The sequence below is a fragment of the Mauremys mutica genome, chromosome 2 (genome assembly GCF_020497125.1).
Source record: "Mauremys mutica isolate MM-2020 ecotype Southern chromosome 2, ASM2049712v1, whole genome shotgun sequence".
NCBI classification, from domain to species: domain Eukaryota; kingdom Metazoa; phylum Chordata; order Testudines; family Geoemydidae; genus Mauremys; species Mauremys mutica.
Window position 1 is genome coordinate 248887010 of NC_059073.1, and position 288358 is coordinate 249175367.

The following is a 288358-nucleotide window of genomic DNA, read 5'->3' on the forward strand; positions in this document are numbered from 1 at the left end:
CAGACAAGCATCTGCCGAAATGCCGCCGAAAAGCGGCATCAAGAGGCGTCGCTGCCGAAATGCCACCAAAAAGCGGTGTCACCAAGAGGTGCCGCTGCCAAAATGCCACTGATTGGCGTCTTGATGACGCTACTTCGGCGGCAATGTCTCTTGACGTTGCCGCTTCTTGGCGGCATTTCGGCGGATGCTTGTCTGACAGCCATGGTCCTCAGTGGCTTGTCATCCGGCGCCTGCCACCCGGAAAAGGTTGGGGACCACTGGTTTATGCAGATGTTTACTGCGTTTTCTTTCCAAACAAAGCCCCAGAATATCCTGGCTCCTTCCCAGCTTGCTTTGGTGGCTTCCCCTTTCCCTCTACAGCTTCCTTGAGACCCCCTTGGGAAAACATGATTTTCACATTGAAAGGCCATTAGGTAAGATGACAAAATCAAGCTTTTCCAGATAAATCTGTCTTAATTGACCTGCTCTGTAACATACTTAAATGTTGTCAACATTTCATTCCAATTCTGAAATAATATCCCTCAATATTTGAGTCTGTGGAATTGAGCACTAACATAGATCAAACATCCTAGACAGACTATTGACCTATCAAGTGTGGTACCCTGTCTTGAGCAGATGCCAACACTTGGTGTTTCAGAGAAAGGTGAACCAGTCAGTTGTACACAATGCTGAGTAAAGGGGTCAGAAGGATGGATGGGGGGAAATTCACTTTTGACTCTTGCAAGCAAAAAACATGATCCCTGAAGTCCAAGACTCTAAATATTCAGGACATATCACTCTAAAGCTTATTGTCTTGATCTTCCTGTCTTACTGAATAACACCTGTACAGAAATAAGCTTAGTTTTAATACACTGGGTTATCTAAATGATCCACTTTAGAGAAAAATGCTCTCTTGTGAATATGTATTTACATTGTGATTTTCAGACCTGCTGAACACCCAGTTTCCTTTGACTTTAATGGGATTTATGGATGCTTAGCATTTCTGAAAAACAGGTCACTAGGATATTATAATTTATATTTTTTTCCTAGAATTTCTAACTGACCTATGAAACTCAGTTGTAACTAAAATATTCTGTTCATGCTGAAGAATACACAGAGACCTGAAGAAGAGCTCTGTGGCACTCAGAAGTGTGTCTCTTTCACCAACAGAAGTTGATGCAATACAAGATATTACCTCCCCATTTTGTCTCTCTACTATTGTGGGGCCAACATGCCTACAACACTGCAAACAACAATACATGCCGTCAAACTCAGGAGTGCTACTCTACCTTTTTATAGCTAGCTTGATATAAGCTGGCTTTACAGTCCCTTCTAGAAACCCCTCTCAAGCAGTCTCCTCTGTAGAAACCATCCTCCTGCACTCCTCTCCCATAGAGATCCTGGCCCCAATTCCCTTAACAGACTTGCACCATGCTCTTCTCTTGTTCTCCCCCATAAACTGGCCCCTTAGTAACACACTGATTTGAAATGCCTTCTTGCACTGGTGTAGTTCAAAAATAACTTTGTTTTTAATGGACTTCAATGAGTTATATAAGAGTAAGTTCACACCACAGGTTTCTAAGAGGAATTTTACATGTGATTAGAGTTGAAGTGAATTGGGAATTTGGTAACACTGGCATTTCCATTTACTCCATACCATGAATATTATCTGACAAACACAAAAGAAAGAGAATTCCTTGTCACTGGAGGAATTCAAAGTTCTGTGCTGTTGCTTTCTTTCATTTGCCATTGCAATGACAGTTGCAGCCAGTTTAAGAGAGAACTTAAATAAAAAATAAATATATGGAAATATACCTATCTCATAGAACTGGAAGGGACCCTGAAAGGTCATGGAGTTCAGCCTCCTGCCTTCACTAGCAGGACCAAATACTGATTTTGCCCCAGATCCCTAAGTGGCCCCTTGAAGGGCTGAGCTCATAACTCTGGGTTTAGTAGGCTAATGCTCAAACCACCGAGCTACCCCGCCTCTTAGCTGAGTAGGATTTTGCATAGGGTGAAATTCACCCTGGTGTAGAGGTCTGACAAAGTCTTCCACGCCACTTAGAAACAAGCTTCAGACAGAGGGGAGTTGGGTGTGGGCTGCAGGCAAGGCCACGGGATCCACAATTATATAGATCCAGGGGGGTCCTGACAACCCATGTAAGTTGTGTGCAAGTTCTGTAGCTGCATTTCCAGCCCCCAGGCACAGCAGCTGCAGGGACAGAGGTTGAAGGGTTAAAGATTTCTTCCTCAACAGTAGAGGTCTTCGCCCACTTAAATCTCAGCTCCTTGGGCTTTATTCAGTTGAACTGAATTTCACCCAAAATAGAACATTCTTGAGGGTAGAGTATCAGAGGGGTAGCCATGTTAGTCTGGATCTGTAAAAGCAGCAAAGAATCCTGTGGCACCTTATAGACTAACGGACGTTTTGGAGCATGAGCTTTCGTGGGTGAATACACCCTTCGTCGGATGCATGTTGAGGGTAGAGGTACACCATGATTTGAGTAGAAATGGAGGGTTGTGATTGAATACCTCTAGGCCCAATATTCAAATATACATACTTTAATAGGATGTCTGTATCTCACATTTGGATTGTCAAATTGGCACCTGAACACACAAGATTTAAGTGTGTTCTCGTACCATGCTCATTACTTTAATATGAGTGCTTAAATGTCCCCCCCTCTTTTTTAGGGGGGGGCATATTGCCTATGTGCTGCTATAAGCATCCACATGGGGGATCTGGAAAGTCTGTTTAGGCACCTGTATTTTTAAAGTAAATCTGCAGTGACAATAAGGAATTTCTCTATAATTTGTGAGACTTTAACATTTGATTTTGCTGGGTAAGTGCATGGACTGTGGTAGGCTGAAATCTTGCTGCCTGTAATAATGAAACATAATTTAGGGGGTTGGTTTGTTGTTTCTTTAAATTATTTTTACCATTAAAAATGAAAAGAGCTCAAGATATTTAACTCTAAAATCTCATTCATGTATTTATTTACACACTAGTTTCTTTAGGCCTTGATCCTGTACCATTAAAATCGGTGGGAGTTTTGCCATTGACTTCAATAAGATCAAGTTAAGACCTTTAAGAATGTTTAGTGGATTCACTAGGAGTTTCTTAAAATTATATTAATTATATTGTAATTACAGTAACATTGAGTACACTGCAGTCCCTTCTTCAAAGTTGTCATATTGTACATTCTAGCAGATTAATAATAAAAATATAGAACCTATTGAAAATGCTTATTATACCAACAAAAATACCTATTCAGGGATTTGTCTTCTGAGCCAAAGTATTCATTTAGAGCATTTTCTAAACTGAATAGCTTGTATTACATTGTTCACCTGATTACAGTATAGCTTTTTACATGCTAAACCTTACATTTCAGATTAAGAAACAGCTACATTTTTGTCATTTTCTGAGTGAGAATAAGTATATACAATATTCTAATTAACTAACTGGTCATCATCAAAGGTAACAAACAAATTATGCCGCTTCTGGGTATTAAAAAGTTGGCATAATTGGAATTGCGTGAACATAAAATGTAGTTTTTATTTTAGTGAAATCAGAATTAGTTTTGTTTTCCTGCCTTAATTACTTTGCTGTGGTCCTACTGGAAAACAAATAAGATCTTGCAAAATATTCATGGATGCTTTACAGATGCTTTTTAAATTCTTAATTTCTTTCTTCTGAGATAAATTACAGGGGAGCTTCAGGTTTGGAAGCCTTTCTGTTTGAACGATGATTTTTCTAAGTGCCCTAAAGCCCAATGCTTACATGTCACATGGACGCTGCATATGCAGACAGAGTACTCAAGAGGGTGGCTGGCTAGCCACTAGTCACAGGCTGTGGGTGGCTCAAGGGGACATGTGCTGGCTAATAAACCTTTGCTACAGCCTGTAAGGCACTGTAAGTTTAAACCCAACCCATGGTAGAAAATGAAATATAGGTATGTTACTACAAACTACCTCCATCAAAGATTTGTATTTATTTTGAGGAAATGAAATCTGACTACAGCAGAAAATTCAGAAGGCACTCAATCTCTCTTTGAAAAGAAAGTAAATTACACATGTAAATGTTTGTTGGGAGAGGAAAGGAGGTTAGCTGGGTGGGGGCGGTGCGGGATTTGGTTCTGCAGCAAGGGGAGGGGAATAATGTGTATGGGTGGTAGGGGAGGGAAGAGGGATTGGGAGGTTCAGATCGTGGGAGAGGGTGGGGATTAGGGAGAGTGGGAAGCAGGGGTGGCTCTAGATATTTCGCCGCCCCAAGCACGGTGTGCCTGCGGATGCTCCACTGAAGCCGCGGGACCAGCGGACCCTCCACAGGCACGCCTGCGGGAGGTCCACCGGAGCCGCCTGCCACCCTCCCGGCGACCGGCAGAGCGCCCCCCGCAGCATGCCGCCCCAAGCACGCGCTTGGCGTATTGGGGCCTGGAGACGCCCCTGGTGGGAAGGGTGACATGGAGGTTGGTATGAAGGTGACGTGGGATTTGGGGCAGTGGGCACCTGTCAGCCCCACATTCTCTCCTCCTGTGAGTGTGCTGGGATTTAGGGGGGCCCTGCTGAGTTCAACAAATTCAAAAATCTTAAAATAGGAAATGAAGAGTTCAGATCGATGTCCATGCAATTGTAATTCTGTCCTCTTTGAGTGATGCCCCACCATGATGCCTGCACTCATACACTTAGCCTGCTCCGCTGAAAGAACAACACATCTGCTAAATTTTACAACCCCTTCAATACCTTTTACAATCCCTTCGCCCTTATGCACATGATGCCACCTAACATTACACTTCCACTTACCCTTCCTTAAACCTTTAGATCACACCCATTTCCCACCAGACTGCTGACAATCCCCAAGGTAAGAAGATCCCTGTGCCCTGGTCTGCCAGCATCATAGCCATGTCTTTGCAAATAGTTTTTCGTTGACCACTTGCATGAAGGATTGCAAACAGGTAAGCTCCCGAGGTGCTTCTAGAACTCTGACAATATGTTGTCATAACCAGCAGCAGTGCTGCTCTTAACAACACTCAAAAATTTGTCTAAGTCAGCGGCTGTGAGGGCTCTAAGTATTGCCATATGGCTTTTCTCCAATAGAACTGACACCATTCATCATGGATTTGTTGTCTGACATGATACTCATTTGGTGCCTTTGACACGTTCAGCAGATGGCTGACAGCTTGGTTTGGCATGACAGGTGGTTTGCTTTGGATTGGTGGTTGTTGAGCTGCACCAAGACGACAAATCAAATTCCAGCATTTCTGGCTTCAGTGCGTGATGTCTAAATTCCAAGTCATCCCTTCCCATCGTGCCTGTCCAGCAGCAGCAAGTAGCTCAGATTAAGTGGGTCAGCAATATCTGGGTCACCAGAGCATTCATATTGACTGAGCAGTTTGGCACATTCAGCATCCAGGCATGGCGTGTAGATTGGACGGTGGCTGCATGGTATGGATGGGCAGGTGGCTTTGAAGATGACTTCTCAAAATCAACTAAACGCATCATTGAGTGAGACGATAAGCAAAGGTATAGAGATAACATTTTTTTTCTACAGCATCTGTGTACTTTTTCCAGTCTGCCTTCCTAAATTCCCATCTTGGCATGTTAAAGGTTCTAATGATTGGAATCGCATGTAGTTAACGGAAGGTCTCTGTTGGCTACGTGGGAAGTCTTCCAAAACCAGGCATGATGTAGGTTAGGAGTGAATAACACCTAACCTACATGTAGGTCCAGGAATAACACCCAGCACAAATCAGGAGAGTATTTATGAGACCATCTGGATGAGCGGAAGGTTGCCTCTCTGCTTTGCAAAATGGATGAGGGCAAGATCGTTGTTAGGTGCCCACTCCACCAGCTGGTCTCTGTTAATGTCTGATGGAGACTATCCCCAGTCAGGATAGTGGCTGTTGAAGTCACCTATGTAGAGAAGTGGGCGAGTTGGTCTTGGCAGAACTTGCTGGTCCCAGTTAACATTTGGTGGCTTGTAAACATTTTGATCTGTAAACCTCCCAACTGAATCACATCACAGACAATAGTAGATATAAGCGGAGCAGAATCTGAGATGTTTGCCTAGATATAAGTGAAGCAGCCAGTGTTTTGCAAATCATTATTTAATTGCCTCTTCGGAAATGTTAGAGCTGTGTGTTCTACTCATTATTATTACACATTCTTGTTTTCCTAAGTCACTGCTGAATTCAGCTTCTGGTTTTAAATGGGTTAGTTTTTAAATCATTTCAGTTCTCCTTCTCTTCAGACAGTTATTAATGTTCAAGCTACTGCAGTTGCTCTGAATTCTAATCACTCACTCAACTGATGTTATTAACCAGTCAGAGCTGACATTGGAAATAGTACCTTAATTTACAGGGGGGAAATGTGACTGGCATTATTCATAAATTACACAGCATTTGCTATGTAGAATACAAAGAATCAACTGAGTTAGTTTGTTTTGAGGATTTACAACCAAATCCAAGTCAATTGAAATCAATGGAAATATTCCCATTAATTTCAATGAGCTTTGGATCAATCTTTTTAATAGTGAATTTAGGTGGAAAACTTGCAAGTGTATCCACAACAATGTATTCTTTATTCTAATCTAATTTTGGTAGCCCTGAAAATAAACCTACAAAAGAAAAGCAGAGACATGGCATAGGTTACACACTGATGAATCAGATGAGAGATGCCTTAGGAATGTAACCTAAAAAGATAATTATATGAAAGAACGAATGCCTCAAACAATCAAGATCAGACTGTTTAATAAGTTAAATACTTGTTAATTATTTTTCACATAGTAAGTAGGTCAGAAATTAAATCTGAGAATATTTTTCAAATCTAAATCACATCAAAGGATATACCTATATTGAAGAAGAAAGCACCCAGTTGTAGTTTTAAAATGACTGGTACTATGGGGCAATAAGTTACTTTTTTAAAAATTTAAAATATTTTCTTCTCCTTCTATGATGCCCTCCACTGAATTCATTCAGATTGTTTCCCCTTCCCTTAGGTTAGTCACAGATGGCAGCCATCAGGACACTGCCTCAACAATTTAAAGATTTATGACAGTAACAATTCTTCCACCACACCTAGTATCCTTGAAGATGGCAGTGCTTGGAGACAAAACCAGTAAAAAGAGGGATACTGACCTCCTTAAAGGGACCATCCTCAATGGGAGTTTTGTCTGTGTAAGAAATTCAGGATGAAATTTTTGGGCAGTGAGCATTTTTTGACTGATTTCATTCTGCTGACCCAAGCAATTTGTGTATTCATAATTGCCAAGTAACATAAGTTATGCCTGTGGGAATTCTGTGCCACTGCATGTGCAGAATTCATGCTCCTGTAGATTTTTTTTCTCAGAAGAAAATACATTACACCCTTCATGCACCACGGGCTGCTGTGGCACCAGAACACACAGCAGCCAGCGCCAGAGTGGCCAGCTGCAGAGAGTGGGGAGGAGAGGCTGCACTTCTCACAGTGCCCTGCCCGCAGAATCAGGTGAGGAAGAATGGGATATTGGGGGGGACACGGACAGAGTGGGACACATGGGACTTCGGTGGAGTCACATAGACTGGGGTTCAGAAGTGCTAGTGTGGGGGGGAGACAGACTGGGGGTGGGAGCACAGGAGCTAGTGGGGTGACAGTATTGAGCCAGGGGCTGAATGGGATTGGAGGTACAGGGCCACATGCAATGAGGGAGGGGGTTGCAGGGACACATGGGGATGGAGGGGTGACTGAGGGGGTGCAGGAACATGGGAGGTGCAGGGACACATGAGGATGGGGGGAGAAGGGGTAGCTGAGTGGGGAGGAGGGGTGCAGGGACACATGAGGACAGGAGCAGATGTGCCTGACTTAATGGGAGAGAGTAGAGGTCAGCCAGGGTCTGCATGGTGGAGGGTCCCTCCCCCATCCCTGCAAAAAAGAACCTGTCCCATACGTCTCCAACCCACAGCCAACAACCCTCCAAGTTCACTCCCAGGTTCCTTCCCAGCAATGACTTCCTTCTCCCTCAGATCCTTCATTAAACCTGACTTCCCCAAGCCTTTGCGCAGCTTCTGAGGTGCACGAGAAACATGTTTCTGTATTGTAATTTAAATCATTTTTTAGTCAAAGTTCTGTATTAATATGTCTAGTAAAGAATCTGTCAAAAAACATTTCCTGAATCTTTTTTGCTGTCTGTATTGCTAGACATACTTGTCAACAGGCATTTTGAAATAAATTACTGAAATAATTGAAACTGGCCCAACCATATTGTGTTATTTTGATAAATAAAATATGCAGAATTTTAAAATTGTGTGTAGAATTTTTAATTTTTTGGTGCAGAATTCCTCCAAGAGTAATTAGTATGGGCACAAGATGTTAACAGGATGCTGAGGAAAGATGGTCACATTATCCCTTTTGGAAATATTGTCAGTTAACTTGGAAGATTGTCTGATGCTAGTCCTGCTTTTATGTGGCTGATGTAATGGATTCTATTTATAAATATCCACAATCTGCTGTTACCTAATTGCACTGATGAATCACCTATTGGATCACTGGCCAGGCTTTTTTTAAAGAAAAAAGGTTACTTAATATTTTAACAGCAAACAGCAGACACTGAAAAATTAGGTACAAACACATAATATCATACAGTACCAGCTTTATAGCTCTCTAATGATGTCAACATATGGTGGCAGTGTACTGTGATTCATTAGGTTGTTATCACAGCTTGTAATTCTGGAAAGCTGTGGGTTTTAATCAAGAAGATTGTGAAAAACTGTTTTTTAAAATACTGAAGTAACCAAAAAATCCCAATCTTTTTATACAATGATAAATTATTATGATGATCATATTCGGATTTCTGATTTTCTAATAGTTTGTTACAAGTTCAATTGAATAGGCCCTTTTTTGGGCTATTCCCTTTTCTTTACTGGTAAGGATTGTGACAGAAGTGGAGCTGTTTTGTAATAATTTGTGAATTCTGCATGTTGACCTGGTTATTGAGGTATTTAGTTTAATAGGAGGCTGCAAGGAAAAGCAAGCAAGAAGGAAGCAAAGGCTCAAGATAAGCTACTGCCTAGTAAATATTTAAGGGTTATTAAGAGACAATGCCTGAACTATTAGTTGTGAAGATTCTACTTCCTGGCCCCAGCCAATTTACAGAGCAGGTTTTGACAAACAGGACCAAAGCTTGAGATCTAGAAAAAGAACAAATGACTAGTATAAAAAGGTGCTCCCTCTCAAGAAGGGGGTAGCTGTTCAGATGTCCAGGGAAGCAAACTAAGACAGACATCCGCTAGGTGTCTGAAGAAGCCAGGCCTGCCTAAGCTACCATCGGAGGCGATAAGCCTATAAATAGGAAAACCATGCATGTAACATGGCGAAAGTCCCAGACTACATATATATGGAGAACTTAGTGTAGGATGCTGAGCCAGATTCCAGGACTTTCACTGTTCTGTAGCAGCGTCCGCACAGGATATTATTGTGTGTCAAGCTCCCATGCTGTAAATTCACATCCCAGTTTGCCAGGCAGTAATTTGCTATGTAGACAAGCCCTACATGCTTTGTTCCTACCGTTAAAATGAACAATACTTTAGTTATAAGAAGGCTATCTGGTCACTATATTCACCACCCAAGAAAAAGATCTTGGAATCATCATGGATAGTTCTCTGAAAACATCCACTCAATGTGCAGCAGCAGTCAAAAATGCAAACAGAATGTTAGGAGCCATTAGGAAACGGATAGCTAATAAAGCAGAAAATACCATAATGCCGCCATACGAGTCCAGGGTACACCCACACCTTGAATACTGTTTGCCGTTCTCGTCACCCCATCTCAAAAAAGATGTATTAGAATTGGAAAAGGTGCAGAGAGGTGTATTAAGCAATAACTACAATAAAATTAGAAAAATACAAAGTGAAATACACATTCATTGTGTGATAAAACATCTTATTCACTACTTTATGCTATAAGAAAAAGTAGAGTATCTACTGGTCACACTTTATATAATCATTCCATTTATAAAAGGCTTATAGAATTAATAAATGGTTACAAGATGTTATGAGCATGTTATGGACGTGATGGCACAAATCTACCTTTTCTAACTAAAACAAGGAAGATAGAGAAACAAGTCATGGAAAATGGGAAATATGACATAAAGAAATATCACAAAGAGCCAGGAAATCCTCATCACAGAGCAGACAAATCATGCACAATATAAAAGAAAAATGTAAGGGGGGTTATATTTCATAGCAAAAGACTGGGTTAACTTCTGGTTGCATTGAAGAGAAAATAAGTTTTGCCGCTGACGTCAGTGGGGGCCGGAATTCACTCTCTGTTTTTGAGTTTGAGGCACTTCCACAGAGACTGTCACTCTGCCACTCACCCTGGAAGAAAATGTTATTACTTATGGTTCAAATTTGCAAGGGGAAGGAAGTTCTCTCAGAATATGGCCCTTAGCTATGGATTTCACAACTGCCAGAGATGAAGCTAAATCCGAAGCTTGCCACTTAAAGAACTGCATCCTGGATCACTTCTTTAAAAAAAACCCTTTGTTCAACAACCAAGTTAGGGAATGGCCCCACCTGTGAACTCTGCGTAGTAAAGTACCTAAAAGTCTTTCTCACAAATAAGCACCTTTGATCTGGATGGAAGTGGGGAAAGCAGTATGAGAAAACTGTTCCCTTTCCTGAAGGAACTGATAATTTTTCCTGGACTGATGTAGATGAAACCTAGAGTACATAGAGTAAATAATAAGAGCTGTAGCATTTCAGATAAGGTTTTATGGAAAATTGCCTGCTGCTGAAGGTAGATTGTACTGGACAGGGTGAAAAATTATTTTTTTCCTCCTGCTTTGCTTTCTCCTTCATTCTTTACTTTGCCCCCTCCTAAATTGTCACCTTCACTGCCTCCCTCTAATCCTGCTGGTGTTGTGTACATGCTGTACACCTGCAAAAAGGAATTCAACTCAGATAGGCACAAGGCTCCCTATTCTGATTATGTGCCTCCAAAATGAGGTAAAGAATGGCTTGACTATTAGAGAGAGATGGCAAGCAATTACAAGCAAACACTTTAGCTAGGGTGGGCTTTTGATTCATAAATTTAAATCTACACTCTAGTGCTTGGGAAGGGAAATTTTAAATCAATATTACTTGTACATATAAATCATGTAATAATTCTACATGCAAAGAAAGTAAATACATGTCTTTTCCATATTCATCTTAAAGATGTGCTAAAATCAGGCAGCACTGTAGCTGACAGATCTGTTCAACTGATAGGCAGAGAAAAAGGAAATGCTGGAAGTTACCAGGGTTTTCGTGTCACAAAAGGAGAATGATTTGTTTTAAAAACCCACTGCCTATCGTACTGACTAATATTGTCTAATTATGCACCCAGATTTGTCTGTAATCACATTGTCTCCTCTTATACTTGAATTGCAAGCTCCTTGGGACAGGGACTATTTTTCTATTATGCAGTTGTATAGTATGTAGCACAGCAGGACTCTGGTTCAGGACTGGGACTTCTAAACACAACTGCAATACAAATAATAAATAAAAATAATGTAGGATGCCAGTCTCCTATAGAATTAGAGAACCCAGAGTACAGCGGCAGCTCCAGACACCAGCGCTCCAAGCGCGTGCCTGGGTGGGCGGGAGTCAGGCTGCCTTCGGCGGCTTGCCTGTGGGAGGTCCGCCGGTTCCATGGATTTGGTGGCAATTTGGCGGCGGGTACGCCGAATCTGCGGGACCGGCAGACCTCCCGCAGGCGTGCCGCCGAATCCGCGGGACCGGGGACCTCCCGTAGGCAAGTCCCCGAAGGCTTCCTGCCTGACATGCTTGGGGCGGCAAAAAAGCTAGAGCTGCCCCTGCCAGCGTAGCCTCCTTTTTTCTAGTAAATGCCTCACTTAGATTAGGAGAATCTAAAAATAAGCCTCATAAAAGTATTTTCGTTAAACTCAAGTACTAGGAAATCACTCAACTTCAAGTGAGATTAAACCCCCCCCTAAGCAGGAGGAGGGATAGCTCAGGGGGTTGAGCATTGGCCTGCTTAAATCCCGTCGTGTGCTTAAATCCCTTGAGGGGCCACTTAGGGATCTGGGGCAAAATCAGTACTTGGGCCTGCTACTGAGGCAGGGGGCTGGACTCAGTGACCTTTCAGGGGCCCTCCCAGCTCTATGAGAGAGGGATCGCTGTTTGTATTGTTAACTACACTTCCCAGGATGCCCCGCGTGGGCCGGAAGGGCCCCGCACGTGGAGGGACTGCGTTACCCAGAGGGCTGTGGGGCAGCGATGTCGTGGCGTTTGGGCGGGCTGGTGACTGAGGCGGGCCCGGAAGCCGGAGCTCGGCCGCTGACGCGCAGAGCCGCTTCCTCAGCGGGCGGGGAGCCGGTCCCCTGCCCGTCCCGCCGCGGGGATGAGGCGCGCTGGGCTGGGTAAGCGGGAGCCCGGGGGAGGGGCCCGGGCTTTGCAGGGCCGAGCGGGGCGGACTCGGGAACCGGGAGTTGGGGGGTGACCGGAGGAGGGTCCGGGCCGTGCACGGAGGTGGAAACGATGCGCGAATCGTTTCTGTGGCCGCCTTACCCGTGGGCTGAGCTAGTCTCTGGCTAAACTCCAGCCGGGGTTGCGCCCCCTGTGAAGTAAGCGGCACCGAGAGGAGGCTGCAGAAGCGAGACACCATCCCAGCGCTGAGCTACTTCTTAGGGGAAGCCCTCGGGGTCCTTTTCTTTCCACCTCGCTGATCATAGTTCATCGGACTCGCAGCACTCCAGCTGCTGCTTTCCCTTATCCCCCTGGATTGAAGGTTGTCGCTGTTTCAGAGCTTCCCTCAATACCCTTGAGCAAGCAGTTGTTATTTACAGAAAGTGGGAGGCCTGAGTCATTTCAGGGCCCATGTGTAACTCTGTGGTAGAGAGCATCCTCCAACCTGCTGCTGCTGCTGACAGGAAGTGAAAGAAGCTACATTTAAAATGCTGTTAGTACTAAGCTCATGGACTCTGTTTTAGAGCCTTGACTTGAAAAACGTATTTGTAAATGTATATGTAGTTATTTGTTGCCCTTCATTTCCTGCCTGAAGACAGGCTACTTCTGCAGCTGGCATCAAACGTTCAGATGTGTCTAGAGTGTGGCTTGGAAATAACCCTTTAAATGTTGGGTAACAAGAATGTTGGCCATTGGAAGGATTATGTAAAAGGGAGTATGGGAAGTTGTGAACACGTTGCTGTCTGGGGCAGGCACTGTAACTTGTACAGCGCATTGCAGTTAAGTCCTTTCACTACTGTGTAAGGCTGGGATTTTCCCAATAATGGTGGGAAAAAGTTAACAAGTTAAAAAGTTGACAAAACTGTAACTATGTAAATAAAATACAAGAATAAAATAATGGATTATCTAAGCTACTAAGTAGTTAGGATCTATTAGTTTTGACCAAACCATTCAGAATGTAGTAAAACAGATTCTGTTATGTAGGCTATGTTTACACTATAGATCCTAGGGCGGGATAGCCCACTAGGGTAGACTAAGCAGTGCCAACAAACATGAATTTTGCAGGTATAAAAACACCACTTCCCTTCATGACCTTACCTTTGCCAAGAGAAGCCACCTTCTGTTGGCATAGCTGCGTATACCCTGGGGAGTGTCAGCAGAGCTATGTCACCAAGTGTGTAGTTTTTATCCCTACACTCCTGACTGAAATCACTATGCTAGTATAAATTTAAAGTGTAGATAAGGCCTTAGACTGTAAGTTCTTTGGGCCAGTAGATCATCTTTGTGTTTCTGTCATGAGTAGCACAACAGAGCCCTGATTCCTGACTGGGGGCCTTAGGCTATGTCTACACTACACACTGTATAGGGTATGTGTAGCTACATGGTGCAGTGAAAAGCAGGCTGTGTCCATACTGCAGTGTGTAGCTACATGTCAGTGAAAGACTCTGGTGGGGGGCAGCATGGAAAGACTTCAGCAGATCCCCAAGCCTTTCATTGCAGTGAGAAAAGGCTCTGGCAGAGGGAGGCTGAGCTGTTCCCCACTGCCTGAGTCTTTACCTGTGGTGGGGAGTTGCCAGAGCCTTTTGCTGCAGCTGGAGCCTTCCTCTGCCGCCAGAATCCTTATCTGCAGCAGGGCAAGGTTCTGGCAGCACCTTTCCCTCAGGTGGCAAAGGGCTCCAGCAGCAGGGAGCTGTCAGAGCCTTTTCCTGCTGCCTCCCCTTTGCTAGAGTCCTTACCTGAAGTGAGGAAAGGTTCTAGAAGTGGGGAGTTGCTGGAACCTTTCCCTGCTGCCTGCCTCTGCCAGAGCCTTTACCCACTGCTGGTGTTTTTTCTTGTGGTAGGGAAGGGGAAAGTCTCCAGCTGGGAAGCAGTGGGACACTGCATGACTAAAAAGAGCTATGTAGAGAGGAAGGCATGGCTTGGGCAAGTAGAGAGCCATGTAGGATATGTATCTGAGTTCATACCCTGACCATTCAGGCATGTCTGTACTTTACTCACCTAAGCTGTGCCTCACTTTCTACACTGCTATTTAAACCTGTGCTGGGGGTTGGGGGGCCACCTTAGTACATACTCTACACCAGGGGTCAGCAGCCTTTCAGAAGTGCTGTGCCGAGTCTTCATTTGTTCACTCTAATTTAAGGTTTCACGTGCCAATAACACATTTTAATGTTTTTAGAAGGTCTCTTTCTATAAGTCTATAATATATAACTAAACTATTGTTGTATGTAAAGTAAATAAGGTTTCCAAAATGTTTAAGAAGCTTCATTTAAAATTAAAATGCAGAGCCCCCCTGGACCGGTGGCCAGAACCCAGGCAGTGTGAGTGCCGCTGAAAATCAGCTCGCGTGCCGCAGGTTGCCTACCCTTGCTCTACACGCTGTCAAAAGAAGCCTATAATGAAAATATGGCCTTAGATACTACTGAAATACCAACAATATTTTTTAAAATGTACAGAATTCAACTGCTCTAGGACTATTATTTTATTTCCAGTCTTCCATTATGATTAAGGCTATGATTTAGTATAAATACCCAAGATTAAAAGTCATATACAGGTCACGGGCAAGAAACAAAAAAATCACGACTTGTGACCTGTCCATGACTTGTATCATAAGTACCCAGTTGAATCTTGGAGGTGGGGGAGGGGGGTGTGCTGCAGAGGGGAGCCTGCAGCACCAACAATCAGGGCAGGGAAGTGCTGGGGGGCCGCCAAGCTGTAGCTGTTCAGGTGTTCCCCTGCGGCCAGCTGCAGCAGCCACCGCTCAGGTGGTCCCTGGGGCCAACTGCCTGGGGCTGCCAGAGCAGCGGCCGGTGCGGCTGGCTCTGGGGTTGGGACCACTCCAGCAGCAGCTGGCTGCGGAGCCGCTCCCGAAGCAGCTTGTGTGGCTGTCCCCAGGGCCGCCTGTGCAGCTGGCCACTGCAGAAGTCACAGAGATCTCAGGATGTCAAGGAATCTGTGACTCTGCGACCTCCATGACAAACACAGAGCCTTAATTATGATGCAACTGCATGATACAACGTACTCTGCAAACAAGATTTGGGGTAGAAATCTTGATCTTTACTTTTAAATGCTAGAAGAGAAAAAAATTCTATCAGCCATGTTTCTTATGCTTCTTTGTGCTTGGGATCAGTCTTGTTAGTTAAGTAATAGATTCCATAGCTGCTTCTGAATTCTTTCAGGTTTTTTTGTGGGGGTCTAGTTCTTTAATTAAATCAAGTTAGATTTCCACTGAAGGAATGGTCAGCTTGTAGCATCAGATTGCTCCAAACACACCTTCTAGTTGCTTTTTTAAAATAAAATGTTTAGTGCCTCTCCCTATGGTCCTCTGATCAGGGTGGATTTGATTTAAATCACTAGTCAGGAAGATTCAATTTAATCATGGATTTCTACATAAAAGTGCATTCTTGTTGGTTGTTATAACCTTAATACAGGGGTAGGCAACCTATGCACGGGTGCCGAAGGCAGCACGCAAGCTGATTTTCAGTGGCACTCACACTGCCTGGGTCCTGGCCACTGGTCTGGGGGCTCTGCATTTTATTTAATTTTAAATGAAGCTTCTTAAACATTTTAAAAACCTTATTTACTTTACATACAACAGTAGTTTAGTTATATATTATAGACTTATAGAAAGAGACCTTCTAAGTACGTTAAAATGTATTACTGGCACGGGAAACCTTAAATTAGAGTGAATGAATGAAGACTCGGCACACCACTTCTGAAAGGTTGCCGACCCCTGCCTTAATACATATTCTTCACAACTCAGAGATAGATGTAGGTTACATTTTTAGAAGGTACACACTATTTTGAAAACTTTTCAGATTAGTTTTACAGCTATATCAGAAAATGAATGGTTCTTTGGTTATTTAATTTACCAAAGGTAATTGAAACATATTTATGAAGTCATTGGGAGGTGAACTATCTCCAGTTCAACAGGTTAATCATTAATATTTGGAGGATTTTCTTTCCATGCTGTATTAAGAGGAGAACATCACCAGACAGACATTTAAATTGTTTTATTTAACTAAAACAACAACATTAAGTATTCTGGATTTTTTTCTTCAACAGCAAACATATAATATTTTAACAAAACAAGCATATGTCCCTCACTTCTCACGTTTATCTCCAGACTTCTTCTCCTTGTCCAGATCTATTCCGCCACCAACAATCTTCTATTCATTGAATTTTTTGAAACTTTGCACTTTTAGAGAGAGGTAAGGGATTGTCTCTGTGTACACAAATTTGCAGAGGAACAATAGATTTGAGGTCTGGTACTTCTCACATCTATATATTATTTATTTATTTACAAACATTTTTGCTGTTAACAAGCATGTTATCTCTGGAGACACAAATCCACAGTTTGAGAACTGCAAAACTAAACATCTCTGATGGTATCTTCTAAACTGAGCATGGAGTCCCATTGGGTAGATAGAAAGATTAACCTAAATAATCTGTACAGAAGCCTGTGGAACCCCATAAAATAGGGTCCCTAATCCATGAATTATTGGAACTCATTTACAAAACTTTTCTTAACCATTACATGAATATATTGTCTCATACTATAGAATTAGAATTTATAATCCCTATTCCATGATGAGATATCTTTGAGCTACAATGTATCTTAATTAAAATTATCTTTAGATAGGTTTTTTCCTCAAAAAAAGTTTGTGTTCATTATACATTTTAACGTTTATGGTAGTTGGGTGCAAATATAGATACTGTTCCTGAATTCCACAGAGTCTTTGGGAAGTTTGGACATCCTCATCTTTCGGTCAACCAACCATGGTGTTGATGGTGATAGTAAAAGAACTTTTGAGCTTCCACAATACATTCTAGGATTGGTAGGAATTAATACTTCATCCACAAGATTTATATCATGTGATCATTTATATCATCAGAAGTTTAGGATGATTAATTCAGACAGTATTCTTTGATTTTTCTGTTCAGACATGGGATCAGTATTAAATGGGAACATACTTTCCCTGAATGGATTTTGTACCCATTCCTGGGTCATATTAGACCATTGATGTCAAAGTTATTAAAATATAGGGGTTGTTACCAGCTCACTCTATAATATTCATTCTTTTAATTTTTCCCCTTTCTTCACTTGCAAGACCTGCAAATTTAAATATGTCTGGATGGGTATACTAAGGTTGAAGTGCTTCAGACACTTCTCCTAATTGCTCATTTTGTGGTACACTGAAGGTAATGTTCAACATAAAAAGGAGGTTGCAAATTGATAAAATTCAGTGCCTTGCTTTTCAGCATTTCCTATAGTATTTGCCATCTTTTTGGTACCAGACTAACAGACTGTTCCTGAATGAAACTGATGTTGAAAAGCTATTAGAAGGCCAGACAAAGTGACTTAAATTGATCATGTGGCTATATCGCTATTATGATGGCATTAAAAAATGTCCTGCTTGCTTAGAGTTATTAAACTTTGTGCTCTATCATTTTGGTAGATGGTTTCAGTCAATAGAATATTTGATCTTAAAGAATCCAAAAAAACAAAATAAAACAATGTTTTGTGCACTCTGAGATGAGTGTGAATCCTCTGTCTTCCTAGTTCACAACTCTTGATAGACTCTTACATTTTATTTTAGGAGAAATGTTTTATTTAGTCTATTCAGTTTCTACTTTCCTACCCAGTCCCCCTCAGATTGAGGCACATTGAGAGAGGTTGTCTAGGTAAATTCTTCTATTCTTATAAATACTTATAATTTCTAGAATTTCTGTCATTGCTTCCAGCCACCTGTCCGTTCTTTAGCTGCCTATTACACAGTGGTGCTTACTGCATACTGCTTATTACCATAATGACCGCACACAATGTTGTGTGACAGTACACACATGGCATTGATTTCTCTTAAACTTCAGAAGTCTGCCTTTGTACTTCTTCCATACCTGTCTGACAACCCCATTCCCACTTGGAGTTGTGGTTTATGTAAATATGGGGTTTGCTTATTAAAAAGGCTGGGAGTGCTTGTTCCATTTGTAAAAGACTGCCTTTTGATGTATAACTACTGGACTTTGGCTCCAAGCTACAGATTATCAAAGTTCATTGTAAACACATCCCTACTATAATATTCACTTAGTAATGAATACCATAAGGTTACTTCAGTTATAACCTCATATTTTGCACATGCTTGTAACTCTGCAAAAAGGTTCCTTTTGAGCCAACTTTCCATTCTTGGTCTTAATCCAAATCTGACTGGAAAAAAATTAAAAGAAAAAAGATCAATTTTTCCATTTTTGAATAACATGATAGTAAAATGGAAGCTTTCCAGTTCATTCGTCCTAACTGAAAACTTGTCATCAAGCCAACTTGTGAAAAAAAAAAAAAAGAATTATTCTGCATCTGTCAAAACAAAACCACCCAACAAACAAAAAAAACACCTTGGCATTATGGAATATCATAAATCCATAATATCAGTTATCTAGTTATCTTGTTTTCCTGTGTATGCCTTTACTGTGTATGGTACAGTGTGAAATAAGTCAAGAGATAATATCAATGCATTATTCTAGTCTTGTGGATATGATTGCTCTGTCTCCTCTCTCAAAACCTTTTCAGAGATGAACTGAGAGAATTAATTTGTCAGGGAGATTCTAACAGTTTTAGTGTGATTTGAAATTTTAAGCTACTCATGATAAATGATGATAGGAACTAGATTGCTAGCTGAAAGTAAATACAGTCTCTACTCTAAAGGTTAGCAGGTTTTTTGTTTTGTTGTTGTTCCTGTTTTACTTCATCATTCTCTTTCCCAATCCTGGAAACTCAGACTTTTACCCAGCCACCTCCCTTGATATGTCTTCTACTTCTGGCCTGCTTCACCCTGCTATTCCTCTTAGCCTGCAAAGCTAGACTGCTTTTGCTTTGAGTACTGGGTGGTGTGGGTGGGTGGAGGGGAGAGAATGCAGGGATCATGGTGCATCCCTCTCCCAGTGTGCTGTTTAGCTGCTGGTTGGACAGTCCCTTTATTAGAGGTGGGAGAGGGTGAGCATACTAAGCTGATGATCTTGGCACAGACTCTCTACTGGTCAGTCATCTGCCAGTTGACAGTCTGGGTAGCAGCTCTGAAGCTCCTTCATCCAACTAGTAGATGACTTGCCAAGTGCAGCATCCCACCGCAAGGCAGAGGCCTCTTGCTGGTAGACACATGAGTAAACCTCTGATTATGCAGCCTGTATGTTAATCCTTTTCCCTTTTTATTAACTAAAGGGACATTAAAACCTATATTTAATATAACAGGTTACAATGTAAACATTCCAAAGTCAAAACTATGAAGACTCTTACTGAGTAACCTTAACTCCTGCATTCCATGTATGGCATAATTAGGAATGTGTACCTTAATATACAATGGACTCAGTGCTACTTTCAGGTATGCTTTTACCATTCAGGCTGTCTTCCTTGGAGAATACAAAAATTTACTGCATCTGAGGGCAAAATTGGGTCATGATATATGATTTAGTTAAATCAAGGTTACCAAAGAATCTTTTAATTTCCCGATTTCTGAATTGAAAGCTAAACTCGATGTTCTAAATGGCTGAGAGAATTTGTATTGTTAACAATGTCTCTTATTCATTCTTGAGGATGCTGCAGGGATGCACAAGGAAATGCATTTGTAACCATAAATGGATTGGGACCCCCATGATACTGTATTTTGCTTGGATGATATTTCCTGTCTGTAAACCTGATTTACTGGTCTTTTTTTTTTTTTAAGGTGAAGGAGCAGCTACTGGTAACTATGGCTATACCAATAGTGGGTATAGTGTACATGAAGAAGAAAATGAAAGGTTAACTGAAAGTCTGCGTACAAAAGTCTCTGCCATAAAATCAGTAAGTATATAATTATAGTGGCATCATCACTTGGAGTGAATTAAGTGCACAAAATCTTATGATCCAGTGAAGTGGGAATAGAGTAAAAGTTTAGAACGTAAATTGAATAAAAGAAAAAAATATTGCCAGTCAAAAAGCACAGTGCATTCATTCGTGTAGCTGATTTCCTCTTTAATTAGATTTTAGCTCCAGCTGTCCTTTTTGGCTAATCATGAGGCTCCTCCTCGCCTGTTGAGGACAGCAGAGTCTATACCTACTGCTTATTCTCAACTCTAGGAGTCAGCATTTCCTCGAGTATGAATCACACTGGCCAGGGAAACTAGAAGCCTGGGTTTAGCTCAGTAATTGACCTGGCAACCAATTTTTGTTTGTTTGTTCCTGTTAACTTAAGGAATTAGACTACTTGTGTTTAGCAGAGACAGTAGTTGAAGGACAATCAGGTCCTTCAAGTTGAGGTTTGGACAACTTTTACTACATCTATTTATGAATTTATAATATGGAATAGGAAGTAACATCCTGATTTCCTCAAAAGAAGAAACATCTTGCCTAGGGAATCTTAACTCGTTCTAGAGACTGAGGATTGTATTTTTAAACCCTTTTCTAACCAAAACCCCGGGAGTCCACTCTACTCAACAAGAAATTTCATTTTTCCAATAGTTAGTCCATTCCAAGCCCTCACTATAGGTGCTGTTTCTAGAGATGTGGTGCAAGGCAATGAATTTTACAGAATCAAAGCCCTTACAATCTTATTGCTCAGACTGTTGTTCATAATTAAGCAATTCAGTTCCAGTTAGACAAGCATAGAGACAGATTAGCTTAAATAAATGCGGTTGTCTTAAATCATACTTTGAACTAGGGGTTGCATCACAAGGGGTAGTTGGGGTTTTGAAGTAAAAATCACCAAAACACAGTGACTGCTAAGATCTAGTGGAGTGAGCTAAAGGGCAGGAAGGAGAAGCTCTGATTTCTGCTCTCTCAGCTTGTCACTGCTAACCACCTTCCCTACTGCTAGCACCATGCTGTACTCCTGATAAGTGCCACTTAGAATCATCTGCACAGTACCCTCATACAAAAACAGCAAAAGACCATGGGAATGGGATCATGACACACAAAAGTAGGTCATTTGGGTGGCCCTGGGTAGGAAAGTTTGAAATCAACATATCTGTGTTAATAATATTGCAATAAGCTACTCCAGGGTGTGCATTAGTTAGGTGATTGCCATATACTTCAGGTGCACTGAGAGCCAGGAACACAGACAGTACATTCAGCCATCCAAGCGGTGTACCAATAGCCCGATAACTGCACCCTTGAGTAGCTTATTGCTATGTAAATTTGACCCATATCTTTTAATTTTCTGGTAATTCATGCTATGTCTCCTTCTACTGTGAAGAGTGGTTCTTAGCAAAATGAGAAAAATAGGGAAAAGGCTCTAAACACCTTTGCTCTATTCTGACTATTTGATTCCAGAGTCAGTCTTTATAGAGAACCTAAAAAAAAATCCAGAGGAAAAAATGTGTACCATAAAATAATGCCAGTCCTAGGCTGTATATGTTCTTGTCATAAACTAATACAACATAAATGTAGATGCGGTGGTGGCACTACATCACCAGAAGAGGATCCGTGTACATCAGGGAGATGCATTCGGGTTAAAGCCGCTTTGCCGGAGGGGAATGGTGTAACGTAACAAGTGTCCCAGAGCTGAGGAGCTTATTTATTGCACTTGTGCTCAATTTCCTGCCTAGGTGTTTTTCTCTGGCCTCTTTCCAAATATAGCATCCATGTTACTACATCTAGAAAAAAACTGGCGATGACAGATACTGCCAGAATGACTCCTCCCAGTATATAATAGTCAAATCTGGTTTATATGACTCAAACAATATAAGTAATAGTAATGCTCACTTCTTTTATAGCTTTCCATTGAAATTGGAACAGAAGTTAAAAATCAAAATAAAATGTTATCCGACATGGTAAGTATGTAGCAACTAATCTTATGAATTTTTACAGTGATATAGACACATGCTTGTTTATAGTTGGCCTTTTTTATATTAAGTGATGGTACTAACAATTTATCCCTTATTTTATATCATACCACAAAAATGTTAATTCCTTTATTATAGGGACAAAAGGGAGGAACAGTTCTATCCTCCAAATTGACCATTAGCTACTATTTCTATAGCAGCAGTGCTTCCTCATATAAACACTTTGGCCTTGTCTACGCTACTGGGCTAATTTGACCTAAGTTACGCTACTCCAGCTATGTGAATAATGTAGCTGGAGTCGATGTAGCTTAGGTCGACTTACTGCAGTATCTGCATCGCGCTGCATCTCTTACTTTAATCTTCTTGTTCCGGTGGAGTACCAGAGTCAACCGGAGAGTGCTCTGTGGTTGATTTAGCGGGTGTTCACTAGACCTCCTGCAGCAGTGTTGATCCCTAGTAAGTGTAGACATGGCCTTTGTATGAATATAACTTTTAAAGGAGCAGTCAAAATTGGTAGGTCCCAGATGAGTCTAATTATTTCTGCTCTATTAAAGCAAACATGCAATAGGAATTAAAGTATAGCTTTGACAAACCTGTACAGGAGGCATGTCAGTGCTAAATTGATTTTAAAAAATCAGAGAAAATTGGTTACTTGCGCAAGATGTACCTGAAAATAGGTAATCAGATACAATGGACATAAAGGAGGACTTCTCTTTGTTATAGGCTAGCAAGATGTAACTGCCTGTTCATATGCTGGTTTGAAATGTTTTTTAATACTCTAAATATAGGAAGAAAAGACAAATGCAAGAAGTGATTGTGAATAGTCCATTGCAGTATGGTATTATTTTCTTAGAATGAATCTCTATATGTTCTCCTCTTTTGTAGGACTCTGACTTTGATTCTACGGGTGGATTTCTAGATGCGACTATAGGCAGACTGAAAACGCTCTCCAGAGGCAGCCAGACAAAACTATTGTGCTACATGATGCTCTTTGCACTCTTTGTCTTTTTTGTAATTTACTGGATTATTAAACTGAGATGATGGAAATAACATCCAGTTTTTTTGTGCCACTTAAACAGAATTACAAAATGGTCTTAAATTTCTGAGGACAGACCTTAAATTTACGTACTCTGTTGATAAATATGGTTAAATGGTTATTGTAAATTATATTAGATATCAGTGCATTTGTTATGTATATTTTGTCTTGATATTTACCATTCCAAAGCTTTCTTATCATATCCCCTGTTTTCTGGGGTTAACAAATGTAATCCACTACCCTGTGCATATTTACATCTTGGCTCAAGTTACTTCTTGGGGAAGTATCTTTGGAAATGCAAAACAAACAAATTTAAAAACATGCTCTTGCCAGGACAAAATTTGAACCTTTAACTTTGAATTTCCTTTAATGGGTTTCACTTTTTTAATAAAGTAAAAAAAATTATAAACAAAGTAGGGCCTGATCCTGAGCAAGGAACTCAGCATCAGGCTTGTAGCAATTTGCAGATTATAGAAGTATGAAAAAGGCTTGTGCTTTTTCAAAACAGATTTATTGTAACAGATTAAACCACCTGAAACTACAAGTACAGTACTGTCATACTTGTAGTGCTTTGGGTCGGGGTTGGCAAGTTTCTACAAGTATCATGGCTTAGAATTTAAAAATGAAAAAAATAAAAAACAAACCCCACACACCTTGCAGGTTAAGGAGGAATTAACTGACCTAAACTGGAAGAACATTGGTTAATTTTAATTTGAGACCAAGTAATGCTGGTCTACCCTGGGAATTTACAGCGAGATAGCTAAGTTTCTCAGAGGTGTGGAAAAATCCACATCCCTGAGACACATAGCTATGCAAGCCTAACCCCTGCAAAAGACAGCATTAGGTGGATGGAAGAATTCTTCTGTTGACCTAGCTTCCACCTCTGGATTACCTATGCTGACGGGAGAACCCCACAGGTGTGCATAGGTAATGTCCACACTGAAGTGCTATAGTGGCACAGCTCAAGGAACATAGCACATGTAGTCAAGCCCTAAGATGTATTCAATATAATCAAATGCCTTTTGATAGTTTGGGGAACCAGCATGGACAAGATGCAAATATTTGCATAGCATCTTTCCATTACATTTTATATTTAAGTACTTAAAACTTACTGATTCTATTGAATCGCTGGGGTTTTTACCCTTTGTACATTTGTCAGTTAATGACCTCTTACAGCTACTTAGCATTATTTTGAAATGTGAAGCCAGATTTATAAGCTCTTATACTAGAGAGTATTATGATGCAAGATAGCACTAATTACCTCTTTTGTTAGAGGTACTTTTATTTATTGTTTAAGATTAAGCCTTAGTTTTGGTTATTCAGAAAGATAAATTGTTGACTAGCAACTATTACACTGTTAAATGCAGCATACAAAATAGAAACCATTTTCTAGAGATTGAAGTGTTATCTAAAAGAAAACTATGCCTTGCCTAAATTTTCTAGACTCACTATTAATGCAGTATGTTGCCATGACTTGTAGTACTCTACCCCATTACAAAGTGTAAAAAATAAAGCATGTCTGTGGTATATTTCTTAGCCATATGGATTTGTTCCTGGAAATAGATTGCAGGTTTGTTCCATCTTATGTAATTTTTCCTAGCATAAAATACGAAGAGGTTTTTCAAAAGTGCTAATTTTAAAATAATGTTAGAATCAGTATTCAATATTTTAAACAGCATTTAATGATGCAACTACCCTTGTTTGGAAAACAAATAATTTAAACAACTAGTTAACTGAGGTGCATGCTGAATATTTAAGTATCATACTAATATTAGTCTGGCGGGTAGTTACTTTTATAATCCATATTTGGCAACTTGATTGTATTTTTCTTATCTACCATGTTTGAAGCAACTTAATTCTAGATAGTCTGCAAAAGAATTCATCGACTATAGTTTGAGTAGACTTGAAATTTTTTTGTTGTCAAACATCTAAAAAAATTTACACAAACAAAATGTGCTTGAAATACTGACTCTTATGTAACCCATCCTCCTTCTTTAAAGGATTGCTGTTTATATCACTGTAGGTAATGTTTTCACCCCTCTTAGCCAGAAGGCCGAGAATATTGCAATGGCCCTCTGTCCAAGGAACCCTTGATTTTTAAGATAAATTTGCCTTCAGGAATTAAAGTACACTCACTATTCCATTTGTAGCTATTGTAGTCTTTGGGAGTGAGGGTTACCACCCCCCCCAAGCTGAGATGTTGCAGGCATTAATCTGAATACATTGTCTCTGACCTCCAGAGTTTTTCACCTCATCTGTCTTGCCAGGCTTAGCGCTTCCCCCTTTGCTGGTGGCAGGGCCTGCAGTAAATCAGCCCCACTCTGGACAGTGTTTCTTTCCCTTTTTATTTATCAGTATTTTCAAGGAAGGCTTTGGGGCAGGCCCAAAGAGTGCTCCAAACAAAAGAGACAAATTCACAAACACACAATACAGGAGGATACCTTTTCCTATCCCGTCTCTGGGGAGGGTGTTGTCCCGTTACTGGCCCCGGGGTACCAATCCTTCCCCTAAACAGGCATTCAGTTTAGTTGTTTCTCCTGCCAGGAGGAGAGCAGCCTCTCAACCTGGAGAAGCCTATTTTCCAGCTACCACTAGCCCTACAACAACTTGTCTCTCTGCCCCCTCTCACCAGAAGAGGGGTTTATAATTGTCTCAGGCAGCCCTTAGTTGAACTAAGGTGTCCCTAGTTGCACTGAGGTAACCCCTCAGTTTATAGGGAAAAGGGCCTTTATCATTCTAGGGCTAACATAGCCCTTCCCCTATTCTCTTGCAGCTGTCCAGCCTGACTTTGTCACTATATATATATATATATATATATATACATACACATACACGTACTGTCTTCATGTTACTGCAGTGTCTCTTTGGTTATCAAACAGTATGTGAACAGTTTCACTACATAGACGACTTTATTTTTTTTCTCCTGGTGCCTAGTGCATACAACTACCTATATGGCAGGGACTCATTGTGTATGCAATACATAGCATAATTGAACTATGCTTGAATGAATGTTGGAATATTTGTTTTCTGCCCTTGCCCAGAAGTGTTGCACTAACACCGTGTACACCGTGTAACTTGCTTTACAGTTTATTCTTGCCCTTTCTCAGCCTTTGTGGGAATCCTCAGATAATAAAATCTGCCTCTACTTGGTTGTCTTAGATTGTTTAAAACTGACAGGAGGTTTTAAACCTCAACAGGTGAGTAAAAGGTATGTCTATGAAAGATTCACTCTCCCTAACCCTTGATTTCTGGTCAAACTATAGCTGAAGTTTTAGTCTTTTCTTGCTATTACAACCTCATTAGTTTTCCAGGAAAAATAGTTCTGATACTTTGAATGCCGAAGCAATCTTTGGAGAAAAATGAGGGTATCTTTAAGCATGAAGGAACAGTAAAATGTGAAGGAGGGTGTGACACTGCACCCCATATTCTTCATAGTGATATGATATGATTATAGCATAATTATGATGTATTTTATGCAAGATGGGTCATGTATGATGTCATTAAAAAAGTTATGATTTGCTGAATATGATTATGAGGGTGGGGAAGGGATAGCTCAGTGGTTTGAGCATTGGCCTGCTAAACCCAGGTTTGTGAGTTCAATCCTTGAGGGGGCCATTTAGGGAACTGGGGTAATAATCTGTCTGGAGATTGGTCCTGCTTTGAGCAGGGGGTTGGACTAGATGACCTCCTGAGGTCCCTTCCAACCCTCATAGTCTATGATTATCCCATTTGTATGCATGTATCATTTTTGTATCTGAAGTTATAAATACTATATATCTGTACTTCAAATGGAGTCACACTTGGGTAACTCCCACTAGACAAGACATTTTCAGTCTAGATAGCTGGTTGAGAAGGGCTTATTCAGGGCAGTGAGCCATGAAGGAAAATAATAGGCCTTAGGAGAAGCTTATCTCCCACCTGGTGACTTTCCAGGGAACACTCCAGACAGCCTGTAAGTAATGGCTGCTATGACTCTAGAAGGACATGTGACCAGGCCACATGGCTCTGGACTCCATCTTGGGATGTCAGTATTTTTCCACAAACTGGTCTGGGGACTAACTTTTGAAACAAAGGGTTCCCACCATATGCTAAAGCTATTTAAGGCAGGGAGTGACATCATCTGTTCACTCCCCACCTAAGCAGACTCCTGGAAACACCTGAGAAACAATGATTGAACTGGGGAAAGTGCAGGACCCAGGCTAAAGGAATTTCTAGCCTGTGTATGAAAGACTTGAGGATTCCAAGCTGTAAAGCAAGCACAGCTTGCCCCTTAATCTGCAGCCTGCTTGTATCACCAGCTAGGGTGAGAATTTGCTAATTCATATTCTATCTTTCTAGTATCTTAGACTTAGTTTGCATTTTTGTTTATTTACTAAGTAATCTGCTTTGATCTGTTTGCTATAATTTATAATCACTTAAAATCTATTTTTTGTACTAAAGAGGCTTGTTTTTTCTTTATCTAAACCAGTGAGTTTGGAGTGAAGTGTGTGGGAATCTTAGCTCAGAGGGGCTGTTGCATATGCCTCTCCACGGGGGGAGGGGGGGAACTCTGAGTTTATGCTGTACAGTTCCCTGTGCAGTGCAGGATGGTATAATTTTGGGTTTATGTTCCAGAGTGGGCGCATGCCTGGGGAGCTGCATTACCTTGGCTTTAGCCTTTTTACTGTTGGTTCATGCAGTGGCTAGTCAGACAGCCTGCATCTAATGCAGCTGGGTGTGTCCCTACCTGTGTATGCTGGGGGAAGTATAAGACTGGGAGCATGGCTGCAGCTTGTCACAGCAGCTCAGTGTGAGAGGGAGCACTGGCTGGTGGGTCAGAGAGTTCATTGGTATCCCAGTTCCAGGCGGCACCCTGGGGAGAACCTGTCACAGAGGGGAAAAAACAAACTCCTTTAATCGGCTATGGTTGCCAAAGTTCTCAATATCCTGCATCAGATAAAAACATTTTGTATAATGTATAAGTAGTATAGGGATGGCCTGAGTCCTTGGAATGCATGAGAACTTCATGGTTTTTCTCTCTCCAGCCAGAGATTTCTGGTACTATATTTCTATAGCATCAGTATGGGGTACTTTAAATGATGCATCTCTGAGAAATGAGGTGTGATAAGGGTAAATTTATTTTAATCACACTAGAGTGCCTCAGCTTTAATGGCTTTAAGTTATTTTGCTATCTCTCATAGCCTGAAACTATTGAGCTGGGATACAGTTAAGATAGTGCAGCTCATGTAAAAGGCTGTAGGTTACAAATTATGTGTTTCAGTAGGTTTTACCAGTGCATTTTAAATTATAAAGATGAACAATAGATGAAGTGTTGGCCTTTTAACAGAAATAAATGTGCAGTGTGAAGATCTAACTCAGAATCCCAGCCATTCATTTGGAAAAGGTTGAGACAGAACTTCTGTAGAAATGGAATTATCCTTTCTTGAGGAATATTTCACTATATAGAGGATACTAGATGTAAGGAGACTATTTGGGGGAGAGTATGTATTGCAGCCCCTGTTGTGCAGAGGCCTGGACTCTTAAGTTGTTCAAGATAACAAAAATCCAACTCAGCCTGTTAACATAAAATTACTTTGGAAAGTCAGCAGAAGTTAGATTGAATTAGTCTAAACAAAAGGGTATTCTTGTCCCACCCAAGGATTGCTAAGGTGGTGACTGGTAAGAAAAAGCAAATGGAATAAAATTAATGGATCAAAATTGGTGTAAAAAAACTAGGCCCAGCTGGTGGACAAAATAAAGAAAGATGGGCTAATCTTCCTATTACCCCCTTTTGGGTTCCTTAAAGACTTTGGGGGGGAATTCCTCGTGGAAGACGGGTGGACTGAAAGGAGTGAGCTTTACCATCCTGGCTGCCATAGCTTCTTGGGCCGCAAGATTCATTGTGATAGCACTAAGTCTTCATCATCTTGAGCATGAAAGATGTCCTGACCAGCCCAGCCCAGAGGAAAACCCAGAGGATATTGTCACTTCCACCAGATCTGACTAAATCCTGACCACCAGCTGAACTGTAATCTTGGGCTTCTGCTCTGACTCCTTCTCTGGTTTGTCCTTTTTCCTTCTCTTTCCACCTTTTGTTTAATAAGAGTTGGGCTTAGCCAGCCAAACAACTGCATCTTTTACAGCACTGCGGTAAAGCCAGAGACAATCAAGAAGAATGCCCTAAGAGCCTGATGTTGCTAAAAGTTGTCCGAGTGGCTTGATAAGACTATGCTGTACTTGTCTTTCTCCAGCAGCAAGCACTAGTAACAAACTATATTTTCCGTCATTGTTTTTCTCCTCTTTTGTGTGTGTTTTGTCTTGAAGTGGGATCAGACTTTTACAGCTCCACCCCCGTCTCCAGTAATCTTTTCTTTTCCATAAAAAAGAACATCTTGTTACCATCTTTAATACCAGCTAAACGATTGTCAAGCCAGGTGCATTCTCTATAAAACTCTGCAGCTAAATAGAATGGGATAGTGTTAAAATGAAAACCTTGCTTAATACTTTACATTTCAAATCTCTATCGTTTCCTTTTCCGTATCTTTAATAAAAGGATAGTTTTTTAATGGTGGTTGTTGACATGCTGGCTGAGGTCTCTGCTCAACTCCTTGGCCTAAACCATCTTTAACTGTTGTACAATGACAAGATCACTAACACCTGTGACTTTCTGGGCCCATTTATTCCATTGAAATTAACACCACTCAGAAATAAGCATTGGCCTCTGGATAGCTTTAGATACAACAAAATATAGTTACTTAGAATACTTTATAATTCATACCAAATATGTTAGTGTCTCCCTATATCAGCAAATATTTGAGTGCTATGATAAGGTCTTACGGTCATGAAATACTCTGCATTTACTCACTACAGAGGTGGATGCTATACGAAAACTTTAGTACACTCGTTAGTGTTTTGTCCAATGCACAAGTATTAGAGCTGAGCAACATTTTTCAACCCAAACTATTGGTGAAAAGTGCAGATTTGGGATGACCACAACACTTTGTGAATTTTCATTGATTTCAGCAAATTGTTTTGGCAAAAAAAAACACCTGAGTTTTGTTTTGACATTTTTTAAACTAAATATTTCAGTTTGAAACAACTATTTGAAATTTCCTTTTAATTTTATTTTAATTTTATTAAAAACCAAATGTTAACTAACATTTTTTTTCTGGATCAAACAAAAATGTTTAATTCAACTCAAAATGATTTTTATTTTTTTGTTTTCATTTTCGGAACTGCCAGCAAACCAAAATGTCCATTGTTCACAAAGTTCTACAAAGTATATTGTAATTATCTTTGCTTTTGTTTCTAAATTTAATTGCTGTGGTGGTGAGATTTTTTTAAAATTAGTAATTTTAGTAATGGCTCTTGCACTTAATGCAAATGATATTTTACTGTACAAGTAATACAAGTATTTTGAGTTGCAATGTACTTTTATATTAGCTGTCATGATACTTATAGGAAATATCTTTAAAGAATTAAGCCCACAGTGTTGTGGAGATTCCTTAAAACATACTTTATGATTTATTACTAAACTATGAAAATTCTCCATGTTAATGAGGAGTAATCCTATCAAAAGCATTTTTTTGCAGTAAGATGGTTCTGACAGCTGTGATTTTTTGTTTCCATTTAAAAGGCTTTGTTCTCATCTAAAAGTGGTGGGAGGAATGACCAAAGTCAATTTTGAAGGTACAGATAAGATTGAAATAAATGTAAAGACTAATTTTGATTCAGTGCAAGTATAATGTAAAACTAAACTTTACATTTATTGCCAGCAGACTACAAAAAAATGCACAAACCAAGTAATGGAGAAGACAGGTTTGAGATACAATGCAAAGAAATTTAAAGTCATGTTAATAGGGACTGTAGAGACAGAAATCAAAATTGAAGAGAAACTGGAGAAGGTGGACAATTTTGCATATCTTGGAAGTACTATCAGCCAAGATGGTACCAGTTGAGAGGAAATAACAAGAAGAATCAGGAAGGCAAACGCTGCATTTGGAAGACTCAAAACCATCCAGCAACTCAAAAAATCTCCCTCAAGACAAAATTGAATGTGTACAAAGCAAATGTTATCGCCATCACAACATATAGCAGTGAGACATGGCAACTTACCAAGAAAGATACGCAAAAGCTGGATGCATATGAATATTGGGAACAACATATAGAGATAGGAAGACAAATGAAGAAAGCAGAAAAATTACTGGACAAGTTACCCTCTCACAAATAACCTACAAAAGAAGAAATCAGTGGCTGGGACATGTGCTGAGAATGGAAAAAGAATGCTTACCAAATACCGCCCTTGAATGGAAGCCAGAAAACGCAAGAAGAAAGAGAGGAAGACCGCAAATAACATGGAAACGACAGTTCTGAATGACATCAAGCACCTCAACATGAAATGGGAAGATTTGGAGTGAAGGGCAGTTGTTCAGTGCAGTTTTACATTAAAATTTGCTTAAGTAAACTACTGGTAGAATTCTCTCTTGCATTGGACATGGCAAGGCAGCACACAATTTGATCATGGCTTAGGTTTTTTAACTGTAGGTGTAGCTTGCTTATATAAGTAGACACTCACTCCATTTACTTAATATGCACTAGACCACTCAAAAGCAGCAACTGGTCTGCAATAAGAGAAAAAATGTTGCAAGAGGATACATGTTTTCAGATTACTTCCTTTTTAATTTCAATATTTAATTTAAAAGTTATGGTACAAGAAATTTTGTATACAAAGGCACTAGTAGATCATTGACATAAATGCTAGAAAATTTCACTTAATCACCTGAGATATATTGCTTATTCTTTCAGTATGTAATCAATATACTGTTATCTCTCTCATGAATTTTCAATGAAGAAATGTAACTGTTGCTGGGTGTTACTACTTTTGTGGAAGAGTTTCCATATATTTGCATATAATGGAAAGCATGACTTCATCTGCACCAGCTCCTATTGACAGTAATCTTGAGTCTCTGCAGAGACAAATAATGGGTGAAAACATTTGTATGATACATCAGCTGAAAACTCATGCTGAACTGAAATGTTTCTTGCCCCTCCCCCCACGTTTAGTTACTACAAAGTTACTTTTCCTCTGGTTTTATTACACAGAAACATACTCTAGCTAATATTGTACATACACATCAATCAGAGTGAAGAATGCTTTGCGGTTATTTGAAAAGAAAAAACACAACGTTGCTTCAGACATAACTGCATTTCCAAACTTTAGGCTATCTTCATGTATAATGCTAGCTCTGAATTTCAGTAACTTTGTTTCCCCTTCCAAGTAAAGCTTATGAAGGATTTACCCTTTTGTTACCTTCCTACAGCTTTAAAAATCTCCCAGAGAAACCTTTAAAGAGCAGCTTGGTGTTCCATTGTCAACAGTGGATTGTCCAAGTTTGTTAGGCTAACACTTGAAACCTCCAGGTTCACCAGGATGAAGGCTGCACTTTACAAAATGAACTGGGGCCCATCTGTTCTCTGGAAATGTGTCCGCTGGGGGTGGAGGGTAGAGAGAGCAGGTTCCCTAAAAGGGTTCTAGGGAGAAAAGGCATCTTGCATCCTTTAACTTCAGTGATCTGTGTAGTGAAGTGTCGTAATCAAACAGCAGCGGGGGTTCTTCAGAACACTGAGGGCAGTCCATTTTTGCACAATGACTTGGGAGTAAATATTATTACTTAAAATCAATCACAGTATCCAACATCCACCTGGATCTGATAAGACTATTTTTTAAGGCCTTACTATCACTCAGTTTATCTTCCTGGAAGGGCTGCTCTAACCCTACTTACTTTTGAGTGAGTGGTTTCAGCAATATTAATTGAAAAGCTGGCTGTTACACCACTGAGCCATCCCCACCCGCGATGCCTAAATTCTTATAGCTACTCAGGCCATAAACCACCATGCCCCTCTCTTTCCTATTTTCTTTGTAAATTTGATTTTTCCTGGGGAAAAAAATTGTTCTGCTAAACCACCACTCCTCAATTCAATAGTGACATTGTGGTAATCGGACACATATCAAGAAAAGAAGAAATTACTTAGTCATTCTAGATCAGATGTATATGTTCATAAGATTTATGGTCTGTTTGAACAACAGCATAAAAAGTTACACTGACTTTTTAAACATTTTCTAAAAAACAAAGATAATGTGACAGCAAATGCTTGGTTATTCAAAGTAACAACTTAAAAATCACACTTATAATTTTTATCTGTTACTAATAAAACTTTGCCTAGCAAAAACTAAAAGGTATTTGAGAAAAAAAAACTTTGTTTTACCCCACTTTGTACATTTGGCAGCACCATTTACAGTCATTTAACCTGTTTCATATGTATAGCCAATAATCAATTTCCCCTGTTGCTTGCTTGGGTTTTACACACAGCAACTTGGGAAGAAAAACATTTAAAAAGCAGGAGCGCGAGATTTAAAAAGCAGGAATGCAACACCGTAACAGCTGGCAGAAGTTCAAAGTAGCTTGTAGTATTTGAAACTACTGTAAAAAAATTTTGTGATGACTAGATTTCAAGTTGATCATAATCCTTTACAAATTTAAATAGTTTCTAATAAAGTAAATTACTTAGTCACTGACAAGCTAAAAAAGTCATGTTATATTAAAATGAAATCTAAGTTTGTTGAATATCCAAATGTGTAATATATGGAAGATGTCTGCCTATATAAAATGGGGATGTTTCCATGAAAAAATCATATATCTGGAATCAGTGAGAGAAATTGGTTTTCTCCTCCTCCTCTCTGCCCAAAAAAGAAAAGAAAAATCCTTACTATATTTTATTTAATAAACACTGAGATATAAGAAGTGAAACATCTGGGAAATGCATTATATAAAACCAGCAGGATGTGTCTGGTGAGAAGGAGTCGTAACTAGATTTAATTAATTCCTTCTAACAACCCTATACGTTGGAAATACTTTTGTAGAACAAATGATTTAAGAATTATTGAACTTAAAGTGATAGTTAATAAAACAACTTGGCAGACAGGTTTGTACAATGTCTGGTTAAAATTCCCTACCAACACTATTAAGCAATTTAAAAGCTGAATTTATTAAACAGTTATCATAGTGCATGATGCTTGCTGAAGTAATAGCAGACTGACCTGTGTGTCAGGCACTAACACTGCTTACTAAGGATTACTTTGCAAACTAATTCTCATGGTATGACTGAATGAAAATGCCAAGCACTTACAGTAACAGCCGCTTGCTGCTGTACAAACGTCACAGTGATGTGAACTGATTACAGCAATGTCTGAGTAAAATGAAGAACTAGTATTAGGAGACTTGCTGCTTTGTTTATTAGTAGAGATTACAATGGATCACAGAGTAAACCTGTGTTTGTTCCTTCAGGTGATATTCTTACTTCACCTCTCTGGTGACTATGATTATCCAACCATGGAATTGTATTAGTTCATAACCAAATTCTGGAGTGTGACCATCATCATTTAGGTCTATTTATCATGCTTTTTCTTTTAAGGTGGCAAGGATTTATTTCTTTAATATTAGATGGCAGGCACAGGATAGATCCCAATAGGAAATGTGCTAGTCTGCTTAGTAGCTATCTTGGAATGGGCCCAGAACAGCCATGTCTCAGAGTCAGGCGGGTGCTCCCAGAAGTAGCAATAGTGCCAAAACCACAAGTTCAGAGGACAAATCAAACCCATCCAAATGCATGAGATTTATTTCCATCCTCCACATAAATCCTACTCCTGTGGCTTATGTAATACAAATGTATTACAGCACCAGTGCCAATAGCAGCATGTTCTGAAAAGGGCAGGCAGTTTGCAGAAAGATGCTCTGGGGAATGAAACACTTACACTGCTCCCAGCTCGGGAAATTGCCACATCACTACCTTGTGGTCAACACAGCCGAGCTCTCTTTTTCAGCCAGCCCACATCAAGCTTGCCTCTCTGAAGCAGTAGTTCTACAGCATTTCGAACAAAGGGACAGCAGTTTTCTATCAGATGTTTTTAAACAACATTTTCCTTCTTCTGTTGCACTGGTTTAACAGAAGAGGTTGTTAGCAATGAGACTGTTGACAGTTTATATCCCATGCTCTGATGTAATTTTTAGTAAAAGTACTTCAAGAGCTTTATTTCTAAAAACAAAGTAATACATAAAGAAGTAAACTTTTTATAACTTCCATTTTTTCAATTTTCCTATTGCCACTTTACACAGAAATGGTGTATGTACTAATGTCTTGACAGACCTAACCCTGATTCCACTAAACACTTTGTTAGACATCTTATTATGAGGATTACTATGCAAGCTGAAATCTACTATAAGCAGGAGAATTTAAGATCCATATTTTGTTTATGTAACAATGCATGCAGCATTAACTTCATTTGGCATATAGGCTATAACTGTTCTCCAAAAGAGTACAGGGCACTGGAGCCAGCATCCCACTTAAAGGATTATTGGCTCATTTCTATAGTCAGTACTTCTCTTCCCTCTGTTTTTATCATCTTTGCATGAATCTCACTGGGCTCAGGGTGTATAGTTTGGCATCTCCCTTTTAAAAGCCCATTGAGTCTCTACAGGTAAAATTTACTCATGGTGTGTAGGGCCAGTGCAAGGCCTCTGCATGTCTGAAATCCCATCCAAGGGGCTGTATTGAGGGAGCAGGGGGCAGAACTTCATTCCATCACATGTCTTGGAAAGGATCTTTGACCTAGCCCCACACAGGCTGCCAGAGAAGACTACTGGGAGGTCAACCAGGGGAAGGGTTGTTGGAGCTGTGTGGAGTGTTGAGTTTCAAAAACAAGAGCCTAAAGGTAGACTCCTTCATCCATTTTTAGGGGGGGTCAAGTTCTGTTGCTCTTTCATTTTCATCTTGGTTCTGTAATTTGTGTCAGGAGCACCTACGATAAGCACCCCCTTGCTAATGGGGAAAGGACCTGTCATTAAGAGGTCTTTCTCTCTGGAGCTACTGCCTTAGAGACATATAGGGCTAATGGTGAATTGTAGAAGGATATGGAGTCACCACCACTCCCTTTACTTGAGCTTCTGCTGAGCCTTGTGGGTAGATTGAACCACACAATTACTGTTTAAAGCTGTGATCCAACAAAAGGGATCTTCTTCCATGTTCCTTGACTGTTACACCTGGGCAAAGTCACATTGGAGCCAATGAAACTCGCTCCCTGTGGATCCCCACTGCAGGATCAGGCAGGAGGATCAGATCTGTGGTTTGCGTAACTCCAATGGAACTTCATTATTTACATCAACTGGGGGTCTGTTCCAGATTATTTACACTGAAGCAAAATTGGAAAGAGCAAACATCCCATTTAGGGTTTTTAATACTGAATATATTTGGTCAAAGTTATTTAAAGCAGAGTCAAAACCTTTCACATTTTCAAACAGTGACTCACCTGTAGAGTCTGCTCACTAGCACCTCATTGGTGAATCCCATTCCTCCCCAGAACTGGAGGCAATTATCATTCAGCTCACGGGCTAGACGACCTGCCTTTAGTTTAGCCATGGAAGCAAATTTGGTCACATCATTGCCTCTTATATAGAGCGCTAAAATAAAAGCACACATTCTACAGTAAGTCACTGACTGCAGGATAACCTCACTCCCAACATCCTTCCCATATTTTTCCAATCATGACAATTTTTTGATATTAAGAGTATATTCCTGAAGCCAAATGTGGAAGCTTACCAACAGCCTGGTAGAGCAGAGAGCGAACAAGTTCCACCTCAGTTGCGAATTCTGCCAGGCGAAAGTGCACTGTTTGGTTATGCAGTACTGGCTGGTTGTATATTTTCCGTTGGCGAGTATAGTCAATAGTTTCTTGTATCACATTTTCCATTGGTGCCAGGTCTAGAGGAATCAAAGCACAGAACAGCAGCTGTTTTTACTCAAGGGTTTTTCAGATATGTGGTGTGTGTGAGGTTTGTTAAAAAGGAAGACTTTTTCCTCCTCCCAGGTTGTGTAAAATAGGTACAATGAATAAACCAGTTGTTTAAAAATAAATTATTCTATGGGTCTAATTTACTATTTATAGTTTCAATTCCCTAGAGATGTTGGTCATTCCCATATGTCCTGAAGAAAGACTTTAGAATATATGTATGTATAAACTGGAATATTAACATCATCTTCTTTTCTATCCCCACTGCCAATACCCTTGTCAATGCTTCAATAACCTCCTACCTCAATTACTGTAACCTTCTTCTCTCATTCCTTCTAGACCATCCACATGGCACAGCTGCCAAATTCATCTTCCCTGCCTCATCACCAGTCTTTATGAGTCCCTTCAGGGACTCCACATCCCCTTCTGCATCACTTTCAAGGCTACTCCTTGCTTCTGTCTCATCACTGGTCACTCATCACACCCATATAACCTTCTATACATGATGGGACAACCTAACGGAACCAAGAATTCTGAACTGTCTGTAGGAACATAAGAATTACTATACTCAATAAGACCATTAGTCCATAGAGTCCAGTAGCCTCAAAGGATGGTGTAAGAATCCTAGAGTGTTACCCTGGATTTGAGGGGTAGGGGTGTACTCCAGAATGTGATCACGCTAATTGCAATCCTATTATGTGCATTCAGCCACCATGAATTAATAAAATAGAACACCACATAGTATAGGGTTAATTTGAAAGCAGGCTTTTAGAGGCAAGGTCAAAACTAGCTGGCAATTTCTGCTAATGAGAATGGGAGGAGGGGAAGAAAAAGTCAACAATTGAAACTGAAAGAAAATAAGTGGACGGAAAACCTTGAATCTGGGCGCCTCTGATATAGAAGTTTATTATGATTAAGATTGTTAGGAATGTTTGTTGATAAGTAATTTATTGAAAGTTAGGAAAAGTGATTATTTAGAAGGGGTCACTATGACCTATGTATTTTGTAGAAGTTAGTTATAAAAGATTAGCTAATACAGTGTACATGGAGCAATCCTCTGAAGCCATCTTGAGAGACATTTTTCCCAACACCTTTTCTCCTCAGTGGGTGAGCAACTGGCCACTGTGAACCTGCTGTTAATTATTCAATACTGTTCCAGATTTTAGGTAAATATTTGGGATGTTCTAAATTTATTGCTTATGTCTGTGTGTGCTTAAATCTAATAAACTGCAGTTTTAAACAGAGCACCCTTACTTGCATTAATCTTTTATCAGACGGAATTGCTGTGTTCCCATTGATTTATTCTTGACACCGCCTGGAATGAAATAGCTAAGTTACCACTGCTGTGGCTTCTGAAAATCCTGGGTAACAACAGTAGATACATGTGGAACAATCTGCTTCCCTGTACATAATTTCCCATGCCTAGTCTTTCTACAACTCCTTAAACTAGAAGAAATGAACTAAGCTCTCTTCATTCTACTGATAATCGATGTGAAAGGTCATTTCTCAGGGATACAAAGGGGACATCCCCATCTACTCACAAGCTGAAGAATCTACCTCATGAGAATGCAGGGCACCTCATGCCTAAAGTTTTATCGTTGTTCTCTAACTTGGCCCTGGCTGCATGACTCTCAGACCTGAGCTACCATGCACAAATTAAGAATTTAGGAAGATACCATTCTACGCTCTTAGCACACATTAAACTTTCCCATCACCTCCAGGTTCAATATAGAAATTAATAAATAAAAGAGATTTGCACTTTACTGTCCAGGTCCCCAATCTTACAGTGTGATCTGCTAGCATCTGTGGGACTCTGTAGGGGTCCATGTTGTCCTGAGGGCAACATGACAGATTTTTAAATTGAATGGGAGTGTCACATTATGAACAGAGAGGTGTGCTTCATTATTTTCTTCAAGAAAGCAAGAAACACAGCTACTTTCATTAATGTCTGTGATATACTTACTATACTATACACAAGTGGTTCTCAACTTGTGGCCCAATCAGCACACAGCTGTGGCCCATGTGACATCCTCAGGGCCATGCAGGTAGTATTGCATGCAGACCACATAACACATTGTGGGCCACATCTAGTAAATAGGTTGAGAACCACTGCCATACACCAACTATAAAGAACTCAAAGACAACCCCACACCACAATTTACTCAGGAATTTAAGGATATCATCAAATCCTTCCTCAAACAACTCAAAGAGAAACTCTACCCCACAACTTCATTCCCCACAAATCCACCCCAGGGACCTTCTATATACTTCCCAAAATACACAAACAAGGGAACCCAGGCAGACCCATCATATCTGGCCACAGCACTCTGACTGAAGGAATATCAGGACTCATAGAACCCATCCTCCAACTATTCACCACACAAAGGGGCAGCTTCCTCCACCACACAACTGACTTCCTCCAGAAACTCCACAACATTAATAACCTCCTCAGAACACCATCTTTGTCATTATAGATATCACCACCCAATACATTAACATCCCTCACAATTACAGCATTTCTGCCTGCCTCAAATATTTACAAGATAATGGACAACCCTTAGATATCCACCCCAAACACACCATCAAACTCATCCATTTCATCCTCACCCATAACAATTTTACATTCAACAATAAACACTTTGTCCAAACCATGGGAACAGTGATGGGTAGTAGGATGGCTCCACAATATGCCAACATCTTAATGGGACACCTTGAGGAAGAATTTCTAGACAAATGCAACACAAAACCAATGATATCCCTGAGATATGTTGATGATATTTTCATTTTCTGTACCAATGACTTACACTCCATCATAGATTTCTACCACAACTTCAATAATCACCACCCATCCATCAAATTCTCTCTAGAACCCTCCCACACTAGCATCAACTCCCTGAACACTACAATCAGCTTCAATAATGGAACCCTAGAAACAACTATATACAAGAAATCCACACATAATCACACCTGCCCTCACAGACCTAGTAACCACCCAAACACACCAAGAAATTTATCTACAGCCAGGCACTCAGATACCACAGAATAGACTCAGAGGAGAAAAACTGGGATATACACCTTAACACACTTAAAACTGCCTTCTCCAAACAAGGACACTCCACCAGAGAAGTAGATCACATCATGGAACAGGCCACCCAAGTACCCCAAGAAAGCTGCTTCCATACAGAAATAAAACCTCCTCCAACTGCACACACCTAGTCGTCACTTACCACACCCCACACTGGAACCTATACAGAGTATCATCAAACAATTACAACACATACACAACGGACACCACATTCTGAAAGGAACCTTTCCTGAACCCTCTCTTTTGGCCTTCAAACAACCCCCAACCTCTCCGAGCTCATCATCAGAAGCAAGCTCTCCACAGACTAGGATATACCAACTCAAAGCAGCAGCAGCCCCTGCCAGAAAAAGAAATGCAAAGCCTGTAGGCATATCTCCACTGCTCTGATGATCAACATTCTCACAACACACTTGCCCATTACAACATGTGGTGTACTTCATCCAGTGCACTAAATGCCCCAATAGCAACTGTGTGGGTGAAATGAGACAATCACTATGCTCTCAAATGAACTCTCACTGAAAAATGATAAAAGTCAAAAACACTCTATCACCTAGGGGTGAACACTTTTCACAACACAATCAATCTGACCTCCCAGTCCTCATTCTCAAAGGAAATCTGCACAACACTTTCAAAACACAAGCCTAGGAACTTCAATTCATAACTTTGGTAGACGCTAAGGGTACGTCCACATTACCCGCCGGATCGGCGGGTAGTGATCTATCTATTGGGGATTGATTTATTGCGTCTCATTTAGACACAATAAATCGATCCCCGAACGCGCTCCCCGTCAACTCCGGACCACCACCAGGGTGAGAGGTGGAAGCAGAGTCGACGGGGAACTGCGGCCGTTGATCCCGCGCCATGAGGATGGCAGGTAAGTCGAACTAAGATATGTCAACTTCAGCTACACTATTCTCGTAGCTGAAGTTGCGTATCTTACATCGACCCCCCACCCCATCCCAGTGTAGACCAGGCCTAAAAAACATTGACTGAATAGAGATACTGGATGACTAATGGGGTGTTAACAGGCCACTTCACCTTGAATGGTCCCTTGAAATGTGTGTTAACTACTTATGCTAAACAATCTGTTCCACCTTGTATTTAGCTGTGACACTCTGAGTACATTTCCCAGACCTGCAGAAGAGCTCCGTGTGACTCAAAAGCTTGTCTCTTTCACCAACAGAAGTTAGTCTAATAAACGATATTACCTCACTCACCTTGTCTTTGTGACACACTTGGCAGAGAAAGGAATGTTTAATAATTTGGGACCAAATTTTGATTTGGTAAAATAAGATTTGTATAAAACATAAGGCCAATAAAAACATTTCCAGAAAATTATTCTTTTTGTTCTATTTTTAATATAAATTCCAATGGAAACAGATTAAAACAAAATTATTTGAAGATGTGCTACCTCCTCAGGCATACAAACTATGGATTAGGCTATCAGATATACTTTGATCTGGTCTATAATTTATAGGAGCAATTTTGTGTCCAGAAATAATTGCATCTGCACTGAACTGCAAAGGGACACTTTACAAGATAGACTTCAAACTTCTCGTTTGTGGGTCCCAACAAGTGATTAGATTATCTAGAAATGTTTACTCCTGTAAAGATGGAGGCTGGTCCTGAAAATCTGCCCCTATTTAGAAAATAAAAGATTTTTAAAATACCATTTTACATGTAACTTAGGCCCAGTCCTATATTTGGTTTCCCATGGTTGGATCCTCACTCCCATGCAGATCCAGTGGCAGGATTGGAGACAGAGGTATGAAGATATTTTTAATATAGTTTTTAACCATGGTGTCCTTTTAAAAAATGAAAAGAAAATACACATTACTCTGTCAACTAATGTTTCTCTAAGTACAACAAAAAGTCTTTATCACCACATTACAGGCATCACATTACTTTTTTAGGCTGAGCTACAGAATCACATATTTAAAAAAATACCCCCAAAATGAAAAATTGTTTCTGAGGCTGTGCTAATTTGGTTGACTTTATTTTCAGAGAAATTCTGTCACAGATGTTTTTCAACAACATTAATCCCTTTACAAAAAGCTGCTTGGCTTTATCATGCCCACCAGGAAGTTTCTGTGAACATCTGTCACCTTTCTCATAGCAGGTCTCTTTTCCCTATTTCACTGTTATTTCCACAGAAAAAGTGTAATTTAATGCTCCTTCCTTCTTATTTTGATTTCTCAGCCACTTTCTTTTGTTTGTCTTTTATTTCAATGTCCATATTACATTCTAAACTTGGAGGAACTTTCTATTGAGTTTTATAGAGAAAATTTGCACACCATACCTACAGAATGGGAGACTATATCCTGAAAAGCTGTGACTCTGAAAAGTATTTAGGGGTCATAGTGGACAAGAAACTCAACATGAGCTCCCCATGCAATGCTGTGGCAAAAGGGGCTAATGCGATACATGGATGTACAAGTGGGAGTAACAAGTAGTAGGGAAGTGATTTTACCTTCCTGATAGCTGCTTTCAACTACCTGAAAGGGGGTTCCAAAGAGGATGGATCTAGACTGTTCTCAGTGGTACCTGATGACAGAACAAGGAGTAATGGTCTCAAGTTGCAGTGGGGGAGGTTTAGGTTGGATATTAGGAAAAACTTTTTCACTCAGAGAGTGGTGAAGCACTGGAATGGGTTACCTAGGGAGGTGGTGGAATCTCCTTCCTTAGAGGTTTTTAAGGTCAGGCTTGACAAAGCCCTGACTGGGATGATTTAGTTGGGAATTGGTCCTGCTTTGAGCAGGAGGTTGGACTAGATGACCTCCTGAGGTCCCTTCCAACCCTGATATTCTATAATTCTATGATTCTACCTCTGTATATGGCATTGGTGAGACTGATACTGGAATAGTGCATACATTCCTTGGGTCAACATTTTAAAAAGGATGTTGACAAACTGGAGAGGGTGCAGAAAAGAGCCACAAAAATAACTTTAGGGTTGGAGAACAGCTTTACAGCGAGAGACTTAAGGAGGTCTACAGTAACTCCTCACTTAAAGTCATCCTGGTTAACGTTGTTTCGTTGTTACATTGCTGATCAATTAGAGAACATGCTCATTTAAAGTTGCGTAATGCTCCCTTATAACATCGTTTGGCAGCCACCTGCTTTGTCCACTGCTTGCAGGAAGAGCAGCCCATTGGAGCTAGCTCGTGGGGGCCTGGGACCAAGGTGGACTGGCAGCCCCCCATCAGCTCCCCATTCCCCTAAGTTCCCTGTGCGACAGCTGCCCAGCAAGCCTGCTGCCCCCCCACTGCCATGTGCTGCTCCTGCCCTCTGCCTTGGAGCTGCTCCCCAGAGCCTCCTGCTTGCTATGCGGGGGTGATATGAGGGGGACTAATGTCAGGGTGTTCCCCTCTCCCCTGCTCCTGCACCCCACTTATCCCATCTCCATAGAGCGGGGCGGGGGGAACACGACAGGGCTCAGGATGGAGGGAGCTTGGGCAGCAGCTGCTGTCTCAACTTCCTGATCTACTTGAAAAGGCAGTGTACTTAGAATGGGGTCAGTGTACTTAAAGGGGCAATGTGCATCTCTCTCTCACACACACACACGGTGTGTGTCTCTGTCTGCCATGCTGTCTCCCCTCCCTCCATTCGTGCTGCCTTTCAATGGGTTAACCCTTGAAGGCTCAGCCGATTGCTAGTTCACCATTTAGCAGTAAGGCATTTCCTGGGAAATATCCCACCCTCTGACTTCACCACTTCAACCAAGCTTCGCAATCATCATCTCTGTGTACCAGTATTAAATTGCATCTGATGAAGTGGGTATTCACCCATGAAAGCTCATGCTCCTATATGTCTGTTAGTCTATAAGGTGCCACAGGACTCTTTGCTGCTTTTACAGATCTAAACTAACACGGCTACCCCTCTGATACTTGACAGTATTAAATTGTTTGTTTAAAACGTATACTGTGTGTTTATATATATATATATATATATATATATAGTCTTTTGTCTGATGAAAAAATTTTCCCCACTATTTACATTAATTCTTATGGAGAAATTGGATTCACTTAACATCATTTCACTTAAAGTTGCATTTTTCAGGAACATAACTACAACATTAAGCGATGAGTTACTGTATCTGTTCAATTTATCAAAGACCAAACTGAGAAATGATTTGATTACAGTGTATAAGTACCTTCATAAGGAGAAAATACCTGGCACCAAAGGGCTTTTCAGTATAGTGAAGTAAGGCATAACAAGAACCAATGCCAATGCCCAGAACCTGAAGCCAGACAATCTAATCAGAAATAAGGCACACATTTTTAACAATGAGGGTGATTAACCACTGGAACAAATTACCAAGGGAAGTGGTGGATTTCCCATGTCTTCAAATAAGACTGGCTGCCTTTCCGGAAGATATGCTTTAGCCAAAACCACAACTTATTGTGCTCATTACTGGAATAACTGGATGAAATTCAATGGCGTGTGATGCACAGAAAGTCAGACTGGACAATCTTATGGTCCCTTCTGACCTTAAACTCTATGGCTCTGCAATGTAATTCAAAGTATCCCTTCCCTTCTGCTTTGATGTGGCAGGAAAGTGGTTAAAATTTGAGTGGCATTCCCAGTGGGACAGCTGTTGGAATATTCATTCATCCCTGTGGAGAGAGGGGAAAGCCAGCTCTTCAGTTACTGTGGTAATTATGAGAACAAGTCATAAGAGAGAGAGAGATCTGCAAATTAAAATTTAAAAATTAATTGACAAGATTTTGATGGGGACAAAGCTGCCTTTTCCTTGCATACAATCCCCAAGGGATAGATGGTAACTGCTGTGTAATGACATACTAATTAATTAAGAAAAAAAGCTTCTGTATGGCTTTGATGGGACTTCTAGAAGAGCAGGATGATACAAATATCTGCAGGAAGACTCTTGTCACAGCCAGACTCTTTTGCCTTTTGGGGGGCGGTGGCAGGGGGTGGTGGTGGTGGATACTTTGTCTTTTAAGCTTTAGCAGCAAGCCTTTGTCTGTGTTATGGACAGAATTCTGCAGTTGATTCCAGTGGTTAAGGGACAGCTTGTGACTGACTTTGTGGATGTGCAAGACTGAGGATATGGAGAAAGGAGTTACTCCCAGCCCAGGGGATAGACACAGTCAAGATTCTTGCACTCTTTGGGTGAAATTCACCTCTGTGCAGAAGGCCAGCAGAAGGCTGAACAGGAACAATCCAGTTTTTTCCCTCTAGCCCTGGGCTGGAGGAGGCATACTCAGTTGCTCTCTGATAGGATGGTGCATGCGCAATCAGGTCAGCACTAAGAACTAGGAGAGGCTGGGGCATGCTCAGAGAGGGTGGAATCTTTAGAGATATTAGGTGTTAAGCTCTAGCAAGTCGCTACCGAGCATATGCAAACTATGATTTTTCAGAGACTTATTACTTGGCCAAATTTAGGCAGACTTCCATGGTGCTGGCAAAAAGGCATATCCTTCACCCACTACCAAATTTCAAGTCCCTGCTCCAAAGCCTGAGGATGCTAGAGCTGTTCAAAGAAAAGGTCACCAGATTTTTTTTTAAGATGAGCCAAACAGCCTATTTTTTCCTAACCTCATTCTCAGAAATGGCAGAACCATTTTGGACAACATTTTCCAGAAGAATTGAGCCTGAATACAGATGCCCAACATGTAAAATTTCAGCCTGAACAGTTAAAGTTGGACAAAGTTATAAACAACTGAAAACAGTGTCATATAATGGGACATACTGGGCAATCTTAATAATAGACAGAGCTACCAGTCCTGTCTAAAATACCTTTACATAACTTTGAAATTTTAGTAAAGATCATCTTATTAGAGTGGGCCAATAATACTATAAACTAAGTAAATATTGGAGAAGAGTGAATGGTTCAGGAGGCTGGTGAAGGGACACAGGTTTGACTCTGTCCTGCATTAGTAATGACTGAAATTTGATACCATTTGATTACTATTTGGTAGTCCAAGTTAAGTTAATTATTAATAATACTCAGCACTTGTGTGGTACTTTATGCACTAATAAAGTACTAATAAATGCTGGCTATCACAATCAGTTCTCAGTCAATAAGTGTCTGCATCACAAGACCACCTCCACAGAACTTAAAGGAGGCACCATAAAAACAACAGTCAGACAAACAAAAAAACCCTCCATTTGCTTCTGCTTAAGTTCTGCAAAATTCCCATGGACTCCAATGGGAGCAGGAGCAAGCTCTAAATGGGTCACACTCTCACTCTCACAGAAGAGGCCTGCCAGTTCAGGGTTGAGACACAGAGGCAGAGCAGCATGGGGAAATTTGTCCTGCCTCTGCTTATGCTGTACTTGTATCAAGGTGAAACAGAGGATTTGAGATGGAGAGCTGTTAAAGAAGAGCACCTTAGCCTCTAAGGATAGAACAAGAAGCAATAGGCTTAAACTGCAGCAAGAGAGGTTTAGGTTGGACATTAGGAAAACGTTCCTAACTGTCGGGGTGGTTAAACGCTGGAATAAACTGCCTAGAGAGGTTGTGGAATCTCCATCTCTGGAGATATTTAAGAGTAGGTTAGATAAATGTCTATCCGGGATGGTCTAGACAGTATATGGTCCTGCCATGAGGGCAGGGGACTGGACTCGATGACCTCTCAAGGTCCCTTCCAGTCCTAGAATCTATGACTCTATGAATCTTTACACAGCCACTGAATTCTCTGAAGAAAAAACAGAAAATTATAGCTTCTCCATAACAGGCAGTTTCAGAAGGCAGCCTTATGTTTAAATTCATGTTTGCTATTTTCCATAATCTTTGTATTCCATTGGTAGTCCACACACAATGCTGCTGCATTTTCATTTTTCCTCATGCTGTCGTCAGAAGGCTCCAGGAAAAACAAACAAACAAACAATAAAATAAAAATAACTCCAAACCAAACTCAAACCAAATAACCAAAAAGCAAACAACAAAAACCCTGCAGTACCTCACTAGTAGTATCCAAAGGTTATGTTCTTTCCATTTCATTTTTATTCCAGGTATACAAAGAAAAAGTTCTCTATGTCTAGACTATGACCAATTTTACAAAAATAAATTACAAGAGTTAGCTGTAATCCACCACCAGGAAAGTATATTTTGTTAGTCATTTGTAAGAGTGAGTCTTATCTCCTGCCAGGAGTACCGCTGATGACTTACTGCTGGCTACTGCCCATAAACGCTCTTCTTGGAATTGCAACATCTGGTACGTAAAGCCCATTCCTTCCTCCCCAATGAGGTATTTGCTGGGAACTCTGACATCTTCAAAAAAGATCTGTGCTGTATCTGATGACCTCGTACCCATCTTGTCTATCTTTTTAGCAATGTGAACACCTAAAAATAAAGATGGATTAGGAAGGATACAGGGAATAGGAGTCTAGGGTATATAATTATATATATTAATTTAACAAAAGAAAGAGTTCTGTACTAATGTTTGCAAATTTGAAAATTTCTATGCTTAGGCTACCATAAAATCCTAAATTTAAGAAAACATGAAAGTGTCTTAAACTTAACCACAGCATTTCTACCCTATCTGTTAGAATGTCACTATTTTTAAATGGGAAATCAGAATTCTCATAATCCTAAAGACCTTACTTCTCATAATCCTAAAAAACTAATGATTTGCTAGTAGAAATGGCCTTTATTTTAATGGACCTCTAGAAATCTAGCAGTATCAGGTTAGCTTTTATGTTATTTTATACTGTATAAAATGCAGAAATTAGTGTAACTTTTTGAGTGACAGCACTGCAGTAAAGGCAGTAATAGATATTTAAGAATATAAACATTTTATCTGTGTATTTTGTAACCTCAGAGTTATCTTTCAATTATATGATCAGTTCCCAATTCATAAATATCTGCAAATTAGTCTCACATAATGTACAGGTTGTCATATCAACTCATTTTCAGCATTAGTGAAATTAGGTCCAAGACTCTCCTTTCCCTCTCTCCATGTACTATGTTGCAATGATAGCATTTTTCTGGAAAGAGAGTACTTGTCTGGTCAAAACAGTCTCTCTCTCTCCAGTGACATTAAAAAGTCACATTACATACATAGTGAATACAATGGAGGCTTTCAGCAACTAACACCAGCTATTCTCTCATCTTCTTCTGCCAGCTAGCAGTGACCATTTTACAGCTGGACAGTTAGATTTAAATCACTTGAAATTAATCCCCAAACAGTGTCAAAGGCATAGAGGTATTTTTTTTTTCTTTTCACATGAGAAAAAAGAGCATTTCTGCCTCTGGTAGTCTTGAGTGGCATGTAAATGCATACGGCTCATTATTTAACCCTCCTGAGAGCATCACTCTTGACTCTTTATTAATTGCTCTTTTATGAAAAGAGCTTAAGCATTAGATGTCAGGGAAAATGTGGTTTGGTCCACATTGAAACCCTTTTCCTCACTATTGAGCCACCATAAAAGCAATCTCACTGAAGTCCCATACCTCATCGAGGTGTGAAATTTATTCTTGCACAGATGGACCAATGCACCACTTCAGAGGCGCATATGCCTTAGGTGGTGAATTTCAGCCAACATATATAAGATTTGCACAATCTAATTTCAAATGGCATCTTCTCTACAACTATGGTATCTTGCCAGGCTGTATCATTCACTCACTCCAACAAGGAGATCCAAAACTAAACAATATGAAAACTCCTCCTTTTTTTGGCATATAGAGAGTGGATGAGCTTTACTCCAGGAGATGGGCCCAAATCCATAATTTTATTTAGCGTTACCTAATAATCTGTCTCCATAGCAGACGTGATGTCAGATTAGGTTGAAATAAATGTTCTGCTATTCCAACCACAGAGTTAGCAGTGGCTTGTGTAGCATTAAATGACAAACACTATATTAATACAATAGTAAAATTGCATGGTTAAACAACCACAGCTTTTGAAATGATAAAATTAAAATTGAACCCATTACCTTAATGTTCCCCCCCTTATGTATTAATGCACAATCTTTATTTACATGATTACACACTATGATTCAAATAATAGCATTTCTCATATGCATTCTTTATATAACAAACACATATATTACCATCTTGTATTATGTTATTGTATATATATGTAATATCTTGTATTATTATGTATTACTGTGTGTATAACTAACAAGGCCATAAAAGTATTTTTTTTTAAATTGCACAATATAATATTTGGGCGTATATTTAAAATTACAACATAAACACTTTCAGTCACTATGTTTCTTCAGTTATTATTCAAAAATACTTCTTACTTTAAATAATTTACTTAATAAAACTAAATACTTAGCCCCAAGACATATACATATGTTTTAAATGTTCTTATGGAGAAAAAGCATTTATAACTTGTGCATCTATTAATATACTGATAACTTTCTAATTAGTAGTATATAAGTATAAAATCTGTGCTGTAATTCTCATTCCCTAAAGAAAGAGTTTAATAGTGTTTTTGAAAGATGAAAGGCGAACATAGAAGTTTACAGTTTCTATCCCCCAAAGCTCCAAGTATTCTATAAATATAAAATAATAAACAATATATTGTGCGGAGTGGATGTAGCTGAAAACTATTTTGGGGGGATGAGGTGGGGTGGGAGTGGGAGAGGACCAGAATCCAGGACAGCATTTGTGAACCCTCTCCAAGATTAAAACACTTTATATTATGATATTATTGTTCATTAAAAATATATTGAAGCAAAACTCTGATGTTTTGCAAGGTATTAATTTTGTCCTTGGCAATTACTTAACTTATCTGTTTCCATAGTAGCTTATAAACTACTCCAACAGAAGCCTATTGATAGACTTTTAAAAACAATATTTCTGGCCAGAAGAACCCTTTATGTTACAGTAGCTTTGGCATCAGAGGCTGAAGTCTGTAAAATATTTAATTTCCTCCTTTTGTCCCTTTCTGTTCATTCATTCATTCATTCTGTACCTATCATTTAATATTTCAGAGTGACATAGAATCATAAGACTGGAAGGGACCTCGAGGGGTCATCTATTCCAGTCCCCTGCATTCATGGCAGGACTAAGTATTATCTAGACCATCCCTGACAGGTGTTTGTCTAACCTGCTCTTAAAAATCTCCAGTGATGGAGATTCCACAACCTTCGTAGGCAATTTATTCTAGTGTTTAACCACTCTGACCGTTAGAAGTTTTTTCTAATCTCCAACCTAAACCTCCCTTGCTGCAGTGTTAGCCTATTGCTTCTTGTCCTAGTCTCAGAGGCTAAGGAGAACAATGTTTCTCCCTCCTCCTTGTAACAACCTTTTATGTACTTGAAAACTGTTATCATATTCCCTCTAAGCCAGTGGTGAGCAACTTGCAGCCCATCAGGGTAATACATTGGTGGGTGCCAGACCGTTTGTTTACATTTGTACAGCCATCCGCAGCTCCCATTGGCCGGGAACGCGAACCGTGGCCGCTGGGAGCTGTGAATGTAAACAAAATGTAAACAAATGGTCTGGCAGCCCGCCAGCATATTACCCTGACAGGCCGCATTCGGCCCACAGGCCGCAGGTTGCCCACAACAGCTCTAAGTCTTCTCTTTTCCAGACTAAACAAAGCCAATTTTTCAATCTTCCCTCATAGGTCACGTTTTCTAGACCTTTAATCATTTTTTTGCTCTTCACTGGACTTTCTCCAATTTGTCCAGATCTTTCCTGAAATATGGCACCTAGAACTGGACACAATACTCCAGCTGAGGCCTAATCAGCACAGAGTAGAGCGGAAGAATTACTTCTCATGTCTTGCTCACAATACTCCTGTTAATACATCCCAGAATGATGTTTGTTTGTTTCTTTTTTTTTTGCAATAGTGTTATACTGTTCACTCATATTTAGCTTGTGATCCACTATGGTTCCCAGATCCCTTTTCGCAATACTCCTTCCTAGGGAATATTTGCTTGGTTACTTTATTTGACAAAGTAACACTGATTTGAGGACAGGTTACGTTCTCTCCAAAAGATTTTATATCATATGCTGTAAAACACAATAAAAATAAAACTGTAAGAAAAACAAATCAGTGCTTTTACCAGGTAGGTTCATTGGTAGACATATAAGAGATTTATTCTGGTGGGGGGGTCCTTCACTGGAATTTGCCAGCAGGCACATCCAGTCAGCTTGACACCCCGAAGTAATCCACATCTTGCCACCATTTATGATATAGTCATCGCCTTTTCTTACTGCTGTTGTTTTGATACCTATTTAAAAACAAATGTGAAATCAGAGGTTCTTTTCACATGGGAGAAATCAGGTGATTGAGGTGTGTTTGGTAGAGTTAGTCTCTCAGTCACATCAGCAGTCAAACAGCTAGCATTCACTCATTGCTCAACAACTGTTGAGAGTCATGGAAGCAAATGCTAAAGATACCATAATTGTTCATGTGCCTTCATTTAAGTTATATTTCAGATTAAAAAATACCAAGTAACACAACAGGAATGTGCACACAACCTTTACGTTTGAATTACTACTCTGCTCTACTGCATTTTATGTAATCTAAAGGAAAAAGATGAATGAAATGAAACCAATGAGAAATGTGGGGAACCAGATCATCTAGGCCTGTGGTTCTCAAACAGGGGTACATGTGCCCCTGGGGGTACACAGAGATCTTCCGGGGGTACATCAACTCATCTAGATATTTGCCTAGTTTTACAACAGGCTACAGAGAAAGCACTAGTGAAGTCAGTACAAACTAAAATTTCATACAATGACTTGTTTATACTCCTCTCTATAGATACACTAAAATGTAAGTACAATATTTATATTCCAATTGATTTCTAATTATTTGAGCTGTCAAGCGATTAAAAAAAGTAATCGTGATTAATCATGTGATTAGAACAATTAATCTTGAGTAATTACACAATTAATCGCACTGTTAAACAATAATAGAATACCATTTATTTAAGTATTTTTGGATGTTTTCTACATTTTCAAATATATTGATTTCAATTACAACACAGAATACTAAATATACAGTGCTCACTTTATATTTATTTTTATTGCAAATATTTGCACTGTACAAAACAAAAGAAATAGTATTTTTAATTCACCTAATACAAGTACTGTAGTGCAATGTGATGTGATGTATCAAATTGTTTTTCTGCAAAGCACATTCCATTTCATTGTTCAAGAGACAGGCTGCTTTATGCACTGAACAATGTCATGGCTTGTCTACATGGAGAGTTATTCCAGAATAGCTATTCCTAATTAACTATTCCTGATTAACTTCATGTGTTGGTGCTCTTATTCTAGAATAATAGTGCCTTATTCTCAATCCATTTTGTTCTGGAATAAGAGCGTCCACCTCTGGAGTTAATCAAGAATATTACTCCACTTTAAATTCACACCCTACCTTTTTCCAGATTAACTTTCATATGTAAATACATCCTTAATTTATAACACAGTCGTTAGGTATTGAAACAAGAAAAGGTATATGACTACAGACACTGACTACAGAAAACTTGTATGCGCAACATGACAAACTACATTAGCTCTAAACAAGAAAATAAACAACACTACAGGAGGCATTTTACATTGCAGAGAGTGGAGTTGCAGGAGTGTTGTGGGATTGTGCTGGAAGGTCATATTGCAACAGTGAAGATGAAATGCCAGGGCTTTCAGTACATACTAGCACTGAAACAGTTCAGAGCAGAATACAGTACTGGTGAGATTAGCTTTGAACAAATGCAATGGCAACCATGCTGGCAATCCCATCGCACAGTTCCAAGCACTCTTGTATGTTTGGACAAGAGATGTGTTGCAAGCAGGGTAGGTGCTGGCAGTGTTCATTCTCTAGCACAGACGAGGTTACTGAAGTGAAACTGAACAAGTGCAATAAGTAAATAAAGACAAAAGGGCAACCAGTAGACAAAGACAGCAAAACTCGAGGGTCAGTCTGAAAGGCATCTGTAAACTTTCTTCCCTGACTTTATAAAATTATACTTTTGTTTGAAAATCATTTCAAGCATATTAACCTTTTTCTGTATTTCACAAGATTACTATCTGCCCTATCTTATTTAAATAGTGGAGTCATTTGAAAAGTACAATTCACAGCAGAATCTGCAGTGAAGGAGTCACTGCTTGTGAAATCATAGAGGAAATGGAAGAAAATCAGCATTATGATACATTAATGCAGTTTCCAGCCGAATGCTCAATATCTTCCAGTTGTCACCACTGTAAACAAGTTCAGATTTCCATTAGTAGGTGTTGCAAGTGTTATGTCTATATCAGTAAGCCGGGCTAGGCTTGGGAGAGTTAACTCATTCAGTCTCTTCACGCACAGAATACTTTTCTTTTGAACAGTGGGCCAGATTCAGAAGTGATGTAAAGAATGACACCTCCCCACATTTTATAATCTCTTGTTAGTTGTGCTTTCTTTTATTCTCTCATGAGGAAGTAAATCACATTAGGTTCACACATCTGTTGAATGACAAATCAGTGCAAATTATACCACTTAAAGCCACTTACACCCCTTTCTGACCAGTTTATGAGAAAGTAAAATTTACGCTAATATTTACATTATTGCTGAAATTTGGCTTATGGTCTTATTGATCTCTTCCCCTTTTCCAACCTTGCCCATACTAGTCATTTTTCCTAGAAATTTCCCACCAATGCCACCATAGTAGTAGCAATGAGGGAGAATCCAGATAAACAGGGTACGGACATTTTAATCACTATGTCATCTAAGTTTTGTTCCAGTATGTTAGCTTTAGCAATCCTAGGCATAATCAGTTTGCTTACTTGCAACATCTGACCCTGCTCCAGGTTCACTGACTCCTAAACAAGCCACTACTTCTCCAGCTATAGTTGGTACAAGGAACTGTCGTTTCAGCTCATCAGAACCAAATCTGCAATGAAAGAATGGAAACACAGACTGTTAAAGGCTTCTCAAGCGGAGTTATGCATATAAAATCTAGTCTTTCTTGGTGAAATGCACTCTACCCACATAACACTTAAATAATTTATCTCTATGTGGGTGGTGCACATGGAGCAAAATCTACCCTCCAAGTCCAAAGATCGGACAGAGATCCTCCAAGCTCACATTCCAACCTCTGGCTGGAATAGCAGCCACAACTACTTTGCACCCACTGTACTGGGGGTGTCCAAATCTGTGTAAATGTGGATCCAATGGCCCCTCCCCAGCTTTCTGTGCCAGTCTACATTGGGCTGGCATCAAGATAGTTTCCTAGTGTTACCAACTCTCCAGCATTGGCCTGGAGTCTCCTGGAATTAGCATTGATCTCCTGGTGTAACTATTGAAAGCAATCTGAGAGGTTTTAATAGAATATTTTAAGAAAATGACATTATGTCATGTTGGGGAAAAAAATCTCCTGGAATAGCTTCAGTCAGCGTTGGCAACCCTATCATTTCCTCAGTGTGCCTTCCATACCACACTCATACTGCAGACTCTTTTGCAAACCCTCTGAACAGGGCTTAAGTGGTGTGAAGGGTCTTGTGCTAGACCGCTGCATGGCAGGGGATTTTCACCCCCATGAACATTAGTACTATAGGTGTTAGATAGGGTGCATCTTAAACTGTTTTTTAAATCATGCAGGAAAATCCATTATTTGCGTCTTCCCATCACAACTCCCACCAGCCAGAGGTAAAAAAGGAATCAAGGAAAACCACTGACAGCATTTTTTTCTGTAAACTTAAAAAAAAAATATTTAATGCTTGACTTCGGCTCTCTTCTGACAATATACAGCATCTGTGAAACTGCAATTCAACAACTTTGCTATACTGTGACATTCAAGGAAAAAATTCTGCTATCTTGCAAGAAGTTAAACTGTGTTTTAAGGAAATGAGTTTTATGAAAAAGTAAACTTGTTTTCCAGCATGAAAGCATGGGTCAGGAAAAAAAACAAACAGTTATTCAGGCAAAACTTCCACTGTGTTGGCTATGTAAAAAATGTATGTTGTTCAAACAAGCCTGCCTTAACAAGCTATAACTGATCTGTCCCCATTATTATTTACTGCTCTACCCATTTTTGTGTTGTTTGCTAATTTTACCAGCAATGAATTTATATTTTCTTCCAAATCACTAAAGACGTTGAATAGAACCAGGCCAAGAACACATCCCTCTGAGACCCCACTAGAAACACCCCCACTGGATGATAATTCCCCATTTACAGTTGTTTTTTGTGATCTATCAGATACCATGTGTTTAATACATTTAATATTGGCTACATGGATTTTGCACAGAGCTATTTTTTTCCATCAGAATGTCATGTGGGCTAAGTCAAATGCCTTACAGAAGCTACCTTTATCAACCAAACTTCTATTCTCATCAAAATATGATATCAAGTCTGTTTGACAAGTGCTATTTTTCACAAGACTATATTGATTGCCATTAATTATGCTATCACCTGTTAATTCTTTACTGATCATATCCTATATCGGCCTTTCTGTGATTTTGTCCAGAATCAATGTCAGGCTAACTGGCCTACTGCTACACAGGTTATCCAGTTTACCCTTTTTAAATATTGGCACATTAATTTCAAGGCAGGTCTTGCAGTTTACATTAATTGAGGACCTGTCCTTCAGTCAAAGGAGCAGGATGGGTGGGAGAACCTTTTAGTCTGATCTGAGTACTAGCTGCCTCTTTCACTTTGCTGGTGCATATGGGAGCTGCATTTCATTAACCCCATTCCTGCTGATATCAAATCATGTCAGCAGCCCCAATTATAGGAACACCAAGAAACAGACATAAGAACATAAGAACAGTCATACTGGGTCAGATGAAAGGTCCATCCAGCCCAGTATCCTGTCTACCGACAGTGGCCAATGCCAGGTGTCCCAGAGGGAGTGAACCTAACAGGTAATGGTCAAGTGATCTCTCTCCTGCCATCCATCTCCACACTCTGACAGACAGAGGCTAGGGACACCATTCCTTATCCATCCTGGCTAATAGCCATTAATGGACTTAACCTCCATGAATTTATCTAGTTCTCTTTTAAACCCTGTTATAGCCCTAGCCTTCATAACCTCCTCAGGCAAGGAGTTCCACAAGTTGACTGTGCGCTGTGTGAAGAACTTCCTTTTGTTTGTTTTAAACCTGCTGCCCATTAATTTCATTTGGTGGCCCCTAGTTCTTATATTATGGGAACAAGTAAATAACTTTTCCGTATTCATTTTCTCCACACCACTCATGATTTTATATACCTCTATCATATCCTCCCCCTTAGTCTCCTTTTTTCCAAGCTGAAAGGTCCTAGCCTCTTTAATCTCTCCCCATATGGGACCTGTTCCAAACCCCTAATCATTTTAGTTGCCCTTCTCTGAACCTTGTCCAATGCCAGTATATCTTTTTTGAGATGAGGAGACCACATCTGGACGCGGTATTCAAGATGTGGGCATGGCATGGATTTATATAAGGGCAATAAGATGTTCTCCATCTTATTTTCTATCCCTTTTTAAAATTATTCCTAACATGCTGTTTGCTTTTTTGACTGATGCTACACACTGCATGGACATCTTCAGAGAACTATCCACCATGACTCCAAGATTTCTTTCCTGATTCGTTGTAGCTAAATTAGCCCCCATCATATCGTATGTATAGTTGGGGTTATTTTTTCCAATGTGCATTACATTTATCCACATTAAATTTCATTTGCCATTTTGTTGCCCAGTCACTTAGTTTTGTGAGATCTTTTTGAAGTTCTTCACAGTCTGCTTTGGTCTTAACTATCCTGAGCAGCTGAGTATCATCTGCAAACTTTGCCATTCACTGTTTACCCCTTTCTCCAGATCATTTATGAATAAGTTGAATAGGATTGGTCCTAGGACTGACCCTTGGTTACCCCTCTCCATTCTGAAAATTTACCATTTATTCCTATCCTTTGTTCCCTGTCTTTTAGCCAGTTCTCAATCCATGAAAGGATCTTCCCTCTGATCCCATGACAACTTAATTTACTTAAGAGCCTTTTGTGAGGCTTTCTGGAAATCTAAGTACACTATGTCCACTGGATCCCCCTTGTCCACATGTTTTCTGACCCCTTCAAAGATCTCTAATAGATTAGTAAGACATGATTTCCCTTTACAGAAACCATGTTGACTTTTGCCCAACAATTTATGTTCTTCTGTGTGTCTGACAATTTTATTTTTTACTATTGTTTCAACTAATTTCCCCAGTACTGACATTAGACTTACCGATCTGTAATTGCTGGAATGACCTCTAGAGCCATTTTTAAACATTGGTGTTACATTAGCTATCTTCCACTAATTGGGTACAGAAGCCGATTTAAAGGACAGGTTACAAACCACAGTTAACAGTTCCGCAATTTCACATTTGAGTTCTTTCAGAACTCTTGGGTGAATGCTATCTGGTCCCGGTGACCTGTTACTGTTAAGTTTATCAATTAATTCCAAAACGTCCTCTAGTGACACTTCACTCTGTGACAATTCCTCAGATTTGTCACCTACAGAGGACGGCTCAGGTTTGGGAATCTCCCTAACATTCTCAGCCAGGAAGAATGAAGCAAAGAATTCATTTAGTTTCTCTGAAATGACCTTATCATCTTTAAGTGCTCCTTTTGTATCTCTGTCGTTCAGGAGTCCCACTGGTTGTTTAGCAGGCTTCCTACTTCTGATGTACTTTAAAAACAATTTGTTATTACCTTTTGAGTTTTTGGCTAGCTGTTCTTCAAACTCCTTTTTGGCTTTTCTTATTACATGTTTACACTTAATTTGGCAATGTTTATGCTCCTTTCTATTTACCTCACTAGGAGTTGACCTCTACTTTTTAAAAGATGCCTTTTTATCTCTCACTGCTTCTTTTACATGGTTGTTAAGCCACGGTGGCTCTTTTTTAGTTCTTTTACTGTGTTTTTTAATTTGGGGTATACATTTAAGTTGAGCCTCTATTATGGTGTCTTTGAAAAGTGTCCATGCAGCTTGCAGGGATTTCACTCTAGTCACTGTACCTTTTAATTTCTGTTTAACTAACCTCCTCATTTTTGCATAGTTCCCCTTTCTGAAATTAAATGCCACCGTGTTGGGCTGTGGAGTCTTTGCTCTTTCTCCTCATATATTGGGCCAAGTTCTGTAGGTTTTATTCATGCCGAACACCCTAGTATACCCATCTTGACAGGGATGATCAACTGCGGCTGATCATTCATTCACCGAACAAAACACAGAAGTGAATATATGTTATAGTGCAGCTGGTATCATTGCTGTTATTAAAAGTTGCCCAACGCTTCCTATTATAAAACCTGGCTTTCAGTTGCTTATAACTTTACCAAACTTTAATTGTTTGGGGCTGATATTTTCCATAATGAGTGTCTGCCTTATAGGCTAGATTTTTTTGAAAGTTTCAGCCAAAAGAGTTCAGCTGTTTTTGGGATCAAGATTAGGGAAAATACAATGTTTTGCCATTTAAAATAATCCTGACAACCTTTTCTTTGAGAAACTCTCATGCACCCATGTTTTGGAAAAAGGAGCTGAAATTTGGCAGGGATGTGACTTGTGCTGTTCCTGAGGAATTGGCCAAGTTATAAGCCTTTGTAAAATCTCAGTTCACACACTTTCAGCAGAGACTTAGAACTTAGCAGCTAAAATCTCCAAAGATTCCATCCTCACTGAGAATGCTCTAGCCCCTCACAACTCCTAGCGCTGACCGGACTGTGCAGGCACCATTTCCACAGAGCAACTGAGCATGTTCCGTGCCACCTAAATTTTAGCATTTCCTAACATTTGAGTGCTTGACTTTGCAACCTTAATGTTCTTTTAACGCATTTTTATGTGTAATATATATTAAAATAAAGCTCCTTGTAGACGGCTGGAAATTTTTTTGCTCCCTGGTCCATTGTATAAGATAATAGGTCCCAATTGTGGCACATTAATCATTAATGTTAAAATAGTTACATAGAAACTATCCATTCTTTTTTGCCCCATACTTAGTATTCATGACATTCCACCAACGTTACTGTTAATAGTGAAGAAATGATTAAATATTATACTGTAGATGATGCTAAATGGGGTGAAATAAAAAAAGTCACAGCAGGATCCAAATCCCATTACATTTCCTTGATCCACTTCTTAGTTCTATTTATGTGCACTCATTTAAAAGCTGAAAGCCCCCTTAATTCATCTTAAATGGCAATGAATTTGCTTTCTGACAGATGTGATTCTTGCTGCACTGAATGAAAATATGTCAACTGTGCATCACTATTCTGGTTTAATAGAGCTGATGATCATCCTCTTAAAGTGGGGGAGAAAAGCTGACAGTTTTCATTCTTGTTTCTCCTACTCCAAGGGAAAAAAACTGCACTGAAGTGAATTGATTAATTAGTAAGGAATGAACATTTCTAATTAGGACTGACACCTTCTGACATACTGTTAGCTGCAAATTGTAGTTTTGAGTATGAACAGCTGCACTTGGTTCTTTACACTACACTCGGTATTTGATTAAACCACATCAAGCTTTCTTGTTTTTCAGCTCACACATTCGAATGGATGATCATCTAACCCACTTCAAACTAGATATGAAGTCTTCTGGGATAAGGTACCACTCCTTACACAGGTGGTGCAGCAATTCTTGTGAGATTAAATGTAACAGCTGATTATGAATTAACATCAGTAAATTCAAAAGAACCAAATTCTGACACAAATGACACAGTTACTTTTAGTTACTCATTATCTAAGGGGAAAAAAGCAGAAAAATAGACTTTGATGAGAAAATCTTAAGACACAACTGCATTATTCCACAACATGTAACAATGAAAATGATGTAAATGATTTTGCTCATTTACTGTCAAGTAGTATATATATCAATTCTAAATAGTCTCCTACTAGTCAATATCAGAAAGGCAAAGGTATGGCCATTTGTAACCGGTAAGGCACACCTAATACAATGAGCCCTAATCCTGCGTGGGGCCCCAATGTTCTAATATAATAAACATAAATAATATCATTACATTTTAACTACTTCTCAGCCAGGTTAGTTCAGACTGGAATTAATTTGTTTATTGTAAGTTAATAGAGAACATTTTCTGGGACAAAGCCTGTTCATCCAGAGGATCAAAGGTTGGATGATTTCCACTCAGGCTCCGTTAGACTGAAATTCTCGGAGTAAAACACAATTTAATGTGAGTTTAGTATGGGCATGTCTACATACGAAATTCATTTTGGATTAACTTGATTTTGGGGGGGATAAATTGCCTTGTGTCCACACAAGTTTTTTCTCAATCACCTGGTGCCTCAATACTCATTAAAAAATCCACTTTGGAAGTGAATTTCCATAATAAAGTTGGCATGAACATATCCTCAGTTTGAATGAACAATTCCTCCTCTGTCCTCCCACTGCTTTCGCACATTGATTTGCTGCACACTTAGATCAACCTGTTTGTTTACTATGTGCCCCCTCTATCACCCTAGGGTCATCTTGACCAGATATCACCTTCCTGTTTAAATGCTCGTGCTCAGCAAGGCAACCCCACTGCAGTTCAGTTTCCAGACTCCAATACTGATTTAGACATTCACCCCCATGCTTCTGTGTGGTCCTATGCAGAGGTCCTAGACTTCCTTGCCATCTCAGGAGAGGAGCAGATCAAATCTCACCTGAACAGCAATCACCAGAACACCAAGATAAATGAGAGGATATAAGACCAAATGAAGGAGAGGGATCAGTTCTGTGGCCCAGGCCAGTGCTCCAACAAAGAAAAGTCGCCCCAGCAGGGTTATATAAATGTCAAGGAGAATAAGAGGATCCATGGAAGAGCTCGCAAGACCTGTGTCTACTATGAAGAGATTGACTAGACTTTTGCATGGGGGGTCACCACTGAACTCCAGAATATTGTGGCCTTGGACACTCCCATGGATGCTGACCAGGACTCTGAGAAGGAAGAAACTGCCCCAGTCAGCCAGGATCACTGTGACAGGGTGCAGTCCTGAGAGCTGTGGGAACCACTCTAGCCACTCAGTTGGGTTGGCCCTGCTCACACTGCTTGGGGACACAGCCAGCCAAACCCTACCCCTGTTATCACCGAACACGACAGCAGATGGCGCCACACATCCTAACTGAGCTACCTGAGAAAGCAGCTTCTCCCAAGCCACTCAAATACATGCAGCAGACAGCAGCCAATTTCCTAGCTTTCCAGACTCACACCCCACACTTGAGTATAACCCGGGAACAGCTCAAGCTCATAAAATTTGTCCCCTCTCTCAATGTGGAGAGGAATATGCAACAGCCTTTTGCCCCCGAGTTATGATTCCCACACAATTCACTCCAACTCACTGGTTTAGATAAAGCAAAAACAAGTTTATTAAATATAAAAGATAGATTTTAAGTGATTATAAGGGATAGAAAACAGATCAAAGCAGATTAATGAGCAAATAAACAAAAAGCGCAAACTAAGCTTAATATACTAAATAGATTGGACATCAGTAGCAGATTCTGACCCTAAGAGATGATACAAGCAGGCTGCAGATTCTTCAGGAGTAAGCTGCACTTGCTTGACAGCTTGGAATCCCCAGGTGTTTCATTCACAGGCTAGAAATCCCATTAGCCTGGGTCCCGCATTCCCCCCAGGTCAGTCTTTGTTCCTCAAGTGTTTCCAGGAGTCTTCTTGGGTGGGGAGTGAAGAACACCAGATGATGTCACTCCCTGCCTTATACAGCTTTTGCATATGGCGGGAATCCTTTGTTTCAAAGCTTGGTTCCCAGACCAGTCTGTGGAAAAATACTGACATCCCAAGATGGAGTCCAGCATCATGTGATCTGATCACATGTCCTTATAGAGTCATAGCAGCCATTACTTGGAGGCTGTCTGTAGTATTCTCAGGAAGGCTCCCCAGATGGGAGGTAAGCTTCTCCTAAGGCCTACTGTTTTTTCTAATGGTCTAATGCCCTGGATAAGCCCTTCCCAACTAGCTATCTAGACTGAAAGCGTCTTGTCTAGTTGGCATTACCCAGGTGTAACTACATTTGAAATACAGATATATAGTCAATATTCATAACTTCAGATACAAAAATGATACATGCATACGAATAGGATAATCATATTCAGCAAATCATAACTTTTCCAATGACATCTCACATGATTAATCTTGCATAAAATGTCATAATTATGCTATAATAATATCATAACAATATCACTGCAAAGAATATGGGGTGCAGTGTTGTACTCTTGCAAAACTCCAAGGCAGGATCCAGAGCAGAAACAGTTCTGGACACCCGGGAGACTTTGAATCTCATCCTGACAGTGCTGGGGGGAGACCTCTTCCAGTAAGTATTATGTGCTGTATATTACAATGCACAAGGGGATTTCAACAACTTTATTTCAGGTACGATCAAAGTGCTGCCACGCTGGGCAGATGTGAGTCAGGAGTCTCTCTCTTCCTCCTTGACTTCTATTTCCCTCTCTTCCCCCATTATGCTCACAATGTTGGGCTCACCAGGGAATTTCAGCTCCAAAACATTTATTTCTCTTGAAATATCAAAGCCCACAACTGTCTGCAAAATGTGCCAGGACCCCCTTTCCCATGCTGTTTAAAACTCCTTCCCTTCCTGATCGACTGCACCTCCCCCTCTCCCTGCTCAAGATGGGTTCAAAATGCATTATATGGCAGAAAAATTTATTGTAGCGGTAGATACAGAAAGAAAAAAAACAAGAGGAAAAGTACTTTGGATCACACTTTCATTCATGACCTCAGTCTTTAGCTACACTGATATTTGATGAGGTAAATTGCACAAATCAGGCTTCAGAAATATTTTAAAATGCATACAGATGATAAGGTGTCATGGCTATCTGCCAAATTCTATTTATTTGGCAGTGCACTTTGTAATGATCTGCGGGTGTCATAAAAAAACTTAAGGCAAAGCTAGTGCTCTACATTGGCATGCATACTGCAAGGCAATACAACTCTCTCAGGACTGCCCATATAGCTTGCCGTTCCTTTCCACTCCTGCACCAGCTCTGAGATCATTATCTTTACAAAAGCAACATGGCATATCTTCCTGGGTTGGCCACTGCATTTCTGCACAGGATCTTTCTCTACCTTTTGGGGAAATGCGTTAGAGTAACATCCTCCAATGTAAAGAGGGCCTGTAGAGGTGCGCATACAATTACTAACCTGCTCCCTGCTGCCCCTTCACCATTCCATGGTGATCAACCAGGCCTTGCAGCACCATAGTAATGATGACCTCCAGGACCTGGTGTGAGGGGCAAAGAATAGGCACATGGGTCCCCCCAAAAATCCAGTAAATCCATCAATAATCTCCTGTGCATTGCCAAGGTTTCTGACCCAGGGTGACAGCCCTTCTTGACACCTTCATGACAACAGCTCCAACAACTGACCTACCAACACCAAACCAGTTAACTACCGACTAGTTGCCATCAGGACTGGTAAGCTTCCAGACAGTGATGGCCAAGCACTTCTCCACAGGGAACTCATATAGATGTTCTGCCACTGCAACTCTGAGTGAGCTCTGCACAGGTTTCTAGAAAAGTGGCCTTTGTCATCCTGACGTTCTGCTGCAATCTGCATCACTGCCCTGTCCCACCATGGGATATGCACTTATTTGCGGGGGGAAATGCAGCTTTTTGTGGATGCAAAGTTTCAAAGAGAAGTAGCTTAAGGTGTCTGATGATTTTGGGAATCCAACTATGTACAGCTTATGAATTCCAGTTTGATTGTATGAACTGTCTGTATCTTTATGTCATACAATTGTCTTTTATTCTGTGTTCTGCCCCAGACTCCTTGTTCTAAGGAGACAAGGAAGTGGTAGCCACATGTCTATCCATGAATAGGTTGATCATTAAAGACTATCAGCATCTGAATAGCTCTTTGCCATGGAGAACAAAAAGGAGTGACTGCATCCTCAGTAAAAGTGATTTTCTCCAACCTCTCTGCAGGTTGAGGCTGAGGTTTGAAGGAATGGAATTTACCAGTAATAGGACCACAAAACTAGATGTAAGAGTCAGGATTTAAAAACTCAGAGGGACTCGCAGAGAAAAAGGAAGCTTGGACAGGAGAGAGGAACACAGGGGCATGCTTTCATAGGAGAGGGGACCTTTGTAACTAGGGGACAGGCCAAGGAAGAAAGAAGCTGATCTCTCTCTCTCCTCCAGCCAAACACCACATTCCAGCTGAGAAGTGGTAAGAAGAGAGGTGCAGGAGAGAGGACTAAGACTCCTGAAAAAACACTGACTCAAATCCTAACGAACACTCAAGAGTAGTCAGGAAACAGAGACAGTGACAGCGTGTAGGTGTTCTATTGTTTTGTATAGTTCTGCATGTCTCTTGTGCTAGCTAAAGAAAAGAGTGGTTTGTTTTGGATTGGCTTTTGTAAAGTCTGTATGATATCGTGGGTCTCTGAAGAGGTAACTGTAACCCAGAGTGCCCACAAGGTCAGAGGAGATCTGGAAAAGGATGTGCTTAAGCTACTGGAGTCTATAGCTAATGTCTATGGCAGGGGTGCTCAACCTGTGGCTCCGGAGCCACATGAGGCACCTCAGAAGTTAATATGCAGCTCCTTGTATAGACACCAACTTCGGGGCTGGAGCTACAGGTGCCAGCTTTCCAATGTGTTGGTGTCACACCCCAATGGCCCCCTCCCTCAAGGGGTCCCCCTGAGGGAGGCAGATCAGCACTGTATATTGCTAACGCTGTTGCAAGCATCGCAGGGCATTTTGGGAAGGGCCAAAGGTGTGAGTGTGGAATGGAAAATTCCTTTGCAGGTTGCAAAAGGCCAAAGAACAGCATACTCATATTCAGGAACATCAGTTAAGAAGTGTTGCCTTTCTATCATAAAATATGCAAGTATGTCCATAGGAATGTATTACTATACTTTCATATACTATTATATTATATCTTAACAGCTCAATTCCCTCTGTGAGATCTCCAAGGAGGATCTCAAATACAGTATGATAATGATGAATGCAATTCAGAAATACTGATCCACTGCACATTTGCAAACACCAAAAAGCATTTATGCCTGTTCTGCACCACCCAACATGCAGATGAGGAGTGTCAACTATAGTTAGGGTGACCAGACAGCAAGTGTGAAAAATTGGGACAGGGGGTTGAGGGTAATAGACCCCTATAGAAGAAAATGCCCCAAATTATTGGGACTGTCCCTATAAAATAGGGAAAACTGGTCACCCTAATTATCGTCTACCACACCTTGAGTGCGAGTGATATGGTCTTGGCATTGCCTGAATTGAAGGATCAATGGCACACCTGGTCCAAGAACTCCATGTACTCTGTTCAGCAGCTTCAGATAAATGGAAGATTGTATTGTTTAAAATACGAAAATAAATTAGACGACCATTATATCCTTTGCATTATGGCTTTGATATTGCCATTCTTTTTTTTTTTCAAACTCTGCTTCTATATCATCAGTGATTCTCATGTTTTTTGCATTGCACTGGAGAAGTAGTTAGGAGAAAGCTGGAGGTTTAGGCAAGTGCAGAGCGGACATTTATGGCTTTTGACACCCAAGGAAGTGTAGGAGGAAGTTTTGGATTATGGGACATGCACATGAGCTGGAATTTTCATCAGAAATGAGCATAGTAAAATAATTATTAATATTGATATTTACATTTTCATTAAAAGCGGCAAAGAGTTCTGTGGCACCTTATAGACTAACAAATGTTTGTGCACAGAACTCTTTGCTGCTTTTACAGATCCAGACTAACACAGCTACCCCTCTGATATTTTACATTTTCATTGTCACTGGGTATTAGAGTTAATGTGCCATGAAATGAATAAGATGAATAGCAGCACTTCACTCAGTTCAGAGCTATTGTTTCAGGCTTCCCATTGACTCAGACAAACCTGTGTTGGTTTGTACTCAGTTCACATGTAATAACAAGGACTATCACTTAGGGCAAGATCCTGGCATAGGGGAACATGGCAGCATAAAGCGCACCCTTACCCCTTGTATGCAAGTTATAGCACAGGGGTGGACAAAGGCAGGGAGAAACAGCCTTTGTGGGATTGCTACTCTCTCTTTTGTGCCTGTCCTCTCCTCCCATACACACTAGCCAACACAACTGAGCTGGCGTCAACAAAAAAGTGATCTGTGATTGGTAAAGGGTTGGTGCAAATTACTTCCCCTCTGGAGCAAACAGGGAATCAGGGAATCACAGAGTCACAGTTTGATCCCTGGCACACTCCTGGGGCAGCATAACTATAGGCTGCCTGTTATTCAGAGTCAGTGGCAAACCCATGAGTTAGCCTTTAATTGGAATGTTCCTGTTTCCATCGTGGCCTGTGCCAATTAAGAGGGCGATACTATATTTTAAACCTGCTCAGCTCTCTATACACTTGGAAACAACTCTGCTCCATTACAACTACCTTTACTTCACATCTTAAAATAAGCGCATACAAAAATAAATCTGTTTTAAAAAGTTGTAACTTGAAGAATGCATTGATTTCCTCAAATCACCACTATTCTGTATATGTAGGGAGAGAAAGAATTGGCAATACAAGTTAAACTAAACAGGTTAAACCAAAATGTATTCCCTTTCCTCCAAATAATCACCACTCACCTTAATACCCAGTTAGAAACAATAAAAAGGGATGAAGTAGTAGTCCAATGCCAAGACTGAACAATAGCTACATCCACCTAATAGCACGAAGGACGAGACACAATGCACTGTTTGTTTTCCAGCCCAAGGGCAATATATTTCATTCAGTATTTCACCTGGAAGCTGTCTTCTAAATACAACATATTAAGAATGAAGGCAAGTAAAGTGCTATAACTAGAATGCCTTTGAAAGATCTGACATAGGGATGCCAGTGAGCCATGAGCAGGGCCAGACACATGAAAGGTCCGATCTTTGACAGATCCTTTTGCATTCAGTTTCCAAGCACAGCAGTAGCATTGTTAAACTTAAGATGCCTAAAAAGACTGTTCTGTTTTTAGGCTTCTTCAAGTGAAGCAGGTTTGTTTCCCCCTGCAGCCTTTTACATAAAAAGAACTGAGTGCAAATCAAAATTAGTAGGATTGCTCCTGGTTAAAGATCACCCAAGAGGATGTTTTAAGGATTGTCAGAAATGTTCATTTTGGAAGGAAGAAACTGGGGGATGAGGAGGACTAGAGATCATGCAAAAAGATGTTAGGTAAAATTTTCAAAAGCACTTAAGTGTGGTCACTTTTCAAGTAACTTTTGAAAACAGAACTTAAGTGCTTTTGAAAATGTTACCCATGAATTTGAATTCTGAGCTGTCTCTGGGCATGGTACTAAAAACTGCCACCACTTTGCACTTCTATGGCACCTTCCTCTTAAGATCTCCAAGAGTTTTTACAAACATGAACAAATTAAGCCAAGATTACATAGATGACTGAAATGAAAAATCGAGACCAAGGGTGATATCCTTGTATCAATGGGAGTTTTGGCTTTGACTGCAATGCAGCCAGGATTTCACCCTAAGTTGTCAGTAATTAGAAACCTAAGTCTGGATGTAATAATTAACATTTATTTCAAGCCTTCATTTGCGTATGCAGTTACCCATCCAAAGTATTTCAGTGTTTATTTCAATGCCCATCTATGCATGTATTTGAGGGAACCATATATTCAATTATACATAAGTAGTGCACTCGCCTGGCATATCAAAATGTCTGATTCAATTTCCAAGGAGAGTTTTGTAAATATGATGAAAGTAGAATTGGACCCAAAGTTAGAGAAGACTTAAGTCAACAAGGTGCTGCTTATTCTTTCAGATTGTTCCAGATTTCCTTTTAGTTTTTTTGGGGGGAGGGAGTTTTGAATAGTTGATAATTTTAGTAGGCTATTTGCTATGCTCAAAGTCCCTAGAATACATATTGAAATGAGTTTTAAATGCAGTAATTAATTATGTCAAGTCTGGTTGATTTTTTTAAAATTACCGTAGTTTAGGAGCAATGTAGTATGGCTGCATCCAGCAGGAACCATTGAGGCTGGGACTACGATGGAGTGATGTATGAGCATGCTATTCAGGATGAGCTATCTGCCCTTACTATATCTCTCCAGGTTAAAGTGCATCACAGCAGAGCTTGCTATGACATGGAGTTTTCTCTTCCGTATTATGTGTTACCTTTACATTTTGCAGTAACACATTATTCTGAATACATACTCAGCGGAGTTGAGTCAAAAGTACAAAAATGTGTTCACTAATATTCATATGAATTTTGATTTCCCCACATTCATGGTTTTTCCATATTCAGTTTTTGCAAATATTCAGCTTTACTAGCACAAATGTATGTGAAAACCAAATTTTAAGCTCACATTACCCAATACCGACTAGAAGAAAAATTCAAACTGAAGAGCTGATTCTAGTATTCAAAATTTAAATGTGCACTGGTTTGTTTAGTTGGCAAATCTTTCAAAGTCTGTTCTTGTAGTGCAGATCATCTTTTCTATTCTATATAGGTTCTTATTCTGCGCTCACCAACACAGTATCTGAACACCATATAGTTGTGCAATAAGTAACACCATAGAGTTACACAGTTTAATACCAGAGGGACAACCATATCATCATCAGAGGCCACCAACACCACCCACTACCTGCTCGCTAAACCAAACCACCAATATTAGACCAACGTCTTACAGCCCACAGGAGATTAAACTATTATTTGCCACAGGCAGAGAATAGGAAGGACTAAGATGCACCAATGCTAGAGGCCCCCGCAATGGCAGGGAATTGGTTAAGTGAGATTGTGATGGGATCCGAGGGGGGGGGGCAGCCTGGGATTGGAGACCACTGCGCCCCTTTAACTCTCTCCAGCCTGGGTTGTCTCTCACAATGCGTTGCTAGTGACAAGCAGCAAACCCCTCCAGATGTTGTGATCACTCAGCACAACCGCATGTGCAGCCCCACACCCAGCTAGATTGCATGAATGCTCACAGATCCACTCAAGAATCACAAAGAGAAAGGCACCAGAGCCAAATCCCCCCATCTCCCAGCACTGTACCTCAGGAATATACCGTCTTGCACTGCTCAAGACAAGCAGTGCAAATTTAATTGGTTCACCACTTCATCAATGGAAAGTGGACATATACCAGCCTTTGCAAAACCTGAGCAGATTTACCACACACTTCAGGAAAACTCACCGGTAAAGATAAACAATTAAAGAAGTTTATTTACTATAAAAGATAGTTTTTAAGTGATATCATGTGATAGGCAAAAAGTCAGTTACCAAAAGAAATTAAATATAAGCACGCAGTCTAAACTCTCAACTCTACTAGACTGGGCAACAACTAGACTAAGCAGTTTTTCTCACCCCAGTGGATATTGCAGTCCTTAATATACAGATTTGTCCCTTCAATCTGGGAGAGTCTCCTCTGTTGGAGTCTTCAGTCTTCTTCCCAGTGTTGTTGTTGCTTGCAGCATACGTGGTGGCAGGAGAAAAGGCCCAGCATGTGGCCACTGTGTTTGTTTTATAACATCAGTCCCATGAGTTTGGGGAGCACAAATCCAGGCATGTCTGGGGCACTGCTGAGTCTCCAGGCAAGGTTGAGCAATTCTTCTGGTGTGGCCTCATGCAGGTGTGGCCTCAGGCAGGTGAGTCAATTGTAACTCCCTTGCTGGACAATGGTTATTGATGGGTTGTTTGAAACCCTGCCCAAGTGTTGGTAACTTTCCTTGCTGTTGCCTCTGAGGAGCTAATATCTGGCTGATTCCCCAACTCACAGCATATTTTCGTGACCACCATACAACACAATTCTCATAATTTCATATGCATTAATGATATACATCAGTGTTTCTCAAACTGGGGTCGCCGCTTGTGTAGGGAAAGCGCTTGGCGGGCCGGGCCGGTTTGTTTACCTGCCCTGTCCACAGGTCCGGCCAATCGCGGCTCCCACTGGTCCAGGCCAATGGGAGCTGCTGGAAGCGGCGCGGACCGAGGGACTTACTGCCTGCCGCTGTTCTTTCATCCTCTCCCCAGCGAGAGAAGTGCATGCAATGGAGTGTCACGTATTGGTAGGATTTTTGTTTTGTTTTATTAAATACACATGTTGTTACATGTTTATATTAGACAAGGCAAGATCAGAGAAATGCAAGTTCACTTGGAGCAGAAGTTGGTGAGATTTGTGATGGTCCTTAATTGCTGGGGGAGTTAATTCCAGTTTTGGGCTAGCCCCCCAAAAAGTTCCGTCTCCTGCACAGCTGAGAGTTCCAATGTGTCAGAAGAGCTAAGATGTTGACTATGGTTTTCTTCCCGAGAATTATGCAATCTTTTAGATATCCTGGGCCCAGACAATGGAGCACTGTGATGGGGTGTTCACCCTACACTGGAGAAGAAGGGGTTAATAGAGGCCTCATGGGCCTGCCACACCCTATCCCAGAAAGAAGTCGTGGAAATGAGTCCTTCAAGCAGCCTGGAGAGGCTGCACAGGAAGCAGCCAATTAGAGGGATGCTGCAAGGAACAGCCAATCAGGGCCCAGTAGGCTCACATAAAAGAAGCTGCAGGGCCATAGAAAGTGGCTGTGGGGAGCTCAAGGAGTCGGGACTGTGTTCTTAGTGGGCTGCAAGAAGGGCAGCACCTTGAACAGAGCAGTTGCTGGCAGGGACTAGGGAGCAAGAGGGAGTGCCTGGCTGGATGCTGGGATTTGCTGACTGAAAATCCTGAGAAGAGGGCGAAGAAGGTGCTGGGACCGTGGGGAAGCGGACCAGGGAACAGAAGCAGCATTAAGTGAAGTTAAAGGAACACAGCATGGGGCTGCTATCTACAGGGTCCCTGGGTCAGGATCCAGAGTAGTGGGTAGGTCTGGGTCCCCCTCTCCCCCATTCACCACTGGGGAAAAGGCTGGACTATTGATCTGAGATACTTCACCCTCGGAAGGGGGAAAACAGGGATGATGACATGGCCGGAGGGCAGAGTCATGAAGAGGATGCTGTGGTACTTGAACTGAAGTGGTTCTGCAGGCGGAGACAATGATGGGAAAGGCGCTACCTGCAGAGAGCGCACCAGCTGGCAGCGCTAATCCCTGTGATGGCCAGCTGGAGCTGCTGCTGTGGTGAGCAGACTCTGTCACAAGCACCTTGAATTGAGGACCATAGATTTAAAATTTATGGGAAGCCAGCGTATACACCAGAGAACAGGTTTGATATGCTCACAATAGTCTGTGTTGCTGAGGAGACGAGTTGCAGCATTCTATACTAGCTGGACTTTCCTTTACACTGAAGGCTTCATGCCCTGGTATATTGAATTTCATCTATTCTAAGTCTTCTGCAGCACCTCTCCCCAACATCAAAGCAATGAATGTAGTGTGCTCTCCCACTGGAATGAGATGTTTATGTGTGTGGTCAGTTGTCTTGATTACCCTCCTAGGTGCTGTTACTGCTATGTGTTGGAAAAACATTATAAAATACAAACCAAAACACTACAATGGAACAAAATTCTGCCCTCAGCTAGCTATTGATTTCTTTTAAACCACAGGGAAGAATTTAAAATAACAAAAGCCTCTTAAGGTATGGGCTATCATCTACTGTCTTATAAAATATTACAGTTTTATCCTTTACAGTATAATAAATGAACTACAGCTGTGCTAAAAGTGATCAAATGATAAACTATAGCTACTATCAGTTGTCTTTAGGTTCCTGGTGTATTTGTGTAAGGCAAAGGAAATTCTCTTTGGAAAGACTTCCCATGAGTAAGCCTTCCAAGTTTTTAAGTACACAGAAGGAGGGTCAGTATAAATCATGGAAATATATCCACATTTTCAGTCTATGGGGCTGCAGGAAATCAAAGATGTTGTTATTCGAAAGGGAAAGGAGCAGATAGAAGTCGTTCTCTGCAGAAGTACATAGGCATCAGTTGACTGTGCAATTAAGTCTCTTATCAAGAATTGTTTAAATGACCTATTATAAAGAATGATAATTTTTATTATCTTTACCTATATTTTACTTTATCATCAGCTCTCAACTTTATTATTAATTATGCTATTAATAGTTCATCCTTCCAGAATGGCTGCCACTATCTAATCCTTCAGTTTTCAGAGGTGTTTGTTGCAGATACTTTGCCTTATTATGGCCCCAATCCAGCAAAGCGCGTCTGCACCTGGATAACTTTAAGCATGTGAGCAGTCCCAATGCTGTAGTGTTTTGCTGGCTTGTAAGCCTAAATCTGGTTCGATGGGCTGCTATTAAGGGACAGGACTGCTATGGAACTACAGTATGAGCAGGGGCTCTTAGAGACAAGCGAGAATTTTGGGATGATGACATGTTACAACAGGTGTCATGCTGACAGGGCTGGATTATGACATTCTGAGGCCCTAAACTATGTGAAGTGTAAGAGGCCCCATACCATAAAAAAAATTATTTAATTATTTTCACAGAAAGGATATTGAATATGTAAACATGAAAGCTCTTTATTTGCATATATACAAAGGCGAAGTTGTAAAAAATAGAATAATAATCTAACTAAAACACATCTTGCAATATGCCTATCTGCATTATAAAATACTTTCAAATTAACATATTTTTATCTATGATTTCTTAGTTAGTAGCTATGAAAACTTTATAGCAACACAAAAGCAGTTACTTACACAGACCAGCTTACTTAATGGAAGCAGTACTACCTGCAGTATATCTGTTTGCAAATCACATTAAATTTAAAACTGAAATTTAAAACATTTTCTTTTGTGATTTTTGGAGAGCAAAATCATTGATGATGTCCTCAAATGATAAGCTATGGAGTTTGTCACTTTCGATGCACAGAATGCTTAGAGCAAATAGCTTTTCTAGCAGCATTTTCTAGGCAGACATCTCTCTTTGCGTTCGCTTCTCTATCCTCTCTCTGCCCCAGGACCACTAATTAGTCTCGAGCAAACACCTCGGACACACAGAGTGACAACAAGCTCTATGCATGAAAGAGAAAGAAAGAATTTACCAGAAAAAAGACTGGCATTGAGAAAGTGAGAAAAACTAGCCTATAGTCAAGAAAATATAATAAATATTATAGGCTTTAATAGCCTATATATCATATATGTACATAGTTTGAAATAACTTGCTCACCAAGTACTCAGAATATTTTGATATATATATGTATATTTTCCTTCACTTCTCAAAACCCTCTATTTATCCTTTCATCAGCACTCTCTGATATTTATTGGCTCCCGAAACTGACAGAGGGAAGCCAACACAAATTTATCCTCCTCAAGATCCACTCGACGCAAGTCCATAAGACGATCACCTGCAGACTCAATCATGTGAAGCATGGATAGCGCATGAAGCAGAAAGCAGTGTGCGCACTAAAATACACAATTGTACGTAAGTACAGATCAAAAGAAGAATGAACAAACTAACACTTAAGAAAAAGAAGAAAAACATGAGCGAAGGCTCTACAACTAAGCGCGCTGGACTGTGAACAAAAGATGGCAGCGTTCCGGCTATTACCAGCCAAGGGGGACACTATACATGAAGTCACTCCTAAGACGAGTCCCATACGAGTATGAGCTTGCAGGATTGCTTCACGACACTGCCATCTCAGACCTCACATTTTTCCCAATTTTATCAGCAGTGAGATTATTTATTTATTTAAATAAGTTATGAGGTATGGTCAGAATTTTACCAGTAGCAGCTGGCCAACAAAACGCTGCCTTAGGTGACTGATAGCAGACTTACTCATAGAAATACTAATTTTACAAATGCAATTATCATTTTTTATTCAGCCCTGGCCTTCTACTTGTCTATAATGAACAATTAGTGAAGGGTAAGGGTAGGATATGGGTATTTGTGTAATCAGATGTGAATATTTTTGTCATATTTGAATGAAAATGTCTATATTTAGAGAGAACCTTCTTTTCCCCATATCTCCTTTATTTATCAACCAATTTTGATAAAATGTGAAATGGAGTCAGTTTTTTTCTTTTTTAGAAGCCCCTCATATTGTGAGGCCCTAAGCTGTAACTTAGTTAGTTTATGCTTTAATCCGGTGCTGCATGTAGAAATCCAATAAACTGGATTCAGATGGAATGATGTAGTTGAATATAAAGAAAGAGGAACCAGTTGAATATAAAGAAAGAGGAACAATTCCAAAGCAAGGAAGGCCCTGTAAAATAAGTAAGCAAATGCCTGGTAAATGATGAACATACACAGATCAGTCAGTCAATGTGATACATGTGCTAGGACATTAAAGGAATTAGTTCAACTTATTGTACACCTAATAATTATTTCAGAAAAAAATGGAGGAAGTACTGGAAGGACTGAAAAAAGCACACAGTGCTGAGTTGCAAAAATGAAAGAGGACTGGTCCTAGTAATTACTGTCAAATTCATCCTTGGTGTCACTGTGTTGGGATGAATTTGGTTCAGAGAGGATTGGAGAACTATGGGCAGTTCACAGCCTGGATTTATTAAGGGGAGGTTGTGGGTGTGGTGAGGGGACTCTAAAGCTTATACCCACCTTCCTCTGAGTTGTTTTTTTCTGCCACCCACACACATCCCTCTCCTTCCATCATTGGTGTGCAAATTACACTTGTTTTGCCCTGCTAATGAATGCCAAACTTGGAGCAAGTTACATCTGTTTTCTGAACCAGTCATACTCAATGTGTAAGGTCACCATTAACATCACTCCTAAATTTGGTTCAATGTGTTTTTATTATTATTTCTTATTTTTAAACTCTTCCAACCTCCCCTGTCTTTCCACCCCAAACTTTTCCTTTTTCAACAGTGTCATTTGAGGATATTACGTGGGTTTCCACTTCTAAGACCATGATATTCACATTTGCTTTAAGACAAATGCTATAAACCTGTTGAGATTTATTTTCATAGACTGTGTGACATTAGTCTCTGACAGTCAAATAATTGATTCTCATTTGTTGTTGTTAAGACTGCATTACTACCATTCATCTTGCACCAGTTATTGAATCCTTCTACTGGTGTATCTTGATTTGGCTGGCAACATCAACATGTTGAGATTCTGTGTTTAACTTATGTCTAGTCTTGCTTTCAGTAACCAATATACTGCAGTAAAAGATGGCATATTTATTTTTGTCTCAGAAACATACCTAAATTAGCTAATTTCTTTTTGAATAATGCCAGCCCCATGAGAAACAAATCTGTGTCTGCTTGAACCAATTATTTAATTCTTCGCTTATTAGTCTTCCAGACCAGCTTGTTAGAATGCTTCAGAGGAGTCAAAGCTCTGTGTTTAGTGTTCTAGATCAAGTAGAACACATCACTTGGTTTTAAAAACTTATCTTCCAATGCAAAATCATATTCTCTTGCTATCCTAAATTATTTAAAGGTGAGGATAAAGAGGAGCTGCCCTTGATTTTTGGGAACAATTCAAAATGGTAAATTTGGTCAACAATGTTTTTCTTGGTGCTAAATACATTATATTATTTCCTAACAAATTTGAAGTTGAAGAGAAGAGTGGGAATTGAGGATTTCTTTTGAAAGTTACCTTGTTAGAGCTGGTGTAGCCATGTCAGTTTGCACTCCAATAGCCATAGGAACCCCTCCACAGCGGATATTTCCCAGTTCCTCTGCCACTGCAATGCTATAGGAGAAGTCCAAGCCCATGCCGCCATACTCTAATAAGGAGAAAACAGCGATCATATTAACATTCTTTGTTATGAGAAAAGAAAACCTATTTAATTACAATCGTCTACAAGCTGGGGCTAGTATACAGTTTCCAAATATTTAACAATGATCAACTTTTATTCCAGCATAGTGCTGCTACAGCTATTTAAAAATGAGTTTAAAATTACAATTTCCATATCATTCCATACATATTCCATATTCAGGACATAGTAAGATCTCAAAAACTAAGCAGAACCAGGCCATGACAATTGCCGGATGGAAAACTGAGGGATTGTAGAAAATGGTAATTTAGTAGGTGATGCTATTCCCTCTGAGTTAGCACTGAGCCTATACCCAAGAACAATGTCAGGAAGAAGTGTGCTGCTGTATATGCATATGTGTCCTAACTATTTATGGTCATTAAAGTACTTTTCACTAGAACAGAGGCAATGACCCTGGTGTCTTGGACAAATTCCAGTATGGGTCTTTGTACCTCCTTACATTTCATACTACAGTTTCAATTGAAGAGGATATTATTCTTCATCTCTTCCCCAAGTTATACAGTGTTGCCTAATACTAATACATACTGTGTATTGCACCCAAGAAGGAGCTGAGTTTCCATGGGGCGGAGGGGATGATTCCTGTACTTATAATAATTCATCTTGCATAAATTACATTATTATGATGATTTGGCTGAATAGTTTGATTAGGTGGCATTTTACTACTTTAATTAACTCATTGGAAACTCACCCAACAGAGGAAATTTAAAACAAACGGGGATGGAAAAATATCCTGTGGCTCAGCCACCTGTGTTCTGTTTGTTCTATTACCATGAGCAGCTATGCTTGTTGACATCACACATTTGCTATCTGACCTTACTCTTAAACCGAACTTCCGTGAAGTTTGCATTATAACACCGATAGCCAAATTAAAAAACAACACAGCTCATATAAACCTATCACTTTGTACACTATTATCTGTTTCCTAAACTCACAGGGAGTGCCTTTGTGCATCCCCTTTTTGCAGAAGGAGAGGAAGCCACAAATTCAAAAGGCAAAGTTTGGGCTTTAGTTTTGTGTGGTGCACCTGTATAATATAGCCTGACTGCACAGGATTTTCAGTATAGTGAAATTACTCTATTTCAAAACTTAGTTCAGCAAACACCATGAAAAAGTCCATACTTTGTTTTTAATTAAAAAAATCAAAAAAACCTCCCAAAGACAGTGGAATTGACAATCACATGGGGATGTCTACAACAGAATATGTTAATGTTACAACAGCCCTAGCAATGAAGAGACCAGCTGGCAAAGGTTAAAGACAAAAAAATATTTCATGGCTAGCAATATATTAATTGGCTACCCAAAAATTGTTTTGATAGGCTTCCATGCCTGAGATTTTTTTTACAACTCAATAATAACATTTCAGATTTAGAAAGTAGGCTAGTCAATGCATCACTTTCCCAGAGCAATGAATAGTGTAGACTATATCACCACACTCCCCCGGGGAAATAAAGAGAAAAAGAATCGCACGTGACAGATGCCAGGCAGATGCCAGTCATGCAATATTATTGTAGCTGTGTCAGCCAGGATATTACAGGGACAAGGTGGGTGAGGTAATATCTTTTATTGGACCAACTTCTGTTGGTGAGAGACAAGCTTTCAAACTTACACAGACCTTCTTCAGATCTGGGAAACTCAGTCAGAGGGTATGGCTACACTTGCAGCTGTACAGCGCTGGGAGTTAAAGCTGTCTTTGTACAGCTGTGTAGGGAAAGCGCTGCAGTGTGGCCACACTGACAGCTACCAGCGCTGAACTGTGGCCACATTTGCAGCGGTGCTGGGAGTGGTGCATTATGGGCAGCTATCCCACAGAGCACCTCTTCCCATTCTGGCGCTGTGGGTTGTGGGAAGGGGGCGGAGGGTGCGGGTCATTATGGTTCCTGTCCCAATGCCCCGTGATGCATCGCTTCACATCCCAGCAATCCCTGTGTTTCTGTCCACATTTGGCGCCATCTTTCCATGGTTTCTGTGCAGCACGCGGTCTGCGGGAAATGGAGCCCGAACTGCTGAGGAGTATGCTGACGAGTCTCGCCAGCACATCACGTTTGGCAGTTGAGCTATTCCTTAAGATCCAAAGTGATGAGGAGTCCGACGATGATAGCGAGTCGCGTAATGCGTACGACACGAAATTGCTTGTGGCATTCACGGACATGCTCAGCACCGTGGAACGCCGCTTTTGGGCTCGGGAAACAAGCACTGAGTGGTGGGATCACATCGTCATGCAAGTCTGGGATGACGAGCAGTGGCTGCAGAACTTTCGGATGAGAAAAGCCACTTTCATGGGACTGTGTGAGGAGCTCGCTCCCACCCTGAGGCACTAGGACACGCGATTGAGAGCTGCCCTGACAGTGGAGAAGCGGGTGGCTATTGCAATCTGGAAGCTGGCAACTCCAGACAGCTACCGATCGGTCGCGAACCAGTTTGGAGTGGGAAAGTCGACCGTTGGAATCGTGTTGATGCAAATTTGCAGGGCCATTAATCGCATCCTGCTAAGAAGAACCGTGACTCTGGGGAACGTGCAGGACATTGTGGATGGCTTTGCACAAATGGGTTTCCCTAACTGTGGAGGGGTGATAGATGGGACGCATATTCCTATTCTGGCACCACCCCACCTAGCATCCGAGTACGTTAATCGGAAGGGGTATTTCTCTATGGTTCTCCAGGCGCTTGTGGATCACCGTGGACGTTTCATTGACATTAACGCATGCTGGCCCGGAAAGGTGCATGATGCACGCATCTTTCGGAACACTGGCCTCTTCAGGAAGCTGCAGGCCGGGGCTTTTTTCCCAGAGCGGAAGATCACAGTAGTGGACGTCAAAATGCCCATTGTGATCCTTAGAGACCCCGCTTACCCGTTAATGCCGTGGATCATGAAACCGTACACAGGGAGCCTTGACAGCAGCAAGAAACGGTTCAACTACAGGCTGAGCCGGTGCCAAATGACTGTGGAGTATGCTTTGGGCCGTTTAAAGGGCCACTGGCGATCTCCGTAAGGGAAGCTGGACTTGGGGGAAAACAGCATCCCCGCAGTTATATCCGCGTGCTGTATCCTCCATAATATTTGTGAAGGGAAGGGTGAAAGATTCAGTCAGGCATGGACCTCCGAGGTTCAACGCCTGGAGGCTGAATTTGCACAGCCAGAGAGCAGGGCTACTAGAGAGGCCCAGCACAGGGCTGCAAGGATTAGGGATGCCTTGAGGGAGGAATTTGAGGCTGAAAACCAACAGTAATATTTGGTGCCTTGCAAGGGAGTGAAGTGCAGTGGTTACAATGTTAGTGGGAATCTGTGTTTGCTAAGCTGATTTGCAGTGCCTGTTTCTTTCCTGGGCTAAGGTATCTTTAACTTTATGCAATAATAAAGACTGTTTTCAAAGCCAAAAATTCATTTATTGAAAAGAAAATTACTTTATTGAAAGAAACACAACTTTTTTGGAATCTGAAAGGGCAAGGGTGTGGAGTGGGTAACTGTACAATCACAGATTTGCATATGTCCTGTCTGGAGTGCTGTGCAATGACTGCTGCACTTCAGGATGGCTACACTGCATGGTGATGGGGGTTGAGTGCACAGGGTAAGGGTCGTAGTTCTCAGGGCTGGTTGGTGAACATACAGGTGTTGGAGGCAGCTGGTGGTGGTAAGAACCCAGATGTTGGGGAAGGGGGGTTGGAGCTGACATGGGGGCACAAGGGAAAGAGCTTTGGGACAAGGGGTGCAGGGGGGGGCGGGGGCGGTAGTGCTCCGCCTGCATGGCTACGAGTGCCTGGATAGAGTCCGCTTGGCGCGCCAGGATGCTTATCAGCCGCTCCGTGCTTTGCTTCCTGGGCGCTGCGTTTTCCTTGCGGATCCTGCTTTCCCTCTCCCTCCACTCCTGCGTTTTTTGATTCTCTGTGAGATTGGTGCATCACTTCTTGCAGCATCTCGTCTTTGCTTTTCCATGGTCTCTTCCTGAGGTTTTGCAGTCTCTCAGCCGGTGATAAGACGGACAGCCGAGATCTCAAGGTTGCATCTGCAAAGGCAAAATGCAACACTTAACAAAGGCTGCATTGTTTATACCAGACAGAGTAATTCCCCCGCACTTAAGGAGGGCACATACAGTCTTCACAATAGCATAATTTTCCCATCCCAAAGAGAGCGCACATAACCCACGGGAGCCCCGAAATGGTGAGTAAGGGGGACTGACCTCTGGGTTTCTGTGCGTTGGGGAGAGCCAACAGCTGCAGGGGGCACCTTCACTGAACACTATCCCAACATTTTCCACAGCAGTTTATCCTGGAAGATATCTCGCTGCTGCGGGTCACCTGGGAAAGGGGGAATGATTGTTTCAGGGCTGTACTGTCCTCTGGGTTTCTGTGCGTTGGGGAGAGCCAACAGCTGCAGGAGGCACCTACACTGAACACTATCCCAACATTTTCCACAGGAGTTTATCTTGGAAGATATCTCGCTGCAGCGGGTCACCTGGGAAGCACGGGAGGGTCTTCTACTGCAATACGGATTCCACCCTGGCCCCTATGCAGCTTGCCTATGTGCAGCAATGGTCTCCCCACCCCTTGCGGCACAGTGGTGCGGACATGTTAGCCTGACTGGGACAAGGACCACACTGGCTCTCCCAATAAACCTGAACAAGCGCATTGCCCACGCTCTGGATGAGACTTTTGAAGAGATTACTGAGGCCGATTACCGCGACATGATAGACCACATCAATGCGCTATTCCGCATCTAGGCATGCATGCATGCAGCCCTAACCCTCCCTCCTCTCCCGAAAAATTTCCATCATGAAAATAAAAGTTGCTTACCGGGAACCCGCTCCTCTGTTTGTCCTCCACCAAGTACCGGCTGCTGCGACTGGCTACCTTCCTCCTGGCTTGAGAAGAGCTCCTGGCTGCATGCCTCCTGGGACTCCGCGGTGTCTCCCCCGACCCCAATACCCTCACTCTCGCTTTCCTCCTCCTTCTCCTCCTCTTCCTCCCCCCGCTCTGAAGTGTCCATGGTGGTCCTTGGAGTGGAGGTGGGGTCACCCCCAAGTATCGCGTCCAGCTCTTTGTAGAAACGGCAGGTCGTGGGGGCAGCACCGGAGCGGCGGTTTCCCTCGCAGGCTTTGCAGTAGGCACTCCATAGCTCCTTCACTTTAACCCTGCACTGCAGCGCGTCCCGGTCATGGCCCCTTTCCATCATGGCCCTTGATAACTGCCCAAAGGTATCGTAATTCCTACGGCTGGAGCACAGCTGGGACTGCACAGCTTCCTCCCCCCCCCCCAAACACTGATGAGGTCCAGCAACTCACTATTGCTCCATGCTGGGGCTCGTTTGGCGCGTGGAGGCATGGTCACCTGGAAAGAGTCACTGATTGCACTCCACACCTGGCTGAGCAAACAGGAAGGAGATTTTTCAAATTCCCGGGGAATTTAAAGGGCGGGTCTGACGGTTGGTCACCTGAGGCCAGGGCAGTAGAGTTCGAACTGATGAGCAGAGTGGCTAGAACAGGCATTCTGGGATACTGCCGAATACTTCTGGAGGCCAATAACAGCGCTTTTGGTGGCTACACTGGCGGGGCAGCGCTGCATCAGCAGCGCTATAGTCTTTATTCCTCTTGCAGAAGTGAAGTACAACCAGCGCTGTAGCCAGGGAGATACAGTGCTGTATGTGCCTTGCCAGTGTGGACGGTGAGTGAGTTGCAGCGCTGTAAAGCCACCACCAGCGCTGCAACTCTCAAGTGTAGCCAAGCCCAGAGTGTCCCAGCTAAATACAAGATGGAACAGATTGTTTAGCATAGTTAACACATATTTCAAGAGACCATTCAAGGTGAAAGTGGCCTATTAACACTCCTCCAGGCATAGGGAGGAAAGGAAGGGGTGGAAGCAGCTGCGGGGGGGCAGGGAGGGAAGGGAGAGAGGGCTGTTAGTAGGTTATAGATTATTGTAATAAAAATAAATCCAGGTGTCTCTATTCAGTCCATGTGTCTAGCAAAATTATGAATTTAAGATCTTAGGCTCATCTTTTGAAAGTGTTGTGAAGGTTTTCTTTGAGGATGAGGACTGAAACGTCAGATATACAGTGATCGCTTTGTGCGTGAACACTTTTCACAAAGCGATCACTCTGTATCTGGGAGCTTAAATTCATAACACTAAAAATCATGAATGGAATAGAGATGCTGGAGTTTTGGCTTATTATGGAATAGCCTTTTAGGTGGGATGGTGAAAATACCCAACTAAGATGCATGAGTAACTATCTTTACATGTCATATAATTGGTCTCATATATTTATAGAGCTTTGAAATCTCTCACATTTACCAATTCTCATAACAAATGAGATTATGTGGAATCACTCCTCATATTTGGTACCCCTTGTAACTCAATATGAAAACATGTAAACTCATTTCTCATGACTCTAGAAACCCAAAAGAAAAATGAGATGATTTCCCCACCCCCCCGAACTTGGATCTGAGAGAATTAAAAATTTTATTAAAGTTCATGTTTAAAATTAAATATACACAAGTTAAGAGGGAAGGTACTGTATATCTGGGGCCCAGCTTGAGTTATGAGGGATTACAGGTATCAGTTACAAGGATCACGAGATACATACATATCACATAACCAGCATAGACCCAGATTGGGGTGCGGGGATTTTTAAAGCGTCAATGGATAAGTAGGCTTGGGTAAGCCACCCATGGAATGTATAAAGAGTCCAAGTCAGTATCAGTGTCGGGAATAAGTACATGGGTGGGGTGCGTCCCTTGGTTCGTCAGGGAAGGAAGTGGGTTATTTCCCTGGTCGGTAGTCTTGATTACTCAACGTGGTACTGACAGTGTCCCGTGATGTGTTCCGTATAGATGTCTCTGGACTACCTGATGGTGTCGGACACCATGAGCAGATATGTCTCATGAGCCGGGCATAGCGTCGCCCAACTCCACACACTCTCAGTACCGGCTCGTTGTCGGGGTCCCACGAGCCCAGGGCTCCCACGATCAGGGCATGTATCTGGACCTCGTAGCCCTGAGCTCTCAGGCGCCAAGAAGATAACTGAATTAACTGGCAGTTTTCACCAGAACATATCATTTTAAATCAACAGATGCAAAGCTGAAATGTTTAAGCCTTAGTCACCTGTCATAAAGATAGTTCAGAATAACAATTCTAGGATTACAAAAGGCCTTGTGGTTACATAGCTGTTGGTGTTCATTACTAAACTAGTGCATAAATCTCATCATAATTCTCTTCCTGTTTCTTTAACATAAAAAACACAGACAGTTTAAGAGTATTCAACTGCCTTTTCTTCTTGACATATTTAAGATCCCATTACATTCTGAGATGATCAAAGTTAAACAACACAGTTAATACCCCACCTTCTCTTAATTTGTCCATGTTGGTCATTTGTTTCTTCCTGATAATAGCAGAAATGCCTCATCACACAGAGTGGAAACACCCTATTAGAGTCCAACTCAGCTATATCTGGATATACAGGTATGTTGCTCAACGAATACATCTGAATCAGTCCACAAAAATGTTAAAGAAAACCAGATGTAAAGCTCTCTACTACGGAGCGGAACGAATTATACTTTTAATAACCATCTGTGGGCTGGGGCTACAAAATAAGAGCCATATACAACTCTCAATTCACAATGGATGATTTTGCAAAGACCAAGAGCACCTTGTTTATGTGGTAACTAAACTTTATTAATAAAGTTTCAACATGACTTAGAAGGGAAAAATTAATGCAGGGCACTTTTAGAGCCTCTGCTATTTCTGCACTTTGTTTGACCATTGTTATGTGCACCTGGGGTCACTGCAAATTAGGTATGCCTAAATTATTAGATATTTGGATTTATAATATTGTTAGGCTTAAGAGTTAACTCACTGAGATTAATGTAGTAATTTAAATCTCCCAGAATTGTTTCAGGGTAAGACAGTGCTGTACTGGGAAATATTTTGAACGTTTTCTTCACAATTGCAAGGAGTAGAAAATGTCCCTTTTGAAAAAAATAAAAAATTAAAGCTTCCACTCTGCAGAATCTGTCTTGGAACAGATAAATGCATCAAGCGGGCTGATCAGGCCCACAGGCCATGTGTCTGACATTCCCATAATGAGTTCAAAAGATATCAAGGTCAAACAAGCTAGAGTCACATATTTAAAGACATCACTTGCAAACAGCTACTTTAATCATCCTCCCATTCCCAGTAACCTCCCTTACATTTTTATTAAGATTTTTATATTTTTAAACATACACAACACGACGTGACCAAATGCCACATATATGTGAGCAATCACAACTGTATAAATCCTCAAGCCTAACAGAACTTCAGAGTTCCCTGATGGTAAAATACTTTGCAGAGTTCTGTCCCATAACCCATATGGTGGGGAATGAAAAGCTCCACATTACAAATAATGTAAAATGTGCACATGACAACAAGAGAAACAGCCTGGGAGGAGATTCAGCAAACTTTCAAAGCCCCAATATTGCAAATGGTCTTATGAACCACCAGCTGTATCAACTCCAAATGAGAGAAAACTGAAACTTGATCCACACCCATCAATATATTTCCGACTAATCCCTATAGTATGCATGTTAATGAAAACCTCCTGAATCCAGAGTCCTCATCCTCTTTGTGCTTTTCATCAACTTGTGTTTTTGTTGTGGTTGGGGGTTGGTTGGATTTTTTTGTTTGTTTTTTTATTAGCCATAAATAATACAGAAGCTTAGATTTAATGTCCTGGAGGTTTCAGTACCAGAGAATGTGATCTCAGTTATTAAGAATAATAAAACAAAATTAAAATCCAATTAAACTCTATGGCAGGGAGAGAAAAAAGAAGGAAGAAGAAATCAAGAAGTTTATGAGCCTGATACCGCACAGTTCCAAGTCCCTCCCGCAGTGGTGAGCAGCCTCAGCTCTCATTGTGATGCAAAGCCAGTTCTAATGAGGCTTCCAACCCAATTCTGCGGCTAACAGAAACGTCAAATCCATATCCTAGCTTTCATGTGCTTTTCAATGCAGACCTCCAGACTAAAAGTCTGTCAATCAGTAATTACTGCAGTATCTCATGAGGAGCATAAAATGCATTGTTGTGATTTGTTTTCACATATTTGTTCAGACTTCAATTACCATTTTTCCACTGAATTCTCTGTTGGGGACAAGTTTAGTTAGCAGGGGAGATTGCTGCCCTCCAACCAAGAGGCTACCACTCTTCTGACAAACAGGCACATATTGCAGCAACAGCCTTTGACCAGGGAGGTAAGACACCCAATCCATGGACATCATTCTGACTCAGCCACCAGGGTCAGCACCAAAGCAACACCAGAATAAACACCCTTCCCTACAGGCTGAATATGTCTTTAGTCACAAACTCAGTGCCTGCCAGACCTCATAGAAGACATGAACTCTGCCTCCCATGGTAGAAAAGAACACAGCCAGCTCAGCTACTCTGCTACATTTTAATTATTTCCAAAAGATTAAACACACACAGAATTCTAAATGTGTCAGAAATACAAAGAATGCAGCATATTAATATGGGGGCTTGGCACAATCTGATTTTTTATAATTTCAGCAGATAATATCCATGTTTATTTCTGAGTTTTTTTATTTTTATTGATTTATATTTTCATTGTGGGAAATTAGGAAAGAGTTAGACAACAGGGGTTCAGACAATAATTATCTAATGACAGTAGACATTGAGATTCAAAAAGCTAAAACTTTATAACCATTAAAACACAAATTATCAACACCACATGTCAAAATTTATAAAATAAATATCTTTAAATCAAATACTATTAATTTCTCAAGCAGCATTTTTCTTACTTTGCTTATTGGAAATTTTTTATTATTATTGATGAAAATATTTTTTCGTGGGTTTGTGTGTGCATGGAGAAATCTATGTTTAATGATATTTACTGATAAAAATCTAATCTGTCCGAGCCTATCAATAATGCAGTGCTGGTAATATACTAACCCCTTTCCCCTGATCCCCCTCCCCCCACACACACATGCGCATGCACACACAAATTATGGGTTACTAGCAGCTGAAAGCTAGTGCTGTATGGGTGTGGCCATTGGGCTAAGTACTTCATCATCCATACAGTCTCCCTCATGCAACCAATGAAACTGATGCACATAAAGTACCTCTGATTTCACAATGCTTTAGGACTCTTGGCATGGCATAGATACAAACTTTGCTGTCCCAGGGGTATAATTTGTAAAGGCAAAGTGGCTGAGAACTTGAGGGGAGGGATACCTCAGTGGTTTGAGCATTGGCCTGCTAAACGCAGGGTTGTGAGTTCAATCCTTGAGGGGGCCACTTAGGGATCTGAGGCAAAATCAGTACCTGGTCCTGCTAGTGAAGGCAGGAGGCTGGACTCAATGACCTTTCAGGGTCTCTTCCAGTTTTATGAGATAATATAATATATGGAGATATACCTATTTATTTCACTTAAAAATTGAAAAGCAACAGACCACAAAACCCAGGGATGACTGAACCTGGTGGTATTTTGAACAAAAAGAGCTCACAACCATGCTTGTAGCTGTGTCCATCACTTCACACTGACTCAACAGACATTGTAGGCTTCAGAATGACACACAAACAAATGACAATCCTGGAATCTTATTATATAGATGATACTTTGTTTTATATTTACTAGAAAACAAGTTTGCATAAGAGCAGCAGGATAATCAACATCCAAAAAGCTCCAGCCTCCATTCTGGCTCCCATGTACTTATAGGGGATCATTGGAAACCACTGTTCAAAGGTCTGGTGAGAGATTTCACTGCTCAGCAGATGAAACTCATATCTACCTGTCCTTCTCAAAAGCTCTTTTAGTCCACTCCATGATGGTGAATTATAATTATCTATTGGAGATCCAGAGTTGTTTGACACAGAAAGGGGACTTGTTTCCAATTAACTCAAGCTATCTCTACAACAAGGCTAGATTTTCTAGAGTAAACTCCACTGCAGGAGGTTTACCATTAACAAGGATCATAGAGATATCTTGCCTCCCAAGGTATCCCTGGCAGAGCACTTTGGCCCCATAGTGCCATTATGGCACTGCATTAAGTAAGGTGCAGTGTTAAGTCGCAACACTCCAACTCTGAACCACTAGAGAATGCTCCTGCAGATGGCCTCCCAGGACCCTGGCCCAGTATTTGCAACCTGTGCAACATAAGGTGACCATATCATCCTAAAAGATCTTAGTCACAAGCTAGGTGAGCACATCATTCTTACTATTACAGTGACTGGGGCAAAAGCCAAATCAATAGAGAGATCTCTGTAAACTAATGCACCAGCTATAGATTCCGCCACTCAGTGATTTCCCTACACCCCCCCTGAATTTTCCCAACACCCCCCCCAGTTTTGTGAAGTAGTTACATACCAAACCTGACGGCTGAACTTTGCGACTTTGTCCTCACCCACAACTATTTCACATTTGGGGACAATATATACCTTCACGTCAGCAGCACTGCTATGGGTACCCGCATGGCTCACAGTATGCCAACATTTTTATGGCTGGCTTAGAACAACGCTTCCTTAGCTCTCGTCCCCTAATGCCCCTACTCTACACTGATGACATCTTCTTTCATCTGGACCCATGGAAAAGAAACCCTTGAGGAATTCCACCATGATTTCAACAATTTCCATCCCACCATCAACCTCAGCCTAGACCAATCCACACAAGCGATCCATATCAGCACAGTAGTGTCAAGGAAAAGTGATGGTCACATAAACACCACCCTATACCGGAAACTTACTGACCGCTATACTTACCTACATGCCTCCAGCTTCCATCCAGGACACACCACACGATCCATTGTCTACAGCCAAGCTCTAAGATACTACCGCATTTGCTCCAATCCCTCAGACAGAGACAAACACCTACAAGATCTCTATCAAGCATTCTTAAAACTACAATACCCACCTGCTGAAGTGAAAAAACAGATTGACAGAGCCAGAAGAGCACCCAGAAGTCACTTACTACAAGACAGGCCCAACATAGAAAATAACAGAACGCCACTAGCCATTATCTTCAGTCCCCAACTAAAACCTCTCCAGCGCATCATCAAAGATCTACAACCTATCCTGAAAGATGACCCCTCACTCTCACAGATCTTGGGAGACAGACTTGTCCTTGCTTACAGACAGCCCCCGCAACCTGAAGCAAATACTCACCAGCAACCACACACCACAGAACAAAAACACTAACCCAGGAACTTATCCTTGCAACAAAGCCCGATGCCAACTCTGTCCACATATCTATTCAAGGGAGTCCATCATAAGACCTAATCACATCAGCCACGCCATCAGGGGCTCGTTCACCTGCACATCTACCAATGTGATATATGCCATCATGTGCCAGCATTGCCCCTCTGCCATGTACATTGGCCAAACCGGACAGTCGCTATGCAAAAGAATAAATGGGATGCAAATCAGACGTCAAGAATTATAACATTCAAACACCAGTAGGAGAACACTTCAACCTCTCTGGCCATTCAGTAACAGATTTAAAGGTGGCAATTTTGCAACAGAAAAGCTTCAAAAACAGACTCCAAAGAGAAACTGCTGAACTTGAATTAATATGCAAACTAGATACAATCAATTTAGGCTTAAATAGAGACTGGGAATGGCTGAGCCATTACACCCATTGAATCTATTTCCCCATGTTAAGTATCCTCACACCTTCTTGTCAAACTATCTTAAATGGGTCATCTCGATTATCACTACAAAAGTTTTTTTTCTCCTGCTGAGAATAGCTCATCTTAATTAATTAGCCTCTTAGAGTTGGTTGGGCAACTCCCACCTTTTCATGTTCTCTGTATGTATATATATATCTCCTCACTATATGTTCCGTTCTATGCATCCGATGAAGTGGGCTGTAGCCCACAAAAGCTTATGCTCAAATAAATGTGTTAGTCTCTAAGGTGCCACAAGTACACTTGTTCTTTTTGCGGATACAGACTAACATGGCTTCTACTCTGAAACATGCCAATTTAGTGACTGTTTGGAAATTTGAATTGAAATTGAACCATTAATACACACTTTAAAAGCATATACAGTGTATGATAAAATACATATATCTGAAAAAGTATAATAGATTTTAAAAGTATGAACATAGACTAGCTTCCTTATACAGCTGGTTTTTATGACAATGTCAGTGCATTCATTTCGGTGATGTTGGCCAACCTAATAATTTCAAATGATGATTTGTAAGCAAAGTCTAAATGAGCTCTCCCTGACAGCTAGTGATGAGCTGGAGGCTGGGGGAAAGGCTTCAGGACCAGATTGTATTTACATTCACACCTAATCTACCTAGGTATCCAGCAAACAGAGCTGTGTTCTCAAGTGATAGATTTGGCTGGGGTTGGGTTACAAATCACTTGAATGCGGGGGGGTGGGAAATGAAATGTTGTTCTTATTGTATGAGTAAAGGTCAGTAGAACTGTACTTAGCCTGTGCTGATTGACCTCTATCGTTTTAGTCGTCTCTTTTCTAAGCTGAAAATTCCCAGTCATTTTAATTTCTCCTCCTGTTTCATACCCCTAATCATTTTAGTTGCTCATCTCTGTACCTTTTCCATTTCCAATGTATCTCTTTTGGGATGGAGTGACCAGATCTGCACACAGTATTCAAGGTGTACACATACCATGGATTTATATAGAGGCAATATGATATTTTCTGTCTTATTCTCTATTCCTTTCTTAATGATTCCCAACATTCTGTTTGCTTTTTGGCTGCCGCTGTACATTGAGTGGATGTTTTCAGAGAACTATCCACGACTCCAAGATCTCTTTCTTGAGAGATAACAGCTAATTTAGACTCCTTCATTTTGTATGTATAGTTGAGATTGTTTTCCAATGTGCATTACTTGCATTTATCAACATTGAATTTCATCTGCCATTTTGTTGCCCAGTTACCCAGTTTTGTGAGATCCCTTTGTAGCTCTTCGCAGTCTGCCTGGGACTTAACTATCTTGAGTAGTTTTGTATCATCTGAAAATGTTGTCACCTCACTGTTTACCCATTTTTTTCAGATCATTTTATGAGTATGTTGAACAGGACTGGTCCCAGTACCGACCGCTCTGGGATACCACTATTTATCTCTCTCCATTCTGAAAACGGATAATTTATTCCTACCCTTTGTTTCCCATATTTTAACCAGTTACTGATCCATGAGAGGACTTCCCTCTTATCCCATGATGGTTTACTTTTCAAAAGTCAATTTAAATTAAATACATTTTTAAAAAAAATTGTATATATTTTTTAGAAATATAGACCTGTTATGTGTAACTTGCATTATCTTTATGTTAAATTTGCATTATCCTAACAAAACATTTACTTTATTCATATCTCTTTTATATATCTCATTGGCCCTGACACCCCCCTGTAAATTCGAACACGCCCCTAATTTCAATTCCTGGGGAAACTACTGCCGCCACTGGTTTTGCACATTTGGTAATCGTCTCATTCACAGTCACGAGGCAGCCAGATTCCTCAAAATGACAGCACTTGCTGAAGTGGAAGTAATATAACTGTCAATTCATATAAGGAACTAAGATTGCAAATCTTGCAAACAGTTGTTCCCCGAACAATTTAAGGGTCTTCATAGTATTGTGATCATAACTTCTGATGCTAATGGCATATTTATAGATGCTTCAAAATACAGATAGATGGTATGATGGGATGTACCAGCCTGTTTGAGGCCCCCTGCTGGAGGCCTTATGGTCCTACCACACTCCACCCCAGAAAAGAAGCAGTGAAGGTGATCCTCCAGGCCTAGAAAGGCTGCCGGAAAGCAGCCAATCAGAATCCAGCAGGTTCAGTTAAAAGGAGCTGCAGGACCTGAGCAGATCAGTTGCTGGCTGGGACCAGAAGGGAAAAGAAGGACTGGAAGGCTGCAAAACTCCACAGGTAAAGAAGCCTGGGAGAGACCCTGCTCAAGAAGGGAACAAATAGAGAACCCTGAGGTAAGGCTGAAGAGAAAGGGCTACATAGGGAAAAGGCCCAGGAATAGAAGCAGCAACTATTAAAGGAAGCAGCATGTGGCTGCTATTTGTAGGATACCTGGGTTGGGGTTCTGAAGTAGTGGGCCCCACCAGCAGTGGCCAAAGCCCTGAGAAGGGGACGAGCCCAAGCACAGGGCTGAAATTTAGGACGGGGCTGAAGACCCTGCAGAGGCCAACCATTTGTTGGATTTTGTTACCCCAGGAAGGGAACCAAACTTGAAGGAGAAACCTGGCTGGAGACCCGGCACAATAAGAATTGATAAGACAAAGAGTGTCCAGGAAGAAAGCCCTGGGGCATGCTCCATAGCAGGGCTGGCACAGACTTAAAGCCAGCCCAGAAGGGGCTGAGAAGTGAGCCCAGAAACAAGGCTGCAGATATCAACAAGGGCACAGTGACATGCCCTGGTGGACCTTTTACCCCAGAAGGAGTTTGTTTGTTTATATATTGATTATGTGTGACTAGCCTCGAGGGCTGAGCCGCTGAAGACCCACCTGATTAGGTTAACAGCCAACAGGAGGTGCTGGAAGCAGAGAGAGACAGAGAGAGAGAGAGTGTGGTGTGTTTGTAGGTTTGCACTCACCCTACAAGAGGCGCCCACAGGAGGTGAGTATCCCCTATAACAGATGGATACAGACAGGTGGAATAAAAATACAGTGAAAGTCTGCTATACTTTTTATGCTTAGCTGTTTGCTCTGTTTTGAGTTATTGAAAGCAAAGTAATGAAACAGCGTGTCAAAATTACTGAGCAATGAAGATCCTTGTTAGCAGGATTGGCTGGAAACTGGATTTTCTTGTTTCCATGGCAATTCTGTGGATTCCAAATTTTTACCTGCTCCCAACATGAAAAAAAACAAAACAAAAATGCTGACACTTCCCATAAAACTAAATTTAAAAAATATTCTGTTTGAGGTCAGTCAAATGTTTTGTTCCAATAAAATCAAAATGTTTCCTTCCAATTTTAACTTTTTTTAAAAATTTTTTTACATAATGTAAAAGTCATATTTAAATTAAAAATAATAATTTTAAAACGGTTGCCTACCTGTAACTGTTCTTCGAGATGTGATGCAGACACATATTCTATGATGGGTATGTGCTCTTCGTGCACCAAAGCTAGAGAACTTTGCCTAGTAATATCCGTAGGGGCTGTGCTCACACCCTGAGGCCCTGACCCCCTCAGTTCCTTCTCACCAAATGTCAGAAATGCAGATGCCAATGCAGAAGACACGCAGGATGCGTCATGGAATACATGTCTGCATCACATCTCGAAGAACAACAGTCACAGGGAACCATTTTTTCTTTGAGTAGATGGAGCTGTGTATTCTATGTGGGTGGTTCGCAACCACTACTCACAGGAGGTGGGGCTTGGAGTCTATTTAAAGAAGGGCTGCAGAATTGCCTTCCCAAAGTTTGCATCTGATCTGGATGCAGCTGTAATAGTATAGTGGTTTTCAAAAGTATGCACAGAGGACCAAGTGGCCACCCTGAAAATGTCCAATATAGGAATATCATTTAGAAATGCTGTTGGCTAAACCAAGAACCAGAGGACCTCCTCTTTTGGGATCTGTGACTCTTTCTGAATTAATGCCATTGCTGCACAGGAAGGGAGGACTGTCTGAAAAAATGCTGCGAGCGGTATTGTTGTTGCAGCTGCTGACCATTAGGTGGCATCATCTCACGGCCAGAGTATATACTCCCAAAACATTTAAAGTAGCTTGGGAGTATTTAAAGGAGTGCAGGGTGTCATGGTCTTGACTGTAAACAAAACCCGGCCATAAAATGGTAAATTCTTTTGCATGCTAGGCTCAATGACAGAGTTCCATAACCATGAGGCCCTCCTATCTACAGCCTCCACCCTGTCCAGGGCTGCCTGCAACCATGTTTAGGCCCTCCAAATGGCCCTCCAAAATGAATGCCTTGAACTCTTCCCTAGAGACTTCTGGCAACTTGTCCATGAACTTAGATATGGCCACCCAATTAACAAAGTAATATTCGGAGCGCAGCAACTGCTGGTTTGCAATGCAAGTCAGAAGGGAAGCAGAGGTATAAATCTTTCTCGCAATTTAGTTCATCCTCTCAGACTCTCTGTCTTTGGGTGTAGATTTAGGGGGCAATGAAACTGAGTACTCCAGAGGACCTTTGCAAAGTCCTGGAGAACCTCATTTATTGGGAGGGCTATTCTCTCTGAAGCTGATGGTTGGAGAATATCCAGCACCTTATGTGTATTCTCCTGGAGGAATTTCGCCAGGGTACCCAAGATAGCAGCCATACGCCTCAGGATATCCTGAGGATATCCAGGATGTCCTGATATGCCTTAAAGTCCTTAGGAACCAAGGGAGAGGAAGATTCTGGCATTGAAGAATCATCCAGTGGTGGGGGAGGAGGCAGTTTACTGTGTCAATGATGGATCCTGTTCTTGTACCATGGGATCCAATTACAGTCCCTTAGGACCAGAGGGAACAAACTCAGTGGTCACAGGACCAATAGTCAGAACTGGTGATCTTGCTCTGGAGTGGGCTGAAGAGCGGGACCTCAGGGACCGAGGAGCATCCCAGGGATTCCAAGGAGGCCACTAGGAATATGGATAAGGCATTGGTGGCCAGTAGGTCCTGGGCCCAGAGACTAATCCAGAAATGTCAAAATGGAACATTTAAACCACAGCATACTGCTCTCCTCCTTCCCCCCCCCCCGCCATTTCCCCCCCTGAAACAAAATTTCCTCAAAATCAGTACATTTCAGCAAAACATTTTGCTTTCAATAAATCACCATTTTGGGCAGAAAAATGTTCAGTGCGAACATTTATAACCAAAATCAGGTAGTTAGTTTGACAGGAAAGCTGGTCTTATGTTTAAGGCTTTAGACTAGGACTCAGGAGATCTAGATTTAGTTCCCAGATCTGACAAATATTTTGTGTGTGACTATGGGCAAGTCACTTAATATTTCTATACCTCTATTTTCCACCTGTAAATACCCATAGGATTATCTTTAGTTTCTCCCACTCCATCAGTTTTGTCTATTTAAATCAAAATCCATTGGTCAAATGAACTGTTTTCATTATGGGTTTCTCTAAAAGGGAAGTTAAAACTGGACTGAGTCAATCCAGTTCAAAAACACTTGTGTACACATGACATAATTCAGTGTAGTGCACAAACTGTGTTTATCTTGAACTCTGGAGTCCTCTTTCAAAGTGAACTAACTTTGCTACGAATCCAGTTAGACTGGTCTATTGTTTGTGCACACACAATGCTGCTGCAAACTACTTTGGCACTCTTCCAATCCCACATTGCTTGGCAGGTAACCTTTATTGACCTGTTTATCTGTGTGCCCTGCCCTGCTCTGGGGTCAAGTTGACCGAATGTCTCCTCCCCCACTTATAAGATGGTGCACAGGAAGATTTTGTTCATTTGCTCCTGGATTCCAGTATATAACAGCTGTGATAATATACCAGAAGCCCTACAACATGCCTCAAGCAGCCGCTCCGAGACCTTGGATCTCATTGCCATCTGAGAAGTGTCAGTGCAGGAAGTTCATGTGACTAGACACCAGAATAAAGCCCTTTTTGTGGCTCTGCGATGTCCACAAGGGGCCACGACTGGGTTGCCTGTCAAAGAGCAAACAGCTCAGCAGCAGCTATATTAAACTGAGGGACAATAGGAAAAAATCCAGCAGGGGACACGTAACCTGTCCATTTCTTGGGGAGCTGGAATGGATTTTATGTAACTACATGATCACCCAACCCAGGCAGCTTGTGGAGTCTGCTGCCTCCCACTCCCCCCTCGGCCATGAGCAGCGAGACTGATTGGAGGATGAGCACAAGGAGCCCAGTGAAGAGATCCCCCTGGAATGCCAGGATCTCTTTTGGATTCAGAACCCAATGGCAGCCAGTTAGAAGGCAAGTCCAATTCCTGTCCTGCAGAAACCAACCCCAATTACTAGGAAGCAACTCAAACCAAGACCGAGGGGGCTGATCCTATGGAGGGAACCTTAGCATGTAAGTTTTTTTAAATAATTTGTTTCATAATTTAATATTTAAGTTTTAATTTATTATTCTTTATTACGCTAGCTAGAAGCCTTTCCATGTACGAGATCCCCTCCCCCTCCCTTGGCCCATGCTCTTTGTTCGGTGCCCCCGTACATCCTTCCAAAATGGTTGCTACTCAACCGAGGTAACTGGCCTCCACCTTATGCTAATGCCCCAACTACTGACTGTTTTCAGGCCCACGCCACAGGGAGGCATTTTTCTTTCCCCTTTCCTTAGCTGTCGTGCCCCGCAAATGCTGCCCCATCCTCCTCAAGCTCTTGTTTTCCACCTCAAAATGGTGGCCAGCAGCATGGCGCCGCCGCAGCTTCTCCCCTGATCCCTTCCAGTAGCAGAATCAAATAAGGAAAATATTCTTTTGTGCAAAATGCAAATGTTTACTCAAACAGTGGTTACAGGAAAAGAAGTTTGATTAGTGTTTACATGAAGTAGATATCAACACTGCATGCCCATAAAGCTACAAAGTGTACAGCTCCCCAGTAATGTCCTGTAACACACATTCTTACAGACTGGTACCAGTGAACGCTTCACTAGCTATTTTTCTCTGCATTTCCAACATGACTGCAGGAGACAGAAAGCAAAATCTAAGGCTGAAAAATTGCTCACTTTTTGTCTGGACATTATAAGGAATAGCTGCGCGCACCACCACCACCACACACACACACACTCCATCATCCCCCTATAGCTCGCAACTCCTTTCCAGTCCTGAACTTCTGGGGACACCATCTTGGTGAATAACTTTGCCAAGTATCTTGCTGGTCTGCCCTTTGCCTCTTTAAAAAAGGTCATTCTCTGCCTCCTGGTCACCCTTCTCAGTGTAATGTCATCCAAACCAGGATAGCCTAAAGAAGATATAGAGGGGATTACTATCCAACTCGCCCCCAGATTCACCCCACTAACCACCCTCCAACACCACATAAGCACCTCCACAGCACATCAAAACTGCAAAGCCAGATCAGGAACATAATTCCCAAACCCATGCCTTCCCCCCGCCCCAACCTCCAAGACACAACAGCAAAGCAAAGAGCATATACTGCACAGACAAAAATCTCAGTACACACATCACTTACCATCTCCGAGCATCCCTCCCCACCCCAGACTGGGAAGATTCTTTGGGAAGGTAAAGCCAGAAATATACATTAAAAAATGCCATCTCAGCCTCCCTAGAACATGAACAATAACCAAATGTAATTTTTGTTAATACTTCCAGAGCTACAGCACTCATACTGGCCAGACCCTCCTGGACAAGGCCTTTATCAATGGTTTAGCAGCTGGCAAACCTGAGGGGGAGGAAACAGAAAACTCACGATGAAATGTTCATGGACATCATTACAGAGTCCAGAAACCTCCTGAAAAATGTGAAGTGCTGGAGGCAATATCTCAGGACTGAGAGGGAATCCGACTAGGAGTTTTCCAGAGAGACTGTTGCAGTGGTAGAGGATGGTGTGGCAGCTGCCAGGGTTAAAACCAGCATGGAAAAGACAGGGAGATGCAGAGGCAATTCCTGGAGGCAATAAAAAATGCCCCATTGCAGTGCATGTTACTATGAGGGCAGCAGGCCACGCAGTACTGCAAACCAACAGCCAGCCTGTTATGTGTCCTCTGGATAATACTGGCTATAGGGAACAACAGCAACTCCTCCCTGCTGTACCCTCACAGCAGTGCTCCCAAAGGCCATGCCCCTCCCAGAACCCAGCGCTGGTCCCTGAGAAAAGTGGCACCGGGGACCTCAACTATTTTGAGCCCTCTATTGCCCCTGGCAATTTCCAGCCTCAGCACTTCACTTCAGAAGGACCATGAAGAAGAGGCAACATATACTCTCCTGTGGCTTTAAGTCCCTCTGCCCCTTTCATTGTATTCTGCACTGCATTGCTGCACTCTGCTATTTTGTTTCACTGCTGTTTTAATGAAAGGGTTTTTTGTAGTTAGATAATAGATTGCTTCATAATTGAAAATCATTGTTTCATTTTCGTTTCAGTTGATCATTTGTTTGTTACAGAGTAGACGATAAAAACCTTAAAAATTTTATTCCTAAGGAGTCGACAGTTCATTTTACACAGGTAATAATTACCATATATACTCGATCATAAGCCAGTTCGTTTATAAGCCGACCCCCCCAAGATGGATAAGTAAAAATGGAAAACGTTTATAACCCGTTCATAAGCCGACTCTATAATTCAGGGGTCAGCAAACTTTGGCTCCCGGGCCATCAGGATAAGCCGCTGGTGGGCCAAGATGGTTTGTTTACCTCGAGCGTCCTCAGGCACAGAGGTAAACCTAAATAAACAAAGTGTCCCGTCACGCCAGCTGCTTACCCTGATGGGCAGGGACAGCAACTGGTGGGAAAAAATTTTGGGGGGGAGAAGCTGGGAGTCAGGGGAATAACTCTTGTGACCGCCCCCCACATGACCCCACCCCAGCCTGGGACCCCCACACTCTCCCCATCCCATCCCTTCCCACCTTATCTGGGGAGGGCCAGGGGAGGATGTGTCTGGCTTGGCTGGAGCTGCTCCGGTGGGCCAGACCAGGCAGCGCGGCCGCAGCATGTTCCAGCGGGCCAGACTGGACGGCGCAGCCGCAGCATGCTCTGGGGGGCAGGGCCGAGTGGCATGGCTGCAGTCTGCCAGCCCCAGAGCTGCAGCTGCTTCAGAGGTGGGGGGGAGAGCAGCATGGCCAGAAGCGGAAAGACTCGGGCCCCACCTCATCCCTTCTGACTCTGCTGGCTGTGCTGCCTCTCCTTGCTCCCTCTGTTGGGGAGAGGGGCTGTGTCCCACCTCTCCATCTCTATACCAATTCATACGCCGACCCCCTTCTCTGGTGCTTCCCTTTTTTACTAAAAAAATTCGGCTTATGAATGAGTATATACGGTAAGTATGCACTAATTCATAAATTTTTACAAACACATATAGGCAAATAAGCAAAAGGGATCGCAACAACACTGCACTTCCATTGGCTGCAAACAACTGAACTGCACAAAAAACTTCCAAACTCCTGCCCGCCCCCCTGCCCCCGACCACAGACATTGGGTAACAGCTGGATGTACAGCTGCGCAATTTCAGGCCTGAGACTCAAAGTAAGAGCAATAGGCATATCTGACAATATTGCCCTAGCTGTTTGCATTTTGTACTGGATGCCTCACTGGCTGCACAGACCGCTGAGATAGTCTCTGCACCTCAGCCTCCCACTCACTGCTAGGCTATCTCCCTTAGTCTCACAAACACTGTGCAAAATACAATGTGCTGCTATAATCTTTGAGACATTTTTTTCTGCTGCTTCCAGTTTATTCCACAAACAGTGCCATTTCCCTTTCAAACGGCCAAATGCACCCTCCATTGCCATTCTGCAACTACTGAAGGGGCAGCTAAACAGTTCCTTCTTTCTCTCCAAGCGGCCTCTGAATGGCTTCATTAACCAGGAAAGCACGAGGATAAGACGAGTCTCCCCAGATAACAGGAGCAATGTCTCCCCCACTAGTGTCTATAGTGTTCAAGCAGTCCTGTCTCTGTTAAACAGAACTGAGTTCTGAAAGATCTTAGCATTATGGACCCTTCCAGACCACACAGCATTTATAACTGTAAACCTGCCACACTTGTCAACAAGCCCTTGGAATATCATGAAGAAATCCCCTTTGTGCTTATGAATTCTGAGCCCTGACTGGGAACGGGGGGCAAATAATAGGCACATGGATCCCATCAATTGCCCCAGTAAAGTATGGCAACCCTCCTGCCACACACACACACACACACACACACGTAAAACCATCAACAACCTCCGGAGCTTTATCAAGTTTCATAGCCCAGTGTAAATATCTTCTCCATGGCATCACACACCTGCATGACAATAGCCCCAGTAGAGACCCCACACTGAATTGGGTTACTAGGGACCATTAACATTCAGGGGTGACCAGCTTCTAGATGACAATGACAATGACGATCCACTTCTCCACAGGCATGGAGCACTGTGTGGGAGTACGCGGTCACTGCAGCTCCAGGGTTACTTCAGCACATATCTCCAAAAAGGTTGCCTTCCCTATCCTGAAATTCTCTCACCACTGCTGGTCTTCCCAGGTCTGCAGCGTAATCCTCCTCTCTGTGTTGGTTCCCAGTCCCAGAAATGTCACTGCACTCCATGAAGCTGCTCCAGGAACTGCTCCTCTACTGTCTGTAGCATGGTGTCTTCCTCTCCATGTCCTGGTTCCATCACTGCTAACGACTCTCCTGCTCCTGGAGGAGCTGCTGCAGCTGCCACATCACCCGCGTGGTGGTGCGGCAGGCAAAGTTCCAAACTGAACTCATCTGGCTTTCAGTGCTGAAATACACCCCAAGCAGCTTCTGCACATTCGACATTGCCAGCATTGCAGTGTGGAGCACTGTTCAGTCCATGGAGCCTGTTCTGTCCATGTTGGCTGACAGCCACTGCTCAAAAACAGTGCGAGCCCACCCAAAAAGAAAACACAGGGGGAGGGGGGGAACAAATGAATCATGGGATTTTTTTGAAATGTGAACTAGTCTGGCTTCTGCTATGCATCCCACAATGCACAGCAAGAAAAAAAAATTCCCAAAATATATGCTGTTCAGCAGCAAAGCAAAGGAGCAAGGGATACCTTCTGAGAATGCCACGCCATCCGTTCTCAGCAAACCACTGCCATGTGTACACAATGATGCCCATTGCATACCATCCCATGCACACTATTACTGCAGTTTGTGTACTGCATATTACCTGACACACAGCAAAAAAACCTGTGGATTAAACCCCCATGTAGACAAGCTCTCTGTGTTTGTGCAGCACCTAGTACAGTATGACCCTAAACTCAAATGGAGTCTCCAGAAGCTATTGTTATACATTATAATAATTTTCAATGTAATTGATACTTGAAATTTTTGCTTCTTAAGCTTTTTGCTGCTTATCTTTTTTTAAAAGGACTTTGGGATCCTGCCTTTACTATGTTCAATTTAATGACTTTTCTTTTGTACACCATTGCTGATTTTTTTTTGTTTGAGGGGTGGTATTTAGGATACGGGTTCCTGGATACAAATTAAGCATGGAGGGGTTATAAGATAAAGCCAGCAATAGACTTCCCCCACGACTGTGAATTATTTTCTTCAAAAGGAGTTTCCACCCAAAAGACTGTATATTTATATGGTCATTTGATTATCTTAAGAAACACTTTGAAAGTGGGTCAACGATGAGTTCTTTGGGTGTAGTTTTCTTCCCATTTCATCATTATCAACATCAATAACAAAACGTGTGCAAACAAACCAAAGTACAAACCACTAAACACACAGGATTTTGTAAAGGGAATGCCAGCAGCCATTTAACTATAGCAGCCCTGGCAGGCACAATTATAATACAATTTATCACTGAATGCACACCATGCTGCAGAATACATAATCACCATACCAGCAGGTTGAGACCAATAATATAACACACTTGAATAAATTAGACTAAAACAGTGTGTCTTAAGGAAATGATGAGATGTCAAAGGGATCTCTAAGAACTGAGAGGAGTTTTAAAATTAATGCTTTTTGGAGTCCTCTACACCTCCTTCCTCCTGCCCCCTTCCCTCCCTTTTTTATTATAACTTTTGAAAACAATAATAGAAATACTGAATGAAAATATCTTAGGAGACAATCATAATGTTACCAAATCTGCAAATACTTAGGGCCAGATTCTGACATTGTTCCTCATCTGGAATAGGACCTCACTTCATGAGTAATCTCAGTGACATCATGGAGTAAGTGTGTCAGAATCTGGTTCTTCATATTTATGCAGATTTTCTTTTATCTGGCAGCCTTGCAACAACTTCTATATTAATTATTGTTCTTAAAATAACACTGTCTAAAAATGTTTAAAAAACCAAATCCTACAACCATTTATGTGTTTTCATCTCAGCAGCTTTAATACCTAACTTTAGTGCATTAGTGCATTACTGCATTTCTGAAAATAAAAATTTAATTTGCAAATATATTTATATTGTTGATTCTTATGTGGGCGCGGTGGCATGCATCACTATTCCCAGCTACTTGGGAGGCTGAGACTGGCAGATCACTTGGGCTCAGGGGTGTGCTATGCTATCTTGATCGGGTGTCCAGTGCCACTGACAGCCTAGCCAATGGGTGGCTGATGGAAGAGTTAGAACAACACGCATGACATGTTTTGATCGGTGCTCTCCCTGTGAGGGCTGATGGACCGATCTATCAAGGTGATTCTTATGCAATGGATTGGGAGCTATGATGTAAAATGTTTAAACTCAAAAAGAAAAATTAGTGAAAAGATTCACACACAAAAACTCATAGACTCATAGACTTCAAGGTCAGACGGGACCAATATGATCATCTAGTCTGACCTCCTGCACAATGCAGGCCACAGAATCTCACCCACCCACTCCTGTAACAAACCCCTAACCTATGTCTGAGTTATTGAAGTCCTCAAATTGTGGTTTGAAGACCTCAAGCTGCAGAGAATCCTCCAGCAAGTGACCCGTGCCCCATGCTGCAGAGGAAGGCAAAAAACCTCCAGGGCCTCTGCCAATATGCCCTGGAGGAAAATTCCTTCCCGACCCCAAATATGGTGATCAGTTAAACCCTGAGCATGTAGGTAAGACTCACCAGCCAGCACCCAGGAAAGAATTCTCTGTAGTAACTCAGATCCCAACCCATCTAACATCCCATCACAGACCACTGGGCATACTTACCTGCTGATAATCAAAGATCAATTGCCAAATTAATTGCCAAAATTAGGCTATCCCATCATACCATCCCCTCCATAAACTTATCAAGCTTAGTCTTGAAGCCAGATATGTCATTTGCCCCCACTACTCCCCTTAGAAGGCTGTTCCAGAACTTCACTCCTCTAATAGTTAGAAACCTTCGTCTAATTTCAAGTCTAAATGTCCTAGTGTCCAGTTTAGATCCATTTGTTCTTGTGTCCACATTGGTACTATGCTTAAATAATTCCTCTCCCTCCCTAATATTTATCCCTCTGATATATATATAAAGAGTAATCATACCTCCCCTCAGCCTTCTTTTGGTTAGGCTAAACAAGGCAAGCTCTTTCAGTCTCCTTTCATAAGATAGGTTTTCCATTCCTCGGATCATCCTAGTAGCCCTTCTCTGTACCTGTTCCAGTTTGAATTCATCCTTCTTAAACATGGGAGACCAGAACTGCACACAGTATTCCAGATGAGGTCTCACCAGTCCCTTGTATAACGGTACTAACACCTCCTTATCTTTGCTGGAAATACCTCGCCTGATGCATCCTAAAACTGCATTAGCTTTTTTAACAGCCATATCACATTGGTGGCTCATAGTCATCCTGTGATCAACCAATACTCCGAGGTCCTTCTCCTCCTCTGTTACTTCCAACTGATGTGTCCCCAATTTATAACTAAAATTCTTGTTATTAATCCCTAAATGCATGACCTTGCACTTTTCACTATTAAATTTCATCCTATTACTGCAGCAAAGAGTCCTGTGGCACCTTATAGACTAACAGACGTATTGGAGCATGAGCTTTCGTGGGTGAATACCCACTTCGTCGGTTACATCCGATGAAGTGGGTATTCACCCCAAAAGCTCATGCTCCAATACATCTGTTAGTCTATAAGGTGCCACAGGACTCTTTGCTGCTTTTACAGATCCAGACTAACATGGCTACCCCTCTGATACTTGACATCCTATTACTATTACTCCAGTTTACAAGGTCATCCAGATCTCCCTGTATGATATCCCGGTCCTTCTCTGTATTGACAATACCTCCCAGCTTTGTGTCATCCACAAACTTTATTAGCACATTCCCACTTTTTGTGCCAAGGTCAGTAATAAAAAGATTAAATAAGATTGGTCCCAAAACCGATCCCTGAGGAACTCCACTAGTAACCTCTTTCCAGCCTGACAGTTCACCTTTTAGTACGACCCACTGTAGTTTCCCCTTTAACCAATTCCTTATCCACCTTTCAATTTTCATATTGATCCCCATCTTTTCCAATTTAACTAATAATTCCCCATGTGGAACTGTATCAAATGCCTTACTGAAATCGAGGTAAATTAGATCCACTGCGTTTCCTTTGTCTAACATCTCCTTCCCCCCAGAAATCAGTCATTTATTGTGGAAGACATTTGAGAAAGTCTCTCACAAGCACTAACTTTCATAACACATCTTGGGAGAAAAGGATAATTGAAAATCAGAATTTTCCCTTCCTTCCCCTGTGAAAATAAGACACTTCAAAGCTACTGTGTTACCCACCACCTCGCCAACAAACACACACAGAGGAGTGAGTGGGGGCATTGGCCAGAAGAAAAAAATGTTTGTCTTCACTCCACATTTTTTAACATTTCATGGTATTGTAATGTAAATTCTTCAATGCATCTATTCAGTTGTAAAAGGACCAAGAGCTGGAAAACCCATATCAAACACTGGACCTTTACGAATTAGTAAATGAATCATCTGAAACTGACCACGACTTTCCTTTTGAGAGAGAGAGAGAAAGTAAACAGGGCAGGATTTACACCTTATGTGCCCCTAGGCACAGCATCTTCAGCCTCTCCCCACCTACAGTTGACCTTCGTGTTTTCCATAAAAAATGAAACAAAAAGAAATATAAACACAGCCTCCCCAGGACGCAGGACGCTCCCAGCCCGAGCTGGGATGCAGCCCATCTGACCCAAGCAAGGCACAAGAAGGGGGACTGTACCTCTCCGCACGGCGAGGGGTCTCTGGGTGTCTTCTGTCCCTCATGGAGCTCCAGCTCTGCCCATGAAGTGAATGGGGTGCCAGCCACGCTCCGCCCTCTTCCTCCCCGGCACAGGACAAAGGCAGCAGGGCGGCCAGGATTGGGAAGGGGCTGGGACGCTCTCAGCACCTTTAGCAGCCCCCCTGCCCAGCTGCAGCTCACAGTGCCCCCAAGCAGACAGGCTAACTCGGACGCTCACCCTGCTCCAACCCCATATGCTGGGCGGCCACCAACCCGTGCTAGGAGCCCAGCCGCCCACAGGGGAGCTGTATGTATTAACTTTTTAACTTTTAACCGACTTTTAGGCGCCCCTAGAATGCAGGCACCCCTAGGCATGTGCCTACTGTGCCTAATTGGAAATCCGGCCCTGGTTGTATTAAGGTTTTCTTGGCATGTGTTTGGGAGGACTACATTCCTCTCCATCATATATTTTGTTCACGCCAAATATTTTTACAGAGACTATTTTAGAAATGTTGGAGAGTGTTTTAACAATGTTTATTGGCACCACTTTTTTCCATCTATCCAACTGTACTGGGAGGTTTCTATAGTACCCAGGCACTATTCAAAAACCTTCTCTGACCCCTGCTTAAGGAAAATTCATTCAAACCTGGCTACCAACAAGGTTGGTCCTTCAGATGCAGTAGGAGGAGACACTTATCAGTTAAGAACCAGCAGGGCAATTTAGAAGCTGTGTCTGCTTCTTCTCAGGGCAGTTCAGGGGGAGACTGGGACAGAGGATAAGCTCCTCACTGATAGCCCAGGGCCACGTCAGGGCCTTGCCCTCAAGAACTGCAACATTTGCCTTGGAGTTTGGTTTGTTTAAAGGTGCAGAGAGACAAATCTGAGCTTGTTATTTTTATTGAGCTGTGTATAGACTGATGCCAAGCTTCTGGCACAAGCCCCCCTGCTCTGAGCAGGCAGCTACAACTGGTGGACTAAGGCAGGGGGTGCCTGCAGTACAACGCTTGGCCCTGCAGGGGGTGCTATGGAGCAACCCCACTTTTGTGACACTCTACTGAAATATTGGTAATATGAAATTATTAAAAGACAAAACAGATGCATACATAATATTAAACACATTTTGTGTCTTTTCACTGTTGCATTGTTAATTTCCTCCTCCTTTTCTTTATTGCAGTCATTTGCTGGGCTATTATGTCTAATTTAGGGCTACATTTTGGCATCAGGGCTATTTCAATTCTGGCAACTGGAGATCAATAGTAGGTAGTGATATTCTGGCCATGCTTCCTTTCTCCTAGCTACACCACTATGCCTAAATTTGAAACTACGCAAATGCACACCAAGAAACCCTTGGATTATGGACCTTTTCACCAGTAGAACAGTGGGAAGGGGACACAACTTGCTGTAGTAGTCTGGCTCTTACTGTGTTTCTGATGAGGAAGAAGAGTTCTGCGTAAGCTCAAAAGTTTGTCTCTTTCACCCACAGAAAAGATATTACCTCACTCATCTTGCCACTTTAAATCAACACCAGCAAAAGGGCAGGCTAAGCAGAGCAACTGGTACATGAAGCACTTGAAAAACATACTCCACACCAGCTCCCACAAGGACTGAGCGCACTGACCGGGCCAAAGTACACCAGTGATCTAAGCAATTCCACTCCCAAGCCATACCCTCTTATCTGCAGTTTAAGGGAGTATTAGCTATGTCAGTATGAAACAGTCCATTCCTTAGAGTGCAGATATTTCCTATGAGTCAGTTAAACAGGAATGTAAGAAAAATAATGAAAACATGAAGTTAGATTTTTTTATATAACTTAAGCGCTGCTATCCCTAGATAGCTCCTCACTGACTCTGTCTCTGGATAGGCTACCTTTTATTGATATGGCCTCCAGCTAGGATACTCACCTCCCAATAATTCCAGTGTATGCAGGCTGCCCATCATCATACTAAATCCATTCTCTCTCATTCTGCTGGTCTGAAACTGGTGTTCCTGGCCTACCAATGGATCAGTACTGCCCTGTTGGCTTGTTCCCCTCCCTGCCTGTCTGATGTTCTGCTGGTTGGGTCCCTTGCTGGTCAGATCTCACTTGTACTTGGAGCTAAAGGCTCCTGACTTTCACCACCTATGTTCTTCCTATTGAGACAATCATACACCGGAAGAACAAAGCAGCAACACTTTTACCCCTCGGGCCTTTAGAATATAGGCAGTCAGGCTGCACCTTGCTCACCAGGCTCACCTGACTTGATTTTCCACTCGCCTGGAGTGAGCAGCTGAGGGCTTGGAAACAACAGCAATAATCTTTTAACTGCATTACAACACTGAGAATTATTTACATCTTCACCAGTAAGTGATGCAGAGGAATGGTTCCTTTCCTTTTGTCTGCTGTGCCACCCTTTGACAAGGAGCAGCATGTGTTCCCACACAAACAAAGCCGGGTACACCAGATGCAGAAGAGATGTGGAGCCATGGCCCTGAGCCCTTTGGAGAGGGTAGTAACCCCTACACCAAGGAAAATATAGATTGCAATTGCACCTGACCCCTACACAAAGGAAATCCTCCCTGGCATCCTCTCCTCTCTCTTTGTACACCCATAGAGAGCTAGACACAATATTCCTCTGAATGGATTAGGAAAGACTATTGGTAGGAGTGGTATCAGGTGAGCCAAAAGGAGACCTCCTCCTTCAAGACAAATTATTAAATTTAAATTGTGCTAATCATGTTTCAGCTGTCACCTTCTCTTTTGCATATCTTAGTGGGTCCCTTATTTTTAATTCTTATATGAAAAAAATACCCGAAAAGCCAAGCTGTACAGACAATACTATTTAAAATATTGCAGTAGGGTTCACGAGAATTTCTGTGGTGAGCATGTATGCTTCTATCATATATCTGTTTTCAGGTGTTTCTGAGTGAAACACTTGGAAGTGCTACGGGAGTCTCATTAACTATAGACAAATGACTGCAGGACCAAACTCCATGTGTGACAAAAATCCGCTATGAATTCACACACAGCATTCTACACCATATCCCAACACACTCCAACTGTGCTTTTAAAAAAGATCAGCCTGGCCGTTTTAAATTACAAGACAGATAAGAAATGACAATTGTTGTCTAGACTGTAAATGCATATGTGGTCTTCTGCTACATAAAGTTTCATTTTAAAAAAATATTTTCAATCCATTTGTCTGTAATGTCTACTTTACAATATAAGTCTTCCTGAGAAAACACAATGTAACTAAAGGTTGATGTTCTACAGTTCAATGAGATCATTTCCACATCAGTTTCACAAGTAAATGACTTTATAGTCTTTAATATTTCTACTGACGATTTGAACTGAGCTAGCAGTGCTGGTTGCTATTACACTATGGAAAACAAAATGAAGTAGTAAAAACAGCGAAATTCACAAAAGAATAGGAAGCTATTACTGATCAAATATACCTGGATTTAGATCTGGTTGAACTATTCATGGCAAATAATTTGATAAATTGACCCTGTTTCTTTGACTTGTCTTACAATAGGTAATGATTTTTATGAATTTGTTCATTATTTGCAATTGTTTTATGAACACTTCCTGTGAACAAATTTCAGCTTTTAGAATCCGCACAAATTTTTCACAATCAGTATTAACTTGCCATTTTCTTTTTGTTATTTGAATTGTGAAATTGTTCACTGAAGAAATATGGGATTGTTTCCATTCCTTGATTGGATGATCATCAGCTTTACAGTTTCTGAAACAAGTAAGGGTATCAATGAAAATTTGAACTTCTCCCTAAAATTCCTAAGAGTAAAACCCACCCAAGCTTTGTGAACAGTGCATAAAAGGTGGTGATGGATAGCAGAGAATTGAGTTCACTGGTTTTATTTGCATGAACCTTTGATTTTTGCAATATTAATCCAGTTCTACCCTGGCTTCTGGCATCTCATGTCTGCACTACAGCATAAGGAAAAATGCTATTTTGAATATGCTTTCACAGGTATATTTGAGGACTTTATTTGTTGCTTTAAAAACCATTGACGTTAAAATACTGCAGACTATCTTACTGCTGGGCAGACTATGAAGGTTCAAGGACTTGGAAAACAAAGCTTAGCATTCACTTTTACACATAATATATATTTTAATTTGTATTAATTAAGGCAAATTCAGCCCTAAATAGGTTACTATTTAACATGAAAAATAAGTGATATTTACTGTAAAGTCTCTCTTTGTTTTTAACTTGACTTATAGTGACCACTGTGCCTTTTAATATGAAAACTACATTTGAAATGACTCATGCCATTGTTATTCAAGGTGAATCACAAAGAAGACTAAAGTATTTCCTTAGTTTCATGGGAAAATGTAGATAGATAGATAGATAGATAGATAGATAGATAGATAGGGAATTTTAAAAAGTGAGTTTTATTGTACCATGTCTCCTTTAATCACGTTTAACTAAGCTAAACATTACTTAGCTCTTTAATCTTTTCTCACAAATCAATCCTTTCAATTATTTTTATTTTGTCCTTTTCTGAACTCCCATCAATTTGCCTACATCTTTCAAGCAGAGGTAGCCCCAAACAAGAACTCCAATTTTAAATGCTTGTCAACTTTGGAGGTGTTTATATTCTGAATGCCAGATCCATAGCAATCTTCTGGATCTAGATCTAGAGGTCTGGATCTCAATGTCTAGGAAAGATCAATTTCCAATTCTGATATCATTATTAATTATTATTATTATTATTACTCTTGTAATATCTGTGCTGGGCTGCTGCAGAGGGCAGCCATTCAGCCAATACAAGGAACATAAATCAAATAGTAATAAATGCTAGACAGAATTCTGCTCTCACTGACACACAAGCAATGGAACTGCAAAACTGTAAATGAGAGCAGAATATGGTTTGGTGTTTGTTACAGATTTATATTCCTTCTACCAGCAGAATGGCTATTCTCTGCAGCAACAGAACAAAAATATTGCAAGTGTTCAAACGTGAACAACTTTTGAAAATGTATTTCTTGCTGACAGAATGGTGATTTGTAAAAGCAATTTTAAATCAAGATGACAGTCTCAGAGATTATAACAATATTAGGTTATGTCACATTTTGGCCTACCTTGAAATGTTCTTTGTATTTTATTTGAAAAAAATCAAGCACAATAAACTAGAAGGCATTTTAAATCAGATCTACGGTTCTTTTAATAATTATTAGACTTGAGACATGCCAGAAAGCATTTTTGTTTGTTTGTTTCAGATTCATAAGTGCTCAGACCAAACTGATGCACATACAGCACTGTGAAGTCTTTCTATGTGGCTGTTCCATACCGTATAATTTACAGCTAATTAGCAAATAGCTAGACTTCAAAGGACTTCACTAGGTAGGTCGTAGGACCTAATGTGACTGATGAAATTATCATATTTATTTATTTTCCTATAGGAAAATAATGTCAGCTGCATGTGAATTACACTGACAGCTGTCACAGAAATGTAGTATATAGGAGCTTATAATACTAACCTTAGGGGGCAGGTCCTTAAACTGAGCTATTCTAGTTTGTACCAACTGAGGATCTGACCTAGAAGTCTACATTACCCTTACTATTCATTTAATAGATAGACAAGTCGGGCGCAGTAATATCTTTTATTATATCTTTTCTGTTGGTGAAAGAGAGAAGCTCTCAAGCTTACATGGAGCTCTTCTTTAGGTCTGGGAAAGGTATTCAGAGTGTCATAGCTAAATACAAGGTGAACAGATTGATAAGCATAAAGAGTTAACACAGGTTGTGAATGACCATTCAAGGTGAAGCAGGCAGTTAACATCTCTGCAGTCATAGAACACATGTGATGTACTTCATCCACTGCACTGAACACGCCAGTAACATCTATGTGGGTGAAACAACACAATCACTATGCTCCTGAATAAACTCACACAGAAAAATGATAAAAGACAAAAACACCATATCATCCATGGATGAACACTTTTCACAAAACAATCGCTCTATATTATTCCTCTTATTCCTTGCCCTCAAAGGAAACCTCCACAACACCTTCAAAAGATGAGGTGGGAGCTCAAATTATTAACTTTGCTAGACACTTAAAATCATGGATTCAGTAAAGACACTAGATTTATGGCTCATGACAACAATTTGTAACCCATTGGCCCTCCTTTGTTCTATGACTGCAGAGGTGTTGAGTGGCCACTTCACCTTGAATGGTCTCTTGCAACACGTGTTAACTCCATATGCTTAACAATCTGTTCTCCTCCCTTGGTTTTCACACCTCTACTGCTAGAACAGGGCCTCATCCTCCCTGACTGATCTAACCTCGTTATCTCTAGCTTGCTTCTTGCTTACTTATATTTACCTGCCCCTGGAAATTTCCACTCTTGCATCCGACGAAGTGGGCATTCACCCATGAAAGCTCATGCTGCAAAACGTCTGTTAGTCTATAAGGTGCCACAGGATTCTTTGCTGTTCTACCTTGTGTACATCCTGAGTACCTTCCCCAGATCTTAAAAAAAGCTCAGTGTAGGTACAAAAGCTTATATCTTTCACCAGCAGAAGTTGTTCCAAAGAAGAGAATACTTCACCCACCTAGTCTCTGTAATATCCTGGGGCCAACACAGCTACAACAACACTGCAAACAATATTAATTTAATTGGAAGTTTATACATCACCCACTGCCAAGGTATTCTCCTCACAAAAAATCCCAATCTCTATTATAATCAGTCAAAAGCCTGGATGGAACTAACATCAGAACTAAATGAAATATGAAAAAGGTGGGGGAAATTTTCAAAATTAGTATGCTGACTGACTGAGGATTACCATTGTGCTTCTTACCTATAGCAGTATTACCACTGCTGCAGTAAGCAGGATGGATGCCTAGCCTGCTAGATTTGTACAGCATACAGCAGCACCACTGCCAAGGTCTACCAATCTAGCTCCAATAAATAGCTTCTGAACACTTTACCAGCCAAAGCAGGAAGAAGCAGCTTTGGAAGAATGCCACAAGGCAAGATCCAAAGTGACAGCAGGGGAAACCTGAAGTCTCATTACTCTGTCATGTAAACAGTTATAGAGAAAGCTAACAAAACTTACTTTTAAAAGTGAGGTCTCGAGGCTGTGGCTACATTTAGCACTTCAAAGCGCTGCCGCGGCAGCGCTTTGAAGCGCTAAGTGTAGTCAAAGCGCCAGCGCTGGGAGAGACCTCTCCCAGCGCTGTCCGTACTCCACCTCCCTGTGGGGAATAACGTACAGCGCTGGGAGCGCGGCTCCCAGCGCTGGGGCTTTGACCACACTGGCGCTTTGCAGCGCCGCAATTTGCAGCGCTGGAGAGGGTGTGTTTTCACACCCTACTGCAGCGCTGCAAATTTGTAAGTGTAGCCAAGGGGTCACTTTGGTATCTTACCTTTGCCATATAAATGGGTGGGAGATTCAGGTACTGTACTCTTAATGAGAATTTGTGACATAGAACTGTTTAAGAAATGCTTAAACAAACTACAAAATACTAGCACATTTCTTATTTTCATGTTATTCAAATTGCCAGCTTTTCTAATTTCAATACAAGTATTGGGACAGATCCGCAGCTGGTGAAAATTGTCATAGTTCTATTGACTTTGTGCTATGGCTACACTTACACTTCAAAGCGCTGCCGCAGCAGCGCTTTGAAGCGCTAAATGTAGTCAAAGCGCCAGTGCTGGGAGAAAGCTCTCCCAGCGCTGTCTGTACTCCACCTCCCTGTGGGGAATAACGGACAGCGCTGGGAGCCGCGCTCCCAGCGCTGGGGCTTTGACCACACTGGCGCTTTGCAGCGCCGCAATTTGCAGCGCTGGAGAGGGTGTGTTTTCACACCCTGCTGCAGCGCTGCAAATTTGTAAGTGTAGCCAAGCCCTATTATGACAATTTACACTAGATGAGCCTCTGTTTCTTAGTCTGAAACAGGATCCTCCTGGTCAGTGTGATTTCACCAAAATCACAATAGCTGATTAAGGAGATCCAAGCATCTCTGCTCCCAGCTCCATTAACAAAGAAAAATAGCCTGATACTAGTACTGTAAAGCTAAAGACACTTCCACTCAGAGCACCCCCAGTGTGGAAACACCTTCAAGAGAGGACTGGAAGAGGAAGTTGATGATCCACAAGGAGTTGTGCCAAGCACAATGTTGACACTTAAGAAATAATACAGCTGGTCAGGAAATTATTTTTCCCCTGAAAAAAAAACTGGGAAAAATGTTCATCAAAATATTTCTTTTAGGGGAGAAAATACACATGCAAATTACAAACACAAAACCTGAAAAATCTGGGTTTTGTGTTTTTGTTTTTTGACAAAACCCCAAAACATTTCTGAAAAAACAGACATATTTCATGAAAAAAAATCCATTTTGTAAAAGTCATTTTTAAAGATATGTCAAATGTTTCAAAGGAAAATATTTTATCAATTTTAATAAATAATGATAGCAAATACCTCCTTTTTCATTCTTCACTATCCTTGTAGTTAACTGCATATATCTAAAATCTACTTTTTTAAAAATCTCCCCATACTATTGAAGTTTATGTGCTATTGTAATAACCAATTATAATGTACTCTTTTCTTTTTAAAAGCAAAGTGAGCATCTTATTGCAAATGTGTAAGTTTTAGACAACTTGGTATAATTATGACACTTTGCACTTACACAGCATTCTGCCTCCAACAGTCCCTGAGTGCTTCACAAAGGAGTCTGATTATTACCTCCACTTACAGATGGATAAAGTGAGGCAAAGAGAGAGGTGGAGTGACTTGCCCAAAGTCACACAGCAAGTGAGACAGAGTCAGCAACAGAAACTTGGGTCTCTAGTGTCTGGATACATTCCTACAAGATTGGGCCTTGCAGGCAAGATAACTGATCTGAGAATCGCACTGGGGCTAAAGAACAAGATAAGCATCAGGGCGCCTGCCTGAGGCAGAAACCTGGCCATATAGGGAACTTTTACAGTGGACATTTATGCACTGAATGAGTTTAGGCATCTACAGGGCTAGGTGGCAGGGAAGCAGGAATTGTGTGGATCGCCGTGGTGCCTAAAACTGTGTATTAGATACATAAATCTGGGGTTTAGGTGCCTAAGTCCCTTTGTGGATCTGGTTCTTGTTCATGCAATTAGTGTGGCTTTGCTTCTCTAAGTAGGCATAGATAGTTAATAGAAAGTGCATTATTTCAATTATTTCCAAATTAAATCATTTTAAAACTGACTGAGGAGCAGAGCAAATAAGCCATTTCATTGAATATTAAAGTCACAGGTGAGAATAAGCACCCACAGAGGTCTTTCTTTCTGTGCACCACTGCCAAAGCCCAGGGGATTTAAAGTTGCTTGCATTATCTCTGATTAATTGCTTTTGTGAGTTTGTAACAGTGTAAGTTGTGTTAAATATGTATACATGCATTCATATTTATAGAAGATTTGCAGGAAATAATTTCTCAAAATTCTTCTAAAAAAAAACCCCACTCAGTAAAACCCTTTCTGGAGAATTTCCACTTCTTGCAATAATGTGAATGCTTAGAATATTACAAAAGTATATACTACAAAATAGCATTGTATACTATGAAGAATATACAAAATGGGTGACAGTTGTCACTGTTTCAGTAAACAGGATATAAATAAAGCATGTATGGCTTTTCGTCTCAGGAATGATGGTCCTTACTCTGACTAGGGTTGCCAGGTTCCAGTTTTTGACCAGAACACCTGGTCGAAAAGAGACCCTGGCAGCTCAGGTCAGCACCTCTGACCAGGCCGTTTAAAGTCCAGTTGGCAACGCAGGCAGGCTAGCTACCTGGCTCCGCGCAGCTCCTGGGAAGCTGCTGGTTTTTCCCTCTGGCTCCTAAGTGCTCCGCGGTTCCCATTGGCTGGGAATCATGACCAATGGGAGCTGCAGGGGTGGCGCCTGGGGACCGGGATGGCATGTGGAGCCCCCTGCCCGCCCCTCTGCCTAGGAGCCGGAGAAACATGCCAGCTGCTTCCTGGGAGCAGCCTGAGGTCAGCGCTGCCCAGAGCCTGCACCCCACACCCCCTCCTGCACCCCAACCCCCCGCCCCAGCTTGGAGCCCCCTCCTGCACTCCAAACTCCCCAGCCTCACCCAGAGCCTGCACCCCCAGCCAGAATTCACACCCCATCCTGCACCCGAATCCTCTGCCCCAGCCCAAAGCCCCCTCCCACGCCCTAAAACCCTCATCCCTGGCCCCACTCCAGGGCCCACACCCCCAGCCGGAGCCCTCACTCTCCCACACCCCAGCTCCCTGCCCCAGCCAGGTGAAAATGAGCAAGTGAGGGAGGGTGGGGGAGAGCGCACGATGGAGGGAGGAGGGATGGAGTGAGTGGAGATGGGGCCTCAGTCAAGGGGTGGGGCAGGGGCAGGGCCTTGGGGAATGGGCAGTGCAAGGGTGTTCAGTTTTCTGCAAATAGAAAGTTGGCAACCCTAACTCCATCTCTGACTTGTGGCACGGCAAAGGGAAAATAGGTAGATTGGGGGCATCTACAGAGCCCTGAATGGGCTATGGTGGGGAGCCACATTCTCTCAGAGGGAATACAAAATGGGATGCGGTGACACAGAAGTCCATTTTTGGTTCACTACTCCTTGTCAGCAACTTTTGTCAGGCCTGATATACTCACCATACCTCACACAGTTGTCATGATATTTATTTAAAAGGCGACACGTAATATATCATTTGAAACTGAATGAAATCTAGTAATTAATGTCACTGTGAAATGTTTGTAACAACTCTGTAGGTGAAATTATGGATACTCTCTGATATTATGTTCTGGAGACTGTAAACAGACAAAGGTGACAAAACAGGTTTCTTCTGTCTAAAGAGGACAGATAATATGGTGGCAGACGGCCTGTGCAGGAAAGAGAGCTCTGACCACCTGCCTCCAGGTCAGCCAGTGGCTACCTCTCCTGCAGCTTTGTGAAGGGGAGTGTGCACTAGTGGCATCCCAGTGCCAGAGGGCAAGGCGGTCACTGGTATCAGGTACCACAAGTTTCAGCTGGCCTGACCAATTCAGTGTAGCCCAACTCACTGTGATTATAATCTGTACCTAAAAGGTATCATGTAATTTGTCATTGGAACACTAATAACTCACTGAACATTAATATTCTTGTGTGATGTGTGTATGAGGTGCATATAGAGCTATGGATACACACTGGAATGATGGCTAAAATGTGTTTAAAGCCAGGCATATCTGGACGAGTTGTTCTTTTTGCAGATACAGACTAACACAGCTGCTACTCTGAGAACTAACCTAGACAAAGGAATGTATTTGCTTCTCTGACCAGCCCAGTGGTCAAACAGAGACAATGAAGGTCCATTTACATATTAGGTAAACAAAGCTATCAAGCTAACAAGTAGGGGAGGAAAAAGCATGGCATCCACACCCAGCAGGAGAGACCACACTGTATCAGAGCTAAAAAGGCACGGGGTCTGAACCTCAAGTGAAAATCACTGAACTAGCTGATTATATATAGCAGGAAGAAAAAAAAAACAGGAGTACTTGTGGCACCTTAAAGACTAACAAATTTATTTTAGCATGAGCTTTCATGAGCTAAAGCTCACTTCTTCGGATGCATAGAATGGAACACATTATTATAGCAGGGTTTCTCAAACAGGGGTCACCACTTGTGTAAGAAAAGCCCCTAGCGGGCCGGGCAGGTTTGTTTACCTGCCCCGTCCGCAGGTCCGGCCGATTGCGGCTCCCACTGGCCGCGGATCGCTGCTCCGGGCCAATGGGAACTGCTGGAAGTGGTATGGACCAAAGGACTTACTGGCGGCCGCTTCCAGCAGAACTCGTGAATAAACCACTGGACTATTTTCAAAAGAAGCAACGGGAACTTAACGTATCAGGTCAGGTTCTCAGCCAGTCAACCACTTTGAATGATAAAGCAGAACTGGCATCATATTTGGTTGCATATTGCTTGGCAAAAGCGAAAATTGCCCATACGGTGGCTGAAAAAGTTATTCTTCCAGCATCTGTGGATATGGTGTGGAAAACTTTTGATGAGAAGTCTGCTGAAAAATTGAAAAGTGTTCCTCTCAGTGATAACACAGTGTCTTGGCAAATACATGATATTGCAGAGAATTTGGAAGCTCAACTTGTAGCACCATTTTGCTATACAACTTGATATTTCAGATCGCGCAACGCTGTTAGTTTATGTGAGGTACACATGGCAAGATGATTTTAAGGAGGATTTGCTGTGTTGTCTGACCCTACCAACAAATACAATGGGGTGCACAGATATTTGCCGCACTGAATGACTGGATAGTTGGAAAATACAAACATGAGCAATTGCTTTAGTCAGTATTAGGGAACATTAATTCAAATTCTGTTCAAAATTCATGTTGAATTGAGAGGGGCAGCTATGAAGGTGTAACCTTTTTAATTACATCTTAAAACAGCTGGCCTGTGCCTTTTTTTTTTGGCAAACGATGGCTAGATTCTGCTAATTTGTTCCAAATGCCACTTTCCTCATTTGACCATTAAAAATACTTTATGCTTAGCCTCAATATTCCAGCAATGGGAAAATGAATAAAATTCCTATTGAAGAATGATTCCAGGTGCTATAGTGTGAAGCAATAAGAATGCAGTTTAATGTTTGTTATGCTAAGATGATCCCACATTTCTGAAATTGACAAAGTTCTTTGACTGGAAAAGGTCACAACCAAGAAAAAGAAGAAAGTGTGTATTTTTTAAATGTGTTTTAGGGGTTCCAAGCCTATTCATCTCTCTCTCTCTCTCTCTCTCTCTCTCTCTCCCAACCATGGGAGTAATTTCAGCACTGGGCAAAAGCAGCTCCCAAAGGCTATGCGGATCATAGAGCACAAATGGACAATCCTCAGAATCAGGAGTTATGGAGTATGAGGCAAACATGAGGACTGGACTGGGACTCAAAAATCTGGGTTCAGTTTGTTGCTCTGCCAGACTGCCTGTGTGACCTTCAGCAAGTCACTTAATTCCTGTCCCTCAGTTCCCCATTTGCAAAACAGAACAGGTCATGCGGGCGGGGCGGGAGGGGGAGGGAAGGGGCGTGGCACTATATGTGAAAGAAAATGTAGAATCAAATGAAGTAAAAATCTTAAATGAATCCACATGTTCCATAGAATCGCTATGGATAGTAATAAGAATATAACAGTAGGGATCTATTATAGACTACCTGACCAAGACAGTGATAGTGACAATGAAATGCTAAGGGAGATTAGAGAGGCTATCAAAATAACTAACTCAATAATAGTGGGGGATTTCAATTATCCCCATATTGACTGGGTACATATCACCTCAGGACAAAATGCAGAGACAAAATTTTTCGATACTTTAAATGGCTGCTTCTTGGAGCAGCTGGTAAAGGAACCCACAAGGGGAGAGGCAATTCTCGATTTCGTCCTGAGTGGAGTGCAGGATCTGGTCCAAGAGGTAACTTGTGACCATAATATAACAACATTTAACATTCCTGTGGTGGGAAGAACACCTCAACAGCCCAACACTGTGGCATTTAATTTCAGAAAGGGGAACTAAAAAAAATGAGGAGGTTAGTTAAACAGAAATTAAAAGGCACAGTGACTGAAGTGAAATCCCTGCAAGCTGCATGGACACTTTTCAAAGATACCATAATAAGAGGCCCAACTTCAATGTATACCCCAAATTAAAAAACACAGTAAAAGAACTAAAAGAGCCACCATGGCTTAACAACCATGTAAAAGAAGCAGTGAGAGATAAAAAGGCATCTTTTAAAAAGTGGAAGTCAAATCCTAGTGAGGTAAATAGAAAGGAGCATAAACACTGCCAAATTAAGTGTAAACATGTAATAAGAAAAGCCAAAAAATAGTTTGAAGAACAGCTAGCCAAAAACTCAAAAGGTAATAAAATGTTTTTAAGTACATCAGAAGCAGGAAGCCTGCTAAACAACCAATGGGGCCGGCTCCAGACCTCAGCGCGCCAAGCGCGCAGGGCGGCATTTTGCCGGCAGGGCAGCAGGCGGCTCCGGCGGACCTTCCGCAGTCATGCCTGCGGGAGGTCGACCTGAGCCGCGGGACCAGCGGACCTCCCGCAGGCATGACTGCGGAGGGTGCGCTGGTCCCGCGGCTCGGGTGGACCTCCCGCAGGCATGCCTGTGGATGCTCCACCGGAGCTGCGGGAACAGCGAAACCTCCGCAGGAACGTCTGCAGGAGGTCCCGCGGAGCCGCGGATCCGGCGACCGCCAGAGCGCGCCCCGCGCCGCGCCGCCCTGCTTGGGGTGGTGGGATTCCTAGAGCCGCCCCTGACAATCGAGATACAAAAGGAGCGCTTAAAGATGATAAATGAATTCTTTGCTTCAGTCTTCACGGCTGAGGATGTTAGGAAAATTCCCAAACCTGAGCCATCCTGTGTAGGTGACAAATCTGAGGAATTGTCACAGAGTGAAGTGTCACTAGAGGAGGTCTTGGAATTAATTGATAAACTTAACAGTAACATGTTCCCAGGATCAGATGGCATTCACCCAAGAGTTCTGAAAGAACTCAAATGTGAAATTGTGGAACTATTAACTATGGTTTGTAACCTGTCCTTTAAATTGGCTTCTGTACCCAATGACTGGAAGATAGCTAATGTAACACCAATATTTAAAAATGGCTCTAGAGGTGATTCCGGCAATTACAGTCTAATGTCAGTACCGGGCAAATAAGTCGAAACAATTATAAAGAATAAAATTGTCAGACACATGGAAGAACATAACTTGTTGAGCAAAAGTCAACATGGTTTCTGTAAAGGGAAATCATGTCTTACTAATCTATTAGAGTTCTTTGAAAGGGTCAGCAAACATGTGGACAAGGGGGATCCAGTGGACATAGTGGACAGATTTCCAGAAAGCCTTTAACAAGGTCCCTCACCAAAGGCTCTTAAGTAAATTAAGTTGTCATGGGACAAGAGGGAAGATCCTTTCATGGACTGAGAACTGGTTAAAAGACAGGGAACAAAGGGCAGGAATAAATGGTAAATTCTCAGAATGGAGAGGGGTAACTAGTGGTGTTCCCCAAGGGTCAGTCCTCAGACCAATCCTATTCAACTTACTCATAAATGATCTGGAGAAAGGGGTAAAGAGTGAGGTGGCAAAGTTTGCAGATGATACTAAACTGCTCAAGATAGTGAAGACCAAAGCAGACTGTGAAGAACTTCAAAAAGATCTCACAAAATTAAGTGACTGGGCAACAAAATGGCAAATGAAATTTAATGTGGATAAATGTAAAGTAATGGACATTGGAAAAAATAACACCAACTATACATACAATATGATGGGGGCTAATTTAGCTACGACTAATCAGGAAAAAGATCTTGGAGTCATCATGGGTAGTTCTCTGAGGACGTCCACGCAGTGGGCAGCGGCAGTCAAAAAAGCAAACAGCATGTTAGGAATCATTAAAAAGGGGATAGAGAATAAGACGGAGAATATCTTATTGCCCTTATATAAATCCATGCTATGCCCACATCTTGAAAACTGCGTACAGATGTGGTCTCCTCATCTCAAAAAAAGATATACTGGCATTAGAAAAGGTTCAGAGAAAGGCAACTAAAATGATTAGGGGTCCCAATATGAGGAGAGATTAAAGAGGCTAGGACTTTTCAGCTTGGAAAAGAGGAGACTATGGGGGATATGATAGAGGTATATAAAGTGATGTGGAGAAAGTAAATAAGGAAAAGTTATTTACTTGTTCCCATAATATAAGAACTAGGGGCCACCAAATGAAATTAATGGGCAGCAGGTTTAAAACAAATAAAAGGAAGTTCTTCTTCACACAGCGCACAGTCAACCTGTGGAATTCCTTGCTTGAGGAGGTTGTGAAGGCAAGGACTATAACAGCGTTTAAAAGAGAACTAGATAAATTCATGGATGTTAAGTCCATTAAAGGCTATTAGCCAGGATGGGTAAGGAAGGTGTCCCTAGCCTCTATTTGTCAGGGGGTGGAGATGGATGGCAGGAGAGAGATCACTTGATCATTACCTGTTAGGTTCACTCCCTCTGGGACACCTGGCATTGGCCACTGTCAGTAGACAGGATACTGGGCTGGATGGACCTTTTGTCTGACCCAGTATGGCAATTCTTATGTTCTTAAAGGGGGAACAATATTTCCTTTCCACACCCTTTGTTATCATGTCTGTTCAGACAGTAAACTCTTCAGGCCATAGGCTATATCTTGTTATTTATATGTACAGTGCCTAGCACAACACAGAACTATTTCGAGGTACTACTTTAATACAAGTCAGAATAACTCTCTACACATAATTAGGAAACTAATCATTTCCCTGTTACCCAAATTTAAATCTTGATTTCATATTATGTTTTCTATGTGAAATTGCTCGTTTACCTCCTTTTAAAAATACTTTGTAAGGGCATCATTAAACTAAATTTCAAACCACTTTCTGTAAACAGACACAGTTTAAATGTGAAGTTCTGTTAACTACTTCACTGTAGAACGTTTTAGCTAGAAATCCAGCTATTTGGGATTGTGGGCAAAGTTTGGGGTTGTGAATGGTATTTGCAGAACCTGACCTTTGTCTAGAATGCCTGTGGTGACTAAAACTCAGTGATTCAAATGAAATCTTTATTTATTATTATTTGACTGATCTTGAATTTTAACTTCTGTTTCCTCTCTGTAACTATTAATATGCTTGAATAATTTAGTAATTAATATGTTGATTTCTAGTAATTAAACCATAGAGTTTTGTAGTTATTTTTAAACAGTCACTGATTATACTCAATATTAAATTAAAAGCAGTATCACAGTGTCAAAAATAATGTTCAATATTATAATCTGTCTTTGGAAGGTAATTTTGTGTAATTATTGCCATCTTCACATTAAATCCTTTGTGTTCCAAAATATACTCTACCCTCCCACATCGAGCATGAGATTATAGAGAGTGTGGAGACATGTTCAGAACATGGACCTCTACTATTCATCATGGTATTTTAATAAAATTATATTAAAAATGAGTGAAAATTATTTTAAATTAGTGTAGGATTTTTTCCTTAAGTGCTATTTGCTTTTTCATTCAAAATACTTTTAAGATACTATTAGGACAGGATGAAGGGCCCTGTTGTTCCCTATTGTTCAGCTACTCCCTGCAGAAGTCTTCAAATTTCCATTCACAAAGTTTTCTATATATTCCATTGCAGGGGAGCTTGTCTTTACCCCTCCTTGAAGTAGGAGGAGGAGTGGCCCTTGAAACAAATGATCTGCTGATATCCATGGGGCTCTCATTGGTCCTCCTAGTTCTAGTTACTTAGCATTCAGGTTTCTTTGGAGTCAGGCTGCCAGGGAGACCCTCACACTAGCTGTCATTCCCCTAGAAGGGATTCAAATCACAGAGTAGGACAGCAGATAAACATTAACTGGCAAGTTTCCGGGAGACCACAATGTCATGCGAAGTGGCCATCCTCACAGCTCTCCATTCCTCACAGCATTTACCCTGAACCCCCCAGAGCATAAGTGGGAAACATCAGAGGTGGCAGTCCTACCAGGAAAATTTTGCAGGATGGTTTTTCTGTGGCCTGGTCTACACTACGCGTTTAAACCAGTTTTAGGAGCATAAAACCGATTTAACGCTGCACCCGTCCACACCAAGAGGCCCTTTATATCGATATAAAGGGCTCTTTAAACCGGTTTCTGTACTCCTCCCTAACGAGAGGAGTAGCGCTAGTATCGGAATTGCCATATCGGATTAGGGTTAGTGTGGCCGCAAATCGACGGTATTGGCCTCCGGGAGCTATCCCAAAGTGCACCACTGACCGCTCTGGACCGCAATCTGAACTCGGATGCAGTGGTCAGGTAGACAGGAAAAGCCCCGCGAACTTTTGAATATTTCCTGTTTGCCCAGCGTGGAGCTCCGATCAGCACGGGTGGCGATGCAGTCCGAAATCAAAATAAAAAAAAGAGCTCCAGCATGGACCATGCGGATGTGATCGCAGTAAGGGCAGGCAAATCCATTCTATCAGCGCTCCGTTATAGAAGACGAAATTCAGAATCATTTTTAAAAATTCTCCAGACAGATGCCATAGCAGGGACTCAGCGCACTGCAGCATGACAAGCGTAACGGAAAGCCAAAGAATCAAATGGACGCTCATGGACTGGAGGACTCAAGCTATCCCACAGTTCCTGCAGTCTCCGAAAAGCATTTGCATTCTTGGCTGAGCTCCAAGTGCCTCTAGGGTCAAACAAACAGTGTCCATGGTGGTTCAGGGCATAGCTCGGCAATGTACACCCCCCCCCACCCCCCCCAGAAGTAAAAGGGAAAAAATCCTCTCGTGACTATTTAACATGTCACCCTATCTTTACTGAATGCTGCAGATAGACGCGATGCTGCAGCACTCAACACCAACATCCTTGCTCCCCCCTGCCATGGGTGGCTGATGGTGCAAAACGACTGGTACCCGTCCTCATCATGATGAGCTTTTTGGCACGTGGTGCAGTGCAAAAGGACTAGTAACCATGCCGACTAGCATCTGTCAGGTCCCCCAATGTCAAGTGCACCTAATTTTTCATGGTAGATGGTGCAGTATGGTTGATAGCCCCCTGTTGCTATGATGAAGACGGTTGAGCTTCATCAGCCCCCACCCTTCATGTGTAAAGAAAAGATTCAATTGCCCCTGGACTAGCAGAGGGATGTTGGGCTCCTCTCCTCCACACTTCTTACTGTCCTGTCTGGACTATCATAGCAGCTGGAGGCTGCCTTCCACTCATTTCTCACTAACAAGTCACTGTGTCTTATTCCTGCATTCTTTATTACTTCATCACACAAGTGGGGGGACACTGCTATGGTAGCCCAGGAAGGCTGTGGGAAGAACGGAATCAACAGGTGGGGTTGTTGCAGGAGCACCCCCTGTGAATAGCATACAGCTCATCATTCCTGCAGGATCTGACACAGAGCAGCTGTGCTCTCTGGTTCTATGATACAGTGGTTCTCTAGTACACTTGCCCATATTCTAGGCAGGACTGATTCTGTTTTTTGATACCATAAAGGAGGGATTGACTCAGGGAGTCATTCCCAATTTTGGCTTTTGCGCCCCTGGCTAAGAGCAGCCAGGGGCACTTATGACAGCAACAGATGGAGCAGTGCAAAAGGACTGGTAACCATGATCATCTTTTTACCAATTTATGGATTGGTAGATGGTACAGTATGGTTGGTAACCATCTCTGCTGTCATGCAAAAGCAAAAGCATGCTTCTGTGTAGCGCTGCTGAATCGCCTCTGTCAGCGGCATCTAGCACGCATACGGTGACAGTCACAAAAGGCAAAACAGGCTCCATGATTGCCATGCTATGGCATCTGCCAGGGCAATCCAGGGAAAAAAGGCGCGAAATGCTTGTCTGCCGTTGCTTTCCCGGAGGAAGGAGTGACTGACGACATTTACCCAGAACCACCCGTGACAATGATTTTTGCCCCATCAGGCACTGGGATCTCAACCCGGAAATTGCAAGGGGCGGGGGAGGCTGCGGGAACTATGGGATAGCTAGGGAATAGCTACCCACAGTGCAACGCTCCAGAAATCGACGCTAGCCTCGGACCGCGGACGCACACCACCGAATTAATGTGCTTAGTGTGGCCGCGCGCACTCGATTTTATAAAATCTGTTTTACAAAACCGGTTTATGCAAATTCGGAATAGTCCCGTAGTGTAGACGTACCCTGTGACTGCTCATCTACTTCCTTCTGGCTGCACACGTTCAATGTATTTACTGCAGCAATCTCATTACACTGTAAAACCAATTAATGGTTATTGCAGTGTTAAACCTCAGGATTTTGATACCAATCTCATGCTCTAAGTTTTGAACTTTTAGATTTAACAGTACTGACACTGGACACCAAGTTATTTTTCACTGTTAGGATTTTATTTTAATAACTTTCCTTAGGCCAGGACAAATGAAAAACTGTTAAAGCTTTAACAAGATCAAAGACTTAAAAAGATGTTGAAATTCTGTAATTTTATTGACAGTGCATTTCGGAAGCCTACTTAACTGCTTGAAAAATATCCGCTGAGAAAATCTGATTCATGCTGTTCCATTCTGTGCCATACCTTTCCCATAAACAGCAGACTGATGAAATATTTTCCTCGGCTCACTAAATAAGAGCATGATACTGTACCATACAAAAATGTACAAAGATCCAGACTCTGATCTTAGTTATGCAGATGTAACTCCAGAGCAACTCCACTGATTTCAATGGAAATAAAACCAGAATTTGGCCCATAGCCTTCAGCGTTTGTACACACACACACACACACACACACACACACACTTTAAAAAAGATTAAAATATCCTGCAGAATCCACAATATCTTTTTAACATTTTGGTGGCTTGATGGTGACTTAACCCTCCACCCCCAAACGATGAATTATGATAATAGCATAGAAAAAGTTCAGATAGCCAAAATGAAACCTCTGTCTTTCTTAGCTTAGACACCACGAGAGAAGAAATTGGATTGTCTTCATCCGTAAGTAAAAGTTTAATTTGGAAAAGAAAATTAGGAGCTTGAATATAGTTATGACGTAAACTTGATGGGAAAAAAAGCAGAACATTTCCTGTGGAAATAATTCCTTCTTTACACAAGACAGGTATTCCAGGAATTTATCTCATCCTGCCTAAGAAACCACATCCTGCTCTGTGAAAAACTTCCACCCTCATTTCATCACAAAAGGAAAGAGAGCGGGACAGGTACAAGGGTTTTAATGGATTCCTGATGTAAGCAGGATCTGAATGAGCTCCCCCAAGATCTCATGATGAGCTGGGGAAGAGGACTTCAGGAACCACCCTTGTTTGCATGGACACACCCACTCTGCCTAAGTGAGCCACATGATGAAGCTGCTTTGCCCAAATGATCAAGTTTGGCTGGTACTCGCTTACAAATCTCTTCAGTATTGAGTTCAGGGGTAATGAAATGTTATCCTTATTGTATGAGAAAAGGGCAGAAGAACTGCGCATAACCTTCCCTGATCGAGAGGGGTCACCCTAAACTGAACCTCATTCACTAAGTAGGGGGTAGGGGATGCCAAACCGGAGTGAAAGGAGAGAGGGTGGTGATAGGTGTTCCTACCTGAGGGGGTGGGCTCTGCCTAGGGATTCCTAGACACAATTTGACCCTTTCTTCTCCACTGTTTAAAGACAGAGCTGATTATGTTATGCTCATACAAAGCACATGGGATCTTTATAGAGGAAGGTAAATATGCAGCATTTATTGAAAATACAACAGTTAGCATATGCTTTTTAGTCTCTCTCTCTCTCTCACACACACACACACACACAGAGTCCTGCCAGTGATGTTCATAGTTACCAGTCTGTTGTAGCTCGAGTCACTCTAATGGTCCGTTAGATTGAGCACGAGTATGGAGCTGGGCTATTGTCGGTCGCGATCCGATGCGCCTGGAGTGTGGCAAGATGAACCCAAAGTTCCATGGCCAACCACCCTGTTCTTATAGGTTTTATTCTCTGTTGAAGTCTATGGATTTTGCTGTGTCAGTTTGTGACCAGTTACTTCTTAATTGGTGTAAACATTCCAATACACTTCCGAGAGGGTCATTCTGTCCTTTGTTCCGATTTTATCAATTGTCCTTAGGGGTGCCAGCCTTCACCTCAGGGTCGTCAATCTGCCCTTCATTATGGATGCACATTGATGATTTTTTTTATGTCCTTTAAGTCTCTTCACTCCTTCTTCCTTGACCATATGGCTATAACAATAGCCTTTACACCTTATCTTTTCCTGATGCATACATTCCTCATTCACACAAACAGATTGAGAATACAAACAGTAGTATTTTATATTTAGCAAAAAGGTATTGCAAATTAAACCTTGCTAAGTTTTACAATCAATAACCAAGACAATTTACATTGAAACCCAGGCCTTCAATATTTCTCTAATCTACTTAACATAGACACAATAGAGAATCCTGGCTCTTACTAACTAAATATTAAAACAAAGAGTTAAAGAGGGCACAATTTGTAATGCATATGGGAAAACAGAATCTCATAGTCCCAGAGGGTCATTTCTTTCTGCTATTCAAAAAGGGTGGCTAGCAGGATGAAATCAAATCATACATTAATTCTTATAGTGCTATATAAAATCCTGCTCCTACGATTAGAATCAACTGAAAGGCCTTGTTTCACTCAGTCATTGCTAGAGTTGAAATCAGTGATAACCAGGTATTGAGCCTTAGACCTGGAGTGGGACAGTGTTACAGAGAAAGAGCCTGCTCTAGCAGTGAGGTTCCCTGCTACCTGCTGAAATCAGTGACAGCTGAGGTAAGTGGTGGAAACTCAGAACATGACATTGCAGCAGAGAGAAAGTGGTAGCAGAGGTGGCAGCAGCCAATGGCAGCAGAGTGAAGCACAGCGCAGCAGTCAATAGTGACAGAGTGAATGATGGCGGCAGAGGGCAGAGTGAATGACGGCAACTGTAAGCCAGTTACAGAGGTGGTGCAGCAGTTAAGGCATTTTCCTTTCCTTCCCCCTGGGTGGGAGGCGAACTTGTGAACACAACTCTCGGTCTGCACTGACCAAGGAGAGCAACTGTGAGTGGGGTGCAGTGGAGGGAGAAGGGAGTGGAATGTTAAAGGAACATTTGTTTGTTGAACTTTCACACAGCAAGGTCAGAAATTGAGGCAAAGGACACCACCCAAAGTACTCTGGCATGGGTGTTTCCTCATGGTCATACACTCTTGAATCTTGGTTGTGGTGTTTTCCCAAATTAATGCTGGATTCCTCTTACCTTTTAATTAAAATTTTTCTTTGCTACACACAGACACAGTGCTGGTGAGAGGGAAAGTATTTCCACTTAGAAGTGTCCAGAGGGTGGTGTTAAATTTTCCCAGATTACCTGGTAGGGCCTCAAGCCGACTCTGTTTTGTATTATTAAGCGGAAACCCTAGATATTGAAACCGGCCCTTGTTGCTGCCAACTCCAGTGGCAGAAGGGTTATGCTAAGGCTATACTGTGACCACCTATATTGTGGTCGTGCAGTTTTGCACAAGTGAAGAATAGGCGAGGGGAAGAAAGCTTCCCCTATTCATTGCTTTATTAGAGAATGTAATGGGGTTGCACTCACCTCTTGCCCTGGGCCGAGTGCGTGTGCCTGCACTCTCTCACGCAGTGGTTTGTCGTTGGTGACTCAGCTCTCTGGCCGAGTCTCACACAGTCTGTCTGTGCGATGAAAGCAAAGTAAAACCCCTTCCAAGATACAAGTGCAAAGGGATCTCTCTCAGTGCCCCCTGTATTGTCTTTCACAAGTTGTCTCTGCTCCAGGATAGAGCAGTGCCCCAAGGCTCCCTCCCTGGTGACAAAGTTTTCACCCTCTTAAAGGCCTTTCTGGCCACAACTCTCCAGCTGGGCCACTGTTAGGGTGACCAGATAGCAAATGTGAAAAATCGGGACAGTGGGTGGGGGGTAATATGAGCCTATATAAGAAAAAGACCCAAGAATCGGGACATCTGGTCACCCTAGCCACTGCAGTTCAGTTCCCCCCTCTGGGGGTGCCTCAATGTCCAGGCCAGTGGTAATAGGGGCTGGGGGCGGCCACTCCGCTCACTAGTCTGGGTTCCAGCCCAGGGATACCGTAGATAGCAGCCATTTGCTGTGTCCCTTTAACTACGTCACACGGCTTCTCTAATTCGCTGGGCCACTTCCCCGTGGCCCTGTGCCATCTTCACCCTTACCTCAGGGCCTTGTCTTAATGGAGTCCCAGCAGCCAGCCCAGAGCACCATCCACCCTCCTCCAGCTCCAGCAAAGAACTGATCTCAGTCTTGCCCTGTAGCTCTTCTATTAGCCTGCTGAGCCCTTGTTGGTTGCTTCCCACACAGCCGTTCTATGCAGCTTGGAGGACCTCTCTACTACCCTTTTCTTGGCAGGGCCACAAGACCTCCAGTAGGGGCCTCAGGGCCTAGTCCACCCCATCTCAGAGAGTTGCATTCCATCAGCCCAATGGTTTGGAGTTAAGAAGAGTTCCCTCCAAAGCTAACAACGTATCACTATCACAATGTATAGGTCCAATAGTTACACAAAAACTGCAGGGTTCTTTTAAATAAGCTGGCTGATTTATGATGGGTTTAGATTTATATTTCAAATTTAAAGGCAATTGATTGTCTAGAAATAAGAAAATATGGTGCCAGTCTGGCACCCTCAAAAATATACATTGTTCATTCACAATTTGAAATGAATTCTACAAGCATAAACCAGAATGCAGAGCACCCGCAGCAGTGCTGGAACTTCCCCTCCGCCAGGGGACCCCTAGAGGGGATACTATAGCCCACAAAGTGAGTGGCATTGGCTGGAAGGGAGCATGAGCAGGACAGCAGAGGATGTACTTACTCAGTGGAAATTAATTCTCTCCCCCAGATGGACAGCTCAAATCCCCCACAGAATGCAGCAGCATCAAAATCTTTCTCCCACCTTTGGGGTGTCTCAGTAATGCAAAGAAATGCAATTCTGAATAGCCAGAACCTTGATTTTTAAGGTTAAGTCAGGTGTAAACACCTGGAATGTGAGACATATGGGAAGCGCTATTCTTCCTGCGAGGAAGGTCATCCGCAAATGGCTGACTTTTAACTATCCATTAGAAAATTCAGAAAAGCACTGAATAGATAAATGAGATGTTATTTTTAAACGATTCCCTTTTGCGATGCAAAGCAGCCGTAGGCATAATGACACTGGTTTACTACTGAGGTTATTCTACCTACATAGATCTGAAGAGAACATGGCTAAGCACAAGATAAAGGGGAAGCAGAATGTGTTTAAGGAGCTTTAGAGAAAGAGCCAAGTTTAAATTATTAGCCAAATGTTACATCAGAGCTGTTCACGGAAAGCATTTGGTTATGCTAGAAAGAGCTCCAAGATTTGCCTCAAGAAACAGGGAAAGAAAAATATTGGCTAACAGCTTCTTTGTGCCAGTTTGCACAGTGCTTCTCTCCCTATTGAGACTATTTGCAGGAAATATATATTAGAAAATAAAAGTAGACTTGGGCTTGGTCAACACTAGCAACCTAGTTATGCTGACTTAACTCCCAGTATGTCAATGGGAGGGCTCCTCCCATCAACATAGCTACCGTTGACATAGGTAGCATCTTCACTGAAGTGGTACGGTGGCATAGCAGTGCTGCTGCAGCCTTTTAAGTGTAGACAAGCCCTAGGAAAAGTTACAGTATTCCTCCTCTTGGGCCTAAGTTCCATTCATTTTTCTATTAAAAAATAAAAAATGTCAATTTCTCAGGTAGAACAGTTAAAAAAATCCCAAATCCAAGTCCTATTAAAATCAAAGAGAATGTTAGCATTCACTCCTCTGACCCCAGGATTTGACCCTAACTTCTCAGAGATATGATGATAGAAACAGGGGGAGCAGAATCCCCCTATTAGCATTCTAAGGTGGGGGGAATTGCTTTATCTACCATCCAAAACAGAAAATCCCTGATTAGATTATGGAAAGACACCAAAATAAAGAAAGAACACGTAAGGAAGTCATCATGTGTATATCCAATTTAAATTTTAATATGCTTTTCCCATAAAGAGAAGGGTAAGTACGTCCTGTCTAAATCTGCCTCAAATCATTGAAATTTTCACTTTGAAGAAGAATGATTTTATAGCAAGTAGATAGTGAGAAAGGGGGAACATGTTTCAAAAGCATTAGGTTTCAGGCATCCCAGATATATATTACTATGAAAATTGCCAGTTTTTTTTTCTCCCCTAAAATTAGAAGTCCAAATTTCCTCTACATTTTCCCACAGAATACCAGTCACAAGAAACAAAAGACAGGGAGAGCGTACTTACTGGGTGTGTGCTTTGTGAACTGTAATTTTATTGGTAATACATAAATAATTTTTACTTCAAAGAGATAAATTTAAAAAACAAGTAGAAATGGCAAACACCCATTGTCAGAGGAACAATAAGTTGACAACATCAATGCCAAAAAAACAGAATTGGGTAAGAAAACAGTGTAGGGACTCAGCTGGAAAATTACAGTAGAAAGCTATGTCTGAAGAATGTTAGTAATATTAGGAAGGAGGGACCAACCTATGCTGACAGTGGTAGTCTGTTAAAAGTGGTTCAATAATAAACAATTATTTAAATTAATCATCAAGAAGGAGGGTTTTTCTGCGGCTTGAGTGCAAAGTCAGAGATATACCTCAAAAGCTTCCTCTCAGAGATTGTGCATGGGGGGTGGAAGAAGAGACTGAAATGTTGAAGACATCTGCTATATTTTTGAAAGACTTGAACTTTGAACCTTTGTCTCTACTGAGTCAGGACACCCAGCAAACCTTCTTCTCCTAGAAGAAGTTATACAGAAGGTAGGTTGTGCTTTCACAATAAGCCAGGAAGAAGGGGAGGTGAAATGAAATCCCTTCTACACAAATAATGAGAGCACAAAAAGTTAAGGAATTACCTTACTGAATCTGAGCAGTGGTACATCTGAATCCAGTACCCTGACTCTGACATGGCCAGTACAGATAATGAAGAGGAAGGTGCAAGAAACCCCATAATGAACAATTACAGACCTTCTCACAGTGTTAGTATGTTCTTGGCCTCAATGATGCGTTATGGCAGTGAGTTCCACAGGTTAATTCTGTGTGGCATTAAAAATAGGGCTGTCAAGTGACTAAAAAAATTAACCATGATTTATCATGAGATTTAAAAAATTGTGATTAATCACATTTTTAATCTGTGTTAAACAATAATATAATAACATTTATTTAAATATTTTTGGATGTTTTCTGCATTTAATAGTACTGGACCAAGGACTGACCCCTGAAGGAACTCTTTAGATATGTCCTCCCAATTTGACAGCAAATCACTGATAACTACTCTTTGACCATGTCTTTTTTTCAACCTATTTAATTTAATCAAGACCATATTTCCTTGGTTTGCTTATAAGAACCTCATGTGGGATTGTGTTAAATGCCTTACTAAAATCAAGATATAATATATCTATGGGCGCCACTGCCCACTCCTTAGGCCAGTAACCCTATCAAAGAAGGAAATTAGATTGATTTAGCATGATTTGTTCTTGACAAATCCATGTTAGCTATTACTTATTACCCTATTATCTTTTAGGTGCTTACAAACTGATTGTTTAATAATTTGTTCCTGTATCTTTCCAGATATCGAAGTTTGGCTGACTGGACTAAATTTCCCAAGTCCTTCTTTGTTCCTCTTTAAAAAGACAGATACTATGTTTCTTCATTCCTCTGGGACCTCACCCATCCTCCATGGATTCTCCAAGATAATCACTAATGATTCCAAGATTGCTTCAGCTAGTTCCTTAAATACTCTAGGATGAATTTCATCAAGCTCTCATGGCTTGAATACATCTAATTTATTTAAATATTCATTAGCCTATTCTTTCCCTATTCTGGCTTGTGATCCTTCCCCCTTGTTGTTAACATTAATTGTGTTAAGTTTCTGGTCACCATTAACCTTCTTAGCAAAGACTGAAGCAGAATAGGGTTTGAGCACCTCAGCCTTCTTGATGTCATCTCTTATTAGCTTTCCTTCCCACACTAAATAGGGGGCCTACCCTTTTCCTTCACATTTCTCTTGCTCATATTGTATTGATGAAACCTCTTCTTTTGCCTTTTATATCCCTTGCTAGATGTAACTTATTGTGCCTTAGCCTTTCTGAATATGTCCTTATATTCTTGTGCTATTCTTTTGTACTCATCCTTAGCAATATGTCCATATTTCCTCTTTTTGAAGGATTCCTTTTTGATTTCCAGGTCATTAAAGAGCTCCTGAAGATCTAAGGCTTTTCCCCACCACTTCACTTTCCGAAGTATGCACATTTTATTCATAATTTCACTTTACAGTGCACTCCATCCAATTAACTCAAAGTAGAGAAACAAAACCATGATTTGTACCAGTGGCACTTACTCTGGTTTCAAGCAGGGCTTAGCTCTATTGGTCCAAATCACAACTTTCTTGATTACATCTGGGTTTTGCACCACTCAGCTTACATCAGTAGCTGGCCATTGATTGCTACAATTGGGGCACATTTCCAGTGTAGACAAGGCCATTGAAAGATTAAGTGACTTGCCCATGGGAAGTTAGTGAAAGAGCAGGGAGCAGAATCAAGATCTTCCAATATTCAGTCTCATGCTTTAGTCACAAGACTAGTCTCTCTCTTCCTTAGTACCCAAGCACATACATATATATACACTTGCCAGAGATAGAGAAAATGCAGATCTTAACAAAAAAAAATGCATGCTATAGGCATTCTGGCACAGACAGGACTAAGAGAACCTCTTTACAGGTCACATCAGCGACTTTGGTGACAAAGCGCTGGTCTACACTATGAGTTTAGGTCTAATTTAGCAGCATTAGATCAATTTAACCCTGCACCCGTCCACACGATGAAGCCATTTTTGTTGACATAAAGGGGTCTTAAAATCTATTTCTGTACTCCTCCCCGACGAGGGGATTAGCGCTGAAATCGACATCGTCGGGTCGAATTTGGGGGTAGCGTGGTATTGGCCAGTATTGGCCTCCAGAAGCTATCCCAGAGTGCTCCGTTGTGACTGCTCTGGACAGCACTCTCAACTCAGATGCACTGGCCAGGTAGACAGGTAAAGCCCCACGAACTTTTGAATTTCATTTCCTGTTTGGCCAGCATAGCGAGCTGATCAGCACAGGTGACTCATGCAGAGCTCATCAGCAGAGGTGACAATGGAGTCCCAGAATCGCAAAAGAGATCCAGCATGGACTGAACGGGAGGTACTGGATCTGATCGCTGTATGGGGAGACAAATCCATGCTATCAGAACTCCGTTCCAAAAGACGAAATGCCGAAGTATTTGAAAAAATCTCCAAGGGGATGAAGGACAGAGGCTATAACAGGGACCCGCAGCAGTGCTGTGTGAAACTTAAGAAGCTCAGGCAAGCCTACCAAAAAGGCAAACGGACGCTCCAGGTCAGATCCCCAGACATGCCGCTTCTATCATGAGCTGCATGCAATTCTAGGGGGTGCTCCTACAACTACCCCACCCCTGTATGTGGACTCCTGGAAGGGAGTCTCAGGCAACAGGGATGAGGATTTTGGGGATGAGGAAGAGGAGGTTGAAGATAGCGCACAGCAGGCAAGCGGAAAAACTGTTCTCCCCGACAGCCAGGAACTGTTTATCACGCAGGAGACATTATCCTCCCAACCTGGGCTCCTGGACCTTGAAGGCAGAGAAGGCACCTCTGGTGAGCGTACCTTTGTAAAGAGAATACATGGTTTAAAAGCAAGCGTATTTAATGATTAATTTGCCCTGAAGACTTGGGATGCATTTGTGGCCAGTAAAGCAACTGGAATGCAGTCAAGCAACATCCGTTCTTTATCTCTCTGTATTATCCTCAGGAGAGTGATACCATTCATGGTCACCTGGTTGAAATAGGGGAATTGTATTAAGGGGACATTCAGAGTTGGCCGTTCCTGCTGGGCTCTGTGCCTGAAAAGAAATCATCCCCTCTGTTAGCCACACGGTGAGGGGAGGGGTGAAGCACTCTCCCAGAGAATTGGGTGTGAGAGGGGGTTAGTTGGGTTTGTGCTGCATGTTAACCCCAAAACTGCAGCCCTTCCTTTTAAATGGCCAACCCATTTTAAATGGTCAACCCAATTCTCCCTTTTTTTCCTCCCACAGCTGCAAATGTTTCAATGCTCCCCCTATCATCTCCGTCCCAGAGGCTAGCGCAGATAAGAAGGTGAAAAAAAACCGCACTTGCGATGAAATGTTCTCTGAGCTCATACAGTCCTCCCGCACTGAAAGAGCCCAGCAGAATGCGTGGAGGCAGTGTCAGAGTCCAGGAAAGCACAAAATGAACACAAGGACAGGAGGGACGCATGAGAGGATAGATGGCTGGAGCAAGAGGAGCAGTGGCAGCAGCTTGATGAGAGGAGGCAGGATGCACTGCTGAGGCTATTGGAGAATCAAACTGATATGCTCTGGCGTATGGGTGAGGTGCAGGAAAGGCAGCCGGAGCACAGACTGCCGCTGCAGCCCCTGTGTAACCAACTGCCCTCCTCCCCAAGTTCCATAGCCTCCTCACCCAGATGCCCAAGAATGCAGGGTGGGGGTCTCCGGGCACCCAACCACTCCACCCCAGAGGACTGCCCAAGCAACAGAAGGCTGGCATTCAATAAGTTTTGAAGTGCAGTGTGGCCTTGTCCTTCCCTTCTCCCCTCCTCCACCACCCCACCTGGTGCATCCCTCCTCCATCATCCCTCCCAGGCTACCTTGGCAGTTATCCCCACATTTGTGTGACGAATTAATAAAGAATGCATGAATTTGAAACAATGACTTTATTGCCTCTGCAAGCGGTGATCGAAGGGCGGTGGGGAGGGAGGGAGGTTGGCTTACAGGGAAGTAGAGTGAACCAAGGGGGCGGGTTTTCATCAAGGAGAAACAAACAGAACTTTCACTGGCCAGTCATGAAACTGGTTTTCAAAGCTTCTCTGATGTGCAGCGTGCCCTGCTGTGCTCTTCTAACCTCCCTGGTATTGGGCTGTGCGTAATCAGTGGCCAGGTGATTTGCCGCAACCTCCCACCCCACCATAAACGTCTCCCCCCTTACTCTCAGAGATATTGTGGAGCACACAGCAAGCAGTAATAACGATGGGAATATTGGTTTCACTGAGGTCTAACTGAGTCAGTAAACTACGCCAGCGCACTTTTAAATGTCCAAATGCACATTCTACCACCATTCTGCACTTGCTCAGCCTATAGTGGAACAGCTCCTGACTACTGTCCAAGGTGCTTGTGTATGGCTTCACGAGCCATGGCATTAAGGGGTAGGCTGAGTCCCCAAGGATAACTATAGGCATTTCAACATCCCCAACGGTTATTTTCTGGTCTGGAAAGTAAGTCCCTTGCTGCAGCCATTCAGACAGACCAGAGTTCCTGAAGATGCGAGCGTCATGTACCTTTCTTGGCCATCCCACATTGATGTTGGTGAAATGTCCCTTGTGATCCACTAGTGCTTTCAGCACCATTGAAAAGTACCCCTTTCAGTTTATGTACAGGCTGCCTTGGTGCTCCGGTCCCAAGATAGGGATATGAGTTCCGTCTATCACTCCATCACAGTTAGGGAATCCCATTGCACCAAAGCCATCCACTATGACCTGCACATTTCCCAGAGTCACTACCCTTGATAGCAGCAGTTCAGTGATTGTGTTGGCTATAGGGTGACCAGACAGCAAGTGTGAAAAAATCGGGACAGGGGATGGGGGGGTAATAGGGGCCTATATAAGAAAAAGACCCAAAAATCGGGATTATCCCTATAAAATCAGGACATCTGGTCACCCTAGTTGGCTACTTGGATCACAGCAGCCCCCACAGTAGATTTGCCCACTCCAAATTGATTCCCAACTGACCTGTAGCTGTCTGGTGTTGCAAGCTTCCAGAGGGCTATCGCCATTCATTTGTGAACTGTGAGGGCTGCTCTTATCTTGGTATTCTTATGCTTCAGGGCAGGGGAAAGCAAGTCACAAAGTTCCATGAAAGTGCCCTTACACAAAAGTTTCACAGCCACTGGGAATCATCCCAGACCTGCATCACTATGCGGTCCCACCAGTCGTGCTTGTTTCTCAGGCCCAGAATTGGCATTCCACAGCATGAACCTGCCCCATTACCACCATGATGTCCAAACTGCCAGGGCCCGTGCTTTGAGAGAAGTCTGTGTCCATGTCCTCATCACTCTTGTCACCACGCTGCCATCGCCTCCTTGCCTGCTTTTGCAGATTCTGGTGCTGCATATACTGCAGGATAATGCACGAGGTGTTTACAGTGCTCATAACTGCTGCGGTGATCTGAGCAGGCTCCATGCTTGCCGAGGGATGGCGTCTGCAGGAGAGCAGAGTGGCAGCAGAAGCGTGACGATGGTTTGAAGCCCTATTGCACAGTCTGCTGCCAGAGCAGGAGAGCAGAGTGGCAGCGGAAGCGGTCGTTCGATGATGATGGTTTGCAGCTTATTGCACCGTCTGCTGCCAGCAGCACCCAGAACACAACAGCAGCAGCTGAGCTGAGCGGGCTGCACGCTTGCCATGGTATGGCATCTGCGCGGAAAAAAGGCGCGAAACAATTGTCTGCCATTGCTCTCACAGAAGGAGGGGCAACTGACAACATGTACCCAAAATCACCCGCAACAATGTTTTTGCCCCATCAGGCAGTGGGAGCTCAACCCAGAATTCCAATGGGTGGCGGAGACTGCAGGAACTGTGGGATAGCTACCCACAGTGCAACACTCCGAAAGTCAATGCTAGCCTCGGTACTGTGGATGCACTCCGCTGAGTTAATGCGCTTAGTGGGGACATACACAATCGACTATATAAAATCACTTCCTAAAAAATTGACTTCTATAAATTCAACCTAATTTTGTAGTGTACACATACCCAAAATTTTAAATTGAAAAATCAGTGGAGTGTCAAGCTGCCATTTGCTAAATTGCCTCCACAAAAAGATTTTTCTGTTACATGCCAGTTATAGCAACGCTGCTATATATTGCCTAAAATATATTCTTCTCTCCAGAAAAGGAAGTGTCCTATACCAATGACTCACTTTCCTCTTTCTTTTGGAGTACATGTATGTTTGTGGGTTGGTTTCACCTGTAGCAATGACCATATAGACTATGGTAGAATATAAAGTATTTATGAGATATTATAATGGGAACTTTTTTAGTACAAGAGGTAAGTGAGGTCTGGGTTCCTTAGACGTAAGTTAGCTGGCATGTTAGAGACAAATAAGTAGCAATACTTGAAAATTAAAACAAATGGCAAAAATTAGCAGATACTGAATGACTAGATTTTTCCAGAAGAGCCAATCCACTGCCAAGGAAAGCAGATAAAATAGCAAAATAACAGCCTCTTCAGAACACCAGCCCTCAGGAAAAAGCAGAATTCCAGGAATAAATTTTTTATTTTATCTGGCCAGGATTATGAGCTTTTGTGAATATTTTATTTGGATGCACTACTGGTTTGATTAAGAATTACACAGAGGAAGGAGGCCATGTGAACACACAAGTGAAAGGTCAGCGGATGAAGCAAGACTGAGGGGGACCAGAATGTACACGAACTTTTGTTTTTTAATAAAAGGAAACTAAATTAAAGCTGACAGTGTAGATTTTATCATAAAGTAGATTTGGAAAGAACAAAATACGGGTACTAAATTTCAGAGTACAATAGTTTTATTTTCCTTTACCGCACAATCCCAAGAACTTGGACAACAAGTCTATTATTTCTATGCTACAGACATCCCTTGAGAATGCCACATGTATAGTTCTAGCAATTGCTCCTGGTGCCTTATAAAAATTAATTTAAACAAAGTAGTAAAGAAATATATGTTGAAAATATGTTGGGTGGAAAATATATGCAGTAAGTGTAAAGAATGACTATCCATATTATTACTGTTACTTAGTAGATAAAGTTTTATCTCAGACCTCTCTTTTCATTATATTGACATATTCCTGTTACTGGCAATCAATGACTGCTGCATCCATCTGAATATCAGAAAGTCGGGCAAGCCCTAATCTTCAGGCAGACCTTGTCTGCCTAATGGGCCAGGAAAGGAGGCAGAAGAAAAATGAACAAACCAGGAAAACAATATAAAGCAAATTACTGCTTCCTCCCACTGCCTCCTCTTGGGACCAATTGCACTTATTTCTTCCTTTTCCCTCTCCTTGTTGCCCCAAGGAAACTAAGACACTCCTTCTTCCAAGTCCACTACTAACAGCAGCAGCTCCGGAAGAGCCTGAGTAGCTAATCAGACCTCATGGAACTCAGCTCATATTCCCTGATGTATGTTGACACTACAACAAATTGAGCCCTAACCAGCCCACTGAACCTGGAGACCCAGCTCAATGCTACTCCCTATTAGAAAGACTTGTGTTGTTTCTTACTGCCTTGGTGCTATTTCATTTTCCAGACATAGTTTTTGTATCCCTCTGTGCATGGTTTTCTCTGGAATTATACCGATACATGATTTAATTTGCCTTGAAATTTCATATCATGCATCTCTCTATAAAGAACGGATTTGCATAATTCTTTTAAAATATGCAAGAGAAAAAAATTCAAGGCCCCCAAAATTAAATTGTTGGCATGATGATGGATATCCTTTCGATAGAGTATCTTTTAAACAGACTCAGCTGAAAAGCATCCAGTAGCTCAGCAGCAGATTCCCACAATTCTGAAAAACTATGTTGAAACACACATTCTGCATAAAATACTTCCTGTTGCCTTTATCTAAAATGCTGTGAAAAATAACAACCAGCTTCACTGTATCCTATCCCTGTACTGTTTTGTACTGGATTCTTATTTGCAGGAAATAACATTTGCTATTTCTGTTTTTGCAACAGGTTATTAGTGATAGTTGGAAAAGCAGCCCCATAGAAGAGTACCTAACTAGCATCAAATGGTAATTAATTCATGCCACGCTATCCCAATAAACCAATGCAACAAAGGCCTGTTCTGTAAATTCTTTTTCGCATGAGTAATTCTTACTCATGTAAGCAGTCAATAAGACTATTCAACTGAATAATGACTACTAGGCTCCATATTAATTTCAACTGGTACATATAACACAGCAAGATTTGGCTAGGACATGGAACAGAAACCTTCTTGGTCATACTGATGGACAACTGCCTCATGGCAAAAGAGAGAGTGAGACAATGACACTGATACTACTCAGTCTACCAGCTGCTTTTGATCATGAAGTACTGTTGACTCATCTATGTATCTAGGCAGAAGTCAATGGAATTTCATTAAGCTGGCTTCAGTCATTCCTTTCCAACAGATCTTAGAATCATGATGGGCAGATGATACTTCTTCCTGAGAACACTGACATGTGGAGTCAATAACTACGTTTGTCTAAAGCCTACATGCAACATGTTACCAGTGTGCTGGTAACCCAGATCTACACATTCTTTTCGTTCAGGGCAGGCAAACTGTCCCACAGATAACAATGTCTTGGAGGAGATTATAATATAGATGAAGTCCAAATGGCTTAAACTAAATCCAAGAAAAATGAGGTCACGATAGTCAAAAGAAGTAAGCACCCTCAACTGAAGCCAAATGTGCTCCAGCAGTTAAGATTTTATGCCATCTCAGAGTCATGCCGGAAACTCTGCTGACCACGGAGAATCAAACAACAGTTCACAAAGGGCACGCCTTCTTCCATCTTTGACCAAAGTAAAGACTCTGCCCCTTCCTCTGAGAAGAAGACTGGCCAGAGTAGTATGTGTATTCACCGACTTCAGGCTAAACTACTGTAGTGCTCTCCAAGATACTGAAGTCAAAATGGAACAACAGAAAGAGCCTTTGCAACAGCAGACTCAAAACTTTGAAACAGCTCCCCTGCACCCAATGACGGTCATATCTCAATAAAGGACTCAGATGTCTATTACTCTCACAAAAGGTCCTTAAAATGAAAAATCCAATTACCTGTGCAGATTGTGAAATAATCAACAGAAAAATGGGGATAGGAACTTGGGTAGTACTTAAAATGAAACAACTTGACATGGATATAAAACAACTCCTCCTTTTAGCTACAGTAGGGTGACCAGTTGTCCTGATTTTATAGGGACAGTCCCAATATTTGGGGCTTTTTAAAAAAAATATGGGCTCCTATTATCCCCCAACCCTGGTCCCAATTTTTCACACTTGCTGTCTGGTCACCCTAAGCTACAGAGTAGTTGACATATAAAATTCCCCCCCCCAGATTTACCACATAGTGGTATCTGAGCTACAACATTTTCCTAACTTTATAGTAGAGATACAGTGTTCAGGGAACCAGCCACCCAGGGCAGTAATACAAACTTATTCTTGGAGGCTTGGGCCCTTCCTCAAATCCAAGCCTGGGTCAATTTCCATATTCCTATTGTAAATCTATAGCTCTCTTACAGAAAGTCAGCTACAACTAGAATGGGGCAGGTGAAGTTGCAGAGGTGTAACAAAGGGAAGAATTTGTTCTCCCACAAATAAACCAGATCAAACGTGTTGTACTGACTAAATCAGCCTGTTATGCATCTTCTGTTGGCAACAGCTAACTAGAGTAACTAATTTCAACTATGTTTAAGCAATCAAAGATAGAGGGCCAGAAAACAAACATGCTTTAAGATAATGTATTTTATACACTAAATACGACATTTTTTGCTTAACATTAACAGTCACAATAATTCCAGCTTTATGCTTAAGAGAAAAAAGCATCTGATGAATGGGAAAGATCAAAAATAAATATAGAAAGAAACCTAATTTTCCAATATCTTAGAGTTTTACAAAACAATGAAAAGTTAAAATAACCTTAAACTCTGAACTTATCTAATAGAGTCCTCTGAATCATAAACTTTCCTATAGCCATGGAACTATCTTACTGAGTGTAATAATCAGAATACTATTAGTGAAACTGCCCTCACCGTTTTGCTAGAAACAAAATAATTTGTACAATATTACAGCTGACTTTAATACTATAATATAAAAAATTATGAACAGGAAACATCAATTTTGATTTGAACTTTTATAGCGTTTAATATAAAACATCCAACGAAGTGGGTATTCACCCACGAAAGCTCATGCTCCAAAACGTCTGTTAGTCTATAAGGTGCCACAGGATTCTTTGCTGCTTTTACAGATCCAGACTAACACGGCTACCCCTCTGATACCTGAATATAAAATATGACTCATATCTCTAATATTGGTTGTAGCTGAGCAAGAATTATACAGTTAATAAAAGACTTAATACAAACCTATATACAAAGTAATAAACACTAATATTTATCTTCAATATATCTTTCCTTCCTATCACAATCAAGTCTCTCTTCACATCAAAAAAGGAGGGGGAAATCCTCACACTCTTATTCATCATTTACTGACTGACTGTGAAGAAGAAATATTGCAATAATCCTAAAGAGGACATATTGCCAGACCATTCAATTGAAGCTGTAGTCTTCTATTTTCCCTTGAGGAATAATACAGCATTTTCAAACCTCAGTGGATTAATTAGGCAAAAATGTATAAAGCACTTTCAACATGCGAATTGTGAAGGGCTAACAAACTTAAGTTAACACAGAACATAATCACCAAGTATTTCTATTATTAAGTCTAGTCTAATAGACTTCAGAAACATCTCAGCATAAACTACATCTTTTCATTTCCCACTTCACTTACTGTAGAGTATGTTATCACCACTAATGTAGCTGTCAATATGTCAGCATAAACCAAACAATGCAATCAAAGCGGACCTCAAATGTAATATAAATGAGGTGCTGAGTCCCAGGTCACTTAACAAAACATATTACCATCTAAGGTTATTCTAAGGCACCTATCACTGATATCTACTGTAAGTAACGAACAATTAAAAAGGTAGCATGAAGCATACCCAAAAGGGTCTCCGTTCTCTTCATTTCTACCCTGAATTTCAGTTGTTCAACTCCAGTACAAGTTAGAGCTGCAAGGGGGCAGCTCTAACACCCCTGGACTATTAGATGCAGTGGAGGCTCCGCGCACTGACCCAGCCCTGAGCGCTGGCTCTGCAGCTCCCATTAGCCGGGAACCCCACATCTCCTCCTGCACCCCCATCCCCTGCCCCAGCCAAGAGCACCCTCCTGCACCCTGAACCCCTCATTTCTGGCCCCATCCCGGAGCCCATACCCCCATCCAGAACTCTCTTCTCCCCCTCCCCCCGCACCCCAACTCCCGGCCCCAGCCCAGTGAAAGTGACTGAGGGTGGGAGAGAGCGAGTGACGGAGGGATGGAGTGAGCAGGGGTGCAGCCTCAGAGAAGGGGCGGGGCCTCAGGGTAAGGGTGGGGCAAGGGTGTTCAGTTTTGTGCGATTAGAAAGTTGCCAACCCAGTTTGCTCCCAGCAGCAGTGTACATGGATTTTAGCATATATATAGATGAACATAAAAAAATTCCATTCTTTAAACAATCTGTCATTATTGATATTAATGTCAATTCTCAAGCCTTACATAATCCTGGAAAATATATTTCTTTTGTTATCATGTCAGCTGTTCAGCTTGATGAGGGGGGGAGAGACGTCGTTTTTTGTTTTGTTCCCAACTCCCGTCCTTAATGTTCTTAGGACATCCTGCATAGATGTACTCATTCATTTTCTTGAATGTATATCTGATTTTTAGTCAGGCTGGTCTCTAAGCCTTCCCCCCAAACCCGATTCAAACTCAAACCACATTTTTCTTTTTAAAATCTATTATTTACTTGAAAGGTGTTGGTAGGTGCAGAAAAAAAAATCATACATTACACAAAGTCAGATATATAAGCCACATTTCATCCAGGTACTAAACTCTCCAAACTTCAGATGAGTTCACATCTACGGCTTTTGAATTAGGCCCATCTCTAAGTAACACATCACAAAGATATTACTGCATGCCTTGAGTGTTTCTTTCATTACCATCTCTTTTTGTCTCCACTGATTTGAACAGTTAACTTTTCCAGTCCCCCAGTTTTTCCAGTTGCTGCGGTCCCTGTTCTATTACTAAAGTTGACCTTGTGTCTTGCACCTTGAAATATTTGTGCACATAGAAAAAGTAGAATCTGTAATACAATGGATAGAGCACTGGCCTGGAAGTCAGAAGACATGGGATCTATTTCTATGTGACATTGGGCAAGTCACTGCACCTCTTTCAGCCACTGTTTCCCTGCCCAATTGTCTGTCTTGACTATTTTTTAGACTGTAAGCTCTTCGGAACAGGACTGTATCTGCATATGTGTTTATACAGTGCCTAGCACAATGGGGCACCAATCTAGGTTGAGACACTACTGTAATACAAATACACCTCTACCTCAATATAATACTGTCCTTGGGAGCCAAAAAATCTTACCGCGTTATAGGTGAAGCTGCATTATATCGAACTTGCTTTGATCCACCGGAGCACTGCTTTACCGTGTTATATCCAAATTTGTGTTATATCGGGTTGCGTTATATCGGGGTAGAGGTGTAATAATTAGGGCTGTCGATTAATCTCAGGTAACTCAAAAAATTAATTGCGATTAATCACAGTTTTAATTGCACTGTTAAACAATAGAATACCAATTTAAATTTATCAAATATTTTCTATGTTTTTCAACATTTTCATATATATTGTATTGCCATGAACAGTGAGAGAGTTCAATAGCAGCTTTTTTACAGATTCGATACCATGTACCTGTACTACCAAACTGAACATTGGCTGCCCAGTTCCAGAGAACATGAAAACAGCCTACCTATCCTTTTACACAACATATTGGGGATGAGCAAACAGTTCAGCTGGCCATGTTTCAACCTGCCAAATCAACCACAAACACTGTGTGATCATTCTCAGGTTACAAGAGTGGTTTAGCCAAGGGCTATGCTTCTAGCCTAGCAAAGCGTCCAGCTGTGACATGTGATCGGCACCATCTTTTTAGCTTTTGCACTCTCCCCTAACTGATGAATCTGCAATGCATAAGTTGCCAATTCATTAGCTTCCCAGTGACAAGCCAGGGGACTCCATCCCGCCTCTACTACCAAATCCTGCCCTAATGACAGACCACATTGCTCTCCGAGTTCCCTGGTCTTCTCACCCCCTATAACAAGGGATAGTACCACAAAAAGCCTCTTCCCAAGTGACTTACCAACTACCAAACGCTAGTTATTTCTTCAGATATCAATTGTATGCACTGAATTCTTCTCAGAACTGCCAGCCCGACCCACTTCCATTCAAATACATAACATCCTTAGGAACCACCTCTGCTGGGAAGGAATGGGGGCGGGGGGGGGAAATAAATAAGAGCAGATGAAAACCTATTCATATTTATGCTAGAATTAACATGTTAACTACTAGAGTGAGAAGAAAAACGTGAGGAGTTTTTCCAAGAGTTTTTATGAAAAATGGATCCACTTTTCACTGAAAATATTAAATCAAAAATTCTTCAACCAGCTCCATATTAATTACCTTAAATACAGCTTCCTTCTAAATCCACTTTTAATTCCTCACAGGTGTGAGAGTTTGTCAAACTTCTACATCTGAAATATCTGCTCTTCTGAAAATGTGTGAGAGAGAAGTAACAAAATTGGCATTAGGAGATAAATGGACCTCTCCCTCCTCTCACATTTCCATATTAGTTACACACACACACACACACACACACACACACACACACAGAATCTGGCATTGAAAGGAAAGATTTGGCACAGTTTTCAAATTTCCTAGTATTGTAAACTGTAATTTGAATACCGAGTCTGCTTTTGTGTCAGGTGCTTATCAGGCCCAAGCCAAGAGTATCCTGAGACAGAGTGGGACTCAAGTAATGAATGCACAGCTTAAACAGTCCATACCTGCCCAACACACACTGCATCTTCCAGAAGTAAGGGAAGGACCTAGCCATGGGTCTATTTTTTCTGTATCTTGTCAGATATAAATTGCATTAGAATTTTCAAACTGTATAAAATCTTACTGCAAATAAAATAAGGGACAATATTTCAAGATGCGGTCCTGAAATCATCCAGTAACTGAAGGAAATGTTTTGTATGAAATGAACAACAAAGCAACACAAACTCTTACATGTCAATTATTTGCACATGAAAATACATCACCTAAATGTAGGCATCCATTTATGTTTCTAATTAAATTTACTAAATATACACTTGCAAGAGAAATTCATCCCAGCAGGAAGTCTATGCTCCATTTAAGCCCCCAAAATATTGCTGAAGTGAGATTTACTTGGTGTACAGTCTGCTGTGCCTCTGCCCAGGGGTGCCTTTCTCCTTTGTGAGCTTCAGTAGTTGTCCATGCCCTCAGCCTACCCACTCTTTCTTTGCCTTCACTGAGGCATGTAGTAATGTTCATTCTCTTCACTATTTTCAACAAGTTCGATCTGGAATGCGTGAATGTGAATGCACAGTCAGGCACACAACTGTTAATTTTAGGCATCCCTCTTCTGCCAAACTTCTTGAAAATTTAGCCACCATTTAAGCCTGGGTTCATAAACCATATGGACAGAAAGAATCATATGGATCTTTCTTCTTGCATCTTTTCAGCCTTCACTCCAATTTCTAATTGGAACATGAAAACCTCCAAATAACGTGCCTTGACTCCTTTCCTTGGTGACCAACTCCAGTGACCACTTCCCCAGATGGTTAAAAATATTTCCTGAGGTCTAACCTAATATTTTCTGTCCTTAGTTCTGGGAATATCAGATTTAGTTTCAGGCAGAGTTTTAATATCACATTAGTCTAATCACTGCAGTTTTTTGAGAGTCCCACAGTAAACTGAAATGAAAAGTACAGTAATGCAAGAAATTACATTATGTTGTTACTGCTTTTATTCTGTTTAAAACAGAACTGGGTGAACCTCAGAAACAGATTTTGCTTAAAGAATTAATGTAAGAGGAAAATTAAATTTATTTTGATTTATTAAATAATATCCTCACAAATTTACTATGTATTGTATATCGGAAAGAATTTCTTAAGGTCTGCGGTAGAATGTATAATATTTTCTCAATGGATATGGCCGAAGCCCCATTGCTTGAGTCAGGTAAAACTGAACACAGCAAAAAACTCAAAAACATGACTCTGGGAAAAATCCTTCACTGGCAAGGATGTAAATAAAATATGTCATTTCCACTGCTAATTTCTAGAATTCTCCAGTTATCTATGGTTTCTTCTTGCCTATGGTGATTACGTGACCCCTTCACTAACCTCTTGGGCTCTCATAACAGAACCAGAATTTAGAATTACAAATATATAGATGAACAAAAAAAATTGTACTGATATTTAGAAGTTAATAAATCACAATTCCACATGGTGAAAATTGATGGCCCCTTTGCAATACAAATGCTACCTCAATCAACTCTCCATACACAGAAAATTATTTCCAGTTCTAACAATTGCTGTGCACTTGTAGGACACATGCATTGTAAAATCCTGCTCCCATTAAACAGTTCATTGTTCACAAATGGAACAGTGTTTATAAAGGAAATAAAGCCCAGTTTCAATAAATATCTGTAGTCTAACAGATGTTTCCTACTATCTAAGCAAAACAAGTACGTGCCTGATACATGAACCACTTTTTTTGCCCCACCAAAAAAATGCTTGAAAGTTAGGTCTGTTGAAAAATAAATGTTATTCAACTAAATAACTTTGAAAAAAAAAACTGAGGGCAGCCTCTTTGTTCTGAAACTGCAGCTGTTACTAAAACAAGGTAGGTGCAGCTCTTAACTTCATGCTGAGTGCTGTCTGAATGGAAGCTTAAATCTAGATTAGGAGGGATGTAGCATGAAAATTACACTTCTGATTCATGCTGAAAAGAAGAAAATAAGGTATGTGGCTAATGACAAAGAAATATTAAGTATGCAGTATGTCTGCATCCACTTGAAATTAAAATGCTCTGTTCGAGTTCTCTTTTTTCCACCTATTTCAACAAACACGGATCAGGGCCACAATGGAACTCTAATATAAATGATATTATCTTACAATTGCTTCAGATTTTATATATATACATACACACACAAATATATATACCACCTTGCTATATCCTAAGGCATTTATGAAGTAGAGGAATAGGGGTGCTGCCCCTCACAAGGTATGGCTACAATGAAATAAAACCCGGCGACTGGCCTGAGCCAGCTGACTGGCTCCTGGGCCTCGGTCTAAAGGGCTGTTTAATTGCAGTGTAGAGGTTCAGATGAGAGCTTTGGCTCCAGAACCCCATGAGGTGGGAGAGTCCCAGAGCACAGCTCAAGCATCTACACCTCAATTAAACAGCCCCTTAGCCCGAGCCCAATTCAGCTGGCACAGGCCAGCCGCCGGCTTTTATTTGCAGTGTAGCCATACCTGTAGGGGCTCCAGTGCTACCCAGAATCCCAACAGCACAATGCACAGCAGCCCTGCCTCTGACACGAAACAGCTCCCAGCACAGCCCCTACACAGAGCTTTGCAAGGCAGTCCTTGGAGGGCAGCATTATGGCTGTTTTTACAGTGCTTGTACTGGAGGAACCATCTAGCAGGCAGATCTGGGGCTTTTTTATGCCAGCTAGGCCCTTTCACCTGGCACAAAGGGGTTGGTGCAGAGGTGAGGATCTTGCCCTAGTTATTTTTCAAAAGATTCACTCAAGATTTCAGTGCTTCTGGGTGACAGTGAGATTCTCTGCATTAGTACTTATGTATCATTTATAATGAGATTTATATTTTTCAAGTCTTTAAGCCCAAGGCACCAGGAGAATTCTTAATTCAAGTGACAAGAGCGTATTCCACAAGACCCTCCTTGGATTTGTTCCTGGAAGGTTATTTCCAAGGGAATATTTTGTCACTAGGATTTGTAATGAACTCTGCGGCTTAAGGTGAAATGTATCATTTGGAAGAATTCTTCGTGCTGCAGAAACCCTGCTGGATCTCCACATGGGCAGAAGGGCAAACAGAGAGCAGCCATGTAGGGAGTAGGAGGCATCTGCACTTCCTGAGTGCTGGGAAGAAGCAGCTCTGAATGGCACAGAGGGGAGTCCTGAGGCGGGGCTAGAGAAGGGGCCATTGGATCAATTATTACATGGATTCAGTGATCAGGCATGCCTGTTTATATATCTAGCAGGGGTCGGCAACCTTTCAGAAGCGGTGTGCCGAGTCTTCATTTATTCACTCTAATTTAAGGGTTTGCGTGCCAGTCATACATTTTAACGTTTTTAGAAGGTCTCTTTCTATAAATCTACGATATATAACTAAACGATTGTTGTATATAAAGTAAATAAGTTTTTTTAAATGTTTAAGTAGCTTCATTTAAAATTAAAATAAAATTTAATTTAGTCTGGTGGCCAGGACTCAAGCAGTGTGAGTGCCACTGAAAATCCGCTCACTTGCCACCTTTGGCATGTGTGCCATAGGTTGTCTACCCTGGCCTGGAGGAACAACAGCTGCTATATCAGCCCATAATCTGAAGTGGAAGATACAGAGGGCAGCACTATGGCCCCACGGTTTGAGGTTAGAATCAATCCCCTATCCCAGCCTCTGCTTTAGTTTCCCTACAAGAAAATCTGTTTATCCAGGTGGCATAAATATCATCCACACTGAGAGAGTATCTTTGATGCACCTTAACAATTAAAGCATTTTCTCTTTGGATTCCCCTGTCTGGAGTACAGTTTTCAATTCTAGTAAGATGCTTCCTAAAAAAGTAATATTGGGAAAGAGAAATGTTTAAAAACCATATGATAAATGTATATACCACTTCATGACCCACCTGTTTCACTCCACTAATGGCAGCATCACCCCTTTCTCCATCACCCCTTTCTCCGCCTCTCCCATAAGCACCTTCATGCATTCTTCCATGCTGCCCTTATGCATGGGACACCCTCCTCAAATCAAAGTGTAAATCCCTTCTTAAGATCCATCTCTTCTGCAATGCCCATGGTAACTGACTAATGAGAATTGCCAGGTGGGTGAAAAAGTAGTTGATCTAGTAATATATTTTATTAAATTACTTCAAAAGCCTCCTACCTGTAAACACAGATAACATACATAACCTTTTGTTCCTGCCTTCCCCGCCTTATCTCACTGCCTCCACTGGTGTTCTAAACCAAACTGTCCTGTCTTGTTCCTATTTAATCTGTAAAATGCTTAGGACAGGGGCTGTCTTATTTTATGCTTCTACAGTAGCTAACACAATGGGACCCTGATTGGGGCCTCTCTGCACTATTTTAATACAAATAATAAGATTGTATAATTTGATTGCAATTAAATGTATAATCACTACAAAGGGGAAATATTAATATTAGAAATGTGAAGAGAATGACTTGTTCAGAGATTGCTTTGGGGCATATTTCAAATTTTCCCATCAAACTCATTTAGAGGGAGGGATTTTTTGCTCTGTATTTTTCTTTCACCCAATAATCCTATTTGTCCTTTAATGTTAATCTTAAATGTTCTCTTCATACTGTCAGCATTTTATAAAGAAGTGCCAGCTCAGAACTAATTGGATTTGTCAAACAATCATAGCTTATCAGTTTTGTGAACTGTAACCACCATGAATAGCTACAGAAAAACCTGCAGATGTTATTTCCAAGAAAAATTCTTCCTCTTAAAGTCGTTTGTGAGATGACATAATTTGTTCCATAATTCAAACCCAAATTCTTAGCAATGTAATGAGGTGATGTGTGTAACTAAACTGAAAGATAATGTGTAAAATCTGTGCAAATGATCATTTGCAGTTAAATCACAAATTAAAATTCACCCATTTTTGCTCCTACTCAATTTGCCCTAGCCTTGAAAAATAATTTTTTTCACTCTTCATTCACTTGACAAAGATCTAGGGCTCAGTGCCTGTGTTCTTATAGGCAGTTTGACAGAAAAGACAGATTATGAGAACTCTTAGTTGTAACTGTTGTGATAAAAATGTAAAAATATAATTTAATGAAAAGGGGACCAATTCACAATCATAGAACAAGGCTATTTAATTAATTATAGTTTGTAGTTCTGTAGTGCCTTCCCCATGAAGATTTTAAATTAAAGCCTCACAACAGCAGTATTAAAACAGGCAATTATTATCCCCAGAATACCAGGGAGAACAGAGGTACTGAAAGAGTAAGGAAGTTTTCCTAGAATACACAGGAAGGCTATAGCAGAGATAGGAATAGAATTTAGATCTCATGTCTCCTAGTCTTGTGCTTTATGAACTAAATCAATTTTCTGCACTTCTTGTTACATAAATCACATTTTTAATAGGGTGACCATATATCCCGTTTTGGCCAGGCCAATCCCCTTTTTAAGCCCTGTCCCTGCTGTCCTGTTGTTTTTTTTTGGCAAAACTGAGCATATGTCCCATTTGTTCTTTCCAACTGATGATCAGTTGGGAAGAGCAAATGGGACAAATGCCCAGTTTTGCCAAAAAAGTGGGGGGGTGTCCTCCAGTGGGATGTGGAACATTCGGGGCGGGGAGGAATGAGTGGCAACACCAGCCCACGTGGCAGGGCTCAGGTGAGCAGTGATGCCAGGTGGCTCAGGACAGCCCTGCGTGTGAGAGGGGGCTCGGGCCAGCTCCACATTGGGGGGAGGGTTTTCGGGTGAGCCCCGTGCCATATCCCATTTTCCCTTTGGAAAATATGGTCACCCTATTTTTAAGATACAGGATCAGATTCTCTAATCCCACTCCGCTCTCTATGTGTTGCTCTGATGTGCAGAGGCAATAGAAACTGCCCACAGCTTTACTGTCAGGGATTTCCTCAGTATGAGGGGAGTCACTGGCTAGTCTAGAGGTACAACAGCTGTTCCTATGCCACTCCTCTTGAAGCTCCCAGGAGGGGGATCCCATTGGGGTGGGGTTGGTATCAGGTACCAGGGCAAGCTATATTTGGCTATCCTTAGCAGATACTCCCTTAGGAATTGTTACCCATCGGGCAGGTGCTTGGAACTCCACCAGGGCTTCAATCTCAACTCAATGAGAGGGCCCACCTTCTCTCTTTCTTCCCCTGGCCCCACATAGACATTGGCCTTTACTGCACCCAGGAAAGAAAGGGCAGAGCACAGAATCTGGGCCAGAGGAATGTATAAAATCCCAGTATCTATATTTCCTTTCAAATAAAGAGAATGCAGCATTTCCTATTCCTGTGAGCTATTTAAGGCCTTATTACAATTTGGGACTTTGTCTTATATAGGCAACTATTACCTTCCATCCCCTGTCCTGATTTTTCACACTTGCTGTCTGATCACCGCACTTAAGGAATACGTACAGGTAGGCACAATGGGTCCAATCTTGGTTAGGTATGGAGCACCTTCAAATTGCATTCATTTTAATGAAGACTGAAAATGCTCGGTACAACTCAGGAGCAGGAGCAGTGTTAATGAGGAGAGGTTTCTGTACATAAGCAGAAGTGCATCTACAGAGTTACAGTCCCAACTCTGGATGCTGTTATGGAAAAATCAAAGCATGGGATTGGCACGCAGGCAAAAATGTGAAACACGAAGCATTTGCTTCCTGTGAATTTCAGAGCGCAAACCAATATAACATTCATATTGCTGCCTGAATACAGGAATCAAGCTTGCAAATAGTAGAGAAAATCATTACACATGTTGTATATGGAGAATAAGGCCTGGGCTACACTAGCGAGGGGGTTCGAACTAAGATACGCAACTTAAGCTACTCTATTCGCAAAGCTGAAGTCAAAGTATCTTAGTTCGAATTACATGGCCGCCTTCATGGTGGCAAGTTGAATGGCGCAGCTCCCCCGTTGACTCTGCTTACTCCTCCTGCCAAGGTGGAGTACGAGCATCGATTAGCAGATCGATTTATCACATCCAGACGAGACACGATAAATCGATCCCCAATACATTGAACCCTACCAGCCGATCCAGCGGGTAGTATAGACGTACCCTAAGTGTACACAAATTCCATTGATGGTCAAAGAGCAGCAACTTAGCAACTTTTGAAAACGTTTCCCCTTTTAAGAGTGTTCACATAGTGCATTTAGCAATATATGCCTCTTTCCTGGATTCATGCTATCCCTTACGTCACTTGAATGTGACCTCAGAAGCGGAATGATTGAATCTCAATTTTGTGTAATTTAAATATAAGATGCATTATGCATCTATCATTTAAATTATGCTAAAAGCTGGGATACCTACAAGTGAATGACAGGAAAATAAACCCCATGTGTTATACAAAATGCTACATTTTTGTTTCATTTTACTCTGTAACTAAATGAGGAAAAAACATTTACTGCTTACAAAGGCCAACATTTTTAAAAGTTAAGCACTAAATCTGTATTTAGGGACCAAAACAGAATACAAGACTTGATTTTCAAAAATACTAATCAGCCTAACTCCTAATGACTTTAGTGGAGCTGCTGGTACTCAGCCCTTTAAAAATCAGTAAATTTTTATTTAAGTGCCTTAATGTGGACTTTGATGCCTGGCTTTATCTACACGCATTTGAATATTTTGGCTTCAGGTTTCTGTCTTTGAGCCAGTTCTTTCTAGCAGTCCATAGTGAGTTTGCTAGACTAAATATAGACATGTATGTTTCCTAGTATATCCTGCTCATTCAGCATGTACAGTGCATGAGGTGCATTTAAAAATTCATTTCTGTTACCAGTTCCAGTGGTATTTCCAATTTTAAGTATGTAGAATATCACTAGAATGAGTAACATCTTTAATACTGGAATTAATTTGTAAGTGTTTCCACTCTACAACACTACAAATCCCAACCAAGATCCCCAATCCCAATTTAGTATCTCTATAGCAGACAAAACCAAACCCATGGATTTGAATGCACCTCAACTTGGGGAGAGTGGAGGGAGTAGAGACAGGCCATAGATACAATATCCAGATCTGAATCTAAACTTTCCCAAAGTCAAAGTGTTCTGATTCAGTCTATAACAGACAGCTATTAGAACTAAGTGATTTAGGAGCCTGAGTCCTGTTTTCAAAATTGAAAAATCAATGGGATTTAGTTTTCCAAGTAAAATCATGTGAATAATTGATTTTTCTATTTACTGGGCATTTGAACAATTTGTGGGGGAAATCATTTTGGATCAACTTGAAATTAATTTTTTCCAAATCATTCAGCAAACTGAAAACTTGAAAAAAAAAATAGTTTAGGGTCAAAAGAAATGTTTGTTTAGTTTTTTAATTTTTTAAAACTTTTTAAAAATTAACAACATTGAAGTAAATTTCCAAATAGAAACTCATTGCAATTTGAAAAATTGAATTGTTTCATTTTGAAGGTGTTTTTTTTTTTAAATGAAAACGACTTGGTGAATTTGACACAAATTTGCAAAATATCTGTCAACCTGAATTTTCATTCTTGCAGCGACAAAAGTTTCAACCAAAATATTTCACCCAGCTCTACTTCCAAGTGCCTAAAACATATCTGAAAACAAGATTTAAGACACTTTTGAAAATTTTACCCAAGATTTCAGATGCAGGTTTTGGTCAATATCTATTAAAATGAATGTAAAGATTTTCTTACCTGTTGGTTTGTTAACTCCAAGGAATCCAGCTTGTCCTAGAGTTTTAAATACTTTGTGTGCTGGAAACTGTCCTTCTTCTTCCCATTTGTCCACAAATGGGTTAATCTCCTTGTCAATAATCTGCATTTGGAAAACAAAGGAGTTCTTAAATCAAAGAGGTTTCTATAGAAACAGTGAATGCTTTGGAGATTAATTTTAAATAGGTATGATTTTTTCTACTTTAGGTTTAAATACTGTATTGTGAAAAAAATAAAAAAATGTTTAACACAGAATGGCACTAGTAACGTTTTGAAAACGCTTGAGTTTGCTTTCTGCTGGATATATTAATCTCCATGGCTTAAAATTGATGTCCATTAAAATTGCAAATAAGGGCATGATACAAATGTAAATCCATTCTTTTAGAAAGTATAAATATTGACTGCATGAGGAGTTTTTATGAAAAGAAAAACCCTAGAACCCAAGAGAAATGGAAACCATCCCTATTTTTGCTACATCCAAATTAGTTTCTACGTGGCATTATGAAGGAAGGCTTACAGCAACCTCAGGTGATTAACTTTCATGTGAAGGATGCAAATTACCTGGACAGGCTATGCACAATGATTTCATACACTACAAATAATAGCGATGACAAAGGCCAAGCCACAAATGAAGACAGCCAGGAAGAGGGGTCAAAATGGCTAAACTAACCAACCAGTCACAAAGGAATTCCTTGCCTAACTTGACCTAGACCCACGGTCCCTGTTAATCTGCAGAATTCTGGCTCTTGTTCCTGTTCCATGGTATACATCACATGTAGAGAAGGACATTCAGACTCGCAGCTGCTAATGAAATCCCAATATGGGATGCCCACACCCTCTACCGTCCCAGATACAAGCTTAGTGCTATTAGCTCTTAAATAAAACCAGTCAAAGGGATACACATGCAAAAATGGGATTGGGGTGAAGGAGATGGAAATACATTGGGCCAGCTTCTAGTTCATGCTCAGGCCTATTTGTGTCATGGAGTCTAAATGGGCAGCTGAGGACTCTCCTAGCATTGGAAAATCCTCGACTGGCAGAGAGCCAACATAGCCAGCTCCACACTACCCACTCACATTGTAGCATGCGTGGTTGGGTTGTGACCAGAGTGCAGAATACTTCAGCAATCCCTGCCCATGCCCAGTCTAAACAATGGCCCAGAGTGGTCTCTTACTAGCTAGCATAATTTGAAGCAGCGTTCAAACTGTTCTAAATTATTCAGGGGTAATTGAGGATTGGGGCACAAGCCACTTTTGCTCCTCCACCAGGTACACCTGAAGATTGAGCACATTAAATATCACACACAGGTAAAATCACAGCTGTGAAAAATATCACAGACCGCAAAATCAGACCTGTCCCATGAAATCTAGCTATTGGAGGGGTGGGGCAGGGCTGCGGGTGCCCCAGCTGGGGGCCTCCTACTGTGCCCAGGCTACAGCTGCTACTGCCCTTCAAGCTGGGGAGGGAGAGGACTTATTCTTCCCCTGAACAGCTGCTCTCAGAGAGAGATCAGACCAACCCCCCGGTACCTATCCTGGAGCTTCCTGCAGCTGCAGGAGGTTACCGGAGGTGGAGGTGGGTTTGCTCTCCCCTGTGTTGCTGGGAGCACCCTGCAGCTGCATGAGGTACCCCAAAGTGAGTCTGCTCTCCCTCAGAGAGCAGCCGTGCAAGGGAAGAGCAAGTCCTGTCCCTCCCCAGCCCAGCCAGGACTAGCAGCTAGGAGCCCGTGGCTGGGGCGCTCCCAGCAGCACGGGGGAGATCAGACCCACCTCCACCTCTGGGAATCTCCTCTAGCTGCAGAAAGCTCCAGGCTGATGCTTTCAGAACCCAGCTCTGAAGGCAGTGCAGAAGTGAGAGTAACAATCCCACGACCCCTCTACAACAGCTTTGTGACCACTCCATGACTTCCTTTTGGGCTGGGAACCCCATGGTTACAACACCATGAAATTTCAGATGTAAATATCTGAAAATGTGAAAATGGCTAATTTCCAAATCCTTTGGCCATGAAATTGAGTAGAATGGAGCGTGAATTTTGTAGGGCCCTACAAATAAGAGGTCCAAATTAAACACACACATTTTGGAATAAAAAAGTTGTACTATTTTTAATAAGGATAAAGACAGATTTTTAATCCATGAAGGAAATTTTTTACTCCTCTCCAAGATAATGTTGTATTATAATATACACTTTATTTATTATTCCAAGTGTTTACCTTCCCAGTCTTTTGTCCACACCAAATAAATAAGTCTTGTGGTGATGACTACTTCTTAATCTGGAAATTAATACTTACTGCTTCCCAAATCGCTAGGCTGAGAAGGAAGGGACCCTGTGGAGTTTCATTTTGAGAGATCTAGTTTTTGTACAGTCTTAAGAGAATTTCAGCCCATCCACACCGGCTTCCTGCTCTACAGTTGGCCAAGGAACACTGGATACCTCACATCAGGCATCAAAAATTATTATTTCACTCCTAACACCGTATTCTGAGAAACAATTACATTGGATGTTTAATTTATTCAATTATTTATAATCTCTCTCTTTGGCTTTAGCTACACTTACATTTCAAAGCGCTGCCGCGGCAGCGCTTTGAAGCGCTAAGTGTAGTCAAAGCGCCAGCGCTGGGAGAAAGCTCTCCCAGCGCTGTCCGTACTCCACCTCCCTGTGGGGAATAACGGACAGCGCTGGGAGCCGCGCTCCCAGCGCTGGGGCTTTGACCACACTGGCGCTTTGCAGCGCCGCAATTTGCAGCGCTGGAGAGGGTGTGTTTTCACACCCTGCTGCAGCGCTGCAAATTTGTAAGTGTAGCCAAGCCCATAGTGAACATTGTCAATCACATAATTAACAACAACAAAAATAAACTGCACGTTCCTCTTCCCATGTTGTATCTAGGACAGACTTCCACTATGCTTAAATACTCAAGATATAGACCCTTAACGTTGAGTTTGCTGTAGCAAAGTATGATTTTTTATTAATAGTGTTCTTTGTGAGACTTCACTTGATAGTGTCCAGGAAAATGACTGGAAGCGACTACTAACTATGAACAGAAATCTACCCTAATGTTTTGATTCAGCTCAGCAAAAGTAGGAAGTGGATGTACTAGAAGTGTTGCCTGTGTACTATAGCCATTGGGACTGAGTCCAGTGCTGCAGCCATCTGCATGTATTAGAAGTCAATGGAATGATTGCAGCATCAAACTCATTTACATTTTCCATCAGTTTTGCAGAGTTTAACTGTTTGTCCTGTCCTGCTCATTTTTTGACCTTGAGTTATAGCTACAAGTATGAAACAGGACCAAAGTAAATTGATGTCTGTAAACAGTGTGATACAGTTTCACCAAAAATCACAGATCGCTCCTGCCTGACACCATCTTGGAGCTGTAAACAACATAACTGCACAAATCAAAAATAGTGTATTCTACTAACATTTGGGATAAGTAAGACTCATTTTCCAGATGCTAGTAGCATCTCTTTTCCACCATTTGCCATACCCCATTATGAATGTCTGTATCTATGATAATGTGTTTTCACTGTATTGTCCCAAGACTTGGCTTCTTGTCATTTGTGTTGCCCGTTTTAGATTGTATGCTCTTCAGAGCAGGAAACGGGTCTTACTCTATGTTTTGTAAAGTGTTGTGCTCATTTATGATGTTATATGATTATAAATAAAAATTATACTTGATGTCTTCTATCCTAGTTAAGTATTCCAAATAACAACTATCCAATAGACTAACTGGAATATAGGGACACATTTTCAAAGGGCCTGTTACCCTATTTGCATGAACAATTTGGCTCACAAAATGTGTACTTATATTTTTGCACACTTATGTCAGTGAGATGTGGTTGCAAGTTTAAGTACTTGCATATCTACCTGATTTGCACCTGGAATCTAGTACTTAGGTGCAAGTACTCAGATTTGTGCCCACAATTGAATTTTGGATGCTTCAGTTGCACTTGTTAAAAGCAGGTGCACGAATTGCAAGCATAAATTGTGCATGCAAAAGAGAAAATACCCATTCTAAAATCTAACTCATAAAGTGCATAGGAATTCAACAAGTTCACAAAGGAAATATTCCGCCACAATCATAGACAATCAAGTAACCTGCTGCTGATTATACGCTTCATCATAAAAAGTGCAGAAGATAACGAGTGGCAATCTGTAGATTTGTTTACATGGGTGTGACATTTGCTGTATATAAGACTAACATCGATACCTTCAGCAAGGTTCAAAGTGATCTCTAAGGCTGCATGTTGATGTGAGAGCTTGCATTTCTAGAGGAACTCCCAGTTACAGAGGCCAAACCTCTTAGCCTGACCAAGTAGGCCAGTGGTTCTCAACCAGGAGTACGCGTACTCCTGGGGGTACACAAAAGTCTTTCAGGAGGTACAGCAACTCTTCTAGATATTTGCCTAGTTTTACAACAGGCTACATAAAAAGCACTAGCGAAGTCAGTACAAACTAAAATTTCTTACAATGACTTGTTTATACTGCTCTGTACGCTATATAATGAAATGTAAGTACAATATTAATATTCCAATTGATTTATTTGATAATTATTTGGTAAAAATGAGAAAGTAAGCAATTTTTCGGTAATAGTGTGCTGTGACACTTTTGTATTTTTATATCTGGTTTTGTAAGCAAGTAGCTTCTTTGTGAGGTGAAACTTGGGGCATGCAGGACAAATCAGACTCCTGAAAGGGGTACAGTAGTCTGGAAAGATTGAGAGCCACTGAAGTAGGCAAACTGCAAGGAAATTCAATACAGGTCTGTTGCATCTTATGCGCATTTAACATGAGCGATTTCAGCTTTACGCAGTCAGCAAAAACAAAAAACAAAAAAGAGAAAAATAATTTTAATACTGTACCTGTAGTGCGGGCGATTCCGCCTGCCATTCAACTCAATGTAATTTTGACTATACGCGGTTTTCACTTTACACACTAACCATAGAACGGAACCCCCGCGTAAGATGAGACTCACTTGTATCCACACTGAATCTAAATGGGAATCAGACTTCCATTTTCAACATGCTGAGAAGCATGTGAAGAATGACAATACTGTCCTCTTGTTTAGGGTGACACCATAAGAATTTCTCTCAAGTATGGTATACACATTTTCCTCATACTGCCCCACCAGAGTGTCACAATTCAAACCCAGAGGTATGATCTCTGTAAAGGAGAGGAGGGTCAGTTTGCATACCAATGCAAGCTCCTGTCCCTCTGTGAAGACTGCCTGCAAGAGTGATATCATAGTTAATATCAATTGTTATTCTTTTAAAAAACATGGATAGGTGCCCACTAGGAAACTGATCAAGCCAACAAACTCTCATAATGTCAGATGACATTAACAACAACAAACCTTTTTATAAAGTAATCTATACTAAACGGTATCAAAAACACCATCTGTAGCTCAGTGTTCAGAGAAGGAGAAATGGGAGAAAAGAGGTAGCATTTTGTTGTGGTTTTTTTGGTTTGGGGTTTTGTTGTTATGGATTATTTCAGCATACAAGTAAAATAAACACATGGAAATTCATCTTCAGAAAATCCCCAGGTAGTGCCACATGAAATTACAGCATATTTGACTGTCCAACTAAAATTTCCCTTACATAGGGGTGAATTTTTGATTAATACTAAATACTATTTCTGATAAGATAAAAAATATTATGTGGCATAACTTAATTCTACCAACATACAATAGGTTATCCTGATTTGGCCAAAACCACACACATTTCTATATGATTTTACTATGGCAAATTAATGTCAACAGAACACATTCCGAACATGACAAAACTTTGCTTAGACAGAATGACTCTTCCCTTTGTATATCTACATCCAAAATACATAAACTGAACAGATATGTATGTGCCCAATAACTTGGGTGGAGGGGGGAGAATCTTAATCCAACATTTTTTAAAAATGTGGTATAGATTACTGCCAAAAGTTTCATATGAAAATAATTTTTTACTCAGAAATTTTAATGGTGTTTTTCTTATATTGAAAAAAATAATCTCTGGGATTTCTACTCAGCACACTGATCTGTAGTTAGCCCTGCAACTCTATACTGCTTCTAGGAATAATTATTAACTTTGTTAAATTATTTAACTTTGTTAAATTCTCACTGCATTCTGTAACAAGCATACCGTTCCTACAAGAGCAAAAAATGTAATCAATTGAATTTTGGCACTGAAAGTAAAAATACATGTCCTTTAGTGACTAAAGATCTTTTCCTGTTAGTCATCGGTGAGCTCAGCTTCCACGTAGCAATTTGAGATTCAAAGCTTTAAAACAATATATAAACCACAACTTTTAACCTTTACAAGCACTGTACTTATTACTTATCCCTCATTTTACTATTTCTTATGCCTCATTTTATACTATTATTGTACAACGTATTTTTGTCCATGGTTAGCAGGATAACATTATACTGAATGGAAATCTTGCATAAAAATACTGAATTCAAAATAACTCTTTCACAAGTTCAGGAATATCATTAAACTATTCAACTAAAATGAGAGGGAATTTGAAAGATAAGAGATATTGGATGAATTAATAGGATATTTAATTGCATTCTGTGGTGCCATATAAATGTATCATGTCAGTTCTGATATTAACAGATTTCAGTTCAATGTCTCTAACTTGATTAGAAAAAAGATCACTCCAGTTATCATTATGACAACATAATTAAAGAAGTCTCTGTAACTTAATTTAGTGAAAAAATCACGTGAATAGAAAAGCAACAAACTAAACTAATTAACATTCTTAAATAAGAACTTATTGATCACTAGAAAAACATCAAACAAGTGGATTGGGAGAACTAGATCATTCAGGGGATTAGCAGTAGGCTATAGAGCCTTTTACCTCTAGCATTTGGCACAAGCAATACATTTGCTCTAAGGAGAATAATTAAATAAATAGTCTACAGTATAGTTTTTTTCTTTGGCATATCCTACAAAACCTATAAATATTTGTAATAGCTGCTGATGCATAATAATTGTTCTAATCACACTACAGCAGGGGTTCTCAAACTGGGGGTCGGGACCCCACAGGAGGTCACAAGGTCCTTATGGGAGGTCGTGAGCTGTCATCCTCCACCCCAAACCCCGCTTTGCCTCCAGCATTTATAATGGTGTTAAATATATAAAAAGTGTTTTTAATTTATAAGGGGGGGGGGTCACACTCAGAGGCTTGCTATGTGAAAGAGGTCACCAGTACAAAAGTTTGAGAACCACTGCACTACAGCTACTGGTATTTAATGTAAAAACTATTCAGACAAGTATCAAGGGCTCAACAAAATTTCCTAGATGGCCATCACCATTTTTATTGTACCAGGGCACTATTAATTCATTTAAAACCACCAATAAATAAGTGTTTCTTATGGTTTTGATTACACAGAATATGTAGTACCTTCCTTGCTCAGATGTTCAGGATAACCCTGACTGTTCATAAAAACTTCGGGAGTGCAGCACTGACTTTCTGAACTTGGAAGCCAGACGTATCGATATGTTGCATTAGCAATGTGATGGACTAAGCAGTGAAGCTATAACCCAGAACATCCCTACATTTGACATACATTCATGGAAGAGTGTCTAATGGGAGGAAGACTCTGCATGTTGCTATTTCATGGAGTTTAACTGAATTGCTTTTTGAATTGTTTTGCCTTCCTATCAAACAAGCAGCAGGTTTCACCTTAAGAAACTGCAGAGCCAAGGGATTCCACATGAAGCAGAGAGTCTCGGGGCCCCAGATCATACACTCCTACACTCCCTGGCCATGGCTTCCCCTTGGATCCCCCTTAAAAACAGTCCTCTGGGCTTATAGGAGCTCTTTAAAAAAAACAACAAGATGGGTCCATACTACCATTTCCAGAAAATCTGTGGAGCTCGGGGGGAGGGGGGTATGATTAGCAATCTCCCCAGACTCCTTTCCCAGCCGGATGCTTCCTTCCAGACAGCCCTCTTTGGGATTCCAGGAATACAGTGTGGTTCTGTGGAGGTCCTCTTCTATGTGAGAAAGGCAAAATGCACGTATGGAAGACCCTTTTTACAGGCATATGGGCAGCAGGGGGTTAATCTGTGCCTATGATTCTATATTTGCCTGTCTAGCCAAAAGTATGAAATGGCATCTCCGTACATGCATCTATATTGAATGTAAATGCTTCAAAGACAGCTATCTGAGTAATGGACTTCAGGATTAGGCCCAATGATTAAAGACGTCTGTGTATCCTTTCGAACTGTCACCAGGAGGCCCTTGAGAAACAGGCCAAGAAAACATTTTCCATGGGAAGACAGGTTTAATTGGAAAAAGGTCATTTTACGTGCAGACATCTGTTCCATGACCTTGTGAAAGATAATTGGCACAAATAAAGCCATTCAACAATTATATTTTAAAAGAAGATCCACATTACTAAAAGAGAGCATAAAAATAACTATTATAATCTTCAATTTAGACTTTTCCAAATTACTATCATTGTTCACCTCTTCAAATCCAAAACTGCCCAACTTTAAAATTATAATCTGGAAGGGATTCCCTCTAAATTCTAAATATTTTTAAAGCTACAATCAAGAAACTAAATAATAATGTGTGTGTGGTACCCAAAAATATGAAGGCAACAGAATAGAAATAACAGCTAATGACCCCAACTCAGGAAAGGATTTAAGCATCTGCCCAACTTTAAAATAAAAAGTCCGAAGAAGTGAGCTGCAGCTCACGAAAGCTCATGCTAAAATAAATTTGTTAGTCTTTAAAGTGCCACAAATACTCCTGTTCTTTTTGCGGATACAGACTAACACGGCTGCTACTCTGAAACCCATAAAAAAGACAGTTACCTTTTCTGTAACTGGTGTTCTTCAAGATGTGTTGCTCATGTCTATTCCACAATAGGTGTGCATGCTCACTACGTGCACCAGTGCCATAAGTTTTTCCCCTAGCAGTACCCATAGGGGAGCACCCCTAGCAACCCCTGGAGTGGCGCCTCTATGGCGTGGTATAAGGGGCACTGTGCGTTCCCCCTACCCTCAGTTCCTTCTTACCAGACAACTCCAACACAGGGGAAGGAGGGCGGGATGTGGAATGGACATAAGCAACACATCTCAAAGAACACCAGTTACGGAAAAGGTAACTGTCTTTTCTTCTTCAAATGATTGCTCATGTGCTTTCCACAATAGGTGATTCCAAGCTATGTCTGCTGGAGGTGAGTAGGAGTTCACAGACTCTCGGAACGGAGTACAGCTTTGCTGAACCCGGCGTCCTCCCTGGTTTGGGACACAATCGCATAATGCGAGATGAACGTGTGAACCGAAGACCATGTGGCAGCCCTGCAAATGTCCTGAATGGGGACATGGGCTTAAAAGCCAACTGACAAGGCCTGCGCCCTAACTGAGTGCACCCTCAGGATCAGCGGCGGGGGGACTCCCGCCAGATTGTAACAGGTATGTATACATGACATGATCCAGTTGGAGAGCCGCTGAGTGGACATCGGCCAACCCCTCATGCATTTGGCCAAGGCGACGAACAGCTGCGGGGACTTCCGGAACAGCTTTGTATGTTCCAGATAAAAGGCCAGAGCCCGTCTAACATCCAGCATGTGGAGGCGGCACTCCCCATTGCACGCATGCAATTTGGGACAGAGCACCGGCAGGAAGATGTCCTGACCCATGTGGTAGGTGGAGACCACCTTGGGAGGAACAAAGGATGTGGTCGGAGCTGGACCCTATCGTTATGGAACACCGTGTACGGGGATTCGGAGGTCAGGGCCCAGAGCTCCGAGACCCGCCTAGCTGATGTGATCACCACCAGGAAGGCTACCTTCCATGAGAGGTGCGACCAGGAGCATGTAGCCAGCAGCTCAAACGGGGGACCCGTCAACTCGGCCAGCACCAAGTTCAGGTCCCACTCCGGGACCGGGAGCCTAATGTATGGGAAGAGATGATCCAATCACTTAAGGAATTGGCCAGTCATAGCATGGGAGAATACCATGTGTCCCTGCACCGGCGGGTGGAAGGCCAATAGGGCCACCAAGTGCACCTTGATAGACGAGGGCACTAGGCCTTGGGCTCTAGGGTCATAGACTCATAGACTTTAAGGTCAGAAGGGACCATTATGATTGTCTAGTTTGACCTCCTGCACAACACAGGCCACAGAATCTCACCCACTCACTCCCGCAACAAACCCCTAACCTACATCTGAGCCACTGAAGTCCTCAAATAATGGTTTAAAGACTTAAAGATGCAAAGAATCCTCCAGCAAGTGACCCGTGCCCCACGCTGCAGAGGAAGGCGAAAAAAACCCAGGGCCTCTGCCAATCTGCCCTGGAGGAAAATTCCTTCCCAACCCCAAATATGGCAATCAGCTAAACCCTGGGCATGTGGGCAAGACTCACCAGCCAGAATTCTTTGTAGTAACTCAGATCTCACCCCATATAACATCCCATTACATATTTACCACTAATAGTCAAAGATCAATTAATTGCCAAAATTAGGCTATCCCATCATACCATCTCATCTCCTCCATAAACTTATCAAGCTTAGTCTTGAAGCCAGATATGTCTTTTGTCCCCATTGCTCCCCTTGGAAGGCTGTTCCAGAACTTTACTCCTTTGATGGTTAGAAACTTCCATCTAATTTCAAGTCTAAAAGGTGAAGGAGGTAGTCTAAAATGAGTTGGATCGGAGCAGCCATGGGCAAAATGCCACGATCAGCTGCCCACCTTGAAAACCAAGACCACTTCGCCAGGTAGGCCTGACGTATGGAGGGCCGTCTGCTTTCCAGGAGGACGCGCTGAACCCCTTCCACGCATGTCCTCTCCTCCTGGCCTAACCTTGAGCAACCATGCTGTGAGGTGGAGTGCCACTAGGTTGGGGTGGAGGAGGCAGCTCTGGTCCTGGGAGAGCAGGTCCGGATGGGACGGCAACAGCCACGGTGGGGCGACTGCCAGGCTCGTGAGAGTCCCATACCAATGTTGCCTGGGCCATGCCAGGACGATCAGGCCCTGTCCGTTTTTATCTTCTCCAAGACCTTGCCGATCAATGGGATCAGTGGGAAGGCATAGAGAAGCTGGCCCAACCAGGATAGGAGGAAGATATTGGAGATGGTGCCCGTGCCCAAGCCTCCCCCCCGCCCCAGAGCAGAAGCGGGGGCACCAGCGGTTCTGCTGTGTCACGAACACGTCCACCTGGGAGTTCCCCCCTTTTGGAAAATCCTGTGCACCACCTCTGGGTGTAGTGACCACTCGTGCTGAAAGGAGAAGTCTCGGCTCAGGCGATCCGCCCATGAGTTCCAGGCGCCCAATAAGTGGTGGGCTTCCAGGCAAATATTGTGGGCTATACAGAAGTCCCACAGCCTGAGGGCTTCCTGGCAGAGGAGCTGGCCCCACCTTGCCTGTTGATGTAAAACAGAGGCCATGTTGTCTGTGAGATCCCTGACCACACTGCCCTCTAGGTGCGAGCAGAAAGCCGCATATGCCAGAAAAACCGCCCTGAGCTCCTTGACATTTATATGCAGGGCAAGGTCCTGCGCAGACCACAGACCTTGGGTCTAAATGTTCCCCACGTGGGCTCTCCACCCCAGGTCTCACATGTCCAACACTAGCTCCACTGATGGGGTCCTGCCCCTGAATGGGACCCTGTGGAACATATTCCCCGGGGAGGACCATTGTATCGAGGTGATCACCGTTTCGGGCACAGTGAGGACTTTGTCCATCCTGTCTCTGGACTGGGAGAACACCCAGGCCAACCAGAGCTGGAGAGGCCTCATCCTGAGTCTGGCGTGGTGAACCACATACGTGCACACTGACATGTGACCCAGAAGCTGGAAGCACCCTCTGGCTGTGGTCACGGGGAACTGCGTGATTGTGCCAATGAGCTCCCCTAGGGTCTCGAACCTGTCCAGTGGGAGGGAGGCCCTGGCCAATGTCATGTCCAAGACTGCCCCAATAAACTCTATGCGCTGCACCGGGACTAACGTGGACTTGGTGTCATTTACCAACAGGCCCAGAGTGGTACACGTGGACAGGAGGAGTGCCACGTGATCTCACACCTGCAACCTGGAGCTGCCCTTGACCAGCCAGTCATTGAAATAGAGGAAGATCTGGACCCTGCGACATCTGAGGTAGGCTGCTATCACAGACATGCACTTTGTGAACACCCTGGGAGCAGTGGACAGGCCAAACGGGAGAACCGTAAGTTGGTAGTGTTCCTGCCCAACTGTGAAACGGAGGAAATGTCTGTGCCCCTCAAATACGTGAATGTGGAAGTACGCATCCTACAGATCAAAGGTGGTGTACCAGTCCCCAGGATCCAGGGAGGGGATGATGGAGGCCAGAAAGACCATGCAAAACTTGAGCTTTACCATGTACTGGTTCAGGCCTCACAGGTCCAGGATGGGCCTGAGCCCCCCTTTGGCCTTCAGGATAAGGAAGTAGTGGGAGTAGAAACCTTTGTGTCTGAACTCCGCTGGTACCACTTCCACCGTTCCTAGGCCAAGAAGCTGCCCCACCTCCTGCTTGAGCAGGGACTCGTGAGAGGGGCCCCTCAGGAGGAATGGGGACGGAGGGTGGGTGGGCAGGGTAGAGGTAAACTGGAGGGTGTAGCCCCCAGGAAACGGTGCTGAGGACCCACCAGTCCGAGGTCAGCCACGACTACTCCAAGAGAAAAGCACACAACCAATTGGAGAAGGGAAGCTTTATTGCGGGTAGATCCCTGGTATGAACTGATAAGTCGCCCCCAGGCATCCTGTCAAAACTGACGTTTTCCTGCCTGTTTGCCCATGGAGGGCCTAGGTTGAGGCACAGACCAGGATTGCCTCTGCGGGTGTTTCTTATAGTCTCACGACTTTTTATAATGGGGCTCATATTTAGAGTGGGTGGCCTGGATGGGAGCCTGCTGCGGCTTAAACTTGGTCCTGATCGGAGCCGGGACATAGAGGTCAAGGGTCTTAAGTGTTGTGCGGGAATCTTTCAGGCCATGCAATTTCATGTCCGTCTGTTCCACAAACAGGGCCTTGCCATCGAACGGAACGTCCTGCAAGGAGTTCTGCACCTCGCTGGACAGCCCAGACAGCAGGAGCCACAATGCCCTCCTCATGGACACCACGGAGGCCACAGACCTTGCAGCAGTATCCGCGGCATCCAACACTGCCTGAAGGGCCGCCCTAGCAGTCGCTGTACCCTCCTCCACCAGAACCTTTAATTCCTTCCTGTCATGCTCTTGGAGGGAGTCCTTGAATTTGGGCAGAGAGCCCCACAAATTGAACTCGTACCTCCCCAGGAGGGCTTGGTGGTTCACCACCCTTAACTGGAAACTCGAGGACGAATAAACCTTTCTCCTGAATAGGTCCAGTCTCCTTGAATCTTTATTTTTAGGAGTAAGGGCTGGTTGGCCCTATCTCTCCCTGTGGTTGACCAACTCGACCTCCAGAGAGTTGAGGGCAGGGTGGGTGTACAGGTATTCATGCCCCTTGGCAGGCACGAAGTACTTCCGTTCCACCCTCTTAGAGATGGGGGGCAAGGAAGCCGGGGTTTGCCACAAGGCATTCAAAATCTTTGCCCCACTTCATGGAGTGGGAGGGCCACCCTGTCCAGTGCCAAGGCCAAAAGGACGTTGAGTCCAAGGGTTCCTCCACCCCCTTGGCTTGAAGGTTGAGGCTTGATGTAACCCTTTTCAACAGTTCCTGTTGAGCTAGAGTCCTCTTGTGGAACAGGTGGAGGAGGGGCCGTAATCGCCTCATCAGGGGAGGATGAGGAGGAGGATGGGGGTGTGGTACTCTGTGTACCCACCAGTGTCGGAGGTCCCACCACTTGGTCACTCACCAACTCCTTCCTGGGAGGCTGAGATAGGGAGGCCGACGGTCTCTCCGAGGCTCTGGCCACTGAGCGAGCCACCACCGGAGGCTACGTCGGAAGTCATGGGGCCCATTGGTACCATGGTGCCAGACAAGGAGCTCAGTGCCACTGCACCTGCTGTGGAACCAGCAGAGCAGACTGTTCAGCCTGACTAGATTGTCCCATCGACTGACAACTGCAAAGGGAGGCCGTGCTGGCATACGACCTGCCGCTGTTCCAGGACTGGGAGGAGCAGTGGTGTCGGGAATGGTGCTGACCATGAGACCATGATCCCAGCGTGGAGGAGCGGGAGTATCGCCAGTAGCAGCTGCTCTGCAACCAGCTCCGATGGCTGGATGGCGAGGTGACAGCACTTGATGCCTCGGACTGCGGGAGCGGTGCCATGGCAGGGACCTGGAGCGAGACGAAGAATGGGAACGGCATCGGTGCCCATAATCCGATGGGCTACGATAGCCTCTCAGAGATGAGGACCTCTGGTGCTGTCTGTCCTGGTCTTAATGAGGCACACTCTCCTCACGAGGTCTACAGTCCCTCGATGCAGAGCGGTGCCTGGAACTCCTGACAGTCAGTACCCAGCCAACGGTGACCAGCGCAGACTGCACATGGGGTGGTCACTGAGCGGCGAACGGCGTCGGGAACATTCCCTAGACCGTGAACGATACCGAGCAGGCAGCAACTGCGGAGATCCAAGCAGTGGCTTGCCTCTGGACCAGGGAGCCTATGGTGGCAGTGCCCCTTGTACTAGCAGAGACGCAATGTCCCGGGCCACTTGCAGGGCCTCCTGCGTGGAGGGCACCCAGACATCTGGGGAGGTCGGTGTAGAGTGGGCTGGGCTACTCCACTAAACCTGAGTCAGAGACCTGGAAGCCAACAAGGATCGAGAACTGCCCAATGTGGATCTCGTCTCTCCCCCAGTCTTACTCCAGTGTGTTGGCAGAGAAGACCTCTTCTTAGCTTTTTTGGAGTGTCCCATGGATGGGACGGGAGTGGTGCCGGCTGGTGGAAGGCACTGAAGGGTCGCTGCGCACTGATGCTGCCGTGCTCGGTGCCAACTCAGAGCGGCGCACCGGAGTCAGGGTCAAGGCCAATTCCATCAGAATGGCTCAGAGCCGAATGTCCCTTTCCTTCTTGGTCCGAGGCTTGAAGGATCTGCAAATCTTGCAGCGATTGCTGAGATGGGCTTCCTCCGCACAGCATAAACGGTCCATGTGCGGATCACTCACTGGCATCGGCCACTTGCAAGTGTCACATAACTTAAAGCCCAGGGCACAGGGCATGCCCCAACCCGGGCGCACTAAACTACCGTATATGCTCATTCATAAGCCGAATATTTTTGGTAATAAAATGATGCATCAAAGAGCAGGGGGTCGACTTATAAATGTGTCTACACCAAAATTTGATGATTTTAAACTCTATGGAATCATTGAATTGAATATCTAATACATTGTCATTTTGTTTACCTGGAGCATTTGCAGGCATGGAGCCCGTCAGCTCCCTGTAGCCGAGGACTGAGGTGATAAGAATCAGGGAGGCAAGTGACATTGAAGCAAGTGAATGGTGGCAGTGAAAAGTCACTTAGTTGTTGACTGAAGGAGTCCTGAGATGCCTGGTGATGTACTGAGCTTGCAGTAGTAGAGCCTGTGACGTTACAGGGTATGTCTAGACTGCAGCTGGGAGATGCGATTCCCAGCACAGGTAGACAGACTCGCAGATATTGTAGCACGGGTGGCAGCTTGAGCTAAGCACCCAAGCTGATGCCCAAGGGGTTGGGCAGGTTGGCCTCGGGAGGCTAGGGTGAGCCGCTGCCCATGTCACAGGTCCACACTACTTTTAGTGTGCTAGCTCAAGCAGAACTAGCTATAAGTCTGTCTGCCTGCGCTGGGAATCACACTTCCCAGCTGCAGTCTAGACATACCCAGTGGAGCAACATACAGGAATACAGAGGCTGGGAAGCTGTTACTCCATGAGAGCATGATGCTTTGAAGGTTCAATTCTGAAAAGACTGTATAAGTGGTTGATAGGGGCAGCCCTGGGGTTACTACTGAGGCATCCCTTTGATATAATGGGTGAGAAAGGGGAAGAAGGGTGCACAGGCCTGACTCACTCCAATTTTCCTTGCTTTTATTGGAGATGGTTATGGCTGAGTCTCAGCTTCCAGAGGAACTGTAGGATTTGAAGACTTACCTGTGCTAACAGCAATGGGAGCTGGAGTGGAAAGGTCAATTAATATCCTTACAAATAAATAATTATAATTAATGAATAATAATACCATGCCATAAAACTCTTAGCATTCCTTTGGACATCATCAGTTATGCTGATACCCCAACAGTAAACAGAAGAATGCTGAAGAAATGCAACAGAATGCAATGATCAGCAAATGTTGGAACAAACTGTTAGTGAATGAAATTGTATTTTCTAATTCTAAAAGAAAAAATAAAGAAGGAAAAATCCTAATGTAATATACCTCATTATTTATTTTTTATAAAAACATATTTTCAGCAGAAAGGCACACACAACAGATCCTGTAATAAGGGTCATGTAATTTCTTCCTCTCCATTCATACAGCAATAATTGGACAGAGTTCTCTTTAAACCATTTAGTATCCTGCTTTCTACTGCTGCATGTTTCATTATACTGTACATAAAGTATAATTCTGATTACTGATGCAGAAGTTAAAATACTGCAAATCTCCTTTTTGTTCCCATACTTCAAATTTATAAAAATAAATAAAAATTCCAGATTTTGAAACCCAAAAACTCACTAATGATTTTAGGTACTGCAATTGCCAATTCAATTTTACTACTACTATGAATCAATTTCCAGTATTTAAGATACATCCTTGTGTGCAAGACACTGCCACTCTATCAAGCACACTATTACTGACAAATTGCTTACTTTCTCATAAAATTATATATATATATATATATATATATATATATATAAAAAATAAATTAATTGGAATATAAATATTATACTTACATTTCTGAATATAGAGCAGTATAAACAAGATATTGTCTGTATGAAATTTTAGGGTATACTGACTTCACTAGTGCTTTTTATGTAGACTGTTGTAAAACCTGGCAAATATCTAGATGAGTTGAGTGCCCCCGGAAGACCTCTGTGCACCCCCAGGAATACGCCTACCCCTGGCTGAGAACTACTGCCATAGAATACCCAGTTGCAAAATGTCCTGAGGGCAGCCAATTGGTTAAATACGAATGTTTTGCTCATGATCTACACCGGTTCCTTATGTTCCTTTTTGAACAACGCTTATATTCTATTTTACTAAAGCCATTTCTCTATCTCAGCAGTGGTAAAATTCCATTACAACTGCTGTGAAATCTGACCACAATGGGCAAAGTTACACATACCATGCAGCTAGACTAGAGCTCTCTTTATATCACTGTGGTAGTCAACTCTGCAGTTTTCAAATCACGTATGGCACTGTTTTCTTCTTAGTTCAGCTGTACAGACAAAACTATTTGGTCATTATTAAGATTAAATTTTTGCATAACTGAAAACTCTGCTGGGGATTTAGGAAATGTATTTGTATTCAAACTTTTAGCTCTACAGTATCTGTATTCATGGATATACACATTATATACAAAAAGATCATCTAATGATGGTCTCTAGAGAAAGCATGTGATAAATGACAGCTTGGTGTATTCCATATAAATGCAGAGTTAGAATTATTCCAATGTTGCTGCAATACTCCCCCTAACCCAGGATAAAAATCAATGATTAAAAAAAAAGAAATGTGTTTTTTTTTATAAAATGCTTTTTGAGGAAAAACCTATCTAAAGATAGTTTTAATTAAGATACATTATAGCTCAAAGATATCTCATAATGCAATAGGAATTATAAATTCTAATTCTATAGTATGAGACAATATATTCATGTAATGATTAAGAAAAGTTTTGTAAAGGAGTGTCAATAATTCAGGGATTAGGGACCCAATCTTATGGGGTTCCACAGGCTTCCGTACAGATTATTTAGGTTACTCTTTCTATCTAACCAATGGGACTTAGTGCTCAGTCTAGAAGATACCATCAGAGAGGCTTAGTTTTGCAGTTCTCAAACTGTGGATTTGTGTCTCCAGAAGTAACATGCTTGTTAACAACAAAAATGTTTGTAAATAAATAAATACTATATAGAGGTGAGAAATAACAGACCTCAACTCTATTGGTCCTCTGCGAATTTGTGTACACAAAATCAATCCCTCACCTTTCTCTAGAAGTGCAAAGTTTCAAAAAGTTTCAAGGAATAGAAGTATCAGAGGGGTAGTCGCGTTTGTTGCTTTTTACAGATCCAGACTAAGAGTCCTGTGGCACTTTACAGACTAACAGATGTACTGGAGCATAAACTTTCATGGGTGAATACTCACTTGGTTAGACGCAGTGGGTATTCACCCACAAAAGCTTATGCTTCAATACGTCTGTTAGTCTATAAGGTGCCACAGGACTCTTTGTTGCTTTTTAATGAATAGAAGATTATTGGAGGCGGAATAGATCTGAACAAGGAGAAGAAGTCTGGAGATAAATGCGAGAAGCGAGGGACATATGCTTGTTTTGTTAATATATATGTTTGCTGTTGAAGAAAAAATCCAGAATACTTAATGTTGTTGTTTTAGTTAAATAAAACAATTTAAATGTCTGTCTGGTGATGTTCTCCTCCTAATACAGCATGGAAAGAAAATCTTCCAAATATTAATGATTAACCCTGTTGTATTGGAGATAGTTCACCTCCCAATGACTTCATAAATATCTGCTTCAATTACCTTTGGTAAATGAAATAACTAATCAATCATTCATTTTCTGATATAGCTGTAAAACTAATCTGAAAAGTTTTCAAAATAAATCAGTTTAAAAATGTATAGTGTGTACCCTCTAAAAATGAAACCTACATCTACCTCTGAGTTGTGAAGAATATGTATTAAGGTTATAAGAACCAATAGGAATGCACTTTTATGCAGAAAACCATGATTAAATTGAGTCTTCCTGACTAGTGATTTAAATTATGATTTAAATCCACCCTGCCCCCAATCCCTACTGAGGGCCAGAAATCTGTTCAGGTGTCACTGAATGTCAACATTGCTTAAAGTAAGAATAGAGGGGAGAGAATGGTGAGGAAAACTAAAAAGATTTTGGAAGAACAGCTTAAATACTGGAACACCAATCTATATAGATGCTTATTCCCAACCACTGCGGTATCTTAATGCCTCATATAATTATTAATGTGAGCACACAAGGTTCTCTTTTCTGCTCTCTCTATTTCAGACAGCAGGATTTGTTTGCATGCAGTGTTATTATGGGAAACTCCCCCTTAGTATCCTATACGTTTGGCTTATTCCCTTTTTGTTATGTGCAGTGATAATACACGTCCCCTTCTTTTGCATATTAGAAGTATGTGCATTGATACAGTAAGAAACAGGTCATTTACAGGGCTGATTAGCCTTAATTGGCTAAAGTAAAAACAAAGAGGAATCCTTGTGGCACCTTAGAGACTAACAAATTTATCTGGGCGTAAGCTGTCATGGGGTTATGCCCAAATAAATTTGTTAGTCTCTAAGGTGCCACAAGGACTCCTCGTTGTTTTTGCTGATATAGACTAACACGGCTACCACTTTGAAACATGGCTAAACTAGTGACTACTGTGTTTAATCTTTGTGACTTTGGATCACTCTTTCATAATGGTGACAATTAGACATTGATGCCCTCAGAATCAGTTCTAATGAGAATTATACTGATACAGTGTGGACCATCAACTTGAGAACACAACATATTTCAAAGGATATTTTATTAGTCCTAAAATTCCAAAAGTGGAGGTTTTTAAATGAAGATTAGATATCGTCAAAGGAGTAATTATATGCATCTTCTCATGTATACATATACCTATCTTGTCTAATTTATTTTTTAAAAATCCAGAGAAGAAACTCAGTGTCATTTCTTCTTCAAAGGAGTTAGACCCCAGTCATAAAATCATAGAAATGTAGGACTGGAAGGGACTTCAGTAGGTGATCTAGTCCAATCCCCGGCACTAAGGCAGGGCTAATTATCATCTAGACTATCCCTGACAGGTTTTGTCTAATTTATCCTTAAAATCATCCAATGATGGTAATTTGTTCCAATACTTAACTACCCTTACCGTTAGAAAATTTTCCCCAATGTCTTACCTAAATCTCTCTTGATGCAATTTAAGCCTGCCTTCAGTGGTTACAGAAAACAATTTATCACCTGCCTCTTTATAACAACCTTTTATGTACCTGAAGACTGTTATGTCCCCCTTAGTCTTCTCTTCTACAGTATAAACAAAGCAATTTTTTTCAATCTTTCCTCAGAGGTCATGTTCTCTAGATCTTTAATCATTTTTGTTGCTCTCCTCTGGACTTTCTTCAATTTGTCCACATCTTTCCCAAAGTGTGTTGCACAGAACTGGACACAATACTCTCTTGAGGCCTTATTGGTTCTGAGTAGAGCAGAATTACTTTTCATGTTGTGCTTACAACATTTCTGCTCATACATCCCAGAATTATGTTTAGGTTTTTTGCAACAGTGTTACAATGTTGACTCATATTTCATTTGTGATCTACTATAATCCCCAGATCCTTTCCTGCAGTACTCCTTCCCAGGCAGTCATTTCTCATTTTATATTTGTGCAAATGATTATTCCTTCCTAAGTGTAGTACTTTGCATTTATCCTTATTGAATTTCATCCTATTTATTTCAGACCATTTCTCCAGTTTGTCAAGATCTTTTTGAATTCTAATCCTGTCTTCCAAAGTGCTTGCAACTCCTCCCAGCTTGGTATCATCCACAAACTTTATAAGTGTACTCTCTGTGCCATTATCCAAATCATTTATGAAGATATTGAATAGAACTGGCCCCAGGACAGACCTCTGCTGAACCATTCGACATGCCCTTCCAGCTTGATTGTAAACCATTGATAACTGCTCTCTGAATACAGTTTTCCAACCAGTTATGCACCCGCCTTATAATAGGTTCATCTAGGTTACAGTTCTCGAGTTTGTTTATGAGAAGTTCATGTGAGACAATAACAAAAGCCTTACTAAAGTCAAGATATATCACATCTACTGCTTCCACATCCATAAGGCTTGTTACCCGGTCAAAGAAGGCTATTAGGTTGGTTTCACATGATCTGTTCTCAACAAATCCACATTGACTGTTACTTATCATCTTATTTTCTTCTAGGTGCTTACAAATTGATTGATTGATTATTCACTACATTATCTTTCCAGGTACTGAAGTTAAGCTGATAGGTCTATAATTCCCTGGGTCGTCCTTATTTACCTTTTTAAAGATAGGTACTATATTTGCCCTTTTCCAGTCCTCGGGTACTTCTCCCGTCCTCCACAAGTTCTCAAAGATAATTGCTAATGGCTCAGAGATCTCTTCAGCTAGTTCCTTAAGTATTCTAGCATGGACTTCATCAGGCCCTGCTGACTTGAAGACATGTAACTTGTATAAGTAATTCTTAACTTGTTCTTTTCCTGTTTTAACCTGGGATCCTATCCCAATCATTAAAGAATGTACCTTACTGAAGATGGATCTGATGGTGGTACTTGGACTTACCAGTGTTAGTAACCAAAAATTAGTCTAGATAATTTATGTTATATTGTGAAAAAATATGTAATTGTTCTTTAAAGCTACCAGTTTGGCAGGCATAATGATATGAAATAAGTGTGAGCACTACTTTCTATCGAAATACTCTTATGCAATCCATAAACATTTATTTCTCCCTGAAGACCAAGTACAATAGGAGATGAAAGCATTTTTAAAAATCATGAGACAGAGGGAAACATAACAAACAAACCAAAACCCACAGAAAGTCCTAAAATCTGGGGCAAGGCCAACCTCAGAGGCAGAGTGCCTTGGGAACAGGAGAAATGGGAGGAAAGACACATACTGACAAAAACAATAATCACACATTTCCACACAAAAATGCTCAAAATAGAACCAAGCATCAATCTTATATTTTCTGATACACTCTTGCAAGAATCTAAATTAATCATAGACACTCACACTCTCACACATCGCTTTTTCAGACACAACTTTTAGCTGTCAAAAGTGTGCCAGAATATAGTCCAGTTTAGTCAGATGTGCTACTTAAGACAAGCAACATGATATAATAGCTAGCTGTGAACCACAAATACAATTGTTGGGCCTAACTTCTTATGGGGGACTCTGCCTGAAGTCAGTGGGACGTTATTCTCCTGTGAATAACAGGAATAATTAATCTAGTACTTGGATATATAGCTGTAGTTATCTTAGATTTGTGTAACATACTCTGAGACTGAGGGAAACACAAGGCATGATCCTGCTCACAAAATTGCCATTATTGCATTTTGGCTACAAGTTAATAATTTCAGTGTCTGATGATCTTGGTGACATCAGTCTGATAATCACAGAGAGAAATGTTCTTGAAGTCTTAATACATCATGCTGAAATGTATTTTACTTTTCCACTCTTATCACTGAATTATAGTTTAAAAGTTAAAACAATTCTTTGCTCTGGCAGCACTCACAGTATATTGGATGATACTTTAGTTACACACAGGTAACACTACTGCCCCTCCCAGCTACAAGATCCAACATGAAAGCTTCCTCTCTATCAAAGTATTGTCTAGTATACTGATTTAAATCAACTGAGGATTTGTCCCCAGAATACTTACATAATACTGCAGTCAGAGAAAAGAGGAGGAAGTGGAGCACAGGATCTGTGGGTATATTATATGCTTTCCTCATGAATGCTGGGTTCCATGTAGTTTGTGCCCAACCTCTCTGCAAGACTGAACTTCCCATATTTAGAAGAACATTCAGTACATAATGGGTGAATCTCCCCAGGCTTAGTATTCTGAATCCTTTCCCTCCTGCAGGTTTTAGTGAAAGGAAATATGATTGTAGACTAATATGTTTTTAAAAATCTCAAACCCAAATCACGTATTTCCCACTTGATGCACTTTCCTTCCTTTAATAATTTAACATCCTCCCACTAAATAATATGATCAGTGGGTAGCACCTGTTATCCCAATGACTATATAGCAACCTGCCACCTCCCTCTCAATTTGCTAGTGGCTAAGCTATGAAAAACTTATTCTCAAATGATTTATTTGTAATTATCAGAAGCACAATGCACTTTCCTCTTCTGCTGCTGTCCTATGGATGTAGGGAATATGACAAAGATAAATCAACCAACTTCATTCAAGTGGTTTCATTGGGAATTTAGGGCATGCTGCAGTATTTTGCAGAAGGTGCTCATCCTCTCAAAGGATCATGCTCTCTAATTTACTGCACTGCACTGAAAACTTTTCCTTAAATGTTCTACATTTTTACACTACGGAAATGTCTTAAAGACTTTAAGACCAGAAGGGACCATCATGATCATCTCGTCTGGCCTCCTGCACATAGCAGGCCACAGAACCTCACCCACCCTGTAATAGATCTACAACCTCTGGCTGAGTTAATGAAGATGTAAAATTATGATGTAAAGACTTCAAGTTACAATTTACCATTTACACTTGCTTAAACCTACAAGTGACCCATGCCCCTTGCTACACAGGAAGGTGAAAAACCTCCAGAGTCTCTGCCAATCTGCCCTGGGGGAAAATTCCTTCCCAACCCCAAATATGGTGGTCAGCTGGACCCTGAGCATTTCAGAGGACACCTGGGAAAGAATTCTCGGTCATAATTCAGAGCCCTTCCCATCAAGTGACCCATCACCAGTCGTTGGGGATATTTGCTACCAGCAGTCACAGATATACATGTCATTGTAGGCAGTTTCATCATACCATCCCTGCCATGAACTTAGCAAGCTGTCTTGAAGACAGTTAGGTTTTTTGCACTCACTGGTCCCCTTGGAAGGCTGTTCCAGAATTTCACTCCTCTGACAGTTAGAAACCTTCGTCTAATTTCAAGCCTAAACTTGATGATGGCCAGTTTACAGACATTTGTTCTTGTCATTTTGTTACTGATTTTGCTGTGGTGGTGGTGGTAAAATCGGGGGGGGGGGGAGGGGTGGTTCAGGGTGCCAAATGTAGGTCCAGTCTGCTGCAGAATACATAGGGCCTCAACTATACTAAATAAAGAATCATAGATAAAAAGTGCTCACCTTATTGATTTGTAGCTTTGCTATGGGGATATAAACCAAGACTGACTAGTATCCAAAGGACATGGTCTTAGGTCTTCTTTATTACAGTATCCCCATTATAGCATTGCAGCAAGGATGGGATAAGCGTAATTGGGCCAGATCCTCAGGTGGCATAAATGGGAAGCTGATTTACACCGGATGAGGCTCTGGCCACACATGTATGGAGAATTGCACAGGTTCATGTCCCAGAGCCCTCACTCCCATCGCTAAGACAAAATAATAAAGAAAAATGCAGAGTTTATATACAGCAGATTAAGAATTTGTTTCCTCTATGTTACATTTGAATGTAATCAATCTCCATTTCAACAAGTTGTTGAATACTCTTGCACTAGAACCTTGTACAATAGAGAAAAAAAGTTACTTCTCACAGATTTCCAAGAGGAAGGGTGGTGACCTAAAAAGTAGTAAAGGAAACTACTCACATAACAATTTCAATATTCCTGCTAAAAACAGCTCCCTGGAATTACATGAGTCTCTTCCTCTTCATGCTCAAACAATTGGAAAATTACAGATAGTGTTATATTTTTAACCTAACAGATTACAGAGAAAAAAAGAATGGAAACATAAAATCAGGATTTCTGAAAAATGGAGTCCAACTATTTATTTCCGTAACTTCTCCTGTGGTTGTGTTACGGTTTGTCCACCCAGGAGAAAGTTACATCAGTTGAACTACAGGTGTAATTTTAAACAGAAGCAAATGACTATGTGGGCCACGCTTACTTTACTTTAAGACTGACATTGCAGGTTAGAGTCTGCTCTACACTTAAAACTTGGCTGACATAGCTTCAGTGGTTAGGGGTGTGAAAAATCCATACTCCTGAACAACATAGCTATGCTGAGCTATTCCCCACAGTAGACACAGCTAGGTCTATGGAAGAATGATTCCATCTGTCAGAGAGGTGGAGTTCCTACAGTGACTGTAAAGCCCCTTCCGAAGCTGTAGGCTGTGTCTATGCTATCGGGTTATTCCAGCATAGTTACAGCACAGTAGCTACGCTGCTATACTCCCTGTAGTGTAGACATGGTCTAGCTTAAGTCAGTTGGAAACAGGTTTAAGCTAAACCAAAATAAATCACTCTTGAAATATAATAAGAATATCTACAAGCTTAACTACAACAGTTTAAAAATGGATTAAAGTTAAATGAGTGAAACTTTCATGTGTAATTAAGTCCTCATTCTGGGAGTTATATATATATTGTGGAATTGGCCTTTAAAATAAAATATTATCTTGTTTAATGTAATTTCTTGTGCAATACAGTCATCTATCAAAAGTACATATATTGCCCGAAGCTACTGTAGTATATGGGCATCTCACAAGCATTAATGTGTTTATCCTCACAACGGGTGCTATTATCCCCATTTTACAGATGGCAAACTGAGGTATAGAGAAGCTATGTCACACAGGAGGTATGTAGGAGGAACTGAACCCAGGTCTCAAGCTATTGCCCATTAGACCATTGTTTCTCAAATGCAGCCACCATAGCTCCATACAACCACCAGGGGCTTTTTGTGTGGCCACGACAGCTTCCTGGGTTGTGATGGGGGGTGGAGGCAAAGCATCGGCCCCTCCCACTTCCTCCTTGTTGCTCCTGGATATGCTGCCCTGCACCGCCTCTAGAGAGAGATGGGACAGAACGCTGCAGGAGCAAGGAGAGTTCTTGAACCACACTGGGGAGAGGGGGGTTGGGCAACAGGCTCCAGCGGCGGGACTTCAGGAACCTGGCCATGAGGCCCCGGGCTCCAACTGCGGGGCAGCAGGTACTGACCGTGGGCACTGAGCCCCAGTCCTGGCTGCATGGCAGCAGACACCCGGCCCTGGCTCTGGCCATGCGACTGTGTGGCTCATCACCCACCCCCATCGCCCCTGGCCTCTGCTGCCTCCCATGGCCCTATATCCATCACCCCCACCCCCACCCCATCCCCCCTGGACCCCGCTGCCTTCCTGGCCTCTCATCCATCCCCTGTGTTACCCCGGGCCCCCGCTTCCTCCCCCGGCCCCGCTCCATCCCACCATCGCCTCTGGCTCCTGCTGCCTCCCCTTCAGCCTCCCCCGCACCCATCCAGGGCTTACTGGATCCTGGGGCTTGCTGAGAAAAGTGATATTAAGAAACAATGCAAGTATCACTGTTCACAGCAGACTTACTAGCTATCTGTGAACAGTGATACTTGCATGTTTGTTAATATCACTTATCACTTTTCATAGCCTCCCAAGTAGCTAAAGTGTGCTGTGATATTAACAAATATACAAATATCACTTTTCACAGCAAGCCCTGGGACCCACTAAGCCTTGGATGGGGGAGCCAAAGGGGGAGGCAGCATTATTTTTATTATTGAGTCTGCCAAAAAAAACCTACAAATATAAATGACAATGACTTGGATGTGAACCTGTGCATTTTTAATTGTTTTTCCTAAAGTTAATGAAGTTAAGAAAAAGTGTTAGTGCGGCCACCAGTGAGAGTTGGTGGCCGCACTCTGAGGCCACCAAAAAAATTGTTGCGAGAACCCCTGCACGAGACCATCCTTCCTCTCTGTATTCAGGTATTTAATTTGTTCTAAGTTTTAGAGTTGCCAAGCTTAATAGCTGGTGATATTTTCTATTAAATAAGGGACAAACCCTAGTCCCTAAGCACATGCACACTCCTACAGCCCCAGAACAAAGTGGAAATAGTGTAGTTCCACTACACAAGAAGAGATGAATGCAACAGTTCTGCAGCATCTCTGCACCACAGAACCTAGCTCTTCGTGTGCCTCACTATATGCTAGTATGTGGGGAGAGGAGTATGCTGTCCAAGGAAATTGGTGGATCTGTGACTTCTCAAATACACAGGTCAAACCCTCCATCTGCAGCAAGGATCTCTGCAAACCTAAGGCTGCGGGAGCAGCTACAGAATTACTCTGCTGTCACTTCACAGATTGGGGAGGATTCCTCATCCTATGTACAGTCAATTTACTCTGGCTTTGTGCAGGATCCAGGGGTTCAATCTAAGTGAATAATATTGTTTGTATTGACATACTAATCAAGACATAGAAATCTTTCCTTTATGTGAACAGAAATCAAGGCACAACAGAATATATACAAGGAACACATACATGTACAAAGCTCAGGGGAAGAGGCCTAACATTATTCATGCATATCAACACACTAATTAAACATCCTTTAAACTAATGAGACAATGGCACATCCTGTTTGAGCATGAGAAGTATACGTTGTAATTATAAAATGAAAGGAAAATAAACAACATGAATCAACTGTCTTTTCCCACATTGAACTAAGAAATAAAGGAATTTGGAAACGTTATCCACTGGCAGGAATCATAGCATAAGATAGACCCGTTTCACTCACACAGTGCAAAGGAATGGTGCCTGAATTTCAGCACTACAGAATGTGTCCTCCCATCATGAACCCTAATGATTATCACAGTTGTGCCTTGTAGGTCATAGTGTAGAAAAGTGGTTCAAGCTTCTACTTGTGATATTGCTATAGATATCAGGCTGTGAGGACCATGTGACTTAGTAATACACTGAACTCACTGATGCCATAATTAGATTATGTTGTCACTTTGTACTTATTTAAAATTTTATTCTATTAGAAGCTCCTCTCTTATTTTGTCTTGAGGGACTATTTGGTTTTACATAGTCCCTTCATATTCCTCTCAAGAATACTACATGCATACATAAAAGAGGTTCTACTCTATATTTCTTGTACACTTATTATTCTCACTGAGTTCAATAAGAATTTTTCATTTGCCAGGAATTCAGAGTCAGGCCCTATTATACAAAGTATGATCAATATATTATTAGCAAAGAATCCTGTGGCACCTTATAGACTAACAGACGTTTTGCAGCATGAGCTTTCGTGGGTGAATGCCCACTTCGTCAGATGCAAGAGTGGAAATTTCCAGAGGCTCGCGGAGAGTGCTAGGTACCTGGCTCCTGGGTTGAGGGAAACAGTTCCCAATCCCGCTGGGGCGTACCCCCCCGCCGCCGCTTCCAGCCTACCCGCCCGGGCGGGCAGGCGTGGCGAGCGATGAACGGCACGTGCGGAGCGGTGCCCGGCACCTGCCAGCCGGGCTCCGCGGTGCCTCGGGGGGCATCGTCCCAGAAGGCGCACCGAGAAACCGCTGCCACGGCCTCGCCCGCTCCCGGGGATCCGAGATTTCCCTCCAACCCGGCGTGCCCGGGAGGCGGACGTGACTGGGGCCGCCGCCCTCGGCTCGCGCGCACGATGCCCGGGCCCCTCCGTGCGCCATCCCGGCTGCGCGCCCCGCGTCGAGAGCTCCCCGTCCGAAGTCGGTCGCCTTCCTCCCCCGCGCCCCGGTCCGGTCCCCGCCCTTCCCCGCGCACCAAAGCGGCGGGGAGGGCGGTCCCAGCGACCGGAGTGGGGCGGAGGAAAGAGAGCAGACCGCTCGGGGCGGACAACACCTCGGTGGACGGGGCGGAGGCGGCTCGGGTACACGCACGGTGGGGTGGGGAAGGCGCGCGAGGGCGGCGGTCCGGCAGCGGACCAGCATGGATGGAGGAGACCCCCTCCGCCGCGACCTCCACGCCCCTCCCAGCTGCCTGGGAGGGAGTGAGAGCGTGGAGGGGGCGCCTGGCTCTCCCCGTGCGTGGGACCCTGCCGCCGGGGTCCCATCGCGCACGCGGGGAGCGGGCCGAGGCCTTCGGTTCGGGGCCGGCGCCGCCGTCGGGGGACCCTGAGCCGGCCGAGCGCAGCAGCCTTCCGTTCGTTCGGTCCCGGTAATGATCCTTCCGCAGGTTCACCTACGGAAACCTTGTTACGACTTTTACTTCCTCTAGATAGTCAAGTTCGACCGTCTTCTCGGCGCTCCACCAGGGCCGTGACCGACCCCGGCAGGGCCGATCCGAGGGCCTCACTAAACCATCCAATCGGTAGTAGCGACGGGCCCCTGGAATTTCTCCTGCCCCTGGAAATTTCCACTCTTGCATCCGACGAAGTGGGCATTCACCCACGAAAGCTCATGCTGCAAAAGGTCTGTTAGTCTATAAGGTGCCACAGGATTCTTTGCTGCTTTTACAGAACCAGACTAACACAGCTACTTCTCTGATACAAGATATTATTGTTTGTGTTTAGAGTGTACTCTGCATACACTGTGCAAATTTAAAAGACCAAAAACATCCATTAAATCCCGTTCAGATACACAGTATGAAATTTACATTGTATACATATCTAGTGGTATAATATATAATAGACTCTATTTCTGAAAAAGTTTAGGAAAACAGCAAATGAAAATATCAAGAAATTTTTCAAATTATTCTCCTGCTTTGAATAATGAAGCAAACTGCATATTCTAAATAGCCTACATCATAAAGAGGACTGGAACAGCTCCAGCATGCGAAAGTTGGTGGTCCAATCTGTGATTTCTAAAACAATGTCACACGTGGAAAGTGTTTGTAATTCAGTGGATTAGAAGACTGAAAAACTACTCTGTTTTTAAAACACCAATACATTATTCATGAGTTAATCTTTTTTTAACCTATGAAAATCAAAGTTGAACCAGAAATTAGAATTTTGGCCACCTAAAAGGAAAAAATATATTCTTTACCTACAGCATTCTTACTATAAAGAGCAGCTCTTGGCAATATATACTCTTCTACACAGGTCATAAACCCTGGTTCTCAGCTCTGTTCTCTAGTAGTATTCTCTGCAACAATACTTTTAATGTGCTGAATCTGTCAGAGACCAATTAGTATGACTATAACTGTTGCTTCAACTAGCTGTTAAATCCAGGAGCTCTTCACAATAATGATTATTATTACAGAGCACCTTGAAAGCCATTTCCTCAAACACCCCCTTAGAGCGATCCCTTATCTCACATTATAAATAGAAAGTGAAGGGCCAAATTCTGATTTTAGCTGCATCAAATGCCTAAGTAACTCCATAATCTCCAATCACAGGAAATACTCTGAAATTACACAAATGTAACTAAGAGCAGAATTTGGTCTTGTAATGCAGTTGAGGACAGATCTGAAGCAACACCGTGCACCTACTAAGTGCAAAAATAGATGTAGATTTAATTATAAACAGGAATGTCAAATTATGACAACTTGTTTGGATGTTGTTGTTTTTTTAAAAAGTAGTGACATTTAAATAGCTTTAATGTTAATAAAAAATAAAGGACTTTTCATCCAAATCAAAGAGACTTGGAAGGGCTGTTTAAAAGCCAAACTCCTGTTGGATCCCAACCATAAGCCTTCAAACATAATTAGTAAAAGCTTTGTAATCTCCAGGGCCTGAGGGTGGGCTGTGTGTGGCTAAGAAGCTAAGTAATTATTATTACTATTGTCTAGATTACAGCTCAGATTGAAACTGTGTTTAAACCACATTACATAATAAGAAAGGTTTACTGCTGCTAAGAGACTACATACGAAGAGTTCTATCAATTAATGTTTTTCAAAGTATGTTGTTGGAGAAAAATAAATCTTTGCCTTGTGATACAATGAGCCAAACTTGCCCTTGTTGTAACTCTGCTAACTTCAGTGGAACTACTCCAGGGAAAATCTGGACCAATATTGTTAATTAACACAAAGTCTCCAAAGAGAGAAAGTCATTTAAAGTTATGAATTTTACAAAAGTTTCTTGCCTGTTTTCTAACAACCTTGAAAAATATTAAAATCAGATGTTTTTTAAATCTTTTTTTTTCTTTTCCCACTATGTTTGCTCTGTACATTTCACTTAAGGAAGCTAATGAAAACAGCTGTGTGCATTGCCTGTCTAGCTATCTAGCCATCCTATATTTCTCTTTCACAGTACTATAATTTCCAAGTTGCAAACATGACCTGGAGAATGTCTGACATGAACAATAAATGGCTTTGCTAATGTTTTTAAACTAAGTATGAAACATTTCTGTCAATATGAGGTTTGGTAAACAAATAGTTATACTTATTATTGTACCAAACCTACCGTAAATATGGAGAGTAAACTACCTATATTTAAACTGGCCACCTACCAAAGATACTAGTAGCAACCTTAGGGCAAGGTGATTTATGCACCTCATTGAGCAGGACACATTAGGGACTCCATGCTACACACCAACCTGCCAGTTTCAGGGCCATCCCTAATTCCCCCTTGCTAGTGCCAGCTGACTGGTGTCAGTGGGCTGGGATCAATCCCCTAATTATCCTGCTCAGAGAGTCGTGTCCCTCCTGACTTCCCAGTCCTTGGCTAGGGGCCCCCGCCAGAGGCTCCGCACTGCCTCTAGCCATCAGGCGGCACCACGGCTGAGCACCCGGGCTGGTGTGCTTGGCAGATACTGGCAGGGCCACGGCAGCGAGGGGCACCGCACAGGCACAGCTGAATCGGCGGGTGCGGAAGAGCAACTGGGGCCTCGCACAGGTCTCTTCACGGAGGGCCCAGGCCGAGGGAGGGCAGCTGGGGAGGAGCCCTGCGCTCAGCCACCGCCAGAGCAAAGCCAGCCCAGGCTGCACCGTGCCCAGGCTCCCTCGGTGCTGAGCGAAGCGGGTCCCCGCCCCCCAGCCGCGCCGCAGGGCAGGCTGGTACCTTGCGCAGCGAGGCCCTCAGGGCGTTATGCTCCCGCGAGTAGAGCAAGTGGGCTCCTTCCTCGGCGGCTCCGGGGCCGCGGCTCGAGCTGCCCGCCCGCAGCTGGGGCCGAGCGGGGCCGGACCGCCCGGAGCGCCACCTGCCCCACTCCCCGCGCGCCAGCAGGCCGGGCCAGCACCGAGCCATGGCGGGGACAGCGCGGGACCAACACATGCGCAGCAGCCTCCCGGCGCCGCTTCCCCCCCCCTCCCCCCCCGGCGCCTGCAGCCCCGACCGCAGCCTGGGGGGAGGCGAGGGCGCTGCCTGGAGCAGTGATTTCCCTACACCCCCCCTGAATTTTCCCAACACCCCCCCCCAAGTTTTGTGAGCTAGTTACATACCAATTTAGTGACTGTTTGGAAATCTGAATTTAAACTGAAACATTAATACACACTTTAAAAGTTTATACAGTGTATGGTAAAATATGTCAAGTATCAGAGGGGTAGCCGTGTTAATCTGGATCTGTAAAAGCAGCAAAGAATCCTGTGGCACCTTATAGACTAACAGACGTTTTGCAGCATGAGCTTTCGTGGGTGAATACCCACTTCTTCGGATGAAAGTAGTGGAAATTTCCAGGGGCAGGTATATATATGCAAGCAAGAAGCAAGCTAGAGATAACGAGGTTAGTTCAATCAGGGAGGATGAGGCCCTGTTCTACCAGTAGAGGTGTGAAAACCAAGGGAGGAGAAACTGGTTCTGTAGTTGGCAAGCCATTCACAGCCTCATCCTCCCTGATTGAACTAACCTTGTTATCTCTAGCTTGCTTCTTGCTTGCATATATATACCTGCCCCTGGAAATTTCCACTACTTGCATCCGAAGAAGCGGGTATTCACCCACGAAAGCTCATGCTGCAAAACGTTTGTTAGTCTATAAGGTGCCACAGGATTCTTTGCTGATAAAATATGTGTATCTGAAAAAGTATAATATATTTGAAAAGTATGAACATAGACTAGCTTCCTTGCTTCCTTATACAGCTGTTTTTTATGATGTCAGTGCATTCATTTAGTTGATGTTGGCCAACCTAATAATTTCCAATGATGATTTGTAAGCAAAGTCTAAATGAGTTCTCCCTGACAGCTAGTGATGAGCTGGGGGCTAAGGCTTCAGGGCCAGATTATATTTACATTCACACCTAATCTACCTAGGTATCCAGCAAACAGAGCTGTGTTGTCCAAGTGATAGATTTTGGCTGGGGTTGGGTTACAAACCACTTGAATGTCAGGGAAGGGGGGATGAAATGTTGTTCTTATTGTATGAGTCAAGGGCAGTAGAACTGTACTTAGTCTGTGATGATTTTAAGGCATCAAGAGAGAGGGTGGGGACCTGTCCCTCTCCACTGTTTAAAGACAGAGCTGATTAGGCTCTATAGATAGTCTTTTGTTCTGTTAAGTGACCACTGCAGCTGAAATCACTGACAATCTGCTTAGTCCTGTTGTGGGGACAGTGTTCCTGTGGGTACAGTGTTTTTGTATAAGAGACAGCCCAGACTGCACTAGCAGCAAGGTTCCCGCACTGACAGCTCAGCTGAAATCACTGAGAGCTGGTGGAACCTCAAGAGACCAACTCGCAGAGGTCACAGTGGTAGGTGACAGCAGAAGGTGACTGTGCAGGGCCATTGGCAACAGAGTGGTAAAGTGAACCATGGCACAACGAACAGCCGTGGCCAGAGCAAACTGTGCCTTTTTGTCCCCCACCTGGAAGGTGTACTCACGTGAAAGCACCTCTGAACTCTGAGTCTCCACTGACCAAGGACAACACCGGTGAGTGGAGTGCGGTGGAGGGAAAAGTGAGGGGCATGTTAAATAAACATTTGTTTGTTGGACTATATTTTAGTCACTTTGCTCCAGAATGCTAGATTTGTGACTGGGAATGGAAACTTATATAAATATGTTTCCCAGTAGGCCAAGATTTTTAAAATGCAGTATTTGCCAAGGTTGTTATCTCACATTGTTGCTATCTTGAGAGGTCATTATGTTGGGGAGTTTCTGTACTAAACATTTTTATTATAATTAATTTTTACATAAGAATGGTCATACTGGGTCAGACCCATGGTCCATATAGCCCAGTACCCTGTACAACAGTGGTCAAGGCCAGGTGCTTCAGAGGGAATTAATAGAACAGGGAATCATCAAGTGATCCATCCCCTGTTGCCCATTCCCAGCTTCTGGAAAACAGGCTAGGGACACTCAGAGCATGGCGTTGCATCCCTCTCATCCTGGCTAATAGCCACAGATGGACCTGTTCTCCAGGAATTTATCTAGTTCTTTTTAAAATCCTGTTATAGTTTTGGTCTTCACAGCATCCCCTGGCAAAGAGTTCCCTGGGTTGACTTTATATTGTGTGAAGAAATACTTCCTTTTGTTTTTTTTAAATCTGCTGCCTATTAATTTCATTGGGTGACTGCTAGTTCTTGTGTTATGTGAAGGATTAAATAAAATTTCCTTATTCACTTTCTTCACACCAGTCAAGATTTTGTCGACCTCTATCATATCCCCATTAGTCAGCTCTTTTCTAAGCTGAAAATTCCCAGTCACTTTAATCTCTCCTCCTGTTTCATACCCCTCATCATTTTAGTTGCCCATCTCTGTACCTTTTCCAATTCCAATATATATATTTTAGGATGTGTGACCAGATCTACACACACTATTCAAGGTGTGCACGTGCCATGGATTTATATAGAGGCAATATGATATTTTCTGTCTTATTATCTATCCCTTTCTTAATGATTCCCAACATTGTTTGCTTTTGTGACTGTTGCTGCACATGGAGTGGATGTTTTCAGAGATCTATCCACAATGACTCCAAGATCTCTTCCTTGAGTGTTAACAGCTAATTCAGATGCCATCATTTTGTTTGTATAGTTGAGATTGCTTTCCAATGTGCATTACTTTGCATTTATCAGCATTGACTTTAATTTGCCATTTTGTTGCCCAGTCACCCAGTTTTGTGAGATCCCTTTGTAGATCTTCGCAGTCTGCCTGGGACTTAACTATCTTGAATAATTTTGTATCATCTGAATAGGACTGGTCCCAGTACTGACCCCTCAAGGATACCACTATTTATCTCTCTCCATTCTGAAAACTGATAATTTATTCCTACTCTTTGTTTCCCATCTTTTAACCAGTTACTGATCCATGAGAGGATCTTCCCTCTTACCCAATGATGGCTTACTTTTCAAAAGTCAATTTAAATTAAATACATTTTTTTAATTATTATTTTTTTTAGAAATCTAGATCTGTTATGTGTTTTGGTGTAACTTGCATTTTCCTTATGTTAAATTTGGATTATCCTAACAAAACATTTACTTTATTCACTTTCTTCACATCAGTCAAGATTTTATAGACCTTTAGCATATCCCCCCTTAGGGTACGTCTACACTACAAGACTATTTCGAATCTACTTAACTCGAATTTGTGGAATCGACCTTATGAAGTTGAATTTGTGTATCCACACTAAATACACTAATTCGACTGTCTGAGTCCACAGTAACGGGGCCAGCGTCGACTTTGGAAGCGGTGCACTGTGGGAAGCTATCCCACAGTTCCCGCAGTCCCCGCTGCCCATTGGAATGCTGGGTAGAGCCCCCAATGCCTGCTGGGGGAAAAAATGTGTTGAGGGTGGTTTTGGGTAACTGTCATCATTCAACCGTCACTCCCGCCCTCTCTCCTTGAAAGCGCCGGCGGGAAATCTGTTCGCGCCCTTCTCTGGTCGGTTACAGCTCAGACGCCACAGCACTGCGAGCATGGAGCCCGCTGCGATCATCGCTGCACTTATGGCCGTTGTCAACTCCTCGCACCTTATCGTCCACCTCTTCCACAGTCAGCTGCTGAGAAATCAGGCGAGGAGGCTCCGTCAGCGCGGTGAGGACAGGAAGTCACAGAGTGGCGCAGACCTCTCACAAAGCAGGGTACGCCGCGCAGTGGAGATCATGGTGGCAATGGGTCAAGTTCATGGTGTGGAACGGCGATTCTGGGCCCGGGAAACAAGCACGGACTGGTGGGACCGCATAGTGCTGCAGGTCTGGGATGAATCACAGTGGCTGCGAAACTTCAGGATGCGTAAGGGCACTTTCCTTGAACTCTGTGACTTGCTGTCCCCTGCCCTGAAGCGCCAGGACACCCGGATGTGAGCAGCCCTGAGTGTGCAGAAGCGAGTGGCCATAGCCCTCTGGAAACTTGCAACGCCAGACAGCTACCGGTCAGTAGCGAACCACTTTGGCGTGGGCAAATCTACCATAGGGCTTGCTGTGATTGAAGTAGCCCACGCAATCGTTGAGCAACTGCTCTCAAAGGTAGTGACTCTAGGAAACGTCCAGGTCGTCAGAGATGGCTTCGCCACGATGGGATTCCCAAACTGCGGTGGGGCTATAGATGGCACTCACATCCCTATCCTGGGACCAGCCCACCAGGCCAGCCATTACATTAACCGAAAGGGCTACTTTTCTATGGTGCTGCAAGCACTGGTGGACCATAGGGGACGTTTTACCAACATCTACGTCGGGTGGCCGGGCAAGGTTCATGACGCGCGTGTGTTCAGGAACTCTGGTCTGTTTAAACGCCTCCAGGCAGGTAGTTTCTTCCCGGACCACAAAGTAACGGTTGGGGATGTGCAGATGCCTACAGTGATCCTCGGGGACCCAGCCTACCCGCTAATGCCCTGGCTCATGAAGCCCTATACAGGCGCCTTGGACAGTGAGAAGGAGCTCTTCAACTACCGGCTGAGCAAGTGCAGAATGGTGGTGGAGTGTGCTTTCGGACGTCTCAAGGGGAGATGGCGGAGCTTACTGACTCGCTCGGACCTCAGCGAAAAAAATATCCCCGTTGTTATTGCTGCTTGCTGTGTGCTCCACAATCTCTGTGAGAGCAAGGGGGAGACCTTTATGGCGGGATGGGAGGTTGAGGCAAATCGCCTGGCTGCTGATTACGCTCAGCCAGACAGCCGTGCCGATAGAAGATCCCAGCGGGAAGCGCTGTGCATCCGGGAGGCTTTGAAAGATAGGTTCCTCGGAGAGCAGGGTAACCTATGACTGTCCACTTGATTTACAGAGAAGCTGAACCTGAGCCTGTTTCAGTGACTGTTGACTTCGATCTGCGGTTACATACCCCGTTCTCCAGGTTTCCCCCCTTCCAACACACGTTTTAAAATAAATTTAATGGAACACTGATTATTAACAAAGTTTTCTTTAATTATGAATTCCTGTTCTAGGGTTGAAACATGGATGCAGACTGTGGTGGGTACGGTGTGCACTGATGTACAGACCGCTTCTACAGTAGAGGAATGACAGGCTCCTGCTCCTACAGCGGTCTCTGGGGGGAGGACGGTTGCAGGTGGGTGTGCAGGAAGGGGTGGGTTTGCAGGAAGGGGTGGGTTTGCAGGAAGGGGTGAGGGGTGCCGTCTTTGGGACGGAGTTTGGATGCAGGCTCTGGGCTGGGGGTTGGGGCGTAGGAAGGGGTGAGGGGCGTGTGGGAAGGGTGAGTATGTGTCCGTGGATGAGGGCTCTTGCTGGGGCTCAGGGCATCGGAGAGGCTCGTGGCTATGGTGGAAGGGCATGGTAAGGGCAGCCTGCCTTGCCATTTGTGGATGGCAGGCGCTAGGACCCTGGGGCAGCATACACCTCACAGACTGACCCGGGACAGCATACACCTCACAGACTGACCCTGGTGCCTAGTGACTGCAGTCTGTGTGTGTCCTGCTGTTGATCCTGCCCCCAAGTCTGTACCCTGGTAATGGAGGCTGTCCTATGCAATTAAAAAACCCCTCCCCCCCCTTCACACAAAGTCTTCTGACAAGAAAAACGTGACAGAAACAGTGAATAACAACAAACTACTTTTAATACTCAACTACACAGTGGGGGGGATGAAACTTGGATTTTGGACTGGGTGATCCAGGAAGGGAAGCACTTCTCAAAATTTATGGCATGAGAGCTGTGTGGTACATGAGCGCTCTGCTGGGGTGCAGTGACAGTTTTCACGGCCCCTAGCATCCCTCCTTCTTGTTATTTTGGGTGAGGGGGGGACAGGACTTTGTGGCGGGGGATGGCGGTTGCAGATACAGTGCAGGGGGGCTCTCTCCTCCTGCCTGCGGTCCTGCAGAACATCTACAAGGCGCCGGAGCATGTCCGTTTGCTCCCTCATTAGCCCAAGCGGCGTTTGAGTCGCCTGCTGGTCTTCCTGCCGCCACCTGTCCTCCCGTTCGCTGTGTGAGCGCTGGTGCTGACATAGGGTCTCCCTCCACTGTCTCTGTTTGGCCGCCTCGGCTCTGGAGCAGGCCATCAGTTCCGAGAACATGTCGTCCCTAGTCTTTTTCTTTCGCCGCCTAATCTGCGCCAGCCTCTGTGAGGGGGAAGCCGGGGCAGTTTGTGAAAGAGCCGCAGCTGTGTGATGGGAAAAAGGAAGTGATTTCCTTGAAAAGATACATGTTTGCGAACACTGAACACAGTCTACTCAGTTTCTGTGAACAAGACCATACAGGGCACCTAGTCTCACGAGCTCTCAGGACAAGTTCGAGATTTCGGAATACGCTTGGCTGCGGTCTTGCACAGGAGATCGGACAAGCGGGGCGGTACAGCTGAATCCGTGTAGCAGCCAGGCCTGGTAAGCCCTACACTATAGGCTGCTTAACAGTTAATGGATAGCTGTGCCCTCCCGCTGAAGGCAATCTGGAAAGCATAAAGTCTGACCCTGTTCCAGCCCCTCGCGGCTGTGCCTGGGAAAGATCACTGTATGCTTTTCCTCTGTGGCCTCCAACACGTGGCTCTTAAACGAAGGTCATTGCTATGCAAAGTAAAAGTCAAGCATTCACAATAGTAACAGTACACTAGTTGCCCTAATTAGATGCAGCAGTCGCCGAACGAGATTACCCTGAGGCGGGTCACTCGGAGAGAGAGAGAGAGGATGCTGCTAGAATCCCTGCACAGACCAGGACCGTATGCTGCCATGCTGGTCGAGGCAATGATTCCGCTGTACGTTAGGATGGCCTGGCACGGAAGAGTGTGCTTCCACGGAGCACCAAATAAGGCACCTCTCCCCAGGAACCTCCTGCGGAGGCTTTTCGAGCTCCTGTATGAGAGCTTCGTGGAAGTGTCCCAAGAGGATTTCTGTTCCATCCCTATATGTGTGGACCTTCTTTTTATATAGTTTTATATGGAAAAGATTTTATATAGTTTTTATATAGTTTTTATTCCTGTTTTTTAAAAAATAAATGTTTCCATGTTTATAGCACTTACCGACTGATCCTTCCCCTGATTCTGAGTCCGGGTTAACGGCCGGGGAGGGTTGGTAGGGGATCTCTGTGAGGGTGATGAAGAGATCCTGGCTGTCGGGGAAAGCGGTATTGTAAGCGCTGTCACCTGCGTCGTCCTCCACAAACCCTTCCTCATCTTCCCCATCGGCGAACATCGCCGAGGAACTGCCCGTCGACACTATCCCATCCTCAGAGTCCACGGTCACTGGTGGGGCAGTGGTGGCAGACCCACCTAGAATGACATGCAGTGCCTCGTAGAAGCGGCATGTAAGGGGCTGGGCTCCGGAGCGTCCGTTTGCCGCTCTGACTTTTTGGTAACCTTGTCTCAGGTCCTTGATTTTCACGCGGCACTGCGTTGTATCCCGGCTGTATCCTCTGAGTGCCATGGCTTTGGAGACCTTCTCGTAGGTCTTTGCATTCCGTTTGTTGGAGCGCAGCTCCGAAAGCACAGACTCCTCGCCCCACACAGCGATCAGATCCAGGACTTCCTGGTCTGTCCATGCTGGGGACCTCTTTCTATTCTGGGATTGCATGGACTCCTCTGCTGGAGAGCTCTGCATCGTTGAAGGTGCTGCTGAGCTCGCCCCGATGTCCAACCAGGACATCAGATTCAAAGTGCCCAGACAGGAAAAGAAATTCAAATTTTCCCGGGTCGTTTCCTGTGTGGCTGGTCAGAGAATCCAAGCTTGGACTGCTGTCCAGAACGTCAACAGAGTGGTGCACTGTGGAATAGCTCCCGGAGCTACTAAGTTCGATTTGCATCCACACATAGCCTAATTCGAGATAGCCATGTCGAATTTAGCGCTACTCCCCTCGTCGGGGTGGAGTACCGAATTCGAACTAAAGAGCCCTCTAGGTCGAATTAATCGGCTTTGTGGTGTGGACGGTTGAGCGGTTAATTCGAATTAATGCTGCTAAATTCGATTTAAAGTCCTAGTGTAGACCAGGCCTTAGTTGTCTCTTTTCTAAGCTGAAAATTCCCAGTCATTTTAATTTCTTCTCCTGTTTCATACCCCTAATCATTTTAGTTGCCCATCTCTGTACTTTTTGCATTTCCAGTATGTCTTTTTTGGGATAGGGTAACCAGATCTGCACACAGTATTCAAGGTGTACATGTGCCATGGATTTATATAGAGGCAATATGATATTTTCTGTCTTATTATCTATCCCTTTCTTAAAAAAGCAAAGGTTTCAGAGGAGCAGCCGTGTTAGTCTGTATTGCAAAAAGAACATAAGCTTTTGTGGGCTACATCCGTTGAAGTGGACTGTAGCCCACGAAAGCTTATGCTCAAATAAATTTGTTAGTCTCTAAGGTGCCACAAGTGCTCCTGTTCTTTTTAAAGAAGCAAACAGAATGTTGGGAATCACTGACTGCCGCTGCACACTGAGTGGATGTTTTCAGAGAACTATCCACAATGACTGCAAGATCTTTCTTGAGTGTTAACAGCTAATTCAGACTCCTTCATTTTGTATGTATAGTTGAGATTGTTTTCCAATGTACATTACTTTGCATTTATCAACATTAAATTTCATCTGCCATTTTTGTTGCCCAGTCACCCAGTTTTATGAGATCCCTTTGGGTATGTCTACACTACAAGACTATTTCGAATCAACTTAATTCGAATTTGTGGAATCGACCTTATGAAGTCGAAGTTGTGTATCCACACTAAATACACTAGTTCGACTGTGTGAGTCCACAGTAACGGGGCCAGCGTCGACTTTGGAAGCGGTGCACTGTGGGAAGCTATCCCACAGTTCCCGCACTCCCCGCTGCCCATTGGAATTCTGGGATTTCCCCCCAATGCATGCTGGGGGGAAAAATGTGTCGAGGGTGGTTTGGGGTAACTGTCATCATTGAACCGTCAATCATCGCCCTCCCTCCCTCCCCGAAAGCGCCTGCGGGCAATCTGTTCGTGCACTTTTCTGCTCAGTGACAGCGCGGGCGCCACAGCACTGCGAGCACGGAGCCCACGGCCGTTATGGCCGTTGTCAACTCCTCACACTTTATCGTCCACCTCTTCCACAGTCAGCTGCTGAGAAATCGGGCTACTTTTCAATGGTGCTGCGAGCACTGGTGGACCATGGGGGACGTTTTACCAACATCAACGTCGGGTGGCCGGACAAGGTTCATGACGCGCGTGTTTTCAGGAACTCTCATCTGTTTAGACGCCTGCAGGAAGGTAGTTTCTTCCCGGACCACAAAATAACTCTTGGGAATGTGCAGCTGCCTATAGTGATCGTCGGGGACCCAGCCTACCCGCTAATGCCCTGGCTCGTGAAGCTCTGTGCAGGCGCCTTGCACAGCGACAAGGAACTCTTCAAGTACCAGCGAGCAGCGTGACCTGTGACTGTTCAGTTTCTTTACCAAGTTACTGCTGACTAGCATCTGCAGTTACATACCCCGTCCACCCCGCTTCCCCCACTTCCAACACACGTTTAAAAATAAAACAGATGGTCCACTGTGACTTTACAAAGGTTTCTTTATTGATGACTTTGCGTTAAAGGGTTGAAACTGGGACGCAGACTGTGCTGGGTAGGGTGTGCGGTGATGTAAAGACCGCCTCTAAACTCGAGGAATGACAGGCTCCTGCTCCCAGAGCGGTCCGCAGTGCCGGACTGGTTGTTTCAACGGAGCCTGCCATCCCTCCTTTTTGGGACTCTGTGTGCGGGGGCTATGTGGCCTTGCGGCGGGGGAGGACGGATACAGATTCCTCTGCTGCGTGGCTCTGTGGTCCAGGACAGGGACTGTTGCATGAGATCTGTAACCCCCCTCCCCCGCTACAAAGTCACGTACCCCCCCCACCCACACAGAACCTGCAAACCACCTCCCATACCGACCAGGGTGCCTACTGACTGCACTGTGTGTGTGACCTGCTGCTGATCCTGCCCCCGTCTCTGTACCCTGCTAAAGGTGACTGTCCTATGCAATACCCTACCCCCTCACCCACCCACCCACCCCTTCAAATGCAGCATTGTGTAAAAAAGCATGAGGGAAACAGTAATTAACAGCAAAGTATTTTTAATAATTAACCAGACAGTCAGGGGATGAAACTGGGATTGGGGCTACGGTGAGTCAGGAAGGGAAGGTTATTCTCAAAAATTAGGGTATGAGAGCTTTTGGGTACTTGAGCACTCTGCTGGGATGCAGTGACAGTTTTCACGGCCCCTGGCGCCACTCCTTCTGGTTACTTTGGGTGACGGGAGGTATGGGACTTTGTGGCGGGGGAGGGCGGTTGCAGATACACTGCGGGGGGGCTCTGTCCTCCTGGCTGCGGTCCTGCAGAACATCCACAAGGCGCTGGAGCGTGTCCGTTTGCTCCCTCATTAGTCCAAGCAGCGTTTGAGTCGCCTGCTTGTCTTCCTCACGCCACCTCTCCTCCCGTTCGCTGTGTGAGCGCTGCTGCTGAGAGAGGGTCTCCCTCCACTGGCTCTGCTGGTCCGGCTTGGCTCGGGAGCACCCCATAACTTCAGCGATCGTCTCGTCCCGTGTCTTTCTCTTTCGCCGCCTAATCTTTGCCAGCCTCTGTGAGGGGGATGCTGTGGCAGGTCTGGAGACAGTCGAAGCTGTGTGATGGGAAAGAGGGAGTGAATTCCTTGCAAAGATACATTTTTGCGAACAATGAACACAGTCTAGTCTGTGTCTGTGAACAACACCATGCACAGCACCTATCTCGTCCGCACTCCTGCAGCAGGCAATCCGGAAAGCATAAACTCTGCCCCTGTTCTACCCCATCGCAGTGTCCCCCGACCCTTGCACTTCTGGGTTGAGATCCCAGTGCCTGATGGTGCAAATTTCATTGTCGCGGGTGGTTCTGGGTAAATGTAGTCAGTCATTCCTTCCTCCGGGAAAGCAATGCCAGACAATCATTTCGAGCCCGTTTTCCCTGGATTGCCCTGGCATACGCCATAGCGTGGCAACCATGGAGCCTGTTTTGCCTTTTGTCACTGTCACCGTATGTGTACTAGATGCCGCGGACAGAGGCGATTCAGCAGCGCTACACAGCAGCATTCATTTGCTTTTGCATGACAGCAGAGATGGTTATCAGCCATACTGCGCCATCTACCACGCCAATGTAAATTGGCAAGGTGATGACGGGTAGCTGTCCTATTGCACTACACCTTCTGCTGCTGTCATAAGTGCCCCTGGCTAAGATCGGCCGGGGGCGCAAAAGACAAAACTGGGAATGACGCCCCGAGTCAATCCCTCCTTTATGGTATCTAAAAATAGAAACAGTCCCGCCTAGAATATGGGGCAACTGTACTAGGGTTTTAGTGTATCAGAGAACTACAGAGCACAGCCGCTCTGTGTCAGATCCCACAGGAATGACGAGCTGCGTGCCATTCACAGGGGGTGCCCCTGCAACAACCCTACCTGTTGCTTCCCTCCTCCTCCAGCCTTCCTGGGCTACCGTTGTAGTGTCCCCCCATTTGTATGCTGAAGTAATAAGGAATGCAGGAATAAGAAACAGTGACTTGTTAGGGAAATGGAATGAGGGTAAGGCAGCCTCCAGCTGCTATGATAGTCCAGGCATTACAGAATCTTTTCTTTACACATGAAGGGCGGGGGCTGATGGAGCTCAGCCCCCTGTTGCTATGATGAAGCCGGTTAGCAGGCCGTCTACCTATGGGCTGATGATGAGGACAGGTAGCAGTCCTATTGCACTACATCATCTACCGCAAGGCTGATGATGAGGACGGGTACCAGTCGTATTGCACCATCAGTCACCCATGAGGCGGGGGAGGGGGGGCGAGGATGCTACCGTAGCGTGCCGCAGCATCGCGTCTACCAGCATCATTCAGTACACATAGGGTGACATTTACAAGAGTCAAGAGATGATTTCTTTCCCTTTTCCTTCTGGGGGTGGGGGGTGGCTGTACATTGACGAGCTATGCCCTGAACCACCGCGGACCCTGTGTTTGACCCTAGAAGCATTTGGAGCTCAGCCAAGAATGCAAATGATTTTCGGACACAGCGGGAACTGTGGGATAGCTTGCGTCCTTAGCCCTCCCCCCCCTCCTTCCCTCCATGAGCGTCCATTTGATTCTTTGGCTTCCCGTTACGCTTGTCACGCAGCAGCGTGCTGACTCTCTGCTACGCCGTCTGTCCGGAGATTTTTTTAAAATACTTTGGACTGGGCGTAACATTACGGTAATTTTCCTAATTAGATGCAGGAGTCGCCGAGCGAGATCGCCCTGAGGAGGGTCACTGAAGGAGATAGAGAGCGCATGCTGCGTGAAAGCCAGCACAAACCAGGGCCCTATGCAGCCGTGCTCGGGGAGGCAATGCTCCCTGAGTACCTCATGAAAGCCTGGCACGGAAAGGTGTGCTACTACGGAGCACCCAATAAGGCAGCTCTCCCCAGGAACCTCCTGAGGAGGCTTTTCGATTACCTCTAGGAGAGCTTCGTGGAGATCTCCCAGGAGGATTTCTGTTCTATCCCCATATATATAGAGACCTCCTTTTCACATACTTCAGATTCCTGTTATATTAAGAATAAAAGTTTACATGTTTAAAGCACTTACCGACTGATCCTTCCCCTGATTCAGGGTCCGGGTTAACGGCCGGGGAGGGTTCGTAGGGGCTCTCCGTGAGAGTGATGAAGAGATCCTGGCTGTCAGGGAAACCAGCGTTGTAAGCGCTGTCGCCTGCCTCGTCCTCCACAAACCCTTCCTCATCTTCCCCGTCCGCGAACATCGCCGAGGAACTGGCCGTCGACACTGTCCCATCGTCAGAGTCCACGGTCACTGGTGGGGCAGTGGTGGCAGGCTCCGTAGCGTCCGTTTGCCGCTTTGATTTTTTGGTAGCCTTGTCTGGGGTCCTTGATTTTCACGTGGCGCTGCGTTGCATCCCGGCTGTATCCTCTGTCTCTCATGGCTTTGGAGACCTTCTCGTAGGTCTTTGCATTCCGTTTTTTGGAGCGCAGCTCCGAAAGCACAGACTCCTCGCCCCACACACCGATCAGATCCAAGACTTCCCGGTCAGTCTATGCTGGGTCCCTCTTTCTATTCAGAGATTACATGAACTCCTCTGCTGGAGAGCTCTGCATCGCTGCCGGTGCTGCTGAGCTCGCCCCGATGTCCAACCACGAAATGAGATTCTAACTGTCCAGACAGGAAAAGGAATTCAAATTTTCCCGGGACTTTTCCTGTGTGGCTGGTCAGAGCATCCAAGCTCGGACTTCTGTCCAGAGCGTCAACAGAGTGGTGCAGTGTGGGATAGCTCCCGGAGCTACTAAGTTCGATTTGCATCCACACCTAGCCTAATTCAACATAGCCATGTCGAATTTAGCGCTACTCCCCTCGTCGGGGTGGAGTACCGAATTCGAACTAAAGAGCCCTCTAGGTCGAATTAAATGGCTTCCTGGTGTGGACGGGTGCGCGGTTAATTCGAATTAACGCTGCTAAATTTGAATTAAAGTCCTAGTGTAGACCAGGCCTTTGTAATTCTTCGCAGTCTGCCTGGGACTTCCTATCTTGAATAGTTTTGTATCATCTGCAAATTTTGCCACCTCACTGTTTACCCATTTTTCCAGATCATTTATGAATATGTTGAACAGCACTGGTCCCAGTACCGACCCCTCAGGGATACCACTATTTATCTCTCTCCATTCTGAAAACTGATAATTTATTCCTACCCTTTGTTTCCCATCTTTTAACCAGTTACTGATCCATGAGAGGATCTTCCCTCTTACCCTACGATGGCTTACTTTTCAAAAGTCAATTTAAATTAAATACTTTTTTTTAAATGTATATATTTTTTAGAAATCTAGACCTGTTATGTGTTTTGGTGTAACTTGCATTATTCTTATGTTAAATTTGCATAATCCTAACAAAACATTTACTTTATTCATATCTCTTTTACATATCTCATTAGTCCTGACACCCCCCCCTGTAAATTCGAACACCCCCCCTAATTTCAATTCCTGGGGAAACCACTGGCCTGGAGTCACCTGCGCTGCACCTGCTCGGCGCGTTCCTCGCCCGGCTTAGCGCGCGAGGCGCATTCGGTGCCGCCACAGGCGTCCAGCCAGTGACCCGTAGCTCGCGGGCTGCAGCCTTTAGCAAACACTGGCGGCTGCGGGGTTACACGCTGGTCCCGGGAAGTTTGCACTGCTGGGAAAGGCGCTGCAAACAGCGCCCACCCCGGCCGCCTGGCTGAAGAGGTCGCAGCCTGCTGCTCCATTCGATTTAATTTGGGGGTGAACGATTGTTCTCTTCCTGTTTCCAGGTTAGTTCAATGTTAAACTATCCAATTGTCCCGCCTTCACGTGGCCCCGAAGTAGTTCTTGCTCTAGGGGCTGGGTGGTTCAGGGTGTGCCACACGCATCATGCCAAACGTTTGCATTTTCGTTGCCACATTTTTTGCATATCTTTTTCTAAAGGAACACTAAAGCATTGGTACAAGCGAGAGTTTTTATTTAAACGAGCTAGTAAATGCAAGAGTCCAGAAACAACATGCTAAACAGACGCTACACTCAAATGCCCACTAGTACGTTAAGCAAGTATCTGTCCCCTCGGGGGGAACAATATTTAGAAGACAAAGTATCATCAAGTAGTGAGATATAATTAGATCATATAAAATGATAAAGAGATAAACAAGATTCTCATTCAAGGTTGTTGTTTTTAATCCATTGTAGTGCTCGTTCAACAAGGACCCGTGGAACTGAGGACAAACTAGTTATCCACTAAAGGTACAATAATGTATGTTCCAATTGCAGGAGATTTTTCCTTCATGCAATGACACAGCCTCCTTTCTCTTTAAAGGGATTCCTGTCTTCAGGAATACCCTTGACCAAAGGATCCTCTCCAGATCTTTCTTCAATGTAGTTCTTTATATCTTCAGAACATTTGGACACCTTAAATAAAAAGAAATAAAGTTCTGCTTTATACATAACAAACACATTTCCTATTAGAATAAAAAGACAATGTTCACTTCATAACATTCTTTTTCTCTTTCTTATATTTATATTATATGAAAAAGGACCTGATGCTGCCAGTGTTCCACATGTGATCACTGGGCACCTCCAAAATCAGGCCCTAAATTTAAAACAAAAACAAATACTTGTGTTATAATAATCTCTAACATTATTAAAACTGAAGGTATGTTAAAAGTCATTTCTTTTCTTTTTATTCCCACCACGGTTTTGTAAAATGTATTTTGTTTATTCTGAACCAGTCAATAAATGGTTTATTTGGTGAGCTGTTTGTTCCCCTCCCAAGCATCTGTTTCATATTTATTGGCAAAAGAAGTAAAGGTCATATTTTTCAAAAGTGACTAGTAATTCTGGATGCATCAATACTTTGGTGTCCAACTTGAGACACCTTTTAGGAGCCTCCTTTTCAGAAAATACTGAGCATTCTCCTGAAAATCAGGCTTTTAAAAGTATCTCAAGTTGCACTTGAAAATCAATAGTCACCTTTGAAACTGTTGGCTAAGATATATTTTTTTAAAAATCTGCAAGCAACAGCTAAAAAGTGTGCCCAGGATATTTAATGTTGCATCACACATCCACATACATTTTTGTGTGAAAATATATATCATAATAGGGATGATACACAACCTAGTCCTGCAGTTACTGCACATAAAAATCCTCCACTGATTTAAAAATAAAAAACTAAAACCTAATACACCTCTACTCCGATATAACGCTGTCCTCGGGATCCAAAAAATATTACCGCGTTATAGGTGAAACTGCATTATATTGAACTTGCTTTGATTCGCCAGAGTGCGTAGCCCTGCCCCCCCGGAGTACTGCTTTACCGCGTTATATCCGAATTTGTGTTATATCGGGTCGCATTATATAGGGGTAGAGGTGTAATGTAATTAAATTAGAATCACACAAAACTCACATTGATTTCAATGGTATTCATATGCATCTGCTGCAGAATCAGTAGAATTTGAACCCAAAGTCAATGTAACATTACACATTTTTCCAAACAAATGATTCAGTAGCCTTTTTTCTATTATAACAAAAGCCAACAGTCAAGGTGTAGTCCTACAATAACAAGCATGTTGAATGGAAGAAAAAAATTCAGCAAGGAAGCACATTTCACTTATCAGGTACAAAGGGTTATTATAAACAGCAGTTAGTATAACATTGTCATTGTCTTTTCAAGCATACAGTGGTCTTCCAGAAGACTTTCTTTGCAGTAACACTTTGTAAGAGCAACCTCCCGTTACGAGCAATATTTCCCCTGGGAATGCTTTCCCCACTGAATTGTCAACACTCCCCATAACAGCAACAGCTGCTTAGGAGCAACATAACAAAAGAGCACTGTATGTTCCTACTCATGAGCATCTACTGTAATATTCTGTGTGATATTTTGTGACAAATTCATAGCAAAGTAACATCTACTAATATGGGACTATAGTCTCCCTTCCAATTTAGAGAGCTACAGAAGGGGGAAAACTAGAGCAGTGGTTCTCAACCAGGGGGCCCTCAAACAGGCTTCAGGGGGTCTGCAAAGTAGGGGCTGGGGCCCAGGGCAGAAAGCCAAAAACCCACTGCATTGGGCTGAAGCCCAGGTCCCTGAGCCCCAAGCCCCGTCACCTGGGGCTGAAGCTGAAACCTGAGTGATGTAGCTTTGCAGGGCCCCTGTGGCATAACATAAGAATGGCCGGGCCCTACTGGGTCAGATCAAAGTTCCATCTAGCCCAGTATCCTGTCTTCCGACAGTGGCCAATGCTACGTGCCCCAGAGGGAATGAACAGGACAGGTAATCATCAAGTAATCCATGCCCTGTTGCCCATTCCTAGTTTCTGACAAACAGAGGCTAGGGACACCATCCCTGTCCATCCTGGCTAATAGCCATTGATGAACCTATTCTCCATGAATGTATCTAATTCTTTTTTGAACCCTGTTATAGTCTTGGCCTTCACAACATCCTCTGGCAAAGAGTTCCATAGGTTGACTGTGTGTTGTGTGAAGAAACAATTCCTTTTGTTTGTTTTAAACCTGCTGCCCATTAATTTCATTTGGTGACCCCCTAGTTCTTGTGTTAGGAGAAGGAGTAAATAACACTTCCTTATTTACTTTCTCCACATCAGTCATGATTTTATAGACCTCAATCATGTTCTCCCTTAGTCATCTCTTTTCCAAGCTGAAAAGCGGCAGTATTATTAATCTCTCCTCATATGGAAGCCGTTCCATACCCCTAATCATTAATCCTAATCAATTGCCCTGCTTGCTACACCCTAATGCAGGCCCTGACTTTTATATGCAGCAGAAAACCAGTTACTGTGGTACAGATGGGCTATAGAATTTTTATAGTGGTGGGAGGGGGGAAAGAGAAGGCCTCAGAAAGAAAAAGGTTGAGAGCCCCTATCCTAGAGAAATGTCTATGCTCTGTGCTCTCCCAAGGAAGAACGATTTGAAACCCTACAGAAAAGGCCAGGGATTCAGTCTCCAGACCCTGTGGGCAAATCCCACAGATTCTGGAGATCCCTTTTGTTTATACATCCCTCATTCTGCCTGATTGCCTCTTCCCTGGAGCAACATGGCTTCACCTACAGAAGCAACAACTTGTCCCTGATACCTTAGATATATGGAATGTTTGAGGACTGCATTCTGAATAGAGTTGCTTCTTCCTAGCATTCCTCTCCCATTTCCAAGAGAGCTCTGCAGAGGCACAGTTAGGAAGTGGCTTCTTTTGTTTCTGGTAAGGAGAAAACTTGACACGCTGGCTAATCTTCCCATTTTTAGTGGATTTGGGCACTTCCTCTGCCTCATTTACTGTGTTTTGCTCAAACAAACAAAATAAAACCTACCAAAATAAGAAACTCCATAGCACATGCTTCTCTCCCCCAAAGGAAAGAGGATGAGGAAACAAGCAACAAATGATAGGTGCATAGTCACTACAGGATGATGTTCAGCTACTATGGTGATGAATGTGGTATAAGAACTTATATATAATAGAAGTAGAATAGTCATGACAACAGAATCAATACATCTGGGCCCACTTACAATAGAGAGATTCTAATGGACATAGGTGCTGGAAGTAGAGATGCTGGGGGTGCCGCATCTCTGGCTTAAAGTGGTTTCCATCATATACAGGGTTTACAGTTTGGTTCACTGGCTCTCAGCACGCCCACTATACAAATTGTTCCAGCACCCCTGCTAATGGATTATGAAAAGTTAAATCTTAGGCCATAAGAAAGAACCCAAAGTTTGCCATTGGCCATTAAGTGTATCAAATAAGATCTAATTACCCATAACCTATGACCAAGTCACAGTAGGGAGAAACATAGGGCCTATGGTTAATAACTTGAATCCCATCCTGCAAACTCTTATGCACATACTTAGCTTTACTACCATGAGAGGAACCATTGATTTCAGTTGGGTAAAGCATGTGTGAAAGTGTATGCAGGATTGGGGGCTTATTTTGTTTGGATCTTGAGGAGGCGGATCCTTTTTGCTTATGAGAAAAATTTCTCTTGAGTTTGAATCTGTATATTTTTATTCACCAGTGAAGATTATTTTAAAGGAAATTTCCTCACTACATCATGTCAAAATGATGACGAGGGTTTTTTTGCATTCAGTTGAAGTCAGGGAGACTTTGATAGGCATATTTGCTTTTGTCCATGAGAGGAATAGGGGATTTGGCTCTGTATGTGGACAAAAATCTCATGTCAAATGGTGATTTATACATATGGATAATGGGAAACATAACTGACAGGAAATAAAACACTAGAAAGTATTACAATGCAACCTAACAGGGTACATCCATAAAGGTGAGGGACACTCTCTCTGTTGGCATTATGGAGATTCCCGACAATGCCTTCTCCTAAATTTCTCAGACTCTCAGCTTATTTACAATAATGTCCTTTCTTTTTAAACACATTAGATTATGTGCATCCTATGGAGTGCTTTTTAGTCACTTCAATGTTTCTGAGGCAAGAATCAGATGTTCTTATGCATTTATACACATTGCAAGGGACTCTGGATCCTATTGGAGCATCTTGGTTCTCTTGTAATATAAATAACTGTAATCAATCTAATAAAAATCACAGACATCTATTTCATGGGCTAAAATACACCTCTGACCTCAATATTTTGTTTCTGGCTAAGCATCGGTAACTTTATTCAGATGGATAGTCCCATTGACGTCATGTGAGTAAAGTTATACAGCTGCTTCAGTAGATACAGGATCAGGGATTAAATTCAGGGCCCCATCCTGCTCCCACTGAAGTAAACAGAAGTTTTGTCAATGACTCCAATGGGAACAGTAGCAGATGCGAAATCTATGGATCAAAAATGTTCATCTACAGAAAATGTGCTTGTTGACTGCACACTACTTCACAAGGTGAATCACCAGAAACAACAACAAAACACCTTTGACTTTTGAATCGGTCATTATGGGCCACAGTTCTACAACAACTGTTCTTTGTTGTCCTTCTGTGGACCACTTCACAATAGGGAGAGACTTTGGGGAATTCCTCCCAGGCTCTGAGACCATTCTGTATCTGGCCTGGTAGCCCTGCAAAGCACCAGAAAGAATTCTGAAGAGCAGAGTTTGAGAACCACTGGCTTATACAGTTTTGTTTTAACTAACAAGGCTGTTTTGAATTATAGGACTTGGTTTCTAGAATCCAGCAAAACCATTTTGTGTTCTAGAACATCTCCAAAATGTCTATTTCCAGTCAAATTCGGGGGGGGGGGGCGGAAATCCCATGGTTGTGGTCACATATTCCAATGTTCAGCACACAGTGGATATTTTATCCCACAGTTCAAAAGTCTGAATGGTCCCTTGTTTTTATTTCCTCTTTAGAGAGCAGTTCAGCTGCCCTGTGCCAACTGCACCACACCCAGTCTCGCTGAGCTCTTGGGTTCTAGCAGCAGAGAATACCGAATTTAGCGCTAACACCCTATGATTAACTTGTTAATGTGTTTTCCTCTTTTTTTTCCCGTACAATTATAGGGACATTTCTCAGGCATTTAACCCCCGTAAGTCTGGATCCTCCTTCCTGTAGTTTTCAGAAGTTTTTAGCTCCGATTTCTGTGACGGAGGGTAGCAGGTACAGTCACCAGAAACTAAACTACGTGGGGAGCGAGAAACAAATCTAAAATCCATTAAAAGTTACTGAGTGTTACCTATATTTAAAAAACACACAAAGACATCAATGTCTGTTTCATCTCTTCAATCCCCATCTCCACCTTTTGCAAGAAGGGACATGGGAGATCTTGTGGGGGTTCGAAATCCTTTCCCTAGTCTGAGATCGCGCTTCTGCGCCTTTTCTCCCATCAGTGAGCCATTGATAGGAGGCGAAATTAACCAGCTCATTTCACCGCGCAGGCATCTATCTGCATGTCTCATTTCACTCCCATAAGGAGGGTCAGCGCTTCAGTGGGGCGTGAAAACCCTTCTCCGCGCTGCGAGAGGCACTGCGGTGCTCACCATTGAGAGGTTATTTTAGGCATTGTTGTTAACCTAAGGCTGAAAAGAAGCAGAGTAACTTCCAAAGCCCCCCTCCCAACCGCGGAGACTCCAGAGCTAAAGATCTTGTTCACGCCCCAGCCTGACTTCAGCTCCAACCTGCCTCCCCGGGGCGATGGGGCTATTTCAGCCGCAGGCTCTCAGCGGGCTGGGGAGGGGACAGCCTGCGGGAACTCACCGGTTGTCTTTCCAACTTCACTTCTTTCCGGAGCTGCTCAACTTCCATTTTCAGTTTATCCTTTTCGCTCAGATCCTCTATATTGATCGCCGGCATTTTCTAGTTGTAAAAAGGGGAGCGAGTTACCCTCTGGGAGGAGATGCTGGGACCCAGCGGTTCCCGAAAGAGCTCTCCCTCCCTCCCTCCCCCCTCCGCCCCCGGAGGACATGACTTACTGTTGTCCCGGGCGAAATTGACCCGATTCTCTGAAGTGGCAACTTCCTCTCCAATAAACTCCCTCATGCACCTTCCCCAGAGTGCCCCAGCCAGCTGCTCACACCAGCGACTCCTGGGGTTTAAATAAGCAGCATAAGCTTCCTAAACGGATGAAACCCAGCAGTCTGACCCCCACCCTTCCACCCTGACCGAGAGGACGTTCACACTAGGCACTGCACACATGGGTAAAATAACGCACAACGATTTACGCCCCCCCCTTCTCTCCATTCAAACCTTCAGTTCGCTCCTTTTCTGTATAAATAGGTATCAACTCTTTTATGTAAACTTGGCCGGCCAGTAACGGAGGAGGTGGGGGGGGTCGGGTATCATTGATTAATCCATTTAAATCCCAGTGTATTTAATCTGGTATTAACACAGAGTTCGACACCTAGGCGCAGTAGCACCGGCGTAATGCAGAACAAGGCGCGGAAGTGAGCAGGGCTGCCTGCTCTGGGGAAGAGGATGTGTGTGCTGAAAACTTTCTCCACAAGGAAGAAGCCAGACATATTTAGAACACACATCGTTTGAGAGGAAGCAGATTTGCTAAGGAAATGTCCGGCCTTTTTTGTGTGCCAGATTCATGGTGGTACCAAATGACAAGGCTGGTGGAGGAAAGCGGGGGCGGTTAAGACAGGCATATAGACTCATATAACAGTGTTGCAGCAAGAGTGAGCTGGTTCACAGAGCACAGTCTGGAAAAGGACCACGAAATTCCCCTTGAAATAGTTTCTTCCTTTTGTTAAATTAAAACACTCTGTAAACATTTGGAACTCCTGATTCTTCTGACTTTATTTTCTCTGCTGGGGATGCGACTGGGAAAGGTTGGGTGGCAAACTCCGCGGGGAGAGCTGCGTGGTGTAACTCCTGTTAACGGAGTGCAATGTTTTGCAATCCAGCCCTCCCCCTCCTGCTCTCCTGCCCTCTTTCTCTGTTTTCTCCCTTGTACTGCCATTCTCCCCCTTCCAAGTAAAGCATTTTGCATAAGCAGCACAATTGCTCAAACAAAAGGCGAGAGGACTCAATTCAATGACTGCCTATTAAAAATATGTTGTTTGGAATGTGGTTGTAGCCCTGTTGGTCCCAAGATATTAGAGTGAGGAGGTGGATTTTTTAGTAATGTATGTTATTGGACCAGCTTCTGCTGGGGAGAGAGACAAGCTTTAGAGCAGAGCTCTCTCACCAACAGAAGTTCCCCCAGTTAAAGATATTACCTCACCCACCGAGTCTCATTAAAAACATCACTTTATCACTGTAGCAAGCCACAACAAGCATAGGCCAGAAGCATCCCACAGCTTCCTTGTCTAATATGCAGGCAGCTCCTTTGCCAGGTGTGGAAGAGGTTGGGAGCAGCAGTGGGACAAGCTGCTGATTGAAGGCGTGGGGTTGCCTTACTTAAACCAATCCGAATTCCCATTTTGAATGTAGCTCAGCCAACCCAGCCCAGCCCAGCCCTGTGCCAATCAGGATCATGTCTGGAGATACGAGTGTGGCATGTGTGGATAAACAGATAGGTAACACAGACTACAACATGGCCCTGTCTAGTTGCCGCAGGTGCTGGATTCAGTATAGGAAGGTGTGATGAGGTACACAAACCCCACACTGGGCAACAAGGGGTTAAGGAACGTCTCTGGGCTCAGCCAGGCCCCTGCCCTCACACCTGCAGGAAATGCTCCAACTGGAGCAAGAGTTAAAAAGTAGGGGAGCAGCTTCTTAGGGGGCAGACCAGGGAAGACAGCAGACCTGTGACCTTCAGGGTCAGCTGAAGAGAGCTAAAAGAAAGGAAGAATCTCTCCCTGTGACAACTGCCAAAGGGTCTCTCCCTGAGGGAAGGGAGGAGCTGCTACAGAGATAGCCTGAGAAGGAAGCATTTCTCTTTCCCCCTCAGGTGGACTCTGAGTTTTATTAATCCCCCATTACTTTGTTTGGACTACCCCAGCAGGGGATCTGGTCTGCCCCAGGAGAGTGGCCCATGTTGCAGGAGGAGGCAGTTGCCACTCAGGAAGAGAACTAACATGCTATATGCAGCTGCCAGAAGATGCTGTGTAACGAGTGGACAACCCTCATGCTGCCTAAACCCAGACGGTAACCCAGGAATAGGGTGACCGGATGTCCCGATTTTGTAGAGACAACCCTGATTTTGGGGTCTTTTTCTTATATAGGGTACTATTACCCTCCATCCTCGTCACTATTTTTCACACTTGCTGTCTGGTCACCCTACCCAGGGACAATCATAGGAAGTGATAGTGAGTGGCCTAGGAAGGGCACCCTTAAGTCTAACTGGCTGTCAGACCACTGATAGTCCTCAAATTGCCCTGGGTCAGAGCCTGGTGGAGTGGGAGGGCTGGGGCTCCCCTACCAACAGCTCCCTGCAGGGCATGGGCCTAAGCTCTGACCACTGGGAAATGCTACTCTACCAACCCACTCCTGAGTGAGGACAGTTGCAGATGGGAAATTGTCTTCCCTCGCTCCTAACTTTCACCATTTCTTACCCTCACTTGCTGCATCATCTCTTCAGAGTCTACACTCTCTAGGGCGTAAACTGTCTCAATGTGTTTGTTCAGCGTCTAACACAATGGATCCTAGATCCTGAGGGACCGCTGGCTACTACTGTAATATAATAATTAATACAGTCAGACAGCCATGTCTCATTCCACTGAATAAGGCTGCATTACTATATCCTTAGAGTTACACATCTGACCACATGGAACAAGGAGAGCTCAGTACTGTGATGTCATGTTTGTTTCCTTTTGCCTTCTCCCAAACCCTACCAGCTATGCAACTCCTTTCAGCTCTTATAAAAAAATCCCCAAGATCCACCTTTTCCTCTTGAGTCCTGCTGCTGAAATGTTTTTTGAAGGCTTCAGTCTTCTCCTGCTTCAACCACTGCAACATTCCTCTCTCTGGCCTACCTGATTTTTATCTTGTCCACCAACAGTCTCCCCAGAAGGTAGCCGCTAAAATACATTTCCTTTCTCACTGTTCATTCCCTTATTTTCACCACCTACCTACCTGTTGCTTTTAGAATCAGATTCCAGCTTCTGGTTTTCACTACTAGGCAATGCCCACTGCCCAGCACCACTCCTGCTGCCTGTATCTCAGTGCTTCTATTTCCTTGTATCACCACTGCCACACTTTGTACCTTGCAAAGTTTCTGCTTACCTACCCTAGTATCTACCCTTTAGAGTCACAGGTAAAAAGCAAGTGTGCATTAGGATCACATTGGTAGAGGACTTAGTGAAGAATTTTGTAGCATCTTCTCTTTATGGGTATGTCAAATGTGACTCCTATTCAGGAAAGCTATGTTCTTGCCACTCTATCGCCCAAAATTACTCCAATAATGGAGGCAAATCTACTCACTTTATGCTTATGACTAGATCTATTGAGGTCATAAGAATGGCCATACTGGTCAGACCAAAGGTCCATCTAGCCCAGTATCCTGTCTTCTGACAGTGGCCAATGCCAGGTGCCCCAGAGGGAATGAACAGAACAGGTAATCATCAAGTGATCCATTCCCAGTTTCTGACAAACAGAGGCTAGGGACACCATCCCTGTCCATCCAGGCTAATAGCTATTGATGTACCCATCCTCCATGGATTTATCTAGTTCTTTTTTGAACCCTGTAATAGTCTTCGCCTTCACAACATCATCTGGCAAAGAGTTCCACAGGTTGGCTGTGTGTTGTTTGAAGAAATACTTCCTTTTGTTTGTTTTAAACCTGCTGCCTATTAATTTCATTTGGTGACCCCTAGTTCTTGTGTTATGAGGAGTAAATAACATTTCCTAATACTCAGTGGAATAACATGAAAAAACAAGATTTCAGTGTCTGCAACTGCACAATGGTGATTTTATTAGTCTCTTCTTTCTTATTAAGAACAGGTCTACATTTGAAATCTATTGTCTTGTTGAACTGAAAGCGCAGTTGACTAAATTTTGAACTGCACTGCAAAAATGATAGACAGGTTTAAATTAAACAATGGTTTATGTGTGTATGTGATGGTGGAAGTGAGTGCATTCATTCTGCTGTTTGTTTAAAGTATTAGATTTTTTTTCAATTCTAACCAAATATGATACATTCTAAAGAACATCAGTCTAGTCACATTTAAGTCAGTTGAGACTTTGTTAATATTAGAAAAATTACATTTTGACTTTGCAAGAAATGGAAAAGGTATGTTTGCACTCCAGGGAAACAAGTTTCTTTACATCTGATGCTACTAATAACCCTAACTAAAACCCAGGACATCTGTTATTAACTGTCTCAATAACAGGATTACTAAACATGACAGCTGTGTCTTTGTGGTAACAGCTCAGATTGTATTTAGGTAGTTTGGTCTGTGTCACTAAGCCATTCATTTATCCCTTAGCAATCTGATTATAAATATGTGTGTTAGCATAGAAAATATAAAATCTAAAGGATATATGGATGATAAAAATACAGGAAAGAAGTACAAGGAGAAAGAGAGCTCTACAGACAAGGTGTTTTGTGGGTCAATATGAACAACACTGTGTGAGTTTTCTTCTCTTCTTTGCTTTTTCCCCTTTCTGGAAAATTTCCTGTATTAGCTTTAGTTTGCATATCCTCCACTGCAGAAAAGTTGACTATTAGAATACATCAAAGGTACCTCTTTTTAATTATTTGTATATATTTTATTTATACAGACTGTAGGTGTACATGACATTTTGCAAATAAATAAAAATGACAAGTCCTTCTTGTTCCAAGGATCTAGCCATCTCAGGTAGGTACAGCATAGTCGGGATGACAATAAGAGGGAGTGAGCGGGAGGGAGGACAACAGAGGAAGATCAGGGGATAGAGTTATTTTTACCTAAGATTTTATTCTTTTTCTTCTTTCATCCAGACCACATCACATGATCCATTGTCTATAGCCAAGCTCTAAGATACAACCACATTTGCTCCAATGCCTCAGACAGAGACAAACACCTACAGAATTTCTATCAAGCATTCTTAAAACTGCAATACCCACCTGGTGAAGTGAAGAAACAGATTGACAGAGCCAGAAGGGTACCCAGAAATCACCTACTACAAGACAGGCCCAAAAAACAAAGTAACAGAACGCTGCTAGCCGTCACTTACAGCCCCCAACTAAAACCTCTCCAGCGCATCATCAATGATCTATAACCTATCCTAAAGGACGATCCCTCACTCTCACAGACCTTGGAAGACAGGCCAGTCCTCGCTTACAGACAGCCCCCTAACCTGAAACAAATATTCACCAGCAACTACACACCACACAACAAAAACACTAACCCAGGAACCAATCCCTGTAACAAACCCTGGTGCCAACTCTGTCCACATATCTATTCAAAGGACACCATCATAGGACCTAACCACATCAGCCACACCATTAGGGGCTCATTCACCTGCACATCTACTAATGTGATATATGCCATCATGTGCCAGCAATGTCCCTCTGCCATGTACATTGGCCAAACTGGACAGTCTCTATGCAAAAGAATAAATGGACACAAATCTGACATCAGGAATTACAACATTCAAAAACCAGTAGAACACTTCAATCTCCCCGGTCACTCAATAACAGACTTAAAAGTGGCAATTGTTCAACAAAAAACCCTTCAAAACCAGACTCCAACATGAAACTGCAGAACTGGAATTAATTTGAAAGCTGGACACCATCAAATTAGGCCTGAATAAAGACAGGAAATGGATGGTCATTACAAAAACTAATTTTCCCCTACTGTTACTCACACCTTTTTGTCAACTGTTTGAAATGGGCCACCCTCATTACCACTACAAAAGTGATTTTTCCTCCCTTGGTATTCTACTGTTAATTGAATTATCTCATTAGCGTGACCCCACACTTGGTAAAGCAACTCCTATCTTTTCATGTACTATGTATATATATCTGCTACTGTATTTTCCACTCAGCGGCGGCTCCAGGCACCAGCGTTCCAAGCGCCTGCCTGGGGCGGCAAGCCGGGGGGGGGTCTCTGTGAGGGCGGCAGTTAGGCTGCCTTTGGCGGCTTGCCTGTGGGAGGTCCGCCGGTCCCACGGATTCAGCAGCAATTCGACAGTGGGTACGCCGAAGCCGTGGGACCAGTGGACCTCCTGCAGGCATGCCGCTGAATCCACGGGACCAGGGACCTCCCGCAGGCATGCCGCCAAAGGCAGCCTGCCTGCCGTGCTTGGGGCAGCAAAAAAGCTAGAGCCACCCCTGTTTCCTCTCCATGCATCTGATGAAGTGGGTTCTAGGCCATGAAAGCTTATGCCCAAATAAATTTGTTAGTCTCTAAGGTGCCACAAGGACTCCCCATTCTTTTTTTTTAGACATAAGTAGGGCATTTTCAGTGACCTCCTTTGTGTAGTGCATATTTTAAAACAAGCGTGGTCCTCAAACTGACCTCAGGCTACTCTTTACAGAGCTTCCAAGCGTAAGAAGTTTATTACCCTTCGACTCCTGCTTTTCAACTAACTTTCTATCCAGCACTGTATTTTATTACTCATTCCATGATGCCTCAGACATTAATCTTTGACGTGGAAATTTGTAGAATGCTTTTTTGAAAATCCACTGAAGTTTCCATGTCTGTCAAGAACTCCTTGTTGTTTTTGCTGATACAGACTAACACAGCTACCTCTCTGAAACCTGTCAAATGAAACAAACGACTAACACTTGAAGAGGCACCAAAAAGGAAAGGTAAGAAAGGAGGGGTCAGTATCGTTTGATATGACCATGATCAGCACGACAGGACAAGTCGGAAACCTTCCTTCTCCTCAGCAGTGGGTTTGATTATTGCATAGCCTGATTTATGATTGATACACACAGGTGACAATGGGGCAATCTTGCCTTACATCATTGCTGAGGATGTTTAAAGCATTCCTCACTCTCATGACTCCCCGATGTGCTACTCTTGCCTCACTCGAGCAATTTTTACTGCTTTTCTATTAGATCCTCCCCGCCCCCACTTTCCCTCCTAGATGTTCTGCAGGGTCCCCACGGGGTGAGCAAACGGGCCTTCCCCGAAGTTACTCTACGGGAAACTGCCCATGACCCAGTGGAACCTGGCTGCGGAGCCGGCATGACGCGCTCCCAAGCGGTGCAAATGTAAATGGGCGTGAATCAGGCTGCGCGCCACACCCGCGCTCTGCGGCCCGGCGGGAGGAGGTGATCGCGGCGGATATAAGGGACGGGGAGATGGAGCAGGGGAGGACAAGCGCCGGCTCGCTCTCCAGATCGGTTGCCCTGCAGCAGGAGCGCCTCGTCCTTGGTTCCGCGTCTCCAGCCCGGGCTTGGCTCCACTGCAGGCAAAGGCAATGAACTCGTCTGCCCGCCTCCGGAGCTGCCCAGCGCTGGGCTCGCCGCTGCTGCTGCTGCTGCTGCTGGGGCAGGTTCTGGGCGCTCCCCCGGCGCCAGCAGGTAACAGCGGAGCTCCGGGCCCCGGCAAGCTGCGGGAGGGGGTTCGGCTCAGCGCGGCTTTCCTGGGTGCCTTTAGTCCTGGTGCAAGCGACCGTGGCTCCCTCCAGCCCGGTTTTGTCCGGTGACGCTTCTTGCGCTGGCTCCAAGCTCTGTCTCTCCAGTGGGATGGCTCCCGCCGCCAAGCTCCCCATGCTGGGGGCTAAGCTCACCCTCCGCTTCCTCCTGCCTTGTAAACTTCTCCCAGCGCCTTCCCTCGCCTCTCGCTGCCACGTGGAAACTGCCCTGATGACTGACCCCGAAAGCACTTGTCTCTCTTTACAGCCCCAAACCAAGAGGTCTGCCTGCTGCCCCCAGAGGAAGGCCCCTGCCGGGCTCTCATCCCGAGGTGGTACTACGACAGGTACACTCAGACGTGCCAGGAGTTCACTTACGGGGGCTGCGAGGGCAATGCCAACAACTTCCGAAGCTTGGAAAGCTGTGAGAAGAGCTGCTGGATGATCCGGAGTAAGTCCTTTCTCTCGCCCTTTATTCAGACACAGAGGTCCTCACCCCAGATTTGGCTTGGGCATCCTGGGACATCTTGGTTAATAGTTCACTGCCCAGGTTTGCATTAAGCAAAACAGACTACTGAGCACGTCCTTTATCCCCCAGCACATCAGGATAGTCCTTCTGATGTGCCTGCTTTCTGTAAAGGTAGGAGTAGGAGCCTGTTTGCTCAGCAAGGTCAGAAAGCTCCATCTTGTTGTTTTTCACTAATATTTCTATGGCTCTTTTGCTGGGTTGCCCTACTAAAACTTTTATTGTGCCCTGCAGCCATGCCTGTGGGTACTCATTACCCAGTCTAAAAGCATCTTGAACTTCTGGGGAAGGTTGTATTCTATCAACATTTGCTGCTTCATCAATTGAAGGCATAGACCCCAAATTCTATTTTTAAAAAGCATTTCCTTCCAGCTACAATAAAAGTTGTAGCTGGCATGCATATGCATATATCTATATCTATATATAGATATATCTCACTTGGGCCAAAATGATACCTTAGCTAGTAGCTCTCAGGTACTTTGTGATGCTTTCACAAATCTCCACACCAAGATACTTCTGGGAGCAGGTGAAGGTTTCCTTAATCAGTGGATTTAGCCAACTGTTTTTTCTCCTGTATTTATCATTTTGCCTGTACCAGCACTGGTACTACTAGGGTTGATCCTACAACCCTAGCTAGGATAAAACTCCCACTGAATGGAGGCTTCTTAGTGCTTTGTTGGCTAAACCAATAAAATCACTCCACTGAGGAAAGGACTAAGATGGATTGATGTATTTGCCTGGCTTCTTTTTGGAGCTCATCATAGTCTATCCCTAATGCTTTTAAGATGCTCAGTCTAATGTTGTATTTTAACAATCAATCGTCTATCTCTTAAGCATATCAGCGGAAGTTAAATAAGTTGAGATGGATCTTTGTCAATGGAAAACATATCAGAAAAGATGTAATAAAGTTTAGCTTAACTGTGCTTTGATGTTTAAATGCTCTTTATTATAGAAGTGCCCAAAATATGCAGGCTGGAGGCTGATCCAGGACCATGTAGAGGTTACCTAAAAAGATATTTCTTCAACCTGAGTTCAATAAAGTGTGAACAATTTATCTATGGTGGATGCTATGGAAATGATAACAACTTTCAAGATGAAGATTCTTGTGTGGACTACTGTTTACCTGAGAAAAGTAATGAGTACTCCAATGTTCTACTAAAATAACTTGTTTTTTTAATGTGCTATCAATAAAAACAATGGCGTTTATCAATACAAATTTTTTTTCTTTTTACCTATGAAGACATCTTAACGTAGGCTTTGCCTCTACTGTTTAAAGTCTGATATTTGCTCATTGCTATAATGTGTTTCTGAGTATGTCCTGTGCATGTCAGTTTTGACTACACACTTTCAGGAATCATCAACCTCTACTGCCTGTTATGTAAAGGACAAAACAACCAATCTAAAAATATTATATTTCAACCTGAATCCTGCCCAACAATTACGCCCATACAACCCCTTGACTTCTGAGGGATTGTAGGGGTATAATTGAGGGCTGAATCTGGTTGTGTGTGCCCATGTTGCCGCAGTTCAGTATAACACAGTGGTTGCTGGGCTTTAGGTGGATGATGCCTGAAGTTCAGGGACAGAGTGCCTGCCTTCTTAAAATTAAAGACCTGAGAGACACGGCCACGTTATTTGTTTTCGGCACTCATTTGATCTCAGAAGGCAAAGAACTTTTATTGGGAGTTGTGACTCTTTGTTGCCTCATGTTCAAAGAGAAAGATAGTTACTGTAAGCAGGTAACTAGCTAAGCTTTGTAGCAGAACCTTAAATGTATACCAGATGCATAAAACTATCATTAGATGACTAAGCAGCCATCATAACATGCATCATGAAACCTTCATTAGTTTTGGCTCATGGCAAAAGTGGCAACATTTTCACGGGTGAAAAGTTTAGTTTCTCTTGCACATTTAAAGAATGGGCAAATATCAACAGTAACAAAGACACAATTCTGATAAGAAAAAAAACTAACCTGATTCTTTTAAATAAATTTTTGTAATATACAAGTTATTTAGGTGTACTTATCAAATCATTGAATGGATTAAGGGCAAAACTATGCCTTCCTTACTCACAGAGGTAGTCCTATTGAAGTAATTCCTATGTAAATGTGTAAGAAATCAGCATGTGGCTCCAAATGATTCGTATTTATCAGCTACACAGCATTGTCTACAATGAACTGCTGAATCTGACATGCAGTGTGATTGTGGGAGGGCTCTTTATATGGTATCTGAGATGAGTATATGGTTTACTGATTGGGACGTAAGGAGCCTGTCCTACTGAGTCAGTGGTAATCACCATCATTTCCATTAGTGCAGTATTGCCCGAAATGTTGTTTGACATACATCAAGTCAGATCTACTGACCATTACAGTAATCTTTCTTTTTTTTTTTTTAAGCTGGTCCCTCATTATGCTATAGCCCAAAAGATGAAGGATTATGTTCATCTTCTGTGACTCGCTATTACTACAACTCAAAGAGTCAATCATGTGAAGAGTTCAGCTATACGGGTTGCGGTGGAAATGCCAATAACTTTGTTAACAAAAAAGATTGTTATAGTATCTGCAAGAAAGGTAAGATTTTTATGGTTTAAAATGTACACATGAAGAGCTTTGTACAAATGCTAATTAATCCTCAGCACACTTTACAAACATTACACCTCGAACAGTTTGGGGTCAGTATTATCACCAGTGTGCAGCTGGTAAAACTGATGCAGGGGGCCAGATCCTCTTTCCTCATGATAATAGTCCCCTAGAAGTCAATGAGAATAATAACTTGTAAATAGGAGGTGAAACCTAAATGGCTAAATAAGAACAGCCATACTGGGTCAGACCAAAGGTCCATCTAGCCCAGTATCCTGTCTTCCGACAGTGACCAATGCCATGTGCCCTAGAGGGAATGAACAGAACAGGTGATCATCAAGTGATCCATTCCCTGTCGTACATTCCCAGCTTCTTGCAAAGGTCACAAAAGTACCCAATATTCACCCTGATTGAAACTTGTAAGAATGCTAATGGACCTTCCCCACACCCCCCGGACATCTTAAATAGAAAATTGTGTACATATGTGTTATCCCTGGATTTAATACTTCCCATTTTGCTTCATTAATTTTATATGTAAATTTTTCAGAGCTGAAAATAAAGCACCATACTACAGTAGCATTATACTATATGCTGATCCTAAAGTGTTCACCAACCGGAACTTCTTTCACCAATCAGTTCAGCTATTGATATCAATGGTAGAATATAGCCTGTCAATGGGAAGATCTAAAGATGGATCTAGGGTTTACATGGGTCACTATTTATTTGTTGAAAACAAAAGTAAACTCTAAGGTGACTTTTTTTTTTAAATTGTTTAGAACACTTAATACCAACAGGACTGTTATGCAACATGTAGGTTGTGCAGTCAAGGACTCAATATCAGGAAATGTGGGAGGTGATGGTCTGATCTTATAAGCCTCCATGGAGTGAAATTCAGGCCTCATTCTAATAAATAGTAGTTTTGCCACTGACTGCAATGGGGCTAGGATTTCACCCCAAGAATAGTGAAGTAAAGATGAAGTCAGTAGGACTAATTGTGGTAAACATTTTTCATGGTAGTATGTGTAGGATTGGACCCCAAGGCTGACCAGGCAACATTGCCTCTGCCTCTTTGTGCATCATGATATGGTCTTTAATCACATAATATGGTTATCTGATAAAAGTGTTTTATCTAAACTGTATTTTATTATGTAAAATAGCATGACCACAAAGTAAGAGTATCATGATGCACATGCACAAAAAGACAGGGATAAGGTTGACTATTCAGCTTTAACTTTTACACTTTGAGAGTTCATCGGTGCCTGCAATGTTGCATTAATTCTATAGGATTCTTTTTTTAAAAAGTGGTGTGTGAGGAAGGAATAAAGAAATATGAGTTCTATAACACACAGGCACTAGTTGGCAGAGCCCAAGAGAAGAAAACCAGCCTCTTCAGAAAACTGTACTTTAAGACTCAGTAGACACTGGCAAGCTGAAGGGGATTCAGAGGATTCAGCACTGGGAGAGTGCTATTATGGGCAGCTTTTAGGCAGCTTAAGCACATTCTGCTCCCCCAGGCAACTCTTCTGCCACCTTGTTGTTGTTGTGTCCAAAGTTGTGGAGACTATTTATTCAAAGGAAAGAAAACATATATATCTGCTCTTCAAACAGATCAATGAGCTTGGGGCACTTCAAGCAGTGTGTGTGGTTTGTGGTGTGTGTTTGTTTTAAAAGCATTTGATTAATTTCAATGATTAAAAACCCTCCTAAAAACTGAGGATTTGGGAAAGGAGCTGAGGACTGGCCTTTGGGCGTTTGGATGCAAATTAAAAAGAATCACTAGGCAAAGTCTCTCGATCACTTTTGAAAAGTGCACATTTCCCAAGCCCTGCTCACATATGCACTGAAAAGTCATGATCCAAAGCCCACTGAAGTTAATGGAAAACCCCCTAATGGGATTTTGGTCTGGCCTTTATTGTGCTCTGAATTAACAAATAACATGACTATATGCGGTCAATATGCAGTTTTCAAATGTTTGAACTTTGTATGAAATCAAAACTATTTTTTGTAACTTGGCAAAAGCAGCAGATAACTTTTAAACTTTGGCTCTGTTTGCTTTATTGCTTTTCAAAAGAAATGTGGTTAGAAAAAATATTGTAATGGGGGAAAATGTAACTTTTTTTTCTGCTATAACTTAAAAATGGCTTGAGAGATTTTTGTTAGGGTTTTTTTGTTTTGTTTTGGTTTTTGTTTGGTTTTTTTCCCATTTTGATTCTTAACAACAGTCAAGGAAAATTTCAGCCTCAAAGGTGAATGTTTTTTGGAAAGGTCAGAACGTGCGTAAACAGGGAGATATAATGGAAAATAATCTGCAACCTCTGTTACAGCTGTTGCGATCAGTGTGAGTGTTCTAATAAACATGATGGAAAAAACAAGTGGGGAATGATGACACTCCTGTCAAACTGTTTTTCCTAACTCCATTTCTTTCATTTTCTTAGCTGGGAGTAAGAAACCAAGTTTCAAGAAGTCAAGAAATAAACTTCCCAAGACTATGAGAAAACTACAGGAAAAAATCTAATCAATCTAACCTAATGTTTTAAATCTGAAGAGCCCATCAGTGTTAAATGCACTACTTTGACTTAGAGAGCCTCCTACAATATACTTTGTGTGTGTGTGTGTGTACAATTTTATTCCTTAAACTAGTTCTGTCTAAGAACTAGTCTCTTTGACCTGTTTTTACATTAGAAGCAGCTATTATTAGTAATGTGAATTGATTTGTTTGGTTCTCTGCAACACTATTTTTGCTTAAAAACCAACTATTTGAATTTCCATGTTTTTACTGAGAAATATTGCTACTGTTTTTGGAAAATGATGTAACTGTCTCAATCCTGTGAAGCTTGAAGTACCCTTCATCTGTTGGTTTAACTAAGGTGTACACCAAGCTAGAGCCCTACCCTTAATTTTTTTAGCATTATTTGTTTACTAAAGACTGTATACAAATATCTATAATACTTCTCTTGCATATACTTTTGTCATTATCATATAAACAGTCTATCCCTTAAAGGGAGTCATGTTTAAGTAGAAGAATCAGAATAGTGGTAATTATATTAATGTGGCAAAGGAGATTAGAGCCTGGTTCAATTTAAAAAAAAAAATTCAACTTCAATGAAAGGAAGCCTTGTGTTTTTGTTTGTTTTGTTTTTTGTTTTGTGTTTTGTTTTGTTTTTTCCCCAAGTCTTTCCTAGCTTTGGTAATATGGAAAATAATGTAAGATCAAACCTGGCTCACCCTGCAAAAGGAAATTGGGCATGGGGTCTCTTGGACAACTTCTTGTTTTAACAGAAGGCAATTAAGAAACTACATAAGTATTTGAAATGAAGATGTAGTAACTGCATTCCACCTCCCACCCTAATACCTGATATTGCCACAAAACTCAGGGTCAGATCCTAAACTGGAATATTTCTGTTGACTTCAATGGAGCTAAATCAGTTTATTCCAGATGATCTGGTCCTTCATATTTACAAGGGAGACTATTAGAGCATAGAAAAATGGGAGCTTCAGTAACCTCTCCCATTTTCCCTGTTTTGTGTCACTACTGTAAAACTCAGGTTAGGGTGCTGACAGACATGCTATTATGCATTCTTTTGTGTATTGTTTTACAAGATCCATGTACGAATTATGATTTTTTTCAGTTATAATTGATTTTTATTGGAAACTCGTTAATAAAATGTTTTTTTAAAAAACAAACAAAGAAAGCTGTTTTTGTCTTAATGCTATTAAGTATCCCTGTATAGATCTATAAATGTGTGTAGCCAAACTAAATATGTCAAACATGATTCTAGGGTTTAATCTGTTAAATCATCTATATGAACAAGACCTGCAGATTACATCAGTCACTCATTCCCTATAGTTTGTGTATCGCAGCTGGCCATAAGGGGTTGCTTTGAAATGGTGGTTGGATACATTCAATATCGGTTTCTTAGGTTTCTTGTGTGTTGCCCTACGTGTGGATCTTTTCAGAAAACAACCTGCTTGGGTATAGCCAATGATGTCTCAGACATCTCTGTTCAGAATCTTGGTGCTGAAAAAGCAGCAGTGTAGTTCCAATCCTTTGTGGCACTTTATCCTGGGAACACTCTAAATATGTATTTTGTAGTCTCCATGCTCTCATATAAATATCACTTCTGCTCTGGGTATTCTTGACCTGACTGAGTTAAAATGCATAACAGGTGTTCTAAACTAAGAGTAGGAACACTGCTGATTTCAAACAAGTGAGTTTTTTCTGAACTCATGGTCTCTACATTTAAATAAACACAACACACCTGAATCTCTATCTCTCTGGGGATTAAACCCCTAATTCGCTTGGTTTTGACCCAAAACATATTTCATTTGTTACTCTATCAGTGCTGAACATGATTTTGTTTAATCCTGAACCGTAGATGACTATTTGCTAACTTTCTTCTGCATGGGCAAAGGGTTTTTTTTGTTTTTTTTTAACCTAAACTGTCTGACTAAACCAACTTTTCAAATACAATTATGGGTTAGTTTGGCTGCCAATCAGGCCCATGGGAATTTTGCAAGGTGATTACTGTGGTTAGATGGTGAGCTGTGTGTGTGCTGCCCCAGCTCTGTGCAGACAGCCAGCACAGCAGACCTTGAGCAAACTGCTCAATGACCACAAGATTCATTAAGGTACAAAGGCACCAAGCCAGGTTTATTGTTGACAAAGCATGGTAATAGCACATGGCAGACTCTAGGAGGATACTAAGACATGTATGCCAGTGACAATGGACACAGCTCAGTGAATGGCTGGACTTTCCATTTCCCCCTCAGCTGGACAAAGGTACTCGCTCTGAGATACTTTATACCCTGATACAAACAAGCTCATACTGCCTCTGACATAATTAGTTACTGCCTCTGATGTGGCTAGTTATTACCCTTCATCTTGTACATGCTGGTTTAATTAAAACATTTTTATTACATACTGTCATCCTAACCTTCCCTTTTAGGAGGGGTTAATGTATTCATGTTATTCTTGGGAAATGTTTTTGTACCATCCTTAATATTGGAATGTTTTGGTACCATTTAATATCGGAATGTGTTTGTGTAAGTACTCTGTGCTTAGCACTTCTTAAAAATGTGTATTTTTGCAATATTGGCCCTGTTTTTGCCAAATTCTGTGAGCAGGTTCTGCCTCATACCAGGCCTCTGATACAAGGGCTTTTGTTTCAGGCTCCTTTCCTGCTACATTTGAGTGTATCTCATAGAGCCACAATATTCATTAATAAGAATAATCACTGTATCACATCACTTAGACACTCAGGATGAAATCCATATCTCCCACTCTGGCCCCTCCACACAGGGTAGAGGCTACAGTGGCAGAAAGGGCCCCAAGAATCTGTGTATCCCCCTGTGGGAGGATTCCCCATGCTCAGGCACTGAGCCACAAGTCTGTCTTCTGAAGATCTCCTGACAAGCCTTGGTGTAGTGGGTGTGACTGGAGGGAGGAAGGAAGGAGGGTCAGGAGAGAGCTGCACAACAGTACACTGTGGAGATTCCTGGCAATGTTGCTGTCCATAGGGTAGCTATGGGGAGGCTGTCATAACTTAAACTTGGGCACTTTGGTCTCAATGGAAGTTAGATGCCTAAGTGCTTTTGAAAATCCCACTATGTACCGTACTACATCTTTAAAAATCTGGTCCTTACTGGTTGGCTTATGCCATGAGGCAGGCTCAGGGTTTCTATCCTTTATTTTAAAACAAATCTAATCTAAAACTGAATGTTTTTCTTATTAAATGCCTAAACCATTTTTGAATCCTGCTAATGTCTAGATTTAGTTCTGTCTAGAGCCATTGAGTTTCACAGGTTAATGGTGCATTGTTCAAACATAGGCAATTAATTTAAAATTAATACAGTTATCTGTTTAAGTGGATATCCTGCTCTTATGGTACAAGATAGTAAATAAGAGCATTCAATCTACCTTCTGTGAGGATCATGGGTTCCCAGGCAGTGCTTAGACTGTGCCTCCCTTCCCCCACCCCCTTCTCCAGTGGTTCAGCAAAGCTCTAGCTCCCAAAGGGCCCTGCCCACAAAACTCCTGATAGGTTGAGATATCCAGCTCCACCAACTGACTGGGATGCACTTCTTAAATCAGAAAGAGGCACAAGAAGTTGCCTGAGCAACTAGGTGAGTCTCTGGCTGGCTGTTACTATAGTCCATGTGTAGGTGCTTTGCTCCCAAGCCCTGCCTCTGTCTGTTCCTGCCTCACTCCAGGTCCCTGCTCCTATGTCCTGCTCCTGATTCTGTCTCTAGATCTGGTCCTTGGCTTCACTCCCCCCACCTCTGGATCTGACTCTAACCATTAAGTCTGACTGCCCATGCCCTGGTCCCTACACCTTCTCTATGCCATTATTATTTTCTATGTCTTTATCAGGTCCCCTATTCTATGTCTCCTTTGTAAACTAAACAATCCTATCTTTTAAATCTCACCTCATGAGGTAGTTTTTATGGGCCACTAACAATCTTGGTCAGCCATCGCTGTACTCTTTTTATTTCTGCTATTTCTTTGATATAGGGTGACTAGAACTGAAAACAATATTCCAGGTGAGGCCGTACCATTAATTTATATAATATAATAAGGACATTAATGTTTTCTATGATGACTTTTTGTTTTCTGTTTTTGGCCACTGCTGCACATCGTTTATCATAGCCCCTAACTCTCTGCCCTGAATTGTGAAGTTAATTTAGACACCATTAATGTCAATTAGTTGTTCAAACTATTCATTCCAATGTGCATTACCTTGTATTTGTCAATAATGAATTTCATTTGCCAGTGTGATGTCCATTTACCTAGTTTTCCTAGGCTCCTCTAGAAGTCCTCCCAGTCTTCAGTAGCCTTGACTAACCTACATAATTCTGTGTCATCTACTGGTGAGAACTGATCCCTGGATTGTCCACTGTTAACCTTTTGTGATGCTGAAAATTAGCCATTTATTTCTGCACTATGGCCATACTGGGATGAAACCTGATTTTAGTAACTGGTGGCCAGCAACAGGTGTAGGTGTAAGACATAGAAGGAAAGCAGTGATTTACAGCAGTGGAGCTTGCCTTCTTTTCAACCATAGGTAAGCATCTCTGATGCAAATTGCTGCTTTCCGAGCTAACAAGGGCTTACACCAGCGTAGCTACCCTAACTGCTGGCCACAAGTTGTTGATATTAGCTAATCTCTAGTACAGGGGTACTCAACCTTTTTCTTTCTGAGGCCCCCTAACATGCTATAAAAACTCCATGGCCCACCTGTGCCACAACAACTGGTTTTCTGCATATAAAAGCCAGGGCTGGTGTTAGGAGATAGCAAGCAGGGCAATTGCCCGTGGCCCCATGCCACAGGGTGCACCACGAAGCTAAGTTGCTCAGGCTTTGGCTTCAGCCACAGGTGGCAGGGCTCAGGTCGTGGGCTTCAGTCCTATGCAGTGGGGCTTTGGCGTTCTATCCTGGGCCCCAGCGACTCTAATGGTGGCCCTGCTTAGCAGAACCCCTGAAACCTGCTTGCAGCCCCCTGGGGGGCCCGGACCCCTGGTTGAGAACCACTGCTCTAGTACAAACAAGGCTTTGTTCTCTATGTCTTACTCAGTTTCTAACCCACAATTTATTTTCCTTACTAGTTTCTCATGATGGTCTTTATTAAAAAAATTGTAAAAATTCAAAAATATATTAGCTGGTTCTCCTTCATCCACTGTTTTGCTATAACACTCAGAGAATTCTAGTAGGCTCTCGTATTAATGTGGAAAGTGTCCTAAGTGTAATGATTTCATCTTTTTCAGCTCTTATATAGAATTATAAGTGTCAAAAGAAGAACATGCATAAGACTAAGTGTGTACGTTTTCTTCAGAAATTGACTCAATCCTGCACTGATTTCACAAGCAAAGCTTCCATTTATTTCATTTTGATTTCAATAGTAATTTCATCTGAATAAGGAGCACAAGAAGAAGTCCTAAATTAACGTTTTTTCCAGAATTAAATGGAGTATGTGTGAAATCCTTTTATTGGTTTCAGTTGGACTATGGTCATTTACACCAGCTGAGGATCTGGAAGAAATGCTCAGCATTTTCATGTAGATTACAGAGCAATAATTTGTTAGACATGAGGAACCAAATATTCTGCTAATGCAAATGAGTGAAACATCATGGCCTCAATGGAGCTGTGCTTATTTACACTTGTAGAGCATTTGGTCCCAAAGTCTGAAGCCAGGTGTACTGCTGGTGTCATGTATGTGTTATAGATACTTTTTGTTCCTAAATTCTTTATACTGGACTGAATTCTACTTTTAGTTATGCTAATGAAAGTCTGGAGTAACTCCATTGTGGACCTGTCAGTGGAGTTGTTACTGATTTACATTAGTGTAGCTGAAAGCAAAATTTGGCCCATTATCTTTCCAGAAAACTTTATTATGCATAAGTATTGCTAGTGTTATTATCACAGATATATCTTAATATGTGCTGGAATGAATCTTTATTTTTCAGTGCATGGTGGTCTTGTAAAGTCATGCTGTTAATCTGATAACTGAATTAATTCTTGTTTTTTTTTAAATCACAGTATACCACCTAATGAATAGCAATGACATGTTTAAAAATCATATATAAACAAAGAATGTAAATCATGCTTGTATAAGTGCTAGGCAACTGCTGTGAAAGTAAGCGGTGATTTCTAAATTAATGGAACACAAGTCAACATTCTGAATTACATGTCTCAACTAGTCATAAAACAAGCAAGGTCAGACAAGTTTGAAAGTAATTTAATGTAGTGTTAAGTGTTGCCTCTAATGTGCGTGAATAAAGTATGTGAGTAAAATGAGTTCCTTTCATTGATTCCTTTCAATTAAACTATTTACCGTAAGGATTGATACTAATTTTAAGGGAACATTCATGGCAGTGACTAGGATGACCAGATAGAAAGTGTGAAAAATTGGGACGGAGGTCGGGGGTAAAAGGAGCCCATATAAAAAAAGCCCCAAATATTGGGACTGTCCCTATAAAATCGGGACATCTGGTCACCCTAGCAGTGACACCCTTCCAAATTAACTGTGATGGCTACTTTATTAGGCTCCACTTTTTCTGTGTTAAGGGATTTGAATACCAACAGAAGCATAAAGTAGCCAGTACTTTTTTCTAACTCAATAAAACAGACTTTTTAAAACACAGGCCCAAAATTTGTACTGAGATGAACATACAAGAAAATAAGGGACCAATTATTCTCAGGAAAAGGATCCCAATAAAGGCCATGCAACAACTATGACCCATAGTGTAATTCTCCCACACTTACTCATGGTGAATAGTACCTATTAGACTCAATGAAACCTTTTGAGGAGGAAGGTACCATTCACTGGAAGTAAAGATGCAAAATATTTCCCATTATTGTCATACATCATTAAACATTTAAAGGCTTAATGTGTAAAACCCATAGTAAGAGGTAAAAGTATATGAACACTGTAAAAGCCACACAAACTATTAAAAAAGTTGAGATTGAAGTGTGAAAATATCTCTCATTGTCAAACTAGACCCATGCCTTCCAGTGTCATTTTGTTCTTCACAAGGAAAATCTAATGTTTTACATATAAAATGAATGCTTTCTAATGACATCAGTAAAAAGTTACTTCACATTTTTCTAAAAGTAGAAGGGAAATATTATGATATGAACAATATTAATAGGTAATTATTTGCCTCTATCACATGAGCATAGGATAACACTAGAGTACAAGTAGCCACAACCAGTTCCCATTGACAGTCAATGAAAATCAGTCCATTGATTTCAATGACAGCTGGATGAAGGCCACGGTGCAGAAGCAACTTCCATTTGCATGCAGGAAAAAAAATCCTTTAAGCTTTGATATTCTTCATGTGCTGGCATGTCCTGATGTCTATCAGCTTTTTCTTAGCAAATCATTTCTTCTGGGAAACAAACAAAATAAAAATACATTAAATACTTTCCTAGTTTTACTTTCCCACCTAACTGTTGCCATAGATGCCACATGGAAGATGTTGGATCACTATTGGGGGCAAGTGGTCCATGCAATCAGGAATGGAAGAGGAGCTGGTCTGTGAGTCAGTAAGCCTGATCCTCCTCTTTACATTGATATGGCTCCATTGACTTCAGAGGAGTCCCTCTTGACTTACATGGTGTATCTGAGAAAAGAATCAGATCCAATCTCCCTATTAAGATGAAGTCCGTAATAAGAAAAAAATGAGGCTTTCTGATTTAACACAAAACAATTAATTTAATCAGTGTTTATCAGGGATAATTTTGCCCAGCCCAGGAAAATTGTGGTTTTAACATGATTTTTAAAATGGCCCAACATTAAATACTAGTGTTACCCAATTTATAGTGAGGGATGAAAGTTTTTGATTCTACTTATTTTTTCTGAAGTTAATTAGATCATTCTGATCATATCCTGAAGATATCAAAGGTTTATAGGATACCTAATAAAGTTGTCACTTCTGTGACATCAGTTAAATTAGGTTCATCTACAGTGATGCTTCCTGGGAGTACCCAGGGGTACCTTGCTACCACCTGCCTTTAGCATAAGGAAGCCTTGTCTGTGCCTACTAGAGTCAGCTCCCTAACTCCACCGGTCTTCTCTCTCTCTGCAGGTTAGCAATAGGCACATTCCAACCCCTGAGCCCTCCTGGCATCTCTCTTGAGCGTCCAGCCCCTGTTCTACTGGACACTCACAGTACTCAGATTCACTGTTCCCCAGCTTCCCAATTATACTTCAGATCTTTGCTTCACTTAACACACAGCACTGAGATAAGTTTGTAGTGAAAACAAGTAAAAGTTTATGTAAGTGATAGAGAATCAAGTGATAGCAAGAGGAATATTGGAAACAAAGGGTTACATAGAAAATACAATCATAACATGCATTCTGGAGCCTAAACTTAATTAACAAGATACTATCATAGCTAATAAAGTATTGCTCCCCAGTGCTTCCCACTTCCAGCCAGCCAGGCTGCCATCCCTTTTGAGCGACAAGACATGCAGCTAGCTTGTGTCCTAGGTGAAGGATGCTGCATGTTACCTGATATACCGAGGTAATCCTTTGATCTTATTTATAAACAGGATGCCTCCTGCTGATTGTTTTTGTCCTGTGCATTTTCTCTTCTAGATTTTGAAATCGTACGGTGGTTTCTGAGTTGGTGTACAAATAGGCATGCCCAATACACACATGACCAGACCTGCCTGGAAGGAACCTGTCTGAGGCATATCACTTTCTGGTGACTTGCCTTACCTTAGAACATTATTTTCAGTATAGCTACATAACTTCCTAAATACTATCCTTTCATGCCATTTCACACTGATTAAGATGACCATTGGGCTGTGGGCTCTCGGTAGAGACATCACATGCTGTCTTTTGGTGAACTCTTATATATATACCTGACCAGGGGACCCCCAATGCCCTCTGTCAGTTGGCACGAAGAGGTTGCAGGGTCACATCTATTTATCATGTAATACTGATTTTTATACCTTCTTTGTTTGAGATTAATGAAGAAATTGTGGAAAAAACATTCTTTTTTATACAATTTAAAGAGTTAATATTTTGTCAAAACTATCTAAAGCCACTCAAGCTTCAGAAAAAAATTGCTTCATTTTTTTTTCAGCCTTTGTATTTTTCCTGCAAACTTGTTATTAGAGAATAATAATAGACTGTATCTTTTCTAGGATTAGGATGGTGATGTGCACTTGATTTCTCAAAGGGGCAATAAAGAAGCTGTTTCCAAACACTGTGGAAGTGAAGCTGATGTAGAATTATCAAACTTCTTAATGCTTAATTTTTAATGGGTACCTGTGGAATCATAGAATATCAGGGTTGGAAGGGACCTCAGGAGGTCATCTAGTCCAACCCTCTGCTCAGAGCAGGCCCAGTCCCCAGACAGACTTTTGCCCTGATCCCTAAATGGCTCCTTCAAGGCTTGAACTTACAACCCTGGGTTTAGCAGACCAATGCTCAAGCTACTGAGCTATCCCTCCCCCAAAAAACAAAACAAAACAAACAAACAAAAAACACTTAAAGGTCATTGAGGCCAGGCCCCTGCCTTCACTTGCAGGACAAAGTACTGGTTTTGCCCTGCTTCTGAAGTGGCCCCATTTAAGGATTGAACTTGCAACCCTGCATTTAACAGGCCAATGCACAAGCCACTGAGCTATCCCTCCTCCCTGTTTCTAGTTGAAAAAGACTGAATTATACCTGGGAATGCAATATGGAGCACTTACCATATTTTAAGATTAAGCTCTATCTTTGTTAAGATCAGTATATTTGACTGTTTGGAATATCCCTAAGGTTTCTTGAAGTCTTTGTTACTTTAAGCAAAGAGGTTTTGTGCAAGGGTATTTCACGTGGGCCCCGAGGGAAGGGCCACAGAGTGACGCTCTGCCCCTCAGTGCAATACAGAAGCCCCAACGCTGCACTACATTGCACTCTTTTGCCCTCACAGCAGCCACAGAACTTGAAATGTGCCAGGTGTTTCCTGAGAAGCTGGTGCTACTGAAGCATAATTTAGATGAGAGAGGCAACTCAAGTGACCCTCTTGCTTAAATTAAAAGAAAAAGTGTGCTATAGCTAAAACTAACCGAGCTGCCGAGGACTGAGTAAATGCAGTATGTTTTTGTGAACACTACAGGAAGATTAAGGGCCAAATTGTACCTAGCCCCTTCATAGGAGCACTGGGGGCCTTCTCCATTGCATCCCCTGCACACAAGGACTAATCATAGTCCATGTATTTACCTCAGTTACTAAAGATCTGATTTTGCACCACACTGGTCAAAGGAAGCTTTGCCATTGACTTCAAAGATTTCAGGATCAGACCCCAAGCAACTGAGGAGCGAATGAAGCCAGGAAGCATCCTCCTCCAAACAGAGCAGTGGACTGGGCCTATTATGGAGGTGCGTGTGTGCTGTGCAGTCTAAAGGGTGAACTCAGTTGCTGCATTCACAGGTGCTCTTGGAGACTTTGTGTACCGTTGAGGCACCGTTCTTCTGAGAGATCCCAGTAGGGCAATGCAGTTTAATGCATTGTGAGGGAAGCAAGAGATTGAGGGATGGGTTGTTACACTGGATGCAGTGTTCTCATATAGTGTTTTGTATGTGCTACTGTGTAACATTAACTAGATCTTTTTACTGGTATAAACTGGGGTAGCTCCTCTGAAGTCCGGGGAGTTATTTGGATTTACATCACCTGAGGATCTGACCCAGATGTGCAATCATTGTTTCAGCACCACACTACACACACTAAAGTGTAAAGGATATGTTGCACCAAACAGAATTAAGAAATTCAAATAATTACCCAGCCCTCTAAGATTGGAGCCTATAACCTTTTGACATGTCTTACTGTACTCAGCAGTAGGCTAACGGTCAACTAATTTTCATCCAGCACCCAACAAAGTAGAACACTGGCCACTTTGCATCCAAGGTGAAACAATAAATCACAACAGCATTGAAGCCTGCACACCAACAACAATGTAAAGGTTTTTGCAAGTGCTGAATGATTTTAATGACTCCTAGTCTATTGTATTGCACTGAAAGTGAGCAGGTCAATAGGGAAATTATAAGCACTGGTACAAAATTAGAGAGATATTTGAACAAAGCTGCGTGTTGTTGATGGATTTTATTAATTGTGTTAATTTTTCTTTTTGAGCTGGCTACACTCTTAAAAATGGCTGGGATTCAGCAATTCCAGGTTCATTGTCTCACAAATTTCCAGTGAATCAATCCTCAGTTTAGAAGTAAAATGGCTATTTTCCTAATCACCCACCTGCAATGGGCTGTCCACACCACACAAGCCCTATGTGGGTTAATTTGGGCCAGGAAGGGCCAATTAACCTTAGACACTGCACCTGGCGGGGAAGGAGGGCCTGGTAAGGCCTAATGGCAGATGAAACTGGGCTGGGTTAGGATTATAAAGCTAGGAAGTGAAGGCAGGAAAGGCCTGCATGGAGGAGGTCTGCAGTTATTCCTTGGAAGGAAAGGGAGTTGGCTAGAGACAAGAGAGAGATCTAGGGGGAGAGTAAGCCCTGAGGTATTTCCCTGGGCTAGGCAATTTGACAAGCTGGGGGGGTGAAGTAGCCACAGAGAGTAGAGGATGTTCTGGCAAAACCAGAGAAGGCAAGGAGATAGAGAGGTGGGGTAGGAAGAAACCTAGGGACACAGCAACAAGGCTTGTGACTAAGGACACCTACATTGCTAGTCATAGTGTCCTTGGAATGGAAACTTGAGTAATGGGTGGGCCTGGGTTCCACTAGCATATTAGCACAGAAGCAGGAGTGGGAACAGAGGACTGCCTGAGATGTAATAGGGTTAGGGTGACCAGACAGCAAGTGTGAAAAATCAGGACAGGGTGGGGGGTAATAGGTGCCTATATAAGAAAAAGACCCAAAAATCAGGACTGTCCCTATAAAATCAGGACATCTGGTCACCTTAAAAAGGGGGGTGGTGGTGGTGCTATAAAGTGATCTGGTTATAAGGCTGCCAAGTCATGAAGACAGAGCACCCCTGTGTCCTGGAGAGAAAGAGGGACCCTAGCAAGAGCAACTGAAGGAAGAGGGGATCCGGACAGGGTGAAAGCTAATTACCAGGCCCAGCCACAAGGAGGTGCACCTGCAGTGAGTGAAACCCCTTTTCACCTCCCCACAAACTCAGCCTGCTCTCAGAGCCTGCATCATCATGTTTACCAATAATAAAGATTTAGTGGTTTGATTCTGGTCCCTGTGCTTTCCACCACTTTCACTAGCGGTGGGCAGCCCAAAGCTGCAGTTATAAGCTTGCTGAGGCAGGAGCTATGCCTTGCACATAGGAGGGTAACATTTTCCAAAACACCTACAAGATTTAGGAATCTAAGAGACAGATTTTAAAAGGTATTTAGGCACCTAAATATGCAAGTAGGCACCTAGTAGTTTTTGTCAAAGCACCTAGGTGCCTAACTCCTATTCATTTCAAGGCAGATTTCCTAAGTGCCTAGTAGGTGCTTTTGGAAATTCCATCTGCATTGTTAGGTGCCTAAAAGGGCCATATTTGTAAAGGTACAAAGCCCCATTTTCAATAGAGACTTAGAAGGACAAGTCCCTTTAACTTTGCTACAACAGTTTCTATGGCTACTATATTCTGTCTCTAGAGGTTGATGTTTCTGTACTGTGCTGCCCAAAGTATCTATATGGGAAATCAAAACACAATTTACAAATATAATAGAGCAGTGAATGGTTTGGAAAAACATAAAAGCCCGCTCACAAGAGACTATTTGAGCTCATCAAACCAAAACTGAATGTCACAGGTTTAAGTCTGGTGGAAATGAAATTTTTGTCATGGTGTTGCAACCTTATGTTTGTTTCTCAACATGGATGTTGCTAGGCTACCTCAGAGGACTTTGAACTCCAGAATCTTTCCCTGGAATGTGGATGGCAGGATGAAAACAATGGTACAGGGAAACACCTCCTTTCCTTTGCAGACATGGAGAATAAGATTGCCACTGTACAGGGCTTTTTGGCCAGCCATTTTGATATGTGGCTGGTTGTTTCTTGCCTCCTGCTCTCCATCCCCAGAGCAAGGGCTCTGCTTTCTGTTGCAGTATGGGAATTTATTAATTTTATGATACAGGACATTCCTGGGACTTACCAAATTTGGGGAGTAATTTATTTTTTTGAAGAAAAATACCAATTTTACAAACTCTAAACATTGGAAAGTTCAGAGAAAAAACGTACCCAGATATGAACCACTTCTGGTTTTGATTTTTCAAACCCAAAACCTGACTATTGAGGTTTTATAAAATCAAAACCTTTTCATCTTTAATTTATTACATATCTATCTGTAGGTATCTATATTTATATCTATATATCTCTATATATCTCAAGCCAGAACCTCCTCTCTTGTTGTTGGCTCTATGAACAGATTTAGACCATCGGTATTACCATGCCCGCTAGTATTATTTATGTGTATCATCATAACATTTAGCCATGAATCAACACCATTGTGCTCGGTGCAGTACAAACACACAACAACAATCCCTGTCCCAATGAGAGTGCAACCTAAGTATAAAATAAGAGAGAATAGATGGATACAGCCAGCCACGAGAGTACACAGAAACAAGGAAACCATTGACTGGCAATGGCTATTTCATCCTTTGTGTTTCCTCTTTCTGCATTTTTTAGTTCTGCAATGAAATACATAGAACAGGAAAAGAAAATATTCAGAATAGGTTGAGGAGCATTAAGAAACAACATCCACACACCCTATAATGCATACATTTACACCTTTAACAAGAAGATTTCTGACTTGCATAAATACACACATTAAAAATCTATGGATGTGGGGAAAAAAACCCTAAATTTTATTGGCAGACTGGATGTCTTAGATCAGAGGTTCTCAGACTGGGGGTCAGGACCCCTTTGGGGGTCATGAGGTTATTACACGGGGGCGGGGGTCTGGAGCTGTCAGCCTCTACCCCAAACCCGCTTTGCCTCCAGCATTTATAATAGTGTTAAAGATATAAAAAAGTGTTTTTAATTTATAACTGGTGGGAGTTCACACTCAGAGGCTTGCTATGAGAAAGGCTCACCAGTACAAAAGATTGAGAAGCACTCTTAGATTATATTGATAGGATACACAGTTTTTCATGTTCAGGAAACCAGGTCAGTAGTGAGCTAAAGTTCTTACTCTCTGAAGGCTATCAGATGGCCTGTATGGACTGAGTGGGTGGTCTCAGTCCAGAACCTAGAGAACACATGTTTTCCCTTTAATAAACTCATAATTGCAACTGGCTCTAATTGGTATCTTTAATCACTGCTGGACAAGGACTGAATGTGCATGTAGTCTAAATTATCCTCTAACCCATAGAGCGATCAATGTAGTCCTCTTCATGAGCACTACAATTCACTTAAGGATAGAAAACTGTGTGTGTGTGTGTATGTGTGTGTGTGTGTTATAAACAGAAGAAGAAGACAGACTGCGGTAGTGATGGAGACAGCCTGAGGCAGAGGGTGGATGAGATTGTCACGTCAATTAAAAAAAGCTATAACATTGCAAGCATACACAAAACAATTTGAAGTAATAGTGTTGATTCTTTGTGAGTTCTGATCTGTAATTTCAGTTGCCTTTGCCATCCAGCTGAAAGGAAAACTTGAAAGACACATTGCCATTTCTGCTCACAACAATGCTCTTAATTTTAAATATTTTGAAAGGATCAACCAGGATTAAAAGGCTGTTTTTAATTCCTTATTTTAAGATGTTTTGCTCTTGATTTAAAGACTTGTCTCCTCCCCTCCCCCCTTCACATCAGACATCATGCTGACATACTGCTAAATCTCAGAGTTAGAGCCAAGATGAATGCATGATATCTGTCAAGTTCTTTGCCAATGTACCCACTTTATGAATTACTTTTGTTAATGGAAGTAGTACAGATATTAAATTATCCCCCATGTCAGCCAGTAAGCAAGTTTTTTCTTGTACTGAGGCAGTTTGTATTATAACTGGGGATTATTTTTCAATTCTCTTGAAATATTCCAGCCCCAAAAATGTGTTCCTTAAAGTCATCTCTGTTACGTGTAAGAAATCTCTAGAGAAAGCACATAATCATTGAGGGATTAAATCTTCCCCTTGTCTGTAGGAGGAGAGAAAAGAGTGTAAACAGCCATTAATAAGTCAAGGAATGAGCAATGCACACAATGGGTGAAATTCACCGGTGGGGCACAAGGTTCTGTGCATCACTTCACACTCTGATAAAGACAGTGTGTGTCAGTGGAGGGCAGATCGTAGGCAGAGCAGTCATATAAATACATGCATACCTCAGACATGCCACGTAAAGGGTCCCTGCACTGCTGCAAGGAATGTTAAGGGTACGTCCAATATAATGGGATCGGGGTTTAATGTATCTTAAATCTGAGCTTTGCCAGACACTTTGGTGTATAAACTGGAATCGTTGGCAAATTTTCTCTGCTGTGTATTTGTCTCTCAGCCTGATGAATAACTATTAGAAGCTTTCCAATTGATTCTGATGGGGTGTTACTTCTCCACTTCTTGATGCTGCAGTGCTTTTCTTTTCATTAAAGTGGGTGGCATTTTGAAAAAGAAAAACATGACCTGAGAATAATTCCTCTCAATAGTCACATAGAATTCCACTGGTGAGAAGGCAATAGGGTGACCTTTTTGCTTTAGTAAGCTGTAATTATAGCCCCTATTATTTTCTATTAAAAAGCTTGAATTTTAGCTTGGGTGGGAATTAGTAGAGACTCATCCCAGAATGAAATGTTCTTCAATTCTGTTTCAAAAATCCATTTTAATCCTGACCAATGTGGCATGTATTGTTAAAGGTCAGAGGATAGATTCCATATTCATTGTTAAACATCTTAGTTTCCTTTTCACATAAGAAATTAAAGTGTAACCCCAAAAGGACTTTCTTTCTGAAGTTTTGCCTTATTGTTAAGCCTGGTTCTGAGCACTCCCATCCCAGTTTTTGGAAGCAAAGATGCAGATCCAGCTCTGAACCCTGCAAGTAGGGCTCAGCTAGTTAAGAGCGAATAGTGCAGTAAAATCTTGCAAAGCCTCACAGAGAATCTTAAGGCTATCAGCAAACTGTTCCACATGGAAAGGGCTGAAGATATTTGACACTTGTCAGATGAAGGAACAGTCTAACTGTTTAAAACCAGACTGGACAAAGCACTAGGAAATACATGGCAGAAAACAACTCTGCACTGATTGGAGGATGATGTAAATAGCCTGTGGATGTATCTATGATACTCATATGGCCCCCATAGTACTATATATGTGACCATTTTTAATGTGCTTATATTCACAACACCCCATGAGAGCTAGGGCAGTGCTTTTATCCCCATTTTACAGATGGGGAACAGAGGCACAAAGAGACTAAGTTACTTGCCCACAGTAGCACAGGAAGTCTGTGGTGGAGCAGGAATTTGAATCTGAGTTTCTCAGATTCTAGGCTCAGACTCTAACCACTGGGCCATCCTCTCCTGGGTGAACCCTGAGAACCCTTTTGTATGCTATGATGATTAATTTTATTTTACATACATTATGGCAGGCACTCTTCCTGTTTTGTATCAAAGCTCTAGGGTCTTTGATTTAAAAGTCAAACAATTGCCTGAATTGTCAGTGGAATAGTTGGGATGATCAGATAATGTGATAGGCCCTAGCATAGGCCATACTGGGTTGGAGGCTACTTGCATGCTGCTTCTTCCCCATTAAAATAACTTCAGGGTCTGCCACAATCTACCCCTACAGGTCTTGAAAGATTAATTCTTTTTTCACTGTTCAAAGTAACCTCTGTTGTTGCAGAGATTTCCATGACACTTTGCAATGTTTTATCTGTCACTCATTGTATATGGCCAGCATTTTTTGTTTACCACCAGCTCTTTGCTCAAGGCTGTACAATGCACACAAATGGAAACAACCCTGGCCCTAAAGGTAGATGCATTGAACACAGGTCACACTGGGAAAGCCATTGTGTATAACTTAGCAGGGTTTTCTTTTTTTAACTATATTAAATAGCCTGGAAACAATATATGAAAAGCAAAACTGAATATCTCCGTGAATGTAGTATTGTCAGGAGCAGTCATCTTACTCTGTAAGGAAGCTTCATTAATGTACTTATGTGAAGAAAGCCAGTCTCCTTTCACACTTGCCTTTTTCACTCAAATACAAACTTGTTGAAAATATTTTTAGAAAATGTAGATGTTCCTTTGTTTCCTAAGCCACATTTCTCCCAGAAGTTAAAATGCATGCAGGTCTTTAAACAGCGGTTTGTATTTTACTTGTGTATGTGCTTTTGATTTTGTGGTCTATTATTTTATGGCCATCATAGACACCCTCCCACTGAAATGAAAAATGGGTTCCATGTGCTGACAAGAAGGCTAATCCTGCAGCCCTTTCCATGCAAAATTCTTATTGAAGTCAATGAGAGTTTTAGTTGATGAAGGTTTAATTAAGCACTGGAGAACTTGGCTTCAAGCCCTTTCTTAGCCAATCTGATTTTTCCATGTACTTCAGCAGTTTAGACTTCAGATATCTCTTACCGCAACTAAATATGACAACATCATTAATAAAAACATACCATCTTAGTCTCATTAGTCTACATCCTCTAACTTCTTGGTTTGTACTGTTTTAACCCAGTTAACTTTTGTGTTATTGCTTTTACTGTCAAAGTACGTTAATATACTTCATTACTTAATTATTCCCTGTTGTGTATTTGGTTGTCATGGGTTTTGTTACTATGGCAACTGAGTTAGACTATTAAGGGATAGCTCAGCCGGTTTCAACCGGCTGAGTGAGCTCTCTGTTTCTGTAAATAAAATGGAGGTTTTGGTTAGCTGTCTGCTCTCTGGCCTCAAGTGATTGCTTCCTACACCGGCTGCCCCTAGGACATAACACTGGCGACGAGGGTGGGATCCTGGTGCTGCTCCAGTAACAGAAGGAAGTAGAAGTCAAGGTAAAGACCAAACAAAGAAAAAAAAGCGGCTTGTTTGCACTGACTGTGAAAGTGAAACTAAAAATCATGGCTACTCTGACCAGGCCCCTGGAGCCTTTTGATGAGAATACAGAGCAGTGGCATGTGTATACTGAGCGTTTTGATCTTTTTGGTATTGCAAATGACATTACAGAAGCGAAGAAGGTGCCAATATTCTTAACTGTTGTAGGGGCTAAAACCTACTCTCTGCTATGCAGCTTACTACACCCTGTTAAGCCTGAGACTAAATCTTACAGTGACATTGTGGAAATCCTGGGGTCTCATTTCTTCCCAAAACCACTGGTAATTGTTGAAAGATATAGGTTCCACAAAAGAGACCAAAAGGAAGATGAAACAGTTGTACAATTTGTAGCCATTTTAAAAAAGCTAGCAGAACACTGTGAATTCTTCAAGCCCTCTGTTGAATATTTGGGACACATCATCGATTCTGCAGGTCTTCATAAGGCCCCTGCAAAAGTTAAAGCTATTGTGGAGGCTCCCCCACCTCGAAATGTAAGCCAGCTATGCTCATTTCTAGGACTACTGAACTATTATGGAAAGTTCATCTCACAGTTAGCCACACTGCTAAAACCACTTCATGAGCTCCTTGGGCAGAACAAGGCCTGGAAGTGGACTGAAGCCTGTGATGTTGCATTTAACAAAGCTAAGGATGCATTGTTAAATTCTGAAGTTCTAACGCACTTTGATCCATCCTTACCCCTGCAATTGGCCTGCGATGCTTCCCCTTATGGAGTGGGAGCGGTCGTGTCACACATTATGCCTTCGTGAGAAGAAAGACCTATTGCTTTTGCTTCACGCACTCTAAGCAAAGCAGAAACTAACTACGCCCAAATCGAACGTGAGGCATTAGGAATTGTTTTTGGAATTAGGAAGTTTCATCAGTACCTGTTTGGGCGAAAGTTTACTCTTCTTACAGACCATCGACCTCTGACATCAATTTTTGGACCCTACACAGGCATTCCCCCATTAGCTGCTAGTCGTATGCAACGTTGGGCATTAATACTTTCTGCACACACATATGAAATCAAATATCGGAAATCCACTCTGCACGGCAATGCAGATGGCCTCTCAAGGTTGCCTTTACCGGTCAAACATCAAGATAGTGCCCAAAAGGAAATCTTCTACTTTGAACAGGTAGAGAATACACCCATCACTGCTACTCAGATAAAGAAGGCAACCCGCGTTGACCCAGTATTATCCCAAGTTATGGACCTGGTGATGCATGGAAAATCTCGACAAACCTCTCCGGTCTCACCCGACCTTGTTCCCTACATGTCCAGGCGGACGGAGTTATCGGTCCAATCTGGTTGTTTGTTGTGGGGGAGGCGTGTCATTATTCCACCACCCCTGAGATCACAGATGTTAGAACAGCTACATTCCGCTCACTGTGGAATAGTGCGCATGAAGGAAATTGCACGAAGCTATTTTTGGTGGCCTAGATTGGACAGTGCTATTGAAGAGAAGGCAAAAGCTTGTATGTCATGTCAGAGTGTAAGAAATGCACCCCAGTGGGCACCCCTACACCCATGGGACTGGCCTGAGAACCCGTGGCAACGTATTCACGTTGACTTTGCTGGCCCCCTTGAAGGAAGCATGTTCTTGGTGGCAGTAGATGCCCATTCTAAATGGCCAGAACGAACCCACGGTTATGGGGCAAAATAATCCCCAGGGTTTAGCCGGGAATGGAGGCAGTCTACCCTCCTTCTCTAGTTTAGTGTGTGTTTTATTTAGGGGATGTTCTTATTAGGGGGGGAGGAATATGTTGTGTATTTGGTTGTCATGGGTTTTGTTACTATGGCAACTGAGTTAGACTATTAAGGGATAGCTCAGCTGGTTTCAACCGGCTGAGTGAGCTCTCTGTTTCTGTAAATAAAATGGAGGTTTTGGTTAGCTGTCTGCTCTCTGGCCTCAAGTGATTGCTTCCTACACCGGCTGCCCCTAGGACATAACATTCCCCTCATAGAATCATAGAAGTGTAAGACTGGAAGGGACCTCAAGAGGTCATCTAGCCCAGTCTCCTGCACTCAGGTCAGGACTAACTAATAACTAGACCATTCATGTTTTTTGTAAAAACCAGACACACGTTATCAACTTTAATTAAACCATGCAATGTGCTTTAAAACACAGTCCTGGCATTAGAATGATAAGAGACGACAATTACAAAGAGCCCTTTGGATTGTCCTCAAACTTTATTTTATTTGTTCATTTTTATTTTAGTGATTCATATCATGTAAATGCATGGATTCTGAAACTTAACTTTACCACATGTTAAATTGTTCTTTTTCAGTACAATTTTATAAAAAGCATATTAATGGCTCAGAAGCAGAAAATATGCACTTTCTGAAATAAATTCAGTTCAGATTTTCTCAGTTTTCTTTGTTCTAAATATCATGAAGCCCAGCTTTTTTGGTATAAATTTAATTTTTATTCCATTCACTTCTGGCAACTGACTAAGTTAAGGAAGTAACCCCCACCCTCCTTATGCATTACTAGAAAATGTGTTTCAGTGATGCTGGATTGGGTTTGGCTAAACCTTTCACTTGACTCTCTGGTAACCGGAACAACTGCACAGTGTGGAGTTCCAGTATGGCGCAGACCTTAGCCCGTCGCTAAGATTGTTCTTCTTATTGCATCATTCCTCAAATTGTGCAACATGGAGCAGGCACATCTCATCACTAGTATCATTTTGCTTATCATTGAAATGTTGTAGATCTGCTGCTGCTTGAAATTACGTGAGAATAACAGAAAAGCAGATTCTGCTCAGAAAGCTTGTTATTTCAAAAGGAAAAAAAATGAGTTAAATTCAATAACCCCCTCCTTTTTAATTTTTTTAATTTTTTTTTTTTAAAATACTTTTCTCTTCACCCTCAGAGCCCAATCCTGCTGGGGGTTGAGTAACCCCTGTGAGGTACCAATCACCCTCAGCTCCCAATGGCTTCCCAATTTTCATTTACTCACTTTTTATTTGGCCATTGTTGTAAAAAGGCCAGATTCTCAGCTAGTGCAGCTTGGCATAGCTCAGTTGAAGTAATTAGAGCTACACTGGTTTGCATCAGCTGAAGATCTGGCCCAATGTCTTTAGTGAAGCTATTAATCTTAACAAGGCTACTGAGTTCATTGCATTCATTAATATATTAATTCCTAGTTAACAATTCATTGGTTTAGTAACATATTAAGGCAAGGAACTGGGCAATCTGTTATAAACCATCTTGAACTCTCCCAAACTAGGTGGTTTAAATATCTGGAATAGTACTTGAGCTACTGTATCATGGACACAGTGAGTCTTTTTCTAAAATAGAATCTAAGTTTGTGTCTTCCATGAAGTACAGCCAGTCCGAGCAACTCCACCCTATATCTCAAATAAATGCCACAAGGATAGGCAGAAAACAGGATAGTTCTTCTCTCTCTCTCTCTCTCTCTCATGTTTGTTTCATGTGACATACAAATGAATAGAGAGTCCTGCTATAAGAAAGTAAGAGGCTCTTCTTAATCCCAGAGTAAATTTGTACCAGGGGTCCTCTTGTCAGTTCTGATTTTATCCTGAAATAGTCCCCTGACAAAATTCTTCGGAGGGCATTGCCCAGCAATGAAAAACCTCTGCCAGGTAACGGAATCAGTGGTAATAAGAATATATGGATTCAACAAGAACACTGAGTGATCTCGGGGAATGTTGAGAGTGACATGCTTTTGGTTAATCTCTCTTTAACTGGAGGCATTACGCTGAGCAGCCCAGATGGTAACGTGCAGCAGCTGTGTGTCTGTGTAATTTATGATTTTCCATGATTCATTCAATCTCCTTTTTACCAATAGTATTTAACTGGACTTTGCATAGTTATATTGAGCAGAGAAATATATGTCCAAAAAGGAGATAAACTGGTAAAAAAAAAATCAATATTCTGAGCTGCAAACCCCCCCCCCAAAAAAAACCAGAGAAGGTTTGAGATGGGGGCAGAGGCCCCACACTGGCAACGAGGGGGTTAAGGAGACTGGCAAGCTGTCCACTGGCCATGAGAGGGTTAAGGAAAGCTTGTGGACCCATTTGACCCCACCCTGCTACATCTGCAGCCAATGTCAGGTATGGAGAGGAGAGCTAAAACCAGTTTGGGGCTGATCAGGAAGGAGGACACAGTTCTGTTTCTCCAGGTGGGAGAGAAGCCGGGATGTAGCCCTCATATGGAACTTGCTTGCCAGCTGATCAGTCATCCTTGGAGGGCCGAAGTACCATTACACTGGACCTCACAGAGGCAGAAATGTACCAGCAAAGAGCTGCAGCTTTGTGAGTTGTGCCCTGAAGGGCTACAAGGGGTTGCCGCTGCAGTAATATGGCTATATGCCTTTAAAAAAGTAGTGACTGGGAGGCATGATGGCAGCCTACAGCATTATCCTGTGGGAGGTCTATGTTTCAGTGCTATCTTCAGATTTCTGCTCACCAGGCTAATGAAGTTGAGGAACATTAAGATGATGATTCACATAGCCCTTGGAGAGAGGATACTAAGCATGTTACCACCACCTACCAGGCAATTAATGAAGCAACATGAATATCACACTTACAAAAAGCCCTTCATGTTCTGGCCTCCCAGTTGGAAAGCAGGTACTACAGTGGGAGTTTGGCTGGGTAGCAGTAAAAGTGGAAACACTTGAAATGAAGGGGTGAACTTTAACTAAGTTCAAATGCCTTAGCAGCCCTCACTTGTGAACATTGATTTGCCAAAAGAAAAAAAAATCTTTAGCCTACACTATTAAGCTACTCATTCACTGATGCATATGTAACCGATGCTTCTGCCTCTGTTCCTTTTAAACAGTGGCTGTCAGGTTTGTGTGTGTTCAGGTGTGGTGGCTGGTGGATTTTCCCCCCGCAAGAGTGGGGCAGCTGTTTACTGACTCCTGCTACTCTGGGACTAGCAGGTAAACAATGGAAAAAGTTCATGAACCCTTGGAGCATACTCAGTAGGGCATCTCCAAGGCAGGGCCGCCCAGAAAGGGGAAGGCAAGTGGGGCAATTTGCCCCAGGTCCTGCAGGGGTCCCGCGAGCCCTGGCCCGGTGATGGGCTGGGTCTTCGGCAGCATTTCAGCAGCGGGGGGCCCTTCAGTTGCTCCGGGTCTTCGACGGCATTTCAGCAGCGGGGGGCCCTTTAGTGCTGCCAAAGACACAGAGCGACTGAAGGGCCCCCCACTGCCGAAATGCCATCGAAGATCCAGACCGCCGCCGGGTGAGTACAAGTGCTGCAGCTCCCCCACTTTGCCCCAGGTCCCCTGAATCCTCTGGGCGGCCCTGCTCCAAGGGTGGGAGCCAGTTCCACTCCCAAGTATAAAGAAAAAATGGGTCCAAACTCTTGTTAGTTAGTTCAGAGGGGAAGTGAAAATCTCTGCCCTGAGGACTGATGGTCACAGGCCTGCTTTTACTAATTGCAGCAAGAAGATAACCGCAAGGAGAAACTCAGGACAGTGCCAAATCGGTGATGCATGTTTTAAATGCATACAATTTGTGGCCTGTGTACCTTTTGGTGCTGAAGAATTCTGTATATCTGCTACTATTTTTTTTCTTGATTGCATAGTATTTGCTGTATTGATGTAATGAAAATTGTCCTCTTATAAGCTTAAATATTTTTCAAGTCTGAATAGCCGTTACTACATTGTGGTCTCTTTATTCCAAACTGAAACAACTCAGGATATGGGCATCCATGACTATCCAGATTTACATACTATCTAATGGTGGTTATCCACAGGTAGTTCTGCTGTCAAAACTATTTCTGCCATAAAAATGGAATGATAGTGGGTACTTCTGCAATCAAAGGTTTAGTGGATTAGAAATACACAAGGGCCCAGATCCTCAGAGGTTTCAGTTGTCTAAATCCCACTGACATCAGTGGTAGTTAGGTGCCTAAATACATTTGAGCATCTGGTCCAAAGTGGACCTGAGTTTGTACTCCATTTCCCCTATGAAGTCAGTGGATTTATACTGATGCAAAAACATTCAGATGAAAGGAAGAATGAGGCTTTGTTCATACTTATGGCACATTTCAGATTCGGGTGCTTATTTTTTATTCTTTGGTGGTGTTCATGCACTACTCAGAAGGGCTCAATCTATAATGTTCCCTGGGTGCCTGTATGAACCAGTACAGAACACCATCATTTCTTCTTCTGTCCCCTCCTTTCCTCCCACCTTTGTTGCTGCGTCTTGTACAAGTCAAGTCACAAAGCAAAGGCCCCAAGGTCATGTATCGCAGGAAAGCTTTCCAAAAGTGGTCACACAGCTCTTACGAATTGGCTTTAAAAGTAAAGAAAAAAAATCACATTTGATAGTCAATTGCTTGTAAAAATGATTGAATGATTGTTCATCTTAAAGTAATTATCCTACATATAATTTGTTGGCACCATAATATTTTCTTTTAGACTGGACCTTACATTGATTTGTCACAAAAGAACTATTTACTGACTGCAGTGTACGCTAAATCCATGGGGATGATGGATTTACCAGATAAAAGAAATAACTGATCTATGCATTCAGTCCTAAAGGCAAATGATAATGAATGTATCTAAAATTACCATCATTGTGGTGCCTAAAAAGCAGGATGAAGTTTCTCTGAGACTGGCACCATAGGGAGAGGGAAACAATGGATATTTGGAAATATCCTGTCAGCATTTACCTACACACAAAGCATGTTTTCCAGCTTCTCCAAACCTTGCCTTGATTTCTCATAATTCTTGTAGAACTGCAAAGTCCCAGTATCAAAAGGCATGCAGAACTCTAGCTGGAGACCTAAACTCTAGCCCTGTGTAAGAAGCAGTGCATAGCTTCCACTCCACAAAGAGAGTCATATTTCCTTCCCCCTTGCTTCAAAGGGAAGCACCTTCATTCCACCCTCATCCTGGCTTAACCTTCCTGGCTAGCATTGGGGGAGCCAAGACTATCCTTGCTCTCCATTCCTTTCTGTCCACTCCCTGCGTTATTTTGAGCATGCTAGCTCAAACCTAGGACATGGTCACTTCCAGCTGCAATGTAGGCATACCCTAAGTGCCTAGAGCTTCAGAGAACAGAAACTTCACCGCTAAAAAACATCTGGTTGGTGTATGACAGGGGTTCTCAACTTTTTGCCATAGTGGGACTCCCTTTTCCATGGCAGGACACTCCTTTAAACTCTCTCATTCACTTGGGCCCCCACTCCAGTTAGCAATATGGGAGGGCTGGGTGATCAGGCTCTTGATTCCCTGACACCTCTGGGTCATGATCCTCAGTTTGAGGACCCATGTGGCATATTTTGTTCATAAATGTTTAATGCTTAGAACAGTTTCTCTCTTTTTTTTATTACTAACTACAGTAGAAGCCTACTAATTTACACTAAGAACAACTGAGGGTCCCAATGTGGATTATCACATTTTGTGGACTATTCTGCTTGTGCTGAAGTCTCTTGTTGACTTTAAAGGAAACAGCGTTACTCTGCTTTCCTGGCCTAGAACAGCACACAGGACCCCCTTTCACCCCAGCACCAGGAAGAAAAAGCAACCTGCCTCCTTAGGGAGACAGGTGGTTATTCAAGTAGCCAGGACACAAACCATATTGGGCATTATAATACAGTTTCAAGACCTTGAATTACACCTCACGTGAGAGACTATAGAAAAATAATGAAGTCTTTCATATATTAGTGTAATATGTTTCCTATGGTTAACACAGCCAAGTAGTCAGGAAAGCACATTCTACATTAGTTGTAGCTATTAGGCAGTCTTCAGGATTAGCCCCATAAAGAGTATCTTACTATAATCCAGTCTAGAAGTCACATGGGTGTGGATAACTGAGGCAAACTCCACATCTGTGGAATTATTTCTTATTGCTATATTATTTATATGCTTCTGTGGCTGTGTTCTCCCTCCCACCTTCATGTGAGTTGCTTTTCCAACCTCTCCTTTTTTCTTGTACTTTTGATAACAATTGCCGGCATGCAAATACAAATGGTCTAACAAATCCAAAGTACGTCCTGAAATATACATATCCAGATGATTTGACTGAGTTCTTGTTTGTCACCTCTAGAAAATGCCTTTCTATCACTGAACCTCTTCCTTGTTTCTGTCATTGCTTTCTTTTTGCTTGATTTTTTTTTAAATTCAGGAGCCAGCAAACAGAGCTGTAAACAGGGGACTTTCAGTGGGAGTTCTGTTGGAGGAGAAGGTTTTTGTATTTTGTGTATTGTATTTTGTAGTTATATGTGTGGAGGCTGGTAGGGGCAGTGTGCTGGGAGAGAAGCTGAGCCCTGATTAGGGGGCGGGGCTTCTCCGCTTAGGGGTCCTAGAAAGGTAGCCAGCCAGTCAGGCTGGTAGATCGTGCCATACCAACCTGATCTCCTTCTTTGAGAAAGTAACAGATTTTTTAGACAAAGGAAATGCAGTGGATCTAATTTACCTCGATTTCAGTAAGGCATTTGATATGGTCCCACATAGGGAATTATGAGTTAAATTGGAAAAGATGGGGATCAATATGAAAATTGAAAGGTGGATAAGGAACTGGTTAAAGGGGAGACTACAATGGGTCGTGCTGAAAGGTGAACTGTCAGGCTGGAAGGAGGTTACTAGTGGAGTTCCTCAGGGATCGGTTTTGGGACCAATCTTATTTAATCTTTTTATTACTGACCTTGGCACAAAAAGTGGGAATGTGCTAATAAAGGTTGCGGATGACACAAAGCTGGGAGGTATTGCTAACACAGAGAAGGACCGGGATATCATACAGGAAGATCTGGATGACCTTGTAAACTGGAGTAATAGTAATAGGATGAAATTTAATAGTGAAAAGTGCAAGGTCATGCATGTAGGGATTAATAACAAGAATTTTGGTTATAAATTGGGGACGCATCAGTTGGAAGTAACAGAGGAAGAGAAGGACCTTGGAGTATTGGTTGATCACAGGATGACTATGAGCCACCAATGTGATATGGCCATTAAAAAAGCTAATGTGGTTTTAGGATGCATCAGGCGAGGTATTTCCAGTAAAGATAAGGAGGTGTTAGGACCATTATACAAGGCACTGGTGAGACCTCATCTGGAATACTGTGTGCAGTTCTGGTCTCCCATGTTTAAGAAGGATGAATTCAAACTGGAACAGGTACAGAGAAGGGCTACTAGGATGCTCCGAGGAATGGAAAATCTGTCTTATGAAAGGAGACTGAAAGAGCTTGGCTTGTTTAGCCTAACCAAAAGAAGGCTGAGGGGAGATATGATTGCTCTTTATAAATATATCAGAGGGATAAATATCAGGGAGGGAGAGGAATTATTTAAGCTTAGTACCAATGTGGACACAAGAAGAAATGGATATAAACTGGACACTTAGGAAGTTTAAACTTGAAATTAGACGAAGGTTTCTAACCGTTAGAGGAGTGAAGTTCTAGAACAGCCTTCTAAGGCAGGGGTCGGCAACCGTTGGCTCGCGGCTCGCCAGGGTAAGCACCCTGGCGGGCCGGCCCGGTTTGTTTATCTGCCGCGTCGGCAAGTTTGGCCGATAGCGGCTCCCACTGGCCGCGGTTCGCGGTCCCAGGCCAATGCGGGAGGCAGGAAGCCGCGGCCAGAACATCCCTCAGCTTGCGCCGCTTCCTGCCTCCCGCATTGGCCTGGGACCGCGAACCGCGGCCAGTGGGAGCCGCGATCGGCCGAACTTGCTGACGCAGCAGATAAACAAACCGGGCCGGCCCGCCAGGGTGCTTACCCTGGCGAGCCGCGAGCCACCGGTTGCTGACCCCTGTTCTAAGGGGAGTAGTGGGGGCAAAAGACATATCTGGCTTCAAGACTAAGCTTGATAAGTTTATGGAGGGGGTGGTATGATGGGATAGCCTAATTTTGACAATTAATTGATCTTTGATTATTAGCAGGTAAATATGCCCAGTGGTCTGTGATGGGATGTTAGATGGGGTGGGATCTGAGTTACTACAGAGAATACTTTCCTGGGTGCTGGCTGGTGAGACTTGCTCACATGCTCAGGGTTTAGCTGATCACCATATTTGGGGTCAGGAAGGAATTTTCCTCCAGGAATGATTGGCAGAGGCCCTGGAGGTTTTTTGCCTTCCTCTGCAGTATGGGGCACGGGTCACTTGCTGGAGGATTCTCTGCACCTTGAGGTCTTTAAACCACAATTTGAGGACTTTAATAACTCAGACATAGGTTAGGGGTTTGTAATTGAAGTGGATGGGTGAGATTCTGTGGCCTGCATTGTGCAGGAGGTCAGACTAGATGACCATAATGGTCCCTTCTGACCTTAAGTCTATGAATCTATGAATCTGGAGCCAAGCAAACAGTGAGTATTATTACATCAGCAATTATATTATCTTTGGTAGTAAGAGGTGCTTATGTGTTAATAACTGCCTTGTTCTCACACATCTCCTTTCTATCTTCATTTAAATTTGGGCTCACTACATTTGATTCAATTATAGTTTCAAACTTTGTAGAACACAGAAAGTTTCCAGCAAATTGAACTAAGGGCAGAGGGTGCTATTAAATTATTTTAAGATGGACTGACATGTTAGGTGATGAATCAGAAGGAAGTGGTCATATGGAGTCAAGGTGCCCAGGAAAATAGGGTATTGGAGAGGGAAGAGTGCTTTCGTATCAGCGAGGGATGTAATGAAAGCTTTCATTCTTCCCTTTGTGTCAAATCATACATATGACGTGGCCAGTGCTAAAAGCATAGGCAATGACTTACCTGAGAATGAAGACACTTTGAAGCTACTGGGTCACACAACATAGTGATGCACAGCATGGAAATAATGGAATCAGACAGGAAGAGGTTTGGGTATAAATCCTATTGTTTTGCAGGACCATGTTCAACTGTCAGATCATCTGGAGAGATCTTCCAAAAACTAAACAGCAACACTGTTTGCTAATGTCAGCAACAATTATTATGTAGAGTTCATAAAACACAACCAGCAGAGGGATGTATGCCAGCAAATGGATGAATGATGAGAGAGAATGACACATTCAGAACTATAAATGGGGAGCTGCTGGCAGAGATGAAAGAAATATAGGCCTGCTTAGAAAGAGAGAAAAAGAGCAGACATGCAAGAGCAAACGAGGCAGTGGTATAAAATAATGCAGACTTAGCACAGAGAAATATTGGACATCACTTCACAAGACTTAAAAGGAGAGGTGGCTAAAAGATTTTAATCAGAAGAGTTTTCTGTCAGAAAATGTGGTCTGGCTGAAACTGAAACATGTTGCAGGAACATGTGGATTTTGATGAAACTTTCATTGGGAAACCCTCAAGGATTTATTCTGACTTTCTCGTTTTGATTTGGAACATCAAAACATTTTGTTTAATGTTGAAACATTTCATTTTCATTTTGAATTTTCTATTACAATAATTTTAACATACTTAGTCTATTTAATGTTATATCTATATAGTTTATATTATTTCAATTTATCAAAAAAATTCAATATTATCAAAATGAAACATTTTGATGCTTCCATAAGAACATGGGACTGGAAGGGCCCTCCTCGGTCATCTCATCCAATCCCCTGCTATCAGAGGCCACCAGTGGTCTGCCACAGGCCACCAGTTGTAATCCTATTCATGACCTTATCAAGCTCCATCTTAAAAACATTTAGGTTTCTGAATCAACATTTTTCAGGATTTCCATGCTGCAGGCAGATCAACATTTTGACTTTTTGTTCAATTTGAAATTTTTTTTTAAATGTCGGCATTTCCTGCATAGTCAAAATTCCATTTTCCAACCAGCTCTGTTTAAAAGCAATAGGGATAGCTACGCTCAACAACTAAATGACAATCATTGTAAACTATTAGAGCAAATGGAGGTGGAGAATCAATTCTTTCATGAAAATCAGGATTTAAGTCATGTGAAGAATAAGGAGTGGGACTTTCAAAGGGGCCTAAGAGTTCCGCACCCAATGCCCATGGGATTTCAGTGGGAACTGGATGCCTAACTCCCTTACATTCCTTTGACCATCCCAGACAATATGACTAATGTAAAATCTGATCTTGGATGTAAAAGACAAAGGTATATTTTCTAGCAGGAGACTTAGACTATGAGTGAGAAATGCCACAGTCAAGTTGTAGAGACTGACATTGTTGTAAATGGAGAGAGATGATTTTACACATCAGATCAGATTGCTGACCAGTGAGTTAAGTATGGTAGGAATAAGCTTGCAGGCAGCCTCTCAAATTAAATAAAGCAAGAGAGAGCCAGAGTTCAAAAGGAAACCTGCTTGGCTTACAAAGAAATATTACAGAAATTGCCAATGCATATGCACTTATAAGAGAGACCTTGATATCTACAGCTATTCCATATAGTTCTTACCTTCCAGTACCTGCAGCAGCACCTTCAGCCCAAGAATAACCTACCATTTGAATAAAAATTCATCCCTGGTTTTACTGCGTAGACTTCAATAGAGTTTCAAAAAAGATCAGTCCAGCCCCTGATGTTAGTAAAGGAATTTGGAGGTTGAGCCAAATTCTAATTAATTTTTACCTTCAGGATAAAGATGCCAGTATTGATTCTTGTTTTGCAGATTTGGAATATTAGCATAGGGCCAGACCCAACATCCCTTGACTTAATGGACTGGGGTGTAGGGAAATAGTGTTTCCAGACCTCGAGAAAGTGAGGTTGTCACATTGCCAACAGATTGCTGAATGGATTTTCATATTAAGCTAAGAGTCTTACATTTTAAGGCACTAAAGGCAGCTTTGTGAAAGGAGTACAGTTGCTTTACAGATCTTGGGACAAATTATTCTCTCATTTACATAGATGTAAAGCTGCAGTATCACCACTGGACTCATTTGAGTGCTTTACAACTGAGAGTAGAATCTGCCCCCCTATTTCTGCTTTGTTCCTTAGATTTGTGGTTGGAATATAGCAAGCTAATCCTGAGCAATGAAGACAAACATGCTGCTCAGGGCAAGAACCACAAAACTTTAGATGTTGAACTTGTTCATAGATCATAGAAACCTGATGGAAACACCACAGATGAAATAACAGCAGATGCAAGGGAAGGTTGGGAAGTACTGAGCTCCAGGTGAGGTTCATACCTTTATCCACAGGACAAGTATAGTAAAGTGATGGAACTGCTACTTCAAAGAGAAATATCAAGTGAATTGTATCTCGGATAGAAGGGAATGCCAGGATTTGAATCCAAATTGTGAAGCAACCATCCCCCATTTCTCCCTCTTCTCCAGGGCCTGTTTCATCCCTGCTTTCCTCACTCTTATCTCCTTCAGGACCTAGAGCTGTGGATCCTATTTTTCCTCACAGCTTTTAGTGGCTTCATCTCCAGATGTGACTACCAAGAAGTACTAATCAGCCAGTATTCAGTACAATGAAACAAACGGAACCTGACTGCATCTTGACCTGCTGAGTGCTGATACAAAGGCCTACATTTTCAAAAGTGATTAGAGAATTGCCCCAATTTTTGGGTGCCCAACTTGAGACTCTTTAAAGAAGCCTGATTTTCAGAAAGTGCTGAGCACACACCCTCTGCAAATCCGATTTCTTTAATGTATCTGAAAATTTAGGTCAAAATATCTATTCAATCCATGATTGACTGAATACTGAGGCAGAATGCTATTTACTGAGCAGCCACATTTTCAATTTGATATACATCTTTAATCCTTAGCCCACAAAGTTAGAGGCAGATTTTATAAGGATTCCAGACAAAGTTATGATGGGCCACTGTTTGCATATGATTAAATTTGTTGTTAAACAACTTGAAAATAAATGTTAATGGTGTTAAAGCTGTTCATTTGTCACATGACTTTACATTTTCCAGCTAAATGGTTAGAACTGGAGCTGACTTTTGAAATCAGCCTTAGAGTGACAGAACACTGCAGTTGAGAATGAAAATCCTGCCGTTAGGGGGAAAATGTTGTAACTCTAAAGAGAAGAATTCAGGGAGTTTTTTAGAAGGCTGAAGGCCTACCATTCTTAGCAGAGAAATATGCAACTCCTCTCTACTCCAGTGAGAGGTGGGGATTTGTAAGGTTGTTGAGTTGATTCATTCTTCCCTTGACTCCAACTCCAGCACCTCCCTCAGTCCATTTCCTTGGTCTTGTTTATCACAGGCCCTGTTCTCATCCAGACCTTTCTGAAATGCAATCCCAGCCCATTTGCAGTGGTGACAGCAATGTGCACAGCCTAGATCATATGTATGTCAGTTAGTCTGACTCTTTTGTGCTCTTTGACTGTGACCCAGAAAGAACCGTCCATGCCTATGTGTCCAAGTCCATGAAAAAAGGCCGTGACTACATGAATTTCTTTCAATAGTGCAGATATCACTAGCCTCAATGCTATCAGTTAGTTAAGAAGGATTTCCTTTTAGACCCCATCTCCTAAGACAGGCTGGTCACTTTCTACAATTCTCAGTTCTTTGTTTGACAGCTTTCCTCAAGCAGCTCAAACCAGGAGGCACCGTCACCCCCAGGCAGATGCTGTTTTTCTAGGCATGTTTGCCCACCTTGTGATTTGCATTAATTACCTTCCAGGAACTTTAGTTCCTGCAGGAAACTCCAGTAACTCCCCCATGGAGCCAAAATATAAACAAGCTTAGTCAATAGTTAAATAGCCTCAGAGTGCTGGGGGCTGTTGACATTCTCTTACAGGTGGGGAATAGAAGGCAAGTTCATTGTCTGAGTGTGGTAACACACCTAGCACAACCTCTTTGTGTGGAAAACAACCTTTTGATCTGTCGTATAGCTGTTGTGGACATTCTCACTGGAGGCTGAGAATGGAGGGGGCTGGCAGAAAGGAGGAATGGAGGGACCAGAAGCATTGGGGAAAGTTGAAAACCTTAGGGGAAGGGAGAACTGGAGACACAGGGAAGAGAGAACTTTGGTGAAACTAAGTTGGATGCAATAGGAGGGTGCAGGGGCAGGTGCAGGAATTGTGTGGGGGGGGACACTATAGGGAGAATTAGAAGCAGAGAACATGACCTACGAAGGAAGGCTGAAAGAACTGGGTTTGTTTAGTTTGGAAAAGAGAAGACTGAGAGGGGACATGATAGCTGTTTTCAGGTATCTAAAAGGGTGTCATCAGGAGGAGGGAGAAAACCTGTTCACCTCAGCCTCTAAGGATAGAACAAGAAGCAATGGGCTTAAACTGCAGCAAGGGAGGTTTAGGTTGGACATTAGGAAAAAGTTCCTAACTGTCAGGGTGGTTAAACACTGGAATAAATTGCCTAGGGAGGTTGTGGAATCTCCATCTCTGGAGATATTTAAGACTAGGTTAGATAAATGTCTATCCGGGATGGTCTAGACAGTATTTGGTCCTTCCATGAGGGCAGGGGACTGGACTCGATGACCTCTTGAGGTCCCTTCCAGTCCTAGAGTCTATGAATCTATAAGTGAGAAGGAGCAAGAGGTGGAAGGACTCCAGGGTTAGCATTGAAAGGGAATTTGGATAACCAGGTCTGAGTTGGAGCAAAAGGGATGGAGTTAATGCAGCAGACAGGAGAAAGCAGGAGGGTTGTAGGTGGCAGAATGAGAGAATGGGGGTGATTCCATGAGATTGCAGCATAAAGGTGGTTGATGGATGAATCTGAATGTTCTTAGCGTATGCACAACGTGCCTCAGGTGGCATGTGACCAGGATTCATCACCGAATTTGATCCGCTGGTTGGATCATTAGCTTCCCCGGTACTGATGGAGAGCGTGACATGAATGCTGATCCATGTCCCCCTGTGAATGTTGAGAGAGGGTGAATGAGGATGAAAGCAAATAGATTAGAACAAGTGGGTGGATTGGTGAGGAAGGGAGAGTGGGGGTAAGGGGTAAGCTATTCAGGGCAGGAATTCTCTTTGTTCTGTTTGTATAGTGCCCAGCACAATGGGGCCCTAATCAATGATTAGGGCACTTAGTCCCTGCCATAATCAAGTAAATAATGAATAACAATAATGGGACTAAGGTGAGACAAAGACTCCAAGGATGTACAAAATACTTTTCTCTTACCTTTCAGCTTGGAGATCTGAGGGGTTTTCTAATTCTAAAGCTGAGTTAATCAAGTATTTTGAATTTGATTTAGGCTGTTGGTAAATTTGTCTGGGACTATAGAGTGGGAAAACTTCAAGGTTTATTTACTTCTAAATGGGCCATGATTGCATTGGCTTATTCATCTTCCTTTGTCTTACCAAGGATGAAACCATAACTGGAACTCTATAGGAATTTTCACCTCCCTACAAAAAGCATTAGTAAATCAAGGCCAGGCTAGGAGACAAGATGGGGATGCAAGAAATCAATTCACCTCCCTCAGATGCAGTTGAACCTGACAAAAGTGTTTGTGCTATCCAGGGAAAACCCAGAATCATAACTGAGGCCCATTTGCAGGATGCAGTTGTTTCTATGGTGTATAACTGTACAGACTTCGGAAAAATTCCTCAGCATGGAAAATAGATTTAGAACAGAATATTGACAAACTGCTTAATTCCCAGCATTAGATTAGTACTGTGCAAATGACAATGTGAATAGCTTCCAAATGGCTGTGTCTGACTCTGATATGATCATCATGCCTCAGTACAGACATGGACATTTGGTTAGCTGTGACAGTCACCTGTGAAGATTTACAACATGCTGATTTGCTAAGGTGATGATACACTCGCTTGTAAATGCCTTTGTTATACATCATGTGTTTCAGAGCCGGGAAAGAGCTTGCATAGGGATTTTTGACACTTCTGTCAGTGTGCCTATGTCATTTATATGCTTAGGCCATCATTTAGCATCTGACAGTGCAAATAAATAAAATGTTACCAACTTTACATCATAGTCTCAAAACTTACATTTCATTCTATGCACAATTCTATCCATACCCACTAGATAGACAGGCTTGTCTCCACCTCACCAGGGATTGGCAGCATATATTCGTATCTCTATGTGTCTATTTCTTGTCATATGCCAGCCACAGAAGCAGGCCTGCTGGCAGCAATTCTGGGTGCCAGGGCAGAACAATCAATGGGCCCCCACGCACGCACAAGCTGCACCTGTGCAGATGCGGTGTGGCTGACTATTTGGGCAGTGCTGCGCCTGTGCTGGCTGGGGCCCAGCGAGCTGCCAGCTGCACTGCTGGGCGCACTCTTTCAGCATGGCCTGGGCTTCCACATGCCTGCCTGGTAGGGTTGCCAACTGTCTAATCATGCAAACCCAAAGACCCTTGCCCCATCCCTTCCCTGAGACCACGCCCCTGCCCCACCCCTTCTCCAAGACCCCACCCCTGCTCACTCCATCCCCCCCTCCCTCTGTCACCCACTTTCCCCTGCCCTCACTCACTTTCACCAGGCTAGGGCAGAGGGTTGGGTTGTGGGAGGGAGTGAGGGGTGTGGGATCTGGGAGGGAGTTTGGGCGTGGGCTCTAGGCTTGGGCAGGGGGTTGAGATGCAGGAGGGGTCAGGGTGGGCACTTACCTCGGGCAGCTCCTGAAAGCGACCAGCACACTCCTCTGGCAGCGGCTCCCAGGTGGGGGGCCAGGGGATCTCCTTGTGCCACTGCCAGCAGGCACCACCCCCACAGTTTCCATTGACTGCAGTTCCCAGCCAATGGCAGCTGCAGAGTCGGTACTTGGGGCAGGGGCAGTGCATGGAGAACCCCTCCCCAAGGGCCACAGGGATGTGCCCGCAGTTTCCGGGAGCGGCACAGAGTGACAGTGGGCAGGAAGCCTGCTTAGCCCCACTGTGCTGCTGGTGGCGGCGGTGTTGAAGGCTCCTGGGCAATTGCCCCCTTTGTTGCCCCCTGTTGGCAGGCCTGCACAGAAGGGTCACCTGCTGCAAACATAGAAGATTATACTGCTAACCTGATACATCATATAGAGGATATCTTTTCATCTGTACAACAATGTAGGGGATGCATGGGAAGTGTTTCCAAAGATCAAAATCACACCTTGGCAGAAAACCAGCCACAAATAATATCAAAGTGGAGATCAGGCATTTTGTTTTAAATATAGCAGGAAGTAGCAGGGACCCAGTAAGTCTGGAGCCTTGTATTTTTCTGGTGGTTCAAAGATGCCCTTAAACAGGTTATTGAAGTATTCCCCCAGGACAGGGTAATGCCTGAGTAGTGCAACTCTGATACCAGTCTTCCAGTGTAGGGGATGTGTCTAGGGAGAAGGTGTATGGCTGAGTATGGAACTCTAGATGCCTACATATCACCTTGGTCCCTTTGGTTGGTACAACTTCAGAGGTGAAAGTAAGCTGGTCTGGTCCGGTACTGCGTACCGGCAAGAGCTGGTATGCCGTGCCGGACTGGACTGGCTTCCCGGGTGGTGATTTAAAGGGCCCAGGGCTCCAGCCGCTGCGGGGGGCCCCGGGCCCTTTAAATCACTGCCGGAGCTCTGGCAGCTGGGCTCGGGCGGCGCTTTAAAGGGCCCAGGGCTCCCCACAGCAGCCGGAGCCTCTGGCCCTTTAAATCACCACCAGAGCCCAGCAGCCGGGCTTGGGGGGCGGGATTTAAAAGGCCCAGGGCTCTGCAGAGTGGCCGGAGCTTCTGGCTCTTTAAATCACCACCAGAGCCCGGCTGCCAGGCTCGGGCGGGAATGTAAAGGGCCTGGAGCTCCAGCCGCTGCGTGAAGCCCCGGGCCCTTTAAAGCGCCACCGGAGCTCCTGCAGCCAGGCTTGGGTGGGGATTTAAAGGGCCCGGAGCTCCAGCTGCTGCGGGAAGCCCCGGGCCCTTTAAAGCGCTGCCACCAGAGCTCCGGCAGCGGGGCTTGGGCAGCGCTTTAAAGGGCCCGGGGCTTCCCACAGCGGCCGGAGCCTCTGGCCCTTTAAATCCCCACTGGAGCCCAGCAGCCGGTCTCGGGTCGGGATTTAAAGGGCCCAGAGCTCTGTGGCAGCTGGAGCCCTGGGCCCTTTATTTAGCCCCTGAGCCCCGGGGCTCCCAGCCACCTCTGCGGCAGGTAGCTCCGGGATGATTTAAAGGCTCTGGAGCTCCCAGCCACAGCCAGAGCCCCAGGGCCTTTAAACGCCTCTTCTGGTTGAGGCCATGTCTCTTCCGGTTGAGGTCACGCCCCCACTCAGGATTCCGGCGTACCGGTAAGTCCTTTCAGTTACTTTCACCCCTGTACAATTTATACTAGGAACCAGCCCAGTTCATTATTCTGCCCATCCAACCTCCAACATCTCTGTGTTTTTAAAACCAGACACACATAAAAATCCAGATATTTGGTACAGTTCCACAGAGGAAACTGAGGCATAGAGAAGTTACATGTATCAGCCAGGGAGTGTGTGGCCAAGGAGAAATAGCGAAGAACTAGAACACATGTCTCCTGACTTTCTGTCCTGTACCTGACTCAGGAAGTTGTTAGTCTTCTCTTCCTCTCCCCTTCCCTCCCCCAAACTGAAAATCAGAGAGAGCGAGATCTAGCTGCAACACCTGCAATTGGGGTATCAGTCTCCAGTGTCAAATAATGATACAACGAACAAGCCAATATTTGTTATATTAAAGTTTTAATATATCCTTGCAACAGGCAGCTGCCAGTCTCGGCACTGTTTACTGCTGTTGATGACTCATGTTGTCTGTTAAGGCACCACATCGAAATAATCAAATCCACACAGCCGTGAAGTGCTATGACACTATGAATTGCAGAGGTTTTCCATCTTTCCTCACTTCTATGGCTTTTGTTTAAGTCTTCACACACATCTGCTCTGCATTTTCAATGCCTGACAGAAAAATATTCTTGCAAGTGTCACTTCAAATAATCAGTCAGTTAGTTAAAATTGAAGTTAAAGGCTAAAACTTCATTTTAGGGAAAGAGGATTATTTAAAAAGCCAATACCTATAAGATTTAGTTTGATTAATGATCAGAGTGGAAACGTGACTTTTATTGTATTAGGACACTTATTTATAGAGAGCACTATTTTTTAAACTTGAGCCCCTAAAATTAGTCATCTGCATTCATCTTTAAACATCTAAATAAAAGTGGCCTGATTTTTTCTGAGATGTTGAGCATCTCTGGCTCCCACTGAAACAATGGGAGCTCAGCGCTTCTGATAATCAGGCCATGTAGTTAGGTGCCTAAATTTGCACTTAGGAGTCTAATTTTAGACCCCCTGTTTTGAAACTGTTGATCAGAAGGGCCTGTGTGTGATTTACATTTGTGGCATTTACAACAAATATGGAAACAAGGTCTTTGTCATAAGGAATTTACAATCTCGGTGCCATAAGGAATACTTCGGGTGAAGCTGAAATCCTGGCTCTGTGGAAGGCAATGGCAAAATTCCCATTGATAACAATAGGGACAGGATTTTACCCAGGTAAAGAGCTAGGTCCTGCACAGATGTGCAAGGCCTAGAAGGGCACAGGAGTTTCCTTCTCTCTTTGCACCCTGCCTGACCCAGGCCAGAATCTCAGCAGGAAGTGCTGTGTTTGCTCCCTGCTAGCATCCTCATGGTGCTGGCTGTCTGCAAGGGAACAGGAAGGGGTACAATCAGAGCAGAGCCTTGGCTGATCCTTACACTGATCAGCAAAACTGGCCAGTCATTGAGTGCAGAGCACTCTGCAACCTCTCCAACAATGATGAAACCACCAGTCTGGTATGTGGCTACTGAGCCCTGAGTCAGCCAGAATTCCTCCTTGTGCTCCAGTTGCAACACAACCCCTCTGTAACCCTCTCCCATTTTCCTGCAGCATTTCGCTGGATCCTAAAGGAATCTTGCCCCAAGTTTGTCTCCCTTTTGTTCAAAGAGACCTAAAGATGTGACCTTCTAAGCTTGAGGACAGCTGAGTGCTGTGGCATGGGTGAGGGGGGGAAGACCTGTGCAATAGGTGAGCCAATCAAAATATGAGTTTGCTTGTTGCCTCAGGATCGTGGCGATAAATAGTTGGCTGAGGGAGTGGTGTTACAAGGAGGGCTTTGGGATGTATGGGCACTGGGAGACTTTTGGGGACAGAGAACTGTTCTCATGGGATGGGCTCCACCTAAGTAGGGAAGAAAGTAGAATTCTAGGAGGGAGGCTGGCTCATCTGATTAAAAGAGCTTTAAACTAGACATTGGGGGGAGACGGCTGGGAGAGGTCCAGGTACTCTCCACGCCAAATTTATACGTTGAGAGTGAGAACAACAGTATAACAACAAATATAGCCAGAGGGGGACGGTTAGGTATAAGGAAGAGGGGGGGGGACGGATACTAGACCGGTCATACTGGTAGTACTGTGTCCCTACCAAGTTGGGTGAAAAGGGTGAGAGGAGCCAAACAGCAAAAATTAGGATGTTTGTTCACCAATGCGAGAAGCTTAGGTAACAAAATGGAGGAACTAGAGCTCCTGGTCCGAGAATTGAAACCGGATATCGTAGGAATAACCGAAACATGGTGGAACGGTAGCCATGACTGGAGTACAGGTATGGAAGGGTATGTGCTGTTTAGGAAAGACCGATACAAAGGTAAAGGTGGGGGAGTAGCATTGTATGTCAATAATGAGGTGAAAAGTAACGAAATAACTAGCAATGCAATGGATAATACGGAGTCTGTTTGGGCAATGGTCACATTGGGGAAGAAAACTACTAGAGCGTCCCCTGGGATAGTGATTGGGGTGTGCTATAGACCGCCGGGATCTAGCCTGGATATGGATAGAGAGCTCTTTAATGTTTTTAAGGAGGTAAATACTAATAGGAACTGTGTGATCATGGGAGATTTTAACTTCCCGGATATAGATTGGGAAACAAATGCTAGTAATAATAATAGGGCTCAGCTTTTCCTAGACGTGATAGCTGATGAATTCCTTCATCAAGTAGTTGCTGAACTGACGAGGGGGGATGCCATTTTAGATCTGATTTTGGCAAGTAACGAGGACCTTGTTGAGGAAATAGTTGTAGGAGACAACCTTGGCTCGAGTGATCATGAGCTAATTCGTTTCAAAATAAATGGAAGGATAAACAAAATTGCATCTGAGACTAAGGTTTACGATTTCAAAAGGGCTAACTTTACTAAATTGAGGCGACTAGTTAGGGAAGTGGATTGGACTAACATATTTAGGGATCTAAAGGCGGATGACGCCTGGGGTTATTTCAGGTTGAAGTTGCAGGAGCTGTCAGAGGCATGTATCCCGAGAAAGGGAAAACGGTTCGTAGGTAGCAGTTTTAGACTGAGCTGGATGAGCAAGCATCTTAGAGGAGTGATTAAGAAAAAACAGAAAGCGTACAAGGAGTGGAAAATGGGAGGGATCAGCAAAGAAACCTACCTTATTGAGGTCAGAGGGTGTAGGGAAGCAGTGAGAAAGGCAAAGAGCCGGGTGGAGATGGACCTAGCGAAGGGGATTAAAACCAATAGCAAAAGGTTTTTTAGCCATATAAATAGGAAGAAAACCAAGAAGGAAGAAGTGGGACCGCTTAAAACTTTAAACGGAGTGGAGATTAGGGATAATCTTGGCATGGCACAATATCTGAACGAATATTTTGCCTCGGTCTTTAATGAGGCTAATGAAGGGCTAAGGAATAGTGATAGAGGGACTGATGGGAATGAAGATATGGGGGTAGACATTACGGTATCTGAGGGTACGTCTACACTACAAGACTATTTCGAATCTACTTAATTCGAATTTGTGGAATCGACCTTATGAAGTCGAATTTGTGTATCCACACTAAATACACTAATTCGACTGTCTGAGTCCACAGTAACGGGGCCAGCGTCGACTTTGGAAGCGGTGCACTGTGGGAAGCTATCCCACAGTTCCCGCACTCCCCGCTGCCCATTGGAATTCTGGGATTTCCCCCCAATGCATGCTGGGGGGAAAAATGTGTCGAGAGTGGTTTGGGGTAACTGTCATCATTGAACCGTCAATCATCGCCCTCCCTCCCTCCCCGAAAGCGCCTGCGGGCAATCTGTTCGTGCACTTTTCTGCTCAGTGACAGCGCGGGCGCCACAGCACTGCGAGCACGGAGCCCACGGCCGTTATGGCCGTTGTCAACTCCTCACACTTTATCGTCCACCTCTTCCACAGTCAGCTGCTGAGAAATAGGGCTACTTTTCAATGGTGCTGCGAGCACTGGTGGACCATGGGGGACATTTTACCAACATCAACGTCGGGTGGCCAGGCAAAGTTCATGACGTGCTTGTTTTCAGGAACTCTGGTCTGTTTAGACGCCTGCAGGAAGGTAGTTTCTTCCCGGACCACAAAATAAGTCTTGGGGATGTGCAGATGCCTATAGTGATCGTCGGGGACCCAGCCTACCCGCTAATGCCCTGGCTCGTGAAGCTCTGTGCAGGCGCCTTGCACAGCGACAAGGAACTCTTCAAGTACCAGCGAGCAGTGAGCAGCGTGACCTGTGACTGTTCAGTTTCTTTACAGAGAAGCTGAACCTGCCCCTGTTTCTTTACCAAGTTACTGTTGACTAGCATCTGCAGTTACATACCCCGCCCACCCCGCTTCCCCAACTCCCAACACACGTATAAAAATAAAATACATGTTCCACTGTAACTTTACAAAGGTTTCTTTATTGATGACTTTGCGTTACAGGGTTGAAACTGGGACACGGACTGTGCTGGGTAGGGTGTGCGGTGATGTAAAGACCACCTGTAAACTCGAGGAATGACAGGCTCCTGCTCCCAGAGCGGTCTGCAGTGCCGGACTGGATGTTTCAACGGAGCCTGCCATCCCTCCTTTTTGGGACTCTGTGTGCGTGGGCTATGTGGCCTTTTGGCGGGGGAGGACGGATACAGATTCCTCTGCTGCGTGGCTCTGTGGTCCAGGACAGGGACCGTTGCACGAGATCTGTAACCCCCCTCCCCCGCTACAAAGTCACGTACCCCCCCACCCACACAGAACCTGCAAACCACCTCCCATACCGACCAGGGTGCGTACTGACTGCAGTGTGTGTGTGACCTGCTGCTGATCCTGCCCCCATGTCTGTACCCTGGTAAAGGTAATTGTCCTGTCAAATTACCAACCCTCTTCCCCCCCTTCAAACACAGTCTCCTCTAAAAGAACATGACGGAAAAAGTAATTAACAGAAAAGTATTTTTTATTATCAACTAGACAGTTAGGGGATGAAACTGGGATGGGGGCTTGGGTGAGGCGGGAAGGAAAGGACTTCTCAAAAATTAGGCTATGAGAGCTTTTGGGTACTTGAGCACTCTGCTGGGGTGCAGTGACAGTTTACACGGCCTCTGGCGCCCCTCCTTCTGGTTATTTTGGGTGAGGGGGGTATGGGACTTTGTGGCGGGGGAGGGCGGTTGCAGATACACTGCAGGGGGGCTCTGTCCTCCTGCCTGAGGTCCTGCAGAACATGCACAAGGCGCAGGAGCATGTCCATTTGCTCCCTCATTAGTCCAAGCAGCGTTTCAGTCGACTGCTTGTCTTCCTCACGCCACCTCTCCTCCCGTTCGCTGTGTGAGCGCTGGTACAGAGAGAGGGTCTCCCTCCACTGGCTCTGCTGGTCCGCCTCATCTCGGGAGCACCCCCTAACTTCAGCGAACATCTCGTCCCCTGTCTTTTTCTTTTGCCACCTAATCTTTGCCAGCCTCTGTGAGGGGGATGCTGTGGCAGGTCTGGAGACAGTCGAAGCTGTGTGATGGGAAAAAGGGAGTGAATTCCTTGCAAAGATAAATTTTGGCGAACAATGAACACAGTGTAGTCTGTCTCTGTGAATTCTGGGTTGAGATCCCAGTGCCTGATGGGGCAAAAACCATTTTCGCGGGTGGTTCTGGGTAAATGTCGTCAGTCATCCCTTCCTCCGGGAAAGCTACAGCAGACAATCATTTCAAGACCGTTTTCCCTGGATTGCCCTGGCAGACACCACAGCGTGGAAACCATGGAGCCTATTTTGCCTTTTGTGCCTGTCACCGTATGTGTACTAGATGCTGACAGAGGCGGTCCAGCAGCGCTACATAGCAGCATGCTTTTGCTTTTGCATGATAGCAGAGATGGTTACTAGCCATACTGTACCATCTACCATACCATAAATTGGTAATAAGATGGGCATGGTTACCAGTCCTTTTGCACTGCGCCATTTGCTGCTGTCATAAGTGCCCCTGGCTGCTCTTAGCCAGGGGCGCAAAAGCCAAAATTGGGAATGACTCCCTGAGTCAATCCCTCCTTTTTGGTATGTAAACATAGAATCAGTCCTGCCTAGAATATGGGCAAGTGTACTAGAGAACCACTGTATCAGAGAACCAGATAGCACAGCTGCTCTGTGTCCGATCCTGCATAAATTTGGAGCTGTATGCTATTCACAGGGGGTGCTCCTGCAACAACCCCACCTGTTCATTCCATTCTTCCCCAGCCTTCCTGGGCTACCATAGCATTGTCCCCCCACTTGTGTGATGGAGTAATAAAGAATGCAGGAATAAGACACAGTGCCTTGTTAGTGAGAAATGAGTGGAAGGCAGCCTCCAGTTGCTATGATAGTCCAGATAGGACATTAAGGAGTGTGGAGGAGAGGAGCCCAGCATCCTGCTGCTAGTCCAGGGGCAATTGAATCTTTTCTTTACACATGAAGGGTGGGGGCTGATGAAGCTCAGCCCCCTGTTGCTATGATGAGGACGGTTACCAGCCATACTGCACCATCTACCAGGAAAAATTAGGGCCAGGCGCTCTTGATCGACCTCACAGATGCTAGTACGCATGGTTACCAGTCCTTTTGCACTGCCCCATGTGCCAATAGGCTGATGATGAGGACGGATACCAGCCATATTGCACCATCAGCCATCCATAGCGTGGGGGGAGTGAGGATGTCGGTGTTCAGTGCTGCACCATCGCATCTATCTTCAGCATTCAGTAAAGATACGGTGACATGTAAAAGAGTCAACAGAGGATTGTTTTCCCTTTCACTTCTGGGGGTGGGGGGGTGCGTAATTTGCCGAGCTATGCCCTGACCCACCGCGGACACTGTGTTTGACCCTAGAAGCATTTGGAGCTCAGCCAGGAATGCAAATGCTTTTCGGAGACAGCAGGAACTGTGGGATACCTTGCGTCCACAGTCCCCCCTCCCTCCATGAGCGTCCATTTGATTCTTTGGCTTTCCGTTACGCTCGTCACGCAGCAGCGTGCTGAGTCTGTGCTATGCCGTCTGTCCGGAGTTTTTTGAAAAATACTCTGGACCAGGAGTAACATTACAGTAATTCCCCTAATTAGATGCAGGAGTCTCCGAGCGAGATCACCCTGAAGACGGTCACTGAAGGAGATAGAGAGCGCATGCTGCGTGAAAGCCAGCACAAACCAGGGCCCTATGCAGCCGTGCTCGGGGAGGCAATGGTCCCTGAGTACCTCATGAAAGCCTCGCGCGGAAAAGTGTGCTGCCACAGAGCACCCAATAAAGCACCTCTCCCCAGGAACCTCCTGCGGAGGCTTTTCGATTACCTCCAGGAGAGCTTCGTGGAGATCTCCCAGGAGGATTTCTGTTCTATCCCCATATATAGAGAGACCTCCTTTTCACATACTTCAGATTCCTGTTATATTAAGAATAAAAGTTTACATGGTTAAAGCACTTACCGAGTGATCCTTCCCCTGATTCAGGGTCCGGGTTAATGGCCGGGGATGGTTGGTAGGGGATCTCCGTGACGGTGATGAAGAGATCCTGGTTGTCGGGGAAACCAGCGTTGTAAGCACTGTCGCCTGCCTCGTCCTCCACAAACCCTTCCTCATCTTCCCCATCCACGAACATCGCCGAGGAACTGGCCGTTGACACTGTCCCATCGTCAGAGTCCATGGTCGCTGGTGGGGCAGTGGTGGCAGGCTCCGTAGCGCCCGTTTGCCGCTTTGATTTTTTGGTAGCCTTGTCTGGGGTCCTTGATTTTCACGCGGCGCTGCGTGGCATCCCGGCTGTATCCTCTGTCTCTCATGGCTTTGGAGACCTTCTCGTAGGTCTTTCCATTCCGTTTTTTGGAGTGCAGCTCTGAAAGCACAGACTCCTCGCCCCACACACCAATCAGATCCAAGAGTTCCTGGTCAGTCTATGCTGGGTCCCTCTTTCTATTCAGAGATTACATGAACTCCTCTGCTGGAGAGCTCTGCATCGCTGCCGGTGCTGCTGAGCTCGCCCCGATGTCCAACCACGAAATGAGATTCTAACTGTCCAGACAGGAAAAGGAATTCAAATTTTCCCAGGACTTTTCCTGTGTGGCTGGTCAGAGCATCCAAGCTCGGACTGCTGTCCAGAGTGTCAACAGAGTGGTGCAGTGTGGGATAGCTCCCGGAGCTAGTAAGTTCGATTTGCATCCACACCTAGCCTAATTCGAGATAGCCATGTCGAATTTAGCGCTACTCCCCTCGTCGGGGTGGAGTACTGAATTCGAACTAAAGAGCCCTCTAGGTCGAATTAAACGGCTTCCTAGTGTGGACGGTTGAGCGGTTAATTCGAATTAACGCTGCTAAATTCGATTTAAAGTCCTAGTGTAGACCAGGCCTGAGGTGGAAGCCAAACTTGAACAGCTTAACGGAAGTAAATCGGGGGGCCCGGATAATCTTCATCCTAGAATATTAAGGGAATTGGCGAGTGAAATTGCAAGCCCGTTAGCGATGATTTTTAATAAATCTCTAAACTCGGGGGTTGTACCGTTTGACTGGAGATTAACTAATATAGTTCCTATATTCAAGAAGGGGAAAAAAAGTGACCCGGGTAACTACAGGCCTGTTAGTTTAACATCTGTAGTATGCAAAGTCATGGAAAATTTTTTAAAGGAGAGAGTGGTTACGGACCTTGAGGCCGATGGCAACTGGGACAAATTACAGCATGGTTTTACGAAAGGTAGATCGTGCCAAACCAACCTGATCTCCTTCTTTGAGAAAGTAACAGTTTTTTTAGACAAGGGAAATGTGGTGGATCTAATATATCTTGATTTCAGTAAGGCGTTTGATACGGTACCGCATGAGGAATTACTGGTTAAATTGGAAAAGATGGGGATCGAAATGAAAATCCAGAGGTGGATAAGGAGCTGGTTAAAGGGGAGACTGCAGAGGGTCGTATTGAAGGGTGATCTGTTGGAGGGGGGTTACCAGTGGAGTTCCTCAAGGTTCGGTTTTGGGTCCGATTTTATTCAATCTATTTATCGCTGACCTCGGAACCAAAAGTAGGAGTGGGCTGATAAAGTTTGCGGATGACACAAAGTTGGGAGGTATTGCCAATTCGGAAAAGGATCGGGATATCCTCCAGGGAGATTTGGATGACCTTGTAAACTGGAGTATTAGTAACAGGATGAAATACAATAGTGAGAAGTGTAAGGTTATGCATTTAGGGATGACTAACAAGAATTTTAGTTATAAGCTGAGGACGCACCAGTTGGAAGTAACAGAGGAGGAGAAGGACCTAGGAGTCCTGGTTGATCGTAGGATGACTATGAGTAGGCAATGTGATGTGGCTGCTAAAAAAGCTAATGCGGTCTTGGGATGCATTAGGCGAGGTATTTTTAGTAGAGATAAGGAGGTGCTAGTCCCGTTATATAAGGCGTTGGTGAGACCTCATTTGGAGTATTGTGTGCAGTTTTGGTCTCCCATGTTTAAGAAGGATGAATTCAAACTGGAACAGGTACAAAGAAGGGCCACTAGAATGATCCGAGGAATGGAAAGCCTGTCGTATGAAAGGAGACTTGAGGAGCTCGGTTTGTTTTCCTTAACCAAAAGAAGGATAAGAGGAGATATGATTGCACTCTTTAAATATATCAGAGGGATAAATACCAGGGAAGGAGAGGAATTATTTCAGCTCAGTGCTAATGTGGACACGAGGACAAACGGATATAAATTGTCAGTCAGGAAATTTAGGCTTGAAATTAGACGAAGGTTTCTAACCATCAGAGGAGTGCAATTCTGGAACAGCCTACCGAGGGAAACAGTGGGGGCGAAGGACCTCCATGACTTTAAGATTAAGCTAGATAAGTTTATGGAGGGGATGGTATGATAGGATAACGGGTTTAGTCAATAGGTCAATAACGTGCCACAATGGTAATTAGTACAAAGGGTCAATGATAGGATATTGTTAGCCTTTTTCCAGAGGGTCTGGCTGGAGAGTCTTGCCCGCATGCTGATCGCCATATTTGGGGTCTGGAAGGAATTTTCCTCCAGGGTAGATTGGCAGTGGCCCTGGAGGTTTTTCGCCTTCCTCCGAAGCATGGGGCAGGGGTCGCTTGCTGGTGGATTATCTGCTACTAGAAGTCTTTAAATCATGATTTGGAGCATTCAACAGCAGAGTCAAGGGAGAGAATTATTTCAGGAGTGGGTGGATCGGCTTATGTGGCCTGCATCTTGCAGGAGGTCAGACTAGATGATCATAATGGTCCCTTCTGATCTTGAATTCTATGATTCTATGACTCTGCCAAACCCCATGATTACATGCACAACTGACACATTTACTGTACATGACCAGCTATGTAATTTCTACATGTAAATGTGGAGTCTGCGTGTTGAGAATATTTTGCTAGCTTGGCAGTTGGTAGTGTGGGAAGCTAAGATGTTTAGGTTTTTAGGATGGGTTAATTAGGCTTTGAGCTTTGTTTTGAGAAGTTGGCCTTGGCTAGTTCTATGAAGTTACAGCTGCGGGTGTGTTAAATTTGTTAACCAATTAGCAACTGCTTGCTTGCCTGCTTTAAGAGTATAAAGAGCATGCTGGAAATGAATAAAGTACTCTCTCTGCTTATGATCACATGGGTTGTCAGACTCTGTCCCTGCTCCTCTGCGATGCAACAAATGGTGACCCCGACGTGATTGAATGAGGACAGTGTTGGTGGCCTGAACTGAAAAGAAGAAAAGGAGGCGCACCTGAGTCTCAGTGTCAAGCGGCTAGGAGCCGCAGGGCGTCCGAAAAGAGGGGCGCACCTGAGCTCAGTGTCGAGCGGCGGCCGCAGGGCGTCCGAAAAGAAGGGCGCACCTGAGTTCAGTGTCGAGCGGCTAGGAGCCGCAGGGCGTCCGAAAAGAGGGGCGCACCTGAGCTCAGTGTCGAGCGGCAAGCCGCAGGGCGTCTGAAAAGGGAGGCACACCCCAGCCCAGAGGTGAGCAGCTAACATGGGAACCGCTGCATCAGCGGAAGAAAGGACGGTGCATGAATATTTGATGCGCATCGCGGAGCGGCAGGGAGAGAAGCTCCCCTCTGATAAGTTATCCCGTCTGCTGCGGTGGGGACGGAGAAGGGGACTTTCTGTTCAACCAAGTACAATTTTTGATAAAACTGTTTGGGAGCGGCTAGGCTCCGAGCTTTGGAAGTCGGTGGCTCGGGGCGATAAGGAGGCCTTCTCCCTGAGTCCAGTATGGAATAAGGCGAAGGAGATAGTAGAAACTCTCGCGGCCGAGGCAGGAGTGCAGGCGGCCCTTTCTGAGCTTTGCCGCCCAACGCCCGGAATGCCTTCTGTGTTGCCGGTTGGAGCCAGAGAGTTTTTCGGTGGTGAGGACACGGTGATACCTTTGGCTTCCAACCCCTACCCTATGGATGATGTTGCCCCTGCTACGGCCCCACTACCCTCCAATGTGGCTATCGGCCCCGACATGATTGATCCTGCTACGGTCCCGTTACCCCCCGATACGCCCGAGCCTATGGAGACAGCCTTGCCGTATGCACCCCCTCCAAAGCTATGCCGTGTCCACGGGGCCTGGGGGTGCCATGATTGCGGGGGGACAGAAGAGGCTCGGGTGGAACATGTGCCATCGAACCCATATCCCGATTTGACTACGTTTCCTCAGTTTACTCAGTCTGATGCCTTCTATAAGGAGATGGAGCGCCAGGGTCGACAGCTGCAGCATATATGTGACAAGTTGGACCAATTGGAAGGTCTTCCACCTGGATCATCGCGATCGCATCTTCACAAGTGCTTTCATTCGACTCGCCCCCCCGCCCCGCCTGGCCCCGGGGACCCTCCAACTGGGGACCCTCCGGATCCGGTACAGCGCTGGCATGGAGTTTTAAGAGAAGCCATCCTTGAAGGTCTAACACCTGAGGCCTTTCCGGTGATTACGCCAGACCCTCAACACCCTAATCATAGACGGTGGGCCCCTTTGGACTGGAAGTTGATCCGTGAGGCACAGAAATCGATCATGGCTTATGGACTAGATAATCCGTATGTACAGTCTATCATTGAACAGATATTTGTTGGCCAAGCAATGTGTCCGTACGATGCGATTAAGCTAGCTGACATGCTTCTTACACCTACACAGAAACTGTTGTGGAAAGATGATTGGGCTAAGAGAGTTGACTTGGCTCTTGTCCGCAATTTGGATTTACCGGATGATGATCCTCGGCGCCTGGCCACTGCTGATATGTTTTTGGGAGCCGGTCGCTTTGTTGACCCGCACTTGCAAGCTCGCCTTGAGCCCCGGATCCTGCAGCAATCACAGGAACTAGCTTTGGCTGCCTTTAAAGCGGTGCCCCAGATGGGAAAGCCGGTCCCTCCCTATGCTAAAATTACACAAGGCCCATCGGAACCGTATTCCACCTTTTTGGATCGCCTTCGAGAGGCTATTGATAGATCTCCCAATCTGACGCCAGAAGCCAGAACTGCAGTTGGACTTGATCTTGCCACCCAGAATGCAAATCCCACTTGCCGCCGTATATTAGCCACCTTGCCCAAGACTGCGACCCTGATGGAAATGATCGAGGCATGTGGTAAGGCCGCTATGCTTGAGGAGACGGATAAGGCGGCAATTCATGCTAAGGCACAGGCCTCTGCACTGGCCGTGGCGTTACAACCCCTGCTCGGGGGACAGCGGGGGGCTAGAAGACCGACCCGGCCAGCCGGCCCCTGTTTTGGTTGTGGAAAACCCGGGCATTTCCGGCGGGACTGCCTTATGCAAAATGGGCAGCAGGCCTCTGATGTGTCACCTGAAGCTGCAACTGGCGCTTGCACACGATGTGATAAGTTTGGACATCGCGCCGCCGACTGTTGGGCGCGTTACACGAAGGATGGAACACCGCTGCCGGGAAACGGATCACGGAGCGCCCCTTGGAGGAGCGCGACGACACAAGTGCCTCCACCCGCCAACCCGGCTGCCTGGAACACCTCACCGGAGCAACCCGTGGCAGTGCCGGAGTGGACTTGGCCACAGCGACAGATGTAGTTTTAGACACTGACGAGGTTCAAGTTCTTCCTTCCAACACCGAGGGTCCATTAGGATTTGGACTGAGTGCCCTTTTGATTGGCCATTCGTCGACATCGAAACAAGGTATTTTTGTTTTGCCTGGCCTTATTGATGCCGACTATACGGGGAATATTGGGATAATGGTACGCGCCCTTTGTCCCCCTGTGACTATAACTGCTGGTACACGTCTTGCTCAGTTAATACCTTTCAAGGGATGTGTGCCCCGACCGACCCCGATTGACCGCGGGTCTCGAGGGTTTGGATCCACTGGCCCTCCCCAAACTGCCTTTGCTATGGACATTACTTTGTGCAAGCCCACCCGAACTGCTCGGCTTCAGGGATCCGATGGGCGGCAAATCACTCAGGAAGCTTTTATTGGGGATGCAATGCAGAGTGGGGTAACTGAGGCACCTGGGACGACAGAGGTAGAAGATACTGTGTTTACCTTGGAATTAGAGCACACTGAAGCGGTTGCAGCTGAGGCCCCCATGCAGAATGATGTAGGAGATGCGCCATCTAACCTAGTATCAGAATGCCCAGGGGCAGTTGTAAATGGGGCCCCTCTACAGAGCGACATGTGTCCTCAAGAACTGCCTGTGTGTGGAAGGGGAGACGAAGAGGAGCAAGAGAATTTAGCTGTGCAGCTGGCAGATACTGGCTCACCCATTTTTAGTATTGAAAGCTCTGGGGCTCAAAAAACATTTGTGCCTGTTACAGCTGCAGCAATTGAAGAACAAATCATTGCAGAAACTGTAACATCTATGGAAACCTCAGCTGAAACTTTAAAGCCTTTAGAAGCAGTGCCTGGAAAACTATTTCCTGAACTAGTCCAAGATATTACCACTGCTCATTCGGGATTTGAGGCTGCAAACAGTAGGACTGAAGAAATTGCAACTGTGTTAGTATCAGAGATGTCTGCTGCAGTGGTGGATGGAATGTCTGAAAGAGCCACACGATGTACACAACCTGGGCCCCTGGAGGAAAGTTGCTTGTTTGCTATGCCAGGATTCTTTTTGTTTGATCCTCCCTGAATGATTTAATTGATTGAGATAATTTTTGCTTTGCCTGAATGTATAGGATGATGTCCTGATAATTTCCCCCGTAGAACTTGAACCACGATGGTGGTGGAACAGGAGAAAAAACACGTACATTATTGATATTGCCAATGTCTAGAAATTCCTGACTAAAAAGACATTGAGAACTGACCCTGGTAAAGAAGCAAAGAATTGCACACTGGCAGGAAAAAATTTGGGACTCCTGCTAAAAACTGTGGTATTGATTGGATTTTGGGGTTTATTTTGCAGGCTGCGCCCTGTGTTGTGGAATTTTTTTTTAGCATGTATTGCCCTCCCTAATTGGATTGTAAATGATATTACCCCTCCCCATTACTAACCCCTGTTTTTTAGAGCCTATTTGTTTTTTGTTTTTGAAGTTTGAGAAAATTCGGCCTAAAGGTTTGTTGAGTATTCTTAAAGCGGGGAGTTGTAGGCATAAATCTAGGAAATTTGGGAGAATGGCTTTGAATTTATGTGACCCAAAATACCTTTATGTAAAGTGCTTTGGATCGGGCCCAGGCAGGCACGCAATAGATAGAGAACTTGAGGAGGAAAAAAGGATCGGGCCCAGGCGGCGGGCAACAGACAACAAGCTTGGAATACTGGTTGATAACCTTGAGGGTGTAGTTGATAGAAAAGGTAATTAATTACTAGCGAGTAATGTTAGTCAGAGTACAAAGTTAACTCTGTGGTTGCTGGAGGGACTAGCAGTTGAATTTAGAAGTAAGTTAGGATGCAATTGTATTACTGTAAATGATTTAATTGATGATGTAATTTTCCTTTTTTGCCTGATGGTACTAAGGGTATTTGTATATTGTATGTAATGATTGATTGCCCAGTAGGGGTAGTTTTGTTTTGTTTTTTAGATATTAAGAAAATTGGTGTTAGCTGCATAGCATTTTATGTACCATGCATTTATTTACAGAGTTAAATTTATGTTATGTGTTTTTTGTTTTGTTTTGTGGTGTTTGTTTGTTTGTTTTTTTCTGGCCAGGATTGTTTTTTGTGTTTTATGTGGTTTATGTTGTGTTTTTTCTAGGACCCCCCCCCCCCTCCCTCAGTGTCAGTTTGATCGCCTGACATCTGAGGGATAATTTGGTAATAGAAGTTTGCCACAAGTTGGTGTGCTATTGAGTAGGGGGGAATCCTGTAGAATTTACACCATTTATTTGTTGTGCTTTGTTTTTGTTTGGTGTTGTTGGGGTTATGTTAAGAATTGCATGGTTATATAGGTTGGCTTTATAAAGTTTTAATTTTGGTTTGTGATAGATTGTGGTGTTATGTTGTTATAAGTTGGAAATGTTTTGCTAATGTTTTTATCCCTTTTTTTTCCCCCTCCTTTTTGATTTTGGGTGGAGGGGGGAGGTGTTGAGAATATTTTGCTAGCTTGGCAGTTGGTAGTGTGGGAAGCTAAGATGTTTAGGTTTTTAGGATGGGTTAATTAGGCTTTGAGCTTTGTTTTGAGAAGTTGGCCTTGGCTAGTTCTATGAAGTTACAGCTGCGGGTGTGTTAAATTTGTTAACCAATTAGCAACTGCTTGCTTGCCTGCTTTAAGAGTATAAAGAGCATGCTGGAAATGAATAAAGTACTCTCTCTGCTTATGATCACATGGGTTGTCAGACTCTGTCCCTGCTCCTCTGCGATGCAACATCTGCGCACCTGCTCTGAAACCTGAGTTTTCTTTACAAGATTCTTAACCCAGATCATAAAAGAGAGTACCAACTTGTTTAAACAAGAATCCTATTTTCAGCCTAGAGCTATACAGGCTTCCACAAAGAAGCTCCAAACTTCTAAGAAGGCTAGCTAAAGAATTTATATCTATGTAGGGGAGCCAAACCAAATTCCTCCTATATCCTGCATACATAAGAAGCTAAAGAAAAATCCATTCCCTCCTATATGCAACCCAAATCACAAATCCAAATGCTCCCAAATTTTGCATGATTTTTCAAACTGAACCTGGATGAGTTGTGAATTTTGCAGATGTGTCCCGCCATTACAATGGGCTATATTACAACCTCAGATTGACTCATCTGAGTGCTCACACTTCAGACATGGATGCAAATTTTGCAGTCCATGCTCATTTGAAATACATTCTGAGAAATCTCTAACACTACATAAAACAGTAACTCTTCATATTTTAGTTTCACATCACTTTGAATCATTATTATCTTATTTTATTATAGTAATGTTTAGAGGGTTCATGTGAAAATAGAGACCCATCATGGGGGTGCATTACACAGGCACTGAAATTGAGTGATTATGCACAAAACAATCAAAACCTATCAAAGTCCCTAGAGAGAGGATATTGGTTAGTGTCTCTTATTTTGTCAAGCAGGCCTTCTTGGTGGGGAAGAAAGGGGTTAGTTTTATTGTTCAGGTTTGAGTCAGAAATGATAGTCACTTTCCTGCTTTTGACAAAACAGAGAGACACAGAAGGGAGAGAAAGGATAGATTCATAGACTCTAGGACTGGAAGGGACCTCGAGAGGTCATCGAGTCCAGTCCCCTGCCCTCATGGCAGGACCAAATACTGTCTAGACCATTCCTGGTAGATATTTATCTAACCTACTCTTAAATATCTCCAGAGATGGAGATTCCACAACCTCTCTAGGCAATTTATTCCAGTGTTTAACCACCCTGACAGTTAGGAACTTTTTCCTAATGTCCAACCTAAATCTCCCTTGCTGCAGTTTAAGCCCATTGCTTCTTGTTCTATCATTAGAGGCTGAGGTGAACAGGTTTTCTCCCTTCTCCTGATGACACCCTTTTAGATACCTGAAAACTGCTATCATGTCCCCTCTCAGTCTTCTCTTTTCCAAACTAAACAAACCCAATTCTTTCAGCCTTCCTTCATAGGTCATGTTCTCAAGACCTTTAATCATTCTTGTTGCTCTTCTCTGGACCCTCTCCAATTTCTCCACATCTTTCTTGAAATGCGGTGCCCAGAACTGGACACAATATTCCAGTTGAGGCCTAACCAGCGCAGAGTAGAGCGGAAGAATGACTTCTCGTGTCTTGCTCACAACACACCTGTTAATGCATCACAGAATCACATTTGCTTTTTTTGCAACAGCATCACACTGTTGACTCATATTTAGCTTGTGGTCCACTATAACCCCTAGATCCCTTTCTGCTGTACTCCTTCCTAGACAGTCTCTTCCCATTCTGTATGTGTGAAACTGATTGTTCCTTCCTAAGTGGACCACTTTGCATTTGTCTTTATTAAACTTCATCTGGTTTACCTCAGACCATTTCTCCAATTTGTCCAGATCATTTTGAATTATGACCCTGTCCTCCAAAGCAGTTGCAATCCCTCCCAGTTTGGTATCATCTGCAAACTTAATAAGCGTACTTTCTATGCCAACGTCTAAGTCATTGATGAAGATATTGATGAAGAGCCGGTCCCAAAACAGACCCTTGCGGAACCCCACTTGTTATACCTTTCCAGCAGGATTGGGAACCATTAATAACTACTCTCTGAGTACGGTTATCCAGCCAGTTATGCACCCACCTTATAGTAGCCCCATCTAAATTGTATTTGCCTAGTTTATCGATAAGAATATCATGCGAGACCGTATCAAATGCCTTACTAAAGTCTAGGTATACCACATCCACCGCTTCTCCCTTATCCACAAGACTTGTTATCCTATCAAAGAAAGCTGTCAGATTTGTTTGACATGATTTGTTCTTTACAAATCCTTGCTGGCTATTCCCTATCACCTTCCCACCTCCCAAGTGTTTGCAGATGATTTTCTTAATTACTTGCTCCATTATCTTCCCTGGCACAGAAGTTAAACTAACTGGTCTGTAGTTTCCTGGGTTGTTTTTATTTCCCTTTTTATAGATGGGCACTATATTTGCCCTTTTCCAGTCTTCTGGAAATCTCTCTCGTCTCCCATGATTTTCCAAAGATAATAGCTAGAGGCTCAGATACCTCCTCTATTAGCTCCTTGAGTATTCTAGGATGCATTTTATCAGGCCCTGGTGACTTGCAGGCATCTAACTTTTCTAAGTGATTTTTAACTTGTTCTTTTTTTATTTTATCTTCTAAACCTACCCCCTTCCCATAAACATTCACTATGTTAGGCTAGTAAAGATGGGGATAATACCGCTTCTGTTGATGTTCTCAGGGTACCAGGCTTCTAATAAATTGCAGATGGATTCTTTGGGCAGGCAGGTCATCCATGATAGCTGCTGTTCTGGGCTCTTGGCTTCTCTCCCTGATTCTCTCCTCCTTCACTGGTCCTTCCCAGGCTTGATGGGCCATCTCATCATGCTGTGCAGGTGCCGGGCAGTGCAGCTGATTTCAGTAAAAGCCAAAAGAGAGTGATAGGCCAGGAGTAAGATAGCAGGGAATAGAAAGGGATACACAAGGGAGGGGAACAGAGAGCAGGATCTCCCGTGTCAAGCTGGGTTCAAGATCTTGGTGTCATGATAAAATCCTTCCACTGCAGCCACAGTAGTGGGAGCAGCCCCTTCATTTTCCCCCATCACACTCTCTGTTTAAGGGCCACCCATATAAGTGGTGGGCAGACTAGCCCATCCTCTCATTATTTTGTCCACCAATTAGGGCTAATTTTTGGTCCCACACTCCTTTTGTTTACCAGCTGTGCTCTTACTTCAGTTCTTAGTACACCTCTTTGTTTGAATTAATACAGCCTTGCTGTCTCCTTTTTGCATCTTTTTAAAAGACAATCTTGTATCACAGGCCTTGGGATTAATTTATGAACCTTTATCCACTTGCCACCAATTAAAAACTGGAGTAGATGCGCTAGACCCCAATTATTACAACAGGTCTTACCAGCTAAGTAGACAAGCCAGACAAAAGGTGAAAGGGGGGAAAAGAGGCACAGAGAGGTGAATTGACTATCTTGAAGTCACACAGCAAATCAAGGGAAAAAATGAGAATAGAATCCAGATCTTCTGAATCTCAGTCCAGATCCACTATGCTGCCTCTGCAGGGCTTCTGCCTGAGTCTGCAGCCAGACTTCAGCAAAGGAAGGAGCAGCAGCCATTAAAGACATGGAGGAAGCCACTTGGTTCTGCCCTCATCACAAGAGTAGACCATGTCTGGCTCCCCCTTGGTAAGGGTCTGAATCCTTTTGGGCTCCACTTCAGGGTGACCTGGCCCTATTTGAGCCTTCCTCAGTACTCTCACAGGTTAAGGGTTCAGGAGTTCTCAGAAGATTGAACCAGTTTCATATAATTGGGCTTGGAAGGTGTATGTGGGTCACTCAGGGTCACAGATTTGCTGGCTATGAGGACTAGTTTGATGACAATTTTGGGCTAATTATGCTAGGTAGAACATTAGAGGTGTGGGACATCTCGCCTCCTCCTCTCCCCTCACATCCTTCTTTTATTTAATTGGTTCAATTGGATTAGTAAATGTGCATACTAGGTTTAATCATAATTTTGTGTCTGTCTTATTCGCCTTCTATGTCTGGGTTAAATAAAACCCAAACAAACAAAAAAAATCCCCACACCAATCAACTAGCAGCTCCTGTATTTGAGTTGCTTTGGCAGAATGTGTATACAATGGAAACCTGTAACATTATGTTTTAAAAATGAAACATCAATTCTCCTAAGCTTGGGGTCAGTCGGCTTTGCTAGCAGAACACTCTGGTGCACAGGCAGAACACTCTCTGGTGTTGTGTGCTTTGAAAGGAGGGTCTCAGAATCTGAATCACAAAAGCCACTGTATTGTGCAAGAACCGTTCTCTGAACTTTTCATACATTCAAGGCCCAAAAGGCTGTGCTGTGAGTAATATCCTCTCTGAAGTGAAATGGGTAATTGCATTTAAGTGAACAGATACAGGAACCTTCGCAGCTTAAGGCCTGTTTTACACGACAAAGTTAGGTTAGAAAATTTCACGCCCTGTGTGATGTAGTTAAACTAATTTAATCCCTGACACCACTAGGTCGATGGAAGAATTCTATCGTTGACCTAGCTACCACCTCTTGGAGAGGTGTATTTACTAAAATGACAGAAGAACCCCTTCTGTCGCTGTAGTAAGTATCTACACCACAGTACTACAATGGCACAGTTGCGGTGCTGTTGCTGTGCCACTGTAGCATTTCTAGTGTAGAAATACCCTTAGGGCTTCTCTACACTTCCAACGTGTCAGGGGTGCAGCTGCACCGGTGTAGCGCTTCAGTGAAGATCCTACCTACTCCCATTGGTTTAGAATTCTCCCGTTGACCTATCACTATCTACACCAGGAGTCAGGTCGGTGTAACTGCATCACTCAGGGGCATGGTGCATGGGTGAGCTAGGGGAAGAGCAAGCACACCTGAGAAACTTAAAGCAAGAAGATAAACTTGTTACTGCCATATGTGCAACAAAGAGCATGTAGCAAAGAATATTTGAGGAATGCTGACTGCAAAGAGCAAAAATAAAATACAGAGGACCAAATCTTTGGAGGGCTGGGAAAATGGAGAATAAATACTTGCAAATGGGAGAATTTTGTGCAGATGGAGAGTGGCTGAGCCTCTGGTTGCATGGAATCCCATTCGATGAGGTTGGACTCCAGTGTTGTAATAGCAACTTGGTTAAGCATGGCTGAGGGAATGGGCATGCTATGCAACATGGCTCTCTCACACCTGCAGGGGAATGGGTGACCTCCTCCGAACTATCTTGTTTAGAAGCCTTCTCCATGATTTGAAGCTCCTCTGAGGGGTTGTTTGAACCAGGCACAGGTGGTGATTCCATGACAGCATGCTTCTGTCTGAGTTGGCTTAGCGTGGGGAAGGCCTCAACAATTAGCCTTTCTCTTTTTCTTGCCATCTCTTTTTCTATCACTTGACCCAAACAAATGCGGGGGTTGCTTATCTCCATTGTGTTCCTGAGAGTGCACACACTCTCGCTAGCTCTGAATTGGCCTTTTGATTCCACACACCTGCCCACTTCATATGGGGCAAATTTTGACCTATGATGAATAGGACACTTACTGAGATCAAACTCACGGAGTTTCTTGGCTCTGTTACAGATATTTTCCATTTCAGCTATTAGTGAAAGAACCATCCTTTACCTGACATAAGCCAGTATCAATCTATTATTTTTTCAACTGAAGAAAAGATGAGGAAAAAACAATTTTAGAAAGAGTAGGGAAGGGCAAGGACATGATGAAGAATAATTAGGATTGGCATGATTAATTTTTCTTTTTATAACTTCAACAGATAATATCAATGTTTATTTTAAGCATTTTTTCATTTAAATTTTCACAGTTGTGCAAAATTATGGGCTTTAAGCATTTATTTAAACTTTTATTGATTTACATATTCATAGTTGAAGGAAATTATGGGGGTATGTCAGACAATGGGAGGGGTCAGACAGTAGATGTTGAGATTCAAAATGTTAAAGCTTTACAGCTCTTAAAACCGAAATTGTTAACATCACATCTCAAAATAAATATCCTTAAATCATCCTCTGATAAGTTCTCAAGAAGAATTTTTCTTACTTAGCCTATCTCTAAATTTTGATTATTCTCAATGGAAATATATTTTTGTCGGTTTCTGGAAATACAATTTACCAAAGGTCATAGTGGATTCTCCATCACTGCCAATTTTTATATCTAGATTGGATATTTTAAAAAAAGATTTGCTCTGGTTGATACTGGAATTCTCTGGGTGAAGTTTTATGGCCTGTGTGTTATACAGGAGGTCAGCCTACATGGTCCACAAAAGTGCTCAGAGCTTGTCTATGTGAACAATTAGTTCACAGCAAGCTGAGGCATGGCTCTCCCCTGAATAAATCTGCCACACACTAGCTGTCTGCATGGACCCCACTGAACATCTAGCTTGGGGCTAGCTGGAGTGGGAATCTACCTTCTGCTCACTAGCTACCTTCTGCCCATGTGGACCCTGCTGTTCATGCACTTTGATCTAGTCCTCTCTGAAATGGGACTAGATCAAAGCACATTACCTACCCCTTAATGCGCATCAGTGGGGTCCACACGGACAGCTAATGTGCAGCAGGTTAGTGCATGGTAGAGCCATACCCCAGCTTGCCACAAACTGACTTTATGTAGACAAGCCCCGAGTACCTTTGAGGACCTGGGCCTCAGAGTATGTTTACACTAAACACTAAGCCTGACTCTGGCTCAGGTTTGAACCCAAGCCCCTCTTCCGTCCACACACAAATCAATCTGATTTGGGTCAACAAGCACTTAGGACCCACGTCTTAGGACCCTGCTAGGGTGATGGTATGATAATCAGGGTCCAGACATCTTATAGGAAGGATAAGAGGTTTAGGACTCAAAAAAGAGCAGTTGAAACAACTGATTACATGCTGTATTGTTGTACTATGGGAGTATATCGAGTAAGGTCTGTAATGAAAGCTTGTAACATTCTAAACATAATAATCATTATGAGATAGGCATACAGGCTGTGGTAATGAACGTAAGTATTTGTGTGTATAGAGCACTTTGCTCATAAACTTTGGTTCCACCTGACATCAGGACAGTGAGTGATCACACAGGAAAAGGCACCTCCCAAGCCAGGTGTTTTTACAAACCAGACTCAAGTAATGACCCATTGCACAGCCCATGAAAACACAATGATGGGTCAATAGAGCTAATAGAAAGAGATTGAGACAACTGGGGATTTCCGCACGTTGACTATAGTGACTGAAGACAAAAATAACTGCAACCCCTTTTCAAATGGAAGGGTTTGGAAGTGAAAGGCATCCAGAACTGGGGGACAGCCTCAAGGTGGGAAGTTGTCCGTGAGCCGCTAGGTCCTTCCTGTAGCTAGAGTGTGCACTCTATTGTTCAAAGGCAACAGGTAACTTGTATTAGAAAAGGGATTTTATCTACTATGGAAGTGTGAAGGCTGAGATTGCATCTTTATAGTTATTGTCTGTGTAACTTGTATGTGTTTGCTTCCCCTTACTACTTCACCTTGGAATCAGTGTCTTTTCTACTAAAAAAAACTTTTTATTTATTTTCATGCCAGGCAGGTCTCTGTTGTGCAGAGTGTGTGTGCCAAAGGGAATTGATAACTGGGGCTGGCTTCACACCTTTGGGGTGACGAATCAGAGGGGAACGGTCCCAGAGTCTGGTATTTAAGAACTCAGGGAGGATGGATTTGAGGAGGCTGAAGACTGGAAGGGCTGTTGGTGTCACCCTGCAGGGCTGGTGAGAGCCAGGGTGAGACCTTGTGCTTGTGGGCTGGCTAGTGGTGTCAGGGCTCTAAGCCATAGCAGCACAGTATTAGGCACGCCAAAGCTACAGGGCAGCAGTGACAGGATCCCTTACTGGTCTTGGTGAGCCCCAAACTGTCTGGGGCTCACAACTGGGCAGAGCCCGAGTCCTGCGGTGATTTGCGTCCAAGCCCTGTCATTCTGCCGTGTAGACACAGCTCAAGCTGCAGCCCCAAGTCAGAAGATTAGCATAGTGCAGTATGGCTGTGTCGGCTTGGCTGTGAGACCCGGGTCCAACAAATGTAAGCTCAGATTTACAATGCAGTGTGGATGCTCAAGCGTGGGCTTGGAAACACTGAGTCCACAAGCCCAGGACCCACAGACCGGGGTTTACAGTGCAGTGTCTGAACATCTGATGAAAAGCTTCTAATGGTCCTGGTTAGCTATATCTATAGAATTTCCTAAAGAATTCACAACAGGTAGAAAAGGCAGAGGTCAGGTTTTTTTAAGGGTTAAAGGTCATATATACACAATACAAGTATCAGATATGTTAGCACAAAATTCCTACCTGGCAACCTAAGAATGGGGGTTGTCAGCAAATGCCAAACACAAGTTGCCAATAGATCTACAACGGCTGAATTACTGGAGTTATCTTTAGCGTTCAAATGGCACTTGTTTAACCTTGCCAGCAGCAGCAGCAGGAGTCAGACTGAATTGCAGTGGTTTTTGTAGTTCCTTCACTTTTCCCACTCATAAACTACAGCCTGCAGTGTTCTCACAGACTGAGTTTATCTTTACTAATGTGTTTCTAAGCTGGAGGTACCAACTAATTTCCATTCCCAACACAATTCCAAGGGCCTAAGGTTTAAGTCTTGAAGTCCATGCTGAAAGCAAGCCTCAGGAGGCCAAAATGCAGATATATCCTGCCTATGAATGGGTGTGTTCTGTTTCACTTTAAATCATAGGAGGCCCAGACACATCTTAGCAGCTGTGGCAGCCTTAATACTTACAGCTGTTCAGAAAAGCAGGCTCAGGCTGGCCCAAAGCAATCTGTTATTGCCATACATTAGCTCAGCATGGACAATGCACAGATCTTTTTGGTGCTGGACAATAAATGATTTGGTTGTGTGATATATATTCAGTGAATCTGCTTGCTTGTGAAATGTATTTATTCAGCCAAATTCTATATATTCTTCATGGAGTTGGCATAAAAAAGCATTTGCACCCCATTACAATCTTTTGCCATAGATTTATAGAAATAAGTATACTAATGTTTAGGGAAAGAGTTGATGTGTCTGTTTCTATGACAGTTCCATTTACACCTTGGAAGAAGTTAAAAAATATTTGAAAGATCGAATGGTACAGAATAATCACAACTTTTCACCTTGGAAGTGTTGGAACTAATTTTTTCCTTTGTAACATTCTTTTACACTTTAATTTTACTGTATGAAACTAATTTTGTGTCCCTGTTATCAGTCTGAATCTAGGCAATATGGATGACAGACACCTTAGTGATAAGCACTTTGGAAATATCTGTAGGTAGACAGAGAGATTAGATTAGACAGATTTTTTCTGTTGTGTATCATTACATGGGAGTCAAGAACAAAACACTCAACATTTACCACCACCAAACATTTCAGAAATTCATATCCTGATCTGGTCTTGATTGGAATGTTGCATCTTAAACCCATGTATAGAACTGAATATTCAGAAATCTGTCTAAATAGAGTAAGTAGTTTGATTTATAGATTCCAATGCCAGAAGGAACCATTGTGATGATCTAGTCTGACCTCCTGTGTAACACAGACGATAGAACTTCCCGCAAATGATTCTTGTTTGACCTAGAGCAGATATATATTTTTTAAAAGTTCCAATTTAGATTTTAAAACACTCAGTGATGGAAAATCCACCATGACTCTTGGTAAATTGTATATACATAGTTAAAAGGTGGGGAAAGAAGATACAATAACTACTAGCAGAACCATCACCTACATTTGAAATAAACATTTTTAGATGTTTGGAAAGTTTTTAAACTTTCTCCCATCAACTTTCCCCTGTCCTTAGTAGTTTTAATTTTTGCACACGTTTGTATTTCCTGCTTCTAGATGGAACTGGATGGAGAAATGCCAAATTAATGTTCTCAAGGGCTGTTCTCCTGAAATTTATGGCCCATTCAACAGCAGGAAACACCAGATAACTTTAAAAAAAGCCCGTGGTCACATAATTTCTGACCGAAAAGTGGCAGACCTGTGAGAGCTGGTTATTTCAGATAAACATCTAAATTTATGGGTACTTAACATGAGGTGAACCGAATCTCATAATTTTATGAGGTTCCTCCGTTACTAGAAACAAGGAGGCAGAGGCTCACCTGGTGAAATTGGTCAGAGGCCCATTGACTTTACAGTGAATTTACACCCTATTGAGTTTACACCATCTAAGGGCTTGTCCCCAATAGCCTTTGGCTTTGTAATTCCTATTCTTTTCTTGTACAGTAAACTCATAAATTCATTACATATAAATTACCCCTGAACTCTGCAGACTATAATCAATACCAGAATGAATAGTTTTAATATGTTTTTTGAGAGGCAAGGTTCTCTATAAAGGACTTCAGCACATTTGTAAAGTGCATAATTTCTATATGGTTATACAGCCTGAAAGAACATAGAGTGCATGCAAATGGGTAGTGAATATGGATTGCGCTAGCAAAATCTAAAAATTCACCTGTGCTGTAGAAAAAACACTCCCATTATGTTCAGAGACAAGGAGGTAATGCCTCATGTCATTCAATAGTGACTCCTCTGAGAAATGAAAAAACACCATTGATATGCTCTATAAGGCATCTCAGCAGGGACTATCATTTAGTATATGCCTTTATGGCACTTAGCACAATTGGGCCACAACATGGCTAGTCTGTAAACATTACTTCAAATTACATGTTAAATAATCAGAATAAAACAATAATTCCATCCGGTCCCCAAGATTTCTGTTGATGGAACAATGGTGGCTGCAACACAACTATACAACAGAAGGATGAAAAGGCAGGAAAACAAAGGAATCCTTCAATGATCTAGCAGGGGTACAGAAGATTCCCCCTTTCCCCACTGGAGAAAATATGCATGCAAAAATAAATGTTGTGCATGTTCCATTATTTAAAAATAATTACATTTTGCATACAGAAAAGTATTCCATTCCATGCATCCGAAGAAGTGGGCTGTAGCCCACAAAAGCTTATACTCAAATAAATTTGTTAGTCTCTAAGGGTACATCCATACTACCCGCCCGGGTCGGCGGGTAGCGATCGAACTCCGAACGCGCTCCCGTCGACTCCGGAACTCCACCACTGCGAACGGCGGTGGCGGAGTCGACGGGGGAGCCGCGGACTTCGATCCCGTGCCGTGAGGACGGGTAAGTACTTCGAACTAAGGTACTTCGAGTTCAGCTACGCTATTCGCGTAGCTGAACTTGCGTACCTTAGTTCGAACCCCTCCCTAGTGTAGACCAGGCCTAAGGGTACGTCCATACTACCTGCCTGGGTTGGCGGGTAGCGATCGACTTCTCCCGTCGACTCCGGAACTCCACCACCGCGAACGGCGGTGGCGGAGTCGACGGAGGAGCCGCGGACTTCGATCCCACGCCGTGAGGACGGGTAAGTACTTCGAACTAAGGTACTTCGAGTTCAGCTACGCTATTCGCATAGCTGAACTTGCGTACCTTAGTTCGAACCGCCCCCCCCAGTGTAGACCAGGCCTAAGGTGCCACAAGTACTCCTGTTCTTTTTGCGGATACAGACTAACACGGCTGTTACTCTGAAAAGTGTAACGGTGACTCCTACTAGTAAGATTTTAAAAAATCAAATGTTCTTGCTGAGTATTTAACTTTAAACAGTTCAGCTATTCACAAAACATATACTATCTCACAACCCAGAAATTAACATGTCAATTTTACAAGACATGATTGCCAACTCTGGAGCCAGTTCTCATTTTTCTTGCAACAGCTACAGTTGACTCAATATATATCTGTCTACTAATTCATCCCCATTCAGAACAAAATGAGATGGAGAACTTAATCTTCCCTCACTAGATAAAAATCAGGTCAAATATGAAAAAATATCAAGCTAACAACTTCATCGATTGGTGTCTTTCTGCATCTTTAAGTGCCTAAATCTGAAAATCTGGTCTTAGATGCCAAGAGTCATTTTTGAAAATGGGACTTTGACTCCAAAATCACTTAGTTGCCTTTTAACATTTTTCTGGATGTCAGTACATCCAGCTTCATATCTCATATACTTTATCCCTATGAAAAAAAATTACTTCTCTTTGGCAGGAAGTCTGTGATCTTACCTTTCAACCCCTAAACTTTCCTATCACATCATTGACCAAACTGTGCTTGGTAGGTCTATTAACCTATGTATGTTTGGACTTTTTATAGCTCCATCATGGGATCAGTTAAAGCTTTCCTAGAGGTATTATATCTTCATGTGATGTTCCTAGTGGACTTCATGGAGTCTCCTCCTCTTCTCTCTTTCCTGGCCATCGGAAACTCTGCAGGAGATGTACTTCCACAAATACATACTTTCTTTTTCTTTTCATCTCCTAAACAGAGATATCTTTATTCCCGTCTGTTTTAGAAATCCAACTTCTTGGCATTGGAGTCTATGTTTTGCTTTTGAATGTATAAACATAGACACATGTTGAATCCTGGGGTTATGGAGGAGAAAACATCTATTTTTTATCTTTATCCTTCTCCATGGTTCTGTGCAGCATGCGGATGACAATATGATAGAAATGACAGGGCAAAAGATTTGTATTTATGAGGTAGGGGAGAGATGGAAACACACTGCACTTCAAGCATTTAATTAACTATGAAAGCTGCTGTTAGCATATTGTCTGTCAATGTCTTCTGAGTGCCATGCAATAAACCCAGACCTGCAAAGTCTACTGAGTGACTCAGGACATCTCATACCCAAAGGCCAAGGTTGACTTTTTGGTCCCAGCAGATTGTCAGATCCAATCACATGGAAGAAACAGAAACTGCAAAGCAACCTTTATTACTGTGTGTCAAAAAGGGAAAACTCCAAAGGCTTACTATATATAGCGCAGTGAGGCTTTTCACTAAACCACCAAGGTGGGTTGCTGTTTATATGATAAGCCACAATAGGACATCTAAAGTTGAGCCTCTGAAATGAGAGCTTACAATAAAGTGTTTAATGAACATTTTAACTGGATCTACAGTGGGGCATAGATTCTGTATTTAGGAACTGTTTTGATGGCCTTGTATGCAATAGGTAACTGAAGTCATTGTGTGACTGAATCAGCATGGTGACTAATTAATCCATACAGTCCAAAGCCAGAAGGTACTGCTGAGGGAAAAATCTCCTACAACGGTGCATAAGGCTCAAACACACCTACAGTGGAATGGACATGTGCAACACATTTTGAAGAACAACATTATGATCATCTAGTCTAACCTCCTGTATAACAGAGCCCATAAAACTTCTCCAAAATATTTCCTAGATTGTATCTCTTTCTTTCAGTTGGGCAATAAGCTGAAGGGCATGCATTTTTGTACCACAATCATACATATAAAAAAAGAAAATATTTTTGTGTAACTTTCCTCTGCCAAGATTTGTAATGTCAGAGCTGTGTGAACTTGGCATTACAAAACTGAAACAATGGGGAACTTACCTGTTTGGGGTTTCAGACCAAACCTGACATCTGGCCCTGTTTCATTTAAAATGTCACCAAGTTTACAAGCGTCTTAAATACACCTGGCCAAAGTTTAAGTGAACATAGGCAGAGTTTCCTGTGAATCTCTGGGAGAAATTTGTGTTTATATTTCAAATAGGCAGCTCCAAATAGCTTTTTGAAATCAGGCAAAATTCAAGGGTTTTGGCTGACTTTTGCTTTGAGTTTTTAAACATCTACTCGAAGTAAAATTCAAGGCGCAAGTTCTTGGCCCTGCTATAGGCCCTTTGCACTACTCTGGTGGCACAATGTGGCAATAACACCAGCTTAACTGCCCTGTGAAGTGGGAATCTTTTAGTGGTGTACAGTGGTATAATGGTTCTGCAGCATGCCCTGATCCCACTCCCAAACATATGGGGCATGCTTGGAGAAAGGTGATATAGACACCTCTGGGCCATAGGCAGCCAGGAGAAATTTAGAGCAGCCCTGAACTTGCTGTAAATGGCGCCATAGGCTGAATTGATCTCCAGCTGGTCCCAGGATTGGAGAAATGCAAAATTGGCATAAAGTCACCTTTCTCCCCATTTGTCCTGCATGGAGTATAGCTTGGTCAGACTAAATATTCTGGCCTAAGAGGTTCAAACCCATGTAAAGTATAACAAACAACACTGATCACATAACCTGCAAGTTGAATGCACCAAGTTTTACAGAGTTCTAATGATTACTGTACAAGGATGCTTATTAGAATGTCCTTATTTGCACATTTTACTAGTATTAATGTCTCGGTTACTGGCCAGACAGGTGTTTACACAGTTATTTGATTTGCAAACACACTTTGGGTACTTGATTGTAAAAATTAGGTATGCACCGTAGTTTGTGTATGCAACTGCTTTTGTCTGTCTTTGAAAAGATGCCCCTTATGTTCAGACTTTTTAAAAAATCCTTCCCCCCAGATTTTCTGTTGACCTAGGGAGATTCTTGCTGTAAGTTTCCCCCAACTCCAAGAGGGTACAAAATTATTTTCTTTGGCCTTCAGTGTAACCTGACATGTCACAGCCAACGCACATGAGTAGGGAATTTTCAGTGACCTCTTTTGTGTAGTGCATATTTTAAAACAAGAGTGATCCTCAAACTAAATCATAAAAATGTTCACTATATCATAGAATCTCAGGAGGTCATCTAGTCCAACCCCCTGGTCAAAGCAGGACCAATCCCCAGACAGATTTTTGCCCCAGATCCCTAAACAGTCCCCTCAAGGATTGAACTCACAACTCTGAGTTTCAGCAGGCCAAGGCTCAAACCATCCCTCCCGCTGACCCCAGGCTATTCTTTACATCAGGGGATGGCCAGATCCGGCCCCTCAGGGCTTTGGATCCGGCCCGTGGGATTGCCACACCTGTGGCACTGCGGGCCCCAAGCCACTCCCAGAAGCGGCCAGCACCTCATCCCTGCAGCCCCTGAGGTGTGTGTGTGTGTGCAGAGTGCTCCGTGCACTACCCTCACCTCCAGGCACTGCCCCCTGCAGCTCCCATTGGCCAGGAATGGGCAACTGTGGCCAATAGGAGCTTCAGGGGAGGTACCTGGAGGCGCGGCAAGGGCAGCATGCGGAATCCTCTGCCCTCCCTGGGGCCACAGGAACATGGTGCTGGCTACTTCTGAGACTAGAGCAGTATGAGGCCAGGGCAGTCTCTGAGCCTACTCTGGCCTGGGTGCGCACCGCTGCCACCCTGGAGCAGCTCCAGGTAAACGGCACCAGGCCGGATCCCGAACCCCTCCTGCACCCCACACCCCAACTCCCTGCCCTGAGTCCCCTGCCACACCCCACACACCTCCTGCACTCCAACCCCCTTCTCTGAGCCCCCTCGTACACCCCACACCCCTCCTCTGCCCCAACCCCTTGACCTGAGCCCCTTCCTGCATACCGCAACCCCTCCCACACCCCACACTCCCTCCCACATCCCAACCCCCTGCCCCAGCCCTGCATGCAATTTCCCCACCCAGATGTGGCCCTTGGGCCAAAAAGTTTGCCCACCCCTGCTTTACACAGAAACTTCTTCCAAATTTGAGACGTTTATTACCCTTTGACTCCTGCTTTTCAACTAACTTTCTATCCAGCACCCTGTTTTATTACTCATTCCATGATCCTTCAGACATTAATCTTTGACCTGGAACTTTGCTGAATGCTTTTTTAAAATCCACTGAAGTTTCCATGTCTGTCAAGCCAGTGATATACCTACAAAGAACTCCAGCAGATTAGTTAAATCTATGTTGGCTACCTTTATTCAGTCAAGAGAAAAGATGGCAAAGTCTTGGGAAGAAACTTGGTAGTAATATATATTGCTGTGAAAGGTTCAGCCACAAGCTACCCACATATGGGAAGCTACTGTACTTATATCATTTATATCAGGAATCAATGTAGTTGTACTGCACTACATTTGAATGCTATTAGAGTCTAATCTGTCAAGACAAACAGTGGGACACATGAAAGCATTTATAGACAGCGTAGTTGCTGATCATTCACCCAATACCTCTCATGGATTCTATCCTGGAGCGTCTCTTAAAATTAGCTCAATGCCTGGTGTGCATTTACTCTGATACCCACAGGGCATGAGTCTCCACTGCCTTGCACCTTATGTTGTCTTTTTCACCTCTGTAAAGTGAGTGCAACCTGATCAGAATAGTAGCATTTTATATCCAATTTAGACAGGTGTAAATCAGAATCAGATGCAGGAAGTCTACACTGCAAAATAGGTAGACTAACATAGGGGTCAATCAGTGCATAGCTTCATTATACAAAATGACATTATTATAAGAATGCAATAAAAATGTTCAGCTAATTAAACAATAGAAGATTCATTGGTGGAGGGGAGCAGTGGACGTGGAGAATACTAATATTTCTCCCTTTGGCTTTTGTCTTCCAGCCTTTGGTGAATTTTTAAGCCTCTGACTATAGGGATTCATAATGGAAATGCTGCTATGCCCCTAAGCACTGATGTGTAAATGGCACTGCTATGTTATTTTAGGATGCTGCACTTTAAACAGAAATGTCCCAACGAGTCTATTCCTTTGACATGCCAACTGTCAAACTGTCAAGAGTAATCACAACAGTCCATTAATGACAAAGCCCAATGGAAAATGCATACATCATTTTAGAAATCTTATGAATCAAATATAACACTGAAAACTAATTTTAAAATTATTACATCATTCTTGTTTTATTCCCCCAATGAATATTCAAATACTAATGTCAAAGAAAGATCTGTTCCTGCCTAGTGGGATAAAGGAGCAGAATTAGCTTTGAGGAGCTCAACAACTCAGAGCTGCCTTCGTCATGAATGAACTGTTGAGTTCTACAGGGCACATTTGATCCACAATCAAGTGCTTGTGACTTGGGAGTTGAATTTTTGAAGAAATGCAAAATGCCTGCACTTTTGAGTTAGTAGTAACAAGTCTTGTTCAAGGAGGTGATGTGTATATTGTTCTGAGAAGATTTCCGGGGGTACTAGCAAGAGATAATTGGTTCTTGGTTTAATTTTTTTCCAGAAAAAAATGCAGCTTGACTTTTGGAGTTTCCTTGGAACAACTGCTTCACTTTTTAATAATGATACAGGTCATGGAGGTCACAAGACATTTTTAATGAAAAGTTTAACCAGCCTTTTTCCTCAAGCAAGAGAGATTTGCTATCTCATTCCAGGTTTCTAAGGCAGGAGCATGAATCAGAGCTCCCAGGGACTTGAAACCACAGTGCAAGCAAGTTTGTCATAGAGATCACATTATTTTCACCTGTGAAATGCAAATTTCAGAAGTTGGCAGCAAATAACTTGGATTATGACATCTGTGTCACATTTCTTTAATGGACCTTTAAAAATTAAAATGCAAATTGATGTTTAAATTCAGTTGGTATCTTCTTTTTGTAATTAAATTTGGTCTTCTAGAGCAGTGATGTCCACCCCAGAGCCCTGACCAAATTCCAAATGGGAACAGACACATTCTGACTACATAAATTCTCCCTTTTTTAAATGAGTAGAGTATTCTTGCCCTAAAATGTCATGTATTATTGTCCTGCACGGTTTATAACAGGGGTAGGCAACTTATGGCACACGTGCCGAAGGCGGCACACGAGCTGATTTTCAGTGGCACTCACACTGCCCGGGTCCTGGCCACTGATCCAGGGGGCTCTGCATTGTAATTTAATTTTAAAGGAAGCTTCTTAAACATTTTAAAATCCTTATTTACTTTACATACAACAATAGTTTGTTATATATTATAGACTTCTAGAAAGAGACCTTCTAAAAATGTTAAAATGTATTACTGGCATGCGAAACCTTAAATTAGAGTGAATAAATGAAGACTCGGCACACCACTTCTGAAAGGTTGCTGACCCCTGCTTTATAACGACATCAGTGGTCACTGCCACCTGCCTTTTCACAGGGGTATTAACCTTTTGTAAAAAATGGTTACCTATCTTTCCATAACTGTTGTTCTGCAAGATGTGTTGCACATGTCCATTCCCCTGTAGATGTGTTTGAACCTTGTGCATAGTTGTAGGAGATTTTTCCTTTGGCAGTACCCATCAGGGCAACATGAATGCCGACTGGTGCCTCACAGCACTGCATGCCAGTATAAAAGGCAGTGCTGTCCCTGAACTCCTTCAGTT

The 288358-nt window shown here is 42.8% G+C and overlaps 4 protein-coding genes across 6 annotated transcripts; 2 read left to right on the plus strand and 2 right to left on the minus strand.

Annotated features, from left to right (window-relative positions):
* Positions 1-12223: 12223 nt before the first annotated feature.
* On the plus strand, positions 12224-26407 carry BET1 (Bet1 golgi vesicular membrane trafficking protein). Its single transcript, XM_045006212.1, has 4 exons — positions 12224-12373; positions 20132-20247; positions 22158-22214; positions 23112-26407. Exons 1-4 carry the CDS (start codon positions 12355-12357, stop codon positions 23265-23267), a joined length of 348 nt encoding a protein of 115 aa, XP_044862147.1. The 5' UTR covers positions 12224-12354; the 3' UTR covers positions 23268-26407.
* A 4054-nt stretch (positions 26408-30461) lies between these two features.
* Positions 30462-183929, minus strand: LOC123363804 (probable acyl-CoA dehydrogenase 6). Its single transcript, XM_045005208.1, has 9 exons — positions 183728-183929; positions 152204-152324; positions 75457-75586; positions 53863-53969; positions 51156-51323; positions 47302-47475; positions 36895-37056; positions 36605-36755; positions 30462-32207 (listed from the first exon to the last, which is right to left on the minus strand). The coding sequence occupies exons 1-9, from the start codon at positions 183911-183913 to the stop codon at positions 32117-32119; spliced, it is 1290 nt and encodes a 429-aa protein (XP_044861143.1). The 5' UTR covers positions 183914-183929; the 3' UTR covers positions 30462-32116.
* Positions 183930-198408: 14479 nt separating this feature from the next.
* Positions 198409-205227, minus strand: LOC123364228 (guanine nucleotide-binding protein G(I)/G(S)/G(O) subunit gamma-11). 2 transcript variants are annotated; one of them, XM_045006149.1, is made up of 4 exons: positions 205111-205227; positions 204837-204949; positions 204622-204720; positions 198409-198865 (listed from the first exon to the last, which is right to left on the minus strand). In XM_045006149.1, exons 3-4 carry the CDS (start codon positions 204715-204717, stop codon positions 198740-198742), a joined length of 222 nt encoding a protein of 73 aa, XP_044862084.1. In that variant the 5' UTR covers positions 204718-204720; positions 204837-204949; positions 205111-205227; the 3' UTR covers positions 198409-198739. The 2 variants fall into 2 exon arrangements, with proteins under 2 accessions (XP_044862084.1, XP_044862083.1); XM_045006148.1 differs by lacking the exon at positions 205111-205227 and having other exon boundaries at positions 204837-205032.
* Positions 205228-212023: 6796 nt separating this feature from the next.
* TFPI2 (tissue factor pathway inhibitor 2) lies at positions 212024-232312 on the plus strand. 2 transcript variants are annotated; one of them, XR_006577505.1, is made up of 6 exons: positions 212024-212266; positions 212588-212770; positions 213798-213977; positions 215241-215414; positions 217859-218040; positions 232289-232312. XR_006577505.1 is itself a non-coding variant. In XM_045007973.1 (5 exons), exons 1-5 carry the CDS (start codon positions 212164-212166, stop codon positions 217936-217938), a joined length of 720 nt encoding a protein of 239 aa, XP_044863908.1. In that variant the 5' UTR covers positions 212024-212163; the 3' UTR covers positions 217939-219097. The 2 variants fall into 2 exon arrangements, 1 of the variants encoding a protein (XP_044863908.1); XM_045007973.1 differs by lacking the exon at positions 232289-232312 and having other exon boundaries at positions 217859-219097.
* The last annotated feature ends 56046 nt before the right edge of the window (positions 232313-288358 follow it).

Excerpts from the sequence above, each read along its gene's own strand:
- BET1 (XM_045006212.1), top strand. Across the intron at positions 20,248-22,157 it reads AAGTCTCTGCCATAAAATCA|CTTTCCATTGAAATTGGAAC; the intron begins GTAAGTATATAA and ends CTTCTTTTATAG. Across the intron at positions 22,215-23,111 it reads ATAAAATGTTATCCGACATG|GACTCTGACTTTGATTCTAC; the intron begins GTAAGTATGTAG and ends CCTCTTTTGTAG.
- LOC123363804 (XM_045005208.1), bottom strand. The coding sequence starts at position 183,913 with ATGGCTCGGTGCTGGCCCGGCCTGCTGGCGCGCGGGGAGTGGGGCAGG. Across the intron at positions 53,970-75,456 it reads GCTACACCAGCTCTAACAAG|ATTTGGTTCTGATGAGCTGA; the intron begins GTAACTTTCAAA and ends CTTTCATTGCAG. Across the intron at positions 32,208-36,604 it reads CTAGTGAGCAGACTCTACAG|AGACTCAAGATTACTGTCAA; the intron begins GTGAGTCACTGT and ends TTGTCTCTGCAG.
- LOC123364228 (XM_045006149.1), bottom strand. The coding sequence starts at position 204,717 with ATGCCGGCGATCAATATAGAGGATCTGAGCGAAAAGGATAAACTGAAA. Across the intron at positions 198,866-204,621 it reads TGAAGTTGGAAAGACAACCG|GTGTCCAAATGTTCTGAAGA; the intron begins GTGAGTTCCCGC and ends TTTTTATTTAAG.
- TFPI2 (XM_045007973.1), top strand. The coding sequence starts at position 212,164 with ATGAACTCGTCTGCCCGCCTCCGGAGCTGCCCAGCGCTGGGCTCGCCG. Across the intron at positions 212,267-212,587 it reads CGCTCCCCCGGCGCCAGCAG|CCCCAAACCAAGAGGTCTGC; the intron begins GTAACAGCGGAG and ends CTCTCTTTACAG. Across the intron at positions 215,415-217,858 it reads TTATAGTATCTGCAAGAAAG|CTGGGAGTAAGAAACCAAGT; the intron begins GTAAGATTTTTA and ends TCATTTTCTTAG.